We start from the raw sequence: 205,852 nt of genomic DNA, 5'->3' as shown, positions 1-205,852 counted from the left end.
TTCTAGCAGCAAAAACCCTTTAAATGATTAGGAATAACTGAGTGGGAAGACAAAGGAAGAAGGGGCGGCGGTAAGTCTGTTTGAGACGACGAGGGCTCATTCTGGCTGTTTGAGCCTGTCATGGTTTAATGAAGTTTGATTGGAGCTGCAGTTTTCCTGCAGCAGGCTCTTGGGGGGGCACACATGTAGGTACAGTATCTACATTAAGGATCACTTCCAAAGAAAAACAGCAGACTTTCATGTTTCTATGGAAATCTGCTCCAGTCTGGTCATTACAATCTCTTAAAGTCTAAGATTTGTACTTAATTTTTAATACCAGGATGCTACCAAACAGCCATCAGCTTTGTCTGAGCAGAAGACACAAAACAGGTTTCCAATGTTAGAAGTGTTAGTGAGAGGCTCGTCTAGATTAACTGCATTTAGCGTATCGCCTCAGCTGCAGCAGCAGAACAATTCCTGGAAGATGCAGTAATGAAAAACCCAGAGCAGCAATTATCGCCTGCAGGAGGAAACAAGAGCTGGCGAGATTCACGGCGAGCTGCTCATTAAAAATGCATGCAGGGAAGCCTGCGAGATGCAGAAAGTCCTGCGGGATCTCAGGGCTTCTAATAGTCTGACCCCTTTCTTTCTTTCACTCCTCCATCAGCCTCCAAATCTGAGAAACGGTAGACAGGCTTCATGTTTCATTGGTGTGGATTACGCTAAGGTCTCAGGTGGTCTTCTTCTTCTTTGGGGGAGATCACAGTGAAGCTCTGGGACCATCACAGGTTCTCATGAGGATCTACAGGTCACACTCGTGTTACAGAGCAGCAACAATCAGGAACGGGTTTTACTCTGAGGGGGATCAGCTCGCACTGAAGCTGGTCGACAGCTGAACATTGAGTCCTCCATCCTTTGATTTGAAAGGTTCCTTTAGGTCTTTGGGTGTCTGAGGATCTGGTGAAGAGTTTGAACCTCAAACTGAGTCAGAGGATTGGCTTTGGAACCATCATCCCCAGAACCAGGAAGTACTGAATGTTGCAGTTCCTTAAATGACCACTGGAGGCGAGCTGCAGCGGTAGGAATTTCCATAGTAAGAAGTCTTTCCAACAAAAGTCGACATGTTCAGTCTCCTATAAGGAATACTATGTTTATTGTTTGCTTTTCTATTTACGACAACTTTCAAATTCAACACTTTGATTAGATAATGAATATTCCCTTGTTTTCTAGTGGGTAGGGGGTTGGACCCATGGGTGGAAAGAACAGAACTATTACTTTTCTTTGTCCAGGTTTGGGAAGTTGTTAAGCTGCCAGAACAAACCGTCAAATATTTAATTTTACCATAAAAGATATGAGATGACTTAAAAATCGATTGACTGATTGATTTCAAGCTTTGTTGTCAAAGCAACAAAGAAACAGAAATGATAAAATGCATAGATAAAAAAAAACAGACAAAAAAGACAATTAAGTCACATTTGCTTAATTAAATATAGTGATCATTAATTAAAGTCAAGTAGAGCTTGATTTGTTGCTTGTAAAGGAGTGGGAAGTTGTTGCTGTTTTCCAGAATCTCGGAGAGTAAGGACTAACTCAGAGAGCGTGCAGACCTTCGTCTCTCTGTCTCATCTATTGATCAAAAATTCTAACTTCAGCCGAAGAGCCCTAATTCACAGAATAATTTGCTGGAGCTCCCATTTTCCCATCACTGTGTTTTCTGTCATCATGTGTGAGGAAAACAGACCCAAATCCATGAAGAGAGGAGAAAATGTAAAAAAAAAAAAAAGAGAGAAATCTCAGTAAAAAGATTCCCCTAAGAAAACCTGCTCTTTTGGAAATAAAGATGAGCTGATATCCTAAATGATGATAAGCAAAAGTGGGAATAAATATGCAATAAAAGGGGTCACAGAACCTGATGATGCTGAAAGTGGTCTGAAAGAAGAGCCAGAATGGAACTTCATAGAATGAAGGAGTGTGTTTATGGACGCTCTTCTCTTCTTCCTTCTTCACTCTCAGAGTCTAGGCCAGCAGCTAGGCCTCTGAGGAGCCTCAACCTAAAATAAGTTCCTCTGCGGTGCGGCAGTGCTGGCTGAAAATGGGGCGGACATCGCTGAGGTTCCCTCCGGAGCAGAAAGTCCAGAAGTGACTTATGTGGGAACCAGCAGGGCAGGAATTGAGCTGAGTGTCGCAGTGGAGGATGCTAACAAGGGTGGTGGTGGTGGAGGGGCTGCTGATGTCTAAGTGGGTCACCCTTAGCTGCTGAGAACGAACTCCCCTCACTGATGTACAGAAGTGGATTAGTGGGTCGGAGAGGAGCAGCAGCGTTCGGATCTTTGATGAAACATTTCAGGAAACCCGACAGCTTCCTGTTTGAATGAAGACTGAAGACAAAAATATGAACATGTTTTTCAAAAACCTTTTTTGGAATCATGGAGGTTCTCCACTTTTCTGCCTGAGGAACAACCATTGTTGGATTCAAACTCTTTGCATTTTGGAATCTTTAGATGATGCACTTTGAACATCTCTCATCATCTGGTCCGGTTCGCTTTCACACACAGCATGTGGAACAGAACCAAACCCTAATGTGGACCAAACTGTCTAAAACATTAGGGGGCGCTAATGAGCTCTGACCAGGACATGGAAAAAAGGCCTGCAGCTCTTCACGTCCCCACGTCAACTCATCCAACTTTTTCACGATTTCTTCAGATTCCTTCTGTGGCAGTTTTTCCTCCTCCAATAACGCAGCGTTTACATCCTTTCCTTCCTTTAGTCCTCGTCCTCTCTGTGGTCTGTGGAAGGTCTGTCTGCACTCAAAGGAACCTCACCAGAGTTCATCTGCAAATGAACAACCTTTGGTCTAAAAAAACCCACAGGTCACTTGAGTTCTGGTGAGCTTTAACACCTGCCAAATCCAAGAGGACCATTAGAAGATACAGATCTGGATCAGACCAGAACCAAACCTGCCAGAGTAAACATGACCCTCAAAAAAGCATCTGCACCTATCTGAGATGTTTGATACTGTATTTTTGACCTTAAGATGGATTGAGGTTTGGGACACATTAAGTGAACCAAAACAGTCAAATAATGTGACTACACTTCCCAGAATGCCAAGAGGGGCCAAGATGTGGGCGATTGGTAAGCTGGGTTGACAGGAAGTTTTTCTAGTGAGCTATGTGGTTCTTCTTCTCTTTTATCTGCAACAACCAGAAAAATATTAATATAATTTATATTTATAAAAATATAAATATAAGAATCAAACCTTATTAACAATACTCACTTTTTCACTTCATTATGATGCACAGCACGTTCTACTCTGCCAGGCTCCTGACTACAGAACCCATAAGCCTTGTTTCCACTGAGCGGTCCGGTCTGGTCCAGCATTTTGAATGTTCATTCATTCATTTATCTTCTAATCTGTTTTGTCCAGGTTTTTTGGGGGTCACAGGGCTGCTGGAGCCTATCCCGGGCACTTAAGGGTGAAGGCAGGGGACAACCTGGATTGGTCGCCAGTCTGTCGCAGGACTGCAATCAAACACCCATGTGGGATGAAAATCTTGGTTGTCAAAATCGTCTCTAACCTAACATTTGATCATCATATACGTCACCTCTCCAAAGGGTCTTTTTTCCATCTTAAAAATATTGCAAAGCTCCGCCCCTCACTCACCCAGTCTGATGCAGAAAAACTCATCCATGCATACATTTACCTCCTCCAGACTTGACTACTGCAATGCTCTCTTTGTTAGGATTCCTGGGAGGAGCCTGGAAAAGCTTCAGTACATCCAAAACTGCGCTGCTAGGGTCCTGACAAGGAGGCGCAAATTTCCCCACATCACTCCTGTTCTTCAGTCACTTCACTGATTACCCATTCGTTCCAGAATTCACCACAAACTCTGTCTCCTCAGCTACCAATGCGTCCATGGAACTTCCCCTACCTACCTCAGTGAGCTCCTTTTCCCACACGCCACGTCACGATGACTCCGCTCAAATTTTACTCACTGCCTTCATCAACCAAGGACCAGGCTGACCACGATGGGAGTCAGAGCCTTTCAGGCTGCTGCCCCTCGACTCTGGAACGACCTCCTTGAATCCCTCAGAGCCCCTCAAAGCCTTGACACCTTTAAAAAAGGCTTAAAGACCTTCCTTTGTAATAATTCTTTTTAGTACTTTTGTTGTTGTTGTTTTTCTTCAATCTTATTTGCAAACTGTTGTTATTCCTATTTTACATTGTAGCGCTTTGAGATTGTTCCTCAAAATGTAAAGCGCATTCTAAATAAAATATATTATTATTATTATTATTAAAACCCACACATGCACGGGGAGAACATGAAGATTTCCATCATAAAATGGACCCATTAAGGGAGACTGAATTGTCCCATTTTTAGGCCTCTGTTGGTTGAAGGTCCATAGAAAAAATGGAACAGACTGATTGAGTCGGAGCTACTGTTGAACCCGTTGATTGACTTTTCAATATTTTTACTATATCTTTTAAATCTATAGCAGCTTTTAGACCTGCAGTGTCAATCAAAGGTCCATCGTCCCCTTTTTAGGACAAATGTGACCATTCCTGCTGTGAAAACGGACACTGAAATGAACATGGACATGTTTTGTTGTAGCTAGTGGCTACACAGAGAAGTGCGTTGGCTCCACTTCCTTTCAATGTCAGATCAGTTCCAATGCAGCATCTGGAACTAGAGGTGAAAGGAAGATGATGAAGGTGATCAGGAAAACACTTGAAGACTGCAGATGTCTGTTGCTGTGAGAGCTTTACAGAGAGCTGTCCTGTCAGTCACAAGGTTAGTGCTTATGTCAATGTGACATGATCCCCCCACAAACACACACACACAAACACACACACAAACCCCTGGGTGGTTACTCTTTAAAACTCTGAACTTTTTCCTGCAAGTTTAACCTCAGTCCAACAAGTCAGGACAACACAGGAAGAGGAAAACGGTGACGAATCAGCTGTCAGAGGTACAGAGAGGCGGAGCTGTCGGTCATGACAACACAATCATAAACATGCACACACTCCCACACATGTAAACACACACTCTCTCCAGCAGATCAGGGAGAGCTCTAATGAGTTTATTACATCCCACCTTCAGAAAATAAATGAAGCGATCCATCACAAGGGAGCTCCGCCTTCATCACGCTACAGCTTCATCAGCACTTAAACACGCCAAGGAGGAAGAGGAGGAGGATGACACGGAGGAAATGAACAGTGGGGTAGACAGGGAGTGAAGAGGAAGAGGAGGGTTTGAGAGGAAGGGAACATCTGTGCAACAATTTAGTCACACCACAGCTTCATCTGCTGAGGAGGAAGACGAGGACGATGAAGAGCGGGGAGGAGAAGTATGAAAGGAACGCCGCTGAAGTGGTCCACACCAGAGACCGGAGCTGAGAGACATAATGAAGAGGAAGAAGAACATCTGTGCATCTTCATCTGTCAGCAGGTCTGAGAGGAGGAGGAGGGAGATGAAGACATCATGTGACGAATTAGAAAAAGAAGGAGGGAGGAGCTTATGGAGACATGGAGTGAAAGGAAAAAAAATTACAACAAATCAAAAACAAGAAACACAAAAATGAGAAAAACAGAAAACTAAAAAAAACAGAAAAAATTAAATGATCAAACATGAATGAATAGAAAACACAATCTTCATCACCATAAAAACGTCATCAAAAATACAGAAAAACAAAAATACTTCGGCAGCAAAAAGAAAACCCCAATCTTCCCGAAAAACTTTGTTTAAGAAGAACAAACAAAACGTTTTTAGAAGAAACCCATTTTACCACTAAAAGTGAGTCATTGTGTGTTTTAGCAACAACACAAACATCTCACAGAACACATAACAACAATGACAACCATTCCCCTGCAGTGATTGAGGTTTGAATTCTTCAGCAGAAAAAAAGCAACCACAAGATCCAGGTTTGCCCACCTGAGAATCTTCAATGTTGAAGTTATTTTGCTGCAGATTAAAGTCCAGATCTGAGACCATGGAAATGATGAAGCTGAGAAACAGCTTGAATTTGTAAAATGAACAATTGTCGTCTCATTCAACGCTTTTGATTCATCCAGATGATGTTGTCTTGAAGACGAGTCAGGTCATCTGAACTTAAAGTATACTTTCTTGAGGCGTTTTACAGTCAACATAACTCTTGTGCTATCCTAGGTACTTTAACATTGGGAGTGGGGTCATCTAGACCCACTAGACAGTGCGTTGAACCTTTTTTCTTCTATGATTTGTGATCTTCACTGGTGTCCATGGATTACATGAAATCTTTCCACCTTTATCCACCTTTGTCATGGTAGGGAGAACACGTCAATGTAAGGGTGGGGTCATCTAAGATAGCACAAGGGTTAATACGCTAACATAATTATTGTCCAGACATGTTGGACTGACTAACTATGTGAACAGTGAGTCAGTCCCAGTGATCCCGGTGGATGTTGGACTCCGGCAGGGCTGCCCTTCATCACCGGTTCTGTTCAGAGTTTTTATGGACAGAATTTCTAGGCGCAGCCAGGGGCCGGAGGAGATCTGGTTTGGGGACCACAGGATTTCCTCTCTGCTCTTTGCAGAGGATGATGTCCTGTTGGCGTCATCAGGCCGGGACCTCCATGCATAGGGGCGGTGTGCAGCCGAATGTGAAGCGGCTGAGATGAGGGTCAGCACCGCTAAATCTAAGGCACATATGTCAAACTCAAGGCCCGGGGGCCAAATGTGGCCCTCCATGTCATTTTATGTGGCCCCTGAGAGCATAAAAGTTTTTGATTTCTTAAAATAAAAATTAAAAACTGGTGTGTATTTATTCATATCTAGGGGAAATCTGCCATGAAATATCGGATTGGGCAACTATAAATTATGACTGAAACACTGTCCATATAACCTAACCTGACAGAATCTAATTTAAAAGGATTTATGCTAGAATAACAAGCAAACATGTTTTCTATGCAACTGTAATTGTCACTTTCAAAAGTTATAATAAATAATATTTTACATTTAGTTACATGTATAAGTTATATCCGGCCCTTTGAGGACAGCCGCTATGCTGATGTGGCTCTCGGTGGAAATGAGTTTGACACCCCTGATCTAAGGCCATGGTTCTCGACCAGGGAAAAGTAGTTTGCCATGTCTCTGTGGGTGGGGTGTCCCTACCCCAGCGTGAAATTGAGAGTGAAAGGCGGATCGGAGCATCGTCCGTAGTTATGCGGTCGCTGTATCGGTCCGTTGTGGTGAAGAGAGAGCTGAGCCAAAAACCGAGGCTCTCAATGCAATACTCACCTATGGTCAGGAGCTTTGGGTCATGACCGAAAGAACGAGGTCCCGAATACAGGCGGCTGAAATGAGCTTCCTCTGTAGGGTGGCGGGGCGCTCCCTTAGAGATAGGGGGAGGAGCTCAGTCCCCCGCGGAGACCTCAGAGTAGAACCGCTTCTCCTCCACATCGAAAGGAGCCAGTTGAGGTGGCTCAGGCATCTAGTCCCGGATGCCTCCTGGACACCACCCTGGAGAGGTGTTCCGGGCATGTCCCACTGGGTGGAGGCCCCGGGGAAGACCCAGGACACGCTGGAGAAACTGAGTCTCTCAGCTGGCCTGGGAACACCTTGGGGTCCCCCCAGAGGAGCTGGAGGAAGTGGCCAGGGCAAGGGAAGTCTGGGCATCTTTGCTTAGACTGCTGCCCCCGTGACCTGGTCCTGGATAAGCGGAGGACGATGGATGGATGGATGGATGTTGGATTGTTTCTTGTTTTTTTTTAGGTGTTAATAAAAAGTTGGGAGTTAGCGTAGCGACAGTAACGTTTGTTGTAGTGGCATCAGTCTGTTTTTTTGTTGCAAAGCAGGTTGGGGGTTACAGGTGTTGTAAATATGATAATGTGGGTAACATTTCTAACATGAGGCATGTTTCAAACGTCTAGAGCTATGGTGAACATAGGTCTAGACGTTTGAAAATTAACCATTTATTGAGCCGCCCTTAAGTACTGCTGCTGTTCAGTAGCTCTGTGGTTAGCTGTGGCTGTCATGTTTCTTCTTGGAGGTTGCTCCTGCGTTGTATTATTCTGAGTTGTTTGGTCTCATTTGTGTTTTCGTGATAGGATCTGGTCTGGGGGACATTTGTGCTTTCTTGTTTTTGGAGTATCAAGGATTTATGGGACTGCTTAACTCAGGACAGAGTAGAGAAGATACAACTATGTATTATTCTTTGGATTTCTGCCCCTTCTCCCCTTCACCGGGGTCAAACCACGTTTGTTACAGACTGCAAGCATGGACTCTGCATTTTAACCTGCCATCTCCATTCTCCCACATTCATTCTTTCCTCGTAGTGGCGTTGCGGACAAGTTCTTTGGTAGAGCTCAGATATCCTTGTGCTTTTGTTTACATGCTTTAAATTTTGTTATCACTTCCTCCCGTGTTTGGACGGTTGTGGGTTGTCCTCTCCAAATCCCCACACTTGGTTTTCTGGCAGGAAATGGCGAAATCTGAGCAGCTGAGCCTGGAGGTGAAAGGTCGGATCTGTGCGGGACTGAAGGTCAAACGATCTTCAGGTAGAACAGAGCAAAGGAGAAAGGGATCAAGTAAAGGAGCCCATGAGGACTCAGAGGGCAGACTGACCGCTCCTCTCAGGAGGAGATCTTCTTAAATGTACCTCGTTTCCATGACAACAGAGTGCTGCTCACCTGTAAGGATCCCACAAGCGTGCAGGGAAACTGGATTAAACAAAGAGACGGGCACCTCCTCACTGAGAGTTTGCGTTTGCATGTACGTGCACTCTCACGTGCACACGCACTCTCACTTGCACACGCACCCTAACGTGCACACGCACTTGCGTGCACATGCACAGCCAACCCCTGCTGCTGTTCGAGCATTCATAACAAAAACACTAGTCGACTTCCTCTTTAAGCTGCTTCATCTGCACTTCGTTGCTGCTATTGAGTCGAACAGGAAAAGCCAGTAAGTGGTTAAAACCGAACAGAGACGACGATGATTTATTGACTCTAACAGGAAGTGAAGGCAGCACATGAAACCACTTACAGTCAAACAGGAAGTGTACTGAAGGACACTGAAGGAAATTGTGTTTTTGGAGTTATCAACATTTTCTTGTGTCATTTTTCTGATGATGGAGGATATATATAGTAGGGAGCCACAAGCCCCCTTCAGTTTCATTCTGGTAATCCAGTGACAGACAAATGGATCCATGAACGTCTTTGTTTTACTTGCTTGAGTTGGAATCTGGATCCAAACTGTACGGCTGGATGCTCCTTATATATTGCTGATATTGTTTGCCATTTTTGTTGCACCGGTAACGTTAGGTGAGTATGTGTAAACAGAGAGCTCTCAGTTATGAGATGGGGAACGGGGTTGTTCCCCACCAACACTCTCACCCACAACTTAGTTAGTTTTTTTAGAACTATGTTATAGAAAATTACACGATTTTTTTTTGTTTGGCTTAAAACATCATAGTCATAATTAAAAGACCAATGCTTTGAAAATACGTCAAAGGATGATCGCGGTGGAACGTGAATGATGGTGCACAGAGATCCAGGATAGGAGGATGTCTGTAATCTGAGCACGCTCACTGTTATTTAGGAGCACTTGTGGGATCACCAGATCCCTGATAAAAAATGACAATCACACACAAAGCGTTCTTCTTCAGTGCAGCCTGGAACCTGTCAGTCACTTTTGCTGCCATGACAACAACTAATTGTTCATATAGACCAATGCCACTACATAAAAATTAAGATGATTGATGATAATAATTAATTTCCATGGTAACCAGATTTAAAGGAGACAGTGAGTGAGTCAGAGATGAATTCAGACAGACTTTATGGAGAATTCTGGCTTAGCTTAGTTATGCAACATTTTTCTGAATTAAATGGAAGTTAAAAAATAAACAAAATCCAAAGTGAAATACAAACAATGGAAATCAAAGAGAAAGTTTCTTCTTTTAGGTAAATTTTACATTACTTCGATTTACCGCCATGGCAGATTCGATCTTCTGTAAGGAAATCCCTGAACAGAGTCTGGATCAAACTCTGTTTAACAGGTGCATCTCCATGCAACTCTTACCTGACACTGACCAATCACACGCTGATATTTGTCGTACACCATCCAGCTCCTGATTAGCTGCTACTCAGAGCCATCACTGTCTTCATCACTGATTCTGGCTCAGACGTCTTCATCACTGACCTGCCACTGCCATCATCCTTTCTCCCACGTGTCTCAAACGCAACACAACTCCAGTTTGTGCTACCTTCTACTCTGCAGATGATGTCATAGTTGCAGCAAGGATTTCCCGCCTCTCTGTCGTGGTTTCCACGGCAACAGATCACACAGAATCTCTGAGTGTTTTCTATCACCTCAGTGGATGAACAGCCGTTATCACACCTGTGTGTGAGTGTGTGGAAGTGTCACAAAGGCCTAAAAATACCTGCTTGCCACAGACACACGTGCACACACACATGCATGCTGACAGACTGGGGGTTATGGGTAGGCAGCATGTTGGAAATGTTCGGTCAGCATCAGTAAATCAGCTGCTGTGCATTCGGGGCCAGGTGTGCACGTGTATAAAACATGTTTGCACGTGCACATATATGAACAGGTAGACAGTGTGCAGATCAAGTCTGACTGTGAAACACCTGCTGTGGAGATGGAGGAGGAGAAATTGAGGTAAAAGAAAAATGGAGTACAACCTAGTTCAATTACCATGGCAACCACTCTCTATCCTTCATAGTAGCAGCGCTCCAGTCATGAGCCGGGCTTTCCTGCACAGATTTCCTGGGAGGCTCTAGTCAAAGGGAAAAGCTGCCTCCCTTACTGTGCAGCTTTGGACATAATAAGAGTCCTGTTTGTAAAAATGGAGACATAGACAGCAAATCCGGTTTCATTCTGTGGACATAGTAACTCTTAGTCATCTAGTCATTAGGAGCTAAAGTATTTAGAAACTAGAGTCATTAGTAACATGTTTCATTATTAACTCTATCTGTTAGTAACTAGGGATGGGTACCGAGCCCCGGTATTGAACGAGCCCCAGGGCAACATTCATCAAGACCGCAGTATCGGTAAGATCTGACCTCAACGGTTCTGCTATCGGTACTAGAGAAGTCGAATTTTGTGTCCCACAAGATATAAACGTCATCTGCCATATTAAGTCAGTCAGTTTTCCGTTAATTAATGATGATATTAATTTTGCTATTCTCGCTGAAGAGGAGAGGTCTGTCTGGCTATTGTGTGCACCGGGGACGGGGCTGTTGTTCAGACAGTACGCTACCAAAGATATACGATGGCGGAAAGAGCTAAACGGTCCAAAATGCGTCTCTTTCCTCCCTGTGCTGTGGCTCTCTGTGGTCTAGTAAAAGGACTATCATGTTCTCAGATTGTCGTGGTGCCTTTAACACCGTCAGAGCAGGCAGGAGGAAGAGAGCAGTGTGAACGCGTGGAGGGGGCGTGTCTGCAGCTGTGAACGCCAACCAGAGTCTGTCATGGATGGAAAGTTTTTCTGGAAAGACTGTCAGTGGCGATCTCTTAGGGGAAACGTGAGCGCCCAGAAAAAGAAAAATTATTTTATTCCCCTACACTAAAACCACCCATTTCCGCGTAAAATTATTTAAATTGGCGTTACGGGGCCCCTACTTTCACCTTGCTGCTACGATGACCGTATGTTAGGCTTTCTGTGTAGAATACGCTGGAGGGGGGTTGCACGCGGAGGAAAACAACGAACAGGTAGAGAGGCGGGGGCGGGGCTCATACTTACCCCTTATGATTCCAGACAAACTAACAGCTGCTTCCTAATATAAAATAAAATTAATATAATTTATCGGGTTCACTGGATAAAAATATATAAATAAAAAAATAAATAGAAAGGAGTCTGCATCAAAGTGAATTTGTTTCCATCATGTCATTCATCTTAACTCTGGCTGTTTGACAGACAGAAAAGTCTATTTAAGGTTGTAGAAAATGCACAAACGATCAAAGGAAACATCACTCTCATAAAGAATACAAATAATTAAATTAATAATTAGATAAATATCCTGACAGCATTTTGAATCAATACAAGTATTGCTAAACGATCTATCGTGATATATCGGCAAAAACATTTTTCTAACACATCTAGTCCTCATGTATATATACATACATACATACATACATACATACATACATACATACATACATACATACATACATACATACATACATACATACATACATACATACATACATACATACATACATACATACATACATTCATTCATACATACATACATACATACATACATACATACATACATACATACATACATACATACATACATATTTTATAGGTAGATCTTCAAGACATTGTTGATTCAAAAGTAGCTCACCCGCCAAAAAAGTGTGAGCACCCCTGTTTAAAGTAAATGTTTTGTTAAAAAACAATGTTGTTCCATAATGAGGAAATAAAACACTTTATATTCTTAATTTGTTATTTATTTACTTATTTTTCATCCTCAAAAAGTATCGATAAGAGTGTCGTTAAAATATCGGATCGATAAGCATTTTCAATAAGAGTAGTAGTACCGCTGCAGGAGACAGGCTTCAGCAGAGACACATGGAAGGACGGGTGGATGCGCAGGTAGGCAGGCAACTTCAGACGGACCACCGAGGAGTTGATGACCCGGTCAATCTCAAAGGGCCAATGAACCTCAGAGACAACTTCCTGGACTCGCACTGCAGTGGAATGTCCTATGTGGAAAGCCAAACCTGCTGTCCAGGTCTGTAGTCCGGAGCTGGGACCCTGTGGCGGTCCGCCAGAGCGTGGTTCTGAGAGGCAGTACGGGAGAGGGCTGCCTGGGCCTCATGCCAAACACGACGGGCCCTTCAGAGATGGTCCTGGACAGAGGGCACTGACACTGCTCTTTCCTGAGACGGGAAGAGGGTAGGCTGATAGCCGTTGGACAACATGAATGGAGACGGACCTGTGGCAGAGGTGACCAAGGAGTTATGTGAATACTCAATCCAGGGAAGATGAGTTGACCATGATGCAGGATGACTAGCAGCATAACAGCGCAAAGCCGCCTCCAGGTCCTCAGTCTGGCCGTTGGTTTGGGTGTGGTATATAGAAAACAGGCTAACTGTGGCCCCAATGACCCGGCAGAAGGCGTTCCAAACCCTGAAGGTGAACTGGGGGCCTTGGCATTGGACACAATGTCCTGGGACAGACCATGTAACCGGAGCACATGCTGGACCAGGAGATTGGCTGTCTCTAAGGCAGATGGGAGCTTGGAAAGTGGCACAAAATGGACGGACTTTGAAAAATTGTCGATTATGGTTAAGACTGTTGTGTTACCTTCAGAAGGTGGGAGGCCTGTGATGATATCCACAGCTATGTGGGACCAGGGTCAATGAGGAACTGGGAGACCAGCTGGTGCTTGACGGGAAGCCTTCCCACGAGCACAGAGCAGGCCTGGACAAACTCCCGTGTGTCAGCAGATATGGAGGTCCACCAGAACCGCTAATTAAGTAAAGCCAAAGTCCGATGTATCCCAGGATGGCAAGCCACCTTGGAGCTGTGGCCGCACTGCAGCACAGAGAAACGAGCAGGTGGGGGAACAAACAGGAGACCTGAGGGACATTCAGGAGAAGAGGGAAGGTCCTCCAGAGCTCTCTGAACCTTACGCTCCACCTCCCAGATGGCTACATCAACAACACAGGAACCAGGTAGGATGGTGTCCTGAGGATTCTTGCAGGAGGCTGGCAGCTCGAATTGCCTGGTAAGGGCATCAGGCTTTAGGTTTCAAAACCCTGGGCGGTATGTGAGGGTAAAAAATTCAGTCTGCGAGCAGAATGGAGGTAAGACAAGTTCTTGTGATCTGTCCATACCATGAAAGGTTGAGATGTTCCTTCCAGCCAGTGGCGCCATTCCTTCAAGGCCAGCACAACTGCCAACAACTCTCGATTTCCCACGTCATAATTCCTCTCCACAGGAGACAGCTGTCGGGAGAGGAAAGTGCAGGGATGCATCTTCTGATCTCCGGACGAACGCTGTGAGAGCACCGCCCCAACTCCAGACTCTGAGGCGTCCACTTCCACCATGAACTAAGCTGTAGGATCAGGATGGGACAGCACAGGAGCAGAACAAAACAGACTCTTCACCTTAACAAAGGCAGCCTCAGCTTCTGAAGACCAGGAGAAGTGTTCTTTGACATGGGTCAGCTTGGTCAGGGGAGAGGCCACAGAGCTGTAGTTCCTGATAAACCTCCTACAAAAGTTGGCAAACCCCAAAAACCTTTGCAGCTGCTTCCTACTGGTGGGTGTAGGCCAATCTGCAACAGCCTTGATTTTGGCAGGATCTGGTTTGAGTTGGCCCTTCTCAGTAACAAACCCAAGAAAACTGACAGTAAAGGCATTAAAATCACATTTCTCACCCTTAGCATGGAGCCTGATTGCTAACAGCCGCTGTAAAACAAGCCTGACATGTTGAACGTGCTCCTCAAGAGTCCGTGAAAAATTAAATATCGTCAAGATAAACAAACACAAATCTATTCAACATGTCACGCAGTACGTCATTGATAAGACCTTGAAAAACAGCCGGAGCATTAGTCAGTCCGAAAGGCATCATCAAATACTATAAATGTCCCAGAGGAGTGTTGAAAACCCTTTCTCTCCGGAGTACCTGCTGGGAGTGGGGATGAAGGGCTCGCGGGGATATGATGCAGGTGCTGGCGCAGGATCCAATCCTGCGGTTTGAACTGGATTTGGCGATCCTCTTGAGGAGAGTTGAGACCTCCTCTTGGCGACCACCGAGATGATTAACTCCGGTGGAAAGATGTTGGTGGGTGTTCATAATCTCCTGGAGTGCTTGGTCACGCTATCTAACAAGAGCACCTTGGGACGAGAGGGCATGTTTAACCTCTTCAGACTCTGCGGGATCCATTTAGGCCGGATCATTCTCTATCCTCTTGTTAGGGCCCTGCTTCTCAAATAGTGGGGCACGCTGATGCCAGGGGGGGCACACAGTGGCAGTTTTAGGCACAGATAATACGGGCAATTGTCTGGGGCGCAAATTGAACGGGGGGTTGTGTGACAGCGGCTCAACTAATAACTAGAGTCATTAGTAACCTTAGTCATTAGTAACTCAAGTTATTAGGAACTCTACTCTTTGGTAACTAGAATCAATAGTAACTCCAGTGATTAGTGACTCTAATCATTAGTAACTCTAATTAGTATCTCTAGTCATTACTAAATCTAGTCATAAGTAACCCTATTTGTTAGTAACTAGAGCCATTAGTAAGTCTAGTGAGTAATTGTAGTCATTAGTAACTAGAGTTATTTGTAACTCTATCCATTGGTAACTCTAGTTATTAGTCACTACAAACTCTGTTCATTAGTAACTGTAGTAAGTAACCTTAGTCATTAGTAACTCAAGTTATTAGGAACTCTACTCTTTAGTAACTAGAATCAATAGTAACTCTGGTCAGTAACTCCAGTCATTAGTGACTCTAATCATTAGTAACTCTAATTAGTATCTCTAGTCATTACTAAATCTAGTCATAAGTAACCCTATTTGTTAGTAACTAGAGCCATTAGTAAGTCTAGTTAGTAATTGTAGTCATTAGTAACTAGATTTATTTGTAACTCTATCCATTGGTAACTCTAGTTATTAGTCATTACAAACTCTGTTCATTAGTAACTGTAGTAAGTAACATTAGTCATTAGTAACCAGTTGTTAGTAACTTTATTTAGTAACTTTAGTCATAAGTGACTCTGGTGAGTAGTTACTCTAGTCACAAGTAAGTAGAGTTATTAGTTACTTGGTCATTGGTAGATCTAGTTATTAGTAACTAGTTGTCGCAAGGTTTAGGGAGCGTGCAATTGGCATGCTGATAGCAGGAATGTCCATCAGAGCTGTTGCTAGGGAATTGAATTTCGATTTCGCCACCATAAGCCGTCTCCAAAGGCGTTTCCAAGAATTTGGCAGCACATCCAACTGGCCTCACAACCGCGGACCACGTGTAACCACACCAGCCCAAGACCTCCACATCCAGCATGTCCACCTCCAAGATCGTCTGAGACCAGCCACTCGGACAGCTGCTGAAACAATCGGTTTGCATAACCACAGAATTTCTGCACAAACTGTCAGAAACCGTCTCACGGAAGCTCATCTATATGCTCGTCGTCCTCATCGAGGTCTCGACCTCACTCCAGTTCGTCGTCGTAACCGACTTGAGTGGGCAAATGCTCACATGCGATGGCGTCTGGCACGTTGGAGAGGTGTTCTCTTCACGGATGAATCCCGGTTTACACTGTTCAGGGCAGATGGCAGACAGTGTGTGTGGCGTTGTGTGGGTGAGCGGTTTTCTGATGTCAATGTTGTGGATCGAGTAGCCCATGGTGGTGGTGGGGTTATGGTATGGGCAGGCATATGTTATGGGCGACGAACACAGGTGCATTTCATTGATGGCATTTTGAATGCACAGAGACACCGTGACGAGATCCTGGGGCCCATTGTTGTGCCATACATCCAACAACATCACCTCATGTTGCAGCATGATAATGCACGGCCCCATGTTGCAAGGATCTGTACACAATTCTTGGAAGCTGAAAACATCCCAGTTCTTGCATGGCCAGCATTCTCACCGGACATGTTACCCATTGAGCATGTTTGGGATGCTCTGGATCGGCGTATACGACAGCGTGTTCCAGTTCCTTCCAATATCCAGCAACTCCGCACAGCCATTGAGTTGACCAACATTCCACAGGCCATAATAGACAACCTGATCAACTCTATGGGAACGAGATGTGTCGCACTTCATGAGGCAAATGGTGGTCACACCAGATACTGACTGGTTGTCTGAGTCCCCTGACCCCCTCAATAAAACAAAACTGAAGATTTCAGAGTGGCCTTTTCTTGTGGCCAGTCTAAGGCACACCTGTGCAATAATCATGCTGTCTAATCAGCATCTTGATATGGCACACCTGTGAAGTGGGATGGATTGTCTTGGCAAAGGAGAAGTGCTCACTATCACAGATTTGTGAACAATATTTCAGAGAACTGGTTATTTTGTGCATGCGGAAAATGTTTCACATCTTTGAGTTCATACTATAAAAAATTGGAGCAATAACAAAAGTGTTGCGTTGATATTTTTGGTCAGTATATTTGTATAACACCTTTCACAGACAGAAGTCACAAGGTGCTTCACAGGTTAAATTATGTACATATACATATAAAAACATAGAAAAATAAAAAGCAAAAACCACGTAAATCAATAATTTCAAGCCCAATAAAAGCAGTTTCAGTTAAAATGCTTTGCAAAAGTAAAAAGTTTTCATTTGACTTTTAAAAGAATTCACAGAGTCCAGGGAACGCAGGGACAATGGAAGCTCATTCCAGAGTTTGGGAGCGACAGCCTGGAAGAATCTGTCTCCTCTAGTTCGGAACCGTGTGCGAGGGACAATCAACAGGTTCTGATCTGCAGACCTCAGTGCATGAGATGGTCTGTGGTGGGCGATCACATCACGAACACATGGAGGAGCTTGAGAATGAAGGGCCCTAAAAGTCAAAACTAAGATTATGTACTGATAACGGTAAGCAACTGGGAGCCAATGAAGATAATGTAAAATGATAATGTTAAATGAAGATCAAATTACAAATTTAGACTCTCCGCTCTCGTTGTCTGAACTTCATGAAGCCCTGTTGCTTATGCCCAGTGGCAAAGCACCAGGGCCTGACGGCTTCCTGCTGAGTTTTATAAAGAATTTCGGGAACAGCTGGCACCAACGTTTTACAAAACGGTCACATTTATCAATGAAAGCCAATTACTACCACCTAACATGAACTCAGCCAACATAACCCTTCTTCTAAAACCAGACAAAGACCCCACTAGTCCTTCGAGCTATCGTCCCATTTCTTTAATCAATGCAGATGTAAAAATTATTTGCAAAGCACCAGCACAGAGAATAGAAAAAAATCACTTCTCACATTATTCACCATGATCAAACTGGTTTCACTTGGGTGACAACCACATGCATTTCACAAGGAAGGTGGGACCTCGGATCATCTGTCCCCTACCCCATCCCTGGAGGGGGTTAGCAGGCCCTCTGCAATAGCGGCCGTGTCTCTTGGGTGCTGGATTCCTGGGCCCGGCGGCCCTCTCTCCACGCAGGGAGAGGGATCCCTGAACTCTCTGGCAAGACCAAGAGCCGGGGATCACATTACATCTGAGCCCGGGGGTGTCCGTGTCCCTGTGGTGGGTGTTCTGGTCCCTGGGCCTCACCAAATTTCCAACTGTGAGCAAGCCTGGTCGGGCCATGTTTGCAACACTTCTTGTGGACCCCCTCTTCCCCTGTGTGTCCTCCTCCCAGGCGGGGGCGGCTGCCAGGTGGGGGCGCGGGGCGGGTCTCCCTTTGGGGGGTCCTGGCTTGTACCTGGGGATGCCCAGAACTCCTGGATGGTGGTGGGGTGCTCGTCTGGGGCTGTGGGCGCTCTTCTGGAACGGGGTCCCGCGTTGGCCCCTCCCGGCGCGACAGGGTGACTGCTCTCCTGGTTTGGCTGGAGTTTGCACTCTCTGTCCCCCCATGCCTCCCTGCTCTCTGGCTTTGGAGGCCCCTGTGGCTGTCCTGCTGGCCCTGGCCTGGGTGGCGGATGGGATCACCCGGTTGGCTGTTGTTCTCTATCTTCTACCGTGTGGGTCTTGGGGGGTTCTGGCTGCTGCTGCTGCGGCGAGGGTCTTGATGTGGGGATGGCTGGGCACTCTCCCCCCTTCTTTTTACATTCCATCATCCATTTTAGAATAACACAAACACTCACTTGAGCACAGGTGTTAGCTCACCTTTGCACAAATATTTTGGGTGATTGAAAAAAATATTTCACACTAGTTGGTTTGAATGCATAGGTATGCATGTGTGAACATTATATGTGTTGTGTACATGTTGACATGTGAACGTTTTTGGAGCCAGCAGGTATGTTTGCGGCATATGGGTGTGTGTTTACAGGCCCCACCCTTATAGACTTGTAGTACATCTGAACCTCACCGTAATGATTCTAACCATCCAGCAACTTGTTGCTTTATGCTGCTTCATGGTTTTACACCCCCCCCTTCTATAATGACCCTCCTTTCCCCCCTCTCTAATATCCTTCTCTTCTTCCCTACTTTCCTTTTCCGTCCGGTCGAACAAAAAAGATTTTCAAATATGACTAAAATGAATAAAGTTTGGCCTCGATTACAAAAGGGGTTTATTCAGACATACCCCTGGTGTGTCAGAAGATTCATAACCTCTGTTGTTAAAGTAAAGTGTGTCCAACACAAGAGGCCTTCAGCTCTCATCTGTTTGCCCAGCTGATGGACAGGACAACTTTAAAAAATAAAATAAAATAAGGAAACTTATTTAGTAACTTTGGTCAGTAGTAACTAGTCATCAGCAAATCTAGTTAGTTGAGTTCAGTTACTGTCGTCCCTGCAGGAAGAGGTGTCAATGTTGGTTTCAGCAGGGATGGGGTCAACAGATGTCATAACTGCAGTTCTCTACCTTCACCACAAAGATGCTATAACATTTATCTGACGAAAGATGCTGGAATGTGGAGAGCAGTACTTTTTTGGATCAGTCGGTCCGCTCCACCTCAGCTTCTCATTCTTCATTCCAGACACTCTGAGCCTCCTTCTTATGGTCCCACATGTTGGATGCAGCCAGGCACCCTCCCAAACAGGCTGGCAGGTGCTGTGACATGCTGTGGATGTGTGGATGAATGCATTTGGAGGATTTGTGAAGATCAAATCCAACACTCAGAGCACACACACACGTACACATGAGCACATGTAGGGAGGTTGGGGCAGCGGGTTCATCTCAATCCTTTCCGTGACTGAAACTGTGAACAATTCATTCCCCAGCAAACAATGTGATGAAGAGGAGAAGAGAGGCAGATATGAAAGAGAGAATGAGAGGGAAAAGATAGAAAGAAGACATGAAACAGGAGCAGAGAGAGAAATCAAAGGCTCATCTTTTAGGGCTTCTCCGTATGATTCACTAAACAAAGAGCTGTCACTCTTCTCTTCGTCAGGGACTCAATGCTTTTTTTTAACATTCCCCTCAGACCTTCTTCATCTTCTCTGCTTCCTGTTTGAATCAGAACCAGAGTCTGCTGAAGTTAAAGCATGCTCTTCTCCACATTTAAAAAGAAAAGCTGTTCGGTGGGGGTCATCTGATCGGTCTGGGTTCAGGCGCCTGGGGACCTGAGCTCCCATTGGGGGCATGGAACTTGGGCTCTGCTCTGAGATTTAGGGGTGGTATCTAACCTGGCTCCTCCCTGGCTGTGTGGTTTCAGGAGGCTGGGGGGCTGGTGAGCTTGACCTATGTCGTATTCGGTTGGGGGTTGGGAGAAGGGGTTGAGGTCCATGTTGGAGCATGACCTCTCTCCCTCCTGACACATAACACCTCACCACCACACCCCTCTTAGTACATACACAGACTTAACATCAACATAAACAAATAAACTCATCTAGGGTCCTGTGCTAGATACATTTGGGTGATCGGATTCTGTATCGCCCCGGTCCACTCATTTTAGTTGCACCTCTTTAGTACACACACAGTGAAACGGGGATGGTCACGTTGTTCTCTGTCTCCCGTCCCCCAGACTCAGTGGGGTAGGCCGGCGGCTGCTGCCAGGGCATTGGTGGCTTCCCTGGGGTTCCTGCGCTCCTGACCTTTTTTTCCATGCCGTGACGGAGTCTTCAACATCTGAGCTCAGTGGACCGTTTCCCCCGAGAAGCAGGTAGGGGCCCCTTTTATGGCAGTCCAGGTTACCCCAATTTTTCCATAGGGTGGTCGGGCTCACGGTTCTCTGCAGTCTGGGGCCTCTGCTGGTCACTGGTGTCCGCCTTCCCAGTGGAGCAGTCGTTTGCTGCCGCTTTCCCCGGTTTGTCCTTTGTGGGTTGCCCGGGTGTGCGGTGCGGGCTGGCCATGGGTGGTCCCAGCCTTTCTCTGTGGGTGGATGGGTGGGGGCTCAGGACTCCTGGGCGGTGGCGTGCTTCTCATCTGGACCCAAGCGTAGGTCTTGAGTGGTCAGAGCATTAGGTCCAGGCCTGGAGCGCCTTGGGATAGGACGGGTCCCTGCCCTGGCTGGGGGCTCCGGTTCTGCTGGTTCTCTGTTCCTCGACCTTTCGGCCGTGTGGCTGCCGGGTTTTTCCTCCTGCTCCGTCTCTGTGGTGGGTCCGGTGCGGGTGAGGGTGGTTGATCGCAGTTCTCTGTCTGACGAGGGGCTGCTGGGTGCCTGGATCGACCGGGCGGCTATACTGTCTGCTGCTGGCTCTGGGGTGTGGGGTGCCGGGCCTCCTGCCTTTGCTGGAGCATTCAGTGTCATCAAGGTTCACTCTATGAAGCACACTTTCATTTAACCTTACTGCTTATTAATATGGGTATTGTTTTTACACCCTTCTTCAAGAATATTGTAATGCCAATCTTGTGTGTACCTGTCTGTGTGCATAAGTCTTGTGAGAAATCTTCCATTAACATGTATGAATATACTCAAAACTTGTAAATAGCTGTGTACAGACTATTTGTTGGTGTGTAGGTGTGTGTACATGAGGAATAAGTCATGCATTTTACTTATGACAAAGATTTACACCCCCCTATTGTAACAGTAAAGTCTGTCCAACACAAGAGGCCCTCAGCTCTGATCTGCCTGCTCAGCTGTTGGAGAGGACAAGTTAAAAAACAACACAAGTTTCACACCCAAGGCTCCATCAGTATTTGTGTTTATAACAAAGTTCATCAACCGTATAAAACCCGATTGGACGGAACCTGAATTAACAATAACATATAACGAAAAAAGGAGCAACCCATTGACACATTTAGAGAAAAAGCAAGATCCAGTGTACCAGTTGACCGTGAGGACATTCTTCAGTCCAGAGAGGCACTAATGACCTCACTCTTAACCCTTGTGCTATCTTAGATGACCCTACCCTTACATTGACGTGTTCTCTCTACCATAACAAACGGTGGAAAGATTTCATGTAATCCATGGACACCAGTGAAGATCACAAATCATTGAAGAAAAAAGGTTCAGCGCACTGTCTAGTGGGTCTAGATGACCCAACTCCCAATGTTAAAGTGACTAGGATAACACAAGGGTTCCAAGGACACCTTGAGTCCCAAAAGAACAACTCCCCCCTTGACCATTACAGCGCATGGTCAGTAAGTACTCACACCTTCCTCTCGACTAGAGGGTGGAGTAAGGGCATCGAACGCCAGCATCACCACCATTCGTGCGGTCCACTTATTTTATTTTTACGATAATTTCTCAATAGATTTACCACCCACGCGACAATGGTATGGTCCATTTACATGAAATCCCCTGAGGTGTTTACATAAGCCTTATGGAAACTTCAAGACATGCCGTATGGGTGTGACTCAGGCTTAAGGTGATCCTGACTTCAGGTTCTTTAACACGTGCTATTTCTAGACCCTTCATGTTCAAAGGGGTTTTATTTTCTGTCCTCCACGGTTCTGTCACCACCTGACTTTTCTGAAATGTTCAGCTTCAAGCCAATAACTTCACTCCGGAGCTGTATTGAGGTATAGAAGAAGCGAGGAACTATGGGAAGAGCAGCTGGAGGAGGAACCACAGATACCGGAGGAGCTTCAAAGCTTGGTCTGTTGTTGTAACGCACGTCTGAGGATTTCTGAAAAGGAACCTCCAGCACAGAAGCACTAAGGCCTCCCTTAGCTCAGGGTTATAGACGGTCCTCCCGTCTGGTTGAAAGCTTGCTTGTGCAGATAAAGATGTCTTTGTGCTCATTTGTCTCGGATGCAGCAGTTGGCATCAACAGATGTTATTCGGGAGATTTCTGATTATTTCAAAGGCATAAATGTTCAAGTCGTGACTTCTCATTTATTCCAGACACGTTTGAGTTCAGACAATCCTGCAGGAGCTCTCCTCAAAAACAGTGGAGTGGTTTCAGTTTGAGGTCATTCAAAGCTGATCAGAGCGGTGGAAGCTCAGTCCTCTGAAAGCAGCCTGGAATAATTCATCCTCCTCATTCCTGCTGCCGCCTCGCTCTTCTTCTCTCTTATTCAGCTGAGCATTTGGCCAAAAGCAGCCAGCGAGAGTTTCTGCATGAACCAAAGCAAACAGAACAAATCCCAGCATGCACGCTGGAGGTCAGCGGGCTGGAAACATGGCCGCACATCCCAAACCCGTTACTGGAGGAAGAAAAGATTCTCCAGGATCTAAAAGCATTTTTGTGAGGAACGGTCTTTAGGACAACATCTTTGTTTTTTTTTTAAAAGATTCACTCAATCAGCTACAGAATTCAGATTAGAATCTGACCCATGAATAAACTCTGTCAGGGCAGACACTCCATCACCATGCCACTGTATCCAGACATCAGCCTGTTGATGCTCATATTCCATTTTAACCCCTCTGTTCTGTCAGCTCACATGTATCATCTGTGGAGAGGAAAAAAGAAATTGGAGAGTTGCTGGTTCAATATCAGCTTCCTTTGGGCCACATCTGCAACGATAGAAGACTGTCGAGCCCAAACTGTGAGGCTGACCTCAAACTGTCAGAGCCGAGTTTTAACTCGACCAGAGTGACAACAGCATCCAACTCAGAGCCTGCAGCATGACTGACATGCTGGCATTAGTGTGTGTGTGTGTGTGTGTGTGTGTGTGCATGTGCTGGTGTGCATGTGGTGTCAGCGTGGCAGTGCATGATGGCAGCAGCCTGAGCCAGCGGATCGTCTCAGCTCAGTGACAGTGAGCCTGTTGCTCCATGAATGAGTGAGGGGAGCTTTTTCTAATGAGCTCCATTCAGATGAGCGTGTGCACGTGCCTGTGCACGTGTGCATCCGTCTTTTTAAGCCCTCATTTCACTTTCAGGCCTCTCCCCCATCTGAGACGGAGGTGCACAGCCGCAGAGTTGGTTTGTTGGGATCAAGTCATGGGATTAAACAGCAGAAAACCAAAATTAAATCATAACCAAAATACACGCAGATGATCGGATGTCCTCCTGACTACCAGAGAAAAACCTACGTTTTCCTGTCAAATGTTATAAATCCACCAAAAACTACAATTTTCAAAGCCCCACCTCTTCACATTTATTATCATTGAAAAGTCCCAAATGTCCACAGGAGTTCATTCAGTAGTGAACAGCGGTAGGCAGACATTCGGGTTCAGAAGTGTCCTACAGAGGACACATTTGCACTGCTGGGAGTCAAGAGGACATATAGGTAACTATTTATATCAGCAAATGACAAAAAAATAAATAAATCAATATTTACTTCGATGACCATGGAACAGACTGCAGGAATGAGCCGTCACTTCACTGGTCTGTCTGCACCAAAACAACACACCTGAACCACAAACTCAGCCATGACGGCAACATTACAACAATAAAAACGTGTGAAAATTGTGGTTTTTTCTTTTTTGTTTTTTTTCTAACTTGTCCTGTCCAACAGCTGGGCAAGCAGATGAGAGCTGAAGGCCTCTTGTGTTGGACATATTTTATTTTATTTTAACAACAGAGGTTATGAATCTTCTGACACACCAGAGGTATGTCTGAATAAACCCCTTTTGTAATCGACGCCAAACTTTATTCATTTTAATAATATTTGAAACTCTTTTGTGTTGGACCGGACGGAAAAGGAAAGGAGGGAGGAAAAGAGAGGGGTATTAGAGAGGGGGGATAGGAGGGTGATTATAGAGGGGGGGGGGGGGGGGGGACCATGAAGCAGCATAAAGCAACAAGTTTCTGGACGGTTATACTCATTACAGTGAGGTTCAGATGTAATACAAGTCTATAAGGGCGGGGCACTCCAGGCAGCCAGCCACCCGGCCCACGGTTGGTCCAGGAAGGAGCAAGGCAGGGGCCAGGAGGAGGGCACACAGGACAAGAGGGGGTTCACAAGGGGTGTTGTCACCATGGCCCGACCAGGCTCACCCACAGTTGGAAATTTGGCGAGGCCCAGCGATCAGGGGCAGGGACCAGAACCCCCACCACAGGGACACGGACACCCCCGGCTCAGGTGTGATGTGATCCACGGCTTCTGGCCTTGCCAAAAAGCTCAGGGATCTCTCTCCTTGCGTGGAGAGAGGACTGCCGGGCCCAGGAAGCCAGCACCCAGGGAACACAGCCCAGGGCCCAGTACCCCCTACCAGGGATGGGGTAGGGGACAGATGGTCCAAGGTCCCACCTTCCTTGCGAAATGCGTGTGTGTGTGTTTGTGAGGGTGTGTGTGTGTGCATGTATGTGTGTAGGAGTGTATATTTTGAAGAGTGAAGGGTGTGTGTACTAAGGGGGTGCAATTAAAATTGGTGGGTAGGGCACTGAGGGGACATTTCCTGATTACTCACAGTGATGTCCCATCACCCTCCCCACCAAGGGGCCCTAAATGTCTAAGGTGCAAATAAAACCAAGAGAGGCGGGGCCCATTCCATATGGCAACCATGGGAGGGGGAACACTGCCAAGTAGCCCCCCCCCCCCAAGGTGCCCCACCCCTTCACCCTAATTTGAGATTATATGAGGAAGGGGGTAAGTCCGGGACAGCTGGTAGACTGTCCCCAGGTGGTCAAACAGCCGTCCACCAGCCTCTCCCAGCATAAGGCCCAGGACCCCTCGGCCCAGGGGCCCCATCCCCAGAAGCGCAGAACCCCCCAGGCCCCACAATGCCCACCCCACACAGAGTGAGTGCCCCCGCCCCCAGAGCTCTCCCGGGGGCCTGGGAAAATATTTTAACATGTTCTTGTGGAATTTTTCTGATGATTGAGGACATATATGAAGAAGATTAAAGTCAAAACTGCACTTCTGAATATATCTTGATTCAAATTGTTGTGAATTGTTGTGAAATAGTTGTCTTGTCTCAGTCGGGTTGAGATAAAAAATATCCCCTGCAGTTCTGCCAGAAAATGGGAGCTCATTGGTCTGTCATGGAGTGCTGTGTAAATTTTTGTCTGTTTTTTATTTTTTGTATTGTGTTCTGACGGACTTGAAAACTTGCTTGTAGTTTTGAACGTGAATAATTATTAGTCATCTTTTTGACCCTCGTTGCATTCCGTAGCCCTTCTTCATTCTTGTCAACAGACTCCTTATGTTCAATGGCAACAGCCTCTATTTATGAATCCCCATTTCCTCCGTCGTGTGTCAGTTTCCTGTCTTCACTGAGGGTCAGTGATGCTGCTGGGGGATCACTGCACTCATGGAGGCTTGTTCTCCATTTAAACATCCAATCTATTTAAAAAAAGATGCCAGAGTTGACTGGGTCTCTGCAGGTTCATGGACCAGAAACACGGCAACCAGACTGGTTGGAGTTTTTTATTTCAACATAGAAAAACAGCACAGAACTGCAGGTAACATTCAGAGGAAACATGGAATCTCTATTCTCTCAAAGTCTGATCTGAATTTTCAGGACCTGATCTTCATCACCTAACTGGGAATCATGAAAGCAAGTTTTAGTTTTTTATCTGATGGAGATAATTTTATAAACATTTTTCATAACACATTTTTTGCTCTGCTAAATTTAATGAGTGAAAAAACAAAAACAAAGTTTGTGGTTGTCTTCATTTCCTCACAGCTTTTATTTAGTAATGTTGGGTTTCTTAACCTGACAAAGTTCAGCTCTATGTCTCAGTTTCTGTAAAAATGTCTGGATCATTAAAGTTAACTCCGGAAAACTGGATCAGAACCCCACTCATGGACCTGCCCCCCCCTCCCCCCAGAAAAACAGCAGTGTGGAGTTTAGCTGGAGCTGCTGGGAGAACAGGAGGCCTGCAGGACACGAGGTGAGGCTCGCTGGCTCACAGCTTCATTTCTGAGGGGTTTGAAAGGAAAACACCTGGGTTTAGTTCCCTGGATGAGCGTTGCGGTTCCTTTGTTTGGGCTGAACCCCCCCCCCCCCCCCCTCGCTGATTCAACAGGAAGTAAAAGACAGTTTGAAGGAAAAGCTAAGAAAAAACCAAAAACCTTTGAGGAAGGTCAAACTGTTTTCCTGTTGGTTTTCTCTGCTCAGAACCACAGGAGCTGCTCTGGCTCTCTCTCATGCAGATTAAAGGCGACACGTGTCAAACTTGTACATTTGAGTGATGATGAGGAGGGAACAGACGACCAGGAAGAAGAAGAACCGCCGACAGCGGCCTCAAAAGCTGAGTGAGGAGCAGGAACTAAAGGCAGCGTGTTCTCCCTGCGGCTATGGTTCACAGCGACGGGGACGGATGACTTTGTGTTGGGCCCCTCCCATCGACGCACTGCAGCTCAGTATCGGCCCTGAACGCCAAGCTCCGCCTCCGCCATCCGCTCGATCTCCTGGTGGACCAGCCGAACCTCCTCCTGGGTCAGAGTGCGCTCCATGTGGCGGTAGACGATGCGGTAGCATCGACTCCGTCTGCCAGTCCTGAAAAACCCAGAAAGAAAAACCAACGGATTAAACAGACAATGACGTGAGGAACGAATGATTTTAGGTTTTTTCTGTCCCGAGAGACTCTGGTGTCTGGCAGATCGGATCATTACAACGGGGGTTCTGGTATTAACTCGTTGGGTGATCCAGGGAAAAACCTTTTGAACTGAGGCTAAACCTTATTTAATGAATGGTTGTATTAATGATATTGCTTTACTTTGGTTTTTATGTAACATGAAAAAGAGAAGAAGGAGGGGAAGAGAAGGAGGATTCAGGACAACGCATAGAGAGAAAACATCAAAACAGACGACTAAAGTTCCCAAGGTCACAAACTCCACTTTTGAGCACAAACACACACATCTAATGACTCAAATATACACACAAACACAGATATTTTTGGTCTAACAGACCTACACAGGTGAGCCTGCAGGTGTGTTCAGGTGAGTGTGTTTACCAGAATGTAGAGAGGAAGGTGTGAATCCCGAACAACCCCCGCACAGAGCCCATGGCAGCAGCGCATCATAACAGAAAGCCAGGGTCCCACAACTCCCACAGAAAGCCAGAAAGTCCGCAGACCTCCACACCCTCAGACACAGCAGAGACCACCACAGAAAACCCGCCCAGGCTGTCAGAAGCCCAGGATCCAGTCCTACATGCTGGAGCTGTCCGGGGGGCGCTTACTGCAAATCTTGTGTGTTTGTCATTCCCATGCGGTCAGTCCTGAGCCTGTGTGCGCACCTTACTGACAACGGGAGCGCTGTACAAAGGGCGCCATATGTCAGCTTCACCCACCCGTCATAAGTGCATCTAACTCACATCATCCAAACAAACACTTCATGTTACACTTACCTAACGCACGAAAATGGTACATTCCATTTTCATGACGTCCGTTAAGGTGACTGCAGGAGCCTCGAAGGGAACTGCAAGACACCCCCATGCTCAAAAGCTTTGGCCGCTCCTCTCTACAACCCACTACAGGCCGGGACAACCCAAAACCTGCACCACCTGAGTGAGTCAACCCCCCTATGCATGCTCGGGACTGAGGCTTTAAACATTTACTAAACATTTAGTGAGGTTGTGAATACAATTGAAGAAGCATAAAATATATCTCCCACAAATTAATAAAAGCTAAAATGTACTTCAATCTTATTAAGTCCCACCTCGCTCCTCACTCCCACCATCTTTTGATCTGTTTTCAAAGTGTTTCCAGGGGTCTTTTATGATGATGCCGTTTTTAGACAAAATCAAAAAACCTGTGTGGTTTTCTAGGACTTAGTTTCTGCAGAGCGGCAGGAGTTCATTAGAAATTCACCTCTGAGTTGTGAGCGGCGCCATTGGCCCACAATCAGTCGTACAGTTTTGATCCAGATTCCAGCTCAGATGAGGAAAACTAAGACGTTCATGGATCCATTTTATGTTGTAGAACATCTGGCCTAAAATCATTTCAAACACATTTCAATGAATTTTTCTAGTAAAACTTTTGTTTATGTCCTTACAGATATTCCTCATGTCTCCTTTCCCTGGATTTGTCTACTTCCTGCCATCTTTTCCTGTTTACTTTTACTTCTCTTGGTGTCTTCCTCGCTCCTCCTCATGTAAATCTCTTAATCTTCCCTGACATTAAACTTTCTCCTCCTGCAGTTGACATAGAGACTTACGGCACGTTACAAACACAGACCTACAATAACCCAATAAAACTCCATCTCTCTCTCTCTGCATTTGTTTCTTATATCGTTTGGCCTCTCAAAACAGGTGATGAATAATTGATAATGGATACATTTGGAGGAAATGTCAGCGAGAGAGTCTCACACGGACACACAAACACAGCCACACATTATATTTGTGAACACAAACACACACTGAGAGAACCATATTTCATGGACTGTGTCAGTAAATAATTGATGCCTCCATTATCCAGCTGATGAGGGGGGGGTGGAAGGATCGATACAGTAATCTGTGCGCACACAAACACACAAAATAAACAGGAATATGAGCGCCAAATATAAACATGCACTCATTTCATTATTCATGACAAACAGAGTTGTGGGTTCCACGCAATGAAGCGCGTCAGTGATGACAACGGGCGGCGTGATGGATGGAGGTGAGAAGACCTGATGAAGACGTTGGGATGGAGAAATGCAACAGCTCTCTCTGCTAAACGAGTCCACGTCAAGAGTGAGGCTGCTGCAGGTCTCTGAACGGTTAGACGGGAGCAACAAAAGGCTCCAAACGGGAGAAAAAGATTCAGCCGGCAGAACGTCCCAAAATAACGACAGATGTCACATCTGAAACGGGGTTAACCTTTAACCTCTACAGACCTGGGGTCCACATGTGTAGACATCTCCTTTAGCGTTATATTACCACAGGTAGGTACTTTTGATTAACCCGGGGGCTGAGACTATGAAAAAAAAAGGCAAATCAAACAAGAGCTTAGAAGGTTAAAGAAGCCTTGGTGGGTGGAAGTCTTTTAAAAGATGAGCAGAGGCTCTAATCTGTGAAAGGGGGCAATAAAAGATTGTAAAGTATTCAGTAAAAAGTTCACCAACATCAAGCTGGAGATAGTTTGAAAAAACATCCAGAGAAATTGAAGAAATCTCTGTGTGCCCGGGACAAGGCTGGAGATCTTTTCTGGTCTTTAGACCTTGAGAGAATGATTAGAAATATGGTTTCATAGACATTACTAAACGATCCAGAACACTCCACATAACAGAACCCCGACTGAAGATGAAACAGAGGCTCTAGCCTCAGAAGTGAACACGTATCTGAACATGAAGACCTGTTGTGTCCTGTGGACCAAGAATGAATTAAAGTCCCACTTAGATTATCTTTTGTTCCATTCCCAGGCGTCTTTTAATTATGATGATACAGTTTTCCAAAATAAAATAACCCTGTTTTGTTTTCTATGACATAGTTTCTGCAGAGCGGCAGGAGTTTGTGGAGTAAGCCCACCCCCTTTCCCTTCCCCTTTATAGAGAGCACTCTGTTCACATTCTCTCCCGCTAGCTTACAGCCACCCCCACCCTAACATGACCGGTGCATCTAAAATGGTGGGCAGTGTTGGAGCTGTCCAGCCGTACAGTTCTGATCCAGATTCCAGCTCAGACGAGGAAAACAAAGACGTTCATGGATCTATTTTAATCTATTCAGAATGGAGCTGAGCAGAGAGACTGTGGAACACCGATTGTAGCTACAGTGGTGGACAAAATTATTGGTACCCCTCAGTTAAAGGAAGAAAGTCCACAATGCTCACTGAAATGACTTGAAACGTTCAAAAGTAACAATAAATTCAAATTTATAGAAAATTCATTCATTCATTCATCTTCTTCCGTTTATCCCTTTCGGGGTCACAGGGCTGCCGGAGCCTATCCCGGCCACTTATGGGCGAAGGCAGGGGACAACCTGGACAGGTCACCAGTCTGTCACAGGGTCACACATATCACACACCCATGCACTCTCACATTCACACCTATGGGCAATTTAGAGTAACCAATGTACCTATGAAGCATGTTTATGGACGGTGGGAGGAAGCCGGAGTCCCTGGAGAAAACCCACACATGAACGGGGAGAACATGCAAACTCCACACAGAAAGGTCCCCCATTTTTGTTGTTTCAGGTCCCCCAGCTGGGACTTGAACCAGGGGCCTTCTTGCTGTGAGGCAAGAGTGCTAACACTGCTCCACCATGCAGTCCCCCCCCCCCAAAAAAAAATATTGAAAATTAAATAATGAAAATCAGCCATTACTTTGGATGTGCTGATTAACAGAATTATTTAAAAAACAAACTAATGAAATAGGGCTGGACAAAAATGATGGTACCCATAACTTAATACTTTTTTGTACAACCTTTTGAGGCAATCACTGCAATATAACGGTTTCTGTATTTGTCTATGAGCCTTCTGCACCTGTCGACAGCTATTTTGGCCCACTCCTCATGAGCAAACTGCTCCAGTTGTCTCAGGTTTGACGGGTGTCTCATCAATCCAAAGGACATTTTCCCAGAAGCTTTGTGGCTTGTCAACATGCATTTTTGCAAATTCCAGTCTGGCTTTTTTATGATTTCCTTTCATCAGTGGTGTCCTCCTTGGTCGTCTCCCTTAAAGTCCACTCTGGCTCAAACAACGACGAATGGTGCGATCGGACAATAGCCGCGTTTACATGGGCAAAAGTAATCGGAAAGAACACCTGAAGAAAAATGCGTCATGTAAACACGCCGTTCGGAATAGTCTGCCCCGATCAGACTCGTTCGGATCAAAATTTCTTTCCGATCGAGATAGATGGGTTATGCCGATTGTTGATCCGATTGTGTTGCATGTAAACGGTTCATTCCGATTGTGTGTCACTACTGCTCTGCTTTACGTTACGCATAAACGGTGTTTCGTTGAGAGAAAGCTTTGGAGCGCATACAGGACCGACCAGCTGCTCTGCGAACGCCCCGTGCAAAGCGCCGCTCCGCTTTCGCCCCGCTGGCTCTTCGCCTCTCCGCTATCTTACACCCATCGAGGGGGATGCGGGGGAGGAGCGCTTCGTGCCCACTGACGTCCAGACCCGAGCTCTATGTTCGGGCTCGGGTGCCAGTGGACCGAGTCTCTGAGCAAAGCAGCCGGATTTTTTAATAAGTTTTTTAGGGGAGGGGAGGATGCTTTGTAACGTGTGCGTTTTGTTGTTCTGTTATGTGTGGGAGACTTCAGACTGCGATCCGTCCCGCTGCTCTGGGTTAGCGGCTGCCGGACTCAGGAGAACCGTGTGCGTCCGAGCAGAGCTCGGACCACCAGCACACACAGCAGCTTTTGGGGCGGTGTGCGTGAGCTTTTCAAAGCAGAAATGTCGCTCAGTCCATCGAAACCGTTCAAACAATCACGTGGAATTGTGTTTCAAGTTGTGTCCCGACAAAATAAAGGCTGATATTATTCCCACACATTTACATGCAGCCAAGATGCAGATTGCAGCGTTTCATGGTCCGGCATTTTGTGTCCATCAAACAGGAACTTCAAGCTGCTTAGAGATGGTTTTATAGCCTTTACCTTTACGATGTTTGTCTATAATTTTGTTTCTAATGTCCTGGGACAATTCTCTCCTTCACTTTCTGTTGTCCATGTTCAGTGTGGTTCACATCTTTTCACCAAATAGCAACGTGACTATTTGTCTCCCTTTAAATAGGCAGACTGACTGATTATGGGTTGGAAAACAGCTGTGATGTCAATGAAAGGACATACCTGAGTTCATCATGACCCCTGGGCAATTAGTTTCAGTCTTTAATGGAGGTACCATCATTTTTTTCCAGCCCTATTTCGTTAGTTTGTTTTTTAAAAATAATTCTATTAATCAACAACTCAAAAGTAATGGCTGATTTTGATTGTTTAATTTTCAATAAATTTTAATTTATTGTTACTTTTGAACGTTTCAACTCATTTCAGTGAGCATTGTGGACTTTCTTTCTTTAACTGAGGGGTACCAACAATTTTGTCCACCACTGTATATCATCAATAAGCTCGTTTTCAAACGGTCTGGTCCTGATCCACAGCAATTTGAACAAAGAGATCCTCAGAACTGGAATTTTAAGCTTAATTTTCTTAATATATGTCCTCCATCGTCAGAAAAATGCATCAAAAACATGTTAAAAACTCCAAAAACACTCTTTCCATCAGAGTAGGTCTTTGAAATGGAGAGTCCACATGTGACGTTCTTCTTGCTAATCACAGATGCTGGTACCTGCTTTTCAGAGACAGCTGGTCTTACCAAACCCTGAACAAATGACAAGTGATGGTTGGAATCAAAATGAACCAAGAACAGCTTAATCATTTCAATTAAGAGGTAGAATAAAAGCTAAAGTTAAAATGTTCTGTGTTGGCCTCATTGTTAAAGGTTCGTCTGATCAGGGTTGTAACAGTAATCACACAAGTGTGTCGTCACAACCAAACACAACTCAGCATCTGACGAGAATCCGACGGATCCGCCTAACGGTTCTCCTCTCTCAGCTAGTTATAGACAGCGTTTGGTAAAATTAGCTGTGTGTGTGAGAGAGAGAGAGAGTCTAAAATAAGCTGTCAAGCTTTTGCTTTAATTGGAGCAGTGAGCTATTCATAGAATTGTAATTGCTGGGAGTGAAAATCTGTGTAAGCACTCTCCCCCACAGCTTTAGCAGCTCCTCTCTCTTTAGAAAAACCCAAATCCTGCCTGAATACTAAGCAGCTTTGCCTCCATGTGACACAGTTCATTATGTTACCTGCCTGGTGGAGGCACCTCCCTACATGAGCTCCTGAACGGCCCCCCTGGAACCATGTTTAATGATCAGAGGACAATGCTGTCCAGAAGCTTAAAGTCGTTTTGGGGTCTGAGGTAAAAAAAAACGCTGAATCCAAACGCTACTTTGGACCCTGAGGAAAGCTGCGGTTCCAGTGGCCATTACAGGTGGATAGGGCGGCTTGAAAATGGGCAAATCTGTACGGGGCACACAGGTGACCTGCACGATATATTGAGGTGGCTGACATCTGTGGTTCTATGCAGAGGAAATGTTTCATGTACATGTTTTTCTACCGGCATGCTGCGGGCGACCGGTTGTAGTGGACGTGTAGCATCGTTAATTGTGGGCGGAGCTTTTCTCACTTGTCACAGTCTATTTTGCAACTCCAACCATCTCAAAGTAGGGTCAGCTCGCACCACAACAACTTCTGAAGGAGAGGTGTTGTAAAGGCTGTGAAAGGTAGAGCGGTCAACCTCGGATCAGAAGATCGCAGGTTTGATTCCTGTCCTGCCTGCCCAGAAGCAAACACCAACTTGCTTCTGATGGATACAGGTTGGCGTCAGTGTTCGGCATCAGTGTGTGAATGGGACTGAGGCTGTAAAGCACTTTGGGCCTTACAGCAAGGTAGTAAAGTGCTAGACAAGTCTACACCATTTGCCATTTTCCACCTCCTGAGTTGATGGGTGACTCTGAAATTATGACTGCTCCTGGTTTCTCATTTCCAGCATCACTCTCTTTTTTTTTTAACTAACTTTGAATTTTCTAGAAATATTAATCTTCTTACAACAACAGTGTAAACTCTGGCTCCGTCAGTGAAGTCTGATGTCTTCGGCTGTCAGACAAATGTTGCTGATAGAAACTTGGGAACAGCAGGGATGGACAAAAGAGATTTGGGAAGCCTCAAGGTCAACGTGGAGGGGAAACTCCAGCCAAAACATGAAAAAGACTAAAAACGCCATCGATTTGATGTCAAAGCTCAGCAGATGGTGGGATGAGGAAGGAGATGGAGAGGGGCGAGCTTCAAAGAGAGGTGTAACGTTTCATCGGGGGACGCCAAAAAGCACCAGAAAGGGGGGAAGTCGATGGAGATGGATGAGCTTGAAAGAAGAGAGCTGAGTTTAATTCAGATAAAGGGAAGGGATGGAGAGACAGAGGCAGGACAGCGATCGATAGATGGAGAGCGGTCCAGATGAGAGGAAATTCCAGCCAACGCCCTTGAAAGAACCGTGCTGCCTTCAGGAGAAGCCCTGAAAACCAGGAGAGCTGAGTCTGTGAATCCTCAGTAATAGAAGGTGACAGGAGCGAAGAAACGATCTTCATCTGCTGGGTTTTCTTCATCATCAACCACCTAATGTGCCCTCTGAGACATCAGGTTTAGTTTAAGAGAATTCCTTTGCATCTTAAACTGATTATAATTTTTAAAACATTTACTCATCATCATCAGCGAACACGCAGTAATCAGTCCTGTTAATTATGTTCCTGCACCATGCAGAGGAACTGAGTTCACACTGATACAGCAGGATCACGAGCCGCCTCTCCTTTCATTAAAGTCCCTTTACATTTTTACCAAACATGTCCACAAACGCCAGCATAAAGGCAGATGTCCTCCTAAAAGTGATGGGTGATCACTACAACCTCAATGTTTCCCACAGAACTGACAGCAGCTCCATTAGGATGAGTCACTGATGCTCTAGAGCTGTGATTTTCAACCAGTGTGCCGTGGGAAATTACCCTCATTCACTGATCTAAAAACATTTACCATCTCCAGGATATCAGGTCTGTGTTCATTTACATTTACAAACACTTAGTGGTTAGGAATATGAAAGATCGTAAAATACTTTTTTCTTTGTGTTTATTTGATTCTATTAAAGTCAGATAAGAATGACGGCAGCACAATTCAGCTGTAGCGTCAGCTGTTTTCGGAAAAGTCCCGCCCCTTTAACTGTCTCCACCAATCATTCTTGGAGGCTTAACCCTTGTTCTATCCTAGGCACTTTAACATTGGGAGTTGGGTCATCTAGACCCACTAGACCAGGGGTCGGCAACCCAAAATGTTGAAAGAGCCAAATTGGACGAAAAAAACAAAAAAGAAATATGTCTGGAGCTGCAAAATATTAAAAGCCATATTTAAAGTATCTATATTAGCTATATTAGCCCACTATCAAAATGACTAAGTTGTTACAAATACATAATGAGCATTGATAACGATTACATTTTTATTTGCCCTGCAGTGCATTCTGTGGAGAACGACGCTTTACCTGAATGCTCTGTTGTGCAAGTTTAACTTCATTATAATATCAATGAATTATGTTTCATTGCTTTGATAAAATTAAAGAAATGTAATAAAGAAATCCGATTTTTGATGTCATTTATATTTTGAGGATTCAAACACAAAACAATAAAATGGAACGTGCGTGACGACGTTCCCCATGACAGTCAGCTTGCGCTCGAATGACAGAACAGCTTCAAGCATTTGCGGCGCCTGCAGACTTTCATTCAGCTCGTTTAGGTGGCTTGTCACGGTCATATCCACCAAAAAGTGCAGCCACTCAGTATCTTCCAGTTGCGGGTAGTTCAGGTCTATGCTTTTCAGGAATGTTTTCACGTGTTCTAAACAGACGACAAAGTGACGCAAAACGTCACCCCTGGACAGCCATCGGACTTTGTTGTGTAGCAGGAGATCAGAATATTTGCTTTCAACTTCATCAAGCAATGCACGGACCTGACGGTGATTCCATTTACATCAGCCACCTGCCTAGCGGTCCGCTAAAAGTAAAAAAAATAAAAATAAAAGAAGCCCTGCTGGTAGAAACGTGTTTCGCAGGCTATGACGCAAATTTTCGTTGACAGAAATGTTGAAATTGAAGTGGCGGTCATGTGCATTTTAGGTCTGTTAGCAGCAGGGGATTGTGGGATGTGGGATGATGATCTAATTAGGGCTCAGCAGGAGCGTTTCTGTTTGCCCACGTTTCTTTTCATATGGCAGTTTTGTTGTTCCACCTTAGTTTATTCTTCCTGTTATGTTGGTTCTTTATGTTGCACCATGAGTGTGGAAGGGAGAGAGGTTGATGGCCGCTGTGCAATGTTCAATGTGGTGTGTGTTCAAAAGAAATAGGCTTGATAAATCGAAAGAGGCTGCGCTCTCAGCTTCTCTTGTTGCCTACGCCTCTCTGAGACTGTTCGGTGTCGTGCGGTGTGTGGGACACGGACAGTGCTCTAGCACAGCCAGTTGATTGACAGCTCAACATTTATGACAGCTTGGCTCCCGTGTACTTGCCAGGCGTTACAATGTAGTTTTTGCACATTCTTACAGTATTGGAAAACGTTAAGAATGTTTGTGTCTTGTTTTTCCTCCTAAAGAAACCATATCAAAACAAAAAATATATTTCTCTCCCCCATCTTTTTACATTTTCAAACATTTTTGAAAATGCTCCAGGGAGCCACTGGGGCAGCGCTAAAGAGCCGCATGCGTCTAGTGCGGGGTTTGCCGACCCCCGCACTAGACAGTGCTCTGAACCTTTTTTTTTCAATGATTTGTGATCTTCACTGGTGTCCATGGATTACATGAAATCTTTCCACCTTTATCCACCTTTGTCATGGTAGGGCGAACACCTCAATGTAAGGGTGGGGTCATCTAAGATAGCACAAGGGTTAATCACACGTCATCAGTCTGACCAATCAGAAGTGGTTAAAGTCTTCACTTCCTTGTTCTGATTCTGCTCATAAAGTCTCTCAGCTCCAACAAAAATACCAGCTAAAGCTCGTCTTTAGTGGTTTAGCTTTCTGCGGGATCCGGTGTCAGACCGTGGAAAAAGTGAACAAAACCATGAAGCTCAGAGAAGCGAGTCTGTCTGCGGTCGGCGGCTGTTTGCACTACATCTCCCATGATGCATTGGGTTAAAGTGACAGCGTCTCAGCGCACAATGAATCTTCGTTGTCAAACGTCTTGAAACCACAACAAAAACGCATCAAACAGTTTTTAAATCTTCTAACTTAACTTTGATTACATCTTTTAGAAAAAAAACAGCTTTTTCTGCCACAATTATCACAAAAATGCATGTGAGATTGTGGAAGGACTGTAGATCAATACAGACTGTGAGTGTCTCCTTTTTTTTTTTTTTTTGGATGCTGGTGTACCGCGGGATTTTTGTGAAGGTTAAAGTATGGTTGAAAAAGGTTGAAAAACACAGTTCTAGAGGAAAAGAAGAGAAAGCATTAACAAGCCCGAGATGACTTTACAACAAAAAGGATGAGGTGAACCTGAGAACTTTCTTTGTCCTCTTGCAAAAGAGTGCAGACGCTTTTTTCCCTGCTCCTGCCGCTTCCTGCTTTATTTGCTTTTTAATCATTTAATTAATCATTTTTAATTATTTTACCTCATCCACAAATCCTGGAATATCAAACTGGTCATCCTTTTTTGTGACTTCCACCTATACAAATCAATATTTTTACGTCTGACAAGCCAGCGACATGTCCGGAAGAGGAAGAAAAACAAACTCCCACTGTGAACGCTGTCGGATCTACCAACAAGAAATAAAAGAGCTACAAACACGGATATTTACTTTGGATACTGAAAATGGACTTCACAAGACGCTTCCAGTAACATCGGGTGGTAAGAAGCCTGCTCTTACTACAAATGAGAAGAATAACAGTGACATAGACCTGAGTGATGTTGTGTCCTTTCCGAAACTTTGTGCGGAGGAACTCTGTGTTAAACCAAAGCGTAAAGATGACAGAACATCCGAAATAAAGCTCACAAACAGATTTTTACCCCTAACACAATGTGATGTTAAAGAACAAAGTGAAATTGGACCACAGAATAGGAGTCATAATGTTGGCAACAAAGCACAGGCAGAAAGAAAATCTGTGCCAAACGTCAAGGTCAGAGATACGCTGCTGCTTGGAGATGGCGCTATCAGTGGAGTCAGCCACAGAAGAATGCAAACTTTATGTTGCCCAAGTTCTACTGTTCCAGTGATTACAGGACTCTTATCTAAAGTCTTGTACCAAGGAGTCAAACGAATAATCATCCATGTAGGTGCTGTCGATATCAAAAAAGAACAATCTGAACCTTTGAAAAAAGACTTCATCAAGTTATTTGAAGAGATTGACAAAGTAGAGGTTGAAGCATTCATCAGTGGACCTCTTCCTAACATCGATGGGGTGTCACTCAAGTTCAGCCGTCTGTTTCAGCTGAACAATTGGCTCTCCAGAGAGTGTGCTTCCAGAGGATTCCATTACATTGAGAACTTCAATATATTCTGGAAACGAAAGGACCTATTCATGGGAAGAGGCCCACACCTGAACAGAGGTGGAGCAAGAGAGTTAGTGAAGAACCTCCTCCACGCTCTGGGGCATAGAGGCCAAGGCCCTGAAAAGGCAGTAAGCAAGGACCGAGCCAGTGTCCCAGGAACCACAGTTCTAGTTTATATCCCCTGCAAGAAGATTTTGACCAGTCCCAAGGAAACTAATCTCAAACTTGCTGCACTCAATGTCAGATCTTTATGCAACAAATCATTTTTAATCAATAATCTTATCTCTTCTTTTAATCTTGATTTTATATTATTAACTGAAACATGGCTTGACAAAAACGCAGGAAACATAGTTCTAGTCGAATCAACTCCCCCCAACTACAAACATGAATCGGAAATACGAGAAAATAAAAAGGGTGGAGGCGTTTCTGCACTGTTTAGAGATAATATTGCAACCCGCAGACTATCATTTGGTGTGTTTTCATCATTTGAGTATGTGTCCTTTAAGATTGAGTTAAAACAAACTCCTCCCTTACTCTGCATAGTTATGTACAAACCTCCTCAGCACAGCCAAAGTTTCATTGATGATTTCACTGAAATGCTCTCAGTTGTGTGCACAGACTTTGATGGTCTAGTCATTACAGGTGATTTTAATGTTCACGTTGATAATGTCAATGACAGAAATGCAAAAGAGCTCAATGCTGTCCTTGAAACCTTTGATCTAATTCAGCATGTGAGTTGCCCCACCCACAGCAGAGGGCACACTCTGGACCTGCTCATCACAAGGGGGGTTAATATTTACAATGTCAGTGTGGTTGATGTCGCCCTCTCTGATCATTTCTGTGTATTCTTTGACCTGTCTGTTGCTCCCAAACCACCGCCTGGCCCTGCAGTTGTCCAAAGGAGACAAATAAATCAGAGCACTAGGGCACAGTTTGTAGAAATGATAAACCCTGAAAACGCCTCTGGTGCCAATGTTGATGAAATGCTGAATTCTGTAACTTCTAGCATCTTGAATGTTCTGGATGTTATTGCCCCTATGAAGGTTAAATTGAGAAAAACATAGACAGAAAGCTCCCTGGAGGAACAATGATCTAGTCAGGGCACAGAAACAACAGTGCCGCAGAGCTGAGCGAAAGTGGCGCGAGTCAAAACTCCAGGTTCATTATGAAATGTATAAGGGGGAGTTGTACGCTTACAACCAGATCTTATGCAGAACAAGGGAAAGGTACTTCTCTGAAATCATTGGAAGTTGCAGCAGCAACTCTCGGGTCCTGTTCAGAACAGTAAACAGATTAACTAACCCTCCAACCCAGCTACCAATAGAACTGGTTTGCACACCTAAATGTAATGAGTTTGCTGTATTTTTTAATGACAAGGTTCAGGGCATTAAAAAAGCCATCAACTCCACAACACATATAACTATCGAACGGCCACCTACTCACTCTAAGCTGACTCACTTTATACCTGTCACTGACCAAACTGTCCAAGAGACCATCACCCGTCTGAGCTCGTCTACATGCTGCCTTGATGTGTTACCCACTAGATTTCTAAAGTCTGTCCTGAACAGTGTGTTGCCATCAATTACTCAAATAGTTAACATGTCTCTTCAATCTGGAATATTTCCCGAGGCCTTAAAAACTGCAGTTATTAAACCCCTCCTGAAGAAAAGCGGTCTTGATCCCACTGTACTGAATAATTACAGACCTATCTCTAATCTGCCATTTTTAGGAAAAGTCCTTGAAAAAGTTGTCTACCAACAGCTCACTGATTTTCTCTTATTAAACAATTCATGTGATATTTTCCAGCCAGGTTTTAGACCCCATCATAGCACAGAAACTGCTCTTATCAAGGTAACCAACGACATCCGCCTGAACACTGATGATGGCAAAGTCTCTGTCTTAATCCTGCTAGACCTGAGTGCTGCCTTTGATACTGTTGATCATGGGATCCTTTTGCACAGACTCCAAGACTGGGTTGGCATCTCTGGATCTGCCCTAAGTTGGCTCAAGTCTTATCTAGAAGACAGGAAATATTTTGTTGAAATTGGGAGTTGTGTCTCAGACTACATGGCCTTGAATTGTGGTGTGCCCCAGGGATCGATCCTGGGACCCCTTCTGTTCAACCTGTACATGCTGCCACTAGGGCAGTTAATACGCAGTAATAACATATCTTATCACAACTATGCAGATGATACTCAGATCTATGTGTCACTGACAACAGGTGAATATGGGCCGGTGGATTCACTCAGCCACTGCCTCCAACAGATCAGTGCGTGGATGCAGAACAACTTTCTCCAGCTAAACTCAGACAAGACCGAAGTTATTGTTTTTGGCCCACAGAAACAAAGAGAAATTGTCAGCAGCTACCTTCATTCTCTGTCTCTTAAACCCTCAAATCAAGTCAGAAATCTAGGGGTAATCATGGACTCTGACCTGAACTTTTACAGCCATATCAAGTCAGTAACATCAGCAGCATTTTACCATCTGAAAAACATTGCCAAAATCAAAAACATAGTGTCAAAGCCAGACCTGGAGATACTTATTCATGCATTTGTCTCCAGTAGGTTAGACTACTGTAACGGCCTGCTCACCGGCCTCTCCAAACGAGCCGTAAAACAGCTTCAGTACATCCAGAATGCTGCTGCTCGAGTCCTGACCAGAACCAGGAAGTATGATCACATTAGTCCTGTGCTCAGGTCTCTGCACTGGCTCCCTGTACCTCAAAGAATAGACTTCAAAGCAGCTTTGCTTGTGTACAAGTCTCTCCATGGCCGAGCACCAAAGTACATCTTTGACATGTTAGTGCCATATGAAACATCTCGTACTCTGAGGACCTCAGGGGCCGGCCTCCTGTTGATTCCCAGAGTCAGAACTAAACAAGGGGAATCAGCGTTTCAATATTCTGCAGCTAAAATCTGGAACAGCCTCCCTGAAGTCGTAAGACAGGCCTCTTCTGTGTTCATGTTCAAATCTAGACTTAAAACATTTCTGTTTAGCCGTGTATATGACTGAAAGGTCCTATCTGCACTTTTCTTTCCTTACATTCCTTTATTTTTGAATCAATTTTCAAATTTTTTCTTTTCTTTTAAAGTAAATTTTATGTTGATTATTTCTATGATGTATTGTGATTTTAATGCATTTTTCTGTTTTGTGAAGCACCTTGAATTACTTTGCTTATGAATTGTGCTATACAAATAAACTTGCCTTGCCTTGCCTTGCCTTGCCTCTTTTCTACAGAAGCGTGGCTGTGGGATCTGCTAGAAGACAACAGCTGAGTGGATTTAACTCTGGTGGAGCTGACCCCCCCCTCCACCAAACACGTCAACTCTTAAATCCTTGGCTTTACTCTGGTGGAGTCTTACGTTTTCAAACCAATGATTACCATGAAAGTTTTCCCGTTACTTAGAAAGAACTGTGGAGACAGACAGTGTTTCTGTGTTCTGACAAATGAAACAACAGGAAAAAACACAAAAAAAGAGCATTTTGTCAGGTCTGACAGTGATGTGCTGGAGGAACAAGAGAGATGTTACAAATGACCAAGTCCTGAAGCTCAACTCAAGTTCCAAGTCTTTGAGTGGAGGTCTAAAAGCCTTAGTCAAACTGCCCTTCAGGTGGATGCAGGCTGTCTGCGGGCGAAAAAGGGGCCAGCCTGTACGCGGCACAAAGGTGGCCTGCACAAAATATCATGGCAGTAGCCCTTCAGTGAGCCCAGGGAAAAAAGCTTATGTACATTTTTGCTACGGGCATGCTGACAGGCCGTAACGAACACTTATACAACATGTGAGGGTGAGTAAGGGTGTGGTGGGTGAGATGCAGGCGCGTCCGGGTACGGATTAGTCTTTTTTTAAACCCCACCAAATCCTATGCATTGTTCAAGGAGCCCAATGCTGTTCACATGATAAATGTGCACTCCTTGCATTCAACTTGACTTTTAGAAATGAGGAAATAAGAAAATCAGGGCGTAGTTTGTGTGAACGTCCTGAAGGCGTCCTAGGGGCAGTTATATCTTACCTACACACCCTGTGTGCGGCACTTATGTGCAGTCAGTAAGGGACAAATACTCGCACTTTACTAATGACAAGAGAACAGCATAAGGGCACCGTGCAACAGCATCTCCAGTACGCCATAAGTGACTGTAACTTCCATTATGGTAAATGGCGTATACCTATATAGCGCTTTTCTACCCTCTTTCAAAGGCCCAAAGCGCTTTACAGTCACAGACCCATTCACCCAGTCACACACACAGTCACACACACATTCACACACTGATGGCGGCTCCGCTGCCAAACACTGGCGCCAACCTCCCACCAGAGGCAAGGTGGGGTTCAAGGTGGGGTTCATACCATTTATAATGATATTACTTCTCTTTTTCCTGATGTAACATAATTGTGCACATATTTTACCTTTTGAGACTAACATCAAATTTTGCTAAGAAAATTTTTGAAACAGTGTTATGTTTATTTTACTGATATAGTATTATTTTTATTAATCATATACATGACTTTTATGAGTAACATAATCTGCATATACTTTGGATAAATTATCTGCATTTGCAATGTTGATTTCTAAAAGTTATTTTTTCCATAATAATTTAAGTAATTCATTTTTGTCATGTGCTTTATTGATACTTCGGGATTCTTAATTCTGTCTGATAAAAGCTAGGAACCGGATAATGATAAATCATGTAATAAAATGGTTACGGTATTACTGGGTGGGATTATATGAGTTCAATTCCTTCCACTCCCTTTTAAGCAATATTTATTCATAATATGTCTAATTATCCTAAGTTTGATTCGTCATTGTATGAATGGATAACTGATGATTGTTTTGTTGTTGTGTATTATTCTTATTTGATTGCATGAAATATTCCTTTTCAAATCAAAATCAAATCAAATGTGTGCGTAGATGTGGTTTTGTGTGTGCATATCCGGCGATTGGTGCGTACTATTTAAAGATTTGTATGTGTAGGAGTCAATTTGAATTTGTAGTTAGTCTTAAGCTGCTATAATTTCAAGTTGTGCTTGCGTGAATTGTATTTTGTACGTTTTTGATGTTGGAGTGTACATGTGAATGTGCAGTTGCAAGAACACACAGTTCCGCTCAAAATATATTATGAGTTACAAATCAAGAATTACACACTCACAAATCCAGTCCCAAATACAGTTGGGTGTCCAGAAGCCACATAGGTCCGGACAGATTCTCATTCAAACTGCTCTCTTTAAAATGTTTGTTTTCAGATTAAGACAACAGAACTTTTCGTTTTGTTTGATGGTGAAAAAACACTGCAATGGTATCTTACAGGAAAATGTAAAGTTATGTTTTTATGTACATGAACTAGCATGACAGCATACAGATAGAATATTATCATCTGGGATTTGGGATGTTAGAAGACTTTTGTAGTGGAAATTGAGGTAGTAGTTTGGTGGTTACCTTTGTCCAGTTCCTCTGTAGATCATACAATAAACTAAGAAAAGGAAAGTCAATCTTTAGCATCTTTAACTTTCACTACTTTCGGCATTCATCCACTCTCTCCTTTTGTGGGGGAATTAAATTAGTGGATTATGGTCAATATTTGTCCCCTAGTCTTTATATTTATCAGGACAAATGTTGGCACAAGAGCCTTCCTTCAAAGAGCCCTCATCCATCTCTCCTCTCTCTCTTAATCCCTCCATCCATCCACCCATCCTGACTATTTCTCCACTGGCCCAGAAAACAGCAGAAATCAATTAGCATTCTGTGAATTGGCTGTGATGTGTTCAAGTGCAGGGAAGGAGGCTCTCCACTCCAGTAATTCTCACCTCTCAGATCCTTCCTAATTGGGCTGGACAGTCAGACGGAGGTGAAGGAGAACTGGAGGAAGGAAGAGCAACTTTGAACCACCGACAAAAACTGAAACCCAGACTCTGCAGACTCTACAAATAAATGTTGACATGCATATTTGTGCACACAGACGTAATCTGTATGTGCAGGAAGATAAATGACCTGAACTCTTCTTAGAATTTCTGAAAATCTGCAAGTGAGAAAATGCAGCTTAAGTCATGGACGAGGTGGAAAAAGAATTCAAAAGCTCTATGGGTGCTATGCTACCGCAGCCACAACTACAACAAATTCAAATCTATTCATTCTAATGAAGGCATAAAAAAAACTTGATTGACGACTGAATAGACAGAGGCAAACAAACAGTTGGGTTTGTGGTTGAAAATGGATTTGGTAAAGACAAAATGTGTGGTTGGATAGAAGGATGGATGAAAAATGTTTGTGGATGGATGAAAATGGACATGACGCTGCAACAACCATCAGCACACTAGCACCCACTGACTTTAATAAGTGGAAGAATGAATACATGGATGAATGAATAAAAAGGTGAATGTACAGATGGATGAAATAGTGGAAAGACACAAAAATGGTGTATGAATAAACTGATGGATGGACAGAATAGCAAATAATGGACAGATGAAAGGATGGATAGATGGATGTATAAATGGTCAAATGGATGTCTGGATGAACAGATGGATAAAATAGATAGGAAAAATGAATAAATGATGGATGAATGAATAGAGAGATGGATGAATGGATGGATTAATGAATGAATGGCAGATGCATGGCTGTAATCATGGTTGGATAGGATGATGGATGAAATACTGAATGAATGGGTGGATGAATGAATGGATCGCAGACACAGTAGTATTCATGGTTGGATGGATGGGTGAAATATTGGATGGATGAATAAATGAATGTATAGATGGTTTAAAACCTGCTAAAAATAGAGAGGAATAGAAGGAGTGTTGTGAGCGCGCTCACAAAAAATTTCGTCCCAGAGATTCAAACACAGCTGTGAGCTGCAGAGCTGCATTGGGGATCAGCTTTGAGTCCACAGGACCTGTTAGTCAGCTTCAAACTTGGCCCAGAATGTGACCCCTGACCTTTCAAAGAAGCGAGGAGAACTGGGCCTGGAGGGAGCAGAGCTGCCTCTGCTTCTGCTCACCAGCACCAGATTGTGGGCTGAGTCCTGGCGGACTCTCCGGACCAGAGCCAGAGCTCCTGCACAGCCGGCTAACAGCTACAGAGCCGCTCTGACTAATTCATGCATATGTATTAATAGATCACAGGCAGCTCTCACCAGGCCTTCTCCGCTCAGAAAAAAAGGCCAGATAAACAAGAGAGAAGAGCTGTAGCGTCACTGCGTTCGCTGAAAGGCCCGCTTCGTTTGCATATCTGCCTCCCGGATTTGTTTGACTTTGCTTGGCTTTATTTATTCATTCGTTTTCCACACGTCTTTCCTGTCAGAGAAATCTAGCAGAAGACATCTTCAAATACTAGCTTTCCCTTGACCTTCTTGGAGCGTCATCACAACATGCAGCTCTGCTTTTCGAAACTTTAATCAACCTCTTGAAAGCCCAAGTCTGCATGAAAACCAGCTGCTGTCGCTGCAGCTCTGCTGAAACAGGAGTCTGAGTCTGACATGCAGATGCTGTCAGCTCAGGCAAAAAAAAAGGAAACAAAAATGCTCTTCATAAGTGACTCGCTGGAGATGAGCCATTCGCACGTGTTTAATGTTTTGTGAGAATACTAACTAGGACATGGTCTAAAGGTAAAACATCTGGTACATTTCTAATTGTAGAGGGAACAGCAGAGGTCCACTAATAGAACCCTGAGGAACTCTGTACTACAACAAGACTGTCGGATTTATGATCCCCATGGACATATCACAGCTCTTGCGTTTTAAGATAAGATCTGACCAAACTGGACGCTACCTGATAGTCCCACCAAATTCTCTAGCCTGTTGAGAAAAATGTGATGTTCCATGGGATCAAAATCTGCAGCACTGAAACTCAAGAGGACATGGCTGCAGACAACAAGATGGCGCCCAGACATCACTAACAGGAACTGTTTTTCCTACCAGACAGTAGATGAGGTCTGGTTGCTGGTGAGGACTCTGCTGAAGACACAGACTTTGTATTTGTAACCAGGGGCCTCATTTATAGAACTTTGCGTAGGATTTGTGTCAGAAGTGGCGTACGGATGAAACATAGGACGTGCGTACGCACAGAAATATTCGGATTTATAAAACCGTGCGCACGCACATCCTACGCATCTTTCCCTTAATAAATCACAACCAATTCTAAATGTAGCGCAGCTTTTGCGGCTTCATGACACGCCCATAGTTGCCCATAAATAGTCAGTGAAACGCCCACAAATGAATATTCATTGATTGCAAAACCATGGCAAACACAGAGAGGAAATGAAAAAAACGTAACTTCACTCAATGTGAAGTAGAAGTTATCGTTGGCGAGGTGGAAAAGAGAGAATGTTGTTTGGGGGGACAGTGTGGGCATTACTAATGCCAAAAAGCGACATGGGGGAACGGTGGCAGACGCCGTAAATGCTGTAGCCTCACAACCTCGGACCGTGGCCGAAATTAAAAAGAAATGGTCGGACATCAAAGTCGAGGCAAAAAAACGTCTGGCGCTGCATCGCCAGAGTGTGTCTGCCACGGGTGGGTGGGGGGTGGGGGGGGGGACTGGCGGCAATAATTGGGGAATCCCTTAGTGGAGTGGTGACTGAGGCGCAGGGGGACACGACGCGCCAGATGCACCGGGTGACACCCCCCCAAAAGCCCGCAGAGGTCCAACAGGACGGCTCGAGGAAGTCGGACCCGGCTCATAAGCCACTCGTCCTCGTTTGCCAGCAAGTCTTCTTGCTGTCTAAAGATACGTTCACTCCGGATTATTCCATTTACCACATCTTCTAAGAGTGCAAGATCAGCCATTGTGCGTCATTACGCATTGTGATGGGGCATTTTATTTCCATACATTTAATTACATCTGACAAGCTACAGATGTCGGTAATAATCGACGTGGAAATGGGAAATTGATCAGCGCAAATGTAATTTCTTGTTGCTTTCTGAATTGTTGAGACATACGCCAAACATGGTTTTATCAAAAATAAAACAAACTAAAGGCAAATGCATGAATACCATAATTCTGTAGCTTATGAAGAAATGTTTTAATATGAAAACAACTTTCCCCAGTGGACAATTAATACGTCTGTCTGTCTAATTGCACCTATATCTGCTCCGCCAGACGGACACATTGACGGGAATATCAGTTTGTACATTATTTCGTTCTGTTAACTATATTATTTATGAAGATGAATTGCATAACATGCCACTATTGCAGAACATTTTTCAAATTTCTTTCTGCAAATAAGTGTTCATTTGAATTTCTTTTTTTTTTTTTAAGAAAAAGGACATATTTATTAGTTTTTTAACTTCGGCTAATGGATGATATCATAGTTCAAAAGAAAGTGGGAAAAGAAGAGAAAAGTTGTATGAATGTTTCCAAATTATATTAAAATCCAGGGCACTCAATACAACCGCACTTTATAGCCTAGTCTTTTTTTTTTTTTTTACTTGTCCTGTCCAACAGCTTGGCAGACAGATGAGAGCTGAGGGCCTCTTGTGTTGGACATATTTTACTTTAACAATAGGGGTTATTAATTTTCAGACAAACCAGAGGTATGTCTGAATAAACCCCTTTTGTAATTGAGGCCAAACTTTATTAATTTCAACCATGTTTGAAAATCTTGGGTGTTGGACCGGACGGAAAAGGAAAGAAGGGAAGAAAAGGGAGGGATGTTAGAGAGAGAGGGGGGTAGGAGGGTGATAATAGGAGGGGAGGGGGGATAAGACCATGAAGCAGCATAAAGCAACAAGTTTACTGGTTGTTTATCATTACGGTACGGTTCAAATGTAGTACCAAAAGGGCGGGGCCTGTTCGCACACACTCAAATGTTATCAACACACCTGCTAGCTGCAAAAATGTCCACATGTCAACATGTACACAAAAAAGATAGTGTTCACACGCATACTTATGCCTTAAAACCAACTAGTGTGAAATATTTCAGTCATTAAACCATGCAAACTGTTAGTGCAAAGGTGAGCTAACACCTGTGATCAGGTGAGTGTTTATGTTCTCCAGGCCCACCCAGCCCAGGGGCCCCACCCCCAGAGGCGCCGACACTCCAGGCCCGGCACCACCCACCCCACACAGAGAGAGAGGAGCCAGAAAGCGTCGCTCCCCCCGGAGCATGCCCAAGCCCCCACCCCCCAAACGCCGGCCATAGAAGAGCTCTGGTCAGGCCTCGACGGGACCGAGGCAGCCAACCGGCCGGGGGCATTTTGACACTTTTTACTGCAAAAACTATGTGGAGAAACCCCCTGTATCTGCCTGCTGTTCGCAAAGTATACATGTTCCTTTTTAGTCTTGTTTGTAATGAACATATAACCTAGAGCAGGGGTGTCAAACATACGGCCTGCAGGCCGGGGCAACCGCCGATTGCCTCAGCGGAGACCCCGACCCGTCAACCCCCCCCGCCCCGAACCCTGTACGTTCATTTGAATTTCTGTTGTAGTTTTCGTTTGATTTTTTTGTTTGTTTCACTCCTGATCGATCAAACGGGTGTTCGTGTTGGCTGTTAATTGTAAGACTTGCCTTGTGAAGTCTTAATGTTATTTATGAGAGGCAGTATTGTCATTTTCACGTGTTTCTTCCTTCTGCCGACGGTGTCGCCGTTTCTCATTTCACCCGTTTTTGTGCGTACGCCTGGGTCAAAGCTTGCGTGACGGACCGCACATTTTCCCGTCAAGTTTGCTTTATATAAATATCAATTGTTGCGTAGAGAGTGGCATACGCCTTTTTTTGTGCGTACGCAACGTTTATAAATGAGGCCCCAGGAGTATCAAACTTCCAGATGTGAGTAAGTTATGGAGAATAGGAGAGATTTGCTCTGCATAAAATTTTGGTCAAAGATTCATGAAAGTCATCAAATCAAGCAGTAGCTGCAGCAAGAAAACTAGATCCTGTTTCTTCAAGTCATAATTTAAATGTGGCTCATACAGTGGTGTAGTGGTTAGCCCTCTTGCGTAACAATGAGAAGCCCCTGGTTCAAATCCCGACAGGGTTCTTTCTGTGTGGAGTTTGGCCGTTTTCCTCATGCATGAATGGTTTTTTCCTGGGCTCTCTGGCTTCCTCCCACAGTCCAAAAAATGCTCCATACTGTATGTTGATTGTTGTCTTTAATTGTCCCTGGGCTTGTTTATGAGTAAGGGGTCCTGCAATAAACGGACAATCTGTTCGGGGAATTTCCTGCCTTCACTCAGCGGTACCTGGGATAGGCCCCAGCAACCATATGACCCGAAAAGGTATTCAGTTATTTTAAATGTAAAAACATTATCACTAAAACACAAAGAGACTGTGAGATAGATCCAGGCATCAACATTATCTGTTCACTGATGGTATTTTTATGAGGTTTTTTCTGATTTTCGTTTTTGCTGATGACACAGGTTTCTATAAAATATGAAAAGCATTTTCTCGTTTATTCAGTACTTTTATTACTATTCTGTTAGTTTAGTTTGAAGAACATCCTTTACATTGAGCTTAAACTCTAGGTCAGGGGTGTCAAACTCATTTTGGTTCGGGGGCCACATTCAACCCGTCTGATCTCAAGTGGGCCGGACCAGTAGCGTAAAGGCAAAATAAAGCTTTATTCTTGTTTTTTTACTCAATTGGAAAACATGACTCAACCAACATGGTAGCCTAATCATTTCTTATTACACATTCATTAACAGAGGCCAATGGATCTTAAATGAAATTCATTTCACTTTAAAAAATATTGGTTTATTCAATTTTATACAGACGGAATATTTCAAATCTGACACTGAAGCAATCCTGATAACAAATTCAAGAGGGGCTACAGAAAAAAAATGAAACATCCTCCTAAAATGTAAACGTCCAAACGATGACAAAATTACACTAAATTAAACTTGCAACTATTGGGGACATAAGAGTTTGGAGTTAACCTCCTTTCTCTCCTCCAACTTCACCCGTCCATCAATTTCAGGATTCAGATCCTGTGCAGAAACACATTTACTGTGATTCAAGTGTGCAAAACACAATGAAATGTCCATTATTATTCATTATTATGAGAGTCTTTTCCTGGTTGCTGCCTGAATTTTGTGGCAACACCTGCCTTCTTCCTGACCTTCAATGCGGCCTCATCAGTGACCAGTTCACTCCAACATAGTCCAGCACAGTAACTGGAGAGCTGACTATGTCATCAGCTGTTGTTGTGTCCATCAACTCAAGAAACTCCACTGTGACGTCTCTTTAACACCTCTAATAAATATTTACAGTTATATGTGATGATGGTGCTTTCATCAATAGTGACTGAAAATACAATAAATGACTGGATTCCTTCATATGGCTGCCCATGTTTCCTCAGAGATGTTGTATTAATATTTCAGCATCTGAAAATGGTTTTGATGTTTGCTCCAACTTGTTTGCAATAACGTCGCTAGCTTTCACTGCTCCATCACTGACGTCACGGCTGCAGTAAATGCAGATGTCATTTTGTCAGTCCAGCTAATAGTTGGTAATTTTTTTTTTTTTTTAACTGCAAATGGTGAAACTTTTCCTTATGGTGAGTCTCATAGTGGAGCTGAATGTTATATTCTTTCAGCACTGCAACCTGTTGATGACATACCAAGCATGCAGGTTTGCATTCAGCTCCGTGAACAAATAAAACGCTTTCCATTTTCCTGGAAAGCTCAGCATTTCACTTCAACCTTTTTTTTTTTGACAAGATTTTAGTCATTAAGGTGTCACTACTGATCATTCTTATAGCAACGAAACAATTAGGTTAGGTTTCGTTTTTGGCACATGCAGAGTTATGTTGTTTCACCTGTTTAGCTTTTCCTTTGCTCCCCCTAGTGGCGGAATTGCGCATTTTGTTTATTTCTATTAAAAATCATAACTCGCCACAGGAATGGACTAGAAACTTGCTTTCTTTTCTAAACATCCTTATGATTTTTAATTTTCATGTGTGGACCGGACTAAACCATCTAGCGGGCCTGATACGGCCCGCAGGCCGTATATTTGACACCCCTGCTCTAGGTTATATGTTCATTACAAACAAGACTAAAAAGGAACACGTATACTTTGCGAACAGCAGGCAGATAGAGGGGGTTTCTCCACATAGTTTTTGCAGTAAAAAGTGTCAAAATGTCCAACTGTCACCATAAACTCTGTCTTTTTTAAACAGAATGCTTCAGATCTGAGCAGATTTCTAAACCCTAATGAAAAGGTTGTGTGTGACTCTCTCTGAAAGCAGTCAGCTGCGGTTTCAAAGATGCAGCGGTTTTTGTGTCATGTCAGCTGTCAAACAGGTCGATGAGATTTTACCTCAAAGGTCACGAAAGAAGCAAAATAAATAAAATCAGCAGAGGCATAATGACAAGTGAGCAGGATGATAATAGAGGGAGGAAAGAAGGATCCTTCCCTCCAACTCTCTCAGCCCTCTGGGCATCCTGTTCTTCCTCCTCCAGAGAGAAGTGGAGGAGTGTAGAGGAAGAGGAGGAGGACTGTGAATTATTAACCACTCTGTCACTGTAGCAGGGCAGCCTGTCTGTCAGAGGAGGAACCGACAGGCAGAAAGTTTGCAGAGGAGAAACAAACTCCCTCTGATCACCTCACTGGAGTCCAGGTTCTGCAGACTGAACTGTCTTTGAGGAGCTGGAGGTCCAGCTTCTTTTTCATTGGTTCAGTTTTTTACCACATTAAATTAGCCAAACAGAACCAGGTTTGCTTCAGAAGAACCTCAACATGTTGGGGGAGGCGGCTTTACTACAAGACCAGCTGTGGTTCAAAGAAGTTCAGGACCTTATGAGGTCCTCCTGGCAGATCCTGAGAGCCTGTGATCACAGCATCTGCAGCAAACTCCGGCTGTTCAGTGAACAACATGAGGAGGAGGTTAGAGTTCAACCTGCAGGGAGGACCAAGCAGAAGCTGAAAACGTTGCCCTCCAAACCTTCTATTTGGATAAATCCTGTGGCATTCGACTTGACCCGGAACATAAAGAAACGGGTCGATTGAGAATTTTATTAAACCAAAGTGAGAAAGTTCCAGGAAAATGAAGGCAGAATAGCAGAAGAAATCCATGTTTGACCACAGGAACATGTATGGAAACAAATGAAGAAATCCATCTGTGGGGCACGGAGGAGGGGGTGTCATGGTTTAAGGGCTGCTTAAGTAAAGAGTGTCATGACCACAAAAGAATAAAAGAGTCTCTTCTAAAAATAGCATGATGAGGATAATAAAGAAGGTTTTAACCCTTTAACACCTGGAGATGTTGCTGGCAACGCCTACATAACGCCCTCTTTGAGCTACCATAAATTATTGACTGTTTACGTATCCAGCATGAATCAGCTGCTCCTGGCGGGGAGTAAAGCCACTTTTGATATCAGTTTTGCACTGATATGCAACAGATCACTAACGTAAAGTGTTGTATTACAGCACAAGGCTGTTCTTCTCTGAGAGAGAATGACTTTAACTGTGTAAACGGTTGAAGAGTTAAATAATGTAAACACTGTAGATAAAGCTCTGGTGTTAAAGGGTTAAATGATAGAAAACTTGATACAAATGATGTAATTTAAAGAAACAGAGAGAGAGGAAACATTTCAAAAAGCAAGTTTTGCCTTTGCATCTTAATTTCTGCCAAAGATGCAACTTCACTTCCTAAAGTCAGTTCAGATGAAACTTCAGAACCTTTTTCAATCTGATGATCATGCCTCACGATTTTCAGAGTCATCAGATCAAATGTGACAGAGTCGGCCTCGTGGCTGAGAGGTCCATGTGCACGTTTGTGACTTCGCCTACCGTCCATCTGTTAGAGGAGCCGTGATGAGTGTTCAGCGTGACTCAGACATGCACTGAACGCCCCTCTGCTGTCTGTGACGGGCTCTTCAGCACGCCCTGCTCATCTGAAGGGACGAGGACCACAGAAGAAAGACATTCTGCTTCTTTAGAAGCCTTAAATAAACCACTCAGAGCCAAAATAAACTACAAACTAATGCCGCAAAACAAAGGAAGAAAAAAACGAAACCACCTCAAAATGGAATTCAGATGTAGTATTTATTTATACACACAGATTCACACAAGCCAGTTAAAAGTTGGTGTTCATTGGATTTACAGTGTTTATTAGGATCTGCACATGTTTAACTTTATTGGTCTGAGGGGCAAAAGTTTAAAAACCAATCAAATCTGAAGCCAGGTCAGTTCACCAAGTCATTCTGTTTCCTTTTGATTTTTTGTGTGCAGGTTGGGTGTAGGGCTCCGCCCCCTCTCCTGTCATTCCTGGAGTGCGTACAACTGCCTGCACTTTAGTTAACCTGTTCTATTTAAGCTGACCTGATTCTGCACTCTGCGTCGCAGTGTAGTTTCCTTCTCATCACTCCACTTGCTTCTTTTTCCTGCATCTGGGTCATCCTGATTCTCCATAATTCGTCCGTCCGTCCATCCATCTTCAGAAACAAGTCAAGCTGAATTGAACAACATTCTGGATTTTTAATCCTTTAACACCGGAGATGCTGAACTCTTTCTGGGGTCATAGGGTTGCTGGAGCCTTTCCCAGCTATTGCTGGGTGAAGGGGGACACACCCTGAACAAGTCGGCAGTCTGTTGTAGGACGACACACTCATGCTGATGATTTTACATTCACTAATGAACCTATGCAGCATGTTTTTGGACTGTGGGAGAAAACCAGAGTAAACCCACATGGGGAGAACATGCAAACTCCACACAGAAAGAACCCATGTGGGATTTGAACATGCGAGCCAATAGTGCTAACCACTACACCGCCGTACAGCCTCAAGTCAGCCTCCAGTTACTGAAATCTGAAACCATCCAAAAATCACAATTTATAGACAACTTTTGATAACTTCATTAATTTGAAAAAAACAAAGTCTACAACAGCTAACAACAAAATGTCCCACGATCACACAGAGTATCTATTTTTATGATCAGGTCACTGATCAACATGACTGTTGATCAGCGCAATGCAGAGCAGATCATTACTGGCTGAAGAAACTACATCAGCTTCTTAAAGCTGAGACTCTTAGTATTTTTGAATTTTAACCTTTACTGTGACAAAAAAAAAAAAAATCACACAGAGTGGGCGTGCCTCAACAGGTTTAACTCCGCCCCTATTGAGGCATGCCTCAGTCTGCAGACTGAAGTCAGGGGCTCATCCTTCAGTTTCCACTGAAGCCCATTTGAACTTGAAGCACTTTTCAGAACATTTGTCATTTCAGCAGCTTCAGCATCGACCTTTATAAGCAGGCGTCAGTCAAAGTTTGCACAGACAACCTCCAGCTGGAAAAAGTGCCAAAGGGACAGTCTCATTACCCATGATCCTCTGCCCTTACTAATGCAGATCCACTTGACATTAGTGAAACAGGATTGGCGTCTCAGAGCATATGGCTGCTCCTCCTCTGTGTTATGGCAGTGAATAATTCAGATGCTGCGTGGCTGACGGCCTTGCTGGCATTTCCCCTCTGCTAATTGCTCGTTAAGTGCACCATCTGACCTTTATCGGCAAGAAGAAACTTGAGATGTTATGTCTGTGTTTGCTGTTACGATAGCTGCTTGGGCTGAAGCTGCTCCCTCCGGGATAAAATGTTCGTATTGTTTTTTTTCAAAGTTACTTTTGAGGTTCAGCAGCTGAAGACGAAAGCCTCAAAAAACCTTTTCCTGTAGATTAGATTCTTCCCTTTGATGATTTTTTTTGTTTTCTGCAAAACAAATATGCCAAATGCCTATTTTAATATGTGAAAATATTTACCATGTAGATAATAGAGAAACTTCAATCAAAAATACATAAACTTGAATATTAACGAGCTGATTGATTTAAAAAACAGGCACTATATTATGGTAATTTGAACCACAGATCATTTTATTCTCAGAAATCCTTGTAATTTTACAGATTAATAAATTTACTAAAATATAACATTACAATGTTTTTTTATTCGCTTAAGTTTTCGTTATTTTAATCTTCTTGATGAAAATCCTTGTTATTAACTTTTAATAATAAAATAGAAAGAATAAAACTTCAGACCGAGGTTTTTCTTTCGGCTTCCTGTATGAATTAGTAAATGTTATCAAAGAAAACTTCCTCGTCTGCCCAGAGCAGCTCTGAATCTGCGTCTGCCTTCAAGTTAAAAGAACTCCAACCACTAAATCCACAGAGTTATATTAAACATTGAGAAAAAGACCTTTTCTTCTTCCTGTTTAGATACGAAGAAGATTTTAGCACAAACACACACAAAGTGGTTCTGTTCCGACAAACTAGAACTCGACACACACACTCTCTTATTTTGTGGTTTTTACTGTCTTTGCTTTTCTCTCTCGCTCACCTCAGCCTCTTAACATCAGAACCCAAAACCCATGTGTGTGTGTGTGTGTGCGTGTGTGTGTGTGTGTGCCTGTGGGTCGATACACGCTCAAGAACAAACAGGAAGCCGCTTGAGTGAGTGTGAATTAGTGTGCGTCTATTAATTGTATTACAATGGGGAGAAACAGGAAGAGAGCATCGTAATGAGCTGTAATTGCTCTCCTCATCCTCCACAGGAAGTGTGTGTGTGTGTGTGTGTGCATGTTTGTGAGTGTGTCACTATGGTTTAAAGCCTCTTCATCTACAGGTTTGTTTAAAAAAATAGAATATCATTAGAAAGTCAGTTAATTTGATTAATTACTTTCAGCATTACATTTTTTCACTCTGAATTTTAGAAAACCTTTTTTTTTAAGTGAAATATTTGAAACTTGAAGACCACCACAGATATCCAGAGATGATCACTATGATGATCACTATGAACAAAAAGGTTAAGACCTAAAGGTGATTGGTAATAAAGCTGGTTGTTCACAGAGTGCTGTACCCTGATGCTACGTTCACACTGCCCTCAGAAATGCCCGCTCAAGTGGCCACTTCCAGAAAAGAGCTAAATTCTCCACTTCTTCATTTCACACCAAACCTGTGCCTTCCAACTACAGGCACATGTGCTTGTATCAGGTACCGAATGCTAAAAGTGCATTCAAGAACCTGCGTTCAGTGTGTTCTTGGACTTGTGTCAGATACCTGGTGAGAATTTAGCTCAACACGTTCATCAAAAGATGATTCAAAGAAAAACATGGTTTGAAAACGAGATTAAGGAGCAGAAGAAAAATGTAGGTTATCTAAATTTACTGGGAAACAAAATCCTTTGAGACAAAGCAGCACTAAGCAGCACCTGCTACGTATGCTCCATACCACAATCACAAGCACCTGAACCCTGATGAGGAGGATCATAACGCACACATCGAAGGGTCCATCTCAAACAAAGACAGCCTCTAACCCAAGGCTAAAACACAGAAACTCCTGGACTGTTGCTTAGTGGTTTAAAGTCCTTTTTTCAGATAAAAATCAATTTTTGATAAAGGATTGGATTCATCTGCACTTTTCCAGACGCTCAAAGTCCATCCATCATTCATTTACTTCTCATTCATACTTGGTGATGGCAAACTATTGATGTAGCCACAGCTGTCCAGGGGCAGACTGGCAGAGGCGTGGCTGCCGCTGTGCGCCTACACGCAGGGCTGCTGGAGCTTATCCCAGCCACTCGTGGGAATAGACAGGGGACACCTTGGACAGGTCGCCAGACTGTCGGAAAGCCACAGTCACACACACCACACACACTCACATTCACACCTACAAATTTAGAGTGACCAGTTAACCTATGAAGCATGTTTTTGGATGGTGGGAGGAAGCCGGAGTCACATAAATCACAATAACAAATAAACAAATTGCGGCTGGTCTGCCAGCAGCATTTCACAAGGCAATAAAATACAAGAACACAAAAGGAAATGCAAGAGTAGATAATAGTATATCTTATTGTGTTAAATTTTCCAACATTTCCTTTTGACTTCTGTAAATTACTTTTGGTTCTCAAAATGTTTTTTTCTGGAAAAGGAAGCTATGGGACATCCCTGATTGTTGATGGCGTTTGTTCATCATGTCAACTGAAAGTTATTTGACACGAAGCAATACTGGATATCATGGTCTAATCAGTGATCTCCCATTTTACCTAATTTTTCTGGTTTCTTGTCGTTTTTCATTTTATCAACATATCATTTTGTTTTCTGGGATGTTTTTTTGTTTTTTAGGTTTTGCTTGATGTAATGCAGTTACAGTTTTATAAAAATTTGTTCTGCTTTTTTATATGTTGTGATCTTTAAAAAAATTTTTTGTGTCAAGTGATTTGTTGATTTGATTTGCACTTCAGGGCCACCGTAGTTTCCACCATGATAAGTGCAACGATAGAACAACTGCTGACATTTTGGGGAAAACGTGGTTTAACCCTTTAAAAATGTCCTATATCATGCTGTTCTTTAGCCTTTCAGAGTAAATTATATCCATATAAATGATCATATATTACCTTTGGCACACTAAAGAACCATTTTTTTAAAAGCATAAGCATTTGTTACACTCATGACACATTCCAACTTTTTCAAAGATAGATTTGCAAATTCTGCATTTAAATTGAAAGCATTTAGTTAATCACTGCTAGCTCCTCGGAGAAAGTGTGTGTGTGTGTGTTAGCATGGGGGCGGTGATGGCAGTGCAGAATCTTCCTGGAAGGGGCAGTTCCTCACTTTGTGATGTCACAACGTGAGAACCCACTCGTTTTTGTGGGTTGGGAGGGGCTGGTGCAGCGCAGGTTATTAGAGGAATACTCTGAAATGCGTGAATGGATCAAAAATAACACTCTGAGGTTGCTTATACTGAAGAATGAAGATTATAATAAACTTAAAAGCTTAGAAAGTTTATTTTGCATGCTTTAGGTCCTTCTGCCACAGTGTTTACATTCTGACTACGACCGTAAAGGCCCGTACAGACCGGGACGAATTTCGCCCGCGATATTCGCCGACGTTTAACGCCTCGTGACTAAAAAAAGGGTGCCAACGTGAGTGTGCACACCGACGCGAAAAAAACGCCACGCGTCAAAGCGTCACTTTTTAAAAAACGCCTCGGGTTCGTTTTTTTGGTTTGACGCGCCGCGTCGAAAACTATACGACCAATGAGAACGGCGCTTTCTGGAGCTTCTGAAGTTACAGTAAAACACAACTTGGGGGCGCTCAAACACAAAACTGCCTTGCTGAGCACATATACCAGCGAAGAAGATAGACGCCAAGTAGCGTCTACACAGCCTCGAAGAAATAATGACGGACATTCTAAAATATCCCCGAACCAAGTACCAGTTGGAGCTACTGCTGCTTGAAATATTCATGTTTTCTTTGTATTATTCTGACAAGCGCGTAAATACTTGCTCTCTTCTTCTGAGTGAAAAGCGACTTTAAGAAGCATAAAGTTGTGCAGCGCCACCTTGTGTACAGGAGTATTTCTGTTTACATTAAGCGCCATCTAATGTCAGGGAATGAAATTGCATGTTCGCTCGGCTCATCGTCAGCGAAAATCGCCTGGGTGTGAACACAAAAAACGTGGCGAAAAACGCTGGCGAATAACGCCTGGCGAATATTCGTCCCGGTGTGTACGGGCCTTAAGTCTTCAACCTTTCTCGTAATTTACAAAAGTGGAAATAAGCAGCTTTGCACTGATGTGCAACATTTTACAGCAGTGAAGTGTTTACACCATCAACAATAATGAGCTGATTCTGTCACAGAAAAAGCTTTTTCATTAGACTTTAACATTGGTAAAGTGTTGCATAACAGTCCAGAGCTGATATGAAAAGCAGATTTCAGAATCAGCTGATTCACATTGATGGCATACATGGTCAGTTTGCCAGAGAGCAAATATTGTTAAGGTGTTGCTGGACATCTCCAGTGTTCAAGGGTTTCTAAAGTGGCATTAGAGCATTGTAGCTGTCTGTTCTACAGGTGGGGCTCCACTGAGATTGTGACGTCCCATCAAAACCAGAAACAAAACCATATGTGGGTTTACTGAAAGAGAAGAAGTATTTTAGCCCTCAACTTTTTCTGCGTCCAGTGATCTGTGTTGAGCTCGTCATGGCGATGGCCGCACTAAAAGCCTCTCTGCTTCAATTAGCAGCTCACTCAAAACTCCAAACACACTCTCTGTTTAAAGATTTTCTTTCATGACTCATCCTTTACAAACACAGATTGTGTTCCCAACGTCCTGATTGTGTCATTAAGCCTGATTATAAATAATGTTGTGAATCAGTGTTTGTTCAGAGAAAGACGTCTTCATCCGTTTCTATATTAACATGTTTGGATGAATGTTTTTATTCAAACACAGGAAACTGTAAAGTTCAAGGCAGATTTGACTGATCAGGCAGTGGGAGGAATTAGTGAGCTCCAACCTGCTTCTGTTTGTGTCTTTTCATGTTTAAATCAGTAGATGGATGCGTGTGGGAATCAAAGAGGAGCGGTAAATAAATCCTGACTGACCTGCTGCTGATGCACCATGAGGAGGTGAACACTGAAAAGGATTGTGTTCTGGAAACTGCAGAGTGACAGAACCTCAAAGGCTTAGCGGGGTCACACAAACGTGTCAACATTCTGGTCCTTGTGTTCTCCCAGTCTTGTCCGTCCCTGTTAGTTTGACCTTTGACTGAGCTCATCTGTAGAGTGAGGCCAGAAGAGCTCGCTGGAAGTTTGAGAGGATTCTGAGGTCACGGCAAGTTTTGCTGAGAAGTGAGAAACACCCAGAAGTCCCTGGAGTCTGCTGCAGTCGCTAATTCAGGAGTCAGATGCCTGACCTTGGTCTCAGCCTGCTCTTTACTACAGATGTTCAAAGATGAAGAATCTGTAACACATTTTCCTACATCAGCTACAACACATAAATATCTATTTTGAAAAAACAAGTTCTTTCAGAGTGTTGATGGTAACGTTTCTGAGGAACAATTAAGTTCTTCAGTTTAAGATGATTGAAAAAGTTTGAAATGTTCTTCAAAGCAAAACAGCTGATGGGACCACATGCAGAGCTCCAGCACTCAGAGCTTTTTAGGCTAAACAATGTGTGATTCTCCGCCTTTCAGCTTCTCAAACCTATAGACACCTGAGATGGACCATCGCAGCTTGGAAGCAGTCTCTTCTCAGATAAAACAGAGGCATTCTGGATGGTTCTGGTGGACAGACCAGTGCTGTGCAGACCTGCTGGGATTGATCTTTCACATTATGAAAATAACACGTTACCATGTTGAGTGTCTTCAGTACTGACTAGAGTATTTGCTGCATCGTGTTTACCAAACAGAATTTTTTATGATAAAATTGCGACTCTTATTCTGATTCTTTGGATTCATGCTTTTTCTGGCTCTTTCCTCCTCTGAACACACAAAGCCTACATCATTTCCTCTCATTGGTTCAATGAAGTCTGTTTGCATTCACTCTGAAGCGAACCGCACCAGAGTCAATCTGCATCCCTACAGCGACCCTGGTTCTCAAGAGGACCAGAGTTCTCCTGAAGTCTGGATCAGACCAGAACCAAACCCTCCAGATGGATGCACCCTGGGTCAGAAAAGAAAAAATCTTCAGATAAGCAGGTCAGAAATGAGCTTGTTCGTGTTCCTGTTCCTCCTGGTTTCAGATTCTAACTTAATAATTAGTGCAGCCTTCTTTTGGGTATAAATTTCCAGAGTAACCTTGATGCTGAGCTGCCTTCAGGAACCTGCTCAAAAACGAGCTTTGTACACGCTCTGGTATGACATCACAGGAAGGAAGCTGACTGCGCCAACACTGCAACCCAAGTACGGGGGGGCAATGCAACTGTTGGTTTGTATTTTAGATTCACATGATCAGAAGAAAGCAGAGACACACATCATTGTAAGTCACAACAATGTAAAGAGATCCATGAACGTCTTTGTCTTCCTCGTCTGAGCTGGAATCTGGATCTAAACTGTACGGCTGGATAGCTCATATATTGCTCACCATTTTTGTTTCTCCACTAATATTAGCTTAGGGTTGTAAGCTAGCGGGAGAGAGTGTAAACAGAGAGCTCTCAGTAATGGAGAGGGAAAGTTGGGCTGGGATGTGCCAATGGTCCCGCCCACAACGCAGAGGTGAATGCCTAATGAATTACTGCCTCTCTGCAGAAGCTATGTCCAAGAAAACGACAAAGTATTTGTTATTTTGGCTGATAATTGCATAATCATAATAAAAAGACCACTGGGAATGCTTTGAAATAGGGGCGTATCAATCTGAGTATCGATAGTATTGATACCAAGGGGAAGTATTGATACTAGCGTGATGAGATTGATACTTTCAATACTTTTGTTTCAGTTTTTCTTTGATACGTATAGTGACGAGCTAGGATTTACTTATGGAGTTCATGCAAACAGTCTGTCAGCAGTGTTGCCAGATTGGGCAAAAAGGTTAGTCAACTAATGGACTTTAACTTTTTTTAGTGACTTTGTTATTTTATAACTGCCTTTATTTTAAATGTACATGTTTTTGGTGCTGTCTGTTTGTCACATTGTAGTAGCTTTTTTTTTTGTTTTTTTTAAATTTTGCTCTAGTTACTGTTTCCTTCTTTATAATATTGTATTTTACCATTATTAAGACATGTTCTATATTTGATGGATGTTCATTTCAGATTCTTTTAATTAGTTAACAAACATTTTCGTTTGCTGAAAGTCCCTGCCCCGTGTGTCACTGTGCACTTAAGAACACATGTACAGTATTTTCCCTGTATTCGCAGGGCTTAGGGACCAGAGACACCCACGAATATGCAGAATAAGCTGCTGGTGTTGCACTACATCATCACTTCTTTTCTCCCTCACCAACTTTGGAGGAGTAACAGTGACACCCCCCCCCCATCGGTGAATCATTTATGGAGTCTTGCAGGGCGGCAGCCTCTGTGTCTCCTCCTGAGGCAGCAGAATGAAATTCATTTAGACACTACTTTGAATGAACTTGATATCAAATGTAGGTCAAGGACAACTCGGCAGACAATTGTCATAAAAATATTAAACAATTAGGTGTAAATAATTTTTTTAATTAACTAATAGAATAAAACAGACTAAACACACTTTTCAAAAACATGTGAGACAATCTTTCATCTTTTGTTCGCCATAGACAAAATGTTTCAGTGCTCATGACTTTGACTAAAGGATCTGTAGATGCCAAAAATGATCCTGAATCATTGTTGATCTCACAATATTTTGATCACAAAGACATTTCTGCAGAGAACCACACTGAAAGCCATCATCCACACCTGGAAAAAAACATGGAACTGTGGATCCATATGGCAAGAAACTTGGGCCTTAAGTAACTGAGTTAAAGTCAGATGTTTGGCTTGACAGTCAGAAAGAGACTTCCGGACAAACATGGATCTAAGAAAATGCTCAAAATGAAATCATGGATATGTTTGCACAAATATTCTGTGCCCTGATGAAACCAAAGAAGAATTTTCTGGAAGGTCAATATCCCTACGAAAATATCCTCTGGCCTGGAAATAACACTTTCACAGCAAAAAGATCAATGCAATGAGAAAACAGTGGTGGGTTTGACAGCAGAAAGATGGTCAGGAGCAGGTCTACCACTGAAAGGAGGAGAAACCAAACAGAACTCAGTCTCTTCAGCTTTTTCCCCCATTAATAGGTGTTAGGTCAGCTGGTCAGCTATCCTGACCAGCATCAGCCACAGTGAGAGCAGCATGTTGGATGGGTTCTGTAGTGGTTTCCCGGTGGCTGGCTGCAATGTTCGTTCGGAGCTCGGGCCTCATTCGGCATAATGTTTTGTGTTTCCACTGACTTTTAGAACTGGTTCTTGATGGAAACCAACTCTTTTCTGGGCTGAAGTAAAGAAGCATATGGCACTGATCCTGATGGTGTTGGGGGCTTCTTGGGTTTCAGGGCCCTAGAAGGAGCAAGGAAACCTCCTGCCCTCTGTGGTGTGATCACTTCTCCATGTTTACAGTTGGATGATGTACTGATGTAGAACGGGCCTAGCTTCAGGTTTGAGGAGAACACTCAGGTTCTGTGGAAACAGCCGGAAGGTCATCACCAGCACCAACACCGGTTCTGCTGCAGACCAGTCCTGGTTCTGGACAGAAGTTGCTGAACAAGTGTAATCGTGTTTCATCGTAATGCAAAGTGCTTCACGCCTCTGATTGGTTTAACTCCAACACAGCTTCTCCCGTCTGCTTTCTTCCTGAGTCTCAAAGGAGGACAGAAAGAAAAGAACAGCCTCTCTCTCTTCTTCCCCCCCCCCTCCCCCCCCTCCATAAACATCTCATGTCGTAGCAAATTTGAGCTGATGGCTTGCCCCCATTCCACACAAATTTGCACTTATTGGTCGGTTAAGGCGCCAGCCGCGACTGGGATCTGAGTAATTCGGTTATCTGGCAGAGCTGTCGGTCAAACGGAGATCTTCCCCTGAGAGGTGGCAGAAGGGGGCTGGGCTTGGATTCACTGTTTCCCCTTGTTCACAAAAAAGAATCACAATTTTACCAATAAGGTTTTATTATATAATTTTACATTTGAATCTGGAATTAAAATTTAATCTTGGTTATCATAAAAATGTAAAATTTTACCTCATGAAACAAAAATCTTACAATGTCACCAAGACTGCAAGCCTAGTGAAAAATACTTTGTATAACGCAGATGACTTTTTTGCTTGCATCATGTTGTCATGGCTTATAGCTACAAATTTACATAATTGGAAAAATGACATTCCTCAAGCTGAGAGCACTTCCTGCTTTTTTTTTTTTTTTTTACAACCATCCTCCTCTGGCTAAAGCCTTAGTTACATGCACCCATACGTGGGGTTGACTTGTACAGGTGCTGCAGGTTTTTGGGTTGAACGGGCCGTCGAGGCTTGTAGAGAGGAGGGGCTGCATCTTAAAGGGAGCACAGGTGTGTCTTGCAGTTCCCTTCAGGGACATCAGGAAAATGGAATGTACCATTTTCATGCATGTGGTAAGTCTATTGTGAAGTATTTGTTAGGATAATGTAAGGTATACACACACTGGTGTTGTAATTACAAGTCCTAAGTGCGACGTGGGGGCCCAGTTGGTTCAGTGCAGGACTGACAGATGGAAAACCAGGGTTCGATTTCAAGGGGGCGCAATGAGCTTCATCCAGTGTGGGTCCTAGGGCAAGACTCTTTGCGCTACTCCCTAATAACGTATCACAGGGGTTCCAAGTCTGGGTCTCCCTGTACCAGTTCCCGGTCTGGATAAAATACAGGGTCATGTCATCAAGGCCATCTGGCGTAAACCACCTGTGGCAACCCCTGTTGCCGAAAGGTAAACAAACAAACAAACAAAGTGTCGTAAGGTGCCCTATATTCAGCACTCTGTCATTAGTGAGTTGCGTTACTGACAGTGTGCGAATGCTGCACGGACAGGGTTCAGGTAATGTCTCAGTCCCTGCTGGACACAAATGTCGACACAAACACTCTGATGGTCTAATTTCCTCATTTCAAATAGTCAGACTGCCTGCAAAGAGCGCACACTTTTGTGTGAACAGCACTAATAAGCCTCTTAAGCAGTCTGCAGGATTTGGGGAGGTAAAAGAAACGACCCGCCTATGTTTTACTTACTTCACCTTTACATGTTGTATAGGTGCTCACAACAACCTGTCGCCCGTAAATGTGCATGAACACTTTCTCTTTAGTGGCTCACTGAGCGCTCTACGAGCTTGATATTTCCTGAGGGCAACCTGCGCCCCGTACAGATTTGAGTGTTTTTCACTCACATACAGCCCGTATCCACCTGTGAGGGCAGTTGGGACAAAGTTTTCAAATAAGAAGTTTAAAGTCATTTCAGTTTCTCAACATCAAAACTGGCCTTTATGAGCATTTCTGTGTTTAAAGTGACAGATCTGGCCAACCAGGTCTGACTCATAGTTGCCTTTTTTTCAACACCATGAATGACATTAATGCAACAGATCTGGATTCTGGATCACAAAATAACTTTAGGATTTCTGTTCTACTTTTAAAGTTAAAATTGTAGTTTTTTTTTTATTCAGAAATAGTTTTATTTTTATTTACCTGTACCAGTATTATGTCCCGCTTTAACTTAAAATAAAGACCGAAATGTTGCCGACGTGGAGAACTTGACTGCAGAATGAAGCAGCATAAATCACATTTGTGTTTGAAGATGAGTTAGCCCTCCTCTGATGAACTGCCACAGCGTCCACACTCCTCTCTACATGCTAATATAAAGCATTTTTATGTGGTGACTCATCTATTGTTGTCATTTATTCTCCTCCTGACTTTGTGCCAAAGCCTTCTGGGAATTAGCCCGTCGTGTCAAACGCAACAATTCAGTTTGATGGATGGTAGTCACACTGCTGTGTGATCATATAGTCTTTTTCAGGGCATAAAGGTCTGTTATCAGGGGTTAATTTTCCTTTTATAGAGAAGAACTAAACTGAAACCATGTTAAATTGTTAACACGGAGAGTTTATGTGCAGATCGATGCTGCTCCAAATCAGCTCAGAGGAGGAGCAGCTCCTCTCAGGACCGGCTTTTACAGTAACTCAGTGTGACGGAGCGGCAGCGATCAATAACTACAGTTATTAGAGGCTGATTGGTTTCAGGTGAAGGAGATGCTCTGAGTGCTGCTCAGAGTTTCTGATGACAACTAACGGTCTTGTCCGCCTCTTCAGATCCTTCTGGATCCACACAGGAGGCTTCGCCAAGTTGAAGATGCTGAGTAACGACGGCAGATGCAGCGCAGCATCCATCACTGCAGGCAGATTGGAGAGGGAGGGGGGGCCTGTCATGTGAAGGCTGGATGAGTCAGACCCGGGTAAACGTACAGTTTGTCTTAAGGAAATCTCTTTAAAATGCTAAAAAGAGAAACAAATCTAGCCTCATGAAGGTGAAAAAACAAAACAACAACAGATCCACAGTTTGGATTCCAGGCAAGACTTTCAGATCTCCAGAGAGACACAATTAATTACCTACAACTAAATAAAAATAAATGTTTGCTTTTGACACTTTAACATCCTAAACAAACTCGTTTCCAACATGGTGCTCTTTAAAGGGCATGGTTGCCATGGTTACCTTAATGCTGCCAGATTTGTTATTTACGAATTATATGAAGACGTCAGAGCATCAAGGTTATGAACTTTTTGACTGTCTGAGTTGAAATTGGCCTAATTCTTGCCTGACATGGATTTGGAGTCATCTTTCACAGAATTTTATGGTTTAACGGTTTGGAGATTAAACATGATCTCACTTTGAAATGGTCCATTTTGGTCCACAAGGCAGAACTGGCTGTGTGCGCTCCAACACTAATGGATACTTTCCTGTTAATTACATGTTGTCTATCATGAAAGCTAAATGGCTAAGCACTGTAAGTGAATCAAATGATCATGTTTTAGTGTGAAACCCAAAGATAATGCCTAAGGGAATCATCACTGCTCAACCTTTGGACCTGCTGAAAGGACAGAATACTATAGAAAATAATATTACAAATCTCACCCACTGAACCAGGTTTGATGTCACAGTAAAGTATTTATTACAAAATAAACTAGAATTAGGTTTTTCCATGTTTGAAATCCAGTAACCTGTTTTTTTTTTGTGGTCCGCCGTGCCTGGTGATCAACAAAAACTACCCATCATGCACTTTACTGAACACAATAAGTATTACCATAGTTCCAATCAGCCTAAAATGTTCCAAAACATTTCATTTACTAGTTCTGCTGGTTTGTGCAATAACACAACAGACAGATGGCTCAGCAGACCAAAGGTCAAGCAAAGAAGGTCAAATTATCAAATAAATTGCTGTATTTTCGTTCCGGCATACAGGTTGCAGCAGCCTAAAAAAAGGCAGTAAAGAAGAAAGAAAATCATATATAAGTCGCACTTTTAGGAAAATTAACAAAACATTGGAACAAAAGTAGACCTCTTGAAAGGCAAATTATAATAACAGAATAAATAATCTGAATAGATTGAATATCCTGTATGCACACAGGAGCAATTGAATAAGTATTTAGTATATTAGCGAAACATCTGAACAATTATGGCATATAACCATAAAGAACATGCTAACACTTAAACTAAACTCTTTATGTACCTTTAAATTCAACTCAACTCAAGTTTATTTTTATGGCACGTTCAAATGACCGGAGTCAAGCAACATAAAAAAGTTAAACACACACACAACACATCAACCTTTTATATTGAAAAAGATCACAAAGAAATCGCACCCCCTTGTAGTCATTTTTAGTTCTGGGATTTAAAACTAGCATGTTAGGTGTAAAAATAAAAAAGCTTTTAAAGATAACAGACAGGCCAGCCGCTCTATCAAGTCAGACTGCAGAGCAGCTGCAGATGCTGTTTCAGAGCACCTGATGTGCTCTGAAGGTCAGTTCTGTGTATACAGTGTCTTCTCTCTAACATTTAATCACTTGCTTCCTCTAATTATTCTGTTAAAACACTGCTGTGTCACTTCTGCCTGCCCATTAGCTCTGAAGCCCAAAGTCAGTCTACATCAATGCTTTCGTGTGTGTGTTTTATTTAAAAGGTATTTAAATGCTGAAAGACGAATAGTGTCTGACATTTTTACGCACTGCGGGGTCCTCGCTGCACACACACTCACACAAGGTCAAATAAGTGCGTGTATGTTTAAATGATGTGAAAAAGGAGTTCTGAGCCATAAGGTACCAACCTCCCACTGCTGCCCTTTATAGGAACACACGCTTCTATGTCCTACAAAATGAGACATAACAGCAGACTCTGCAGGCTCAGAGGTGTGGTCAAGGACAGCTATGTGTGTGTGTGTGTGTGTACTCATCTTTATGTGCTTCTGAGGACTTTTTATTGAAAGCCCACCAAAAGAGTGAGGACCCTGACCTAACCAGCCAGATTTTTCCACACTAACCTGGCTCCATGTCTTTATGGATCTTATTTGTGCTCTGGTATGCAGCAAAATTGGAACAATACTTTCCAAAAAGTTAGGAGCATGTAATTCTCCAAAACATCTCATGATGTCAAAGGTATTCAGAGTTTCTCACTCTTGAACAAAAGGTTAAGCTCATGTCCTGAAAAACACCCCCTACCACAGCCCACCCTCCATCTATTTTGGTACTTGACAAAGTACAAACAGGCACCGTTGTAACTCTCAAACTTGGATTCGTCTATCAGATTGCCAGATAAAATAATAAAATAAATCACTTTGGAAAACCCATCACTCTTGCTCTAGTGTCCAGTCACAGAACCTGAAGCTCTCCACAATGATCTTGAGCTACTCTGAAGTCCACACGAACTTTGGTGGTCCATACTGAGATCTGTTTTTATTTAAAAAACATAAAAATATTGATTATATTTAAAGAAAAAGGACGTGATGCTTTAAAAATGTTAGTACATGTTGTAATGTTGTACATTTGAAAGAGTTTTCTCTGAGTTCCACAAAAGAGGGAAATATTCTTCTATATTTCTAGCCTTTATCCAATTGTGTTCATGCTCAGGAAAACCATTAAAGGTTGGTTTGTCTCTCACAGCTTTACATCAATTACATTTTATACAAAAAAAAAGGAATATTTTAAATTTGTAATTGAGGTCAGTCAACAAGTATTTTAGTTAAAATATATTTTTACTTTTTGAGGTTTTGTGTTATGAAAGTTAGCAAAGTTGAAATTGTGAAGCTGAAAACATGAATAAAAAGGGAAAGTATGTATGCGGCTCAGCAGGCGCCCTCGAACACCAGATGGCAGTACAGATAATTCTGCTAATGATAATAAATAGAAAATTACAAACTAAAAAGGTTACGAGACTGTAAGCAGTGAAAAAGCAGGTAATATGTATTTTAGAAAATTCCAAGATGACAATCCAACCAGCCCCAATCGCAGTGAATTGTGTCAGCTAGCATTCACAAAGTCATTGTCCCATCCGGATAAGAATTCATATTGTACCTCCTAATAAAAATCATCATCTGAAAAATGCATCTGCAGGACACTGCTCTTCACTCTAGCATCTTTACAGATTCCTACCAGCCTGAAGCCCAGCCCTCCTTGTGACGGGCTCAGTGATGGAGCAAAGGTCCGGGACTGGCATTCACTCAGAGATCCAGACACAGACAGTGGGAGGGTCTTACAGTGTTCATACATTTTTTAATGCTCTTTTTTGAGTCATGAGGAAGAAATTTAATGAAGATCATTGTCTTTACCGTGACAGTTCAGGAAAATCCAACTCTCACAGCTTATTCAAGTCAAACTGTGCAGAACTACTGTATAAAACCCAACCTGAAGTAAGAGCTTTGAATAATAATTGTGTCAGTGTCAGATTCTCAAAGACAAAACAACCTTTTCTTCTTTTTTGTCTCCTGACACTCCTTGCCCTGTTCTCAAGCCCTCATTGTGTTCCTCTGACCTGGACGATTTGTACCTGTCAGCTTTCTGCTACCTGGGAGCTTCTTGAAAACATCACACAGGCTGAACAATAAAAGAGACATGAAGTGAACCCTCTCTCACTTCACAGAGTTCTGCTTTCTTTTAGTAATGTCTTGTTGGGACTTGTTCTAAAATGACACATCAGTATATGAACTGCACAAACTTCACAAAGTTACAATTTAGGAAATGTGTCAATCAATACAAAGTTGCCCTAAAATTATATAGATTTTTTAACTGAAAATTTTAACACCCTACTTCTTCGGGATGGTTGGCCTGTACCTCCTATAGGAGACCCCAGTCCACTGAGGAAGGCTCATTTCTGCTGTCTCTGATCCTAACTGCTATCCTAATGATCTGCAGCTCATGGTCATCAGTGAAGGTGGGATCATGGTAGTAAACTGGGAGCTGACTTCAGACTCAGCTAACAGTTCTGCCGACACGACTCAGACAATACTTTTATTTATTTTGACTGTGAGCTTTTTCACACCTGTCCATTTCCATTTTCTACAGAATTCACAACATGTTCCTGGCGACTTATCCAGTGTTTGCCCTTCTGTGAAAATGTGTTCTTTCTGATATCTATTTATGTTTCTCTTCATCTCATTTCACAAAGGTCGTATGGTTGTAATTTTCTTTGTTCTCACAGAGCCCATCTTCTGGACAGAATCTCAGTCCTTCACTAGGGAGTTCACATGAGGTGACCATACAGAGCGAACACAAAACAGGTTCTTACTTTGGATGTGTGAAGTCATCGATGAGTGTGACCTTCTCCACCAAGTCTCCTCCGATGGATCGCACCAGTTCGTAGAAGTCGTTTTCAGTGAAGCTCTCCTCGCTGTCTTTGGTGTCCGGCAGCCAAAAGGAGATATCGTTGTGGAGGGGGGGGTACTTACTCAGAGCCTGAGAAGACACAAAGACTTGTAAAAGCATAAAATCATGAACACAATCTGGAGTTAATTATTTTTACAGTCCTCAGACCAAAACATCCTAGAAGTCCAGAGAGTTTAAAGGAGTTTAAAAGGAGACCTGTCCTTTCAAGCTGTAGCCACTAGACTCTGGAATGCCGTTTATCCTCTGTCTGCCTGAATCTGGTGGTTCTTTTAAATAACTTCATAACCCTTCAACTTAACAACCAAGACAAAAACATAAATAAAAAACATTTTTTTTTCTGCTGCTTGGGGGAACAAGACACAAAATCAATGTTTTTAATGATATGCTCTACCATCTGGTTGAGGAGGCATTTCAAGAGTTAATGCAGTTTTATTCAGACTGGCTTTTGGCTAACTTTTACTTCTGACTGCCGTTTACTTGTTTGAACTTTTTTGTATTTTACCTAACATACTTTATTTATTTATTTTATTAAATTTGTATCACCTTTTTTTCATGACGTGTAAAAGATTGTGCTACTTACAAAGTGCTATATCTAAATAAAAGTCTTCTTGCCTTTCAACTTCTTTAGAGTAAGAAATTTGATTTATCAGCGCAAAAAGTCAAGGACAGCTTTATAGGAGTGGAGCAACAAGCTCAGACTAATTTTAGAGAAAACAAACTTCATCTCAGACTCTACAGGCTTCAGACAGAATTCTTTTTATATTGAAGTCTATGAAAGCACATTTAGGGGTCTGAGGTAGAACCACTCCTTTCAAGGTTGAACCCATTTATTTATTATTGTTATGTATATATAGATGTATTTTAATGATAATAGTGTAATAGTGATAATAGTGATAATGTACACCTAAAAAAAAGTTCCTTCGCATAGCCCAAATGTTCTACATCACTGCGCTGGCTTCTTTAAAACAAACATTAACTTCATCATCTGGACAAAAACAAACGGTAAGAGGTGAACTTTCTCTCTGAACAGAGGATTTATTTAACCTTTTGTGACCAACAGGTTATATATTGGTGTCTTTTACTGCTGCAGTTGACTTTGGTTCTGGCTCAGCCGGCTAAGCGGCGTGTTGTCGCGGTATTATGACAGCACGCAGCACCACCTAACAAATAGTCCGCTTTTTGTGAAAGAACGCGATCTAAACCGAACAAACAACAAGAATAAATGACTAAAAACTGATTGAATATTTATTTCTTTTGTACCTGGAAGCAGACAGGCTGGTGGATGTCCTGGACTCTGAACTGCTTGAGGAAGCGTTCGTCTTCACTCCAGAAGAGGCGGATGTCTGGGATGCTGTACAGAACCATGGCCAGTCTCTCCAAGCCCAGTCCAAACGCCCATCCCAGTTTGTTCTGCGCCCCCACTGTGGAAACACAAAGGACCATCACAGACCAGGAGGCACCAAGTGCACGTTCCCTGCAGAGATGATCCCTTATCCGTCTTTACAATATTTGATTAAAACACATAAAAAAATATGTGGCCCAAGTTTATATTCTGATCATAGATAATCTGATGTTTTATAATCTTAAGAACAACTTCCCTGAAGGCCTATGGTCAACTGTAGTTTAACCCTTTTACACCAGAGCCTTAGCTCCAGTGTTTCATTCTAGTGGACTCTGAAGCGGAGAAAAGCAGCCTTGCACTGATATGCAACATTTTACAGTAGTGAAATGTTTACGCAACCATCTGATTCTGTCATGAAGACAAGCGGCTTTAATGCCACGTTCACACCGGCTTAAGCGATTGCTTTGGTAGTGAAGTAGTGATGAATACAATCCTTTTCGTATATGGATATGCCAACTGTTAGAAAATTGATCAAGGAGGAGAAATTAATAATTGCAGTTTGTTCCCGGCTGGAATTATGACATCTAGTCTTTCATGTATCGGAATAGAGCTGTGAAATTCAGAAGATTTGCACCATTTGGTCATGTCATACCACGCCTTTTCCAATTGGGCAAAACTTTACTGAAATTCTAGAAAGTTCAAAAAAAAAAAAATCACAATTTCGCAATAACACTGTTTCCATTAAATCACAATGATGTGAATAAACACAAACCAACTCACATGATAAGTCATTCAAAAACATGGGGATGGATGTGAACAATGGTTTCCAACAGATACATTCAAGTTTCTGCCACAACACAAGCACTCATCATCATCATCTATCAAAGGAGATGCCAGCGTCTTATTCAGGCCATGGAGCGGCGAGCTCCTCACATGTGGGAGCGGCTACAGAAGATGTCATTTTGGCAAATGGTGTTTAACAGAGAAGCTGTGGATCCAACAATTCCGCATGACACACTCAACTTTTGATGAGCTGTGTAACGCTGTGGGATGTCTTGTGGCGCCCGCTGTGCAGCGTCCAACTCAGCCAGTTCCTATCAAAAAGCACATTGCCATCCAGGTGGTGGTCATGTGACTCATTTAATTTGATAAAAGTGTTTCCACTGCAGTTTTGTGAAATATACTAATTTCTAATGACTAATGACATCCTGATGGAAAGTGATACAGGACATTGCTCTGTGCTATTGCTGCTGGACCTGACAGCAGCCTCTGACACTATTGACCATCACGTCCTGCTAGATAGACTGAAGCACTGGGTCGGGATATTAGGATCCGCCTTAAATTGGTTTGCCTCATACCTGTCAGGAAGGTCATTTTATGTAGGTCTTTCCAAATTCAAATCTTCCTCAGCATTTTCCTGTGGTGTACCACAAGGGTCTGTCTTGGGACCATTATTGTTTAATTTATATCCGCTCCCTTTACAGCATATTTTAAGTTATTTTAAGGATCTTTCTTACCACTTTTATGCTGATGATATTCAGTTATATATGTCTTTTAAACCACAGGATGTTTTTAAAATACAGACTCTACTCAAGTGTCTGGACTCTGTCAGGAGCTGGATGAGTGACAATTTTCTCCAACTAAATGAATCTAAAACCGAAGTCCTCATCTGTGCTAAGGACAAATGCCTGCCTCAGATAGTCGAGAGCCTTGGTCCACTCGTATCTTTTATTAAAACCTCTGTGAGGAACCTCAGTGTTATTTTAGATCCTGTACTATCTCTCGACTGTCATATTCACTCACTTGTTTCTATCATTTGAAGAATATTGCTATACTGAGTCCTATTTTGTCACGCTCAGAAATGGAGATGCTCATCCATGCTTTTGTTTCAACACGCCTCGACTATTGCAACTCCATTTTCACATGTTTAAATGAAAAATCTCTGGAACGGCTTCAAGTTGTCCAGAACGCTGCTGCTAGGCTCTTAACAAAATCCTCTAAGTACTCACATGTCACCCCCTTGCTGAACCAGCTTCATTGGCTCCCCATCCGTTACCGAGTGCATTTTAATATCCTGGTACTAACATACAGAGCTTTGAAGAGCCAAGCACCGGTTTACCTATCAAACCTCCTACAGTCTTACACTCCCGACAGGTCCCTGAGATCTTGTGACCAGAGTCTGCTGGTTATTCCAAGAACTCGGTTGAAAACAAAAGGTGACAGAGCCTTCACAGCGGTCGCTCCATCTCTCTGAAATTCCCTCTGCCTTAGCCTCAGATCTGTGGAGTCAGTACTTTCTTTTAAAAAGCAGCTTAAAACGTATCTTTTTAACTTTGTCTTATTTTTATATGTGTATTATATTGTGTGTTTCTTGCCTTCATGTTTACTGTAAGGCACTTTGTGATTCTATATCTTGAAAGGTGCTATACAAATAAAGCCTATTACTATTTTATTATAATTTCAATACGACTCCAAAACCACCAAGCGCAAGAACTTTTTTTCAAATAATGCAAGTTTTTTCCAAATTTGTCATGTTTCCATTAGGAGGATTTATTATCACAAATTCAATTTGCGGAATTTCATAGTCAATGGAAATGCAGCTTTTGTTGCATATGGGTGCAACGCTGATATGAGAAGCCACTTTTCTCCACGAGAGAATCACGTCAAAAAAGTATTTGCCATTTTAAAATTGTCCGCAATAGTTAAAAGTAATTTGGTATCAAACTGGATCAGAAGAGACATTATTAAAACAAAGGATCATTATGCTGAGATAACCTTTGTAAGTAAAACTCCAAAGGTCTCATCTCCAAACTGAAGTGTTTCGCTGTATAAACCTTCATTTTCATCCAGACGTGTTTATAATCCAGATCCAAACAGTTTATAAAGTGAAGTGAGCTCTGAACAGGCGGCAGCTTTGGACTTTAACTTGTGCAGGAAGGTGAAAGCTGAAAAAACGTTCACATATATGGCACTCTCCAGGCATAAATCAGTGTCAGCGTCTTTCAAATGCAAGATTCTTTCCTTCAGAACAAAACTCTACTCGGAGGCAGGTCAAAGCAGAGGGCAGGCGCTCGGTGGAATAAAGGATTATGGGTAAATCTGAGGATTTCAGACGGCCGGGCCTGGGACACAGATGAGAAGGAGGTAGCTTCTCTCTGTGGGACCAACACTAATTGAGACAAACCGGTTCACCGAGTGAAGCACAGACCCTCCTCAAACCCTCTGCTCCGTGATCCGCAGTTTAAGAAACAGAACAGAGAGGATCATGGGAATTGATTCTGACAGGAAGGTAATTAATTCAAGCCCAGACAATGTTTTCCTTCTAGAAACTTGCAGTGAGTTTGATCAGAACCAGAGAAGCTTTAAAACAAACGGTCCACGCTTTACATGACAGAAGATTTATGTCTGATCTATTAAAACCGGAACAAAGTCCAAATATGGCGCTGGAATGTTTGTGTCGCAGACGAGTTGATGTAGCAAAGATCTGTCCTCACATTTAGACACTAAAATATTATAAAGTAAGGAAATCAAAGTTATAAACCAGTAAATCATCCTTTGATGTGAAAGATTTTCCTTAACAGTTTGAAACCTAAGCTTTTGTTTTCTGACTAAAGATTGGCATTCTCAAAGCGTTAGGGTATCACTTTTCTTTAGTGAAGTATTGCAAACAAAACATTAACGATAAACTCAGAGTTTCTGCCTACAACAGTAACTATTCCAAAGTTACCATTGTCCATCCACCCATCCATTTTCTGAACCTGCTGAATCCCTTTTGGGGTTACACAGTTGCTGGAGCCTATCCCAGCTACTGTTGGGTAAGGGCGGGATACACCCTAAACAGGTCGCCAATATGTCGCAGGGCCACACCCTCACATCTATCAACAATTTAGAACAATTTACAAATTAAGAAGCACATTTTGGACTGTGGAAGGAGGCAGAGTGTCCAGAGAAAACCCACACATGGATGAGGAGAACATGCAAAATCCACGCAAAAAGAATCCAGCTGGGATTTGAACCATTATTCTCTGTCTGTGAAGTGAGAGTGCTAGCCACTACACCACTGTGCAGCCCAGCTATAATTGTCCAAACACTAATGTCAAATCATTCACTGCAGTGAATGGTAAAAGACACGCTAAGCTTAGCGCAGATGTTTGCCGTGTTTGTGGCCAGAGAGGCTTTTTCCTAGCTGTCAGTTGGATGACAGCTGGATTACAGATGCTGTTCTTGATCAAACAAGCTAAATTCTTCCCTTAGAGAAACATGATATTCTACATGATGTGTGTTTTTTTGGGGATGAGTGTTTACGTTGTTCACAAGTGAGCACACAGTGAGTACTACACTCATCAGTTTAAGGTGCTGCTGCTGTGAGGTTAAGTGCCATTGGATCAGGGAGGAGGACAGATGGGAGCATGTTTGAAAACCAACCCCACCAAAACAACCCTGCTTTGAATCTTTTAGTCTTAGGAATCTGCTATTGTAACGTTGCAGTGAAACATTGAAATACCTGGTTTTAAAATGCAACACAACATTTAACTGTAGAATTAAATTGCCATAATTCCCATGCTTGAGTACTGTTGTTACACAGAAAACCATATTTAAAAAAAAACCAATAAGATAAGCTCAATATTTTTGTGTGACACGAGTGATTTTTTCAGCTAAAAACAACCACGTATTAAAAATCTTGCAGACTGTAACTTTAGATGGGACACCAACAGGTTTTTGCCCAAACTTTGGAGGGTATGGGCTTAATATGAGATGAACGAAACAAGTCTTGTAACGAATAATAGTTGCCGGTACTTTAGTAAAGAAGTAATATCTAGAAATCTGCACACAGCAAGAGGCAGGAGGGCGAATGGGCTCGGGATCCGATCTGGACATTTTTGTAAATATTGGTGCGTGGGCGCAGAAGCCGCCGACTGCTAATGGATAAACACGCCCACAAACACACAAACACCCACGGTGCGAGGAAGATTCACCCGCTCTGACTGGAAATGCTCCTCTGGATGACAATGTCAACACACACACACGAACACACTTCCTGTGCTGGTCGGTCCAATCAGCACTCAGAAAAAGTGGTTTCTATGCTAATGAGCGCGGGGTCTGCAGGTCGGACAGATGAAGGAACACACTAGAATAAATCTCACTTCATGAGGGATGTACAATCAGATGTGAGACCTTCTTCTTTTCCTCTTCATCCCTTCATCTCTATCTCTTTTGTCACTCCTGTTCTCCTCTTTATGTTTTCTGTATTTTCATATTTACCAGCTTCTTCTTCTAACTTCACAGTCTTATCGTTGATTTCTTTAGGAAAACTTCAGGGAGAAAAAAGCTGATAAAATCACTTTAATCCACAAATATATCAGTTTGACATTGAGGAGAAAAAAATTTGACAAACAACTGGACAGATTAATGAATAGACAGATGGATGAATGTTGGGATGGATGGAAATTTGTATAGTTGGATATTTGGATGGACAAAGGATGTATTGATGCTTGAACAGATATCTGTTGTGATGTAAAGATAGATGAGTGAATGAACGAATTGAAAAACAGACGAGTGGATGTTAGAACAGATGGATGGATAGATGGTAAATTGCATATACCTATGTAGCTTTTCTACCTGTGCTTCACAGTCACAGTTCACCCATTCCGCTGCCGAACAGTGGCGGCAACCTTCCACCAGAGGCAAGGTGGGGTTCAGTACCCTGCCCAAGGACGCTTTGACACACGGGCAGGCAAGGCGGGAATCGAACCCGCAATCTTTCGATTGAAGGTCGGCCTGCTCCATGGCCGCCCCAATAGATGGATGTTTGGATGAACTGAGGCTTGTATGGACAAATGGGTGGATGATGATTGACAGGTGTTTGGATGAATAAATGAATGTTTGGATGGACAAATGGATGGATGTTCGGATAGATAGACTGATAGGTGTTAGGATGGATAAGTGGAAATACACATGGATGGATGTTAGAAGAAATGGATGTTTAGATGCTTGGATGGATGGATAGGATGAAAAGACAAAGATAAATAGATAATAGGAGGGATGTGGATAGATAGATGGATGGATGTTAGGAGGGATGGATGTTTAAACAGATGGACGGGTATTTGAAGAGATGGAAATTTGGATGAAAGTTTGGATTGATAAATGGATAGATAAATCACAAATGGATCAAGAGATTCAGTTTTGACGACAGAGGAGATAATTGTTGTGATTGGTCAGAATATTGAAGAGCGTTTGCTTTTAGAAAGCGATGACAGCAGTTCACAGACAGAACATATTTTCCATAAGACACCAGCAGCTGAATTGAGCCTTTAGAAACCATGAATAACTTAAAAGCCTTTATCCTGAGACTAAGAAAAACCAAACATACCATGGGAACACACATAAAAATACAGTTTCTGCTTTACTGCTCCTCAGCATCTTTAGGGCAGATGAAGCAGCTAAAGACGCCGCGTTCTCTTCATCCACCTGCTCCCCTGTGACTGCTAAGTGTCTCATAATGTGTTTGCAGATTTAAAGAACAGCACTGGAACTTCCACTTAAAAAAGACAAGTATTTTAGAACTTGAGGTAAACTTAAATGGTTATTATCTGTCTAAATTCCACTGTATTTACTGTCTATTAGTCACGCTGTAAAAAAAATGAACAAAGCACAAGAATGTCTAAACAAATTAATATCCAAGTAATTTATAAAACAAATAGATGACAGGTTAATAAATAATTTTTGGGCTTTTCTTTTGTATGGTCTAATTGAAGTTGGATCATTATTTTAATGCGGGGATTTGAGTGCATTTGTCCTGCTGGAGGAGATCCGAAGTAATCTGTAGGCTTCAATAGTGAAGACAGCGTGGACTTCTTCAGGACAGCAGCGTCTTTGTCTGGGTTAGCATCCTGTGAGCCTCAGAGGCTTTCAGACAGCAGGTCTGAGCTGCAGAAAAGAGCAGCAGGATGAAGAGCCTCCGAGTCACGCAGAACACTGACGCACAGCAGCCGACAGGAAAGGGGGTTGATGCTCAAGGATTAAGGTGTGATGGGGGGTGGGATGACACATGCGTCAGAGGACGCCGACTTAAAAAAAAGAGACACGACAGATGCCGTCCCCCCAAAGCCTGTACAGGGGCTGTGTGTGTCTATGTGTCCATGATGGCACACCTGAGAGGTCACATGACAAGCAGCGATGACATCACACTCCCTGACATTTGTTCTACACAGTTACAGAGTCAAGTGTGAATGACATGTTTGCATTGTGTGACCTTCAGATGCTGATTGCTCTTCCAGGGACTGCATTTAAAAGCACACACAAACACAGAGGAAAACTAGTCAGTGATACAAGCGTTTAAAACAGGTCTCACAGATTTAAGTGGATCATTCAAACTATTTTCAAAATAAAATGATTGTAAGATATTCAAAAAACGCTAGAATAGAGAAGACAATAAAAAGCTCATGAAGAACATAGTAAAAATGTCTTTGTTGTCTTTTTTTTGTTTTACTTATTTGCTAATATCACCTCCTTTATGCAGCACAGTGACCTAATTTCAGGCAGATCCATCTTCCACCTGCTGAGTCCAGATGTCCTGCATTCGTCTTTCTGTTGTACAGAATTCAAATGACTTCAAATCGAACTCTGCATCTTCACCATTACACCCTGCTGGGACCAGCATCGATGTGCACCTGTGACCATCAGCTCTTTGACCACAGCAGGAGTAGGGTTCTGCTGCGAGACCATTGACTGTATATGGTAACTGGACAGAGTGACCCCTCCCCCATGGCGTTCCAAACAGGAAGTACCCACTGGTTCCAAGAAGCTAAAATCCCATAGACTTCTATAGAGAAATAAACAGCTGTAAGTCAGTCATTCCATTGGTCAGAACAACCATTCTTACTCTTAAGCATTTTTTTTACATGGTCTTGATAATCCTCATTTTTTTCTTTATTGCTAGTTGTGGATGTTATAAACTAACCAATCAGATGCCTCAATAAAAAATAAATGATCTCACATCCATCGTTTGAAAAGTTTGATTGACAGTTCCTCCCCAGAGTCTGCTTTTAGTCGATGGGTCTGACCTTGCAACAAGCTCACTCCTGATAGGCGACAGTGGTTGCCATAGAAACATAGACTCAGACCACCTCAGACCAATCACTGCTTCCTGGTTCCAACATGGCAATGCTCATATTGTGAAAAAATGTTGACTGAATTGACTTCATTTGGTTGGAAATAGGAGTAAACCATTTTTATAGCTCAGTCCAGCTCTCATTTACAGTCAATATGGGAGACAGCGCTGAAACTTGTGAGGAAACTGTGGGGCAGAAACTCCTTTATATAAAAAAAAGAGCAATTAAGGTTTAAAATGAAACTTAAATATTAGTTTGGTTTTAGCAAATTGCACAAGAAAATCAGAAATATACAAAAATATACATTCATTTAAGGTCGAGGAAGAACAAGGAAACTACCTTGTCTGCATGTGGAGCGTTTTTTCTCTCAAAAGTATTTGAAATGATGGAAGAAATGACCGTAAATGATCAGACAGAGGCGCAAAAACTTAGCCTTTCAGACGTCTGCCTGCAGCTCCACCAACCATCGAGGATATTTATCATGATCGGAGGTCATTCTTTGGCTTCTGGAATTTTGCACACCGTCCTTCATTTATCACCTTCCTCCTCTTCCTTCTATCACCCGACCTTCCTTCACTTCCTGTCATGTTTTGTGCATGTCTTCTCCCATCATTCCTTGCTTCCTCCATCATTCGCCCACATTTCTTCTTTTTTTCTGTCCATGCATGAAACCTCTCCTTCCTCCCTCCTCCTCCTCAAACCCCTTCATCTCATCATTCTCTTTCCTTCAGTCTCTTTTCATTCCCTCTTTCTTTGTTCACTATCCATCCAGCCATGGACTCATACTTTCTTCTCAAAAACATGTTGTCCTTGTCTCCTTCTCTCTGCACCTTCTCAGTTTTTCCTAACAGACTTCTACCGTTTATGCTTAACCAGATGAGGAGTGACGGTTCCAGACTAAACTCAATCAGCCTCCGATAGTAAATATGGATCACGAGAACAAATGTGGAAGGAGCCGCCTCTCGTTTTAGCGTGACGCTTGAATTAGTTATGAGGACCACATAAATGATGCAGAGTGATTAGCAATCAGGCAATATGCAGGTTCAGCTCAGAGCAACGGTGGAGACAGAAGCATGAAAACGAGGGGATTTCTAAACATAGAAGAAGACTGGACCTCCAGAACCTCTGTTATTTAAACCAGCGGCCTTCAACCTTTTTCAGGCCTCGGACCACTTTAATGTCGTGTAGGAACCATTCAAATGTGATCTAGATTTTCTCTTAACCCATAACTGCCAAAGTGGAAGCCACAAAATCAGGCGCCAACTTCAGCCTCACATGACTTTGAAGGTGCGACGGATAAATACAAAGAAAAAGTGAGTAAAACATTTATTCACTAAATATAATCACAAATGTAAATCCACTGTTTGAACCACTCTATTAGCAGCATCCTGGTAGCATTAAACAGTCAGTTGCTGAATATTCTGCATTTTTATTATGGTCTGTGAGAACAATAAATCCATATTTGGAGTAATGTCTCCTGGTTTTTGCCTGTTAAATGTAGAATTCTTTTATTTTAAAGTCAAAGGTTCTTCTTTTGGTTCCTCTCTGGATCTTTTCTCCTAAAACAAACTTTCCAAAGACGTTTGTTTTTTTGTTAACTTTGCTAGCTTGGCGGTTTCAGTTAAACGCGACTTGACATGCGTCAACAATGGGTCTGATGTTATAGATTCCAGATTATTATTAAAATAGAAAAAATGTAGGTTGTATTTTTTTCCTCTGTGGCCCGGTACCAACTGTCCCACGGACCGGTACTGCTTTGCGGCCCAGTGGTTTTGGTTTTGGACCACTGATTTATACCACATGGAAGCCATACTTATAATGATAATAAATAAAATAATGAATAAATCACAGAGTAGTTTCATGCTTTTAAAGATGGGTGTTGAGATTTTTTTGAATAGAATATTGGATTTTATTCTGAGCAGGTAATCCAGGGTTTGATGGCATGTCTGTGACGAGTCAATGGCACAGCCTGGCCTCAGATTCTGGTCACGACTTTGTTCCAGATGAAGACAGTCACTCCACTTAAGCTTCCTCACAGAAAAACAACACAAAACTGTTTCAATAAATAGCAGAAATGAGCAGGTCGGAAAAACCTCTTCTTCTGCCGTTGTGAGTTTTTTCCGTCCCTGCCTTTTCTGGCTGCGTGGGCAGAAACAAAAACACACACAACAAACACACACCTGACTCATGGTTCCACAAATACTGATAATCCCACTCCTGCTTACACACACATTTAAATTCAGGCCTCGTCCCAAACAGCCGCCTACTTCTGTTTGTTTTTGCCTTTGTTTCTCTAAAAGCGTGTCAGGCGGAGAACACGCACATGCGCGCCCACAGGTGTGCCAGCCTCCCCTCTGACATCCGGCTGTAATTACAGGAGGATTACCGCAAAATGGTCAGGATTTGGGGAGGTTTGCTGCTGAAGCTGCTCTGAGCGGGCAGGATCCCGAGTTGAGTGGAGGTTAACGCTCTCAGTCATCCACACAGAAGTCATCAAGCCCAACATCCACACTGATCATAAAGGGGCCTATGGGGGGAGCTGCAACGACAGGATGAGGAAGACCACGATGGAGAAGCAGAGGAAAGAAAAACAATGATATGGTGAAACCACTCTGCCAGAGTGAAACCCCTTAAAACCATCTAGAGGTGGAGGACTTACTTCCAACTATATAAAATCTACCATCTCCAGGCTTAAAGCAGCCATGTCTCGTTCCACGTCCTGACCTCCTCAGTACCTTCTGTAGATCTCCATCTGACAACTGAGTTTAATCATTTCATTTTCTGAAAGGCAAAGATGGGTTTTTTTTTTTTGGTAACCAAAAAAAAATCTGGATATCAGGAAATCTGCCCATAAACGTGTGAACAGAACTAGGTTGGACTCATCTCAGTGTTCAGTCTGGCTCCTCTAAATAGGTTCTGGGTCACCATGATCCTGTGCTGAAAACCAGGTTTCCACTCCTCCACAGTGACATCAGCACTCATTTTAGTTGAGAAGTCCTTCAATAAACAGCCAACCTAAGCAAAATGCAAATTCAAAATGTAGACAAGCTGAACTTCTTCAGAACTGCAATACCACATCCAGCTTCCTCAAAGGAATCAAAGCTTTGCAAGAACTACATCAAACTACATCAGTTTTCTATTTCATTTGTACTGACAGTCACTTCAGAGTATTTTTAAGTCCCTCTCCGATCTTCTTCTAAAAGCATTCCCAGTGGTCTTTTAATTATGTTGATGCCATTTTCAGCCAAAATAACATGCTGTTTTCTGGGACATAGTTTCTGCAGAGCAGCGACGTTCACTAGAAAGTCAAGAGTTGTGGGCGGGACTCCTGGCATGGAACAACCCCCCTCCCTCCCTGTCAGAGCAGGGAGCTTGTGGCCCGCCCAGCATATTTTCTATTCACAAATACGCTCTTTTTAAAATGACCTTTTCCTTCTACTCCTGATTCACCACAAGTTTGATAAAAAAAATACTCAGAGGCTTATTTTTCTTTATATAAGTCCACATCAGAAAATGTCAAAAAAACATGTTAAAAACACGAAAAACACGATTTTTATCAGAGTGGGCTTCAAAAATCTCCAGCAAAGTACCATTGTTTGTGTTTTATCCTTAAAACCTGCCAAAGGCAATTAAAGCACAAACATTTTGTATCATTTACATGGGGTCATGGTGCATCGCACTCTAACTGTTCAATGTTTTGAAGCTTCACAGTGGAATTAGAACATCAAACACGGATATAATCCACATACACTGGACCCTTCCGGTTCCGGGTTACAGCACAGGACGCGTGTGTGGCTCTCTGCGGATATACAACTATCTTCAAACGACTTAAAAAGTTGATTTTCTCCAAAAAAGAGAGCTGACCATGGCCCCCAAGAAAAACCAGGAATACGAAGACTTTTTGATGTAGCAGTCAATGGTGTTTTTTATCTGCAGATAGAGAAGAGGCTAACATCGTTAACCTAAAGCAGATTTTCTGTACACATTTTTGCTCAAATGCAGATGACCCCTAACCCACAAATAGCTCCAGTACGTGAAGTTCTGGTTCAGACCTGGCAGACAGCTCCAGCAGAACAATGGAAAGACGTCGGCTGCTCTCTTCATCTTTAAGATCATTGTTTTGCAACCAGTGTGTGCCGTGGCACACTGGTGGAGATGGTCAGGTGTGCCGTGGGAAATTACCCTCATTAACTGATGTAAAAACATCTTCCATCTCCAGGATATCAGCTCTGTGTTCATCCAAACAGGCCCTGATAAAACACTGAGAAGTTAGGAATATGAAAGATCATAAAATACTTTTTTCTTTGTGTTCATTTGATTAAATTAAAGACATTTTGATAAGAATGACGGTACCGCGATTTAGCTGCAGCTTCAGCTGTTTTAGGAAAAGTCCCGCCCCTTTAACTGTCTCCACCAATCATTCTTGGAGGCTCAATCACACGTCATCAGTCTGACCAATCAGAAGTGGTTAAAGTCTTCACTTCCTTGTTCTGATTCTGCTCATAAAGTCTCTCAGTTCCAACAAAAATACCAGCTAAAGCTCGTCTTTAGTGGTTTAGCTTTCCACAGAATCCGGTGTCAGACCGTGGAACAAGTGAACAAAACAATGAAGCTCAGAGACGCCAGTATGTTTGTGTGTGGCGACTGTTTGCACTACATCTCCCATGATGCATTGGGTTAAAGTGACAGCATCTCAGCGCACAATGAGCCTTTCGTTGTTAAACTTCTTGAAACCACAACGAACACACATCAAACAGTTTTTAAATCTTCTAACTTAACTTTTTTTCATCTTTTAGAAAAAAAAGCTGCAGCTTCCAGCTTTTTCTGCCAAAATTATCACAAAAATGTATGTGAGGGACTGTAGATCAATACAGACTATGAGTTTCTCCTTTTTTTTTTTTTTGGATGCTGGTGTGTCGCGGGATTTTTGTCAAGGTTAAAGTGTGCCGTGGCTCAAAAAAGGTTGAAAAACACTGTCTAAGATGTTTCTGGAAACTCCAGCCACAGCAGCTCCAGTGCATCTTCCTGCTTCTCTCTGCTCACTTTCATCACAGTGCTTCAGCTCCGACCTCGAGGCGCGAGGAACCACCATTCTGTGTCTAGTTTTGCCTTCTCATTAGAAACTGAGGTGAAGAGAAGTCCACTACGGGAAACAAAGTGGTTGATGAGACCAGAGATCGCCGCCAACAGAAGGAGGGAAATCCCTTCAACTCTAGCACATCTCCACAAACTCCACTGTGTGTGTCTGTGTGAAAGCTGGCCAACACTGATGTGAAGGCCAGCGTCTGCCGCCTGCGGGTCTGCGCGTCTGTCTGCCTCTCCATCTGTCTGCCTCCATCATGCGCCGAAAATGGAGCAAAACTATCCTATTGTGTTGTCAATACCTCTGAAAAAAGTGTACTCTTCAATCAGCATTAATTTTAATGAACATTTTCCTCACATACATATGACATGCAGACAGTTGCCATGGTTACAGGGGTTATTCTGACCCCCGGAGGGGTAAACTAATGGACTGAATGTTCCCTGCACATTCTGTCCCATTTACATGATATGTCACCATGGTAACCCAGATAACAAGCTCAAACTTACAAAAGGATAGTTTAGTTTGTGTCTTCAGAAAATGATTCATAATTGAATTTTCAAAAATGGCTAAAATGTGTTTTAGGTTTCTCTGTGATAAACTCTTACATGTGTTTTAACATCCGTCTGCCTTCTGCAGTTTTATTTTGTATTTATAACAAGCAAGATGCTGCCAGTGTTACGTAGGATTGTTTCTATAATATTTACTCAAAACAATATTAATAGGAATGCAGCCTTTCTTGAAGCTAAATCTGGAGGTATCTGCAAATGCAAAAGTAGAAAATCCACTTCTGTTGCAGAGGACAAGTGCACTCTAAAACAAACAGGTCTACGTGGAACGAGGAACACAAAGAGGGGCTCAATAGATCCTCGTTGGTTCCAACACTTACACTGGACCAATAAATCTCCTCTGTCGGCGAAAGGATTCTGAAGGTTAAAGGTGAGGACTGAAGTGGAGAGGCCATATTGACTGGAGTCTACTCCACTTCACTCTGTCATAAATGGTCAGTAACTTGGGAGGGACAACATACAGTAAGACTTTTGTTCAGTCCATCCACCTGTCGATCAGAAAATATATCTCTCTGCCTTCAAAAAGGTTATGGGTCAAATTTGACTTTTTAACAAGAGAGTCCATAGGAAGCAGCCTCTAGTGGGCTTTTGATGAACTGCAGCCCCAGGTTGTCTTCAAAGCTGGGGGTTTGGGTGTTACATAAATCAGAATTTCATGGTTCCTTGTTCAGACTGAAGCTACATGCATTCACCCTCCAGCTGGGCTCGCTCCCTGCACGATGGACTGGGGGGGGGGGGTGAAATGTGGACCAGGGACAGTCAAGGACCTGTTAAAGCCATCTTTTGTTACCTTTCTGTGAAGAACAAACTGAGCTGCACACAGCATGGCAGAATCAACAAGGGCAGAGAAGTGATAAACCGATTACTGCTAAGTTATCTTTTATTAGTTGTTTCTTGCATTATTGGTCAAAGCAAAAAGCACAAGGTTGGTCTCAGCTTTCCGACAAGAAATAGCCAAGAGGTAACCAAGCAGGTGAAGAATTTTGACATAAAACCTTTACAGAAATGGAATAAAACGGTTCACACCTTTAAGCGAAAACCAAACTGAGGGCTCCACCCCTTCCAGAACGTTGGCCTCACAGTTTGGGCCAGCTAAGCTCATCTTACTTTCAACCTTTAGCTGCACAAACTAGTTCACATATTAGTCCCATGACTGTATGCTGTAGTCTTTGCTGAGCATCATCAGGGGGTGGAGTGCTACACCGTGTAAAAGATGCCTTCTTTTCTGACCCAAACATTTCCAACTCGCCTCACAGACAGAAGGCTCTGGTTCAAATCCCAGCTGGGACCTTTCTGTGTGGAGTTTGCATGTTCTCCTTGTGCATGTGTGGGATTTCTCCAGGAACTCTGGAATCCTCCCACAGTCCAAAATATGCTTTATAGGGTCATTGGTTGATTTTCCCAATGTGTGCATGTGAGCGTGACCGTGTGGTTGTGTGTTCCTGCAACAGACTGACCACCTGTTCAGGGTGAACCTCGCCTTCACCAAACAGTAGCTGGGATAGGCTCCAGCACCCTTATAACCCTTGTGCTATCCAAGGCACGTTAAGATTGGGAGTTGGGTCATCTGGACCCCATTAGACGTTAAACCTTTTTTCTTCAATGATCTTCACTGGTGTCCATGGATTACATGAAATCTTTCCTCCTTTATCCACCTTTGTCATGGTAGGGAGAACGCGTCAATGTAAGGGTGGGGTCATTTGGACCCCTCAAGATAGCAAAAGGGTTCAGTGGGTTCTGAAGATGGATGAATACATGGATGGATGGTTGGATGGATGAATATTTCAAACTCACATTGTTACACATTCAGCTTTGTTTAGATCAGTTTGACGAATACATTTTTCCCAAATGTACTGAAAGCTGAGTTTTGTCCTCACAAAGCCAGTCTTCATCATAATAATCTGCTACAAACAGATTTAAAGCCTGCTACAAGCTCAACACATGGACCTGTCACCTGAAGTTATCATGTAAATAATGTGGAATAAGTCAGAAGAGGAGAAAATATGCTAAATATGCTTAATATAAACTTTTATTAAAAAAAAAACATTTTGAGCCATTAAATGAGTTTATCTGTTCTTGTCCTGCGATCACCTGAGACCTGTTAGAACCTCTTTTTCAGACTTTCATTTTTTTTCTGCACACCTCTCCACATAGAGGGTTCTCTCCAACTATTTTGGTTTCTTCCACCGTTGCAGTCAAACCTGACCGACCTTTAATAACCCCCCCGGCGCCACTTCCCGAACATTAGGCAAATAAATAAAATATTAATCAGACGTGATTAATTGCTGTTTGAGCTCTGAACAGTGGTTCAACATAAAACTCTGTAATGAGAAAAGCTTATTACCTTAATAAAGACTTCTAACCTGGTAATTAGAACAATGAGGCGTCTTCGTGACACCGCACACGCATCTCTGAGGACACATGCATGGAGAGAGGATAATTCATGTGACTGAGCCGTCCTCCCTCTCTAACGAGTTAAAAGCACAGCAGAGAACAGCTCTGCCCCCCCAGTGGAGGCTTGCTGGGACAGGAAGTAGGATAAATGAGTCACTCTGCGTGATTTGTACGACACGCTGAACACAGTGGAGCAGGTGAATCACAGTGAGCCTGCAGAATGGGAGCTTGAGCACTGCAGTAAGACGGATGTGATCCTCTGAGAAGAATAGACAGGAACAGCAAAGCTGCAGTCATGTCAGCCTCAACCTGCTCAGCTACTTAAACCTGAGCAGTGATGCCCACTCTGCTGCTGTTAATGAAACTCATCATTTATTTATCAGTTCACCTTTCAAATGGACCGGAATGAGACTTTTCCACTAGATTATGATCCTGTTTGTTTAGGCTGAAGGTCATTTGAAACATTAGGCTGCAGATGGACTGAGGTAAGATGAGAGAAAAAAGGATGAGTTGTGTTAACGTTAGTGATGAGTTGTGGTCCTTACACCCTCTTAACACTTCAGACTCACAGAATGCAACAGTGAATTGCCGAGCTTGAATTGTCTTGTTTTTCCACTCTGAATGTGCATCCGAACAGCAATCACATTAAGCCACATTTCCTGCATGACTGCAGAAGTGTGTTTTTGGATAACCCAGCCTTCAAACACATCTGGCTTTTGAAAAGAGGTGTCAGTGATGCAACAAAAAACACTGTGATCATTAAGATTTTAAATATAGGCTAACTCCTGTTATTCCTTAGAACACCAGCTGACACTGCAGCAGTGACTTGACCTCTCCCACAGACAGACAGATGACCTCATTCACAGATTTCTGCAGTCGTCCTCACAGACGCTGACGTGTGGATGACCAAGCACATCACCTTTTCTCTAAGGGAGCGCCCAGCCACCCTGCAGAGGAAAATCTTTTCGGCTGTTTGTATTTGGGAGCTCGTTCTTTAGGTCATGACCAAGAACTCATGACTAGAGGTGAGTACTGTAACAAAGATCGACGTAAATTGAGAGCTTCGCTTTCTGACCACATAACAACCGACACCACTCCAAAGGCCACTGTTGATCTGATGCTCTGATCTTCCCTCACTTGTGAACAAGACCTTTCACCTGAGGCAGGACCTCTCCACCCACCCAAATGTAGAGAACAAACTATGCTTCTCTGGTTGAGAACCATGGTCTCAGACGTGGCACTACTGACATTCCAGCCACTTCAACCCGGCTGAAAACCGCCCCAATACACGCTGGAGGTCCAGGATCGATGAAGCCAACAGGACAACATCATCAGCGAAGAGCGGAGATGAAATCCATTTGTCCCCAAACCAGACCCTGTTCGGCCTGTGGCTTTGTCACACTACAAAACTCTGTACCTAAATATTATGGTCAGAACTGAAAGACCAGCAAGTAAATCCAGGTTTTTCTATGATGTGATGTAATCCTGGATGTGTAATTGTGAACTCTCCATCAGTCCATCTGAGAAAATACAAATGTGGCCAAGTTACGATGAACAATGTTCTTTTAAACCGAGCGACTATTTCTGAAACATGAAACCTTTGACCAGGGTTATCTAATTCAGTTTCACATATTCCTCATTTTGGTATTGTTACAACACTGTTTAATAAGCAATAATTACACTAAAACCTCCAAAAAGACCCACGGTGGACAGATTGTTCTATTTTCTGAATCAGGTTTACGTCCATCTTTGGCCTTTCTTGATGATGCCTGTTTAATAGTATCATCAATGCAGAGCTGCACAATGCATTAAAGACATCATCAGAGTCTGATTCACTGATGATTCGCTGTGATTTATGCCTGCAGCTGCCAGCCTGTCCATCCGCCGGTAATGACCAACCAACCACCTTCTGCCGTCTTCTTGGACATCAGCATTGATTAATGCGGCCTGCTGTTTCTCCTTTTCATTTGTTTGTGTCCTAAAAAGCACATCATCTGCCTCCTTCCTGCTGCCATCTGAACTCTAAAGCCCGGCAACATCCGACTTCTGCTTTGGAAGCAAAACTTGCCAGATGCACTGGCATCTACAAAAGCAGAAAAGGTTTCACTTGATGACAAGGTGAGAAAAAGATGGCTTGTGAAAGAGGCTGACTCCTACGTTATCTTTTATTAGTTGTGTGTTCTTTTTAACCATGTTTGGACATTTTTGTAAATGTTTCTTGGAGACCACAAGTATCTTTATTTTCTGATTTTCTGCATTCTTGATGATTCGTCAGCCCTCCTTCACCTTGTCCTCTACCAGAAGCGACACTTTGGGATGGTTGTCCCCCGAACCGCCATCGGGGTCTAGACTGAGGTTTATACTTCTATGGTCTGAGTTCATCTCTAGCACGAAAACCCCTCCCCCACCAGAGATGTCCCCTGTGACACCTATGTAACACACGCTCTTTGACAAACCGTAACCCTTCAGCCGTGACTGCGTTTGACGTAAATCAGCTGATTCTGACACAGCTTTTCATATCGGCTTTGCATAACAGTGTGTGAGGGTTTGCAATTGAATCGGTTAGTTCAAAAGGGGTCCAAGTCCAAGAGGTTTCTCTTTCCAGAAAATGATTTTGATTGCATGGCTTAAAGGGAGGCCACACCAAATGATTAATACTTTACCCAGATTTAGCACCAGTTCATAGCTTACAAATGCTATAATATGAAGCACCTCACTTTTATAATTTCAGAGGACTAGCAAACTAAAGTCTCTGGACTTGGGCCCTTCTTGAATTAAACAGGGGCGCTGCCATATTGGATAACTAGTGCTGCCATCTATGGGATAAAGATAAACCCACGCAAGAGAAGCCCAAGTCCAGGAATTTGGACTTAAAGCATTTTAAATGTCAGGCATAGTCAATACATTACAACGAAATTGGGACTTTTTTGCACATAATCAGATAGCTTATCCCTTGAAGACCATAGAACATATAATATCTCTATTTTGAAGAATTGTGGACTTGGGCCCCTTTTGAACTAACCGATTCTATTGGTCAGCAGGACAAATGTGGTTTTACTTAAAAGCTGTTTTATTCCTTTTTTGTCTTTTGTCCTTTTTTTAACAAATATGAACAGAGATTCTTTGCTTACATATAAAATAGTTTGGGTCCAACATAAAGAAAACTAACCAAACGAATATGCAACAAATGGGACTGAAAAAAAAATCCCACCCCTGGGTAACACTTCGGGGAGGTTTTATAGCAATGGACAAGTCCATACCACACACAAAAGGGGGTAGAGAAGCAAATAAACTAAATAGGAAGAAATAAAGGAGTGAATTAACTAACAAACAAAAGAATGTCTACAAAAAAGAGCTGGCATCTCCAAAGTGTTCTACCTGATTGTCAAGAGAAGCCACATCGCGCAAAGCTGCTTTTCTGAATCCAGAGCTACATTAGTTGAAATAATGTAAAGACTGCACTAAAGCTCTAGTGTTATAGAGTTAAAGCACATATTACTGTACCACAAATACATGTTTACTAGTATTCCTGATGATTCTCCTTATTGAAATGAATCACTCTGGAAAACCAGGTTAAAACTGACTTTTTCATTCCTATCTCCTAGAAGCCATCCTTCAGCGATTGATCAAACTTTAATCATGTGACTTAATGTCAGAGATCAGAAGCACTGTATATAAATATGTCTAACTCACTAGCTGCTGTTACATGTGCAAAATATCTTTCACCGGATCGAAGATCGGATTAGAATTGAACTGTGTACATGGGCCCAGAAAAACTCTATCCGATTATAACAAACGTTTACATACGCCACACTTTCGGTCAGAATAAATCATTTTGACATGAGCAGTTCTCTCTAAAACACCGGAAACGAAAGTAGAAGAAGAAATGTATAGTTCCGTTGTAAACAAACAAAACTGCTGCATAGAGCGAGAGGATCTTCTAAACGTGCTTTTATTATTGTTGTGATTATTATTAAGTGATTGTTTGCTCATACTTTTTATTAATCCGTGCTTTTTCTTCTAGGGGGAACAGAGCCAGAACAATGGTTAGGTTTAGGCCAATGTGGGCCAACAACAACAATTCACCGTGGATGTACTTAAAAAATATGTGCGGTCAAAGTGCATCTTGGCTGCACGTAAAAATGTGTTATTTTGTCTGGACACGATCGGACACACAAATTCACATGATTGTTGACAGGATTTCTCAGTTCTTTGCGGAGCGGCATTACCGCATTCAATAGCCGCCTCCACCAGCTCACACACCGTCCCAAAGCCCCTCCTCTGCTTGGAGACACGGTTCTCCCGAGTCCGGTAGCTCGCTCACGCAGAGCAGCCGGACGGACGGCGGTCCAAAGCCTCCCCCGGAGCGCACACCCTAACAAAGCACCCTCCCCTGCCTGCAAACACAGAGCTACGAGTCCGGCTGCTCTGCTCAGAGACATGCTTTGCTCACGTGGAGCAGCGGTCCTGTTTGCGCTCTAAAGCCTCCTCTGGAGCGCAACACCGTCTACACATGACCTAAAGCAGCGCAGTAGTGACCCACAAACGGATTACATTGTTTACATGCACGACAATCGGATCAACAATCGGCTTAGCCCACCTGTCTCGATTGACTGGAATTTTTGACGCGAATGAGTCTGATCGGGGCAGAGTATTCCAAACGGCGTGTGTACATGACGGATTTTTATTCGGATCAAGTGTTCATTCCGATTACTTTTGTACATGTAAACGCAGATACTGTTAAGCTCTTCATAGCTCAGAGGTCATCAGCAACCTTTCTGGGAAACAAACCAAAGGATGTGTTTTTTGGATGTGTGAACAGAAACATGAATGAATGTGACTGCAGCCTCAGTTTACAAACATCCCACATGCAATTAAGATGCTTTAGTACTTAATAAAAAACAAAAAGTGGTGTTTCAACCACTCTCCCCGGTTTGTGTTGTTCTGAATGCCGCTCAATGCTCAGCATGAAGCTCTGCTTTGACAACAGTTTGGAAGAAATCCGAACACCTCTGTGCTCTGATGAGGCTCCCCCGCTGTCTTGAGGATTTTCCCAGGCTTTCAATGCAGCCAGAGCACGTCCCAGTCTGGAGACAGTCAGCTTTCGCACCGTTTCACTTTACTTCACATCAATTTAGATGGTGCCAAGCGGGCTGCAGGCACATGCAGGAGACAACAGTTCCATCCAGCCACAGCAAAGGCAAGAGCAACGCTTTACTACAACCGGAACACGGCAACGGTGCTCTCTAGAATTTAAAGTATGGTGGCAGGGGGCTAGTGGTATGGGCTTGTGTTAAATCTAGAGACCTTACATCAGGGGTTCTCAAATTTTCCATAGCTGAGGGCCAAATTAGGAACTCGACATTAGACTGGGGGCCAATTTTGTTAAAAAAATGGATCAACAGAACAAGTTGTTTTTAACAACTTTAATGACCAAGTGTCATTTATACAGTTAACCAGGCCCTCCAGGTGTTTTCCCAGTTGCTGTCGGAGGTTGCTGCCCAGTTCTTCTACTCGTCTCGTAATTGTATCATCTGACAGACTTATTTCTTCAAACTTTTTCTTTTGCTCTGGACAAACAATGTCAGCTACTTTCAGCATCCATTCTTTTTACAAACTCCCCGTCACTGAAGGGTTTCTACACCGGGTCATTTCCAAAGCCACAACGTAGCTAGATTCTGTCACAGCTTCACTGGATTCAGCCATTTTTGTAAACATCTGCTGTGCAGCATAGCCTCGTTGTTGTTCTTGGAGCTTATTGTTGCACTCCTCGCCGATAGATTTGTCATTGTTTTTAAGATTTGTAACATAGTGATGATTTATATTGAATACTTTGAGCATTGCATTGACCTGCTTGCAAATAAGGCACATGACTTTATCCAGGCCATGAGGTACGACAAAGTAAGCATTTGTCCACTTGGCTTGAAAGCGCCTTTTCTCCTCGCCAAGACAACATTTTTCCTAAAAAGGAACCTGCTCTGGCTCTCTTTTATTGAGAGCCACAAAAATCTTCTCCAAGTAATTAGGGTAAATCATGAATTTGCAAGTTTCATTTTGCTTACATAAATCATCTAAATTCCTAGAGAAGTTTTTTGTCTGTTTGTTTTTACCTTCCCATAGAAACACTACTGCTTTTGTACAGTGTCCCTGAGTTTCTTGAAAGGTGCTTTAAAAATCAATTAACTTTGACTTTATGTAACCTGCACAAAACCTTTGAGCTGGAAAACATTCTTAATCTAAACGTTTATAGAAGTGTGTTTAGGATGTGACATAAGTAAACTATTGTTACTTATGCAGCTGCACAAAAACTGGTGAAGCTGTTCATGAGCCTCAAACATCCACAAAATATAATCGCTGCTATGGGTGAAATGGGACCCCACTTTCTTAAGTTCAGCGTCAGCAGTGGTTAAGGTCGTTAATGGAAGGGAGAAGGGGTCAGAAAAAAGGCTAGTTTATAACCTTGGATGAAGGTTTCCTACAACCAGGATTCAACTTTAATTGAAGAGTTAATGCTGCTCTCTGTTTCTTGTGACCGTATTCCTCCAGTTTGAGATGGCGTCAGCTGTTGAAGGCTTCAGAAGGAGCAACAGGGTGTCCGGTGATCATGCACAGCATCAGTTAATTATGACTGAAAGTCTAAGCTCTGCAGAGTCCAGGCACCAGCTCCACTGTCCTCAGCTCCAATTACTAGATCACCCCCTGATCCATGCTGCTGTACAAGTACGTTTTATTTTTAATTTCCTGGTTTTGCATGTAACTGATATGAACTGATTACACCAGGAGAGATGTAACTGCAGGGCTGATCTTCCGATGACATCTGGAAGAGCGCTGGAGTGTTAACATGCGCTGACATGAAGTAACCGAGCGGCAGTGGACATCATTAAGCTCCTCCTGGTTTGTCCTTCATGTAGGCACGTCTTTCCTATCACAAAGGAAGAGGTACATCTATGACCTTTATCGCCTCCTCCCACATTGCTTTTATGCCCTGACCTGTCTCTCCGTGGGTCCTCGCCCTCCTTCATGACAGAAAATAAAATGAGCTGAGAAGGTGAAACAGTCATCTAGAAGGACTTTCTGTTCCCGCTCACCTTCACCTGCTCTTCCTGTGATCTCACAGTGAGGACAGCAGATTCATTTATCGGGTTTAACAGGGTTTTGACCCAAACCACAGAGAACAGAACCAAACAGAAGGAACGTCCTCTATTAACACTGCGATTTCATTTTTTTTTAAAAAGAATTCAAGCAAAAAAGACAGAATTTACATCAGACATTATAAGTTGTCCCCAAACACCAGAAGCTGAACACTAATGGGAGACAATCATCAACTCCAAATGAGTCACATTCACTCTGGAAGTCCGTCGCTGAGGATTTGTGCTTTCTCAGGGTCTGGTATGTCTTGTTAATCTCTGCTCTTTGACTGCAAAGAGTCTGCCGTCACCGTGGAGACTCAAGAAGAAAACATGGCACCTCTTCTCAATCAAAGCTTCTAGACTAACTATGTCTCCAATTTGACCGTGTGATGGTGGAGTGATGGTACATGAGAGCTACAACAGGCTCCTTTACGTCCACAGGAGCAGAAAATCATCACCTTTTACAAACTTCGGCTCACTCTATGGAGCTCGGTGAGTTCCAGGATGGTTCTGTGACAGCTGTAGAAAAATATTCCAGTCAGCTGTCACTCCATAACGCAATGGAACAGACTGGTTAACTCAGCCACTCGATCCCAGTGTCAGACCATGTAAACTGGGGATAAACACGGGATCTTGAAGCTCACTGTTCACAGACATCAGTTAACCACAAAATTCATGCCATCTTCAGATTAGCTGAAGACCAGCACAGACCGCTTCACGGAAAGTGTTGTGGATAGGGTGAATGCTGTGGTTCAAAGCCCACTGCCTCAGAACCTTTGGGCATTGGAAGCACATTCTCTGAAGGAATTGATCACACTTCTTCATCTAAAGGTCTGAAACACCAGACAGGCTAGTTTTACTATATCTGTGACACTGTAACCAGTGAGACGTTTGGTGGAGGCATCATTATGGTGCGGGCTTATCTTCAGAAGCTGAGCTTAGGTGCTTGGTTCAGCTGAAAGGTACTTTGATTCTTTCAGCATAACAAAAGGCGATTCAATGAACATTTTGGGATGGCTCCTCCTGTTCCAACACGACTGCTCACCAGAGCACAAAGGGGATCCATAAAGACATGGATGAGCCAGTTAAATGTAGCTGGTTTACAGTAATAATCGCCCTGCACAGATTCCTAATGAAAGTCTGACGGAGCATTTTTAGGGTGAATGCATGTACAATCCAACATTGTGCATCCTTGTTCTTAACCGGAGAAGAGCTCACTCACCTGCTGAGTTTATCACAGAATCTCCTGTTACAACCATAACAAACATCAGAGCATGCGTCAATTAAAACTAATTACTAGTTTTTTTCACTTAAATTGGAATATTTAGAATGTTATCATTATTAATTATTTGACTTTTTGTTTGTGTGGAAGTTAGACAGCAGACCTGTGAAGAAAACTTTTAAAACAAAAAGGTTTCCTCCTAGAAGGAAGATGAAAACATGCTTTATTTGGTAATGTTTAAATATTAACCATTTTATTAAAGTTTCCAAATATCTAACACAAAAGAAAAATATAATTTTTGGCTCATTTTTGATGCAGTGCATTATCTTGTTGTAAGGATGTAAATGTGTGTTAATGCGTTTTGCATGTGGACAACAGCATGTCCACATGCAACACGCTAGGCGATGATTAACGCGTCCAACAGTGGGGCTGAGGATGAGTCTGGACCTCTGCAGCATAGCTACCGTTTTTGTTGATTTAGAATTTAGGCTAATCTGTTACAAACTTTAAGTCCAGTTTTCAATAAACCTAAAGTTACAGTTCGTCCTTAATATTCTGAATGCTATGCTAGTGTAGCATGTTTTTGGGCGGCCGTGGTGCAGCGGTTGGGCGGTCGACCCATGATCGTGTGAATGTGTGTGAATGTGTGTGTGACTGGGTGAATGGGTCTGTGACTGTAAAACGCTTTGGGCCTTGTAGGTAGAAAAGCGTTATATAAGCCATTTACCATTTACCAGTGTAGCATCCACAATTTTCTGCCTGACCTTTTTTTCTTTTTTTTTAAGCCTTTTATCCGAAATCCTTTTTAGGATCTTAAATGAATAATCTTGTGTTTCATATTTGTTTATCTCTGAACATGTTGGCAGAAATAGGAGATTGTTGGTTAAGGTCAGTGATCATTTCCCAAAGCAGCAGATGGGAATCAAAGTGCTGAGTCATGAAATCATCAAGCACTGAAATTCTGTATGAAAACATGGAGATGTACATTTTCCTGTTACACAGGTGTTATTATTCAGAATATTTATATTGTAGTAATAATATAGATAATTAACATAAATTTTATTATTCTGAAAATCTTGTTCAGGAAATGCTCTGTAATTAAAACATTTACATTCCTTTGACTACCGCAACACTTCTAACGTTTATATGAGCAATATAAAAAACTGAATTAGTCAACGGGGAAAAGCTTTGCCCTGTTATGCAACACCAATGTACAATAATGTAAAGGGTTGCAAAGCTGACATGAAAAGCTTTTCTCTGTGTCAATCAGCTGATCCACGTTGATCAGGTCAATGGGTGACTTATGGTAGGCCATTGAGTGTGTGTTTTTTTAGGCATCACCAGTCACCTCTTGGTGTTAAAGCGTTAAAAACAGTCACAGTCTTATCACTTGAGTCCATGAATGTGTCTGATGTTTTTGAGAAGCTTCTGCAGAAGCCAAACTCCCCCCTGAGGGCAATTCAGAAAAGATGCTGGACGTTTAAAAGCAAAGAAAATGATGCAATTTGGTTCAGGCACAAAAACGAAGAGTGTGTGTGGGTGTGTGTGTGAGCCTGGCAGACACACAGCATCTGTGCAGAGTTTAACACACACGCACAAACGTTGCTGATTCAGGTTGCGAGTCTGCGTGCTGACGCACAGATGGTCTCAAAAACAGCACAAAACCACAATCAGTTGCGTCTTCACGCTCGGTCTCATGCATGCTCATGCATGACGATGACGAAGGCGTGCTGAGTGGGCGGGGCTCAGGTCAGCAGATGCACAAACATTCATTCATCCCAGCTGCCCCGGCTAAAGAAGGACACCGCGCCTACACACACTCTGACGGAGCTGCATCCGCTGCACCGCCAGCAGGAGAGCAACAAGTGGAGCAGTCCGACCCGACACAGGGATGAAGGTGAGGCTTCATCGCTAGAGCGCCAACTTCAGGCATTACTGCAGAAACAACCATTTTGTAACGCTGCAAAGGCTTTTCTTGTCCTTATGCACAGAAACTCTGACTTGATCCGAGAAGCTTCAGGATGAAGCTGCAGCTCGGGGCTCTGAAAGCAATAAAATTCAACTTAACATCAATCGGCCAGATTTTCTAAACAGATTTTGAAGACAAAGATAAAATAATTTTTATTTCTGAGTATATTTCATGAACTTGGCTCCTTTATTTAAATCAAAGCTGTGAACAATCAGGTGGAGTTTTATCCAGCAAGAAAATAATGACTGCAAAGTTTTTACTTTTTATCCTAGAAAGACTACTCTCTTCTCTGGTCCTGTTAGGCCTCAGTGCAGCCTTTGACACTATTGACCACAGCAGTTTACTCCAAAGATTAGAGCATGACACAGGGATCAGAGGATCTGCCCTCCAGTGGTTTAAATCCTATTAATAAAATAGGCACCAGTTTGTTAATGTAAACGGACAGTCCTCTCACTGCACCGGCGTTAGCTACGGAGTCCCACAGGGCTCAGTTTTAGGACCCATCCTGTTTATGATTTACAAGCTGCCCCTAGGAAACAATCAGGAAACACAGCATTAATTTTCACTGTTATGCAGATGATACGCAGTTGTATTTATCCATGAAACCTGACCAGAATGACCAGATAGAGAAACTGAACGCCTGCATCAGAGACATCAAGACCTGGATGACAATTAATTACCTACTCTTGAACCCAGAAGAAACTGAGGTCATTATACTTGGTCCTAAAAACCTCAGAGATGCTCTGTCTGATCGGATAGTCTCCCTGGATGGTGTAAGTATAGCCCCCAATTCCACAGTTGGAAACCTTGGGGTTTTATTTGACCAGGATTTATCAATTAAGGCTCACATATCTCAAGATCAGAAATATTCTTTCTAAGAGTGATGCTGAAAAACTCATCCATGCATTTGTTACGTCTAGACTGGATTACTGTAACTCTTTGTTAGCAGCGTGTCCTAAGAGTTCCTTAAGAAGTCTCCAGCTTGTTCAGAACGTAGCAGCTAGATTGTTAGCAGGAACTAGCAGAAGAGATCACATCACTCCTGTGTTAGTTTCACTTCACTGGATCCCATTATCCTCCTGCTTACCTATAAGGCCTTACATGGAATGGCCCCATCTTATATTAAGGACCTCATAGTCCCTCACCGTCCAATCAGAACACTTTGCTCACAAAACGCAGGACTGCTTGTGGTCCCTAGAATTAGTAAAAGTACGGTTGGAGGTGGAGCGTTTAGCCACCAAGCCCCTGTCTTATGGAATAAGCTCCCAGCTCATGGAAGAGAGGCCGACTCAGTTTCCACATTCAAAGTTAGGTTCAAAACATTCCTTTTGGGACAGGGTTATTGTCAGACTAGCTAGAGACAGAGAACTTCTAATTCATTAGTTGCAAGTTGGGGAAACTATGGTGCACTGGGTTCCTGTCCTCTATTCTCATCTACTTTCCCGCTCCCCAGATTCCAGTCTGTGCCCCATTCCTTGGTCGTGGACCCCGCCTCTGGCTCATATGTGCTCCTGCCCCTGTACTTGGCCATGGACCTCTTGCCAGACTCGCTATTGTTCATATTTTATGACTGATTTTATATCTTTGTGCAATTACAGGTGTGAAGCCTGTTGAGACAACTGTGTTGTGATATTGGGCTATATAAATAAAATTGAATTAAATGTAATTGAATCCCTTTGCTACATTTAGACTATGAAGTCTTCCTCTTTTGTGATGGAACTTGACTGGAAATGTACAGGATTCTGGGTCTATTTCCCCCGTCTGACTGCTGACATCGTTTGGATCCTGACAGACCTCCAAAAAAGAGAGCTGACCATGCCCCCGAAGAAACCCCAGGAATACGAAGACCTCAAAAAGTCTCTTGACATTATTCAAGAAACGCTGAAAAGCTTTATGGAACAAGTGTCGGCTAAGCTAACGCCACTTTGGGAAATGATGGAAGAGTTCCGAAGATTTCGGTCTCAAAATGAGCAGCGAGAAAACCGGGTCGAGATTCTGGAGAAAAGACTGGACGATGTGGAACAGCAAGTAAGGATGAATAATGTCATTCTCACTGGAGTACCTTTCAAGCCTCGAGCGAAGCTGAATGCAGCAGGAGCAAGCACTGCTAATGCTAGCGCTAGCGTAGCTAGCAGTGCTAATACGGAGATCGGTGCAGAGTCTCTTGAGCAGCAAATACATTCATTTCTCACATCTAAAGGGGTTTCCCTGGATCTCAATACCATCGAGACCTGCCACCTGCTCCCCAGGAAGAAGGAGACGGATAAACCAGCGATCATCAGGTTTGTGAATCACAGACACAAGCTAGCTTTGATGAATCAACGCAAAAATCTCAGAGGATCTGCTGTTTATCTGAACGACCATCTGACCAGAAGGAATGCTGAAATCTCAAAACATGCACGGCTTCTCAGGAAGCGTAAGCAGATTGAGAACACTTGGGTTAAAGGCTGCAAGATTTACGTCAAACCGCTCGGTCCAGAGGACCGGTCCAAGGTTCTGGTTGTGAACACCATGAAGGACTTTGAGAAGTGTTTGATCACGGTCGTCTGAAACAACATGGAGTAATAAACCAAAGAGCCAAATAATTTCAAGAAATATGACACGTGGATTCATCACTTTCTCTGTATGTCTGACGTCACCTGAATAACAGCAGAGTTCTGACCTGCAGACAACTTGACCTCAACTTTCACCGTCGCTGATATCAGCTGAAGAAGGATATGGACCTGAATCTAATGTCTGCAGACATAACATCGAAGAGAACTATTAACTCTGTTTTGAACCCAGAAGATCAGCTGTTATCAGTAAAAGTAGAAATACCAACCTTGGACAATCGACAGTTATGGACCCTTTTTTATTTTTCCCCCACAGCATTACTTTATTAAAAAAAAAAAAAAAAAAAAAAAATACAAAAGAAAAAAAAAATTAAAAAAAGTAAAACAAATGATTAATCACTTATTGAAAATTGTTAAATTGATTGACTTTTAATGATATTACTTCACTTGCTCCAAAAATTGATAAATTGAATCAAAAATCATTCCTAATGTAGCATAATTTTGCACATGTTTTAACTTTTGATACTTGATGAAATTTTGTTATGAAAATTCCTGAAACAGTGTTGTGTCTACTTTACGGATATAGTATTATGTTTATTCATATGAATGGCTTTTATAAGTAACATAATCTGCATATATTTCAGATGACTGATCTGCATTTGCCATGTTGATTTCTAAAATAGTTATTTTTGACGTAATACTTAAGTAATTCACCTTTGTCATGTGCTTTATCGATATCTTATGATTCTTAATTCTGTCTGATAAAACCTAGGAACCGGATATTGATAAATCATGTAATAAAATGGTTACAGTATAACGGGGTGGGATTATATAAATTCGCTTCCTTCCACTCCCTTTCAAGCAATATTTATTAATATGTCTAATTATCCTAAGTTTGATTAGTTACTGTATGAATGTATAACTGATGATTATATTGCTGTTGTGTATTATTTCTACCTAATTGCTTGAAATAAACCATTTCAAATCAAATCAAAACCTTATTCTTTCAAAAATTCCTGCAGGCAAGTTTTCCCCTGAATGAATCTAGACCTTCAACATAAAACAACCTATTTTTATCAGCAGCACGTATTTTTAGCAGCAGCGGCAGCGGGGTGGCCTCTCTGCAGAGCTCACTCACTCTGCTTTAATATTTCAGGGTCAGAATGGAGGCTGCTCAGCCAGAAAACCCCACAGCTGCAAACAGACTGCTTCCTGCACTTTCACACTGAGCAGACAAGCCTTTCAAATGAGGGTGATGCAGAAAACACACCAGCGGTTAAACACACGGCTTTCACTTGGAATAAATGCACTTCCTCACCTCATGGTGTTCAGACATTTAGAAAAACAACCAATATCCCAGTAACAGGTAAATATTTAGACCAAAGGTGGAGGTTTGTTTTAAAGATAATAATCTACAAACACTACTAATAACAAAGAAAAAAAAAAGGTTACAAAACTAAAATCTGGCTATAGAATGATTAACAGTTTGACCAGAGGGAACTGGAGAACTGTTGCAAAACGTCTTTCCACAACGCCCTCATTCTCCCCCCACAGTGGGCCTTCACACATCACTCACAGCTAAGGTTAGGAATTCTATACTCAGTCATAATAGGGGTGGGATTATATAAATTCGCTTCTTCTCACTCCTTTTCAAGCAATAAATCAAGCTCTACTTAACTTTAGTTAATTATCTTTAATTAAGCAAATGTGATTTAAGTGACTTTTTTGTTTTGTTTTATTTTTTGTCTTTTTAAACTTTGCATTTCAACATTTCTGCAATGAGTTTGATAAATCTGTGTACGGTAATTTCTTTAGTGCTTTGACTACAATGCTTGAAATAAATCAATAAATCAATAAATCAAATAATGTTGATGACTTTTGGCCTTTAAGTTGAAAACAGCTAAACTTTATTTCCTGAAATGATGACAAAATAATTTGTTTTTCATTAATGCATCTGCAGTAGACAGCAAACCAACTAGTATAGACTAATCTATACTAGCCTATACTAGTATAAACCACCGGGGTCACAGGGCTGCCAGAGTCTTTCCCGGCCACTTGTGGGCGAAGGCAGGGGACATCCTGGATAACTCAGCGTACCATCACAGAGCCACACAACCAATGAAGCACCTTCTAGCTGTGATGTGAGGCTGCCAACCACTGCTCCACAGTCCTGAATAAACAAAGTTTATTCACAAAAAAGTTGTCCCCTCACAAACCCCAGAAAGAGACACACACAAACTGCATGTGTGTGTGTGCATGTGTGGGTGTGTTGGTGAAAGTGTGTCAGTATTTGTGTATTTTAGCTATTATGGGAGATTTTACTATAATCTTTTAGATTTTATCCATTGTTTTTAAAAAATTCTGATGATGAAGAAAAAGGGGCAAAAAAGAGAGTGATGAGAGATAGAAAGTCTGTCTACGGCTCGACTCCACGCCCCCGGTCGTCCCCCCAACTTTGGCTGGACGAAGCTCGTCTGCTGGACTTTAAATATGTAGATGTAGGGTTAGATAAGTTAATTCTTCTCTAAGAGTTCTGGTAAATCGCCTGTACGTCCTGGGGGAGGATCCCTCCTTCATGTGAGCATCCCTGAGGTTTCTTCGTTTTTTCCGGAAACCGTTTTTTTAGGAGTTTTCCTTACCGTGAAGGGGGGTCTAAGGGCAGGGATGCCAGTATAGCTTAGTCAGTTTGTTAGTTCGATTTAGTATTTTCCTATTGAATTCTATGTATTCATGATCCTTTTGAATTTATGTTTAACTTTTTCCATTACCTATACGAAAGCCCATTGAGACGACTGTTGTTGTGAATTTGGGCTAAACAAATAAATTGAATTGAATTGAAAAAGTATTGCTGGAAATATGAGATTGACAGGAAAAAAAGAGAATATCCATAAAGAGTAGAGGAGAGGATGGAAAAGAAGAGTGAACCTGGATGTGGTTTGCCTAAAAAACAAGGGAGGAAAAAATAAATGAGATGAAATAAAGAATAAAAGAGAATTTTACCTAAATGTAACAAAAAAAAGCATAAAGAATTGGAGGATCTGTCAGTCAGTATGGTGAGGTCAGGAGTCAGCAGAAGGGGGCGTGTCTTTACAAGACACAAAACACAAAGGAGAAGAGGGGTCACCACGCTCTCATCCTCTACCTGCTCTTTTCTCTTCCTGTGGCTTGATCCCTCAATCCTGTGGCAGGTGACAGAGTGGGGGTATGAAAAGTGAAAGAGGAAGAGCGGGGGACTATATTGCTTTATTGCAGACTCATCAGAAAAAAATGAGAGACGGAGGAGGGGGAAGAAGAGAAATGGAATCCCAGAGGAGGTGACAGACTAGGTTTAATGAGGGACTGGTGGATGGAGGGATGAAAGCAGGAAAGGGGGGGGGGGTCACATGATTTATTCAGAGGTTGGGGGGGTGGGATTAAGACCTAGGGCTGCCACCTGAACCACATACACACACACCCACACATACACGCACACAGGGTCCCTTAGGAGCTCTGAGAAGCTGGTAATTGTGGCCAACACGACTTTAATCAGATTTCTGAATTCACCCTAATCACACGCATAAACATGCACAGATGCACGCATGTGCACAGGGGGTCAACACATGCACACACCATCATTTCCCATAAGGGGGGGGGGGTCTCTGTGTGTAAATCAGAGTTTGGCATGGAGGTGTGTTCCATAATGCCAAGTCCCATATGGTGCCTGCTGACTGCAGGGAAAACCCCAGAGACAGATACACACATGTGCACACATACACGCCAACAAAAAACACAAAAGCTAAAATGCAAGCTGAAAAGAGATATCGACTACAGCAAATACATATTCCATATTGGCATTTTTGCAGAAAGAGGAGAACAGAAAAAGAAATAAAAACCAGTATCCAACAATTATCCTCAGTCTGGACGGGAAAGTTTCAAATAGTTTCAAGACATTTCAAGCCTTTTATCTAACCTGATTTAAAACATGTAACAATATAAAGGCATGTGTACTTATTTATTATTTATTTTTTAATTTTGTTTTTTGTAATTTGGAGCAAAAAATATTCATACCAAAAAGGAAAGGATTAAAAACAATACTGTTGTACTGACAGCTAAAACGTTGTTTTACCATGGTCCGGTTGAATACTCGATTCTGACTGGCTGCTGGGTATGCATTACAACCTGATAACCGCACGGTGAAAAAAGAAGTTCCGGTCAGCTAGCTTAAATGTTTCGTATCACTGCGCCGGCTTCTTAAAAGCAACCTTTTGCTTCATCATCTGGACAAAAACAAGCGGTAAGAGGTGAGCTTTCCCTCTGAAGTGATGCTTTATTCAACCCATCGGGACGATCAGCATATATATATCGCCGAGACGTGGACTATAAGTTACGTGAGGCGGCGCGATGCGCTTTTTGTGAGAAAAGCGATCCAAATCGAAAAAAAAAAAACAAGAATTAAGGACTAAAACCTGGTCAATATGTATTGCTTTTGTAACTGACCATGGTATAAGTGAGTTAATGGCCTTTGAAGTGTGCGTTTATTACTTTTTAACGGACTTCGCGGAAGCAACCGTCCTCCGCTTCGCGTCGGATGGTTCAGGCTTCCCCGCCGTGCGTTAAAAAGTAATAAACGCACACTTCGTCAGCCATTAACCCTTACGTATCACCCACCAGCAGGTTAAACCAAAGTCATTGTTATGTTGACATCTTCAACTGTCGTACAATCTGTGTGATCCTCATAAAACGGTGTAATCCTACCAGTAAAGTACTGCGTCGAAGCATCTTAAAATGTATAAGAAACATTCCAGATAGTAGCTTCTAACTGGTGTTTAAACCGATTTGTCATGAGAATGACGTACAGGAAAAAGGCTTTAAAGCTTACGGTGAAAGTGTAGTTAAACACACACTGAAGATATGGTCTCAGTTTAGAAAACTAAAAACCACCTTTTTAAGCCATCTACTATGGATCCAGGCCTCCTGCGATATCACAACGGTATCACTCACTTCAAAGATCTACTTAGAGGATACTTTGGTTTCATTGTACAACTGAAAGAGAAATTTGATCTTTTGAAACTCAGATTTTTTTTCGTTACCTTCAAGTACGTCATTTCTTTGTTTCACAACTACCACAGAAACAGAAATAACTGACAAGATTTTTTCACTCAATCCATCCAGGAAGGGTATTATTTCTAAACTATATAACATTATGTTGGACCATAAATGTCTCTCTGTGGATACATTTAAGATGGCTTGAGAAAAAGATATGGGCCTCCCTACATCAGATGATACTTGGATTTCTGCTCTTAAACTGGTAAACTCATCTTCATTTTGTGCTCGACACCAACTAATTTAAGGTGGTACATCGGGTCCATATTTCCAGGGTTAGGCTGGCTTCTATGTACCCCACAGTTAGTCCACTATGTACAAGATGTATGTTATAAGACGTATGTATAAGATATATGTTCTTTTCATGCCCTCACTTGAATGTATATTGGAGGACAATCTTTGACACAATGTTTCGTGTATTTAAAACCGATTTAAAACCAAATCCATTAACAGCCGTTTTTGGGGCTGTGGAGGACCAAGCTGTTTCAGGTCCTGCCAAAAAACACGGTATAGCCTTTGCATCACTCCTGGGACGACGCGCTATACTGCTTAAATGGAAAGATACTGCTTCCCCGTCTCAGTGGCTACAGGATATCATGTCCTGCTTAAAACTGGAGAAAATTAGGTGTTCACTCAAAAAGTCTCTTGACATATTTGAAGATTTATGGGTTCCCTTTTTGAGAACATTTCCAGGTCTTTAGCACTACAAACATACAGCGGCTTTTTCTGCATGTGGTAGCACATAATGCAGGTCATGCGTGACGGAGTGATGGTATGACCGTGGCAGTGACAGGGAATGGTATGGGGTATTTTGGTTATTTTATTTACTATTCTTACGGATTATTGTGTTATTTTTTTTCCATAGCTTTATTGTAAAAACACTTCTTTTAGTAATTTGTCTTTCAGACTTTCAGAACTCTGTACTTGCGTTTGTATAATGTAAAACTCAATAAAAATAAAAAAAACAAAAAAAGTGAAAGGATTCGTGGTTAATTTATAGCAGCCTAAGCTATGTTGTGCACCTGTCTAAAATGTAGCCTTTTTTGACATTTTCTAAAGACTCCTTTTGTTTCTTGTTTTTTAGTCTTAGCCACATGCACCCGTGCCAGGGTTGACCCATACGGGTGCTGTAGGGTTTTGGGTTGTTCGGACCTATGGGGGGGTCGTACAGAGGAGCGGCCTTAAGGCTTGTACGGCCACCTCGAGGGTCGTCGTACAGTGTCCTTACGCCACACTATGGTCATCAGTAAATTACTGGGTGGAAAAAATGACAAATCAATGTATCCACGTGTCGCCTACTTCACCCTTACTTGTGTACCCTTGTGTGTTTGCAGAAAAATGTCCCTCACAGCATGAGTGTAGAGAAGAAATGTGAATTAACATAAAAAAAAAACGAATAAAAACAAATATAATGAAATATCAATAGTTCATGTTTATAGAAATAATTTTCCTATAAATCCACAAAATAATTATATTTAATATATATTGCATACATGTTTTTAATTTTTGTTTCTATTAATCTACATTGAAACACATGTCAAATGTCGAAGTAGTGCACATGATTGTGTTGTTCCTTTATTGTATTTAATGTGTGTAGTTGGCATGAACGGATCATGGACATGATTTATGTTTTTGGAAGTCATAAAGTGTTAATTAAATACATATTTTTAAACGGGAAATGAAGGGATTTGCTGGATTACTTTCTCAGTTGGTGTTTTAAAGCTGCTGTTAGAAAGGAGCGTCCTCTTTTGGTGGGATCTGAAGGACTTCTTCCAGATGGTGCAGAAGTGACACGTTGCAGTGAAACAGTTAACTACGGGGCTGCAGCAGCAGCAGCAGCAGCAGCAGGATGAAGGTGAGGTTCTGCAGAAAGCCTGAGTCGCTGAGGAGGAAGGTCAGAGCGGATTTTCTTCAGAACCTCCTCACCGGTTGGCTCCACCTCTGTCACATTTCTACTTTCTATTAGTTTGTTGGTGCAAATGGGGTGGGGTGTGGGTGGTGAGAGTCTCCAGGGATGGCTGATTAAAAAACAACATAGCCCCTCCCCCTCATAAGAGAATTAAAAACATCTTCATCCCTTCTTTTCTGCTCACTTTTCTCTCATCATCAGTCTTTCCTGCTCCTTCTTTTCCTCTCTTATCACCTCCCTCTTTCACCGTATTTGCCTTCCCCAACTTTTCAGTCGTCCTCATCCTCTTCTCCTCTGACCCCCTCCCCCCTTCTCATTAACCATGTCGCTGGTTGTGCTCGGCCTCAGGCGACACATATGGCAGTCACGCTTCTACATCATTAAATAACAGACACACGCCAGCCAAAGCCAACTGGTGTCCCCTGTTGCCTCCCATTTGAGGAGACGGGTCCTGCCACTCGTTTACACCCCCCCCCCACCGTCGCCAGCTCCTCTTCATCACTTTAACTTCCACAGTCGTTGCTTTGCTCTCTTTGCAGACTTTTTCTCTGTCTTTGGGCGCCAGAAAACAATTGTGTAAGTGTGTGAGTGAGTGTGTGTGTGCACGAGGGGGAGGAGGAGTGATGCTGGTGGGATGTGTGTATGTGTGTGTGAAGAGGGGGGAGTGGTTTCCAAGGCAACGGAGCCACACTGCCGCAGTGGATGTGCAAAGGAGAAGAAGAGGGTGAAAATGAGAATGAAGCGGGAGCGTGTGCACGTGTGGGACTATGTGTGCACATGCAAGCACGTGCACGTGGGTGTGTGCAGAGCAATGCTGCAGAGTCTGGAGCAGCTCTCACACACAAAAAATAAACGGCCGATTTGAAACACTACACACATGCACACAACATGGAGACACACAGACATGGACACAGACTCACAACTGCAGAAGATACACAACATGATAGTGTTCTGATGTAATTTTCTTTTGCTGCAGGAAACAACCTGAGAGCTAGACAGAATGTACTGCAGCATCTGGGGGGAGTATCATGGTGTGGTGTTGTTTCCGTTCTGGTTCACTGATGCCATGAACCCCAAAGTTGAGGTCAGTTGATCACTTGAGGGCCTTAAAGTTCAGTTCTGTTCACTAGCAGATGCATATTCCATTTTTAAAATGAGCCTCGGGGCAACGTTCTTCAAGACCGTAGTGTCATTAAGATTTGAACTCAACGGTTCTACTATCGATACTGGAGAAGTCACATTTTTTTGTGTCCCACACAAAAAAACGTTATCTGCCATATTTAACTCACCAAGTCAGTCAATTAATTAATGATGATATTAATTTGGCTTTTCTCGCTGAAGAGGAGAGGTCTGTCTGGCTATTTGTGTGCTTGGGGGGCGGGGCTGTTGTTGAGACAGTACGCGGCGCACGCGTAACGTTAATGAAATCTGCGCTAGAGCGCCCCGACTGTGGTGTAAACCGGCTGCTATGATGACCGTATTTTGCGCTCTCAGTGTAGGACACACTAGAGGGGTGCGAGAAAAAACGACTCGCTGTTGCAGAGGATGTGAACAGGTGAGCAGGTAGGGAGGTGGGGGAGGGGCTATGGCTTCAAACTGTCAGATGGAAACACGGGCGTCAGATTAAGACGCAGCTTTCACTGCGGGAGTTGAAGCAGAGACTTTGTAGACATTTGTTTTATATTCACAGCATGACAGCAATATGTCAAAACATTGCTGTTTATTTTTCTTCTTTTTCTTCTTTCTTCTTTTTTCATGGATTTTACTTTTCAAGTTGGACAAATGTATAAAGTAAAAAGTTTTGTTCAAAAAAAATTGTTGCATAGCGAAGAAATAAAACACTTCATGTTCTTGATTTGTTATTTATTTATTTTTCTTCCTCAAAAAGTATCGATAAGCATTATCAATAAGAGTAGTAGTACCGTTAAAACCTTAACGATACCCATCCCTACCGGGCATGTGACGCACATTGACGAATGCGTGTTTAGTCCACAGTATTCACAGTGTACAGCAGGAAGGAGCTTTGTTCTTCCTTTCCCTTTTTCTAGTTTTAGTAGCACCTGTCCACCACCTACAGTTGGAAGAGGCTTGTTGTAAAATGTCAAAGCAGTGCAAATCTCACAAATCCTGCTCCAGGTTTTATCCTTTCACAGCTCTCTTCCAATAAATGAAAGACTTGGTGTTTTATAAATCTGGCCGGGCATACATTTTAATTATTCACTTCTCTATCATGACCAATTCAATTCTAACATTTGGTGCTTCAGTGAATTATAAAGGACGCCTTTTTATACGTCACTACCAGAGTCCCTGAACGGTCAAAGTTTGACCCGATTTCACTTTCAACGAACGTCACACGACTACGTTTAGTACGTACCGAAAAAAGTCCTATAAACTTGCATAGCTACACATGAAAGAGTTATAAATGCAGAAGCCCAAAATGCGTCTTTTCGTGCGTTTACATACACTATTCATTAAAAATATCCACTTGAATGTGTGTTGCACAGGGTGGTGTGAAGATAACTTGAGGGTCTGTAAACTAGTGAGAGAGCATGTAAACAGAAAGCTCTCAGCAACGGGAAGGGGAAGGGAGAAACAGGGTTGTTCCACACCAACAGTCCCGCCCACAACTTAGGGGCGGCTTTGGTGTAAGGTACAGAGCTACTGGATTAACAAGAGACTCTGGAGGGATTGTATGACTGATGTAGTGCAGGTATCATAGACACCTGTTAGGGTTTTTCCTCAACCCCCCAGGCGACATTTCTCAACAAAGTAGACAAAAGACTCTGCCTGTTATTGTGAGAGAAGTCGGTGAGATTTCTGCCTGCTACTTCGATGTCAAGGGTAAGACATTTTAATAAAGTCAGGATAAATGTAGCTACTCCTGAAAAGACTCCACCATTGTTCCATTATTGTTGCAGTTACCATAGATTCCAAAGTCCCCAGAAGCTTTCAGCTGAGACAGAAATGAAAAATGAAAAGTCCCAACAAAGTGCAGGTATCTTCAAACAGGAAGGAAGTTTATAAGAGGAGAACCTGCCTGACGGTCACCGCTCAGGACAAACAGCACAGACGTGTGAATTAAGGGTTTTCCTGCGCACGCGGTGACAGCTGTGCACACAAACCTGCGGCTCCTGTTATTCCAGGCGGCTCTCTCCAACTGCAGCTGTCAGCGTGTGCAGGAGTTTACTGCAGCTTGTCAACACGCAGCCCAAACTGTTCATTAGAAGTTGGGTTGTTTATGTGAGCAACATGTGGCGAATGAAGGGAGATCTGCTGGTGCCGCTCACATCCTCGATAAGCATCCCAGCAGAGACGCATCCTGTACTTCCCCTGCGTCGGTTTAAACCTCAGCATCAATTTAACCTCCAACTGCTTCTGCTGTCAGCACCCCCTCCCTCCATGTGGCCACAAACAGTCTGTCCACACAAACACACACCTGCAGACCTGGGGTGGAGGGAAGGAGGATGCCTCTGCCTCCTGCATTGATCTGGAGCTCCCCCCTGTGGCGGGGCTGAACGTTGCAGTCCTTTAAGATCCTGAAGTCCAGACTGACTCAAACTGAACCATAAAATCCTAAAAGCAGAAACGTTTCTCCAAACTACTGCTGAAGTGACAAAATGTCAAAGGAGACAAATATGTGAAGAATGTTTTTCCTCACATGAAATCATCATACCAGAACAAACGTTCATCTCTGAACGTTGCTCTTTGAGCGATCAGACCTTCTCTGTCTTTGTTGGTGGGTTTTAGGAACAGTCACTTAGAGGCTTCATGCACAAAGACGTGCAGAGAAAAAAAGTTGCACCAAATCTGGCCATAAGCTTGTTCCAGACTTTCTCGTCATCCATCCATGCTTCATTGATTGTAAGTGTAGCAGTATGTTCAGCATGGATCCCCCGTCTCCTGCTGCCAATCACCCAAGACTTCATACTTTCTTTTTGATGAATATGATTGTCAAGGCCTGACCTGTGCTGCTGGTTCTGCTGCTGTTGGAATGTTCTCCCCCTCTGAGTACAGACCTACAGTATGTCTGCTCAATGTTTCGTCATTTAGAATATATGATGGTGGAACAAACTCGATCCAGAAACTTTACACATCCCAGGATTTCAAATACAGGGCCGCTTTTTCGATGCATATTCACTGTTTAATGCAACTATAACTTAAGCTGGATTTGATTAAAATATGGAGCAAGTGACTAATCATTTCAAATGTAACTTAAAAATCTATATTTAGTTGTTCGGTATGTTAAAATACAAAAAAAACCTGATGTACCGCCTACCTCGTCTTGTCCTCACCATTACTGGAAAACTAGCTTATTTAAATAGAAGTTAGAATCTTCAGAAAAACTTTGCATATGAAAAAAAACAACTTTGTTACATATGCAAGCAAAAAACAAAAAACAAAAAAAGAATCACAAAGATCCCTATTTATTACCATAAATAAAATACTAAGCCACTGAAACGCTGGAGATAATTTTCTATCAGGCAATAAAAGCTTACATGCCACTCAGGAGTCCTCCACAGTAATTCTGGACAGTCTTAATATAACCTGTCAACTGAATCCTGAACATGTGAACTAATGCGGTTTTTATTCCCACTGAGCCTCAGAAACTTGGAGATGTTTCCTCTCACGACAGGTCACATGTGATCAAAGACGGTTGATGAAGTTGCAGCATGGATCTCTGCCAAACGCATCAGGCTTGTGTTTGGTGACTTTGTGTCCTGCTTCCTTTTCATCTGCTGTCCTCTGATTTCCTCCAAAGACCTGTTTCTCTAGGAATCACCTCATTGGTGCAAAAGAACAACTAAAAACGCAGATTCTGTCAGGGAAAAAACTTTTTCTCAACAAGGTTTCCGGTTTGAATAAAATAGTCAGAAATTGCATCATGGAGAAGAAGTCTGTCATGAACCAACTTTGCATCAGTTTACTGATGAGCCTGAACCTCAGGTTTCCTCAGAGTTCATGTGCAGACTGACGTGATCGCATGAAGCAGTCTGTTCCACACTGACTTGACTGATGCGCATGCACACACACACACACACACATGCACGCACACACACACGTACACGCACACACAGAGTTGGTGTGGTGCGATCCATCCAGCTGCTCTTTGAGTTTTAAAGCATGTATTATTGATTGGAACAAGCAGCGCTGAAGTGGAGAGCAGAGCTGCAGCTTTGTTCAGGGGCAAAGCTGCAAGTTAGCTGCTTAGCAGGCTGACAGCAGAGGGACGGGCGAGAGACAGAGTGATGCAGAGAGAGAAGTCAGACTGAAATTTAAGACTCACTTAGGGAGCTTTTAAGGAGAAAGAGCCACATTTAAAGCAACACAGCAGATCAAGGGAACTTTGATATGTTCACTTCTTTGTGGTTCTGCAGCCAAACTACCCAAAGACTTTCCTGTTCACATGTTAGGCAGCAACACAAAGATAAAAAGCGTCGTAAAGATATAATGATTACCGAGTGGTTATTCACTGAATTTATATTTTTAACAAATATGTCAAATTCTTTAACTGGATTGTTCCATCCGGCTTTGTTAAGAGGGTTATGAGAAGGTTATAAATTTAAAAACAGAGACTGCAGGAAAAAAAGGTCGTTAGTAAAGCATTGAAAATTTTTCCTGCGATTCCTCTGATGCTTTTGGTCAGTTTGAACATTGTGTTTACACTTCAGAATAAAATACGATACAAATATGAGCTTTTTAAAGACAAGATCAATCCACTTTGCGTGATTTGTTCAGGATACCAACCCATCCAGGCGGAAATTAGAACATCAGCGTCTTTGTAAACGTGGTCCCTGAAATGAAACGTTTAAACTTGTAAAGAAAATCTCTGGTTTATGCTTAGACTTTTTGTTTTAACTTTTTAAAAACATATCAATTCAGAAATGCCTGCAGAAACATCTGCTGTCTGATTATCATTGGACATTCTGTCTATTCTTAAGGACTGTGACCTGGAACTGTGCTGCATCACAGGGCTGCACTGAATTCACTGAGCACGACATGCAGTTGTTCTGATTTGCTGTTCCGAGCAGCTTTTAGAGTTAAAAAATTGGCTTTGTTTCTTATTTATGACTCTTGAGGGAGCTGGATTTTTTCTTAAATCAGTAGTTCTGAATTAAATAGAGTTCAGTTCTGCACAAATTTAGAGCTGTTAGTGGTTTTTATGGACAGGCTGGTGGAACAAAGGGATTCAAACTTTACTTTGTCATGCCCAAATTCTGTTTGCAGCACACAGTTGAAGTGGGAGGAGTAAACCTCCGTCAGCATGTCCGTCCCACATCAGGCTTATTTTCTATGATTGAGGTTATCCGTCAAAAATATGCCAGATCACAGGGATGCTAAGAGGACGGCTGGTACATGGATCACCTGGGTCCTTTTGGTTTTCTGTCAGGAAATCAAAATATTTTGACTTGACATTGATAAAAATAGACGGGGCAACACAAGATAAAAAATAAAGAGTGGAGTTCAAAGCACTCTGAAGTAAATTTAGCCTTCAATCATTACAATGGTTTCAACTGCAAAACAAAGAGCTGCATGTTTGTTAAGTCAAACTAAGTATTAAAGAAAGCAAAGAAGAAAAGGATGCTCTCCTTTCTTTCTTTCCCTGCAGAAAAATCAACGTTTCTGCCTCAGACCCTGTAGACGCAGTTGTGTTTCCAGTCCAGGGGGGTATTCCAGAAAGCAGGTTATGCTAGCTCTCACGGTAAGTTTGAGGCTAAGGAAGTTGATAACTTCAGTTTTCGGTTCCAGAAATGGAGGTATGTTTCAGGGTAGGTCAAGTTGCCATGGCAACTCATGCTCTGAACATAACCTGGTCGGGAGCAGGTTTAGTTGAAGGTTAGTTTGTTTACAGAGAGGTGAAGCAGCATGGCGTGTCCATTTGAAGATGATTTAGTGGATGAAGAAGCTCAGATAAAACTTTTTTCACCGTGAGAGGATGATAAGATCACATATGGATGTTGGAAAATTAAACTTTTTTACTTTGATCTAACTTAATTATTTGCTTCAGTTAAGATAAATCATTTGTTTGTTAAGTCAGTTTAAAAATAACACACAGTTTTCAGACAGTTATTTTACTTTCATTCAAATTAATTAAATTAAGTAGGTGTAACGTTGGTCCTGCTGTTAGATCGGCACCGCAAAGGATTGTGGGATACCATTTCCTTTGCCTGTCTGGACGGATTTTTGTTTAAGTGTGGGTTTTTGATCAAATGTGTTTAGTTGTTTAGCTGTTTTACTGTGTTTTGCTATATTTTGCTGAGTTGTTTATTCCTACTGTGCTTATCTCTCTGCACCATGAGTAAGAGTGAAGGAGAGGATGATTAGTTTATATCGCACCCCTACCGTCGTATGATGTAATGACATTGACGGAAAATTCTTTAATGAAATTTTGCGCAACGTGCTTTTTTTCCCCCGTCCTTTTTATTGTTATAAAAATGAGCATATCTGCCGGCTCATACTTAGACATATGAGACATCAAGAAATATAATTAATTAAGGTATGGAATGGAAAAAATATTAATTGAATTGGAGTAATATGACATTTAGTTAGATAAATACATAAATTTGAGTTGTATAAACAATTATTTGGTTTTATAGACGTAAGAAATTAGGTTGATTAAATTTTACTCAATTATTTGTTACCAATAGAGGTAATTCATTTAAGGTGGCAAACTTGGATAAGTTATATATATATATATATATATATATATATATATATATATATATATATATATATATATATATATATATATATATATATATATATATATGCGTCACAATGAAAATGGAAATAAGATCAGAAACTTGTGCGTTTACTTTGTTTGTTCTTACTACAAGCAGAAACTCTTTCTTTTGATGATGCAGCCATATTACTTTTTTTATGTACGTATAATCTTCACACGCCATCATTAAAACCTCAGACTCCGTCTCACCGAAGTATAGCGCTTTCTTTTTTTCCACGCGTTTCCATGGTGACTCCAGAAATCGGCGATCTATTGAGAATGTCTTTATGTACTTGCTGTGCACGTGCATTAACCCAGGGTTACCAAGTCGAGCGTAATTACGCCAACTCATATCCGGTCTTTTGGAACCGACATACCCAGAGTAAGCAAGTTCAGGCGGATTTCAGCCAGAGTTCAGGCTTAAAGTCAGGCTAGTTTAAGCATGCTTCCTGAAATACCCCCCAGCTCTTTAGTCAAACAAAGTGAAAGTAAGCCTATGCAAATGAATGGAAGTCAGCACCATGAGTGTGTGTTCAGAGAAAATCAGCTGGTAACGTTTGTGCAACAGGCAACACATCCGAGCAGCTCAAGATGGACAAACCAACAAATCAATGATCCCCCAGCCTGTCTACACACAAACCTTTGTGTGTGTGTTCACAAACATCCCTATGTGTGTGTCCAAAACATCCCTATGTGTGTGCATGTTCAATAACATCACTGTGTGTGTGTGCGTGTTCACAAACATCACTGTGTGTGCATGTTCACAAACATCACTGTGTGTGCGGGTTCACAAACATCACTGTCTGTGTGTGTTCACAAACATCACTTTGTGTTTGTGTGCGTGTTCACAAACATCACTGTGTGTGCGTGTTCACAAACATCACTGTGTGTGCGTGTTCACAAACATCACTTTGTGTGTGTGTTCACAAATATCACTGTGTGCGTGTTCACAAACATCACTGTGTGTGCGTGTTCACAAACATCACTATGTGTGCGTGCGTGTTCACAAACATCACTGTGTGTGCGTGTTCACAAACATCACTGTGTGTGCATGTTCACAAACATCACTTTGTGTGTGTGTGCGTGTTCACAAACATAACTGTGTGTGCGTGTTCACAAACATCACTTTGTGTGCGTGTGCGTGTTCACAAACATCACTGTGTGTTTGTGCGTGTTCACAAATATCATTGTATGTGCGTGTTCACAAACATCACTGTGTGTGCGTGTTCACAAACATCACTGTGTGTGCGTGCGTGTTCACAAACATCACTGTGTGTGCGAGTTCACAAATATCACTGTGTGTGCGTGTTCACAAACATCACTTTGTGTGCGTGTTCACAAACATCAATGTGTGTGTGTGTTCACAAACATCACTGTGTGTGCGTGTTCACAAACATCACTGTGTACGCGTGTTCACAAACATCACTGTGTTTGCGTGCGTGTTCACAAACATCACTGTGTGTGCGTGTTCACAAACATCACTGTGTGTGCATGTTCACAAACATCACTTTGTGTGTGTGTGCGTGTTCACAAACATCACTTTGTGTGCGTGTGCGTGTTCACAAACATCACTGTGTGTTTGTGCGTGTTCACAAATATCACTGTATGTGCGTGTTCACAAACATCACTGTGTGTGCGTGTTCACAAACATCACTGTGTGTGCGTGCGTGTTCACAAACACCACTGTGTGTGCGTGTTCACAAACATCACTTTGTGTGTGTGTTCACAAACATCACTGTGTGTGCGTGTTCACAAACATCACTGTGTGTGCGTGTTCACAAACATCACTATGTGTGCGTGCGTGTTCACAAACATCACTGTGTGTGCGTGTTCACAAACATCACTGTGTGTGCGTGTTCACAAACATCACTGTGTGTGCGTGCGTGTTCACAAACACCACTGTGTGTGCGTGTTCACAAACATCACTTTGTGTGTGTGTTCACAAACATCACTGTGTGCGTGTTCACAAACATCACTGTGTGTGCGTGTTCACAAACATCACTGTGTGTGCATGTTCACAAACATCACTTTGTGTGCGTGTGTGTTACCAAACATCACTGTGTGCAGTGTGTGTTCACAAACATCACTGTGTGTTTGTGCGTGTTCACAAATATCACTGTGTGTGCGTGTTCACAAACATCACTGTGTGTGCGTGTTCACAAACATCACTGTGTGTGCGTGTTCACAAACATCACTGTGTATGCGTGCGTGTTCACAAACATCACTGTGTGTGCATGTTCACAAACATCACTTTGTGTGTGTGTGCGTGTTCACAAACATCACTGTGTGCGTGTGCGTGTTCACAAACATCACTTTGTGTGCGTGTGCGTGTTCACAAACATCACTGTGTGTTTGTGCGTGTTCACAAATATCATTGTATGTGCGTGTTCACTAACATCACTGTGTGTGCGTGTTCACAAACATCACTGTGTGTGCGTGCGTGTTCACAAACATCACTGTGTGTGCGTGTTCACAAATATCACTGTGTGTGCGTGCGTGTTCACAAACATCACTGTGTGTGCGTGTTCACAAACATCACTTTGTGTGCGTGTTCACAAACATCAATGTGTGTGTGTGTTCACAAACATCACTGTGTGTGCGTGTTCACAAACATCACTTTGTGTGCGTGTTCACAAACATCAATGTGTGTGTGTGTTCACAAACATCACTGTGTGTGCGTGTTCACAAACATCACTGTGTGTGCGTGTTCACAAATATCACTGTGTGTGCGTGTTCACAAACATCACTTTGTGTGCGTGTTCACAAACATCAATGTGTGTGTGTGTTCACAAATATCACTGTGTGTGCGTGTTCACAAACATCACTTTGTGTGCGTGTTCACAAACATCAATGTGTGTGTGTGTTCACAAACATCACTGTGTGTGCGTGTTCACAAACATCACTGTGTGTGCGTGTTCACAAACATCACTGTGTGTGCGTGTTCACAAACATCACTTTGTGTGTGTGTGCGTGTTCACAAACATCACTGTGTGCAGTGTGTGTTCACAAACATCACTGTGTGTGCGTGTTCACAAATATCACTGTGTGTGCGTGTTCACAAACATCACTGTGTGTGCATGTTCACACACGTCACTTTGTGTGTGTGTGCGCGTGTTCACAAACATCACTATGTGCGTGTTCACAAACATCACTTTGTGTGCATGTTCACAAACATCACTTTGTGTGTGTGTGCGTGTTCACAAACATCACTGTGTGCAGTGTGTGTTCACAAACATCACTGTGTGTGCGTGTTCACAAACATCACTGTGTGTGCGTGTTCACAAATATCACTGTGTGTGCTTGTTCACAAACATCACTGTGTGTGCATGTTCACACACGTCACTTTGTGTGTGTGTGCGCGTGTTCACAAACATCACTGTGTGCGTGTGTTCACAAACATCACTGTGTGCGTGTGCATGTTCACAAATATCACAGTGTGTGCGTGTTCACAAACATCACTGTGTGTGCGTGCGTGTTCAAAAACATCACTGTGTGTGCGTGCGTGTTCAAAAACATCACTGTGTGTGCGAGTTCACAAACATCACTGTGTGTGCGTGTTCACAAACATCACTGTGTGTGCGTGCGTGTTCACAAATATCACTGTGTGCGTGTTCACAAACATCACTGTGTGTGCGTGTTCACAAACATCACTGTGTGTGCGTGTGGGTTTTCACAAATATCACTGTGTGTGCGTGTTCACAAACATCACTGTGTGTGCGTGTTCACAAACATCACTGTGTGTGCGTGTTCACAAACATCAATGTGTGTGCGTGTTCACAAACATCACTGTGTGTGCGTGTGGGTGTTCACAAATATCACTGTGTGCGTGTTCACAAACATCACTGTGTGTGCGTGTTCACAAACATCAATGTGTGTGCGTGTGCGTGTTCACAAACATCACTTTGTGTTTGTGCGTGTTGAGTTTCCAGAAATACCTGCAATCAAGGGGATGATAAAAAAGGGGATTTGCTTCACAACCTTTACGACCACACAACCACAGTCCCTGCAGCACAAACCAGTAGACTCTCGAAGGCCCAAAGCGCTTTACAGTCACAGTCCCACACACACATTTAGAGATTAGGCCTGTTTCTTTGTTGTGCATCTGCACTTTACTGTTGTTTATGTCTACGCACGGGACAGTGAGAAACGTAATTTCGATTCCTTTGTATGTCAAGCACTTGTGAAGAAATTGACATATAAACCTGACTTTGACTTTGACATTTACACACCCATTCACACACTGGTGGCGGCTCCGTTGCCAAACACTGGAGCCAACCTTCCAGGTGGGGTTCTGAGTCTTGCCCGAGCACACTTTGACACGTGGACGGGCAAAGTGGGAATCGAGCCTGCAATATTCCGATCAGGGGTCGACCGCCCTACCGCTGCATCACGGCCGCCCCAGACATAAGTATGTAGGTTGTGTTTTTACAAATATGTTGAGGTCTTCAAGACAGTATTGTTTGATACGATATAGGTTTACTGTCGCTTGTTCGAGTCTAGACACGTATGCTTACACTTCTGTGGTGGGCATGAACACAACAATAACATGTGTCACGTAAACATGTGTCCTTCTGGAGCCAGGTTTGATTTATTGTGACTCTAGGAAGCTTCAGAGGACATCTAGGAAACTCCAAAGACTCAGCGATTTTCATGTAAACAACACCCTTCCGCCATGAACTCTTTAAACCAAAAATGATTGGTCTTTCATCAAATGCGGAGGTAATGTGTGCATGTAGCCCATCGCATGCCCACCTCCCTCACAAACATGGCATTAGACGTGACTTGTTCTATGTGCTCTGACCTGAGTTCAGCAGCTCCTGCTCCATCACCCCACAGCCCAGCACCTCCATCCAGTTCCCCTGGAAACGCACCTCCAACTCAAAGGAGGGGTGAGTGAAGGGGAAGTAACAATCGACCCATCTGACCTCCACATCTGATGGGTAGAAGAGAAGGGTTTAGAATCTGAACGCTTCTTTAATGTCCAGAAGTCCTGCTGGCCTGACCTGCTCCAAACAGGTAAGAGACGAGGCGCGTCAGCGTCTGCTTCAGGTCAAACTCCACCAGCTTCACTGCTTCCAGAGAGTGTGTTTCCTGCTTCTGCGGCGTGCGGCGGCCCCCACGCTCAAACAGTGACAGGTCCTCACCATTATGCACCTTTGAGAAAAGCTGGGAGATGAGAGAATTGTGGTCAGAGGTCAGGAGCGGTTAGAGAGGCTTTCAGCCTCGAAGCTTCTTCCACCCATAAAACATTTGTTTACCCTAAAACACACGGGGGGATCAAACGCTGAAATTTACAAAATTCAGTTTGTTTTGTTCAACAAATCTCCATAAAAGTATAAAACTCGGAAAGTAACACGTTCAGTAAAGTAACACAACTGGGCCAGACCCAGCCAGTTTTATTCTGTTCAAATGTATTCCAGTTCAGGTCGGAGTCTAGTTGTTCCATCATAACCCTGGAAATGATACTGGCTTGAGTGCATTGCCAAAAGCACAATGACCAGCTGAGACTAGGATTTAAACGCAGATACTACCCCCCCCCAGTTTCTCTGTACCTTTAGGTATCAAAGAAACATCAAAGACAAAACCAAAGGGTAGTGTTACTGGTGGAGGAGTTTGGTTGCAGAGTTCATGGTGAAGAGAATTGACTTTGAGGATAAAGCCCTTCATTTACTGGTCCTTCCATGATCCTGCCCTCACCTGACCTCGAGTTAAGGGCTACTGTGGGATCCTGATCTGATTCTGAGCCCAAACCTGGTGGTTGGTGAAGAGCCGGACTCCTTCCATCTGGTGGAAGACTGGGTAGTGACTGGCATCAATCTCGTCCCGTCTGTAAACGTCTCCAGCCAACAAGAAGGCATCCAGGCCAGACCTGACGAGCTCCGCCTGGTGGGCCGACGTGTGAGCGCGCAGCATCATATTTCTTAACACAAAAAGGAAGTCTTTAAAGAAGAGCGTTAGCCAAAAGCACTAATATTGGGAAGGTTCACTTGATTATTGAAAACAAAGCAGGTTTTATGGACCTCTATGGGTAAACTCTTGGTTTGAAATGCTTACTACACTGCAGACAGTGTGTCTGGGCTTCACAAACACTTACCGGTTAAGGTAGTAGTTGTCTCCTTGTTTTCTGCTCGAGTGATCGGGTGGGATCAGCAAACTGTCAGACAAACACACAACTGTTCATTTAACAGACTAAAGAACTATTCTGAATCTGTGTCAGGTTCACTCTTGAACTTTGAGGTCTACTCCCTGCTCAAGGCTCATCCTTACATCCAAAAACCTAGACTGAAATGAAGTCAAACAGTCTGATGAAGGTCAATGAATTATTTTATTTTTTACAGAAAAATTGTATATTTAACCCAGTGGTTAGCGTTTTTGCCTCACAGCGAGAAAGCCCTTGTTAAAATTCTGGCTAGGACCTTTCTGTGTGGACTTTGCATGTTTTCCTTTTGCATGCGGAGCCTGTTTTCTTCGGGCACTCCAGCTTCCTCTCACAGTCCAAAAACATGCTTCGTAGTTTAACTGGTAACTGTCCCTTTGTGTGTGGGAGGGACCGTATGGCCCTTTGACAGAAGGGGGACCTATCCAGGGTGTCCCCCACCTTTGCCCAACAGTAGCTGGGACAGGTTCCAGCAACCCCTTGACCCCGAAAGGGTTAAAAAAAATGGATGGATTAACTTTTTAGCTCCCTATGGTTGAGGAGAAGCGATATAACTAATATAAAGATTGTTTATCCCTTGGTGAGCCCTTAGAGCGAAAATGTTCATCCCCATTTTTCTACAGGCATGGTGCAGGGAACAGGCCATAGTGAACACGTATAAAACACATAAGGGTAAGTAGGGGTGTTGTTTACCCCTCCCCCCCCCCCTACTTCTGTGGATTGCGCTGTTTAAGTGATAAGTGTGTAGCCTGACTGAAAACAGACAGAGTTTTGTTTGTGTGGACATCCTACGGGCACTTACAGAGGACCTGCACAACCGGTGTATGCAGCATTCACACACGATCAGTGAGGAGCCACTTTACTAATGAGTAGTGCTGTGGAAGGGCACAGAACGACAGTACGTTCCAGTACGTACCAGTACGTCATAAATGGGAGTAACTTACATTATCCTTACAGACACATTTACCACACAACACTGGTACTTTCACTTGTCCCTTAAAGTGTCCACATGAGCCTCAAGGGAACTCCAAGACACCTGTGCTCCTCTAAAGATGCAGTCGCTCTTTTCTACGACCCTCTACGGACCACCCAAAATCCCACAGCATTTGTACGGTTTAACTGCTGTACAAACGCATGTGATTGAGGCTTTAGTCTAAGCAGGGAGGTTGAGCTACATGCCTTGATAGCTGGCATCCTGTTAGTTTATTAAGTGTATGATTAAAACAAAGAACAAATGTTCAGACCACTTTGCATGACCAGAATTTTTTTTTTAACCATTTAAAGATAAGTGTTAGTTTTTTTGTACTGAAGACTATAGTACAAGCAGTGTCACAGTCATTTTAACTAGCAGACTTCAACCCTGGTCATTAAGATCTACCTTCCTGCTTGGTTTTCAACAATCTGTGCCTCTTAACTGATTCTACATTTTGTTTGACTGAACACACCAAAGTATTTGGATAAGACAACTGTTTGGAAAACAAGCAAGAAGGTGGATCTTGAGGGGCAGAGTTAAAGACATCAGGAAATTCTGAACAATCATCACGACATGCTGCTGTCATGCTTTTATTTTTTTAACCAAAGACTTTTTCTTTTATCTTCTAATGAACTTGGACTTATAATTTAGGCAATCTCAATGAGTGGAACAAAATATTTGGAAAACAAGTCCAACCCCGGCCCTCAGGGCCTGGTGTTGGCCTGAAAAGAAGTGCTGAAGGCAAAAATAAAAATGAAACTTCTGGCAGAAACTTTCTCTTTCACCAACACCACCACACTACATGTTATTTGGGAGAGTGCTTGTTCTGTGGTTCATCTTTGTTATGTCAGGAGAAACCTGAAGCTCCTGACCTGTCAAAGTTCTGCTCCACAGTCACTACAGGACTCAGGTTGTCGTGGACAGAGAAGAGCGGGTTGCCTCCTGGCCCGATGTAATTGCTAAGGAAAGAAGAAAGCAGAAACAGTACAGACTAACTGGTTTCTGTCTCTTCCATGGATCCTCTCAGCTTTGAAACTGATGCTCTTCTGACCTGTAAAAATGAGCTTTGATGCGCTCCTTGATCAGCCACAGTGGATGATACGGCTGGTTGTGAAGGTTGCGCCCCACTTTGGCCAAGATCTTTGGAGTAACGTTGGTGAAGTCATCCCTGGGGTAACGGTGCCCCAACACCTCCACTGACTGGTGGCCAATTACAGGCTGAGGGATGTCTGTGCTGAGCCTTCTGTACGAGACATGCCACGATGCTGTGCTGCCACTGGTCCAGAACTCTGACAGAAGCCGCTGAAGTAAGGGGCGGCCCCAGGGTTGAAGGTAGGGGAGAGTGGGTGAACCAAGCATCACGGTGACTGGTCCATGGAGCTGGAAACACAGCAGCGATTAGAATCAGAGTCCAGGACATAAACAAAAGACAAAACTGCCTCAAGAAAAGCAAAAAAATGTCATTAAGAAAACAGCCCAATATGGCCAATGAAAACATGAGGAACCTAAAAGCATTCAACCCTGGATCATTGAAAACCACCAGAGTACCCACTACACTACAACTATACAATATATTAACCAAGAACAAAAGAAAAGACAACGTTTAAACAAAAACAGGTAGTGGGAAAAAGTTTAATATCATGGTCATAAAGACGTGAACAAACAACACTTGCTACCTTTGGTCTTAATGAAGATCATGAGTCAGAATCTGACATCAAGCTTTAAACCTTTTTTATTTTGTCAAACATTAAGTATCCTCCAGGGACTTCCTTTGATCAGCTTGACCTACAGGTGTGACTCTAAAAATGATCAGAAATTTGACATCCACTGTAAATACAGTTGGGAAAAAAAGGTTAATCTGCAAAATACAACATGAGGTTTATGTATGTCCAAAGCACAACACATCCATACATCATTGAATGGTATAATGTTAAAAATCTTAGCATGGCAGGAGTAAACTGTAATTACAAGAACATCAGACAAGTTAAACACTAGAAAGTCCAAAATGTATTAAAAGAAATGGAACTTGGAATTGTGTACAAATACATTACATACTATTTTCCAGTATTTGGCTATGCTGCAGGAAGTAGCATAACATGGGAGTAAGTGGAAAAAAATCTAAGTAAATTTTTTTTTTACTTTTATGATCATTTTCACAGACAACATTCAATAACACTGATTAAAGCAGCAGAATTTGAAGTTGGAAAAATACCAGAATTAGTTACTGAGGGTCATATGTGTGCTGAACACATCTGTATACTTTAATTTTTTTCCAGTACATATGAATAGTTTATACAGAAGAAGAGTGTTCTATCCATTTATAAAAGAAATATGCTCTGCTGGACAAATATCTTCTTGTGTGTGTCTTATATGCTGCTTCCTGCTGTTGGATGAATGGTGAAATATTCAGTTCTTTCAATTGTAAATCTGACTCCAGAGGAGTCAGTGCCTCACCAGCCATTAACCTCACCGCACGTCACTGTCTCCATCTCTGTTCCTTGTAAGCTACGGCCCTGCTTGTTTTGCAGCTGACCCACGCTTCAGTAATTGCTGATTAGCTGCATTAGGTAAGACCCAGTTTCTGATTGACTGAACATGAGAAACAGGGTTGGAGACCACTCTTGTAGTGTGGTACAAGCAAAGTTTAGAGATACTGTGAAAGCAATAAACAAAGTCTGACTGACGGACTTGCTTAATACGCCTTATAGTTCTGTGTGCCTTATACATCACATCAATGCAAACATATACCATTCCATAATTATACACATTATAGTCCGGTGTGCCTTCAAGTGTGGAAAATAAGGTGATTGTCTCCCTGTTTCAGTTTGGATGCTGTAGGGCAGCCAAACCAAAAAAACACTAGTTTCCATATCCTAAAGTCGCACATTGACTCTTTTGGCTCACACATTGCTCTGAGGTTTGCTGTGGGTCGAGGTGTTTGCTGATCAATTAGACCTGCTTCTGTCAATTCACTTAACATGGGTGGGGTAGTGTGGTGGGGGAGCAGAACTTGTCTGTAAGGAGGGAAAACAAAGGTGCAGGACCTTGTTTAGGGTTAGATGAGAGAGCTGCAGCCCAAAGCTCTGGTTATAATTACAGTTCTGAACAGAAAAAGCAGCCCTGGACTCGCACCCCCCTCAGCCACGGCTCTCCATCATGACACCTAAATATTGTCTCACTGACATACAGGGTGCATCGCTAAAGGGTGGGTGTTGCATTGCAGGGGCATTGCAGCAAAATGGATTATTGTTTCTAAATCAGCGCTGCTGCTGGAATCATGTTACACTGGCACAAACAGAGACGAGTGTGCAGAAGCAGCAGCCCGCCGCTCTATCTTCTGATTTCAGGCTGAAGCACAAATGCCATTTACTACCTGCAGGCTGCACAATTTCTCCCAACAAATGAAGGCAAACTGCGACTGGGTTAAAGCTGAGAAACTAATTCCTCCTGTGGGAAACATTACCGCGTTGGGTAAAGGTCACGCAGCTCGGCCCGGGTCCGCCTGTTAAAGGTTATGTAAAGATGGGGGCTCCGTCTCTGTAGCGCTTCTGCTGTTAATGTTTCACAAATGAAGGTGAAACACGGAGCTGGAGGAAGACTCATCATCTTCATGCAGGAGCGGTCAAAGTTTTTACACTTGTATGAAAGTTGAACTCCTCTGTTTCAAACAGGGGGAGAGAATATAATTACCTGCCTGGCCACTAAGCTTTCACCTCATGTCCAGGTTTAAGTGAAGTTTCTGCTCCGAGTTCTGCCCTTTTGAACCAAACAGAGGAAGGTCTTTTGCCTGTCTGATGAAAACAAACCTTTCTGTGAAGCAATAAATTAAAGCTGTCACTGCTTTTCCTCCACAGTCTCATTTCTGCTGTGGAGCTGCACCAGTTTTGTCGACCAGAAACCATCAAGGAGGCCAAATAATTAGCTGCCCCCGCTTCAACAGGATGGGAGGACGTGGAAGACTCTCCAGGAAAAGAAATGAAAAATGTTCCGCTTGACCTTTTATCCTAACAGCGCTCAGGAACTTCCTATAGCTTCTGTCTGCTTGTGGTGGGCTGAACGGGCATGGCTTCTATAGCTCACACATCTTTGACTCCACACACATAGAAAATACAAGTCTTATTTTGAAAGTCTGAATGATGAATGTGAAGCAAAAATGTCTGACATATATACACATACTCCTAAAATTGGAACAGGGCATTTGAAGTACACATTTAGCCCATAGTGTTCACACTGGAAAATCTGGGAGGGGCTTCTTGGAAGATGCTTGGTAAGAGATGTTGACGTTAAGCAAATCTGGTGAATCTTGCTGCGTTTTCTCTCACAGCTCTATTCTGATTTATAAGACTTGGTGGCATAGAATTCCATCTGCGTAAAAAAACACAATAACTTCTTCTCCTTGGTCAATTTTATTTGAGGTTTATCATCGTTTCTGTCAAGTGTAGATGTTTGTCAAAAGGGGCGGGGCCTGTCAACACACACACACACACTCAAATGTTAAAAATATTCCTGATGGCTCGTGTTCTACTGTGGTGGATCATGGAGCCCCCCACACCAAAAATCCCCCTGAAGGCAAAGCAGCAGTGGCAGCCAGGGCCCCCCAGACACCCACACGGGATCGTGCCAACCAACCATTTCATGATCCACCATGAAATGGTTGGTTGGCACTTCTGTGTATTAAAAGGGACGCCATCCATACCTTGGTACCAAATCAGAGTCTGATTGGTCGAAGTACAACTTGGTTTAATTTTCAATAGCGGTCTTGTTTTGTACGTAAAGCCTGAAAACAGTTGTGAAAACTTGCATAGCTTCGTCTGAACGCAAGAGTTCTGAATGCGGACGCCCGAAATGCACATGAAGGTGCGTTTATATCGAGTTTTTATTGAAAGTGACCACTTTGTGTGAACGTAGATTTAGGTCAAAACCATGCGCTGCAATGAGGGAGATATTTCGAATTAAAACTGGACTTTGTGAAAACATTATCCTAACATCTAACAACAGTCTAAAGCAGTCCTACCAAGACTAGATTCTTTATTTGACAACATAACCTGACGAAGTTAAAGCCTAGAAATGTAAATAAATGAAAAATATTCAGAATTTATTAACTTATGATTTTTGTATTCTTTGATGAGAAGTGCAGGACCTGTAGTTATTCTCTATGTTTTTTCACAGACAGACCGGCTGAGATCACCACAGACTGAAGTCGTGCTCATGGTGAATCATGAGAGCTCATCAGGACACATGGGTGGAAATGGGAAGCAAAGCTGCGGGTTTGAGGCGGGGCAGCAAACAGCACGCAGCATCAGGTGAAAGACGCAGCAAAGCCAGGAGCTCTGGAGGAGGCCGAGGATGATTCATCATGTGTGAAGGTTGCTGAGAAAATCCCTGCTTCGGCTGCCAGCAGCTTGTTCTGAGTAAGCAGACAGGTGGAAGCCAGCAGTGAGGCGGAGATGTGACTTCTGCCGCTGCCAGCTGACAAATGGTGGAACATGGGATGCTGCAAAGGACGAGCAGCCAATTGGTCCGAAAACACATCAACGAGCGTGGAGATAAACCCTGAGACGTGTGTGAGGGCACAGCGCCTGATTCCGACATGAAACCAAAGACGCCGCAAAAACTGTGAATATTGCCAAGGTTTGAGCCCCGCCCCTCACATGTCTGGAAGCATGTCAGCCAGATGCCGCCTCTGAAACATGACGGCATACAAAGACATAAAGGACACACACCGTTTACAGCAGCAGGTTTAGAGCTGAGGGATTCATGGAGGCAGTAAAAAGTGACACGCTGATAGAAGGAGGAGATAAATCATAAACTGCAGAGAGGCCGGCAGGCTCAGATTAAGCCCCCACCTTCCGGTCCCGGATTCAAAGCAAGCCAGGAAGAACATTGCAGTTCCTCAAAAGACCACTGAAGGATGATGACAAAAGGAGCAATTTCCACTAAACGCCAATGTTCAAACATCAGACTTTACACAAAGAATAAATGAATGTAAGCCCTGGTGCACAAATGGTTCCTGGTGCATCATAGTTTGTTTTATTATTCATTACAATTGTGTGTGGTTGAAATATTCATTTAGAGAATAGACTAAAATACGGTGTTCCCTCACTATATCGTGGTTCACCTTTAGCGGTCTCGCTCTGCAATTTTGAATGCAGCGCACTCTAAAACTCTTTGATCTTTTCCCATTTTCTCGTTTTAAGGTCTGGTCACAATCCAACCATTGGACACAGAAGATCTTAGACCAAAATCCAATTAAATATGATGACTGTCACATTTGACTGAAATACAACTTTTTAACATCTATTAATTTGTCCAGTTTAGCTTTTTAAGCTATTTTAATGAACTAGCACCTAGCACTAGTAAATTCCAAACTTGCAGCAGGTCTCTTGATCAGTCTTAAGTGGAAATTGTAAGGTCTGTTTCTGGAAAAACCTCTTTTGCTCAGGCTGCCCTGAAAAGACTCTGGAATTTACCCCTCACCGATTTGAAATCTGTGACCAGTTTTACCTTTTTTTAAAAACTAAGTCTTGATTGTATCAATTGCAGCACTGCACATGTTTTAACGGGTTAATGTTTTTATGCTTTTGATGCATCCATGTGTTGTTTTTTACTTTTACTTTTTTTTTACTAAGTGCAGAGATCCAGGAAATTAACACAACTGAAACAAAAACACACGTTGAGATTGTTCATATTCCAGCAGATATACAAATCTAGAAGGTAAAGTCACATAGTTACATGTACAGGTGCAAAATGAGGAACTTAGGACGACGACAGTTGTTCAAAGACATAGTAATCGTTCCCATCCATCTTTTAAAAATGACATCCATTCTTAGTTGTAGTTGGGCAGTCAGATATTCCATCATGTAAACTTGGTTTAATTTTTGTATTAAAAGAGGAAGTAAAAGAGGCCATAGCCACAGTTATGGAGCGGGACTCATCAGCAGTGAAAAGGTACGTCACTTGATAGTGAAGAACAGCTTTGTGCAGCACTACAAGTCAATCTTTCAGCATTTGTGTGGATGAAACTACAACAGAAGACAATAATGCCTAATTATGTCTTCTTATGTACGTCATGTGTCTGACAGTAGAGAGGCTGAGACCGTTTTGGCTGGAAAGCATCTCACAGGAGGGCAGATGATTGTCAGCGCTGGATCGATACCTGCTGGAGAAGTCTATCCCTTCTGAACAGAGCTCCTGCTTGGGCCACAGACATCGTTGGTTGGCAGTTACATAGACTGCACTGGATTACTGGAGGATGAGCGACACACATCTATACTGTCCAACGCATCATTCACTGTCACAGCCTAGTGGCTTAAAACATCAGTGAATGAAAGGCCATGCACTAAAGGACCGCCTCTTCAGACATGTGTGTGGTAAACGTGACGTAAGAGTCGCTGCTGCTGTACACCGAAAAGCGCTGGCTTTCCAAAGAGACGTGTCTCTCTTCTTTGTAAAGTCTTCAACACAGATCTGAAGTTTCTGAAGTCTCCCAAGACCTAGACATCAAAAGTCACTTGCTGTCATATCAGTTTACCTTTTTTGAAAAGATGAATGAGGTGACCCTCAAGCTCTAGGGAGGGGAGGTGACCCTGGGTCAGTGCTAAACCACTGTGGAGTTTACCCACCTCACTCATCCGGCAAAGGTTTATATAGTTATTCTATTATCATCATGGACTGATGTTGGAAAACCTAGAATGAATGAATTTATCCATTTTGTCTGCCTTTCGGTGTCCCGTCCATTGACTGATGATGATCGGCTGGGTTACACTCAGCACTTGGAGATGATTAAAGCTGACGAGGAGATCCGCTTTAGGGATCGTCAGAATCTGGAGGTGCCTGCCTGGATTCTGCAGCCCTATCAGGTAAGTGTTTGTAAGAAGGAAGCTGGCTTACAAAATGATGAGGAGGCACAAGCAGACATTTGTGGTAAAAACATGCGTGATTGGTCGGATGTGATCTTCTCATCACACTTAAAGTTTGGGTTTTCCTTTTTTATAGTCCGAGATCATCAGAATGACAGAAAAGGCCAGAAACATTCAAATCTATCATAGTAAAACATTTTAATTTTTTTTAAAAAAAACAACAGAACAAAATTCAACATTTTTCAAATGAACCTTTATGAAATGGAAAAATCCTGTAATCATCTCACGTTATTATCCTTTATTTTACCAGGAGGATCAGTTGAGAACAAACTCTCATTTCCCATGAGGACCTGGCAAGAAGGCCCAGCAAAAACTCATAACGACAACACTCGTGCTTAAGAGACAGTATAATGGAGGGTTTTGAAGAGGAGGGGGGGGGGGGAGTCTAATGAACAGTCTCTTTCTCACTGCAGGAGAGCCCCCCCCCCCCCCCCCCCCCCCCCCTCAGAGGGACTCCCTTTCTGGCATCATGACTACTTCCTGTGGTCCTCGTCCTGTCGCCAGCATGGACGATTACATAACATCCCAAACCCGCCTGCGTCTGGGAGCCTGAAATAAAGCTCGATAAACAGACAACTGCTCCAGGTTTCATCTGAAACCCAAAAGACAAACTTCTGTCCTTCAAATACGTTAAATATTCCAACAGTTATGATCATGTTCATGTTTAAAAGGAAGCTTAATGCTACAGAAAACATTTAACTGGTAACATCTAGTAGTAAAGTATTTCAAATTATTTCAGGCTGCTATTCTCTCAAATATCTACTGTTGTTTAGTAAGGATTACATTTTTTGAATTTTTATGATTTTTTATATATTTGAACACAAACAAATGTGAAAATGTCCATTTTATATTTCAGTGTATTTATAAGAATAATTGGAGATTTTTGTTCATTTCGTCACACATTAAGGAAAAATATGCAGTTTGGACTCATTTCAATGGTGAAATCAATACTTTGCATCTTTTTTCTTTGAGCTAATGAATCTGATTTTCGATCATATTAACAATGATGCATTTCTATTCTAAAGGACTATTTTAAAAACAAAACAAATTCAAAAGTTCCTAACATTTAGTGGTGTGAAGCAAGTAAACTGACCAGACACTTCGGCCATCTTCCAAACTGGCTGAATCTCTTTTGGGTTGCTGGAGCCTATCCTAGCTATTGTTGGGCGAAACTAAAATTCGTGTCACCAGGCTGTCGCGGGGCAACAGATGATCTATCACTATCTTGTCTTCCAACACGTTGAAAGACATATCTCAGGATCTGAAAACATCGTTTCCCATTTATGCTGAATGATCTACACTCACTAGCCACTTTATTAGGAACGCCTTGCTAGATCCAGGTTAGACACCCTTTTTTCTTCAGAACTGCCCCAATCCTTTGTGGCATAGATTTAATAAGGTTCTGGAAACTCAGAGAGTTTGTTCCATATTAACATGACAGCATCACACAGTTGCTGTAGATTTGTCGGCAGCACATACATGATGCCGATCTTCCCCAACCAAAGGTTCTCTGTTGGGTTGAGAACTGGTGGCAGTGGAGGCCGTTTGAGTCCAGTGAACTCATTGTCATGTTCAAGGAACCAGTCAGAGGATTCCAGCTTTATGACACAACAGGTTTCCGAAAATGGGTGTTCCAATCGACCAACATAGAATTTGCAAACCTTCAGCTTCCTGAGGAAGATGAAGTTCAGGGTTTGAGTGACCTTTCAACCCGTCGCTCTGTTTCCTGTGACCTCCAGAAATCAGCTTTCACTGAATTTGTACTGAGGATCAGAGACAGACTCCTGGGAGGTGGTGCAGCCCTGAAGCCGCATATCTTCTGTATAAATGCATGAGTCAGGCTGTGCGTGAGCGTCATGGTGCATGATTTACAGGAGCTGCAGCCAAACTGATTGGCTGACACTGTGGCGGTTATTTAAAACGCGGCATCGGGTGCAACAGCGCATCCATCTATGCCTCTTGTTTCAATTTGACCAGCAAGAAAAGCTGCAAACTGTGGTCCCGACTTCCGCTGCAGAGGTTCAAATCTCTTCAAAAAAAAAACCTTAAGGTCCAAACTCCATCTTTAAACGTCTATTTTACAGCTGAGAAATGCGAGGAACTGAAGGGCCCACGCTCATCACTCTCAGGTTTTCCCGCTCCACATTATTACTACTTTTACTCAAACTTATTCTTCATATTTTCAACTTCTCCTCCCATCTCTCGTCTCATAATTCATCCCTGCTGCTCAACATTTCCTTACAGTTTAATGTCCCCCCTCCCTCCCCCGATCCTCCTCCCGCCGTAATAAAGTCATAGCTGCGCTCTCAAAGAAGCAGGCAGCTTTTCACGAGCAGCATTAGATCAAGCGAGCGCAGGCAGCCTGTGGAGATGCAATAAAAAACAGCTTTTTTTAAGGTATAAACAGGGGAGGAAGAGGAGGAGTGTTTGGCATGATGAAGAAAGACAGAGATTTTATGGTGGGTGGAGAAAAGTGCCGAGGCTGCAGCTCTGCTCAACAATTTGTTTTGTGCTCCACCCTCCCTCCATGCTGTTCTGGTCTTGCAGCCTCTGTGGGGACTGCAGGTCCCTCTCTCCGGGACGGGCCTCTGGATTCAGTTTAAATGGCTGTAAATGCTGCAGGACCCCCCCTCAGCTGGCTTTGCTCTGCTTCCGTTTTCTTTCACAACTGAAAGTATCATTAGTTTATCCAGATGGAGCTCAACCTCCCCTTTTCAATCAGCTTTCCATTAAAAACACATCCCTTGAAAATAAAAAAGGAAATCATTTCCAACATGTTCGTTGTTCTTTAACTACAGCCGTAATTCTCCTCACGTCTCACCATCTCCTGCTCAAAAGCACAACGTTTGTGGATTTTTTGTAGAAATCTTCTTGTCCTCATAGACAGAGATTTGATAAAACTGCCGTTTTGTCTCCTTAAAGTCTCCCCCTGATAAAAATGCTGTTTTTGGTGTTTTTAACATGTTCTTATAGCGTTTTTCTAAAGATGGAGGTAATTAAGAAAATTAAGCTTAAAATTGCATTCCTGAGTATATTTTTATTTAAACTGTTGTGAATTAGGAGCAGAAAAAATGTAGAAAATACATTGGGAGGGCTAAAGGTTTCCTGCTCCACTCTGGATCGGGGAGGAGTGGGGGGGGGGGGGGGGGGGGGGGGGGTCGGGGTTGCCACACCAAAAGTCCCGCCCACAACTCAGAGGTGAATTTCTGATGAACTTCTGCCGCTCTGCAGAAACTAATAAGCCCTAGAAAACTACAAAGGTTTTAACTATTGGCTAAAAACGTCATCATTTTAATCATAAGACCAGTGAGAACTTCTACAACAGATCAAAAGATGTCCACTAGTGGAGGCATCAGAATGGAGCGGAGCAGTAGCTTGTGGCCCTTTTCAGTTGCTGTATCACAACTGAGATCTTTTTTTAAATGACGTTTTCTTTTTTATCTGCTCCTGATTCACAACAATTTCAATTAGGAAAAAGTCACAAAAGCTATTTTAAGCTTAGACTCTTTGATAGGAGTCCTCCATCATCAGAAAAATGCTACAAGAACATATTTAAAAAAAAAAACAGAGATACAATTTTCAATGACAAATTTTCTTTTACTTTTTTTGATTAAATAGGTTTATCTTAAGTAAACTTAAACTCAGAAACCATTAACTTCTGGATCAATCAAACTGGTGTCGTTATTAATGTGCTAACTAACCAAAGGAGTTGTTTTGGTTTCTATTATACCAATATATTTTAGTGGCGTGAACCTTAAAATACATGCACTTTCTTTAGCACAGAGGTTCAGCTCTGAAGAATAGAAATGTGAGAAAAACTGACTCGGCATTTTCGGACATTAATAAAAGATTCCTCAGAATCTGACAAAAAAACATCTTTTTTGGTTTATCTTTAAAGTTTTGAAGCTTTGGAGCCCAAAAGTAGTCACTTATTTGGAAGAAGATGGATCAGTGCTGCATCAAATGGGAATGATGACTAAGGTGCAGCAAGAAGACTATTTTGACATCAGCGTTCATTGGTGAAGACTTCATCTGAAAAGACACCAACTTTGTGTGAAATCTGTCTCCCATCAGCAGCAACATGACCCTACACTAGTGAATTTATTACATTTCAAAATAATAGCCGCTTTCTTCCTCATCATTATTTCATAAAGGCTCAGTTGGCTCAGCAGGAACCTTTGTCACTGTGTAAAGTGACTCCAGGATCCTTCTGCAGCAGCACTGCTGTATGAATATGAGGGGCTGGGGGGGCAGGCGCGAATCGATCGGCCGGGACCGCCGTCCTGAGGGACAGCGCTGGCCGATCTGAATCAATCATCCACTGCAGCAGCGTCTCCCAGCACATTTTTCCCCCCCTGATCTGTCACATTCAGCAAGCCGGCAAATATGTGGAGCTGGCAAAACAGGAAGTAAACTTGTGTTGTTGTTGTGCAAACTCTGTTTTTTACTGTCAAGATCACAACTGAGATAACAGTGTGTTAGTTTTTTTAAGTCAGAACGTCCTGAAAAGAGTCAAAGCAATGGAGTGATTAAACGACAGTTTGGATCGCTGTCCAAAGCCACACCCACAATTTATTTTTTTTTGGGGGGGAAAAAAGGCATCAATGCAGTGATGTCAGACTTTAACCAACCATAGCAGCTTGGAGGACGCCGATGCTCTATCCCTTGTGCTATCCTATGGGGTCCAGATGACCCCACACTTACATTGGTGTGTTATTCCTACCATGACAAAGGTGGATAAAGGTGGAAAGATTTCATGTAATCCATGGACACCAGTGAAGATCACAAATCATTGAAGAAAAAAGGTTCTGAGCACTGTCTAGTGGGTCTAGATGACCCAACCAGCGCTCGACATAGCCATTTGTCCGCTGGCCCGGTCCTGTTTTTCGAGCAGTGCGGACCACAAGACTTTACTTTTCACTTGTCCGCTCGGGCCACTAAAATATCTAACGGTTTATACATTCTTCACCTTCTTCAATAAAGTAAATTTTGCGAAAACGTGTAGATTTACCTCGTCTTCATAATTTAGTTTTTCTGCTAGTCCTGTGTTCAGACTTCAAGGGTTTCTATGGGAAACCTCTGATCACTTCTCCTTCTCTCCCGCCTGCGCGCGCGCGGCTTTCACTGCCGAGCACCACGCGGCACGAGCTCACTACTTTTTTTTTTCAAACTTTATTGAATGTAACAATTCAATACAAAACAATGTTAAACAGCAACAACGAAGGCACAAGCCAGTGGGTTATTATTACATCCATCCATCCATCCATCCATCCATCCATCTTCCTCCGCTTATCCGGGACCGGGTCGCGGGGGCAGCAGACTGAGCAGAGATGCCCAGACTTCCCTCACCCCAGCCACGTCCTCCAGCTCCTCTGGGGGGCCCCCGAGACGTTCCCAGGCCAGCCGAGAGACGTAGTCTCTCCAGCGTGTCCTGGGTCTTCCCCGGGGCCTCCGCCCAGTGGGACATGCCCGGAACACCTCTCCAGGGAGGCGTCCAGGAGGCATCCGAACTAGATGCCCGAGCCACCTCAACTGGCTCCTTTCGATGTGGAGGAGAAGCGGTTCTACTCTGAGCTCTCCGCGGGTGACCGAGCTTCTCACCCTATCTCTAAGGGAGCGCCCAGCCACCCTGCGGAGGAAGCTCATTTCAGCCGCTTGTATTTGGGACCTCGTTCTTTCGGTCATGACCCATAGCTCATGACCATAGGTGAGTACTGGAACGTAGATCGACCGGTAAATTGAGAGCTTTGCTTTTCGGCTCAGCTCTCTCTTCACCACGACGGACCGATAGAGCGACCGCATAACTACGGACGCTGCTCCGATCCGCCTGTCAATCTCACGCTCCGATCTTCCCTCACTCGTGAACAAGACCCCAAGGTATTTAAACTCCTCCACCTGGGGCAAGGACACTCCACCGACCGAGAGATGGCAAAAGGGGCCGGTGCAATGTGGTTTGGGTGGCAGTCGAGGGCGGGTGCCTCGGCGGCCCAAACCCCGATCATGGAACCTGGCTTTTGGGTTATTATTACATTTGATTATAAATCCGACACCGTCACTGAAAAGAGACTGAAGCATGTCAGAGATGTGGAAGACATGGCAGGAATAGATAGGAATATGTTGGATGGAGTAATGGGTATAATTAGTAGTATGGACAGCAAGATATTTAATGAATGCATTGAAGATGAAACTGTATGCACTAAGCTTTAAGCTGAATGTCAAAGAATTAAAGGCAACTCCAAATACCTGAATCTCAGACTCAAATGCAGTAGAATGTTAAACTACTTAATTTTGTTTTTCTTTACAACACTGTAAGCAGTAAGTATTTCTAGTTAGCTGAATGATCTCAGTTAGACCTGCACAATATGAGGAAAACTCGCGATATGCGATATCAGAGATTAAAATTGCGATAACGATATAATTTGCGGTATATAAACAAACAGCAAAATAACCAAATAACCATTCCCAGTTTAAAAATTATACTCCAAATGACCCACGTTGACATAGGTTACAAACATCTAACATAACAGGGCTCCATCTGATTGGTCAACAATGTGAAGGCGTCCATCCGATTGGTCAAATGCATTAAGGGATTTATTTGATTCGTTAAATGGTTCAAGCTGCCATTTGATTGTTTTAACACATTTAAGGTTTATGATTTATTGCGATATTTGCCGTTAGAAGCACAATGAAAACTTCTGAACTAGTGTTACCTACTACACTGCAGTGCTCTCTTCAAAACATCTGAAACAGACTAGAGCAGATTTAAGTTTGATATGCTCTATTTTCAGTCATTGAAAAGTGTAGAAATAAGTGATGTCACCAGAATGCACCAAATTGTACCATATTAAAAGTTTCCGGGGGGGCATGCCCCCGGACCCCCCTAAAGTTGCAAGCACCTGCGAAGCGGCGGGTCCCGCTATGCGCGGTGTCGGGCCAGTAACTTTCAGGCAGGGCCAGTAAGTTTCAAAAACTACTGGCCCTGTGGGCCAGTGCAAATTTCTGGGCTATGTCAACCCCTGCCAACTCCCAACGTTTAAGTGTCTAGGATAGCACAAGGGTTACAGCGTCCTCACTGATGAACATGGTTCTGTCAATAACCCACACTGTTCTGATCAAATGAAGTGAATTCAGTTTTGGACCATCACAGTTTTATGCTGGTTGAAAGATGAAAAGCATCCTTTGCAACAAGCAAACTGGGAATGAACTGTGTTTTAGAAAAAAAGATAAATTGACAGTAATTTCAGTAGAAACTTGTATAGATGTATTTGTTTTCTGCGATGAAATGAAAAGTATGTGGTTGGTAAAAAAAAAAAAACTTCATTAAATACTTAATTTATATTAAACACTATTAAACTAATGTAGTTTGGTCGAATGATTGGTCCTTCAACATTTTTACCTCACCAAATCTGACCCTCTTTGCGAAAAATGTCCCCCCTTGAGACTAATACAGTTTAGCTTCTAGTGTCAATCAAACCCCTCCACTAAAACTAGCCTCCACATTAAGGTGGGGGCTCAGGTAGGGGCTTTTTTACTATTTAATAAAGCTTTATTTTTCTTTTACATAAAACTCAACATAAACAAAACTCTAGATTGATGTTTTTGAGATGATCTTGTGTACTTAAACAACTACTTTTCACTTCACTCTCTTGGACGGGGGGCTGTCAGTTTGGAGTCAGATGATCTATGATGGCGTTCACTTTTCAGTGCAAATAAAGGCAGTTGGACTCGACCACCTGGACGCTCCCCGCTCTGTTTGTGCACGTGATGGAGGAAGTGTGTGGGTGTGATTCCTGGCTGCAGCAGAAGCATATGTTCAAATGTTGGACCGCAGGATAGAAATGCAAATGTGCAGCAAAACACGGCAGAAGAGGCTGCATTTTTCCTGCCCAGTCCCTCAGTGTTTATGGTTTCAGAGGAGCCCACCACTCCACTAACAGCCAGAAAATCCAACCATGAAAATGACATTTTAGACACACATTTTATAGATGATACTCTTTTAAGTGTGAGTGTGTGTGTATATTCTTTCTGTGTGGAGTTTGCACGTTCTCCTTGTGAGTGTGCAGGTCGTGTGTGTAACTTCATAAGTTACACACACTTATGAAGTACAACTGATGCTGTCATACAGTGTCCCTAACGCATCACTCCAGTTGTTAGTAAGGTGCGCACACTGGCTCCTTAATTACTGCACACAATGCTACATGCATGCGTGTGCATGGGATGGATGTCTGTAGGATTCCCACACAAACGACTCCCCATTTACTTTCCTGCTCTCTAAGAGGCAAGTGTCATGCAATGAGTGTGAAAAGAACATGCACTTTTTCATGTAAACAGCAATAATGATCTCCTTGAGCAGTGTGGAGGGTTGAGGGAGGGTTGGAAAAATGAAAGATCCGTATTACACACCTGCGTCTCACCTTACTTACCGTTCCTTGTGTGTTTGAGTTTTCTCTGCCACCTGTCGCTCACACCGTGCCCGTAAAGAAAAATGTGCGTGAACATTTTCTCTCAACAGGCTCACAGAGTGGTATTTCCACCCGTAAGGTGGAACTGTTGGGTCCATTCAGAAGCTCTTACGGACATATTTCAGATTGTGCAGGCAGGAGACAATCATTTCTGACACAAATTCTGACTCATGCTCATTAATGTTACAGCCTCTGACTCCAAGCTGGAAAATAATTCCGCAATGAAAACCCAACCCACAGTTTGAGCATGCAGAAAACGAGAACATCTCGACTGTGACCTTAAGGTAAAACTTTTCAAACAAGATTTGGTGAAAGAGAAAGTGCTGAGGTAGCACATGTTACAGTCATATCAAATGCCTGCTTTTAAATTATTTTATTTCTGTCAGCCTTAAAAAAATGAAACATCTAAGCTCCAGGTGAAAAAAACAGCTGCAACCCAGGTTTTATATATAAAAAAAGAAAAAAACCGGATAAGACTCCTCTTATAAGGGTTCTGCCTGGATCCTGAGGAGAAAAGATGGAAGAGGGAGCACTCACATCTTCATCAGAGAGAAGGTCTGATCCTGATCAAGTCTCTGCAGAACTGGACTCACAAGTATTTTGTAGCAGCAACATAGTATCCCAGCATGTAAAAATTTTTATATCGCCATTTTTGTTACACAAACGCTGCGATGTCAGAGCCAGAAAACGTCAGTAAGCGGTGGCTGGTTCAAATCTGTCCAGGTCATTGTTTCTCTGAAAGCCACACCACCCTCACCAATCAGGAGAGAGCTTGTTAGAGGTCCACACCCCTACCACTTGTAATGAAACACTTTGTGAGACCACCTACTATTATTCAGGCATCTGATTTGTCAGTTTATAACTTGAATACCTTGAACTACTCACAAAAAAATTAAATGATCAAAAACATGTTAACAAAAGGTATCAGGTTATTCTGACAGATAGAATGACTGAGTAACAGCTTTTTATTTCTCTATAGAAGTCTATAGGATTTTAGGTTCTTGAAACCAGCAGGTACTTCCTGTTTGGAATGCCAGGGGGGCGGAGTCACTCAGTCCAGTTCTCTAATACAGTCAATGCTTCAAATGCATGTTAAAGACAATGAACAGCTTTCAAGCTGTTGGGAGCAAACTCAAATTACAACCTCCAACACAAACCAACTACTGATCAACCAATCAGCACCTTTCTGCTGTTGCTTCAGCCAATCAGAGTGCTGGATCCCACACCAACTCATTCAAATGAGCCACTCCTTCATTGGTCCAACAAAATGCCATTACCTTAAAGGCCCACTCTGAGGATTTTCTGATTTGTTGTAAAAGCGTTCCCAGTGGTCTTTTAAAAAAATGGTGAGCAACATCCAGCCGTAGGGTTTTGATGCCGATTCCAGCTCAGACGAGGAAAACAGACGTCCATGGATCCATTTGCCTATAAGTGGAAGCATCGAAATGGAGCTTGCGCCCGGCTCTGCGTATTCCTGTATGTGACAACTACAATCATCAAACAGCATTTCTTATCTGGTCCTGGTTCAAAACTCAGAAAAATAATTGTAATCATCATTTTTTAAAAGATTTTCTCCATCATCAGAAAAAATGCCACAAGAACATGGGAAAAAACCACAAAACACCCCACAAAACACCATCTGGGTCTTCTCAACCTAAACTCTTTTTTTACCAGTTAGTACTTAACTATGGAAGCAATTCTGTAGCATAATTAAAAATGAAAGTAAAAACCAGAAATGCTTTTTCATTTTCAAAATAAAGCTGCATTTTTTGACTCAAAATTAAAATAAAGAGCATTCCTTCAAAATGCTTTTTCTTTTTTAAGACTGCTTATTCTGTCACTGAATTAAATAGCTGTCCTCCTTCTGACGCACCGTGGACAAGCTTGTTTTCTTAGGATTTCTTCGCATAGCGGAGCGCGAAGCTCCCGAAGCTGCAAATAAATATGTGGGAATTACATCATACTTTATTTTGTTCTGGACACCACTGGAAACACAAATTCATATGATGGTTTCTCAGATCGCAGCAGCATTTCCTCCTTCCAGGGCCTTCAGCAATCGGGAGCTTCGCGCTCCGCAATGCTATGGCAGCTGCCGTTCGAAGAGAAAAAGCTTGTCCGTGGTGTGTCCGAAGCAGGACCGCAGAAGGTGGAAATGCTGCTACGTAGTCCTGAGAAGCTGTGTAAAATCCTCAGAAGTTCACAAGAAACACAAAGCCCTCTCCTCTGCCGCTAACACAAAGCCACACTGCTCCTAGCATGTCTGCCTCTTAGCAGCCGGACAGACGGAGAAAGCAGTGACGCCATCGCCCCGCCTCCCCGCTGGACATGCTTATATGAATTGAATAATGCGACAATGTACGCAGGGTGGATGTGAAAATGCAAATGCAATCCCCTCTTTGCATTTTCGTCTGAGGAGAAAAGATGGAAGACACAGAATAAGCTGTTTTAAAGTATGAAAAGAAAAGTATGAAAGGAAAAAGCATTTTGAAGTATTGATTTTTCATTTTTGAGTCATTTGATGCAGTTACATTTTGAAAATGAAAAAGCATTTCTGTTAATCCATTTTAATTGTCAAATTAGACATTTCTAAATCAATGTTGCTACACATTTACCAGAGAACTTTTTGAAAATGAAATGTCAAATACCATTTTCTTTATCATTTTAATTAAGTGACAGAATAAGCTGTGTTGACGTAAAAAAGGAAAAAGCATTTTGGTGGATTGCTTTTTCATTTGAATTTTGAGTCAAAGAAATGCAGCTTCATGTTGAAAACGAAAAAGCATTTCTGGTCTTGACTTTTATTTGTAATTATGCTACAGAATTGCTTCCATAATTAACAACATTAATACCTGGACATATGCATCCATTTAAATAGAATTTACCACTAAGTACTCAGAAAATAAGATACAGTTCAATTTAGAAAAAGAAATTCCAAGATAAATCATCTTTACTGTATTTTGATAGACTGAAATGACCAAATCGATTTGATGAGCATGAATTATTTCCAGTGAACATAAAGCAAAAAACCCTGATCGTCAGCACCACCTATGCCTGCAGACAAAGGTGCCAACATCTATTGTAGTTTCAGTCCAAACCGTATCTAAAGTCTGCTGCTCTGTCCTTGGAGCCACTGATACCAATTGATTACTTTTTCACACTTCACTCTAAAAGGTTTCCAGCTACCAGACAGTGACGTCACATATTTTGATGTTTGCTCTGCCTCCTAAAAATGTTTCGGAAAACTAAAAATGGGCAGCAACAAAGAATTGTTTAAAACTCTGTTGGTTGACGACCCCCCAGTGGAGCGAGTTTGAGCTCTAATGCAATTACACACTCCAATTATTGGAGAATTCAAACAAATAATGATTTTTAAAAGTTTTTGACATCAGCCTCTAGTGGTCTTCAAAGGAACAGCAACGCGTTGTACTTCCTCCTTAGTATTAAAGGGCCTTTATCATGTTATTCTTAAGTCTTTCTAAGTTAACAATATCCATATATATGATAATATTTCTACTTTTGGCATACAAAACCTTTTTAAAGAAATTTTAGTTATTTTTACAACCTTTTTCCTACCCGTAATTAAGAAGAAGAAGAAGAATTAAGACGAATCAATCTCTGAGGCTCTGCCTTTTAATCCCTGTGGGTGCCGACCATTTCATGATGTCAACCATCACGGTCTCAACCATCAAAACAAATAACAACCAAACTTTTACAAAGATGGATGTGCATATTCTGAATAGCTGATCACTGCTAGCTCTGTGGAGACAGTGGATGTGTGTGTTAACCTGGGGACGGAGCTGGCAGCACAGACTCATCCTGGAAGGGGCTGTTCTCACTTTGTGGCATCACAAAGTGAGCACGCGCTTGTTTTCGTGGATTGGGAGGGGCTCAGAGAACAGGTTTTTTTAAGGAATACTCCGGATCAAAATACCGCTTTGGGATAATTTGTCCTAAAGAATGAACATTATAATACACTTATAAGCTCAAAAAAGTAGATCTTGCATAATATAGGCCTTTTAAACATGGCTTGGTAATGTCCACACAAAATAAAATGACATGAAGTTTTTTTTTTTTACATTAATTGCAATAATTACAAAAAATAAGTATTTAGTTTTGGGGGATTTTAGGTTAAAAGTTTCTAGGTACATAAATATTGTATCTGTAAGTATTTGTACTGGAGCATAAAATACTGAATAAATACTTAAAAGCACATTTTCTTACATTTTTTAATTTAAATATGCTCATAAAACCCAAGCATTTCATGAAACTAAAACAAAGTTTAATTTCCTGTCAGGAGTCAGCCAGTGCATCGCCGTGACGACGGTCTGCTGCTGAAGCTGCGTTTCTGCTGCTTTCTCTGTTTTCCTGCGGCTGAATAAAGCAAAAAAAGGTTTGGCATTACAAGCTAGCATGAAGATGCTTTTGTGTGAGCTTTGTACTTCTACAGCTATGTCAAAGGACTGCCTCCATGCAGAGTTTGGAGGCTGAAAATCTCTGAAATGTTTGTGTCTGCTGCACAAACTATGCCCATAGTTCCTGCAACTGGTCTCTGAAGTAGAGATAAGCAAGAGTGTTTGATGAAAACTCGATGTATCTTAACATTTATGCTTCCACCAGACTGCAGCATGTATTCAAGCACATGAGCGGCTCTGCAGATCTCCAGCTGCCCTGGATTCCTCTGTAATCTTGTGTCTGGTCCTCACGGAGCCCTAAGACATCCTGATTAGAGGCTGAGTGTTATTGAAAACCGAGGGTCTCTGCAGAGACAGTGGGTCTAAGAGACCCGCCCTGCAGATCGCAAAGAGTAAGGAGGGTAGAGCAAGATGCCAGCTAAGTGCAGTTATGAAAGATTAGAAGCAACACGAGTTCGTGTGAATCCCATGCAAGACTGGTTTCAGGCTGACGGAGGCGAGCGCGAGGGTTCAGAGCGTCTCTGATGTTACGTAACAGCCCTGTGTGGATGAGTGTGCGCGCGTGTCTTTGTGTGCATGTTTGTACGTGCATGTGTGTGTGTCCATCTGTTCTTTCTAGACCTGCTGAGCCCATTATTATACACGCACACATATGCAAACACACCCACATATCCATGCAGACACTCATGGATACACACAAAAAGGCATCTGAACACACACACCCATAGAGCCTGCGACTCCTCCTCACAGAAACTGAACATGATGTCATTCAAGGCGGATGTAAGGGTGGAGGTGGGGGTGGAGGGTTATTTTTCACTCCTGCTCTAGAACAATCTTTCCTGATGCTTTATAATAATTAAGAAAATGTCCTATTTCTGTGTTTGTTATTAATAATTATTGAACATTGACCAAAGCATGTCAGCCTGCCTCACTTTCTTATCGCCTTTAAAGCAGATGAACTGTTTTCTCCTGTTTAGTCTGCAACAGAAATTAGTTTTAAACTCCCATTCTGATCATCATTTGATATATTCTAAGTGCTCCTATTGGTCTGACAACAAAACAAAAGATTGTTTCGTTTTCTAGGACATAGTTTCTGCAGAGCGGCAGGAGTTTATTAGAAATTCACCTCTGAGTTGGGAATGGGAGCAACCCCGCCGCCTCTTCCTCTCCCCTTTGCTCTCTATTCTCCTGCTATCTCACATCCCCAACCTAACATCACCGGTGCAACTAAAATGGTGATCAATGTTGAAGCTTTCCAGCTTTGATCCGGATTCCAGCTCAGACGTGGAAAACAAAGAGGTTCATGGATTTATTTGCTTATAAGAGGATGCATCAGAATGGAGCTGAGCAGGACGCACGTGGCCCACCCATCGTATTTTCTGTCACAAGGAAGATCTTTTTCAAAAGGCATTTTTTTTGGTCTGTTCCTTCACAACAATTTGAATAAAGAAATACTCATAAATGCAATTTTAGGCTCTATTTTATTTATATATATTCTTCAACATCTGAAAAATGCCACAACACCTCAAATGAGCACCATTTTCACCGTTTTCCTTAGTGGGAACTTAAAGCAAGTGAACCATTTTCACCCGTTTGGTCTGCAGCAGAAATGAGCCTGAGTCTAATGAATCTCTTCTCAAAGAAGAGAAATCAGTTTCTCGGCTAAATTTATTGTTTAGATAACAAAGAGGAAGGTTTTCCCACTCCTTCAGCTGGTTTCTCTCTCTTTCCAGACAAGTTCAGGCTTGGGTCTGAAGGGTTGAAGCGTGCAGCCGCTGCTCCTCAGGACTGACGTTTGGTTTTTTACCGGCTTGAACTGAACTTGCTGAGAGTCTGCGTGAAAAACTGGACTTAAAAAAGTCTGTGTGTGAGATAAGGTTGCGTGTTTCCATCACAGAGCACTTTTGTCTGGTTTAACTTTGTGTGTTTGGTGAAAAAGGGGTGCGATGAAGATGAAAAGCAGACCTTAGCAGAAGAAGCACCAGCGCAGATCGATCAGAGTGACTGGATTACCGACTCTGATGAGTAACCTTTGCTTTTTCCGTGAAAGCGCAGGAAGTGGATTAAACACGAGTGTGCAGCATCATCAGTTCAGCCCTGATGTGCTGCCTGCAGACATCTTCATCTCCATGGACCTGAGGAGTGGCCCTCAGACCCCCCCCCCCCCCAGCTCCAGCTGCTGCAGGCTTTTCTGGACTCTGTCCAGGCCCTCAGCTCTCCGTGAAAAATCTGCCTCATCTCCAGCACATTTACATTTCTCTGCCAATTAAAAGGCGAGGTCAGGTTTGTGCACGGCGGCCCGCTGCAGCTCTGCCCGAGTGTGACATTCTGCACGCAAACAGGCGGCAGGAAAAGCCGCATGGCGTGCAGGTCAGGGCCATCAAATATTGACCCAGAAAAACCGCCTGCGACATTCAGAGACGTTTCCGTGGATCGCCAGCAGCTTATGTTTTATTCAGAGCTCTGTGCAAATGTCACAGAGACACGGCGGTGTTTTGCTCCTGTGGTGTTGGTGCGACTGCTTTTGGCTGATGCTTTCACGGACAAACCTGTTTCCTCACATGCAGCAACCCAGTCGATCTGCAGAGCAGGTGGCTGGATGGAGAACGGACGAACGATGGATCACAGCGATCGGCTTTGGGGCAAAAGGGCCGATTCTTTCACAGGTGTGTGAATGTGGGAGGAAGCAATCGATGGGAGGAAGAGCGGCGTCCTTGATCGGCCAGGCAGACATAAGACGAAGAGGAAAACTCATTCTGCGGCTCACAGCCGGAATCGAATGGAAAATCAGCCGAGTAACAGATCAAAGGAGCTCATCAGCTTCTCCAACTCTGAGAAGCCCTACGACGAGCAGGAGACCCAATCAAACAACAAACCCGCTCCAGTTCCTGCTCCACACGGGTGGAAAGACAGGAGCTTCTAGAAGCTCCTCCAGCATTGAGCCTTAACTGTGGAAGAAACTTTAAATTATTCTGCACTCCTTTACAATGACGATCTGAGTCAGAGCAAACAGAAGCAAGAAACGCCATCATTCATGACAAACATACGTTTACATGCAACAATCACACCTTCTCAAAACTTAAAAGTCAAAAGAACTTTTGAAGTCATGTCAAGAAAATGGTAATGGTGTGTACTTTTACAGCGCTTGCTGCCTCCTAATAAGGTTCAAAGCACTTTACAGTCACAGTCTCACTCACCTACGCATACACACACGCTCATGCACTGACGCCCACCTATAACCACCAGGAGCAACATGTCATGCCCAAAGACACTTCATCTAATTGGTGGGCAAGCCGGGAACCGAAGCTGCAATCTTCTGATCAGAGGTGACTGGACCACAGCCGCCCCACACAAGTGATGTCAATGACCAGCAGCAGATACCTGACCAAAGCTTTGGAAGCCAGGAGAGGAAAGCAGCTATCACAACAAAGTCTGAAAGCTACTCTGAATAGGAAACACTTTGCAGGGGTGTGGTGGTGTTCTGATACTATAATGATATTGTAAATAAACATGAACCAAGTCGTTTAAATGACAAGCATGAGCTGCAGTGTTGTGGCGAGAAACAGAAGCAGAATTTGAAGATGCTCAACTGTCTATAAATAGAATGACTGTCAATTTGACCAGAAGCCATTTTTAGATGTGAAAAGTTATTAAAACAAAAAGGGAAAAAAAGCTTATATGATTTACTTTACAAGTAAACCTCTGATGTGTTTGAATGAAAGTGAGAAATCAAAAAAACAAGGGAAAGGACATTTTTTTGGGGGGGGGGTTTCTTGCTGAAGATGAGATTTTCCGTTTAACTAAAAGCTCAGAACCAGGTGTAGATCTAAACAGATCTGAACAAAACTCAAGCTGGTTTGTCATGAAAATAAAACAGTGTGGATAGGAACAAATTATGTAGACAAAAATATCATCAGCAGACAGACAAATCTAGAAAACTTCCTGTAGTGTATTTCTAGATTGTTTAGAAAGTCCTAAACATCGTTGGACCTTGTGTGGAACCGTGGAGGACAGTAGGAAAGGATCCAGACTGTCCCCACAGTCTGATTGCCAGAACAGAGTTTAGACCACACTTAAATCACACTTTCCTGATCTAAGTCACACTTGAAAAGAAATTTCCTAAAGCAAATGTTACACAAATGTAAAAGCAAATATCAGACTGAATTTTAAACATTGATTTTTCTTGGGCAATGGTTGCATACCCTAAATTTATCAATACTAAGAATTGTGAAGTATGTGTCAGGATGTATTGTTAGACAATGCCATCATAACATTCTCTGTAGCATTTCCCTCTCTCAGCACAAATTCTCAAGTGAAGGGTGCAATAAAGAGCCACACCTCAGCAACGTTCTGTGCCCGAGGATGGAACTGGAGAGATGTACTCCAGGGTTACACGTAGTCTGGCACAGAACAAACGGCACCTCACATCATCACACTTCCACCCGCAGGTCTGTTGCACTGATAATGGTTTCCTGAAATGCTGTGTCAAGGTTCATTATCTTTAGTGATTGTGCAAAAAAATAAATAAATAAACATTTAGACATTGATATACCAGATTGAGCCAAAAGGCAACTAAACATCAGCTTTTCCTGAAAGTACAGACTTCTTCACGTCTGTGACTGCGCGCGCATGTGCAGGGTCAAAGGTTTAGGGCTCATAAGGCAGCAAACATGGCAACCACTAAGCCAAAGCTTAGCCATAAGATAATGGTCATCCCGACCAAGGAAGACACCTACTAGAATTAGTGTTGACTGAGACTAGAATCTGGGATGGAGTAGTATTCTATTATAAATACTACCAGAATTCACTCAGACGGTTACAAAAGTATTAAAATACTTTAAAGTCATTGAAACTCGATTGACTGTAAATGTCAATCTTGCTCGCTGACAGTGTCACTGATCAGTCTGTTTTTCAATAAAATGACGTATACCTATATAGCACTTTACTACCTTCCTTAAAGGACCATAGTGCTTTTCAGTCACAGTCCCATTCACACACACATTAAGGGTCTGCAATGTTTGTTTACCTTACAATTACCGGTACGAAGCCCATTGAGACGACTGTTGTTGTGAATTTGCAGTATAAATAAAATTGAATTGAACTGAATTAATACACTGATGGCAACTCCAATGGTGGCAACTTTTAACCACAATATTATCTCCCTCTTGCTTTTACATGTGGGCACACAGAGCGGGAACCGAACCTGCAATCTTTTGATCAGCGGTCGCCCGCTCCATCTCTGCACCACGGCCGCCCAGCCTAGTACAAAATCGCTTTTTTTGTGTTTTTAGTTGCAAATATTTGCAAAGATGTTCATCTATTATAAATGGACACTGCAATCCTTTCCTATCCCTTCTACAAGAAGGTGGGGTCATTTGTAGCTTTGAAAAACAAAGCAATGGCCCCAGAACAAGCTCTTGGCTACTTTGGCTACTGCAATTGTTCCATCTTCGCGTTTACAACATCTCCCAGAATTCAATGCGGTTGTGAACTCATCTATTGAAAAATTACTGCACACACCTAAACTACTGCATACAAAAAGGAGACACAATCTCCTGTAGCCTTAAGCTAAAGCAGCTAACAAGTTTAGCTGTCCTGTCAGTGTGAATGTTTTCAGCCTCCTGCTCTACATTTCAGTCGAGGAACGATCTCATACTACAAGGAGCTGCTCGTTAGTTGCTACACTCTGCAGGCTAATTTCCTAACTAAAGCATAGACATGCAAACTCTTTGGCGAGACGTGTGGGTGGCTCCACTAAGATGTCAGCCTCAATAACGGCTTTGATGGCTCCATTTGTTACCTTTTCCTGCATAGTAACACACAAATTGAGAACTGCACATAAACCCACACCGCTGCTGACCTTTACACTCAGACACAGCCAGATATAAACAATCAGGATGTGCATCTGACCTTTTAGACATCCACTGCAGAGGAGCATACTGTCCAAACACACATGCACACAAATGCGCAGAAATACTTCTAAAAGACTCTGCAGAAGACCGAGCGCGGCCACAATGATGTCACAAAACGAAGAATTTATTTTAATGCTAATGCTTGAAAAGACAGAAACAACCATATTTGGACATGTGGGAGGAGCTATTTCCTCCCAACTTGATAAAACTAAAGGCAGAACTAATGAAATGAGTCAACAGGACCCCAATAGGAGTCTTTCCAGCCCTAAAGTCAAGTATCAAACACTAATCCAAAAAGAAAAACAGCATGAAATGTGGTTTACAATATTCTTTTATCCTATTTAAGTTTTCCTTAAGAAGTACACTACTCAATAAGTTAGGGATATTGGGGATAGGGCGGTAATTGTATTGGGGTGATTATAGACACAACTCATTTAGTGTTTTCCATATCATGGTCTCATGTGTACAGTATGTGTCACTTACTGGAGCGAAAGCCAAAAAAAGTATCTGAAAGAAAAGTATTTTCAATGAGGCATCAATGTCAACATTCTGTAGGTATAAAAAGCTGATTTAGTCAGTAAATGATTTCAGGTTCATCATTCAAACAGCTATAAACACGATGTCACTCAATGTCTGAGCAGCACTGCCTGTCCACAGCACCTTCAGGCTGGTAGGAGAAAGTCAGCTGTTGCAGGTGAACTTGGTGAATCTCAAAGTGTCTTCAGCAGATTTTCACTCTGAACTACTGTCAGAGTTTGTGACAGACAGGAGTGGAGCCCCGTCATTGACAGACCACAACCATGACCAGAACCTAAGGACTTCTGACTTCAGACATAGTTTTGTAAATACCACACAGCTGCAGGCCGTTTACCAGATGTGAGGGGTACCAGGGTTTCCAGACTAACCAACTCCACCACTTTTACTGGAATGATAGACGACTGTTGCAGGGGACTCCACTGACACCAAGACACCACCGTGAAGGTTTGCACAAAACCATGTGACCTGGACAATGACCTAGACTTCAGGGACATTACAGAAACATTATCATCCCCCAACTTTCTGTTCATGGATGAGAAGACTCCACCACATGGTGCTAGAATTGTCACAGCTGGACTTCAGTAAGCAGGAGTGTGTCGTATGGTATGGCCATCAATGACCCCTGACCTGAACCCCATAGAGGATGTCTGGAACCAGCTGAAACAGAGAATGGATGACAGTACCCCACCACTACATCAGTGTTTCCCAACCCTGGTCCATGAGTCACACTGTCCTGCATGTTTTCCATGTTGCTCTGCTTATGCACACCTGATTAAGCTCATCATCAGGCTCTGCAGAAGCCTGACAGTCATCAAAGGCAGGTGTGTTTGGGAAGGGAAGGCTGATCGGAAAATTCTAATGACCGAGCATTCCACTGGTATTTAAACGCAGCACTTACGGACGAATTTGTGAGACGTGAAAACAGTCTCACGGTAGATCCGTGCGTAACTTTGGCTTTGTGTGTGCGTAACAAGGGATTCGTGCGTGTTTTTTTAAAGATGTGTGTGTGTAAGTAGTTTCAAGCTGTTGTAATCTTATTTTGTGCATACGTAAATTGCATTTTGTATTTTTTTCATTTTATATTTTTTTAACTTATACACAAAACGTGTTATGTGAGTAACAAATCACGCACAAATCCAAATTTATGCACAAATCCTAATTTACGCACGCACAAAGCAAGAATATGCATACACAAATCCTAATTTACGCACAAATCAAGAATTACGCACGCACAAATCCGACTGAGTCTAATTTCTCTCCATAGTCACACCCCTAGTGGCAAATGGTGGAAATACCCACCATTTAATACTTTTTTATTGGCTTAATTTTGGGGTTATAAATATCAAACTAATGAAAATGATGTTTCATCTCATTCATTATTAGTAATATTAAAGGGGACTTAGTGTGGAGTTTGCATGTTCTCCCTGTGTGTGCGTGTGTGGGTTTTCTCCGGGGACTCCAGCTTCCTCCAACAGTCCAAAAACCCAAAAACATGCTTCATAGGTACATTAGCTTCTCTAAAATGTCTCTAGGTGTGAATGTGAGTGTGCATGGTGTGTGATTTGTGGCCCTGGCAACCTGTCCAGGGTGTCCCCTGCCTTCGCCCACGAGTGGCCGGGAAAGGCTCTGGCAGCCATGTGACCCCAAAAGGGGCAAAACGGGTTTAGAAGATGAATGAATAAAGGTAACTTTATCGTACTTCATTCAAATTCAAACCAAAAAGGAGAAACCGAATGTAAATGATAATATCCCTGACTTATTAGCTGTGTTGTATTTATAAAACTACCAAACATAAACAAATGACCAAAGATTGACAGTCCTGATCAAGAGGGTCATACAGGGAGGGTCCAGAGCAGGACTCTGTGCGGTCACACACTTCCTGTTAAAGAATCCCTGACCTAAAAAAAGACCCACGTTCGCGCGTGCACACCCACACATAAACACACACCTGACAACAGCTGAAGCTGCCTGTTGTCAAGTATGATCTGCTGCAGAACCTCACAAATACAAAAGGAGCTTTTTAAACCCGACAAGCAACACATTTTCACAATTAATGATTCTTATTCCTGCACTATAATATCGAATTTTGTACCGACACCTTAGAAAAGGTCTTCTTATTATATAAGTAATATATTTTAGAGGTTAAAATTAGCAATGCTAACTCACCTTCTGTCACACTTCAGCTTTCAACTCTTGTGAGGTATGCGGAAGCGCGCCTGCATGACTCTTGGATTATGAACATGTTTCAAAAATAAATATGCATATTTATGCTGTGTGTTATTTAATAAATGACGTTCTTTTATCAAACTTATTATAATGTAACATACGAAAATAATGACAAACAGCCTAGACTTTGGATTTCTAAACTGGCGCTAGTTGGTCGCTCTTAAGTAAGGGTCCTTCATCGCAGGGACCGAACAGCGTCGGTAGCATGAACATGGCAGCGTCTGCTCGAGCCCAGGTGCTGTCTTTGTACAGAATGATGCTGAAAGAGAGCAGCAGGTTTCCTTCCTACAACTACAGGTAAGAGGCGGACTGAAGCCGGGTTCAGCGGGGCTCATGGCCGCTGTGCTCCGGCTGTCAAAGGAGGAAAGTGCCTGCTAACGCCTGTGTTTTGATCATTGATGAGCTGCTGCAGAGTTTACGAAACTCTCCTGACTGCTGCTGCACCAGTTCATGTGTTACAAAACTAACCTTATTCATTATTACATTTCTTCCCTTTGGAATATTATACAGGGTTATTATAATGAAAAAGCTTATTTTAAGGTGTTCCCTCATGATCACTTGAAGGCACGTTGGTAATAATAGCAATGGAGTTTGGTAATGCCATGCTATAGCAGAATATGATAAAGTACAATCAATGCCATTCATAATTTCATAAGAACTTTGTTTTTATTGACAAATTGTTGACTGGTTTTGTTTTCTTGGGACTCTTATTTTGAAAGTTTGTTGATCATAACGACTTTGAAAAGCCTTAATCTCAATTTTAATCATGCAGAAGCCTTTTTATTTAAAGGTTTTGAGTTTATGGAAACAGACCTGAACTCTGTTTTGCACGTTTTACTGATAATCTGAAGCTACTTTATTTCATCTTTTGAGTGCATTCTCTCTCCTCGAACATCACTTCAAAATAAGTCAGACTATGATTGAATTCATTTTCAAAATACTTTTCAAGCTCACATGACGGAGCTGATAATCTCTGATCTCCTGCTGTCTCCTTTCATGGTGGCTATTTTGCTGTCATTCATCTTCTGCCCCCCCTTTGACTGTTGTTAAACATGTTCCTTAAGAGGAGCTCAGACCCCCACAGGTCATCCTCCTCGTGTTGGATGAGTGATTGACAGATGGAAAGTCTTCATGTGAAACTCATGATGTGGGATACGTACATAAAAGCTATTAGTCATCTATTCTGTCTGGGACTCTTATGGACTATATTTCTGTTTTATTATTTTGGAATCCCATATCTGTTGTTTGAAGGTGCTGTAGTCCTTCATGACCTCCTGTTTACACTTGTGATGGTAATTTGCCACTCGAGCTACGTTCACACCACCTCAGCAGCACACTTTCAAAATTCTCTCATTCACTTGTTGCTACGAAAGTTTCTACAACCGTTGTTGGGCTCTATGTACAAAATGCGCACCCGCTGAATGTGTTTTTAAAGTTAACTCTAACCTTAACCAGGTCAAACTTTGACCAATTAGGGACTCCGATTTTGTAGTCGCCCTTGTTGTGGCTGGCTGAGTGCTTTGAGCTTGCATTACTTTTCCTCGCTCCTGGTCACCTCTTCAATCACACCAGCTCTTTCCTCTCCCTTCTTGTGGCTTTGGACCAGAACTTGGGGGCTGTTCCCCAGCCTAAGCCGGCTCTTCCTGACCACATCCTTCCCACGGCTTCGTTGTGTTTAAGCTTGCTGATGGCCTGGTCAACGGCCTCTTCGGCCTTCCATTAGGGCTGGGCGATATGATTTTTTTATTCGATTTCCACCCCCCCATACATACACACACTTAAGGGAAGCAATAAGTACAAACTGCAGACAACTTAAAGCAAATTTTGCTTTTATTTAATCAAAAGCAAGACAAATGTAACCCCCATTTCTGGTATGAATAATAAATAAATGAACACACTCTTGGAATCAAAGTATAAGATTTTTCTTCTTCTCTCTCCCTTTTGCACTTGTGTTGTTTTATATAATTTTCTTGTTTTATATAAATTTTGTCTTCTCTTGTTATTCTACACTTGTTTTCACTTGTCCAAAATAAAAAGGTTATTTAATTTAAAGTCCCAGCTGTGTTTTAAGTCACACTTTGTAGTTTAGACTAAAAGGAGACAAACATTCACCTCAACAGTAGCACCATTATCTAAAGGATTAACAATGCAGCTCATATCTGGGGTCTAAGGTTTTAATTCAATTAAGAAACCCCGTCTTCGCAGCAGGACTCGCGGTCAATACCCCCCCCCCCCCCCCCCCCCCCCCGCAGCGTTGCAATTGAATACCGGTACAAGTAATAATTACAACGCAGTATTCTTCATTAACAAATAACAGTAACAAATAACTAACTAATGAACTAACTATATAGGTGTTGTAGAATGAGTATGTGTGTGTCAGGGCTCCAGACTAACTTTTGTATCTAATCTATCTATGACTGGGAGAAACAACAATATACAGCTTTTGTAGATTTTTTCCCCTACTGGACTGATTAAGTACCCGATGCGGTGATTTTTCAAAATAAAACATTTCTCAAAATCAAAGATAGTTCAGACTATTAATAAAAGGAGTACAGCATTGAATATTTCTTCAGCGAACCGGCCTTCTTCCATTCATTTTCTTAACCCGCTATAACCTATGTATAACCTCTTCCATCCTTGTGCTGCGCTTGCGCCAAAGCGCCCCGACTACTACCGTGTCAACCTGCTGCTATGATGACCGTATTTAGCGCTCTCTGTGTTGGACACAGGAGGAGCGCGGGGGAAAACAACTCTGAGCTACAGAGGATGTGAACAGGTAGAGAGGAAAAGCAGGTAGAGAGGCGGGGGAGGGGCTATTGGCTGCAGTTGGCTTTAAACTGTCAGAGAGATGGAAATACGGGCGTCAGATTCAGACGCAGCTTTCCCTGCGGGAGTTGAAGCAGAGACTTTCTCTGGGATGATTTTATGAACTCAAACTTGGAAACATGATTACCAAGTAGAACTCTTTAAAATAATAAACCTGATCTCTCCACATTCTCCGTGTCCACCATGCACTGATAAACACAGACATGCAGCGATCAGACCATGACGTTAGCTCGTAGCTCCGCCCACACGCGACCGCGATGTCAGCTTTAAAGAACGCAACTTCTAAGAGGAGGGGCGGGGCGGCAAACCCCCAACAGCAGGTTAGATGACAGAACCCATTAAGCGTCTCAACCTGGTGCGTTCACGGAGCTTCAGAACATAAGACTTCAACGGCCACTCAGCCTAACGTAGTCCGCTATTATATATTCATGAGGGGAAAAACCCGCCGAACAGACCCTAAAACCGCCCAAATTATGCATACCCGCCCAAAGCCATTTTTACCCGCAAATTTAGAACCAAAACCGCCCAATTGGGCGGAAAACCGCCCAATCTGGCAACACTAGTTTTAGCCGTTTGCCATACCGCCGTGTGAAACTAAGGCTACGGAAGCTCTGGGGAGCCAAAAATGTGCCATTACACAAAAACTCGATTTAGTTATTTTTGAAATCGCCCGTAACAAAAAATTAGAATTCATTAATTCAATCGATTTTTCACCCAGGCCTACCTTCCATTTGCGTCCGGTTTGGACAGGTGCCTTAGTGTTTCTCACAAAAGGGTCGGTTGAGTCTCTCAGCTCAATCACAAGCTTGGCCTTCTCCTGTCTGTAGCCTAGGCCCATGGGCTTCAGTGGCAGCTGGAGTGTGTTTTTCCCAAATAGGCCTGTGTTGGAAAGACTTCGAGGTACGCCAAGCCTCTTACGTATGAAACTGTAGGCTTTGGCATCCATCTTTGCCACTGTGGATGACTTAATCTCACTCAACTTCAGGGGCCACATCAAGCGCTGAAGGAGGGTAAATTGACAGCACCACTCTCTGAATTTCCCTGGAGATGGCTCTTGTCAATCCTCTCCAGTCCAGCTATAAGCTGGAGCCTGATGGTGGCAGGCAAATGGGTGTCGCACAGATCAGCCTCATACAGTCTTCCCAAGCTTCCCACTGGTTGCTCAGCCAACAATGGAACTCTTTCTCCAGTCAGAGATGTGGTCATTCCTGACCCCCTTCCAGATCGAGAGACTGCAGGACTTTGAGGGTTTGATTGTCATTCTGGCCCATCCGAGGAGATCTTCAAAAGAGAAGAAAAGAAGAAGAAGTCTATGGGATTTTAGCTTCTTCTAGTGTGGAACACCCCCATATCTCTGGAAGTGACTTACTTCAGTGTTTTTCAGCCAGTGCTGTGGTAACCCGGTGTGACGTTGAAAACCATCCATCCATCCATCCATCCATCCATCCATCCAATAGACTTCATTAAGAATGACTATGTATTGTTAATCCAGATGACATATTTGTGCCTTGTGATTTTTGTTTTTTTAATCAATAAAATAAAATAAGGCTAAATTCCAGAATATTTTAATTTTGTTGAGGTTCATTTTTCCCTTTTGAGATTCTATTGGATTATTTTTTAATGCTTCTGACTAGGCCTTTTATTTTGAAGGGTGTGTGTCTCTGAAGTGGTTCAAGATCAGCTTCATCCAGAGCAGCAGAGCCTTTCCAACATGTTGGTTGTTTAATTAAAGAGGTTCCAGGATCCCTCATTCATATCCGAGTTTCCCAAAAAACACTAAGCCGTGACGGAGAGCAAAGGTCAGGGGGGTTTGATCCTGCTCTCTCGCCACACCTGTGTGTGTGTGTGTGCTTGCTTGCTTGTTGTGGTGTGACCTGAATATGCCAGACGTTGCTGGCGGCTGTGTTTTGTTGTTGCTCTCTTTGACGGCAGAAGCTCACCTCTTCCTGGGAGGAGAGGCTCGGTTTGGAGAGAGGTGAGGGAAAACATGTAGGGAACAGAAGTCAGATGAAAGATTCAAGATTTGATCTGCAGAAAGTCGCTGCCGACACCGATGCTGACAGGAAGCGCTCTGACTTTTAGCTTGCAGCTGCAGCTTTGTCTGTTTCCACACAGTCAAAAAGCTGCTGCCTCTGTGTCCACAGGCTGGTTCAGCTCTGACACTCAGAGCTGGTTTGCAGGAAAAAGCCTCACATGACCCCAGAGCCGAAACTTTGTCTCTAAACGAGGAGCTTCTGAGGATGAAACCTGCTTCAGGAGCAACCAGGCACTTTCTTATCATCGTCTTATTTCTTCTATAGTTGTGGAATTGTGTCCCTTTGATCAGGAAATAATTCAGTGAGTAGAAATGATCTCAAATTAGGAAAGGATCAGTTTGAAAAACCAAAAGCTGGAGCAACATAACAGTTGTCTCATTTTTACTCTGATTACTGCTGTGCTTTTCCCTTCTATCAGTACCTTAGATATAATGTTTCTTTTCAGAGCTTCTGGATTTCCCTTTGTCCCTTTTGTCCCTTTGAGCCGGCAGTTTGCCCGTTCCCATCAGGGCTTCAGAACCTGGACTTTCCTCACTTTTGCTGCTCTGAAATGCTTTTAGATCTCTCAAAGATCAACATCAGAACAGCTGGATCCAGCAGGATCAGTGGTTGGTACTACTACCTTTGTTTGCAGAAGAACCTTGGGTGAAATGGAAACCCAAGGAAAGATGGAGGAAGCTGAGGAGTATGGGGGGGGCTGTCAGAAGTAGGTCATCTCTGTGCAGAATCATCAGCAAAGTGTGATTCAGTGTTTCATGTCTTAATGGGAGTCTTTTGTCTCAGCCTGTGATGTCGTCATCGGTGCCTCCTCTCCGTCCTCTTTACATCTTCACTCTGCTATCAATGACTCTCTGGGGTGGGAGGAGTTCAAACGCAGAATCATCCTCTCTGAGTGTGTGTACTAAAAAACTGTCAGCTTTTCACAACAGACAGGCCCCTGATGAATAAGTGATTGGAAATCCAGATTCTCCCCCCTCGTCTTCTTCACGTCACATCTTTCAAAGATCACACGACTGAATTCCCTCTGAAGTTCCGGAGGCGAGACACGGCAGAGGGAACCTCTCACGCGCCGCTTTAACCCTCTCGGAGAAGGAATCAGCTCGATGTGGTGAAGAAGACGAGGGACGCCAGGGCTCGACATAGCCATTTGTCCGCTGGCCCGGTCCTGTTTTTCGAGCAGTGCGGACCACAAGACTTTACTTTTCACTTGTCCGCTCGGGCCACTAAAATATTTAACGGTTTATATATTCTTCACCTTCTTCAATAAAGTAAATTTTGCGAAAACGTGTAGATTTACCTCGTCTTCATAATTTAGTTTTTCTGCTAGTCCTGTGTTCAGACTTCAAGGGTTTCTATGGGAAACCTTTCATCACTTCTCCTTCTCTCCCGCCTGCGCGCGCTCGGCTTTCACTGCCGAGCACCACGCGGCACGCGCTCACTACTTTTTTTTTTCAAACTTTATTGAATGTAACAATTCAATACAAAACAATCTTAAACAGCAACAACGAAGGCACAAGCCAGTGGGTTATTATTACATTTGATTATAAATCCGACACCGTCACTGAAGAGAGACTGAAGCATGTCAGAGATGTGGAAGACATGGCAGGAATAGATAGGAATATGTTGGATGGAGTAGTGGGTATAATTAGTAGTATGGACAGCAAGATATTTAATGAATGCATTGAAGATGAAACTGTATCCACTAAGCTTTAAGCTGAATGTCAAAGAATCAAAGGCAACTCCAAATACCTGAATCTCAGACTCAAATGCAGTAGAATGTTAAACTACTTAATTTTGTTTTTCTTTACAACACTGTAAGCAGTAAGTATTTCTAGTTAGCTGAATGATCTCAGTTAGACCTGCACAATATGAGGAAAACTCGCGATATGCGATATCAGAGATTAAAATTGCGATAACGATATAATTTGCGGTATATAAACAAACAGCAAAATAACCAAATAACCATTCCCAGTTTAAAAATTATACTCCAAATGACCCACGTTGACATAGGTTACAAACATCTAACATAACAGGGCTCCATCTGATTGGTCAGCAATGTGAAGGCGTCCATCCGATTGGTCAATTGCATTAAGGGATTTATTTGATTCGTTAAATGGTTCAAGCTGCCATTAGATTGTTTTAACACATTTAAGGTTTATGATTTATTGCGCTATTTGCCGTTAGAAGCACAATGAAAACTTCTGAACTAGTGTTACCTACTACACTGCAGCGCTCTCTTCAAAACATCTGAAACAGACTAGAGCAGATTTAAGTTTGATATGCTCTATTTTCAGTCATTGAAAAGTGTAGAAATAAGTGATGTCACCAGAATGCACCAAATTGCACCATATTAAAAGTTTCCGGGGGGGCATGCCCCCGGACCCCCCTAAAGTTGCAAGCACCTGCGAAGCGGCGGGTCCCGCTATGCGCGGTGTCGGGCCAGTAACTTTCAGGCAGGGCCAGTAAGTTTCAAAAACTACTGGCCCTGTGGGCCAGTGCAAATTTCTGGGCTATGTCAACCCCTGGACGCTCCTTCAAGAACACAAACCCGGGGAGAGTTTGGAGTCACAGACCTGAGGGTTCTGATGGTTTGAGAAATGCTGCAGATCCAGCTTAGTGGACTTGTGGTAGAGCGTCTGCCCCAGGACTGGAGGGTCTTGAGTTCAAATCCACTGTCAAGTCTTACTAAAGACCTTCCTGCATGACACTGAGCATTAAGGGATTGGATTGGGGGTTAAACCAGCAAGTGGTTCCCGAGGGCGGCTCTGTCTGAAGCTCACTTTCCCCCCAGGGGGTGGGTCAAATGCAGAGAACAAATTTCACACATCTAAGGGCGTGACGGCAAATAGAACGTTAACTTAATTCGTGGAGACTCCAGCAGCTTCTGGTTTAGAGTCTCTGCCTCCATGATGAAGACAGAGTTTCATCCTGATTCATTTCTGGTGAGATCTTTCACGTAAATTTCCCAGTTTCACTTCAGAAACCACTTTTCGGCCAAGCCACGGCCACATGATGGACACAGGAGGACAAATGTGTCTTTAACAGTTTAAACAAACTACAACCATTGACTGTAAATGAGAAATGGACCCTCCCCCCAGTGTCCCAAACAGGAAGTACCTGCTGGTCCCAAGAAGCCAAAATCCCATAGACTCAGTCTTACTATTGGTCAGAGTAACTATTCTTGGTCTAACTTTTTTTTTAACATCTTCTTGATGATCCGAATTTCTTTCATGATCATTTTGCTGCAACTTGTAAACTGACCAATCAGATGCCTCAAAAGTATGTGGTTTCACATTGAACATCTGAATCCTTTGACAGATTCTCCCAGCCCACTTTCAAGTGGAAAGGGTGTGGCCTTCCAAAAAGCTCTCTCCTGATTGGCCAGAGTGGTTGCCAAAGAAATGTTGAACCAGACCGACTCGGCCCAATCGCTGCTAACTGACGTCGTCTGGTTTTTAGTATAATATGGTGATGTCTGTATCACAGAGAAATGGTGGGTTGACCTCATTTGGTTGAAGCAGGAGGTAAGTCATCTTTATGGATGACATCACTCTCACTCGGCCCTGCTCTCAAATGCGGTCAGTGACTACAGCGGTGCTGATTTAAGTTAACCAAAGACTCACCTAAGAATAAAAGTACATTTTTATCGTTTTGTTTTTAGCTAGAACAGCTTTAACCGTCCATCTTTTATAGTTTATTCCTTAAGTTTTAAAGTAAAATTTTTCTGCATTACTGTAAATATTTATAAAAGCCTTTACAGAGTGATGAGCTCAGAATAGGTATATCAACAAAGACCAGAAAAGCTGAATGACGGAACAGTGACTTTGATGTTTTGCTCACAAGCTAACGGTTTTAGTTTATCAGAGCTTTCATGAAAAAGTCATTTGTGTGGGGAGCACGAGGAGTTGCTGCTCATTTAGCCGATAATCACAGCTTCATACCACCGCTTCTTATTAATCCTATCATAATTCTGTTTTTGCAAGCTGAGCCATAGCAGAATAAACCCAGCTGCATTGTGGGAAATGGAGTTTTGGTTCCAGCCAGAGAACAGATGAACAACTACTGATGTTTCCTGGCAGGAGCCGCTGATGAGGAGTTGATGGTTCGTCACAGCTGGCAGGAAAATCTCTGACAGGAGGTCCATCCATCCTGGTTCTGTCAGAGCCGCCTCATTCGGCATGTAAAACAGAACCAGTAAAGTCGGAGCAGAACTGATTAACGTGAGTGATGAAGGATGATATGAGGAAGATGAGTTCAGACTGAGGAGAAGGTCAGAGGAAGGAAATGGCACATGAAGAAAGGCAGAAAGGGAAGGAAAGACATAAAAGGAGGGAAAAGGTGTTACCGAAGTAAATATCATGATTTACATGTATTTACTTATCCATGTAAAAAGGAATGAAAGGCTCAGAGATGACAGAAAAACACAGCCACCAATCTTTTCCCAAACAAAAAACATTAATAACTTGTGCAGGCTGAAAATCCTGCTGATTTCTGCTGCTATTGTGAAGTATTAATCTAAAAGACAAAAGCTCCACTGTGTGACTGGCTAAATGTGGATTTGTTTTCTAGAAAATTTTGTCTGCTTTTTTTCTATCTGGGACATTCCTGTGTAGTAATTGGAATGGGCAGGAATGTTATCAAATCTCCCCACTTTATCGGGTTTGGTTTGCTTTCACACACGGAAGTCTGGAGAAGTGGTTGTCATTTGAAGACTTCTGTTCCACTCATAGTATGGAAAAGATTGAATTTAACAAAAATAATCGCTACAATTCAAAAAATCAACTACTGAAAACGCCAACCTTGAAAACTGCTGTCCCCCTAACTTACCGACTTTCTACCACACTCTCTTGGGGTTGCCGGGACCAATCCAAGCTAGTGTCGGGTGAAGGTGAGCTGCACCCTGTAATCTCAAACCCTGGATGGGTCACCAGTCCATCGCAGGGTCACACAGAGACAGACACACACTCACAATCACAGATCGGGAAGTGACATGTGTGCCGTCTATAAACGTCATACGTCGGTGGTACATGCGTAAAAATAGTCCATGAGATATAAAATAAGTGGATTGGTCGTGGAAAGCCACAAATTTGTGTATGCATCTCGCTATATCACTTAATTGTGTAAGATTTGCATAATAATTGCATATAAACTACGTACAATACACGAAAACTGCATAATTCTCCACCAACCGAAAATTTTGAACAGCTCAAAACCGAATTCACGTAAAGACCCATCGGCCGAAACCCTCAACGGATATCTGCGCGATTGACGAATGATAAACGCAACAAATACTCATGAATTACGTATGTCACGCATGCATCCCAAAAGACCTCCATTTCATACTTGGAAAATGCGCTAAATGTTCGTAGTGGCTGTGTGACACGACCTGAAGGGGAAATGAATCTTTCAAAATGACTTGACCAGCTGATATAAACCACAGACATGCAGGAAATCCGGCAGTAAGCTCTGTATTCGTGTGATCGACTCTTATCCTGCGATAAATTCACCAAAGAAGAATCTTGGCATTAATGCTGCTGGGTTCATCTCCTACAGTATTTACGGGTATTGCATCCTTATTTTCCTGGATGTCATGCAGAGCAGAACTAATCTGAACCTTGATGGTGTTCAAACCGCTGCAGGGACTCGGACCTTTTCTATGCTGTTGCTGTTAAGAATGGAGCTGCTGTCACTGCAGTCAGACGCTTTGTTTTTCAAAGGCGATCCATAGAAAAGACGTTTACCTTTTCTTCCACCGATCTTGTTTGTTTCATGAAACTGCCCTTGGGTTTGCTTTGCTCTCATCTGCACTAATTTGTCTTTTTGTAGGTTTTCCATCCCCGTCCAGCTCCACACCTGTGGTGTTCATGTGTTTGTGTGTCGGTTGTTTGCTCTCTTAAAGCCCTGGGAGGCTTTCAGCGCCTCTGCAGCACATATTTACAGTTTTTATTACCTTATGTCTTCCCTTCGTGCCTCTTATTGCTGATTTTTCTTTCTCTGTAAATGGATTGGAACGGAGCTGAAGTGTGTTTTTGTGTTGCAGGACCTACGCGCTGCGGCGGGTGCGCGATGCCTTTAGGGCCAACAGGAAAGTAGAAGATCCGAAAAGTGTGGAGCGGCTGATGGAGGAGGGAAGGCAGGCACTGGCGCTGATACAGAGACAGGTGTGACAGACACGCACACAATAAAAAACTTGAGGTTTTTCCCAAAGTGTGGAGCTGGCAGTGTGTCCACACACGCACACACACACACACACACTTGGCCTGTATGGAGATGAACACCTGTGAGCTGACTGACCACCTGTCCTGCGCACACTCGGTCTCATTATCGAGACGACCCGAGCTAATCACCTCACTGTTGCTCACTTTGTTCCCATCATGCACCAGAAGCCTCTCAGCCAATCCCAGCGGAAGGATGAGAGTCTGTCTGTCTGTATTTAAAGCAGACTCGCACCTGTCAGTGTATGTTCAGGTAAACCAGACACAAAGCATTCTCTGGTTATATTCCACTTTAAACACACATTTGCACAAAAACTAAAAACAGCAAACAAAATGCACACAAAGAGGAATGCATTTTCCTAATCAACATAGAGATGGTCTTTTAAAGACGCAGGTCTGGTCTTGGTTTAACATTTGGATGGTTTTTAGAGCGTGTGGTCACCTGGCCACAGTCATGCACTGCAAAAACAGGCCTCTTAGAAACCAGTCAAAGTCTTGCGCCACCAGCAGATTTTCTTTCATTTAGCAAACAAAAAACTGCCAGTGAGGAAAGAAAAAAGGTCTTACCAAGAATTCTTATTTTATAAAAATTCTAATGTTTTCTTAAATTATTTTGCTCTTGAAAAACTTTCATGATAATTTTTCTTGAACGACAGAAAATCATTTCTTCAGTGTGTGACCTGAAGGGTAAAGCAGAGTTTCAAGATGGCGGCTCTCACAAGATTTCTCCATAAGTTTAAGACCCGTGGTCTAAAGAGATTCCGCTGCAGAAAGTTATGTTCTGGTTCCACCTTAGTACTGATGTATAATATTAGAGTGGTTCAGGAGGGCACTGACAGATCGGGACAGGGCTTGCCCCAAATTGAGCTTGACCAACTAAAGTTAAGCGAGACTTGTTTTAAGTCAGAGTTTTATTTTGAAGAGTAAATGCTCTGATCTGGTTATCTACCGCCAGAGAAACACAAGAAGTAAACTCAAGGTGACAAAATTAAGTTGTGCTACTCTTTCAAAATTACAGATTTTTCTGAATTCAAAGCTATTCCAGTAGTAGGGGTGTAACGATTTTTTTGATTAATTGATATTCCTATTATCCAACCAGATCGACCTGACAAGTTGTTGATGGAATCAAATCGACCTAAACCATCAAAAAGAATCGCTTCATAATGACATAAATTGATATTTGGCGACATTTGGATTGAGTCATGGTAGGTTTAATTTACTGTAACGTAAAAACACCAAGTGCATCACAGCAGAAAACACACACGTGATGTCATTAAAACAGATCTGTCCATCATTCCAGTTCAATGTGTGGACAGACTTTGAATAAAGTCATGTGACCATCCAGTGTCTAGAATGTTCTAAGAATGTTCCCTTTGGCTTCTTTGGATGGAAAAACAACAGTGGTGAACTTTAGCAAACTAACATGTGAATGGATTTGACATTCATTCTAGTTTACTTGTTTGTTTGGACACAGATTTTATTTACACTTGATGATCTGGAAGAAATCCAAGAATCCAGAAAACTTCACTGTTCAGTAGCAGGAATTTCTGTCTGAGTCTCACTGCTGGAAGTTTTGGATAAAGATGATCTGGATCCATTTAGGTCAGAGAATAGGATCGTTCAAAATGAACCAAAATCGACTATGAATCGGATCGACAACCACAAACTATCATGTGAGTTGAAATGTTGCTAAATTGAGTCATTACAGCTCTAGTTGGTATTATGAATTCTATGCTTGCAATAGCAGCATGGCGTGTAATGAACAACCAGACAGCTGAAGTCTTTTTAGCCTTCTCCGTCCCAGGCGCCTTTTCCTTTTGAGCAAGATGCTCCTCCTGTGCTTCCTTATGTGTGTGTGTGTGTGTGTGGGGGGGGGGGGGGGGGGTTGTGATTTTCGTTCTTGTTCTTGTCTTGCTTTTGTTTTTTAAAACTGAAAAATGTTTTTATTATTAAAGAACTTTCAGCTACTTTAGTTGGAAAAGTGTGCTACAAAAAAAGTTTGATTATTTGATTTAATTCAAATGGAGCTCATTGATCTGCATCTCTGACCTTAAAGCCAAGTCCAGGAAGATGAGCAGAAAAGACAAGTCTAGACAATTCTTGAGAGGTTTTCCCCTCAGCTTACCTCATCTTTAAACCAGCGTCCAAGCGGGCCATGTGCCTTTCAAAGGAGCACACATGTGGGAAAAGTTCTTCTTCAATTTTAATTTCAATAAGTCCAAGTTTATGCCTTGGTTAGTAATAGACACACACACACACACACACACACACACACATCAGGTAGGCTAGATTGACATACAGACAGGCATGAGGAACCAGCGAGAGGTCAACTGACAATCTGGCCCTGAGTGGGAGAATGAACTGGATCTTGTTGCTGTTGACATTGTGATGGGTAAACTAGCTGCAGGTGAGTGGGAGGTGGGACTAGTTGAGGAGTCAGAAACTCTGACCAGCTCATGCAGATAGAATGACACACGAGGAAATGACAGGAATCCTGACATCATTTTTCCTTCTCTATACAGCAGGGAAAAAAGTATTTAGTCATGCACCAATTGTCCAAGTTCTGCCACTTAAAAAGAGGAGAGAGGCCTGTAAATTTAATTCATAGGTAAACCTCAACTATGAGAGACAACATGAGAAATGAAATTCAGAAAATCACTATCTGGTTTTTAAAGAATGTATTTGTAAATTATTGTGGAAATAAGTATTTGGTCAATAACAAAAGTTTAACTCATGGCTTTTCTTTATAACTTTTGTTGGCAATGACAGTAGTCAAACGTTTTCTGTAAGTCTTCACAAGGTTTTCACAAACTGTTACTGGTATTTTGGCCCATTCCTCCATACAGATCTCCTCTACAGCAGAGATGTTCTGGGGTGGTTGCTGGGCAACATGGACATTCAACTTCCTCCAAAGATTTTTTTATGGAGTTGAGATCTGGAGACTGACCAGGCCACTTCCGGACCATGAAATGCTTCTTAGGAAGCCACTCCATTACCCGGGCAGTGTGTTTAGGATGGTTGTCATGGTGAAAGACCCAGCCATGTTTCATCTTCTATGTTGATGAAAGGAGGTTTTCACTCCAAGTCTGACCATACATGGCTCCATTCATTCTTTTCTTTACATGGATCAGTCGTCCTGGTCCCTTTGGTGGAAAACAGCCACAAATCATGATGTTTCCACCCCCATGCTTTACAGTAGGTCTGGTGTTCTTTGGATGCAACTCAGCATTCTTTCTCTTCCAAACACAAGAAGTAGAGTTCTTACCAAAAAGTTCTATTTTGGTTTTATCTGACCATAGGACATTCTCTCAATCCTCCTCTGGATCATCCAGATGATCTCTAGCAAACTTTAGACGGCCTGCACATGTTCTGGCTTTAGCGTCTGGCACTGCAGGATTTGAGTCCCCGGCGGCGGCGTGTGATGGTAGCCTTTGCAACATTGGTCACAACTTTTTGCAGTTCCTTTACTAGGTCCCCAGTGTGGTTCTGGGCTTTTTGCTCTTCAATCTTGTAATAATTTTGACCCCAGGGGGTGAGATCTTGCAGGAAGCCCCTGATGGAGGGAGATCATCAGTGGTCTTGTATGTCTTCCATTTCCTAATAATTGCTCCCACAGTTGATTTCTTCAGACCAAGCTGCTTACCTTTTGCAGATACAGTCTTCCCAGCCTGGTGCAGGTCAACTACCGTAATTTCCGGACTACAAGCCGCTACTTTTTTCCTGCGTTTACAGCCCTGCGGCTTATTCAGTGACGCGGCTAATTTATGGATTTAATTAGCGGCCGCCATGTACGTACTTTCGACCTCAGTGAATAGTTTGTATTCTTTATCTAACAGCAAGCACAAGACATTTATATTCAACACACCTCTAAGCAGCCAAACAGCATGGACTTGACTTCAGGTCTTAGACACTTCAGTCATGGTTCAACAAAATGAAACACGCATGCCCGGCCGCATCCCAGAATCCTTTGGGGCCATTAGACCCAACGTGCACGTGATCGCCGCTACAATATGATGAAGCTTTCAAGTTAAAAGCAATCGTTAAAAGCAGCGTAAAAAAGTCCACCGTCACCAACGGGTTTGGAAAAGCCGGTTTGCTGCGTGACGGAGAGAACAGCGCATGGAGTGAATTTACACTCCATTTACGGTTTCTAAGGAAACCGTAAAAGCGGAATTTTGCTTTGAAAAACTCACAGCCTCCGTGTGAGTTGGAGACATCTTCTCCTGCTGATTGAGCTGCGGGGCCGATGGCAGTCTGAAGGCTCCCACACGTAACAACGCATCCGCCCCTCATACACAAAACGTACAGTTTTAAGTCCGATTGCTCTGCACAGAAACGATTTGCTCCGTCCACCGGCGCAACGGGGACGAAGTGCTCCTCCTTGAAGCAGCCCTGGCCAGAGGTGTCGGAGTAGATAGGAAGGGGAGACAAGGAGCGCGCGGGGCGGGAGCGGAGCGCAGAGGCTTCTGAATTCTGACGCACGCGCCGCACTGAGGCGCGCGTATCACGCTGAGGCGCGCGCTTTTCAGTCGCCGCTGCTGTATTTTACCGGTGTGTTTTTTAACCAGCCCTGTTACTCCCATAACGCTGCCGCGACACAAGCGGAAGGAGAGCTTTACCCGTTCACCCCTCCATGCACTGCTGATACTCATTCTTAAACAAGTACAACAGTATGGCGAGCCGGGTATTGGCTCCGCCTTTAGCCCCTAAGACTCATGGGAAATGTGGAATCGCGGATGTAAATTTCCTCATCATAACTGAGGGATGTAATGTTGATTATATGGTTACTGTTTGTAATTTTATGTATGATACCTAGATTGTCAATAAGTAAAAAAAAAATGAAATAAAAACACCATAACTGAGGAACTTGTGAACAGAATATAGGTCCATGCTGTTTGACAGATGTCGATACACTCAAATACATGAGCCAGAGGCAAAACTGGCACCACCCACAATGTGCTAATGAATTGCACTCACTCTGGGATGCTGGCCGTGATCTGTCAGGACGACAATATCGCCTAACACATGCGCGGCTTGTACTCTGACGCGGCTTGTGTGTGTATAAAACTAATTTTACACGTGAAAATGGGTAGGTGCGGCTTGTAATCGGGTGCGCTTTGTAGTCCGGAATTTACGGTATTTGGTTTCTGGTGTCCTTAGACAGCTCTTTGGTCTTGGTCATTGTGGAGTTTGGAGTGTGACATTTCAGGTTGTGGACAGGTGTCTTTATATAGATAACCAGTTCAAACAGGTTCCATTAATACAGGAAACCAGTGGAGGGCAGAGGATCCTCTACAGAAGAAGTTACAGGTCTGTGAGAGCCAGAAATCTTGTTTGTTTGTAGATGACCAAATACTTATTTTCCACCATAATTTACAAATAAATTCTTTAAAAATCAAACTGTGATTTTTCTGGATTTTTTTCCATTTTGTCTCTCATAGTTGAGGTTTACCTATGATGACAATTACAGGCCTCTCTCATCTTTTTAAGTGGGAGAACTTGGACAATTGGTGGCTGAATAAATGTTTTTTTTGTCCCAACGTTAAGTCCATCACCATTTGTCCTTTTGCATTCCTGTCTCAAACGCCAAACTTCTCCATCACTTCATCATTTCCTCTGTTTCCTTCACCTACATGTCCATTTAAGTCTGATCCAATCCTCACTCTCTGCCGTTCTTTTTTCATGTCAAACAACTCTTTTGTGTTTCTGTCATAATTCCTATATTTAAACTTTCTGCTCTAGGTTCTCCACTCCTGTCTTTTCTTTTCTCTCTTTGCCTACAAACTTGTTTTCATCTTCTTCCACTAACAGTTCAATTTCCACCAGTACACTCTTGTGAACGCTGGACTGGGCCCCCTTATGGTGGCATTTATTTTGAGACATAATCAATAACTAAAAACACGAGTGAAGCAAAAAAAAAGCCAACAAAGAAACATGCAGAAAATGTAAGTCTTTCCCTTTTTACTACTTAAAATCAGTAAGATCTTGTTTCAATGCAGAAGAATATTTCTGCTGATAGACGTTCATTTCAGAGAACTCTCCCAAATAAATCAAATGGGTGATGGTTGCTCCATGGTTTCTGGTTTTCTTGTATAAATTCTTGTCGTACATCCCAGTCTCTAAGAACAATTACTAAGTTCTTTCTCATGCTCTCTGTGCATGAGAACCAACTGCTTATTTATTGCAGAACTGTGCGTAAGAAAAAATGCCCTACTTTTGTTTTCCTCCTTATGAGAACAAAACTCTAAGCTTCTTTTTGCATTTCCATGTTCATTGACGATCCTCTTTCTTCTTGCAGCATTATATGCTCGAGCAAGCATCTTTCTTCTCAATTACTTCATGCAAGATCTGACCTCTTGTTCTTTGCAGGCTTGTGTGTGAGAGCAAACTTCCTGCATCTCACACAGCTTTTTAAAGTTGCAGATATTCATGAAACTGCAGCCATCGATTTGTGACAAGCCGCCTCTGTGAGCAGCTCTTTCTGCGGCACGCCCACTCTCACTCCTAAAGCAACACATGAGGATGAGGATGAAGATGCTGCTCACTCAATCTGCTGCAAAAACCCATGCGGTGGTGTGGGTGATTCACTGGGAATTTACATCCATGCAGCGTTTTATGGAAGTGAATGGGGAGGTCGAAGACCGACTGGGGGTATACAATAAAATATACATTCATTTATCGAAACCCAAACAGGTTTAAAAATTATTTTAAAGACCCAACATCGTGAGTATAAGCTGTTAGAAAAGGTGATGTTCTAAATATGAACAAATCTCTTCTTTTCACGTTGCTGTCGCATCGTCTACCGTCAAAGCTAACGTGATCAAAGTTTGATGAACTCCCATGTTTGGCAGAAGCAGTCTGAATCAGATCGGTTTCATCTGGTTTGTTGCTCCTCCAGCATCTGAAGTGCTGCAGCTTCAGTTTTTGTTCTCTGCTGTCTGTTATAGTCCAGATCTAGATGTGAAGCTTCATGTCTCTGTATTCTTCCAGTTTTTGTGTGTTTTCTCTCTGCTGCTGTGAATTAATGTGCTGCGTGTGGGTGTACAAGTCATATTTACCCCTAATTGTGTTTGTGAGTCTATGCACAACTGTGTGTGTGTGTGTGTGTGTGTGTGTGCTCCTTTGTAAGTTAGTTAGGGAGTAAAGATGATGGATCGCTGCTGCAAAGAGGACAAACTGAAGCGGCTCGCTCTGTTTAATGAGCACAGGAGAGAACTGTGAGAGAAGAAAGACGTCAAAAATGTAAAGCTGAAGTGAAAGAGTGCAAAGAGAGGAGGAGGAGGAGGAGGAGGAGGAGACACCGGGTAAAGGGAAGATGAAGAGGAGATCTCATGGAGTTTTGAGTAACCATCAGAGCTGGGATTCATCTTGGCTGTGACAATCCATGTCGTGGTTTAAACAGAACAACACATTTCTCCTACAAGGACAGGCTGACTAAACTGAACTGATCAGTAAAACTATTTGGGATTATTTATTAAAGTTTGAACTGGAACATTAAAGTTTTAATTAAGTAAAAGTAATTATCTCCACTTATACACTGAATCCTTTCTCTCTAATCCTGCTCACGTGTGCCTGCTCCTCAGGTTCCTTGGTTTTGGTGAGAAACGTTTCACCACTTTGATAACATCCTGTAAACACGTGGATTGATGAAGGCCGTAAAGGTGTCACGGCATGTCGCTGAGGGGTTTTACAGTCCCGTTCTCCTGCTCTTTTCATTGATTAAGGTTTAAATTACATGAACATGCAGATATAATTAAATCCCTTATTGAGTTTCTGCTTGAGTACAGCAGGCTGACTCACACACAGGTTTGACTAAATAAAACGGGGTGTACTGTTACAGCGGGATTATTGCTGTAACACTTTGGTATTGTTTTGGATTGGTCCGCACTGCACCTGAAATGTGTCGCCATGCAAGATGGAGCATTTGATTTTTAGTGTCAAACTTTGCATCTAACGTGATCAGATCCTCATCTTCTGTCCTAATCCTCAAGGGCAGTTGAGTTTTAGGTTCCTCTGGCATTCTAATCTCTCTAGGAAGTCCATCCTTTTTCCAAAGCCGCTGAATGTCTTTCAGCGTCGGGGCGTTGCTTGAGCCTGTCCCAACTACTGTTGGGTGAAGGTTGGGTACACCCTGGACAGGTTCCTAGTCCATTGCAGAGCCAAACACTTAATCACATATACACCTAGGGACAATTTAGATCAACCAATTAACCCACGAAGCATGTTTTTGGAGTGTGGGAGGAAGCAGAAGTTCATGAAGAAAACCCACGCATGCAAACTTCACACAGAAAGAAACCAGTTGGTATACAGACCAGGGTCTTCTAGCTGTGATTGCGAACCACTACACCATCTAAGAAGTCATTGACTGTAAAAACAACTTTGAGCGCCATGTGTCCACCAGTGAGGATTGAAGTGTTTTGAAGCAGCCCTCAAAATCCTGAGTGGATGTTCTCCATCCTTCAGTGTGGAACTCACTAAGGTGCCCATCAGGTTCTCTGAAGACCATGACGGCAGGAAACACCAAGAATCTGACTCCATCACAGATTGCATTTGAGCCTTTAACAGGCCTCGCATTTGAGGAAACAACCTCACAATGGAGGTGTTATTGGGGATTTGGCTTCATTTCATCACTTTAATTAGTGTTCGTGGTTGTGTGTAGTTGTGCGTAGTTGTGTGTTTGGATATGTGTTTCGTTCTCTCAGAAGAGCCGTTTTTCACAGATGATTGCATCCTAGTGTCTCACTGTCTTTGCTCACTTTCGGCTCGATAGAGATGAAACGCCACATCTGCTGTGAAATATGTTCCTGCAGGTCAGTGCCCGACACCCCCCCCCCCCCCCTCCAGCCTTTTACAGCTCCCGGGGGTCGAACAGCATCTCAACCTCCGCTGTGTCTGTAAAAATGCAAAAGTAGCTCCTCATGTAATCTCATTGTTTGAGGTTTCTTCTGGAATGTCAGAATCACTAAGGAAGTCAGAGTTCTCTGAAGTCTTGCTTCCTGATGCTGGAGAACAACCCCCCCCCCCCCCCCCCCCTCCTCTGACGCATTTGCAGCTCAGAGATCTGGGGAAGCCTGAGCCAGACACCAGCCAAACTAAAAAGTAGGCCAGCACCCTGCGTGGAAGCCTGCGTCACCTCCCCTCCTCCCGCTCTTCCTCTGCCTCCGATCCATGAAAATCCCCCGTCTTCCTCACAGCAACTCTCAGAAATCCAGCACCTTTCTTTCAGCTTTTACGCCCGGCCGCCCCGCAGGTTCCGGTGTCTTCCCGGCTTTAAGCTCGCTCAAACACATCAGCGCTGCAGATAAAACTCTGTTAGAAGCAGAGGGAGCTCTTCGCGGGGAGCCAAGCAGACAGGTTTTTATTCATCTCCATAAAACTTACCATGGAGGGGGAAAAGGTCGACAGCAAAACTCTGATATGAAGCCAGAAGTCATTCGGAGCAGAAGATGTCTTCATTAAGACGGCAATGATGCATCGCCTGCTGCTGCTATCAGCTCCTCTCCACAGCATCACTGTCGCTGTAAATCACAGCTAAACTGATGATTGTTTTATAGATTCATGCAGCATCCTGCAGTGAAAGCCGCTTCACAAAGGTGTTGATTTAACTTTGTGTCTTTTGAGCCTTCAGTGTAACTGATCTAATTATCTTTTCCCACCTTTCTGTTGGCGCAGATGCTGGTTAATTCCACGCTGCTCCTATCACAAAGCAGAGGTCTTTGTTTCAGGTCGTGAAACTTCAGCGTTCAAACGGGAAGCCAACTTTCCGGTTTTTGTGAAGTTTACTTTCTGGAACTTGAACTTTTAAAACAGTAACGACGTCAAGGAAGCTATAAGACTTGAAGCAAAGAGTGTCAGAATGTAGTTCAGTAGAAAAGGTTTAACTTCCTGTCCGTAGTGAATCCAAAACATACCAGGAACAGATCCTTGAGGCACCCCATGATTGATAAGTCACGGTCAGCAAGATCAAGTGTATGAAAACAGAAAACGGTTATAAAAGTTTGGACAGAAGATCCATGAAGATGTTCTCTCAAGGATTGTTGTGTTATCAAACAGAAAAAAGGCTCCAGCTGTGTATTTGTTAGAATGTTTATTTTAACACGGCTGAAAATGTTTTTTTACATGCTTTTCTGGGACTCGTTACGCGGGACGCCCCCGGCGCTGCTGTGACATCATCCAAAAAGCTACCTTGTAGCTTCCTTAGCAGAATTCTCTTAAAACAATGCCATGACACCACAACGATGAGACACGGCAACTCGTTGAAATGTGGTCAGATGAATGCAGGCTCCTTGAAAGTGATACACATTGCTTCTCACTGTTTTCTTGACAATCTATACGTCTTAAACACTTAACAGCGTACCTTCTTTGTCGTCTTCTTGCCAGTAAACAGCATGCCTCCGCTGCACCAAAAGAGTAAAAGGTGTTGTACCCGACTTTGATAGATGTTCAAAATGGTCAGGGAAATATAAAGTTTGAAAAAGTGAATTATCCCAACAAGGACTCCAAAGCGCAGGACTTCCATAAATTCTGCCTTTAGCTGCTTTGCTCCGCCCTCATAATTCCTGGCCAATTGCTGAAGAGATCTTTAGTCACGTAGTTTTGTTTACAAGATTTGGTCCGGAGCAGGAAAGTCCACTTCACCAAATTAAGTGGACTTGGTCTTGACTATCTGATTTTTCCAGTCTGAGTACAACCTGATGCAGAGACAGGAGGCAGAGCTGGAGGTTGCAGCGATGGAGATTTTGAGGTTCTCTTTGGAAGAGACTAAGATGAATCAGGAATGGATCCATCAGAGAAACAGATCATGGTAGATGTTCTGGAGATCCATGCAGGGAAGCAGAAGGATATGTTTGGACCCGTTGAAATGAGGAAAAGTGATGATGTTTTGTAAAAGGATGTTGAGGCTGGAGCTATGAGGAAGGAGGTCTGGAAGAAGACCAAAGAGGAGGTTCATGGGTGGAGAGGAGGAGGACATTAAGTAAGGGATAATGCACGATGCGGTGTGCATTATCAGAAATTAACGGATGACGTGGAAGCCTGAACCGTCCTCCGCTTCACGCTGGACAGTTGCTTTCATGAAGGCCAGTGCAGTGATTCAGTCAATGTGACAGGAACTTCTTTTTTAGGTGTGCATTATTGGTGTGGTATCACACCCAGCAGCCAATCAGAATCGAGTATTCACTCATGGTTTAAATGATTTTGAATGACTTGTAGATGCCCCGCCCTCATGACGTTCATGTTTGAAATTAGCTTGAGGACACAGAGGAAAGGATTTGATGGAAGTGGAGGATTTTTTTTTTTGTCACAACCAAAAAGGACCAGCAAAAAGGCAAGGAATTGATTGATAGATGTAGGTTGGTAATGAGTAGTTTCTTCTTCAAAAGATGAATTGAATGTAAAAGGTTGCTGGAGTAGCAAGCCAAGCTCCAGCTTTAATAGAAAATCTATTTTTTATTTTTTCCTTTTTGAAAAGTGACATTTTCCCCTTTTTTAAGATGGAAATATCCTCAAATCTCAGCTCTGCTTGAAAACAGTTCTCAGAAAGGTTGACAGCGTTCCTCTTAAGCCTTCATCTTTCTGTAAAACTGACTCAGACCTGCAGTGAAGTCGTGCATCTGTGTCAGCTCCTCACCTGATGCAAATCAAGGTTTCTGAAAGCAATCTGGGAAAAAAGTCAGAAAGGACCTCTGATTTGGAGATTTAAAGTCTTAAAAGGCTGAATTGAAGTAGAGGAAAGTCCTTCATATGTATGAATTTGACTGAGTTAACAGGTGTCTTTGGCCAAAAGCTGTTGATTTTTGTGTGTGTGTGGGTGTGTGTCACTTAATTGATGGTAGCCCTAAGGGGAGAACAAAAATATCAGAACCAGTAAGTGAAAGTAAGTCAAAAAACTTTTGCAACATAGCCTGAATCAGATTTTGTGTTTGGGGTAGACGGAGTCATGAAGGATTTTGAGTCTGTTCGATCATCTCTTGACCTTCAAGCGGCAGCTCAAACCACAGAAAAAGAGCTGAACTGCATCAGATGATTTAGATCTCCTCTGATCCTCCATCTTCATCTCCATTAGCATGTCAGGCTCCCACAGTCCAGCAGTGAAGCACCAATCTGCAGCTGCTAAAACACACGCTAAAACAGGCAGCCTGAGAGCTTAGCACCTGTAAAAATAGCACAGAATGGAAATCCAGCGTTCAGGATGAGAGCAGAGATCCGTTTCAGGAGTTATTGCACAATGACTAGAAGCTCTAAAATGAACCTGGACTCTGATTCAAACTGGTCTTTTGGAACACTGGAAGCTGAAAAAAGAATCTCTCTCAGCTCCTGTAATGTGAGTTTGTGGAGGCGATGTCATGTGATCATATCTAGAGCCGTGTTGTTGTGCCTCATCTGCTGTTTTGGACTCTTCCTTCTCCACATGCAGTTATTTTTTTGTTTTCTTCTATTCTTAGAAATCTGGAACTGATGCAACAATCACGTTGCTGCTTCCTCCTTACACACACACCGGCACACACACACACCGGCACACACACTCGCTGCATGATGAAATTCATTGACTGGAGAAGGCAATGGGATGTGAGGATCACTTTTAGACAGAGAAGGGAGGAAGAAGGGAGGAGGAAGTGGGAGAACGTGAAGGAGTGAAGTTAGTTCAGGAGGAGAAGCTCTAATCAGTTTTCTGAAGTGATGTCCTTCATGTTGGAAGTTTGCATATATTTTATTTTTAAGATAATGATGCAGGACTGCCCTGGACATGGATACATAGATTATTAGACTTCATGATGTCATGGAGGATATACATTTAGATGACATGGTGTTAAGGTGTTTGCTGTTCACCCATCTCAGCATGTTACATGACATCCATTATACAAACTTTAACCGTGGCAGAAGATCAAAGCAAGATCTTGTTGGGTTAAATGATGCCGCCTGGACCCTCTTTAGTCTGATTCTGTTGAAGGTCTGCTTCAGTGCTTTGATCCTTGACTGAAATTTGGTTAGCACAGTGTTTCCCAACCATTCACTGTATAAATAAACTGGACTGAGTGACCCCTCCCCCTCACGTTCCAAACAGGAAGTGCCCTCTGGTTTCAAGAAGCCAAAAATCTCATAGACTTCTAGAATAAAGAAATGAACAGCTATTACTCTGTCCAATATGTCAAAATAACCATTCTTGCTTTGCTACTTTAACATGTTCCTGATAATCCTTTTTTTTCATATTTTTTTCTTTATTACAAGTTATTTAAGTTATAACCTGACCAATCAGATGCCTTAATAGAAGTACGTGGTATCATGCTGAACGTTCAAAGCATTTGAATCTCCTAAGCCCACTTTCAGTGGTAGGTATGTGATGGTCTAACATCCTCACTCCTGATTGGCCAGAGTGGTTGCTATAGAAATTTGGACTCAGTGACTCTGACCAATCACTGCTTACTGACAGTAATATGGCGACTCAATTGACTTGATTTCATTGGAACCGGAATTAAAGTCGTTTTTTTGTGGGTGACTTCATAGTTGCTTAGTCCAGTTCTCTTTTTCAGTCAATGTTCCCAACCCTGGTCCTGTAAGCCAGTGTTTTTCAACCAGTGTGCCGTGGGCGATGGTCAGGTGTGCCGTGGGAAATTGCCCTCATTAACTGATCTCCAGGATATCAGCCCTTTGTTCATCCAAACAGGCCCTGATAAAACACTGAGTAGATATAAAAGAGTAATATAAAAGAACATAAAAGACTTTTTTCTTTGTGTTTATTTGATTCTATTAAAGACATTTTGATAAGAATGAGTCTTCTTTTGATGTCTTGAAACCACAACGAATACACAAACAGATTTTAAATCTTTTAACTTAACTTTTATTACATCTTTTAGAAAAAACAGCTGCAACTTCCAGCTTTTTGTGCTACAATTACAAAAAAAATGCATGTCAGATTGCAGAGGGGCTGTAGATCAATACAGACTGAGTTTCTCCTTTTTTTTTTTTTTTTTTTTTTTTTGGATGCTGGTGTGCCGCGGGATTTTTGACAAGGTTAAAGTGTGCCGTGGCTCAAAAAAGCTTGAAAAACACTGCTGTAGGCCATCTACCGTCCTGGTATTTTTTTCAACCATGCCGTTTTTAAACACACCTGCCTTTGAAAAAAGCAGGATTGAAAAAATACAAGGACGGTGTTCCCTGTGGACCAGGGTTGGAAAATACTGGGCTCATAGTAGGCCTCCACAATAAATGCCAAATTGATTATCTTGATATTAAGCTGTGCAATACACATATCACAAAAGTTGGCGAAACGTGCAACAAACAGTAACCTTAAATGTGCCAAGACAATCCTATGGCAGCTTGAAGTATTTAACAAATCAAAGAAATCTCTTTATACATTCGAGCAATTGGTGCTCGCTTCCTATGTAGACGAGGTTCATTTGGAGGACGATTTACATTATGTTGACTCTTATTTAAATTAAACTGTTGCAGTAAAATACTCTTGAAGTTTCTTCAGTTTTGCCTTAGTGCATTCGTGGTCTTTTTCCTGAAGAGCCAGTCTTAAGGTTGGTTCATATGGTGCAAACCATGGCCAAACCCAAATTCTTCGCCTCCCCCTACGGCTTCTTCCTCCTCCTCCAATTGTAGGGGCATTTCGAGGGGTATGTTTGTCTGAAATAGTTTTTGTAAGTGCTAACCCTCGCGGCAGAGGGATGTCGAGCCGTAGGAGTGGAGGAAGAATTTGTATTCGGCCCAGGTCTCACCAGCATCAGTGCATGGTTATGAGAGGCTGCCGTTTTTAAAACTTCCCCAAAATGCAGATGTCCTCCCATACATTACATGTTCTAAAGTCGTAACAACAAGTGCTCCTAAATACAAATCAGTCCAAATACAAGACAAATGTTTTCCTCTGTAGGCGTTTGGTTTTTTTTCTCTAAAAGTTGTTCAATAATGAAAGGTCCTTGTAATCATTCATACAAGTGTTCAAAGCTGTGTGCTGCCACCTCCAGTCTCTGTTGAAAGTGTGTGAACGGGGTTCCAGCCTTGTTTCTACATCACTACTCTACTCCTTTAAATTATTGAATAAGCCATGAAATGTTTTTACGATTCTGCTTGACAGAGATCAAGTTGAGAGCCGTGTTGAAAACGAGCTTAAGGGTCAGAGCGGCTGGGAGAAAATAAATGTCGGTCTTGCAGCCGTGGTTGTGAGGTCTGCTTCCTACAGAGCAAGAAAGGAGTCTTAAGCCCGCAGCAGCAGCGGTTCACAGCAGAACACCCTCTGACCAGCAAATGTCATGTGTCCATTTTCTAAAATAATCTCACCAATTATTCACTTTTAATGCACACCGTCATTATCAGTATTTACTTCTTTTATATGAACTCTTAACTCCTTCATGCTGTATGTCACTAATTCACAACGTACCATTAAATCCAGGACTCCACTTAATTTAGCATTACTAGAACTGACAAAACACTGAAGAATATTTCTTTAGATAATTTGAAATAAAGCCAATCATGAAGGAGTTAATCAACATACTTATTTTTTCCAACTCTCTCTGAGTTTCTAGTCTGAACCATTTTTTCCCCAAAGAATTTTAAAACATTACTCTTGAAAACTGTTAGTGCAAAATTTACAGAAGTTCAAATGTAATGTACATTTTCTTACTTCACTCTACAATAAGCTGATGCTTCAGTCAGTGATCCTGCCCCTCCCCCCCCCCCCCCCCCCACAGATGGATGATGCAGACACAGAAAGATTGACCTTTCATTTTAACCAGTTCTTAAGTGCTTAGAGCCCTTGTACAGTTGCAGCTTAACTTAATATGAAAATATTTTTATCATTGATATCAAGTAAAACCAACAAGCTTATTCATTTACAAAGTTCTGCCCTAAATTATCATGGTTTTCATTCTATGGTGCAAACTATGAGGCAATGATGAGTGTATGAACTGTTTGGTGACCAGTTTGTCCTGGCTCGTACAAACCGTTAAGGCCCGTACACACCGGGACGAATATTCGCCAGGCGTTATTCGCCAGCGTTTTTCGCCACGTTTTTTGTGTTCACACCCAGGCGATTTTCACTGACGGTGAGCCGAGCGAACATGCAATTTCATTCCCTGACATTAGATGGCGCTTAATGTAAACAGAAATACTCCTGTACACAAGGTGGCGCTGCGCAACTTTACGCTTCTTAAAGTCGCTTTTCACTCAGAAGAAGATAGCAAGTATTTACGCGCTTGTCAGAATAATACAAAGAAAACATGAATATTTCAAGCATCAGTAGCTCCAACTGGTACTTGGTAAGGAGATATTTAAGAATGTCCGTCATTATTTCTTCGCGGCAGTGTAGACGCTACTTGGCGTCTATCTTCTTCGCTGGTATGTGTGCTCAGCAAGGCAGTTTTGTGTTTGAGCGCCCCCAAGTTGTGTTTTACTGTAACTTCAGAAGCTCCAGACACGTGTGCAATAGCGCCATTCTCATTGGTCGAATAGATTTCGACGCGACGCGTCGAAAAAAAAAAAACGAACCCCGAGGCGTTTTTTTTTCTTGACGCTTTGTCGCGTGGCGTTCTTTCGCGTCGGTGTGCACACTCTCATTGGTGCCCTTTGTTTAGTCACGAGGCGTTAAACGTCTGCGAAAATCGCCGGCGAAATTCGTCCCGATGTGAACGGGCCTTTATTCTGCCATGGACTTTAGAAATGCACTCACACCAAACAGCAAGTACCATACTCGAGTCTGTTGAACCCCAGAGTTACGTTGGTTTTTGCTGATGGGATTCTCCATTCCATTAAGCCTTAGTCACATGCACTCAAACAGGAAGTTGACCTGTACGGGTGATGTCTTTGGGTCATTCGGGCCCGTGAAGGAGAGCGGTCGCATCTTTCAATTTCCTTATAGATCGTACCTCAAGCGACGTCATCAAAATGCAATGTACCATTGTCATGCATGTGGTAAGTGAATCATGAAGTATTCGTAAGGATAAAGTGAAGTTACACGTACCTATGACATGCATGTGAGCCAAGTGGTCCACGACATTGATATTTTATGTGAGCCACCTTCATGACTTGTACAGGTTTGCCCATATCTTGCCTGCAGACAGTCCGTATCCACTCAAGTTGTGACCCAAATTAAATGACGATGTAAATCAAACTGCAGAAAACATTGTACTCTACAAGACAGACCATTGAGGAACCTTTCTTCTTCGATTTATTGGTGGATGTTAAATGAAGGGAAGTGTGCATTCCACCACCTTCTGCACAAGGGATGAAATGTGCTCAGACCCAGACTGTTACAAAGTACAGAACAAGAAGTTGGACTTTGAGAATGAATATGATCTAGTTTGAATTGCATCAACAGTTCTGTCTGCTTCATGAAGGTACTCATACTGGCTGAAGACTGCAGTCGTGCTTTGAAACCTAACAAAGAGACGGGGCATCCCTTCTTTTCCATGACTGCTAAATGTAAATAAACAATCTTTCTAGTGAGAGTGGCTGCAGCTTCGGAGATGAGGTAGCGCCCGCAGATCAATCTCTGCTGCTCCTCCATCAGTGTGAAGTGGGCCGCGTTTCTCCTCTTTCACTTTCCTGAAGGACTGCCTTCATCTTCTTACATGAGTCACTCCATCAGTATGTTTTCATGGACTTCCCTCAGGTTGTTACCCTCCTTCCTGCCTCTCTCTGTACTTCCCTCCTCCTGGAGGTTTCCTAACGCTTTATCGATCCTCCTCTGTCAGTGACTGCTTCTCATTTTCCACAGTCTGCCAGTGTTTTTCTCTCCACTGAAACAGGAGAGCTTCAGGTGAGCTGATCCTTTTAACTACTAACCTCTAACCCATTTTCCATCATTTGAAACATCTTCCCTACTATTTTAATGTCTTTCAACCCTTTGTCTGTTCTGAATGCAGAACTTCTGTTCATGAATTACTCAGTGAATCATTGAAATGATCAACTCCAGAGCTCTGCAGGACTTTTTACATATTTAATCAGTTGGGTTGATTTTAGGAAATCTATTCCAACGTTTGAATTGATCGCACCAACTGTGATTTCTATTTTTAACCAAATAAAAAGTATTTCGTAAAGCAGTTTTTTATATTTATAAGTAAAAAAAAAAAGCTGCTTTGTGCTGGTATTAAAGGAAACATTTACAGGGTAATTATTACAGTTTTCACCTATGTGTCACCTGATTACGGGAAAACTATTTTTCATTTACTAAATGAAATGACTTTCCTCCGAATATTAAATAAAAATGAATGGAATCAATGTGAAACCTTGTTAATCTAAATAAAATAAATTCTAATGTTTAATTTTACAGCAATATTCATTCCTATTCATCAGGTTCCTATGCAATCCCATACATTCTTTTTGTCTGGTAGTTTTCATTTCTTGCATTGCTGTTAAAGAATTTAATGAGTGAGACCAGATTTTAAACAGACTGTTTAATTCTTTTTTATTTGATCTTTACATACAGACAGACAATAACAACTGTATTTCTAAATTTCTTTAAAAAATATTAACTATTTTGTTTATATTAGTTTCATACTTTTAAATGTGATTTTGCAAAATTAATAACTATTGAATCAAACTGAATTGGGAATAGTGGCCTTGTGACTCTGAACGCTTCAAGAATGTGGCTTTTGTTGATCTGCAGAAAAATTATAACACAGATATTTCCAAAATCTTCTTTTTTATTCTGTAATCAAATTTAGTTTGGATGTAGATGATGCTCCGATTTGTGTCATCCTTCCAGCAGATTTAATAATTTCAAATTGATGTTGAATCATCAAAGTCAGATTAGCATTTTCTAAAGCTGGACTTTCATTGTTTTCCAGAGGAAACCTCTTCCTCCTCCTCCTCCGCCGCCCTCTGCAGCAGTCAGATGTAAACTTACGGCTTCGCTTCCTTTCACAAATGAGGATGTTGTGAGGAAGATTTAGACCAGAGAAATGCAAGTGTATTCTCTCTGCTTCCATGGGTCTGACAAAGCGTGAAACCATGAAGAAGAGAAGTGATGGGTGAAGTGCAGGGAAAACCCAAATCTGTAATGGCAGAACGATGCTGGGAATTTAGCGCCATCGTTTCTCTTTCTTTCTCCTTCCTATCTTTTGGATGCAACAGACTGAAACGAGATATCACAGGGAGGTCCGGACACGCACAGGAATCCCCCCCCCAAACACACACACAACTGACAAACATAACGAGGAGTTCCTCCAAAGGCTGCCTCTTTCTTTTCTTCGGCCTCTAATTAGAGAGCCAGAGATGAGTGCTGACAGGAAGTCTGTAACGCTGTTAACGTGTAGCTCTGAATAAAGCTTTAACATTCAAACCTAATTGCATTTAATTGGTCTTAAAACCTCACTGCGATTAGTCCGTGTTAGTGTTGCGGTTCGGGCAGGTCATTTATTGAAAACATGTGAAGTGGGCGGAGTTTTTATGTCATTTCAGCCAATTAAGGAACCAGGAAAAAGGGTGGGACTTCACCCACGCACAGACTCATTAAAGGAAGACGTGCCACTGGGTCTTTTCTCATTTCCAACAGGACCACCAGAGGGATGTCCCCTTTCAGCGGTGCAGAAGTCCTCAGAGTGTGACTTTGGTCTTCTAGCCACATGGGTGTCAGCTGGATTCATGGTCTGTTTGCAGAGGTGATCAAGTCTCAATGACTAAAACTGATGGTTCAAATTGTCAAATGCACAAAGCTCACACCTGAAGCTTCTCCATCCCATAACTTCTGGTGTTTCCTGGTCTCCTCAGTTACTGGAAGTTGAATCAAATGTTGTCGTTAGCTTATTGAAATCTTATACATTATGGATGTTCCTGTGTTATTGATTGTTTAATGTTAAATGTTGTTGGTGAGGATCTGAAGAAGCGCGTTCATTAATGAATGTCAGTGAACTGGTGCGACTGGCCGGTTGACTTTTTTCTGCTTTTTCCTGTCCTGGTCTGAGTTTACTTTAGGCTGTAGCGCCTCTGGATGAGCAGTTGTTGGAGCTGCATGATTTTCCAGCTGGTTTGGTCCACTTCAGTTTTTATTTCTCTTTTAGAAATGCTGTGTTGGAAAAATAAATAAAACAGCTGTAAGGGGGGAACTTTTATCAACATCGCTAACCATCCTGGTGCAGCGCACAGGCCTGTCTCAGGGAGGAGACCGAAGAAAAATACACCTCGAAATACAAAGCTGAAATTATGTTTGCCTTTTAGGGCGTATTCAGACTAGAAACAGAGACCCAGTCCACTTAATTTGGTTTGGATTGAGTAAATAAACAGTTCGACCCTTTTGTCTGTTTGATAACACGACAATCGTTGCTTTACGTTTGTCCGCGGCTCATCTGTTGCTACATTACTACTCTGGTGAACTCTGGTATGGTGGCCGTTTTGGTTCAGTTGCTCAACTCTGGGAACGGATTGTACTGAGACTGAGGAAAAGAGCGAGCCGATGCTCAGTCTGATTGGAAACCAACCGAGACCACCTCAAAATATGGCTCCAAGACCAATTTCTAGTCCTGGATCAGGGTCTGCTCGGGTGTTTCAGATTGAATATTTGCTCCGGATTATTGGGCAAATGAACTCTGGTTCACTTAAAGCAAACCAAATGAGTCTAGTCTGAAAACACCCTAAAAAAAGAATTAAAAGATTGTAAAATGTTAAGGAGTTTCTTTAGTTTGCACGTTACAAGGATGCAGAAGACTTAAAGAGCCACTCAGATGGAAATGGTGGTTTTAGATAGAGGACATAGATAAAGAAAATTAAGCTTAAATTGCAGCTCTGAGTATTTCTTTATTTAAATTGTTGTGAATCAGAAGCAATTTCAAAAGTATTGTAGTTGTGACAAAGAAAATACGCTAAGCGGGCCACAAGCTTCCTGCTCCGCTCCATTCTGATGCATCCACTGTCAGACAAATAGATCCACGAATGTCCTGGTTTTCCTGGTCTGAGCTGGAATCTGGATCCAACCTCCAATATTGCTCAGCATTTTTGTTGCACTGCTACTGTTAGCTTGGGGTTGTGAGGGGCGGTAAGCTAGCAGGAGAGCCTGTAAGCTGATTGATGAGGGCTATGCACTTTCTTCCCATACTCCTACTGCTGCTCCCTACAACTCCAATTGTAGGGGCATTTGAAGCTGTCGTGGTGTCCCCAATGCTTTTTTTGGGAGGGGTGGTAGGAACTTGCTTTAGGCTAGTTAACCCGTCCGTCAGTAGGGTGATCCGTGGCGCACATGTGGGGGGAAGAGAGACACATTTCTTCACTTGTTTCACAATGAGCGACAACTTGCGTTTTCCATAACTCTGTTTGGAGGGCTAAAGGTAGAGGTAGAGAGAAGCTGTAGAGGTAGGTTAAGTATTCGGCCGAAGTGTGGGTGGGCTTACTCCGTGCCAACAGTCCCGCACTACTCAAAGTCCTGCCGCTCTGCAGAAACTATGTCCTAGAAGAAGAAAAAACTTTTTTTTTTTTGGCTAAAAACGTCATCAAAAGATGATCGGAGTAGAACTTTAAAACTACAAAGATGGTGTTTCAAAGCAGTATATGCGAAGCTCCTATGGAGGAGAAGCATGTCAGACAGATGGGCGCGGTTTAAAACAGGCCTGCAGAGCTTTTTAGGAGGTCTGAATAATGAAGGAGGAGAAGAAGGCGGAGGAGATGGCTTCACTCTAATAAAAGACAAACTGTGGTCCAACTCCCCCACTCTGCCCCGTCTGTCGCAAACATTCATCAGCTGAGTGTCTGACTCACAAACGCACCCAGCAGCTTTGTGAAGGACAAACTAAAGACAGCAGGCAGAACGCCACTCCAAATGCAGCCTACTGATTGGTCTGATCGCAACCGACCAATGTGAGATAAAAGCCCCACGGCCGTCCCACTGAAGTACTCCAGTTCGGAAGATCTTAGGTTCCTGCCTTGCCCCCCCATGTGTCGAAGTGTGCTTGGGCAGGACGCTGAACCCCACGTTGCTCATGGTGGTTATAGGTTGGCGCCAGTGTTGGTCAGTCTGTAAAGCACTTTGGGCCTTCAAACACCATTTATGTGTGATGTCACACTCACTCCTCCAGTTCTCATAAACAGCCAATGCTTTCAATTCATAAACCTCTTAAATTCCCACAAAATTCCAACTTCTTACCCTGCCTCGTCCCACTGTTGCCTGGCAACCCTTCTCTCCCCCTTTATTCATTTCTTCTTCCCGTTTTCTACTCCTGCTGTTTAGTCGTTTTTTTATCCAGCCTGCTTGTCTAAATTTAACAGCATTTTCTTTCACAGACGTGATGAATTTTTTACTGAAAGTCAAACCAAAGTGTTTCAGTTTAGCTGCAACTTCTGGCTGTTAAAGATCTGAACCCAACAGATTCCCTATTGCATCACTGAAGACGTTATTTTTTAATCAGGTCAGCCGTATTCTTTAAGCTTTTTTATTTCTTTTACAGAAGGAACAAATCTGTGGAGTCTGCTGTTTACTGCCACTCCTAAAAGTTTCACTTTAGTAGCCGTGAAGGTGTGACACTCATCTCTAGAATGTGTTTCCTGGGTGGAATGTCCGAGTCTTTGCGTTACAGCAGCTCAGATGAGGGGTTCTGATAAAAGCGTCTGGACCTCATGAGTCTGCTGCAGAGCTGCAGCCGTCGTCTCTGGAGAAATAAGAGCTTCAGCTGTGTGCAGGGAAGAGACCAAACTGGAAATGTGATCTCTGCTGTCGGCTACAGCCCACAGAGTTTGTGAAAACTGATCAGTGGCGGTTACAAGTTTTAATGTTCTCCAATAAAGTTCTGGAGATGAAAGGCGGGCGCCCCACCATTTCAGAGCGACCTCACCTCCAAACCACGGAGCTGCAGGATTCACGTCGTCTTTTCTCACAATAATAAACTCCCTCCTTTTTTCCTTCTCATCTCTTAACTTCCCTTTGCCCAGTGGGTTTCCACAGAAACAATTACTTCTCCAGCTGTGCTGCTGTGTGTTTGTGTGTGGGGGGTCTGGATGTGTGGTTCTGCTGCGGTTTCGCCTCTTTATCTCGTTGGAGTAGTTTGAATGAACGGCTGGATCCGCCTGCAGGCAGAAAAAACGTGTTTTCCTTTCATCTGGATGGAAAGAACAGGGAAAATGTTCGTTCTGGTCACACAGCATCCAATAAAGTTCTCTTGGGGGGCTCTCACTGGAGTGCACGTCACATGCACTAAGCTTGATAGGAGCCAAACCATATGTGTGCTGTCACTGTTCACTTCTAACGAAGATCAAAGTTCTGTTGAGTTAAATCAGCTGTGAAAAGGACTAGAGCAGGGCTGTAAAAAAAAAAAATGCTGTTTTCCATATGTCAAATGTCACCTTAAGGTAGGGGGGGCTTGAATGAGCTCAGGAGGACATCCTGTCAAGGTCAACTGTCCTTCAAGGGTCTCCTAAGGCAAACTGGTCCTGGTACAGACAAACGGAGATTCACAAGAACCTTATGGAGGTAACATCAGGTCCTGGCCTTCCCTGAGCTGGGGTCACCATGGCTCCACCCGGAGGCCGGGCCTTAGGGGGGGGCTGGTCAGCAACACCTGGTGACCACATGACCTGTAGGGTTCATGGGTTTGCCTTCCTGCAGGCTCACTCCCCGCACGAGGAGCCAAATTCTCGGAGACCAAATCTGGCTTTTGAGATGTGGAATCTCCTCCTTCTGGTCAAGAAGCAACATTAACTTGTCGAAGAGGTTGGGAGAGGGTCTATTTGTGCTTCAGGGGGATGTTTAGGTGGTTCCTGTAAGTCCACATGATACTTGAAGGAAGTGGCGTTCCAAAAACAGTTGCTTTGAATCTTCAGTCCTGGACATCAGTGACATGAATGATGTTAAAAATCAAAATGAAGCTTTTTTTCCTCTGAAATGAACCAAATCTCACCATCAGCTCTGAGACCAGAGGTCCCCTTCATCATTCTGCCTCTACTGAACTCCTCCTGAGGGGTCACGTGCCCCTTCCTCTTGCTGCACATGAACAGCTGAAGGCCTCATGGCCCCCGAAGGCCTCGTTGAGCCCCAGAGTGACGGCTTTGTACTTGTCTGTGTCTTCTCGTCTTTTGGGTTCTTTTCGTTTGTGTCTGCTTTTCCCTCATTTTCTTTTTCTTTCTTTTCAAGTTGTATTTTTTTTAACTCCCCAGCTCTGTGGGGGCTCTTCTTATGCTGTTTTTTTTATCCATGTCAGCCAGCTGGAAGTCCATTGAGCAGCATCAGGTCTGGACCAGAAAGTCCACAGAGGGCAGGAGGCCTCTTTCCAATCTGCCAAACTGTATCTAAACTTCCCCTCTGTCAGGATCTGATTGTTGCCTAAAGACCTTTTTTTCTGGACCCTTACCAGAAATTCTGTGACCTTTCTTTGACATTTCAACCTTTTCTCCCACACGGGGTCCGACTGGTTGACAGGAAACAACGTCTTCCACTGCAGCATTTCCAGCACAGACGTAGATCCAATGGTGTCAGCAAGGATCAGTGCACCGCCTGCTATCCAGACATGATTGAGCATCTTAAAGCTGCCTGTAGGCACGGCCAGCCCTGATGCCCACCTTACCCTCCTGTCGGCTCACTCCACTTTGATCCATTCTGAGAAGGACCTGCTGCAGAATCCATGGAGAATTCTTTCCTTCAGGAGAATTCATGGATCCATGTCTGGATTTTATTCAGATAAATCTGTAAGGTTACCATAAAGAGGAGGGGGGGGCGTCAATGGTCGTCAGGTGGGGCACAAAACCTGTAAAAGTGTCTGTGGCTCTGCATCTCAGACTCTGAGCCCCAGCAGAAACATGGCAGGATTTAATGCTGCACACTCAAAGCAGCTTTCCTCTCATTATTCATGAGGCACAAAGTGGCAGCAGCTAAAAAGGGGGGGGGGGGGGTCGGCAAACTGAGGGGGGCAGACACGATGAGACGGAGCGAGGCCATCCCTTTGTTAGGAGCCACAGCCGCAACAATTTACATGAGAGCCAGGCCTCCTGGCTGCTGATTGGTTCAGAGAGTCGCTCGCCTTGCCGCACCTCCAGCCCCTCCCTGCCTCCCTCGCCTCACCGCAGCCAATCAGGAGGTCACACACACGCAGGGGGGGGCTCCTCCAGAAGGAGCTCCTCGATGAGTGAGAGTGTGTGAATGTTTTGACGGCAGAATAAGTGATGAGCTGTGGGCCAGCGGGTGTGTGGAGGGACTGCGCCCCCTGCTGGAGCTGCAGTGAAACCACCACACACGCTGCAAGTCTGTACAGCAGATGAGCAGAGCGACCGCCGATGCTCTGATCACACCTCTGCTCTCTTCAGCAAGCCTCTGCAGAAGCCACAAGACTGTTTCCAGTTTCACTAGTGTGTTTCACCCATACATACACATCCCAGTTTAACCCAACAACATCTAAATAACACACACTCTTAGACACAACGGACCGTTTACCCCAGTGGTTTCCAAGCTTTTCCAGGTCACAGACCAGTTTAATGCATGTACCAGACTAAAGTGAGCGTGAAGTGAACTTTCCAAATATGTTTGTTTTTTGTCAACTTTGCCAGCTTGGAGGTTTCAGTTTAGCGGTTGCTGCAGCCGCTTTAAGAATGTAATGGATGGATTTTCCACACGTGACCGAGCGACTTGACATGCGTCAAAAACGAGTCAGACGCGGTGGAGAGAATCCAGCAATTTTTCAAAATAAAACTTCCTTTATAGACAGGTTACATTTAAAATAAATTTAATTCATGTTTTTTTTCCTCTCTGCGACCCGGTACCAGTTGTCCTTCGGTTCGGATCGGAACCACTGGTTTACCCGATCAATGGGAATCGGCTGATTCTGTCGTGGAGAATCATCTAAGAATCAGCTTTTAAAAGCAGTAAACAGACGGTTTGTGAAGCTGTCTTCGTATGAAGGTAAAAATGCTCTAAAAAGAACGCACTTGTAGATTTGATTTGAGAACTTGTAATCTAGAATGTGAGACTTGTGCATCAGATTTTTACACACAGATGCAGATTGCATCTGTGTGTAAAAAATCTTCTGCTGTGAACTGACAAATTTCCATTTGCATGAGTTCATTTAGTTACAACTTCAAATCTGTGATTACAACTGCTCAAATGTGCTTCTGCGTGTGCTCGACTCTGCTGGCGTAAATCATAAGTGCGCTACAACTACTCTCTGAATTCTGACATTCCTTGCGAGAAACTTGTGTCAAAATTGATCTGTGTCCGAAAATGGAACGGGGGGGTTAGAGGAGGCGGAGTCGACCGATCAGAGTGCAGGATTCAGAGGACTTGGGGAAAGTTAGAAAGGTCTTCACAGATTCGGACTTCCTGCTTCAATAACTCTTCTGATAAACGTTCAAATGTGACAGCAAGTATCTCAGTCATTTTGTATTAACACAGAGAGTGAACTACAAATGCATTTCTAAAGAAAAAAGTCAGTTTTTTCCTGCATTTTAATGAGAAATGATCTCTTCGTGCTTAAATGCAGACTTGTAGCGAGACGGCTGCGGACGGACCGTCAACAGGAAGATCATCTTTGTTGTAGCAGGACAACAGGGCCAGTGGTATTGAGTAGCTTTATTATAAAATCATATGTATTAACATTTGAAAACAATATATTAGATTAGATCAACGCGTTCCCCGCGGCTGTGGCGGACCACATTTCTCGCAATGAATGTGTCCGAATTCAGAGCACAGTTGTAGCGCACTTGTGATTTGAGCTAGCAGAGTCGAGCACACACAGAAGCACATTTGAGCAGTTGTAATCACAGATTTGAAGTTGTAACTCTAAATGAACTCATGCAAATGGAAATTTGTCAGTTCACAGCAGAAGATTTTTACACACAGATGCAGATTTTTGATGCACAAGTTTTCACATTCTACATTACAAGTTCTCAAATCAAATCTACAAGCGCGTTCTTTTTGGAGCATTTTTACCTTCATATCTTCGTCCCTCTGAAGTCCACTGTCTCCTCCTCTGTCTTGGAGATGTTGAGGACCAGGTTCTACTGTTCACACCACCCTCCCAGCTTCTGGACTCCTCTGTCTTGACGTCACCAAACATGGCATCACAGATCCACATGGTGTAGAGCAAGGGAGTCAGTGCACAGCCCTGTGCAGAGCTGAGGCCTGGTTGGACAGAAAAGCACCCTGACAGAAAAGCAGCTTTTCTGTCAGGGTGTTGAAGGCAGAGCTAAGGTCAACAGGGGGGGTAGCGTGCCTGCGGTTCTGGGTGGGGATCGTGATGTGGAACCCTGTGGAGATGGCGTTCCCTCTCAGTCTGTTAGCTATAGAAGGGGGAAGTGCAGTGGATGGAATGTGGGTGAGAAGCAGGACGTGACGTGACATCGGACCTCAGGTGTCAGACCAACCAGTCGTTCAGATTGCTGATGCTAGTGTTTTTTGGCAGTGGCACAGTTGAGATTTACCTCTGTCTGAGACGATAAAGAACTGGAACAGTGAATCATTAAATGGGGTGGTGGGCTGTGGTCCAGAGGTAGAGGGGTCAACCTCCGATGGTAAACGCCATTTAGAAATTTTAAATATCCTGGTAAAGACCTCAGCTGGCTGGTCTGCACTTTCTCCGAGGACCCACCCAGTCACTACAGGGGAAACCATGAGGCTGAATTGGCCGTGCTGCAGCCTGTTGACCTTAGCTCTGCCTGTGAGTCGTTGGGGGGGTCCCTTTGCTTCTGTTGGAAGAAGGGGAGAGTGGACTGTTTGGTGCCGAGGTGGTAACAGCTGCAGCTGGGAGGAGACGCCTGAGCTGGAAAGGTGTGAAGAGGGGGCCGAGTGGGTGGAGACTGGGGGCTGGGCAGAATCAAATCTGTTAAAGAACAGGTTCAGTTCATTTGCCCAGGCTTGGTCACCTGTGACCTGGCGACCATTTCCAGCCTCAGCATGTCCTGAGATGTGTTTTAGACCCCTCCACACATCACGGATGTTGTTCTGTTCCAGGCGCTGCTCCAGCTTCTTCCTGTAGCGTCTTTGCACTTCCTGATGTTGTATTTCAGGTCCCTCTGTACTCTGCGTAGCTCCTCCTTGTCCCCAGAGAGAAAAGCCCTCTTCTTCTCATTTAGGAGGGTCTTCAGCTCAGGAGTGACCCAGGGCTTGTTGATGGAAAAAAACTGCACTGATTTTGTTTGCACTGTTTTCCACACAAAAATTGACATAGTCCGTGATGCAGTCAGTGAGACTGTCAATGCCCCCCCCCCCCCGTGTGGACTGCAGAGAACGTCCCAGTCTGTGGTGCTAAAACAGTCCCTTAGTCGCTCTGTTACCTCCTCAGTCCAGATCTTCACCGTTTTAATCTGTGGTTTCTGCTGTTTCACCACTGGAGTGTACGCAGAGGAGAGATGGACCAGGTTGTGATCAGAGCGTCCTAAAGGGGGGAGGGGGGCAGAAGCATATGCATTCTTGATGTTAGCATAGAAAAGGTCCAGAGCTTTTCTGTCCCTCGTATGACAGTTCACATACTGGGTGAAGTTGGACAGGGTGGCGGAGAGGGGGGTGCATGCATGGTTAAAGTCCCCAGAAATCAGGATCAGGGCCTGCGGGTGTTGTGTCTGCAGCTGGGACACGGTGCTGTGCACGCGCTCACAAGCGACAGCAGCGTCAGCCGACGGAGGGACGTAAACAGTCACCACCAGCACATGGGAGAACTCCCGTGGAAGGTAGTACGGCCGAACGCTGACTGCCACCAGTTCAATGTCCTTGCTGCAGTGCTGTTCTTTCACAGTGATGTGGTTCGGGTTACACCACCTGTCATTCACGAACACCGCCAGACCACCGCCTTTCTTCTTTCCGCTCTGCGCCGCGCTCCGGTCCGCCCGCACCAGCGTGAATCCAGTAACTGAGACCACGGAGTTTGTCATGTCCTGGTGGAGCCACGTCTCGGTGAAACACAGCAGGCTGCTCTCACGGTACACCCGCTGCAGACGCATGAGCGCTGTTAGCTCGTCCAGCTTGTTAGAGAGCGCGCGGACGTTTCCCATAGCAACGGATGGTAAACATGGCTTGTACCTCCGTCTTCTCTCCCGGCGTTTAACTCCAGCTCTGCAGCCTCGTCGTTTCCTCCGTATTTCAGCTGGAACATCTGGCTTTCCAGCGAGGAGAATCTCAACTCGTCCAAGAGCTAACAGCTGATCTCGAGTGTAAACAATGGAGCTGCATCCTAACGGATCCCCCCAGGCCGGTTCAAAAAGTTGAGAAAAAATAAAAAAACAAAAGTAATAATGTTCCTGTCCTTTGTCGCAGAACTTTGTAATAGTTATTGAAAAATACAAAAAACACAAATAAGTTGGAAGAAAATATTAAAAAACGCAAAGTAAGGAACACAAAAAGGTAGAGCTGCCCAGATAAGCTGCCACACACGCGGCGCCATGGTAACCATGGTAACCATGGTAACCGCGGCGCCATGGTAATTAAACAGAATCATACTTTTTTTATAGCTTACACAAAAATGGTCCTCTTTGACACAGTTATATAATCTTCAGCGCCACCTGCTGCTCTGGAGGTGAAAACCAAACATTAAGCGGGTGATTTTTAAACATTTGATTAACCATGTTGCACTGGTGCTTTAGCTCAGACGGTTAAACCATTTAAGCAATTAACGTAGTTCCAGTAGATTCTGAAGCAGAAAAAAAGCTGCTTTGTCCTGATATGCAACTGATACAGCAGTGAAATGTTTACACAATCAATGAAATCGACTGGTTGTGTCGCTGAGGAAAGCTGCTTTGCACCGTTATGCAACACCTTACATTAGTATTGTGTTGGAGTGTAGAAAGTCAGTTCAAAGCCGCCTTTCTCCTCATTAAAGTCAGCTGCCAGCAACATTTCTCGTTTTAAAGGATAATAATCTAGAATTCAAAAAACAAGATTTTCTTTCATTTATGGGACTGTCTGTGTTTATGCAAGAGATCCATGGATGCTGGAAACAGTTGGATGATAAACATTTTTAAGAACTGGGAAGTCTGAGTCTGCACCAGCAGGTGTGAGGGGTGGAGCTTTAGGCAATGGAGGGTGGAGCTGCAGGTTATAATGTCGGGTTGGGTCAGACGGTAAATGAAAAAAAACACAAATGTGTCCTTGAGCACACTCGGGTCAAACATCTGAACTGTGTGTTCAGACTCGCCTAGAAGCTCTCTGTTCAGAACGCTGGTGCATGTGAGTGTGCACGTATCATATCTGGGATCAGTTTGTCTTGTTTCAGTGCTAAAAAAAAAGGCTAAATCAATTCTGAACTGTGCCCCCCCCCCCCCGGGCCACACACTCACAGGCGGAGCGAGTTGAGCTCACAGTGCAGCTCCGCCTTGTTGACCCGCAGACAGGAAGTACACGCCGCCTTCAGAAAGGACTCCCGCTTTACATCTGGCAGTTTGGCTTTTATTTTTAAGTCACAAAAGATTACAGATGTGAAGATTAACATGACTCGTCAGAACAGTACCTGATGTGTTCAGGCCCAGATCACATCCCACATCATCATTCCTCCACCACTGTGCTTCTTTCTCTATTTTTTTTCTTCAATTTACCAACATGGACTTTAACATTACTACTACTACTAACTGAGTCCTGGGGAGTCTGATATGAAGCTTGGGTTGTTTCCGCTGTAAAAAATGTTGTTTTTTTGGTCTTTTATCTATTAAAACAAAAAACGTTTTCAACTTGAATTATTAAACCTTGTGTGTTTTTGTCGTGCATGTGTGTGTTTAGGTGTCCATTGGCAAGATGTACGGAGCGCAGAAGACGGTCGTGGAGTAGCAGGACCATTGAGGAAGAGCCCGGCAAACAACAGGATGTGACCTCATAGACCAGAGCCCACCCGGTCTTTGGCATCACTGTTGAGTTTGAGCTGGTTGAACATGAAATGCATCGTGGGAGACGCAGTTGAAGTCTGGGAGGACCATGTTGGGGCTGCTCCCGTTGGTCTAGGCTTCCCTGACTTGGCTTTTCTTTAGTATTTATGTTGTCAGCAACACAATCCATCTATCCTAAAAAAATATTTACTCAGCAAAGAGATGAAGACTGAGAGCTGCAGCATAAAAATGCAACTACTTTTCTTGATCCGTACACCAACAGAAATATAAGAAATGACCAAAACGCTAGAGGAGAAATCACCTATCAGGCTCCTCCTCTCTGCCGTGCTTTAGCTCCCCCTTCTGGAGGCTGGTTACCATGGTGACTAAGAGGCATTCAGGGATGTTTTTTTCTTCAGGTCATCAGTGTGTGTTTTGAATAAAGGCAAATAACAAAAGAACTCCTGTGTGTTTTCTGCTCCATGACTTCTGCCAGATCCTCAAGCCAAAGGTCTGCCGGTCCTCAGGGTTTGTACACCTGTCTCACCTCTATACAGGTAAGACGTCTGCCGTGCTTCAGGGTTGGTACACCTGTCTCACCTCTGTACAGGTAAGACGTCTGCCGTGCTTCAGGGTTGGTACACCTGTCTCACCTCTGTACAGGTAAGACGTCTGCCGTGCTTCAGGGTTGGTACACCTGTCCCACCTCTGTACAGGTAAGACGTCTGCCGTGCTTCAGGGTTGGTACACCTGTCTCACCTCTGTACAGGTAAGACGTCTGCCGGGCTTCAGGGTTGGTACACCTGTCTCACCTCTGTACAGGTAAGACGTCTGCCGTGCTTCAGGGTTGGTACACCTGTCTCACCTCTGTACAGGTAAGACGTCTGCCGGTCCTCAGGGTTTGTACACCTGTCTCACCTCTGTACAGGTAAGACGTCTGCCGTGCTTCAGGGTTTGTACACCTGTCTCACCTCTATACAGGTGAGTCGTCTGCCGTTCTTCAGGGTTGGTACACCTGTCCCACCTCTGTACAGGTGAAGATCCTGTTGGTTCCAAACTGCTTCCAAACACTTATTTTATGATGAAATGGTTACTTTCAACCATTCTAGCATTTTACAACTTTATATCTTCAGCATTTAATCCAAACTTCTTCGAGTTATTAAACAGTTTCGCTCAAGCAAACTTCAAGTCTGTCATCCATTCTAGAATGAAGCCACTGGGTTTATCATGTCCAGCAACCACCTGCAGCTCAAAGCATTCACACCTGCATCATAGCAGGTATTGCAATACATGTAGTTGGACATAGCTACACTCATTGTTAAAGGAAGTTGAGCTTGAACTGGGCACATTTTTCATAAAAAACATCAAATCTGTGTATATGATGTGTTTTTTGTCTATTTCAGGTTACATGGATGAACCTGTTGGAATATCTTTATAAAAAGGACATCAAAAATGGTTATAAATTTTAAATGATAGTGTAAATAAAACAGTGAACGAGTTCGCCTTTCAGGCAGCCAAAAACTCTGCAGTCCCCCCCCCCCCCCCCCCCCCCCCCAGGGCAGTAGTTAATTAACTCACCTGTTCAGCGTTCTATTTAAGTCCAGGTGTGCAGCCGTTCATTCTCTTTCTTACCGCAGCGCTGCATTCGTCGCCCCACCCTCCTCTCGGCTTCCACCTGTGGGCTCTGTTCGGGGTTTCTTACCCTAAAGTTTATGGAAATTATCTCATGGAATTGTACGGAGCCTTATGCCAATCAAAGTTTGTTAATGCCAACTCAGATGTAAATTAAGTATGTGAAATAAATGTATTCTACTGCAAGAGTTTTTGTCTGACTGAAAAGCCATCCTCATGTGTTCAGTAAAAAAGAGGCCCATAACTCCTGCAGCACCCACACAGACATCTCTGCACATGATGTTCTGAGCTTTGGTGTTAAACTGAAGAGCTTTAACAGCAAACCTGGCAGCTGCACTGCTGCTTTGTTTTCTGCACATCTGCATTTGACATGCAAGCCCCAGAGTGCTCTGCTGCTTCAGCGTTTCTGTCCCACTGAAATCCTTCAGGTGTCCACAGGACGCTCCCATGTTTACAGCTTTTCTCTGCAGGTTTGCAGAGGAATCAAACCATCTCCATTTGCTCCTGTGAAAAAAAACTTTCATGAACAAACACTAGAGTATGCCAGTAGCCAGGTCACATGACTGAGTCCAGGTGTATTTCTGGTTCACACCTGTACTGTTTGTGTGTGTCTGTTGGTGCTCAAGTGTCTTGAATGAAACTGTTGTAAAATTGCTGACCAGAGCTCAGAGGAGATGTGGAGGAGAGGGACAGAGGTTAGGAGGTGACTGACCTGCAGGTACCGACGGCTCCTATTTATAGAGCCATCTGTAGGTTGAAAGGTGAGCCCGGTGGCCCACACACACACACACACACACACAAAATGTTGCTCAATGCTGGGTTTCATCAGAGAAGCACGCACACACAGAGGCTTCTTCACTGAGTTCTGCACATGCTCAGTTCATCTGTTGCAATTCTGATGACCTTTGATATTTGTTTAGTCATTTTAGGGTTTGTAAATGGGCTCTTAATATGAAAAGGTTTTTTTGTAAACTCACTGTTGGGCAAAATTCAGACATTTGTAGGTCGTCTGTTAGAGGAATAGGATGATAGTTTGGATCGGTTCTGAAGTTCGATTTCTACAAACCTGAAAAAGATGAAGGTCAGGGTCGAGTCAACTATGGTGATTTGTTGTTTTTGATTTTTTATTAGTAATTAAAATCCCGCCAATATGTATATTTTTTTAAAGGCATAGTTCTCTGTTCTCCATCCAACAAATAATCCGAGACTCAAGCAGCACATGGACAGGAGTTGTTCTGTGGAGCCATTGGCTTAAGCCGCATTCACAGACATTATTCTAAGAAAGTCTTGAGTTGTGAACTGATCTTTTCAAAACTGGAACAACCCAAATTCAATTCAATCTTATCTACAAAGCCCAATATTGCAACAATAGTCGTTTCAATGGGCTTCATACCGGTAATCGTATAAGAACAGAAGTCATAGAATTCAAAAGGAAAAGGCTAAACCAAACTAAACAGTCTAGGCTAAACTGGGCATCCCTCCCCTTAGACCTTTCCTTCTTGCAGGAAAAGAAGAAACCTCAGGGACGTCCCCATGAAGGAGGGATCCTCCCCCAGGACGGACTGGGGATGTACCAGAACTCTTGGAGAAGAATGAGCTTATCAGTCAAATAGGGGACTCCATGGTGGTGCAGTGGTTAGCGCTCTTGCCTTACAGCCAGAATGTCTTGGTTCAGTTCCCAGCTGGGCCTTTCCTGTGAGGAGCTTGGATGTTCTCCTCATGCATGTGTGGGTTACTTTAATAGATTAACTACCCAAGTAAGTTCAGGGTAGATGCTAATCCACAATTATTAAAATATAAATTTAAGTACTTCACTTCTTAATTTTATTGGTTGATATATGTTATTGTGTTAATGAACCAATAAAACATTTGTTTCCTTTTCTAATAAAAACTCTTCTTCTTGGATTACTGTAATGTTGTGTGTTTTCTGTTTTTAATGTTAAAGCGCTTCGAGCTGCGCAACATGCATGAGAAGTGCTATTTTATAAATAAAGTTTGATGTCTAATTATCCTAAGTTTGATTAGTTACTGTATGAATGTATAACTGATGTTTATATTGCTGTTGTGTATTATTTCTACTTAATTGCTTGAAATAAACCATTTCAAATAAAAAAATCAAATAAAAAAATCTTTTTGTGTTTGTGTCCAGGAATGAACATAAGCCATCAGACGGCAGAAATGGCTGTGGTTTGAAGCGTCCATATCATGGTTTTCTTAAGCCTTTCAGAGTAAAAAATATCCTTGGATATGATCATATATTACCTTTGGCACACTAAAGAATTATTTTTTTGAAAAAGGCTGGTGCAGCGCAGGTTATTAGATGAATGCTCTGAAATGCGTGACTGGATCAAAACACCGCTATGGGGTTGTTTTTGTGAGGAATGAACATATAATACACTCAAAGCTCAAAGTTGACTTTGCATGAGATAGCATTTTCACCTCGCAATAAGAAGGCTGTGGTTCAAATCCCTGCTGGGTCTTTTCTCTAAATGATACTTGTAAAGCACTTTACAGTCACAGTCCCATTCACACACTGATGGCGGCTCCACTGCCAAACACTGGCTCCAACCATCCACCAGAGCCAAGGACACTTCAACGCATGGCTGGGCAAGGCAGGAATCAAACCTGCAAACTTCCGATCAGGGGTCGACCGCCCTACAGCTGCTCCACAGCTGCCCAACAGTTTGAATGTCCCCCTCATGCTTGCCTGGTTCCCTCTGGGCGCTCCAGCTTCCTGCTTATCGGTTTGCCTAGTGTTTCTAAACGGCCCTTGGTGTAAACGTGTGAGTGTGTGTCTCAGCAACAAACTGGTGACCCCTCACCCAACAGTAGCTGGGCGGGTTCCAGTGGCCCCATGACCCTTAAAGGGATCCACTGGGTTCAGAAAATAGATGAATGGATGGATGGATGGATGGATGTAAAAATGGAGGGAAGGGAAGTTTACATTAGCATCAAACATTTGTGCTAATTCATCATCAGTAAAGACATCAGGGGAAAAAATCCAACACTCAGCTGGAAATGTTTATTTAACTTTTTTTGTGCAGTTGTTCTGCTGCATATTGGAGTGAATGCAGACCAACTGGATGGGTTATAAGCTTCCTATAGTGAACTGTCCTGGCTCCAGCTCAAGATGTGTGGAACAAACTCACGTAAAAGTGTTGCTTTATGATTTTTAGAGTGCCTTGAGTGTTGCAAAAAGGTTGTTTTGTGTAGGTTCTTTATTGTTTCAAATGATTTTATTCACATTTTTGTGTGTAATTAGGGTTCTGTTGATGAAGACCTTCATTATTATATATGTATTTTATTTATTTTTGTTGATTTTTCATAAACCTTTTCAGTATCTTAAAAGATGTGTTGTAACCCTTGTGCTATCCTAGGCACTTTAACATTGGGAGTGGGGTCATCTAGACCCACTAGACAGTGCTCTGAACCTTTTTTCTTCAATGATTTGTGATCTTCACTGGTGTCCATGGATTACATGAAATCTTTCCACCTTTATCCACCTTTGTCATGGTAGGGAGAACACATCAATGGAAGGGTGGGGTCATCTTTTTTTTTTTTTTTTTTTTTAAACTTGTCCTGTCCAACAGCTTGGCAGACAGATGAGAGCTGAGGGCCTCTTGTGTTGGACATATTTTGCTTTAACAAGAGGGGTTATTAATCTTCAGACAAACCAAAGGTATGTCTGAATAAACCCCTTTTGTAATTGAGGCCAAACTTTATTAATTTCAATCATGTCTGAAAATCTTTGGTGTTGGACCGGACGGAAAAGGAAAGAGGGGAAGAAGAGAGAGGGACGCTAGAGAGAGGGGGGGTAGGGGGGTGATAATAGGAGGGGAAGGGGGATAAGACCATGAAGCAGCATACAGCAGCAAGTTTACTGGTTGTTAATCATTATGGTAAGGTTCAAATGCAGTACAAAAAGGGCGGGGCCCGACCACACACACACTCAAATGTTATAAACACACCTGCTAGCTGCAAAAAAGTCCACATGTCAACATGTAGACAAAACAGATAGTGTTCACACGCATACTTATGCCTTAAAACAGACTAGTGTGAAATATTTCAGTCATTCAGTCATGCAAACTGTTAGTGCAAAGGTGAGCTAACACCAGTGCTCAGGTGAGTGTTTATGTTCTTCTAAAATGGATGGTGGAACGTGAAAAGAAGGAGGGAGAGTGCCCAGCCATCCCCACCCCAAGACCCCCACCGCAGCAGCAGCGGCAGCCGGAATCCCCCCAACGCCACACGGGAACCGGCAGGGAACAACCGCCGCCCGGGCGACCAAGCCCACCACCCAGGCCAGGGCCAGCAGGGCCGCCGCAAGGCCCCCAGAGCCAGAGGCCAGGGAGGCACGGAGGGAAAGAGAGCGCCGCCCCAGCCCAACCAGGAGAGCAGCCCCCCCGCCGCGCCGGGAGAACCCAACGCGGGGCCCCACCGGAGAAGGACGCCCACAGCCCCAAACGAGCACCCCACCACCACCCAGGAGTTCCGGGCATCCCCCCGCCCCAACCCCAGGTACGAGCCAGGACCTCCCAAGGGATACCCGCTCCGCACTCCAGGCAGCCATCCGCCCGGCCCACGGTTGGTCCAGGGAGGAGCGAGGCAGGGGGCCCGCCGCCCCCGCCCAGGAGGGGGGAACCCCGGGGAAAAAAAAGAGGGCCCACAAGGGGTGTTGTAAATATGGCCCGACCAGGCTCGGCCACAGTTGGAAATTTGGCGGGGCCCAGCACTCAGGAGCAAGGGCCAGAACCCACCCCCCAGGGACCAGACACCCCCGGCTCAGATGTAATGTGAACCCCCCCACCGCGCGGAGAGAGCACCGCCGGGCCCAGGAAGCCGGCACCCCGGGGACACGGCCGCCGTTGCAAAGGGGCCCGTACCCCCCACCAGGGAAGAGGCAGGGGACAGATGGACCCAGGTCCCACCTTTCTTGCAAAATGTGTGTGCGTGTATGTGTGTTTGAGAGGGTGTGTGTGTGCATGTGTGTGTGTTTATGTTGGGATGTATATATTGAGGGGGGAGGGGTGTGTGTACTAAGGGGGGTGCAGTTAAAATTGGCGGGTAGGGCACTAAGGGGACATCTCCTGATTACTCACAGTGACGTCCCCTCATCCTCCCCACCAAGGGGCCCTAAATGTCTAAAGTGTGGTTAAAATTGGCGGGTAGGGTGCTAGGAGGACATCCGCTGCTTGCTGGCAGTGATGTCCAAGCACCCCCCCTACCAAGGGCCCTACATGTCTAAGGTGCAAATAAAACCGAAAGAGGGGGGGCCCACTCCATACGGCAACCTTAGGAGGGGGGCCACTGCCTAGTAATCCCCCCCCCAAGGCTCATCGCAGGCTAAGCCCCCCAGCCCCTCACCCTATTATGAGGTTATATGAGGAAGGGGGTAAGTTGGGGACAGCTGATAGACTGTCCCCCGGTGGTCAAACAGCTGTCCCAAGGGTGGGGTCATCTAAGATAGCACAAGGGTTAAAACATCCAAATGTTAAAGATAAAACTAAAATGCAATTGTACATAACCATGGAAACGCAAACTAAATAATACATATTTTTATTGAAATAGACACCAAGGACGTGCGCAGGATTTTAGAGGAACAGCGGCTCTAATTCAGGAAAAGGCAGCAAAACCTTTTTTTTTAGTCCTTGAAACAATGCGAAAATTAAGTAAAGTTTTAAAACAAACCACTAATAGATAAATACTCAGCTACTGTAGGTTAAAGTGACACAATTGTCATTTCTTTTTGTAAACAAATTATTGTCAACATGAGTTGATTCACTTTATCACAGACGTGGAAGACTTAAGGCTGTTTATGTTGGCACAATGTGTTGCAGGCATAATTAACATGAAACAGGTTTGATCCAGATTTCCTACGACATTTATCCCCAGACTGCTGAACATATTAATAATATTGAATGTTATCACACTGTTTCTGTGAGGATTCTGCTGTTTACTTCAGTTGTTCAGTAGAGATTTTGGTCGTGTTCTGTCCTCCAGGTTCATGTTATTCACCCACAGTTGTCTTCATTTCTGTTCATTGTTTAGTCAGTAGAAGTGTCTGCTTTTCAGTTCTACACTGTCAGTGGAAACATTTTTTTCTTGTATCTCTGACAGAAATGAATTCGTGTTTATACTGTATTTTTCTATACAGCCAAAAAGTCCTTTTATGGAGAGTTAGAAGAGCCCCATGTGGCTCTGGAGGCTGTGGTTGCAGTCCTCTGGTCTATTGTGTCCTGATGTTGAGTAATAGCAGATGGACTTCAGGTCCTCTTTCTATAAAACTGATGAAGCCACTTGGATGAGTTTAAAGAAAGAAGACTTTAGGTTCAGATGCAATAACTCAACTTCAAGACATCACCTGGATGAATGAGAGTCTTTGAATCTGAAGTCTAAATGATGTTATTAAAATGTAAACCTGAGCGTGTTCTGGTCTGTTGAAACATTGGAGTGAAGCTTATCTGTGCTGACAGCTAAACCTCTGGTCCAGATGTTGCTCTTTATGTCCAACCGCCCGTTCCCAAATCAGCTGCTCGTGCTTTCAACATTCCCAATTTAGTCTGTTTGGCTACTTTTATCTGCTTACAGAGTTTCATCTCAGTGTTGACAGAACAAACATTGGAGGTCAGATTTGTCAACAGGACGGCTTCCAGATTTCTGAACTTTGTCCGCAGCATAAGGAGGGATGTGGAGCTGCCTGACCACAAATGGAAAAAGTGCCGTGTTGACATGTTGAGCATGAGGCAAAACCTCCATCCCAACACTGCCATTGGTTCAGGCCAAAAGACCACCTTGTTGAGTCAGAGTCTCAGTCCTCTCCTGTGACAGCTGCAAACCACAGAAAAAAGCTGTGCGGACATTTATACTAGGACCTTCTTGTTGATACTTCAAATAAAGGTTATACTAGCTCATATGCTAATATTAACACTTTAGCAACATTCTACCAGTTTATTTCAAATGTTTTTCCCAGCAGAGCTCTCACTGTTCCATTGCTGTGTGTTGTGTTGTAAATCCACTCTGCTATCCCGTCATTCTGAGGTTTTATTTGGATTTTTAAATATGTCATTTTTGCCTTACTTTGGATTTTGGAAAAAAAATTTTGTGCATGACCCTGGACTGGATTTTCACGGATTCTCTGTTGCTCCCCATTCCCCACAACGCTGTCTCCTGTGTGCCTCTCCACACAAGAGGCTGTTTCCAGGAGGTGGAGTGCTCCCGCCTGAGTATTGTTCGTAGAACCTGACAAACAATAACTCTCTTGTGTTTCTGTTACAGACTCCCCTGTGCATCTGGCAGTATCATGGCTCCGTTACCACCTGAGCTTCAATAAACTGCATTTACCTTACCCTCACTGTGCTCCTCCTTGGGTTGTCCGATACCTCTGACATAATCATGGTTAAAAAACACAACTTTAGACCAGATAAGTTTTAATGAGCTCTATTTTTAAGACCCAGTTATATAAATGTCTAAATATAAGCCTTTTTAAATACTTTTTATTACCAAATTTTCTAATTTAAGGCTTTTAAGACTTTTAAAGACCCCACAGGAACGCTGTCTGTCAACAAATGATCAACGTCATTTACCGACACGCAGAACCCCCAATGGAATATCCTCTGAAACATACATCACTGCACATGTGTGTTTAACCACTCTGAGCGCACATTCTTACTGCCATCAGAGATCCATACTGCCGTCCCTGCTGTGCGCTGGATTCCTGGTGGAGGAAAACTCCGGCCTTCTGGAGCGGTTATTTTGACCTGAGCCGGCCCGAGTGTCTCCTCGATTGGGAGGAAGACAGAGACGCCACCGTCTGAACCAGCCGTCCTGCCGGGTCCGCGGTACCCGCCCGGAGGATCCAAGCCCACTATGGCAGCAGTCTCAGTCAGTCCAGGAGCATGTGCTTCTCCATGCCTGCCTAAAGAGCAGGGCCGCCGTTCGCTCAGCGGTGGTTAAGCCAGCCGCGCTTCAGAAATGTCATGCTCCCACCAATCACACAGTTTACCGCAGAGCCGGGAACACGACTGTCGCTGCTTTCACAATAAAACACCCGATCTGTTCTAATTATGTATTACTACAACAATAATATTAACACACAGGAAAAGCTATCTCTTCACAAAGATTTGTGCACTCTTACTATGTAGATTTTGAATTATTAGTACATAAACATAGTATTTTAGACTTTAGATTTATTAGAAGTAGTCCACTCTGAAGTTGAATAAAGTGACTTGATGCATAATTCCAGACCGTGACTGGTATATACTTGTTCTCCACGTCCTGCACTGTGACCTCGCAGAGATTTGTGTACTTTTACTTTGTAGTTTTTGAATGATTAAACATAGACATAGATAGCATTTTACACTGAAAATACTGTACAAGTTGTCAACTTTTAAGTTAATTTTGGTGCAGTAGCTGTTCCCACAACAGACTGGGGCATCCCCTTTATGGAGAGCACGGCAAAAGAGGGGCAGCAACGCTAATGTAAAAGGCGAATTGCGTTCGGAATGAACGCAGCATTGTAGAGCTAAAAAAGTACTTTTTTTTCCCCATTATGGTCTGTCCTGTAGAGCACATGGTTGTTTGCAGATTTTACGTTGTTGGTTTATTCATCACCATTTTCTCAAGACGGATTGGGCTTCATGCAACTGACTCACAGCTTTGAGGAATCGTTTGACCACCTCTGCTCAGTACAGTTTCCAGCAGATTTCACTTATGTCCCCCAGCTCACCACTATTGATTGAAAATGGCCCCCACTGTCATGCCCCACGCCTCATAAAAAAAGCTGTTTTAAATGGAATAAAGTGAACAATTTTCATTTATGTTGTTCTAAAAGCGACATCAGCCATTGTCTAACACTAATTTATATCTGATATTTTTATTAAAGAAAACCTTTTCTTTACAAGAACTTCATTTTTGTCTGGCATATCTGCACATTTGAACCTTTAAAACGTTTATGCTCTTTGCCTTTCAATGATCACTACATAAACTACATAATCAGACATTCAACCATTAATACAGTGGATGATAAACTCTGTCGTTACCCATAAGATGCTGAATGGTTAAGAATGAAGCCAGAAGTTATTAAGTTGTCCAGTTTACCCCTCAACCTCTATGACTCCACCCATGGCAAAAATCTGTGGTCAATAATACACAAATGAAGCTCTAAATACACAGAATCAGTTGATTCAACAAACATTTTTGACCCCAGACAGTTTATGGTCAACAATCAGACTTTTTCACCAGGGGTCAGGAACTTTGCCCAGAAAGAATCGAAGCCTCACAGGAGCTGAACGATCCACTCTCTAAGGTCAAACACACTCAGTTATGATTTTAGTGCACTAGAAATGGATAAAACATTCAAAACATGACGTCTTTAACTGTTTTTATTCAATTCAATTAAAATAAAAATCGTTCTGTAAATGTTCAGGTCACACGGAAAATGTCAGACATTCCCATGTCAACTGGAGAAAAGCACACGAAACAAAAGCACAGACGTGTTTCAGGTTAGAAAGATTTCATTTTTTATGTTTTCTAATTGACCCTGCAGTCGCTCTTTGGCTCAGAACATTCACTAAGGCCAGGGTTTCACTTTTTGCCATGTTTCAAAGGATGAAGAGGCTGATCTCCAGGACATTCAAAACACAGGAAAACACGTTCCTTTATCCATCATCAGCAGATGCAGACGTTCGATCCATGTCGGATCTGCAGCAGCTGAAAGTGACCAAAGAGCAACTCTAAAGGCAACAAAAACTCATGAATCTGACAGCATTCTCAGAACATCTGCCTCTTTGTTTGGGGGTTCTGATGATACCATGTGGATAAAAGAGGTGAGATGTGGAAGAAATTTATGCAATCGGTACAATTTTTTGGTAAACAAGTAAACTCAGAGCAGAAGTTGCAGCTTTTGTTGTTGTTTTCCTTGTAGCTTCGGTGTTTGTTGG

At 43.0% G+C, this 205,852-nt stretch overlaps 3 protein-coding genes and 1 long non-coding RNA gene across 5 annotated transcripts in view; 2 read left to right on the top strand and 2 right to left on the bottom strand.

The window, feature by feature from the left end:
- Window positions 1-26,234: 26,234 nt before the first annotated feature.
- Window positions 26,235-152,543, bottom strand: fars2 (phenylalanyl-tRNA synthetase 2, mitochondrial). Of its 2 annotated transcripts, none has more exons than XM_004080815.4 (10): window positions 152,456-152,543; window positions 124,099-124,427; window positions 123,920-124,006; window positions 122,012-122,071; window positions 121,669-121,837; window positions 120,921-121,083; window positions 120,719-120,850; window positions 72,098-72,258; window positions 70,740-70,906; window positions 26,235-27,323 (listed from the first exon to the last, which is right to left on the bottom strand). In XM_004080815.4, the coding sequence occupies exons 2-10, from the start codon at window positions 124,404-124,406 to the stop codon at window positions 27,185-27,187; spliced, it is 1,386 nt and encodes a 461-aa protein (XP_004080863.1). In that variant the 5' UTR covers window positions 124,407-124,427; window positions 152,456-152,543; the 3' UTR covers window positions 26,235-27,184. The 2 variants fall into 2 exon arrangements, with proteins under 2 accessions (XP_004080863.1, XP_023805662.1); XM_023949894.1 differs by lacking the exon at window positions 26,235-27,323 and adding an exon at window positions 44,607-44,670.
- On the top strand, window positions 97,362-100,316 carry LOC110017291. The gene is made up of 2 exons (XR_002292654.2): window positions 97,362-98,582; window positions 100,108-100,316. It is a non-coding gene; the product is annotated as an uncharacterized LOC110017291 (long non-coding RNA).
- Window positions 152,544-152,680: 137 nt separating the features above from the next.
- On the top strand, window positions 152,681-194,743 carry lyrm4 (LYR motif containing 4). The gene is made up of 3 exons (XM_004080814.4): window positions 152,681-152,812; window positions 163,418-163,538; window positions 194,200-194,743. Exons 1-3 carry the CDS (start codon window positions 152,721-152,723, stop codon window positions 194,245-194,247), a joined length of 261 nt encoding a protein of 86 aa, XP_004080862.1. The 5' UTR covers window positions 152,681-152,720; the 3' UTR covers window positions 194,248-194,743.
- A 10,533-nt stretch (window positions 194,744-205,276) lies between these two features.
- Window positions 205,277-205,852, bottom strand: part of ppp1r3g (protein phosphatase 1 regulatory subunit 3G) — a 1,668-nt gene continuing 1,092 nt past the window's right edge. Inside the window, exon 1 of the mRNA XM_011488638.2 lies at window positions 205,277-205,852. This exon is cut by the window's right edge and continues 1,092 nt beyond it. The gene's annotated coding sequence lies outside the window, so the exon portion shown is untranslated.

Source organism: Oryzias latipes, chromosome 20, assembly GCF_002234675.1.
Source record: "Oryzias latipes chromosome 20, ASM223467v1".
NCBI lineage: Eukaryota > Metazoa > Chordata > Actinopteri > Beloniformes > Adrianichthyidae > Oryzias > Oryzias latipes.
This window is presented reverse-complemented; position numbering and strand designations above follow the sequence as displayed.

What these genes read in the sequence shown, in the direction of transcription:
- fars2 (XM_004080815.4), bottom strand. Translation starts at nt 124,406, where the DNA reads ATGCTTGGTTCACCCACTCTCCCCTACCTTCAACCCTGGGGCCGCCCC. An exon ending in CTCTTACCTGTTTGGAGCAG is followed by an intron (nt 120,851 to 120,920) that starts GTCAGGCCAGCA and finishes TCTACCCATCAG; the next exon opens with ATGTGGAGGTCAGATGGGTC. An exon ending in ACCAGCCTGTCTGCTTCCAG is followed by an intron (nt 70,907 to 72,097) that starts GTACAAAAGAAA and finishes GTGTCTTCTCAG; the next exon opens with GCTCTGAGTAAGTACCCCCC.
- lyrm4 (XM_004080814.4), top strand. Translation starts at nt 152,721, where the DNA reads ATGAACATGGCAGCGTCTGCTCGAGCCCAGGTGCTGTCTTTGTACAGA. An exon ending in TTTCCTTCCTACAACTACAG is followed by an intron (nt 152,813 to 163,417) that starts GTAAGAGGCGGA and finishes TTTGTGTTGCAG; the next exon opens with GACCTACGCGCTGCGGCGGG. An exon ending in TGGCGCTGATACAGAGACAG is followed by an intron (nt 163,539 to 194,199) that starts GTGTGACAGACA and finishes GTGTGTGTTTAG; the next exon opens with GTGTCCATTGGCAAGATGTA.